Raw genomic sequence first — 288,358 nt, forward strand, 5'->3', positions numbered from 1 at the left:
TATGTAGGGAAACTGGAAATTAACCTAGAACTGGGCTTTGCTAGGTAACTGCAACAAAAGAGCAAAATGGCTAAGGACCAAAGTGTGTATAATAATTAGCTATGGCACCCAAATGGGGCCAAGGGGAAAGTGAAGGTGTGAGGGATGTGGAGACAGTGAAAAGAGGGCGAGATCAATTGACTGAAGGCCCCAGTGATGTCAAAGAATTGAGAGGGTAAGCTGGAGAGACAGGAGATGTTGATCTTACTTTGAATTCAAGATTGTGGGCAAGCAGTTCTTGATACTGACAAAGTCTGAGGGAATGACCTGAGGAATGATTGTTGAAATAGGGAGGAAAACGTTATCTCTGGAGAAGGTCAAAGAAGCTGCAATATTGCAAACATCATTTATTTCACTGTGCAAGCACAAAGACCATGCCCAGAGTAGAATGGATATAAGTGAGTGTAAGCCAGGAATTAAATCTTTAAGAAATGCAGGAGAATGGTCTTAGGAAGCTATAGGCTAATGACTAATTTCAAAATCAGAGTTTTAGGGAATAGAGAGAGAGAATGATCTGGCAGTATCAATGAGAAGCAAAGGGAACACTTCCTTGACCTCTAGCTGCTAATATTGTACATAGGCTGTAGAACAAGATTTCCTGTATCTCCACATCTCCTAGGGTAAGGGGCCTGATGGGTGGTGAGCATTGAGTTTGGAAGATTATATTGGGCGCATTCAGAAACACGTGGTTGGTCACTGGGCAGTTATTTCTTAACCTATAGATGATCCATCATCATTTAAGCTGTCAGCAAAGTTTTGTAATTCTGTTGTTTGGCCCTACTAGTGTGACTCCTAGTCTAAATGATGTGTTTTTTGTTTCTTTATTTTTTATTTTGTTTGTTTTTGTTAGAGGGATTGGGAAGGTGAAGGGCCTGACAGTCAGTTTAGCCCATTTCCTTTGAGACCATCTAATGGTATCTCAAAATTTCCAAATAGGGATGCTTCCTGGAACAAGCTCTGTCTCAAATAAAAGGACTCTTGGAACATCTGGGGCTGTCCGGGCAGGCACCCCCATAGGAATCTGCTGGCTTCCTGGAGCTGCTCTGTTCTGGAGCTCTAGAGTCACTGGATATAGTTGGGACTGGCCCACGGTTGCTTTCTGCCACTGTTTTACTTGCTGTGTGTCTGTCATAAGGACACCATTGAAGTGACACGCTACTCTCTCTGGGGAAAGTGTTGCTTTGCACTTAGCATGCCTAGCTTTTAGAGTTAGTTTCTCAGTTTGGGCAGCTTTGAATTCCAGGAGTGTACATGTCTTAGCCAGCAAGGAGGAAAATAATATTGGAGTAAGTGATGATGCCATCTTTCATGTGGCTAGTAAGCCATCCCTAAAGACATTTCCAAGAGAGGCATTCCAAAATGTCTTGAGCAATCATTTGAATAAGGTGTAGAATCCCAGGGTTACTTCTTTGAAGGACAACTCCAATTTGAATAAATTTTGTTACTTAAAAAAAATATCAGCCTCGTTGCTTTCTAGTCAGCTTTCAATCCTTTAGAAAAATTGTAACGGATCAAAGGAAAGTGCCCTGCCTTAGTGACAGCTGTTACTCACCATTATGAGATGTGTGGATGAGATAGAAAATACTTCTGACTTGCTATATTCAGGAGCAGACTCAACACTGGCCTCCAATTTAGCCAACATTCAAATCAAGTATTTGGGACTTTTGAACATGCTAAGCAGAAACACAGTGAGGAATCAAAGGATGAACTATTCATGGTTTGGAGAGCCAGCATTTTAAATGTTGGCGTATCATGCTTTATGCCTAGGTGCAGGATGATAATGAGATGGTTCCTTAAGAAGCAGAAAGTCTTTCTATGTGGAAAGCCACAAGGAATGATGAACAACTTGATTCTGATTACCTATGCTTGCCATGGGGAAATTTTAAATGAAAAATATAAAAAGTGGTGAAAAACAGAAAGCTCCTTGAAAGTACATTTTATGTCTCTTTTATTTTTTTATTAGACAGTGTTACACAGGCATATAAACCTCTGTGATGACTTGGCTCCAATGGCAAAATCCAGTTGATTGGCAAATATTTTCCAAAAACAAAATCTCCTGTAAGAATATATTAAGGCGCTTTGGTGCTTTCCAAATTCCCTTTGGCCAAATAACTTGAATTTATAGGAAAGGTTATCATGATGTGCTTGAAATAGGCCAAACTAGTGCCCCAGTGGATGGAAAGTTTGTGATGATCTGGTTAGTGCTCACACAAACCTGCTGAGCTTAAACTAACTAGAGAATCTAAAAAAGCTATGGGTGGTAGGAGTGAGGCAGGCTGTAACATGGAAGAGTCATCCTCTGGTCAACACATCCTGTTCTCTATGTTTTCATAGCCTATGGGGGAAGGTATCCGAGGAGAAGATACTGGTTCTGGGAGGAATCTGGGCAGGAGACTATATGGCCTGATTAAAGGAGGAGTCTGAACAGAAATTTCCCTACCCCTTGACTTGTCGTGCCTCTACCAGGATACCTGGCACTGCCCAAAGGGATGCCTTAACACTACATTTCTCTTAACATTTTCTATCTTAAGTTGAAGCTTCCCCTTCCCCATACTTTAAGATGATTGATAAGGTGCCCAGAAATATGAAAGACATTGTATATAACAAAAGCGTTAACACTGAGTTCCTGCTCTCAATACATGACACTTTAGTTAGGAAGATAAAACTTAAACCCATTTAACATGGTCAATCCCTCACCATCAGCAAAAATAGTTTTGCTTTGCATGACACATTCACTCAAGAGATATGTCATGGAGGGGGTTTTAAGTGAATGAAGTTACCTATCCAATCCCTTTTGTACTCCTTTGCTTTATATTTCATTTTGTCCTTTCATTCAACATATATTCATTGATACTTGCAATGAGGAAGGCACTATGCTAGGCACAGGGAAAGCCTAGATAAACATGATAACATCATAAGGCTATTAATACCTATCAATGACACCCCCTGAAAAAAAAATAGCACCCCCGTGCTATTGTTTCAGAAGGAGGAAATGGTGAAGGGGTGGGGGAAAGAAGGGTGGGGAGGGGAGAGTTAGATTTTGAAAATGCAGTTATCAAATGTTAATGGTAGTGAGGCTAGAAAGACAAATTGAACAATTTCACAGCATCTATGGGAAAGATTCATTGTGATGCATTCTAAACAAATGATTTTTAAAATTTGGTTATTATCTTCACTGTTCCTTCCTGAGGTGACTTTTCAATCCTGCTATAAAAGTACTGAAAGTATTTTGATGGAGTGAAGTATATAAAAATCCCAAGTTTGTGGTGTAAAACAATAAATGAAATTGGCATTCTCTTCTGAAGCATGAGGACTCTCTGCCTGTTCCGGGGGTTCCTGTTCTATTGGAAGCCCTCAGCTGGTCTTTAGCAGCAATGATGACATAAAGGAAAATTACATTCTGATGCAGAATTCAGCCCCTTCATCTTTCTCCTGTCTCTACAGCATGAAGCTAGGGCCCCATAGAGGATCTAATATCAAAAGGAAGAGGGTAATACCACTACATGGAGAAAAAAAAATAATTACCAAATTTCCTGAATAGTAAACAGCTTTAAAAAAAAGAAGAAGAAGCTGAACCCTTTGATAGCTTGGCCCTTGGTCTGCCCGTGAATGCCTTAAGGATTATATCATCAGACTGACTCCAGCAGCCCGTGCTATTGTTTCAGAAGGAGGAAATGGTGAAGGAGTGGGGGAAAGAAGGGTGGGGAGGGGAGAGTTAGATTTTGAAAATGCAGTTATCAAATGTTAATGGTAGTGAGGCTAGAAAGACAAATTGAACAATTTCACAGCATCTATGGGAAAGAGGTTTCTCGGGAACGTTTCTCCTTTTCTTGCGGGATTAACGTAAACGTTTGGATTCAATAACTTCTACCACAGATGACATTAGCTCAGTACAGATACAGAGCGACCTGAAGTCGTGCAGAAATGCTGTTGCTGAAAACTATCACCTGGGGGCAGTCTTGTGACTTGAATTTCCTCCACCTCACTCTAGTACGCATTTTACTGCTTTTTCCCTTCGAAGTGCTCAAATTCTTTACCCGAGGTTGAGGGGTGAGAAAAAAGGGCAAGGGAGGAGACAACTTAGGAACTGATTACTACACTTTCTTCGACCGGAGGTGATTCCACGAGAATGTGCAGGAGATGTGTCACAACAGTTCTCCTTTAGTTCTTTGAAATGGAAAAAGTTCAGAAGCTGAGAAGGCGGCGGGGCGGCGGCCGCAGACAGCGCGTCCTGGGGTGCTAACGACCTCAGGGCGAGGGCGAGAGGCCAGGGATTCCTGGGATTCGGGGCTTTTCCCGAGACCTCACGCCCCGGAGCCTGAACACCCGTCCCTGCCCTGCCGCGCTAGCCCCTCTGGTTCCAAGACCCCCGGCTCCCGCCCACAACCTTGCGGGGACTCGATAGCAAAGGGAGGAGAGGGGCGTGGACCCTGCCAGGCGCTCGCCGATTCCAACCGTGGAAATGCCGGCTCCGGCCCCCAGGTCTGCCCTTAAGTCTAGCTGCTGCCACAGAAGTCAGAAGTTCTGGTTCACAAGCGGGTGCACTCATCGGTTCGCTCCGGGGCGTTTCTCGGCTGGAATCCGGGCATCGCCAGCGGGCCACCGGGACGCAAAGCCGGCCCAGGCCGCCCGCCTCCAGCCAGGGCCGGGTCGGGGGCCGCGGGCGGCGGGGCGGGATCCAAGATCATCGGCCGCACCCTTCGCAGTCGAGCAAGAGACGGCAACTTTTGTGCTCTGTGCGACGCCCGGGGGTTAGTGTCTTAGCATCAAGAACCCCTAAGACCTTCCTGTGCTAGAGGATAAAGCGGGTGAACGGAAAGCGGAGCGCTTGGCCTCCCGCGGGCCGTGGGCGGGCGCCTGGGCCTGGGGTGGGGGCTTGTCCTTCCAGGCACAGGGGCTGGGGCGGCCGGCGAGCCGGCTGAGCAACAGCGCAGTCGGCCATGCGAGCCGCCGAGTGTAAAGTAAAAGCCCTGAGCACCGAGGCCGAAACAAAGCCAGACCCCGCTCCACAAAACCACGGCGGGGATTCGAGGTTTATGAGCGAGGACTTCCTCGAGGTTTTACCTCCTTCCCTCTCTGGCCCACCGCGCTGAAAAGGGGGGCACCCTCCGCCAGCAGGAGGAGGGGACGTTCCTGAGGGGGGGGAAATATCAGGCCGGGAACTCGGAGCAAATGGGCTCCACGAGCGCTGGGCCTCAGCTTTCACCACAAGTCCGCTCCGAGTCTGGCTGCCGCGCAGCGCCAACTGGTCGATCGGGGCCTGGCCCGCCGACTCTACAGAATTCACCGCGTGGGCCCATTTCTCCGGAAGTTGTGCCCTGCGGGACAGGCCCTTGTTGGGAAAGGAGGCAGCCGCTTTTCAAAATCTGGTGGGGGTGCGGGGGTGGGGGAAGGCGGGCAAGATATTAAAGCTCCAAAGGGTTTTTCTTTCTTTTTTTTTCCCCTGCTTAAGACGGAGAAGAGGGCAATGCCGGGCTAGGGTAGATATTGAGCTTCAACCCTCCTCTACCTCTAGACCCTAGAAATAAGGTGTGTGTGTCGGGGGAGGGGGGGGGCGGTGCCGTACACGCCTTCGCAGCCCGCTCGTGTTGGCGAGGTAGGTGGGGGGAGGCGCTCGGAAACTTCGCGAGGGGTCACAGGGCTCCAAGGCGCCCGGATCCAAGACTTCTCCAGGTCATGTGCGTGTGAAGGCCCGAGGAACGTCAGTTACAAGTAGGCCTCGGGACCGAAAGGCGCAGTGGGACGCAGAGCGGGCTTCCTAGAGGGTTCTGGTCGGGAGCTCGGCCCCGCCGCCTCCCCTGGCTTTTTCCTTTTTTCCGCAGCCCCACCCGAACTCCGCGCTGCGGCTTCCCGCCTGGAACAAAGGCAGTCTCCCCACCCTGGTCTGCGTCTGAATATCGCAGGCACGCAGGAATTGAGGAAGCCTCCACTCTCTCCCGTGACCGAGAGAAAGGGCAGAGCCACGAAGGCTGCGTTTAGCACTGCCCCGCTTCCTGCGCGGAGCGGCCAGGGCCGGGCTCTTTCAGCCCGGCTCCTGCGCCTGAGGGTGCGGCCGTGCCTCTCCCACCGGCCCGCACCGCTGCCGCTGAACCCAGGCCCGGGAGGGAAGCTCGCCGCCAAAACTCCCTTCTGGGCGGAAGCCGCCCAGCTCGGTCATTTAGGGATCCGACGTCGCAGGGGGTGAGAGCGTGACTCACCTGTACAGGTGTAGTGGAAATGATTGTGCGCGTTTAATTTCGAGGCTGTATTTCCAAAATCTAGATGGCAAAATAAGAGCGATGTTCAGAAAAGGAAAAGCCGTTTATCTCATTTGTTTAGGGTAAAAGTGAAAATGTTTTCAGCTTGATGGGGCTGGATGTTTTTCTCCGTTGTCTCTTTCACTAGACAAAGCTAAGGCGAATGGACATTTAGGGAGGTCTTGTGCAGTTTACGCTGACCTGTGAATCCGTAAAAGGAAAAGCTCCGGTTCCCAGTACCCTCTCCTCCCTACCTTCGCGTTGGGGGATATTGTACCCGTCTCGGCCGTTGGTGCGGTATTTGCTTGAACGCAACAGCATCTGGACGAGTTCCGGTGGCGTTCAGTTCCCACCCTCTCCTCTGCCTCCAGTCTCTCCAGCAGCGTTTTCTTCTATTGCGGCTTTTAGCCAGCTTTCCTATTTTGGGTTCATCTTACCTTCCTCTCTAGTCCTGTGTCACACTCTCCCCCAGGTGGAAATCCCCCCAAAGGTACTTCTAGACAGAATCCTTATACCGTTATCTCTCTGCTTGGCTTGGAACTTAAAATTCAAAGTCACAGCCCAAGAATATGCTTGTACATGCAAATACCTACACCAAAGCTGCGGAATCTCATCACCAGTTCCGTTAGATCTCAGAGGTTCTGAGCACTGCTACCAGGGAGTATAAATCTGATTTTCACCGACTATGCTGAGAAGCCACAGGCCACTGGCTCATTTGTTGCTACCCTTTTAGGGTAGTGTTTTCTGGGCTGGTAATCCACCGATAAAGCAAATAAGGTGATAGGGACATATGAAAAAGACTGCTAAAAAACTCAGTGATATTTTGAGCCTACTGGAAGAGTTTCTGAATTTGCCTAGTAGGGAAAACTGAAGGCACCCTTCTCCCATTCTGCTTTTTCTGTAAATATGATTTCATGCTATGTAAATGAATTTGTATAGTAATGTGTGTATTTGTGTGTGTGTATATATATATGTGTGTGTGTTTATGTATATATATATATATGTTTGGGTGTGTGAGCATTCTATTGAAGTGTGCACCTGTGGGAATTACCCTAAATCAGTCTCTCCTTTCTGGCATATGCTTTGGAAAGATTTTCTTTGGTTGCAGAGTTTGTGATTCCCAAGCTCCTTAGACCGCTCCTGGAAGGAAAACAGGCTTTAGAAACGAAAAGCATTGTGTAAAGAGGATTTAGCATACTCTGTTTCTAAGCATTTCCCACCCCATGGTAGCCAGACTGGAGCTTCCACAAATGCAGTGGAGGAGAAGCGCGAACTCACAGGGTGCCAGCAGACTCTTTATCACCTCTGGCATTGACCCAAAGTGTGTGCATCCTGAAGTCTGAGCCCCCGTCATTCTGATTGTTGAGAGCTGAAACTCTCATGAACCTTCCATGAAGCCGGAGCAGAGTTTCCAGGATGAACTTGTACACAGACACACCTGCATTTCTACAAAGGAGAGCATAGTAAAATGCCCTGCACACCATAGACATTCAGTGATATTTTTGTTGAGTGAATGAATGAACTTGTGAATGTTTATTTTCTTTCAGGTTAAGGTTTTTTAGCTAAATGAATTTGTATATGTGTATGTGCTATATATATGTGACAAGGAATTGTGTCACATATCCCAGAATGTAGGAGAATTTTTTGGTGTCTGCCTCTTTTTTTCCTTTCCAGTTCTTCTGAGGAGCTCCCTCACCCATGTCCCTGCCTGAGGCACTGGTCTCTGCAACCAGTTGGTAAACTTATCCAACCTGCACCAAAGCCTGTCAGTCAACCAGTAAAGGCAAATGCATTACTTTGGTCACCTCCTTCCTTCCCTCACAGACACTCATGTTTTCATAAAGGTTCTTCGACTGATTTCACCCCACACACCCCCAAGTTCCTTTGTACATCTCTAGGTATACTGCTGGGTTTCACAGGCCTACAGAAGGACTGGTCCTCCCTATTAACCTGCCTGGCCTCAGTCAGCATTTTCACAGACTGGCTGAAGTTTTCAGGAATGCTTGGGGTCTTCATCTTGGAAAGGTAGAAAAAAGCCACCGTTTCCAATCTGGTTGAGACAAGTCTAATGTTCTAGGTTTGTTTTATAAAAATGTATATTTAATCACAGTGCAGTGTGACTTCAGACACTACAAACCTGGTACCTCAGAAAAGAGAGTCCAGTGGATCAAACTCTTGCCCTCCAGTAGACTGCGGATGCTCACCCTTCTGTGGGAGTCGGAGGTTCCTCTTCTGTGCTCCAGACAACCGGCTACCACCTAGAGGATGCTGATACCCTCTTTTTCCCACCACCTTCTGCCCCCAGACCCCTTCAGAGGCATAGCAGGCTGGAAGGAGCAGCCTACCAGTGCCCTAGTCACCATAGGGGAGGTAAGGAGCAAATTTCTGCCCCCTCTGAGCAGAAACAGTCTGCCCCAGTCTGAAAGACCCAGGAAAACAAGGACAAAGATTCTTCATCGTTCCGTTTCTCCTTCCTCATCTCCCACCTCTCCCCTCATACTCTTCCTAGCATTTGAAAGTCCAGGAGGTCCTTGAAGGGAGCTGCCTCTAAAGGCTTTGCTTTGCTTTTTCAGGAAGGAGAGGGGGACAGGGGCAGGAAAGGAGTATTTTTAAAGCTCCTCTAAAGCCAAACTGCCAAAGAAATTGTGACAGCTGTTTGGGACAACCTGTAATGTTCCAGACCCCACCCCCAGCCCCTCAGGAGGGACAGTAACTCCTCTTTAAACGAGATGACAGCAGTCAGGACTGAGGAGGTGGGGGGCAGTCTAACTTGTTTCTAACCTGAGCGGCTAGAAAAATGTCAAACTGAGGCTGCATCTGGAGTAGCCTCTGTTGCTGCTCTGTGGTGAATAGGTTAGAGGAACAGGCCTGACCCACAGCAAAGTGAGGCCTTGGATTTAGGAGCAGGACACTTCTGATCTTCCGTTTCCTCACCTGTCTGCCCCACCTACATCAGAGACTAAGGCCCCAGGGAGTCTGCGACTTGCTAGCTAGCGCTTTACAGTTTATAAAGAATGAGAGTGGTGACAACCCAAAGGCTAGTCAGGGACCTCCGCAGCCTGCCGCCTGCCGCCTTCTTGAAGTTCTCCAGGGGCCGCTTTTTGAACCGCCTTTAAAAATCGAAACCAAACCCCAACTCAACAGTGTTGAATCAGCTGCTCACTCTACCTGACCCGCCCCCCCTCCATGTGATCTACAGCCGCGATCGCTAACGATCACCTAGGGACAAATTAAGGAATTGAAAATGCTGAGCTTGAGAAGCCAAATTCCTTACACTATCTGGGGTCGTTAATCACCCAGCAGAAACCAGCCCGGCAAGCAGGAAAAGTAGCTAGAGGGACAGAAAGACAGTGTGGGTCTGTGCGCTGGTGTTCAAAGGGCTCAGGTGGTGGGATTCAAACGTAGACGTGCACACGTGTCGGATGTGCTCCGAATGGGCGCCACAGTTGACGCGCCTCGGGAACCATAAAGCTCTTTTAGGCTGCCCCAATTATTCTAATTTTACAAACGGGAAATGTGGACTTGGTAATCAAGAGACTCGTGCAAGGTTAGCTGACGACTTGTTGGCCCAGTGAGTCGGGTTTGCGCCCACCCCGCGGCTCTTGCCTGAGAGAAGGCTGATTGTTTTTTACCCAGTGTGGTGAGAATAGAAGATTTGCGTTCGGAGAGTGTCTAAACCTCTTAGGAACTCACCTCCAAACGCGGGGTGGGGTTAAGGGCACTGCACGCTGCAGGAAGGCGAGTGCGGGGGGCCAAGTGGGACGCGCGAGATTTGCCGAGATAGGAAAGCGTGTACCTGGAGGGGGCAAGTGTAACTTCTCCGCGAGAAAGGAAGGGAAGTTTCATCGCCCACCACCGTCTAGGGTGGGGGTCATTACAAATTCAGTATCTGGGAAGCCTGGCACTTGGGATCGGCTCTCCGGCACCGTGTCTTGCAAGCAACAAGCGCTCGGGCTCTCCCAGAAGTCCGTAGCTGCGGGACTCTGGCCCCTTGCCCATCCAAAACCCGAGAGGCCAGGCCCGGACGCCCCCCTCCTCCCCGGTGCTCAGCTCCCAGACTGCTGCTTGGGGAAGCACTGAGGTGTTTCGGGGCTTCCCTCCTTTCGGGGCCGGGGCGGTGGAGAGTTCCCCTCACACATCCCAGCAGACAGGCTCCGGGCACTGGGCTCCTCCAGGGCCGGGCCAGGCCCACTTTTCTCCTTAACCCCCTCAGTTATCCTCTCTTCTGTGTGGCCCCGTAATTATGGGGACAATGTGTTTAGTGAAGCTCCTCAGACAATGGAAAGTTCCGAGATTTCCTGGACATTGTGTTTGGGAGGCGGGGCTGGGACCCGCTGACCCCCCTCCCTCCCCCCCACCCCGCTTCTCTGCCCCCTCAGCCACCGGGCAGCAGAAAGAGGCGGCCAGCCGACTCCTGCCCTTCGGCCGAATGACCCACCGCTGCCGCGCCGCCACCTCTGCACCTGCCTGGCTGAGGTGAGATGCCCGGCGCGCGTGGTCAGGGCGGTGCGCACAAGCTGCTGGGGCGATGACCTCGAGTGACGGGCGGGAGAAGGGAGTGTTAGAGGGGTGGAATCATCTCCAAGGGAGCGGGAAGAACAAGAACTTTTAGGTGATCTGGGTAACGGGTCCTAACTTTGCCACTCAGAAACATAGGAAAAGTCAACGAAGTTTTAGGAATCTTGGTTTTCTCGGCTAGAAATGATATTAACATCATGTTGCCCATCCTGGGGGATGATAGTTCTCTTTTCTGAGATGCAGTTCCGCGGGAGGCTGGGGAGACACGGAATCTAGAGCAGGAGAGAGGAGGCGCGCTGTCGGCTGTTTTAACTCTTCCTGCCCTGGCAGGGAAATCTGAAATTTAAAACATCGGAAATGGCCAAGCAGGAACAACTCAAGTGCAATCGAGGTGATATTGCACTCTTGGTCTTTCCAGGAAAGGAAAAGACTTTCGGGGGTTTAGAAGAAGACAAGTCTTCCGGCTTGCCCTTGGGGCCCGCCCCAAAGAGCGAAGGAAGCCCAGTGGGTACGTGGCGGGCGCCCTATGCGTCTTGCAGGGAAAGTAGGCTGCAGACACGCGAGAGAAAAAACAACTACACTCCGCCTCTTGGCTCCACAATAACCGTGCAGCGAAAACGGAGAGAAGGTCAGCCCCTCTCCAGGACTCAGCCCAACCTGGATTCAGCTTCTTCGGCCGCACAAACTCCCAAGCTCTGAGAACACGCGGCGCACCCCGCGCGCCTCGCGGCGAAGGCACTCGGGCCACACTGCTGAGTTCTCCCCGTGGCGAATGCGCTTCGCTTAAGGAAAGCAATTGAGAGCCGGAAGGAGTCCAACCTAATCGACCAGGCCTGCAGAGTCGCCTAGTTGGCCTGTCACATATCCACAGTCAAGATCCTCGCTATTCTCTGCCCAGAGAGCCTGGGATTGACCCGGAAGCCCCGAATAATTCGAATCCTATCCTAGTTCACTCCAGTCCTGGCAGCAGAAGCGACCTGCAGCCTGAGAGCAGGGGAGGCTGACAAGGAGCCTCTGGTAGCTACTTGAGTAGGGACAAGGCGATTTGGTGGTGTCTCCGAGGTTTATGTGGATATCTGATGACCCGACGTCCTGTCGGTGATTAGCCACCCTCACCCACGCGCAGGAGCCTCGGGGCTCTGATTCTAACGCCCGCGTGGAATTGGTCAAGTCGAGGTTTCTCCACGCGCCCAGGACCAGCTAGGCGCTTCCCCGCTGCGCACCCCTCAAAGTTGAAGGGGAAGATAATTTCAAATACACTGGTCAAAATTCACTGTTGAGAACACTTTGAAGTTGGCTGTGACTGCGCCACTCTCTCTTGCTTCCTCCCGCAACTCCCTCTGGACCAGATGCACCAGAGAGCCGCGCTTTGATCTTGCAAAGCAGCAATTTATATTTCTTTAAAATTTTTTTTCTGTAAAAAGATGATTGGATCTGAGAGAATATAATGTAATTCCGCGAACGCAGGGCTGAGGAGAGATTTTCTGGGCCGGCCAGGGCTGGGCCCGAGGCGCCAGGCACATCTGCTCGCTCGGGTTTGCAGCGTATTACTCTCTCCGCTGGTTTCTTCTTTCCGCCCTGGCGACCCAGTTCCTGTGATTCACCCCAGGCAAGAAGCTGGGCTTTATTTGCCTGTGGGACCTAGAGATGCTGAGAGGGAAGGTGTGGAGGAGAGGAGGCAGGTTTAGGAAAAGCTAAGGTGGACACTCCACGTTAGGTGAATTGAACTGTAAGGAAGGAGAGAAGGAGTTCAGAGAGGAAAAATACCTTCTGCCTTATAGAGAGGTCTTCCCCATGTGGCTCAGCTGGCAAAGAATCTGCCCGCAATGCGGGAGACCTAGGTTCGATCCCTGGGTTGGGAAGATCCCCTGGAGAAGGGAAAGGCTATCTACTCCAGTATTCTGGCCTGGAGAATTCCGTGGACTGTATAGTCCCTGAGGTTGCAAAGAGTCGGACAGGACAGGAGAACTCTGTGCCCTTCAGCCTCTTCCCCATCAGAAAAGGAGTAGGGGCAGCTGCAGCCTCAGCGGGCAGAGGGCCAGCACCAGGCAGTACCCATCCAATCTTTCCTGCCTTGGGGATTTAATGAAATAAAATCGACATGCAACCTTTCCCAGCATTTTGCCTAGTAACTTCGAATTGCAAACTACAGAAAGCACCAAATATCCTGGGCTTCCCACCAACTCCTCCCACCCAGCTGGACAACCCTCCCCCCTCTGACTAGGCAGACCTGGCCAAACTCCCACCACTCTAGGGTCTGCTTGGGGTCTCTTATTCCCTGGGGTCCTCAGATTCTCAGCCCTTTTCTCTCCATGATTGTGCTCTGTCTACTGTACCTGATATCTCTTCTCTGCCCTTCCTCTGCTCCCAGGAGACTATCCAGTGCTTGTGGAAGGCGAGGCAAAGCTGGGGGGAGGTGGGAAGGATGGTAAGGGGGGTGGTCGGGGTGGGGCATCATGACCAGTTCCCCACCGCCCTTCATTCTGCAGGCTCCTCCTGCTAGGCAGCCAGGTTCTCTGAAGGAGTCAGTTTAAGAACCTTTCCCTGAGGGCTTCAACACCTAGGTCACTAGGGCTCTGCTGTGCTTGGTGTACTTGCTGAAAAGATTCTTTTTCCAGGCCCCCTCCATAATTCTCTGCCCCGAGTCACCTCGAATCCTACCCTAGGAAGACAGATCAGCATTTCAGACCCTGACTTTACGGCCAGACCACTACTAAGTTTTCAGGAGTTGAAGCAGTTCTGGCCTCTTTCTCTTCACCTTCCTTTCTCTTTGCTTTCTTTTTCCTTTTCTCTCTTTTTCCCTTTTTGCTCCACTCCCCCCCCCCCGCACTTTTTCTTAAGTTTTATCTTTTCCTTTTGTCCTTCCTTTCCTTCTCATGTTTGTCTGGCTTTTGCTTTATCCAGCCTTTCTCAGTCTTAAAAGCCCCACTCCAGGTTTTTCAGGCTCTAAAGAGCCCACCAAAAAAATAAAAAAATAAAGAGCCCACCAAGCAGCCTTCCCTCTCCCACTGCTCAACCCAGATAGAGCTTGCAGTGGCGGCAGTGTGGGAAAGGGGCAGCTCTAGACAGAAGCTCAGGGGCCCCTGGGGCCCACGGCTCCCGAGAGAGACTTGCTGGGGCCTCCCTGCACATGCCTTTGCTCTCACTTACCTGACCCACACTCCCGCTTGCTTATGTTTCTCCCCACAGTCTTCCTCACAAGATACATGTGAGCTCAACTTCCAGTTATAATGTAAAAATTCAAGGGAAATAGAAAGAAAGGTGGCTAGTAGTTTCCCCAGGCAGGTGGGGGAGCAGTCAAGCCAGCTGGTTGGGTAGAAAACTGCTTCTGCGGCATGGAGGGAAACTGCCTGGCAGGTTGGATATGGGTAAAGATTACTGGTGAGGGGCAGGAGGGAGGTTAAAGAACAGGGGAGCTCAAGCCTTGGGCAGCCCCCACACCAAGGAAACCGTGCACAATACTCCGTTGGCTGCACAGAAGTTTTAAAGCGGCGTCTGCTTAGAGCAAGTTCACCAGTAAGACTGCATTTGCCATCAGGGAAGAGAAAAAAAAATAGCCCAAGAAGAGAGGCTGCCAACATTCCATAGAGAAACCAAAATCTGGAAAAGGGGAAAAGGAGGAGGGAAGGTCTTCTTGCGTTTCACCCACTTCCCTCTTTCTGGATCCCATGGGAAATAGTCAGCTGGACCTTCCTAGGGACTGTTCTTCCCCACAGCTCCCTTAGCACCCACAGCCCCAGTTTGCCAGGCCAGCCTTCTGTCTGGACGGGGAGGGGTAGGGGAAAGATGCTGAAGCCTCAGGCACTGAAAAACGAGAGCCAGCTCAATATGAGCCTTCTTGGAGCCCAAAGGTTACATGGGACTCGGTGGCACCTTTGCTGAGGTGAAGACTCCGATGGGGAGTTGGTGTCTCCTGTCCAGCATGGGTAGCTCTTGTTGGGCACGGAGGACCTCTGCTTTACTCCCCTTTCTCACCAAATTAAGCCAGAAGCTCTCTCTCCCAAGCTGAGGTTTTTCTTGAAAATTCTGTGGAGTTCCGTCCCCAAGAACCTAGGAGTTTTTCCTCCCTGTTCCCACTTCCCCAGACAGATGAGATTTCCAAGTCCTCAGTTATTCTGAGGAATAAAAGACTGATAGCAATCAGGTCTCAAGCCACAGGACCTGTTCCTTATCTGCATTTCATCTGGATCTGAACTGTAGAAACATGGGCTACAATATATGAAGGGCCTTGCTGATCTTGAAGTTGAGCCTGGGGAATGTGTGTATGGCAGCTGGTGGGGATGGAGGGAAACTCGATTTGGAGACATTTGAGGGGCCACTATCTAGAGCAGCATTTCTCTAGTGACCATGGAGTTCTGGAGATGGCTCCCATGCTGAATTAACACATCCTGTGCTCAGAAGCTCCCAGTCTGAGGGCGGAGACCATCTGTATGGCACTGATTACCTCCACAATGGTGTGGACAGGTTCCACTGGAGAAGGACAGGTGCTTGGAACTGAGTTGGGGGCTCCAAGGTTTGCTCCTAATAGCTCAGTTACCAGCCCAGAAGTGTGTGAGGATGGCAGCCTGGAGATTATCTGGTTGAGGGAGGGAACACAGGCAGAAAGCCTCTAAGGAATAGGTGGTTGGGGGCAGTTGGGGGTGACAGTGGGTTGTAGCCAAGAAAACAACACTTTAGCAAAGCAACCCAACTGGTTTGGGAGCTGTGGCAAGAGCTGGCCCAGGGCTGCAAGTCCGCTGACAGAAGCCTGCTTGAAGACAGTACCATGGAGCCACCAGAGCCTAACCAGAGCTTGCCTGCTAGGGTCAATAGCCTTCAGGTTCTGCTCAGCACCCAAGCGAGCACTGAGGAAATTCCCAAAGGGAACTCTTGCCCTTTTGTCTCCTAGCTGGAAAGGATGCTGCACTCTAGCTGGGAAGGCCTCCTAATTGTAATTTAAATGAGAGTATGCTTTTTATTTTTGACCAGTAGACTGCAGTTCCATCAAAGTCCCTTTCTTGAACCCACACCCTCCCCCAAGTCACAGGCAGAGGGAACCTAGGTGTGCAAATTGTATTTATGTGTCTTTGTACCAAGAGAGGTTTCAGTTCTGTTCAGTTGCAGGTATAGAATTCTAGCTCTAGAGCTAGATTGTGTGTATCTGTGTGTGTGATCAGTCACTCGCTTTGTCTGACTCTTTTATGACCCCATGGACTGTAGCCCGCAGGCTCCTCTGTCCATGGGATTTCCCAGGCAAGAATACTGGAGTGGGTTGCCATTTCCTTCTCCAGGGGGGATCTTCTCAACCCAGAGATAGAACTCTCAGTCTCCTGCACTAGCAGGCGAATTCTTTATCGCTGAGCCACCTGGGAAGCCCCTAGAGTTAGATTACCTGCACTAAAAGCTGTGAGACCCTTGCCAAGTTACATAACCTCTCCCTACCTCAGTTCTCTCATTTGTTAAATGGGGCTGGTAATACTATTCTTGGTTCATAGAACTTGAAATGGGTAAAACAGGCTAGTGGGCATAAAATGCTTAGCACAGGGCCTGACACAGAATAAAAGGTTCAGTAAATACTAGCTCTTCATAAGAGGTGCAGACCAGAAAGAGTGGAGATACAGAATGAGATGTGGTAGCAAGAGAAGAAGGCTGCAATTCTTCTCATCTTTTCTCTCTGCCTTTCCTGGAAGCAGGGGCCTCTGGATGGCATTGCCTTCTGTTGTTTTATTGAGCTGGGTCAAAAGTTCTCTTTCCCAGTGAAGATAGCCAAGGAGAGCAATACTAAGGGCAGGTGTCCGTGGCGCAGTTCCAGGCCACCCCGGGGCCACTGGCCTTTGCCCCTTAGGAGCCTCAAGCCTCCTGCGTCCCTGGTGCTGCACAGACCATTGAGAATTAGGCGAATGTGGGTTCATGGGTTGTCCTGTCCTGGAAATGCTTTCAGTTACCTGAATTTGTTGACTGTCTTATGAGATCCTTGGAAAGCATGTGACGTTAAGTGAATATTTTTCCTAATTAGGGATAGACAACTTTCCTCGCCCCTGGTTTTCTGGAGTCGGTGGCTGTGGGCCAGAGTTCAAGGTCTTCTGCAGTTTGAATGCGACCAGCAGTGGGACTCCCCTCACCTACCTCTTTCCCAGTGGCTAGCCTTGGAACTCTGGCAATGTCTGGCTCTCCAGACACCCATCATGTTTCTTTGTTCCAAAAGACTTTTTGAGTTATTTAAAAAAGCAAATAGTTTGTTTAGTTATAAAACAATATACATAATTGCTTTTATATTGCATGTATGGAGATTACCAAGGAGGAAAGCCCTATTGTTTGGACAAATGAGCCCTCAAAATTGTTTTTTATATGTGTAAAAAATCCACTTGATATGCATATGTTATATGCCATATTACATGTGGTATATATTATATACATCATACCATAGAATACAAAACCATATGGCTTTATATTCTATGGTATGTAACATGGTTTTATATTCTATGGTATATAATATGGTTTTATATGATATATGTGTAATATGTATATAATATATACCATCTGTATAATACGGCATATAATATATGCATATCAAGTGGATTTTTAACATATATAAAAAACAATTTTAGGGCTCATTTGTCCAAACAATAGGGCTTTCCTCCTTGGTAATCTCCCTACCTCTGCTAGTTTAGGTGTCACCAGGGACTCAATGCATGTAACCGGAGAGTTCCAGATTCTTTTCTACCCCCTTTGGTTTGGTTTTGTCCAAGAAGGGTCAGAGAGGTGGCCTATGAATTATGGACCAAAACTAAGGAAAAGTCTCCTATGATCTTGCTAATGCCTTTTACCAGCCCTTCATCTGCAGCCTGAGAACAGAGTCAAGCACACCTCTGGCTAGCTACCCCAAGAATTCAATTCCTCAGCCCTTCCTCATAGCTTCATGGTCAGAGAGCTGTTTTTCAGTCTTTCTTCCATGATGGACAGTTTGTTCTCCAGTCATGGGAAGGGAGAGAATGATCTGTAAGGAGGCTGAAAATTCTACTTGGTCTCATTTTTGGGTGACAGTTCGGGGCCTGGTTAGCTGGTGTAGTTCTATCGAGGACATTTTGCTCTTGGGTGGCCTATTTTTATTAGTGAAATGTAAACAATTCTGGCAAAAAAAGTCATCACATCAAGACCCTAATACCACAAATCCTTTGACTTTAGCTGCTGGTCCTTGTGGACAGCCCTATTTCAGTGTTTCAGGAGTCCCTCTCCCTTGCCTCACTACCGCCAGCCTCAGCTCCCCCTCAGGGATCTCAGGGAACTCTCTTGATCCCAAGGTCCCTGGCAGGCAGTCCTGGGTTGTGGGGCCTGGCGCTTCTTTCCGCAAGCTTTAGATAATCCTTCCTCTCAGTGGAAACACTAGAGAGAACTGTTAGCCTTGATTTAGCTAAGCACCTGCAAACCTAGCAAGAAGGGGGAGATGGGGAGTCACAGTTACGGGGCAGACCTGGAAGACCTGGGAGGTGGCAGGGCAGAAAGAACTTGAAAAAATGCTCTGCCTGGGAAGTATCTGGCTTCCCAGGTTTGGGAAGGCTGGCTGGCTGAAGGGTGGAAGGGGCTGCAGGCAATTAAAACCAAGCAAGACAAAATCCTACTGCTTCTGCTTGGTCCTGCTGTTTTTTGTGGCCCAGGCTCCCAGTCCCTGCTGGGCTCCTGCACTTTGGAGAGTGTCCTGGTCTCACCCATGCATTGTGTGACCCTCTCAGGCCTGAAGGCTGGGTACTGCTCATTTTCCCCTTCTTTCCTTGCTGGAGAAACCTTGACCATCTCTGTGCAGATGAAAAAGAGCAGACTAGGGACAGCCACCTGAAATTAACCTTCCGGAGGCAAGGGAGAGCCCCAGGGAGCTGTGGAGTGGGGAACTGCAGTGGGGAGACCTGCCCAAGGGCCAAAGGCTTGTAGATTTTTGCAGCCTTTGGGGTCAGCTGAGTGTGTGACCAAGATGTTTCCCCCATGCGTGTGTATTATACTGTGTATATACCCAAGCACGTCTTGTTCCTACATGCATGCTTGATTCTACAAAGGCATGTGGCTACACGCGTGTAGCTGTACACTGTGTGTACCAGCATGTGTGTGCTGCCAGATAGCTGTAACCATGACTTTGTGTTGGTCACGCAAAATAATGCATGAGCCTTGTACTTACGAGCTTCCTATAAAAGAACGTAGTGGTTGCCGGTGTACCCGCATTTATTTCAAGGTGCATGATATTTCGCTGGCGGCCTCAAAATCCGCTTTGATTTGAGTTGCCTAGGGCGGCCAAGCAACCCTGAGCTCCTGAGGATGCGGAATGTTACCTTCCAGCCCAAACCAAGCAAGGCGAAGAATAGGGGATGGAGGGCATTCCAGGAAGCCCTCTCGCCTGGAGCCCCAGGCCCGCCTTCAGTAGGGCCTCGGTACCCAGAGGCTGGCTCCTCCCTCGCGCTCAAGGGGGCTCAGCGCAGGCTCGAGGTTTCGCTTCTTGCGAAGTCTGGCCGGGCCGAGCCGGCGCCTGGGGCGGCGGGCGCACACCGAAGGCCTAGGGCAGGCTGCCGCTGCACGGGACGCCCTGGGGAGAGAGAAGCCGGACCTGAGGGAACAGGATTTCCTCGCCTCCTGGGCGCGGCTGCTCGGCCCGGCCTCACAAGGCCCCCTTTGTGGAGGGGCCCGTCTCCGGCGCAGAACGAAGTAGGCGAACAATAGCGCAATGTTGCCGCCCGCCGGGCCAGGCTCTCCCGGTTACACCACGGCCGCCGAAGGCGAGGAAACCGGGTGGCGCTTTTTTATAGTCGCAAATATAAAACCGGGGCTTTCTCCCCTTACGCTAGCCCCCTACCCCAACGCCGATAGAAAGCAGATAAATTTATGAAGGGCGAGCTAAGAGAATAATTACAGGGTGAAGGCCGTTAAATTTTATTTCCAGTCCCAAAGGCAAAACCTGCGATTTTATTGCAAACATCTGGAAGGACCGAGAGGTGGGCACGCTGCTGGTTTAAAATAAAAACAAAAGATTTTATTTCGCGAAAACAAAAAAACATCATTAAAGACCCTTTTGCCCCCACGGACTTTTATTTTTAAAAAGTGCGAGGGGATGGTTGAGTAGTCGAAGACGCACGACGGCCCCACAGTTCCCAGTATCTGGACGGAGCCGAGCTACTGGAGATGAGGTCCACAGGAGTGAGCCCGGGCTGGTTCTCGGGACCAGCACTAGGCAGGACTTTCCGGAAATCCATTCCCAGCCCACGCCCACGTGAGGGCTCCAGGCCAATTGTGCCACTCAATAACTGGGCGCCAATTTGGGAAAAGAAGTGAAAAGTGGGTCCATTGGCCTCACATTCCCTGAAAATTCTAGCACAACAGTAACAAAACCCCAGATCTGCCCAGTTTCCTACCGATTATCTTGCCTGCTTTGCTTGGTTGTAAGGTAAAATTTAGGAGAAGAAGGGGGCGACAGAGAATGAGATGATTGGATGGCATCACCGAATCAATGGACATGAGTTTGAGCAAACTCCAGGAGATGGTGAAGGACAGGGAAGCCCGGGGTGCTGCATTCCATGGGGTGACAAAGGATCGGACATGACTGAGCGACTGAACACAACAACAAAGGTATTTGGGACCCCTTCACTCTGCCATCAGGGAAACTGAGTCCATGGGGCATTCATCCATGTGTCTAAGGTCCTATAGCTTAGAACTGAATGGGACCTGGTTGCTAGGCTCCACCTGCCTTGAAGTCCTCTAATGGTTTCCTAGAATCCCACAATTGCCTTATAGACCGATTTGAAATTTTTGTTTAAAAATTTTTGTTTTTAGTTCGTTCCTCAAAACTGCAAAGCCACAGCATTTGGTGGATCACCTTAGTATTATGGCTTTCACAGTGGTGGTGTTTAGAGGTATTTAGTGTGGAGAAACAGAAGGAAAGGACAAAGCATGTGGAGGATGTAGGGTTCCATTTCTTGTATTTTTGTTCCTATCTTGCAGAATTCTGATGTTCCTTTGGAAAATCAAGTTACCTGGACGCAGTCGGTTTTAGGTGAGCAGGCACTAAGCTGCCCCTCTCGTGGCTTGACTTTCCTCCTGTCAAGGCTAGGCCTGAACGTCCACTTTCCTTATGCGATGGGGGTCCTTGAGCGGCTCTTCCCTCTCCCCTGCCCCTCTGACATCTCAGGTGCTCAACAACTTTCTCATCCTTTTGGGGACCCTGCAGTGGGTAGAGTAGGGCTTCCAGCTTGGTCCTTGTCAATCATCCTTAGGCCTGAAATAGACCTGAACTGGACTTAGCACCTGTAGATTTCACCCAAGGGTGAAACGGCCCAAGGGTGGAGCCTATGTTGGGGAAACCTGGGGAGTGCCTTAGGAATTAGAGTCGAATATTGGACACCCCACTCTCATTCCTAAAGGTTAAAGAAGAGAGAAATTGAGATAACAAGAGGGATTTTGAAAGCCCCTTGATGTAGCGAGTAGAAGGAAAATGCAGACCATATTCCCAGATAATTACATTTAATACCCCCTAACTCTGTTTTTCTTCTTCTCTCTAGTTGCATAGCCCTCCTGCTGAATCTTTCTCCAGACCTTCTGCCCTGTCAGCACAAGGTCACACACCAAGTGCATGCCCCTGGGAAAAACTTAAAATTGATCCCCGAATTCACAGAAAGAAAATTTCCCTGCCCCTCCCTTTTACCCAGAGGAAAAGTCCTATTTTCATGGCTGTTCTAAACGAGTGTGGCTTTGTTACCATCCAATTTGTTTTAATGGCCTAACCCACAACTCTGGGATACATGTGTATGGGGGATGGGGGTGAGACAAGGTATGTGCAACCTGAAGGAAGGGTATAGGAGCTCCTTTGAAAACTTTGTGTAGATTATATGCTCTGGCGAGGGGTGCAAATGCAGGATGTTGAAAGTACATCTCATTTTTCTGTGTACAACTCTTGGACATGTGTGTATGGACATTTACATTGTTCAGGCCTTCTAGATCTGCATCTAGGTGGTGGGTAACGAAAATGCCCTCTTTTTTGAGAAACTTTCATGACCTTGGAGTGGGTGTGAGGCCTATGGTGCAACACCCAGGCTCTGAGCAGGGTCTGAACCCTAAAGACCTGCTGGGGCCTCGCTGTCTGCTGTTCACATTGGGTTTTGAGATCTGTGAGAAAAAGGCAGGCAAGAGGCTACCAGAGGGAGATGGAACATACAGGGGGCAGGGGAGGAGGAAAATGCTGGGAAGGAATAGAGGCCTGCCCCATTGCTACTCCATCGGGACTGATCCTGGCAGGTGCTGGCCAAGGGTGGTTATATCAGAATTGGGAGCCAACAGAGAGGTCTGAGCTGTAGGGGGAAGGTAACTGCGGGTTCCTGGCCTACCTTCTGTCCAACCCCTGGAAATGGTGGAAGCCCGGGCAGTGGTCTCTTTTGGCAAGGTCACCTAAAAGCAACCCTGAGTGGTGAACTGAGGTAGGAGACCCTGCACCTGGTCACCCTGGTTTTTGCCTGGCAGTGAGGTGGGAGACGCTGAAGGGCTGAGTGCTGGATCCCAGGGTTTGGAGTGCTGCTCAGGGACCCCCAAGCCTTGAGGCGCAGGCTCCTGGAATGCCGAGGAGGCCAAGCCTAGCTGAATCATCCTTATCCGGTGGCTTTTCCATTATTCTTTCTGCATTGGCTGAACGGGATAGCTTCATCTTCTCCATGCTGGAGGCCCATTGGAGGGGGCTCCAAAGCTGGCCTTTTTCTCTCTCCTCTCAGAGAGGCCCAAGGTACATTCAGGACATACATTGTTGCCTCCAGAACCAGAGCACATCCAACTGTAATAGCAAGAACTAGATTTCCTGGCTCTTCCGTGGTCAGTAGGGGAACGTGGCTTTTCAAAGGTCCATCAGGCCCTCCCTTCTCTCCCTAAAGGTGGAAGGACCGATGAGCGCTCGTTCTTGGGGAGGGTTGGGGGCGCTGCTGTGGAACAGCGTGGGCTCCTCTGCCCTAGGCTTTACGGTTCAGACTCTGCTCAGAGCCTGGGTGTCGGCATGACTTTTCTGCTGGGGCCTCTCGGTCTGCCCTTCGCATCCGGGAGCCGGCTCTTTCCTGCCTCTTTCTTGCGCTGGAATAGAAGCTCTGGACCAGAGCGCTGGGACGATCGGATCGTGGCCTGGGCCGTCCTCCGCGAAATCTGAGACTTTTGCCAGCTTGGCAGGATAAACTTTTTGGCCCCTCTAAACTCGCTCTGCGCTGCATTGCGTGCGCTCAGGGTCTCCAGCGGCCCGAGACCAGTAGCGTAACCTGGGAGGGAGTGTGTGAAATCAGGATGGCCCAAAGTATTGGATTTAAGTCCCTTAGAAATCCCGACAACCACGCTGTCCTGAAAGATTTTTTTTTTTTTTTTTTTTTTTTACGATGGGGAGGATCAGTGGGGCGGGGAGAGCCGGGCTCCCGAGGTGATCGGGTTTGAAGGGAATTTTGAAAAAGCTCCGTTTGCGCTGTCAAAGTTCCCGTCTGCCCTCGGCCAGCCCCTCTCGGCGGGTTCTCCAGAGCCAGCGCCCGGAGCAGGCGAAGCTCGGTTTAGCATCCACGCCGAACGGAAGGACAGCATTTGCTGCGTGCGGGGGCACAGTCAGGATCCGCCTGCCGAGCGCTTGGTAAGCCGGGTGCCCCTACGCCGGCCTCTCGCTTTGAGGGCGCCTACGTCACCTTCTCTACCAGGTAGAGCTGGAAGGAGGCAGCGATCTTTATGTTTCCAATTACAAGACCTTGGGTAGTAACGAGGCTTTCTTGTTTGTTTCTTTCGTTTTGCCATAATCAGAGTTGCTTAGAAATCTTTCAACAGGAAAATAGGAACCTATGAAGCGAGGGAACTAGCAGATCTGAAAGCATCTGGGGGGCAAGCGCGATTTTATTGGAATCGTTTTCTGGTGTATTTGGACAGGTTGACGTTTTGTCGGAGCCCCTCAGTTCCAGCTCCGCATTTAAAATGACCCTAAGCTTGCAGCGACTATGAGACCTAGCAGATTTGAAAGGAAAAGGTATGAATTTGGGACTTGCAGGAGTTTGTAACGGCACAGATCTGACCTCGACTTTCACCCCCGCCCCCCACCACGAGGAACCGTGGGGGACCGGGAAGCCAGGAGTTAAAGTCGGCCCAGGAGCATCCCGGGGACAGCCAGCGCGGAGCCTTGGCCGCGAGCCTCAGTCTCTCCCCCCTTTTCATTGGCCCGCGTTCTCAGGGTTTCTCCAGTTCCCTCTTCGCCATTGGTCGGGGGCTGGCTTTTTTTCCCCCTCAGTCTTTCTCTTCCTCCCCCCTCCCTCTCCCTCGCCCCTCGGACAGGAGCGCACCGCCTGCCCCCAGCTCCTCGGGAAGGGAGGAATTTAGAAAAAAAAGTTTCCCAGAAGTTTGGATCAGAGCAAGGACGGGAAGACCAAGAGAGGAAGAGGGAGAGGGAGGAGAGAAAGGGAGAGGGAGGAGGGAGAGAGAATAAAAAAATGATGAAGTCCAGTCTACACCGCCTGTGAGCGCCTGCCCGGGTGGGTGGGAAGCAGGACTCGGGCGCTCATGCAGCGAGCGGGTGGCGCTCCGGGCGCACGTTCCTAGCGGCTGGGGCAGCCAAGGACGTCGGTCCTAGCCGGCCGTGCAGGGCGCAGGGGGAGGGTGCCCAGGACCCGCGGAGCCGCTGCCTCAGTCTTGGCCGCCTCGCCGCCGCCTCTCCCGGGCCCGGCCCGGTGGGCGCTCGGAGCGTGAGGGCTCGGGCTGCTCCCTCTACAGTGGGGGCGAGCGGGAGCCGGGGTGCGGGCGGCTAAGATGAGTGAAAGGAGAAGATCTGCAGTCGCCCTGAGCTCTCGAGCACATGCCTTCTCCGTTGAAGCCTTGATCGGCTCAAATAAAAAGCGGAAGCTGCGAGACTGGGAGGAGAAGGGGCTGGACCTGTCCATGGAGGCGCTGAGCCCCGCGGGCCCACTCGGAGACGCGGAGGACGCGGGTGCGCACGGCCTGGAGCCTCACCCGGGTGAGTGCGTGGAGCCGGAACGCTGGAGGCGGGCGGAGGGGGGACGCGGGGAGGCGAGCCGGCGGGGAGAGTGGCGAGTAGGAAGGCCCTGACCGTGACGCCGTCTTAGTCCAACGCCGGTTTCTTTTTCTTTGCGCAATGCCTTGAGGTTTCCCCTAATTCGCTGGAACCAATTTGGGGGAACTGGCCTGAGCCTTGCAGTTTCGTCGCCAACCTCAAGCCAGAAGGCCTACTTGCTCGCATCCCCTTCTCTTTTTGGGAGCAGAATGCAGTGTTCTCCGTGTCCGCCGCTGAGAGGGCTGCAGGCCCCTGGGGTTAAGAGGGGCGAGGATCGAAGGCAACGGCCCGATCGCAGAGGAGCTGGGATTCGCTTCTGAGAGCTCCGAGGACTGGCACGGAATTCTCCGTCCAACACCCCTGTGGAAATTGCCGTTTGTCCCGTTTAGCCTGCAACCTCGGTCCTTTCCCTTCCCCCACCAACTTTTCTGGGACTCAAGTTGTTGTGTTTCTCCTACTCCCTTCGACGAGGGAGCACAATTATATTTCTACTTCGTCCGCATTTGTGGAAAGAGGAATGGGTGTTAGCCCCCTTACGCTGCGTCCGGGACCACTCTTCAGAGCCCATGTCTTTGCGTATTTGTGGGGAACGGTGCAGTATCGTGTTGAATTTGTACGCATTCTATGCACAGTTATATGCACATAAAATGTAAAACACCGGGCGGATGTCGATGTCAATATTTTAACAGAATCTTAGAAGGGGCGGGGAACAACTTAACGTTTTGTATTAAGTGCCAAGATTTCAACTGTGCAAAACAGTCCGGGGGAACAGCTGTTGTCGGAAGAATTTTGCGCGCGCGCGCGCGCACACACACACACACACACACACACACTCAGGCTACGCTCACTGCTTGGTTTAGCGCTTCAGAAACTTTCCAGCCAGGATTTGTAAAACTTTTCGGGAGGTGCTCCTGCTGACCAGCTAGGGCTGGGGAGTAGATTTGGGTCAGAGCGCCGGCAAGTCGGAAGGGGGCGGCGGATCGTAAAGAGATGAGGGGCGGCCGCAGGCCCATGAGCTTGGGGACCCAACTTGAGGCCCAGGAAGGAGCTTGGGGGCTGGAAAACTGGCCGATCCAAGGAGAGACAGCTGTCGCTTACATTTTCTCTTTCGGCAGTGACAGTTCAATTTCCATGCTCCGGAGGCTAATAATAACGCGATTAGCGGGTGACCTGCAGAGACAGAGTTTTATGAATTCTCCGTGTTCTTGCGGCCGGTTACGGTATTTGGGTTTAGTGCTGGGGAATTATTTTTATTAGTCGATGAAAAGAAAATTAAAAGGAGATTTATTTCATCCGCTCAAGCCTTTCCCTGTATTTGGATGCGGGTGCCTGTCCACGCGGACCCCTGTGTGGGCAATCCAGAAAGGAACGCGTGGCTAATGTGTGTTTCCCATCTCTGGACAGACCCTATTTCCTCACCGCACTTATTTGTTGTCAAAATCTCCTTTGGGCCTTCACACAGTTTAGTGGAAGTTCTTGCAGGTCTTAGGACAGCTCATAATTGGGGAGGTTATTTTATTTTATTTTTGCGATGGTGGAAAAGGGAGAAGTTACTTAACTGAGTATGCAGACGCTCTGTCCTGTCCTCCGGTACTTTTCTCTGGGAGAGGGGATACAGGTCATAGGGAGCTGGTGTAGGGTCGCGTGTCCAAAAGGATCAACACTCGGATCATAATAGGGGACTCAGCTGGCAGTTTTCTTTCTGAAGTTCTTCTCAGAAAATAATGAGGAGAGAAAAATGAAGATTTGGAACAAGGAGAGACCAGTTCAGGGATGTGAACAGGAGGACCTGGTGTCCAGAATGCTGTTTCCTCAATCCTCCAGGATGGGGGTAGGGGTTGAGGACCTAATAGAGAACTTTACCTGACAGAGAGTTGAGGTAATGAGTTCCCATTACCTTTATAACTTTTTTTTTTTTTTTAAAGGGCCTTTGGGTTAGAGAAAACGAAATATGTTTGTGGGGCAAAGGTCCAGGAGGAGGAAATAGCTGGAAGCCAAGAGCACTGGAGGCGCCTTCTTCAGAGCCGGGCTGCATCCTGCTGAGCCTCGTTCGGTGGTAGACCAGGGGAATCTCCAAGGTCCCTGCAGTGGCCAAAACTCTTAGGACCAGGACAAACAGGATGTAGAATGAAAAACAGATCTTTCATTCAAAGTGCGCTCTGATGTGGAGGCTTCGCAGTCAGGGGAGTGGAGGAGGCAGAGCTTTGGGCTTTGAGCCTGGAGGGTAACACTGGAGGGCTTGGGGTTCCTTTTAGACCTTTCTTTTTGTCTCTAATACAGACAGCTAACAATACAAAGGCAGGGCCACATGTAAAGATGTGTGTATGGTGGAGGCGGGAAAGGGGGCGCAGGGACTCCCATCATGCCCAGGGCCGTGTCTCTGCCCGGCTGGGCCTTGCCACTGTCTTTAAACTTTCTTCTCCCAAATAGCACAAGAGGGGCTGGACTCACTGTGGGGCTCAGCTGCCCTAGGCCGATGAGAAATCAGGAACAGGAAAAAATCCCACCACGACAAGAATATTACCAAGGGCCTGGGGGATTAAACAAACATGCACACGTACACTGGCCATCCGCCTTAGATCAGCTGTATTTATCATTCTCTGTTTATCATTCTCACCATACCCCTCTCTGACCCGTACCATCGTTTTCAGCCCTCCCTCAAAATCCCGGGATCTACAGGTAACTTAGGGGTCCGATTTTAATGCTCAGCTTTTATTTATTTATTTATTTTTCTCAAAGACGTGGCTTTTGCTTTTTCACAGCCCGTTTTTCTTTCGGCGTCCGGACAGAGCTGGCTTTAGTTGGCGCCGAGCGCGCCCGCAGCCTGGGGCGCCAACCTGCAGCAGCAGGGGACCGGCCCGGCCTGCTCGCTGTAGGTCTTCACACATCAGAGGACACACAGTATGTATTTCAAAATTTTCCACCAAGCCTGGTGGTTCCCCGCCTCCCCCAGACCCTGAGGCCCTCAGGGCCCTGGAGGAGGGCCTGCGAGGTACCCTCATTTTCACACCCAGGCCAGCACTCTAGTCTTTCGGAGAAGCCGCCAGGAAACAGCCTCTGCGGGCTGCGGAGGGTCTCAAAACCCGTCTCCGAAAAGCCTGGCTCTCGGGTTGGCTTGCCCCCCGCCTCTCACACAGCAGCAACGGAGGAAACTTTCGAGCCACGATCGCCGGGAACAGCTGCTCCGGCGGCTGCGGCCTTGGAAGTATATTTCGGGCACGCGGCGGCGCCATCTGCGTTCGGACCGCAGCCTCTGCTCCACCCGGCTTCCCCAGCTCCGGTTTGGGCCTTTCCCGCCCAAATCCACAGCCCAGTGCGACCGAAGCCCGATCTCCCGCGGAGAAAAATAATTTAAACCTTCTGCGAAGGGATTTCCCTTCCGAAGTCCGTAGGCCTGAGCCTCTGCAGCCAAGGCGTTCGGCGGCGGCCTAAGGAGGTGGCGACGCACGCGGGTGGGCACACAAAGCAGGCACACCCAATAACGCCAGGGAGATCCGCACGCACACGTGCACTCACGTCAGGCGCTCGCGTTGTCCCAGGCGGCCGGCTGCGCAACCTGTAGTAGAATAAGACAAGAAAAAGCCCTCGCGGTTCCCAGGGCCCTTGCTTCCTTCGAATTATCAAAATTAACTTGTCACGGGGATTAATCTGCCAGTTTATGGTTTGTTCGCTCAGAGTAGAACTCCAAGATTTTAATCCTGTCCTCACATCTCTAACCGACTCCCCCTCTCCGCAATATGGAAACACAAGGGTCAAAACAGAGGAAATGATTCTTCACTTATGTTTAAGTAAAGAGGAAAAGCGATGCGTTTGAGACTGTGGGGGAGAATATACTTGTGCAAGGCAAGCACCAGCCAGGGCGCAGGCCGCGGCTTGGACCCTAGTGTTAGGGTAGGAGGCGCGCGGCGCAAGACGCTTAAAGGTCTTTCTCCGGAAGAACTTCGGTTCCTTGGTGGTGCGTGCGTCCCGACGCCCGTGCAGGCCTAGAGGTGCCGGCTCTGCGCCCTGCAAAGAGCCAAGTGTGGGGCCTTCTGAACGTGACCTGGGTGTCAGGTCAAAACAGTCTTCCACTGTGGCTGTCTCTTTGGTAATGACATTGTGTCACGAATCCGAAAGGGAGTGAAGGGGTAGGCAAGGTCTGAATTCGTTGTAGGCCGGATTAGGATGGTGGTTTGCTGGGGCCTGACTGCCAAATGCCTTTTTTTTGCACGGTCTGGGAGAGCGCACCGCAGTGTCCCCAGAGAGGTGGGGAAGGGAATGGAGACGTTCTGCGTAAAACTCCAGTCCTGGCGTGATGGCAAGACGGAAGGCACTCGGAAGGAGATTATTCTAACGCGTTTTATCCCATGAATCGAGCAAAGTGCTCGAGGGCAGTGGGGAGGACAGAGAATGGAGGAAATCCTGATGCCCAGAGTTTGGACTGTGGTGGAAGGAAAGTGGTTTGGGCTGTGGTTTGCACCTCCGCAGGTCGCCCTCTTGTATCCCGCCACCTCCACTTGCAGGTGAGGGAGGTTTCAGAAACGGGTGTAAAGCGTGTGGAAGGCGCGCGCGCGGGAGATGGGGTGGGGCGGGGCGGTGTTTTGGCTTCATGGCTACTCGGTGCAGGGCAGCCCCTTGCCCGGCTGGCTTCTGCCTCTCGGAGACCGGTCCGAAGAGCACAAGCCTAATGGGCGGTGAAGGCTTTCCTGGACAGATCAGCTTACAGCCTAGGTGCGCAGCGATTCTAAATTCGCGTCTTCCACGCCCCACCCAACGCTGTTTCTTATAGAACATTTTATTTGCATTCAGAACTAGCGCCTTTGGGTTTCCTGATTTTATACGCAAAAACTCCCAGAAAGAAAAGTTCACGAGGTGACGTTCATGCAGGGGGAAAGGGGAATTAAATTTCTTACAGTGGAATTTGGATCTAAATTATATTGATATATATCTGCATATCGGCTGCCATTTCCTGTGCGTTTCCGCATTACTTCAAATGGTGTCTTGAACATCTTTTAATTATTAAAGAAAATTAGATTAGCATATTTAATTAATATACCTGGCACGTGAGGAGCAAGCCAAAAATGGTATGAAATGCTTAACCTGGGAGCTAAAACTGAAATGATTGGGTATTGGTGGTTTGTGTACCCCGATTTATTTGTATAATTTCCTTTGTGTGGACAAGTTTAATGGAAGCAAGTCCCTCATCATGAATCCTTCATTTTGGGCCACAAAGAGGGAGGGACAAATACATTTTGGCTCAGAAGACCGAAACATTTTGTTCATCCAAGCCTCTCTAAGGGCATTGCTAGCATTAAAGAGTGAAATATTCCAGGTCTGTCACAATCCTTTTCTGTATTGCCAAAATTATAATATTAGTAAGATGAGAGCACTTTTTTTGAGATCCTGGTTATGGACTCTAACAGAAGTTTATTTCTCATACCCCAGGAGAAAAATGATTACTTCTTAAATCTGAAAGTTTCTTCTCTAGGTGATGGTAGGTTTTTTTTTTTTTTTTTTTGTAAGCCAGGCTGAACTGTGCAAATTCCACAGGGATAAAGAACAGATTGGCATTTCACTTTCCTTTCTGGAAATGCAGAAATCTGTCCAATGATTGTTCAAGGGTGTAACTGGTTATTGCTTTCTTACTCCCAAAAGACAAAGTAGTTAAGCAAGGGGAGAATATTTGAGTGGCTTTTTAAGTTTTAACTTTTGGGGATATTTTTTCACAGAGAAAAGTAGGGAGCTGATGGAACGTGGAATCTTTCTCCCTTCTTCCTCTCATCCAGGTGATTTATTTTTGCTTTGCCTTTTCTGGTTTCTAGTGAGCTTTGAATTTTATATGTGCATGACTGAGATACTCAGGGGTCTACACTGGTTAGAGCAATTAGCAAATTTAGAAATTAAGGTCTGTTTACACTTCTCCGGGCATGGATAATCATTAGTTAATTTAAGTGAGGCCCTTGTTCTAAGTGTCAGGGTGGAAAATGAGACTCAGTAGGGAGGACCGGAGGTGAAATGGAAAGAGGTGGGGAATTGCAACTGGTGACAACAAATCAACATTTATTCCCTGCCATTAATGGCTTCACTTTGAGGCAGGGCAGGACATTTTTACTGACTACAAACTGATGATGAGTTTTTGATGCCAGAAGTGAAAATAGGCCCTGAAATCACTACTTTTTATTCTGTAAAATTTGCATGTGTTTATATACAAATTTATGCATTAACATCAAGTTCTGAATAGGTCATAGATAAAATTTCAGAGAAAAGAAACTGCTTTTTTTTTTTCTGTTTGGAGCCAGTTTAACAAACTGGGAATATCTAAAATCTGGGGGGCCAGAGGTTTTGTCATATCTAGATATCCTTTGACAATTCAAGAGTATCCTGGACCTGAAACTTACAGTTACTGGAATTTTTATTTAACTTTCAAATTAATTGATTTTGACTAAAGGCTAAAAGAAAACACCAGAAAATGAGACTGTGCAGGTGTAATTGAAAAGAACAAGGAGAGTGGAAATTTTTCTAATGTCTAAATTTTTCTTTATTTTGTGAATAATGCCATCTTCCTTTTGGATGGACAGAGGCTGCCTTGTATTCCGAAGAGTAATTTCATCTTCTCCCAAGAGGAGACTTAAGGGAACCACTAAGAGAAGTCTGGATAATAATGATGGTTAATAGAAATCATGAGAGAAACACTGTGATTTGAGGGAAATAATTTAAGAATATAGGAAATGTATTTAAATCTTGTCTTTATATTGTCTGCAGTATATTTGCTGAGCTATTTCCCAGTTGTCACACACTTTAGAGGATTGCAAGAACAAAACATCAACCCCCTAATTGTGGATTGCAGGAGTAATCTCCTAATATAGCCTTCTTTTAAAAACCAAAACGCTACAGATAACAGTAGAGTTCCTCTTACAAGATCTTCATTATACACCTAGCTGGATCATTAGAGTTCAGTGCCTAGTTCTCCACCAGGTGAACCAAAATTCTGACCCCGAACACCCCCTGACTTTCTTTTGCTATCCCACAGCCCAGAGCGTAATGTCAAAATCTCCAGACCGGGATTTGGAAAGCAGTTAGGTCCCCTTAACTTTCCCCTTTCCCGTCATCTCCCCGCACCCCGACATCCTTTTCCCTTACTCCAACCTCCTACACACACCTCGGTCGCTCATTTTTACCCCCTTAAAAAAAAAAAAAATTCAGATGACGTTTCATTGAGGAAGGCATTGGGATTGCATCTCTTAATGTGAAACCATCCCTGGGAAACCAGGGCCCCTCGGGTGACTGTCACGAGTCGGCGAATTGGGCCGCTGTCACGGCTGCCGGCCCTCCGCCCCTCGTTACTTGCCCGGGTGTCGGCCGTCTCGGCGAGGGAGCGGCGGCCGAGCCTCGCGGCGCGCGGTCCGGGGTTCCCTGCTCCGGCTCTCGAGGCTGGGCCTGGCCGATCCGTGGGCCCGCAGTTGCCGCGGGGCCTTTGAAACCAGGGCCGGCATACTGAGGGATGGTGGGTGCATTTCTCAGCTCTACTTACATCCTGGAGAAATGCAGGGACAGTGGGGGTAATCAGGAGGGCTTTGATGGAAGATTCCCGTCCCCCCTCCCAAAGAAAATTCGGAGGCGGTGGTGGCGGGGAACCCCAACCCAACTTTAAATCAAACTGGATCCAAGGATCTTACACCTCGCGCCCTGGGGGAGTTTGAGCTTTTGCTTTCATCAGGCTAAACACATTTTCGGGGAATCAAACGCACTTCAAACATCAGCAATTAGAAACCAAGAAGCCCTCGGCTCGTAGAGTTTTAAAATCCCTAACCATTTCCAAATGGGTGATTTCTAGGGTCAGTCACTATCATAGCCAGCCCGTTAAAAAGGAAAGTCATTTTGTCGGTTCGAAACGCAGATGATTCCCGGATGCGTGGGACTCATAACCCAGAGATACTTCTTTTCAGGAAGCCCGCGTTGCCCACCGAGACAAAGGGACAGCAGGCAATTGTTCTTCATGCTGTTCTTGGAGATTTGAAACAATGAAGTAATGCGTTTCTCAGAAAAGCAAAGAAATCACTCAGCTTTACTAAGTAGATTGAGAAATGACTATATTCTGCAAGAAGCCAGCCAGATGGCCTCCCTTCAAGAGCTGAGCGTTCGCTGCGAGGGAAGTCCCGCCTCGAGGCATCCTGGTTCCCAAGCGTCAATCACACCAGGTCCCAGGGCCCAGAATTGTAGCCTAGTGGATAGGTGACTTGGCTGTTTCAGGCCTCCCATTCTTGCTACTGAAAAATACTCGCTTTTCATAGTGGGGAGGGGCACGCATTTGGGCGGTAAGTGGTTGTGAATGCAGCAGTGCTCTCCCTGGATATGACAAATCTTTCTTAATTCAGTTGCCTAATACTTTGATTTCTTTGCAGCAAAACTGGAGAAGGGCTCCGTGTATATATATATCTATGCACTGTATATGAAAAGAAAGGGCTTAGTTAGAAAATTAATTGTATACGCAAGCTTGCAGAGGAATACTGAATTGTGAAACATTTCAGAAACTTTAATTGCTTACATGGTTAACTTTGAGTCTTCACTACACTACATTGGACACAAGCCCTTGTATTCTAGATTATATCCATGTATTAAGATAGGAAGTGGGCTACACTAACTTAAATTAGACTAGATTCTAGTGCAAGCTTTGTTATTAATGTTGGAACCGAGGATATTGGTTTTAAAGGCAGACATATAAATGGTGAAAAAAAAAGTTTTAAAGTTGGTTCGTAGCCACTGATGAGGCCTTGGTTCCTGGTTCATGAAATACGAGAGAGGCTTAAATAACACCTGAGGCCCCTTTAGCTATAAGATTCTGTAATCCTGTTAACTTAAAAAATAATTTTTATTTTTTCCTCCTAATACAACTTAGCTATCATTTGACTCATCCGGGAGTTGGTGATGGACAGGGAGGCCTGGCGAGCTGCAATTCATGGGGTCGCAGAGTCGGACACGACTGAGCGACTGAACTGAACTGAACTGACATCCTTTACTTTGTTGGAATGAGGGAAGTTTTATTGCAGTTGTAGAAAGTAACAGTAATAGCAACATAAGACCAAAAAAAAAAATTTTTTTTATAGCTAGAATTAAGAGCTTCCATAAAGCTCTTGAAAAGTTTTTAGATTAATATCACATGTTCAGATGTCCCGGATCAGTGATTTCTAGTCTTTGTGTTTGATATAACCTATTGTTGCTTGTGTGAACGCCCAGGGCTCTCCTGCCAAAAGAGTTCTATGGCATTACTGAATTTAAAAGAAATACAAGTTATTTTTGCTTCTAACATTTTTTCTGCCATTCTCAGAAATAGCTGGAAAAATTCTATGGATTTGAAAAAAATGAAGACTGAGGAAAGCAACTTAAGCACTGGTAAACTGAGTTGGTGGACCACCCTCCCACCTGGCTCCACCCCCCAGAATCAGTTGCCCCTCATTTCTATCTGAGCCTGATAGAAAACACTAGGAACTATTTTCCATGTCCAGTCTGCTAAGCCGAGATCTTGATCTGGCAGAGATGTGAGAATGCTAAAAGGATGACTTAGTAACAGGCAAAACGCTTGTCAACAAGATAGATCAGAAGACAGCTTAGCATTCAAGACCTCTATTCATAGCTTCTGAACTTGAGGGCAGGGTCAGACGAAAAGACTGGGCCCAGGACACACTGAGGAGGGTATCTCATGTTTCTATCTTGTGGGACTTTATTTCCTTATAGACTTCTACAGTTGGAACCCCAGTGACAGCTCCCCGCCTCAGTTTCTGCCCTGTTCTCTGCTGCTCTAGCCCCTGTGCAGAATTTCTTTTGTTATGGAATTTTAGATTTACTGGTCATCCTCTCTCACTGTTGCCCTATAAACTGCTGTGGGGCTGTCTTCATTGCTTTGTATGTCTAGAGCCTGGTGCAGGTGGCTGGCACAGAGCAAACACTTAGTAAATAATAAAAATATACTGATAATGCAATAAGAGCAATGATAACCAATTTATTGAACACTATGTGCCAGCCACTGTGCTGTTATATAATTATATACTATCAGTATAATGTAATATGTGTAAATATATATTGTTATATATTATAGTAATAATGTAATGTGATATATAACAATATATATTCCAAATAATTATATATAACAATTATATATGTATGTAGATTTTCCAAAACACTCTAATGAGATAGTTATTTGTATTATCGTTTCAATTTGTTACAATGGGTGGATTGTAGAATGGTTAAAAGCTCAGGTTTCTGGGGTTAAACAGCTTGTGTCTGAGCCCTAGTTCCAACACTTGGGCAAATTACTTAATCTCTATCAACCCCAGTTTCTGCATCAGTAGTAAGAAATGTATTCATCAGAAGGTGGTTGTGAGGACTAAATGAGATAGTGCACATTTAAAGAAAAAAGAATTTAGCATGGTGCCTATTATTCCTATCAATTGAACTGATAGTGATTACTCACCTTAGTGACTAGTTTACATAAGAAACTGTTGCAGATTGTAAATTACTATAGCCCGTATCCCTCTCCCCCAGTCTTTTGGTTTAAATGGGATGTTTGGGACTTGAAGTGGGATCCCCACTTGGTGTACATAGCCTATGGTTGGAGACAGAGGACAGGATTTTAAGTGTGCATGCCTTAACTCAAACTGAACTTTGAAAGCCATTGCTATTCAGGGTTCCACTGAGGCAGGAAGCCAGCACCTGAGTGAGCACCGGAGGGAGGGAGAGAGGGCTTTCAAGGGTGGGGATCAGCCAGCTGACAAACGGTAGGAAGAGGGTCTGGGCAGGGGCTATGGCTGGGGAGCCTCAGCTTTACCAGCTCTTCAGGAACTCCATTCTGGCAGCAGACAGAGGGGCCTTTCTGGATGCAGGGAAGTGGAATAACTCCTGTGTGTTTCTCTTTGGTTAGTTTTTGGAGCCCAGAAATCCCCCAAAGGTCAGGTTTTATTGTATAGGAAATAATGTTCATCTTCATAAGGCTTTGTTTGTAAAGCCTGTCTTCTGATGGACCCCAGGATTCTGGGCAGAATGGCCAGTTTAACCAGTGAGCTGAGGCTGCTGTGAAGGATTTTTAGGTGCTGCTTGGTTGGATTAAAAAGAGAGAGGGAGAGTAAAGGGACTAAATGAAAGGGAATCCTATAACTAAGCTGACTGTTGGGAAAGAAGACACTGGGAAGTCTTTTTCCAGTGAAGCAGAAGAAAATGCAGCCATTCTGTGAGAACTCATATCTGGCTGCACACTTTTGCACAGTTTTCTTCCTAATGGAAAACAGAAGTCTGGATTTGATCATTTACTATTAAAAAAATATAGCTACACCTCAGACTTTGTTTATATTGATTCTCCACCACAGTGGGAGAAGGTGCATTCCTGGGGAAAGAGGAATAGAGAAAGGATCCCTCCCAAGGCCTCCCTCCTTCAAGGAGCTAGGGCCCTTCACCAGCAGCACTCAGGTCCTTCCTGGCCATTCAGAGGAGGGACCTGCTTTGCCCTGACTGGAGGCAGGTCTCGGTCTTCAAAATAGACTCTCTGCTCCACATTTGATCAGATGTTTCCATACTTCCAATCTTACAAGCATCATCTTATCTCAGCATGCCCACAGTGCTAGCTATTAAGAGCTTTCATGGCTAGAGAGTGGACCCTGTACCAGTCACCATGCTGATGGTTTTACTCACCTTCTCACTGTATACACTCTATACACTGTATAGTCCTCCAAGGGAATTAATTGTTTCCCTGTTTACAGAAGAGGATGCGTGCATGCTGCTAAGTCAATTCAGTCATGTCCGACTCTGTGTGACCCTATGGACTGTGGGCCACCAGGCTCCTCTGTCTATGGGATTCTCCATGCAGGAATACTGGAGTGGGTTGCCATGCCCTCCTCCAGGAGATCTTCCTGACCCAGGGATTGAACCCGTGTCTCTTATGTCTCCTGCATTGGCAGGTGGATTCTTTACCTCTAGCTCCACCTGAGAAGCCCGCAGATGAGGAAAATAACTTGCCCACAGGCACATAGCTCTAGGTTACTTTAGCTGGCCGGGCCAGAGTTTAAACACAGCTCCACATGGCTCCAGAATCAGTCTTAACCATTAGACTGTATTGCTCCCCACTGTGGATGACTCTTCAGTGCTTTAGAGAGAACTTTGTACTTTTGTAGATGGAAACTTATGCTTGCTGTCTGTGCTGTTCCCCTAAAGTGATTGTTAAATCATAAATAAGAGAGATCTCATTTATAGTTTCTGGTTCTCTATCTTCCTTTCCTGTTTTAAGTCCCTCTAGCCCGAAGGTGGGCTTCCCTGGTAACTCAGTGGTAAAGAATCCACCTGTGATGCAGGAGACTTGGGTTTGATCCATGGGTCAGGAAGATTCCTGGAGGAAGAAACAGCAACCCTCTCCAGTATTCTTCCCTGGAAAATTCTATGTACAGAGGAGCCTGGTGGGCTACAGTCCACAGAGTCGCAAAGAGTTGGACATGACTTAGTGACTGAACAACCAACAACAAACCCTAAGATGCCTTCTTCATACCTGCTGTAGAGGCCTCTATGACAGCAATTCAGGGTTGAGTTTATAAGCCATAAACTCAACTCATATAAGCCATTTTTGGAATGGGACAAATACAGCCTTTTCAGCATGACTTGCTTTGACATTAATGCACAGAAATCTCAATGTTTGAAATACAGTGGCTATATATTGAATTTTATCTAAAACCTCCTCATCCTAAATCCCCTCCTGCAGTGAAATTCAGGGGAAACTTTAACTGCTCTGTTTTACCCATTCCTTTCTCCATTCACAATGGGATGGATGGAATCTTATTGGTAATTGATTCAAAATGGAACAGCTTAGAAATGTATCAGTTGCAGTGACGAGCAATTCGTGCATTTCTAAGTGCTGTTGATTTTTTTTTCAAACTCAGCAATCACAGCTGAAATCCCTTTGCCATGGATTGAATTTACAAAGGAGGAGATTCTGATTTCCACAGTGGCTTCTTTCTAATGCCCAAAGATTAGGAAACTGCCTTGAGGACCCACAGCAAGTACACTCGCTCTGAGAGTCACGGCTTTAACTTTAACCTCTGAGTGACTGCTCTGATTCATTTATTTTGTAACAGCTCTATTTAGAGCAGTCTAGTTCCGTATGGGATCAGTTATTTGCAGAAGTCTCTCATCCCGATAAACGTTTACAACCCAGAACTCCTTTACTCTTCTGACGCACTATAAGTGGGTATGATCCAAGCAGTGAGTTTCAGGAAACTTAGCAGTGGGTTTCAAGGGTTTTTGGTTGACCTGTTCACTGTCTTTCCATCATTTCTCACCCCCTCCTTCACTCAGAGTAACCGTTCTCTCTTAGGAAGTCTGATGCCTCCAACAGGGATTTGGAGGAAAAAGAATCCCCCACCCCTACCCCCAGTTTCAGTGTGTAGACTTAAGTATTAATGTGTTTCTTGGCCCTTTAATGGTAAGGTCTATCATATTCCTGTCTATTGTGCACAGTGAAAGAAAAATGGCTTTTAGAAGCTAAAAAGAGAAAGATGTCAAGTCAGTCTCTGTTTTCAAGCTTTACTTTCTCCTTTTGCCCACCTTGCTCTGGGCCGGCAGTGATTGATGAGATTTGATATGCTCTCACAGCAACAGAAGCATATGGATCTCTGGGCCCATTTCCTTTCCCAAGGAACCCATGTGGAGCCAAACTCTTGAAATATAGAGTGTGGCAGAGGATGAGATGAATGCTGCAGTCTTGGGTGATTTGCTGGATTTCATCCATGAGATGCGTCCATTTAGAAATGTAGATGCTTCAGGGATCTGGAATCAGCCAGGCCTTGGCCAGTTCAGTGTTCCTTCAGTTCCTTCAGTGTTCGGAACACTGGTTGCATGACCAACATTAATCCTGGGAACGTTAGATCCCATCTGCTGCAACCGTGCATTACCCAGATTAGACTGTGACATTACAGAGATTTAAGGCATCTCTGTGATATTCTGACTGGGTGGTAGGTACGACAGAAGGCACTTCCTATGGACACAGGACAGTTTGACTGCCGTGGGAGCGAGCAAATAGTAAACCATGGCCTAGAGAGTGACTCTGTGTGTGTGTGTGTGTGTGTGTGTGTGTATAGGGAGGGCTGGGGGTGTTATGGAGAGCTGGGTGTAACGGTTCCCCAGCCTGCGTGGGCGAATTGGTTCCGGATGTTAACATTTTTTCCTTGGGGCTTGACTACATTCTTCTTTTTCTTTGCCTGTCTGTTTTCCTGCCCAAATTGTTAGGCCTGTACAGCTGTGTGGCTCATTGCTGGTGAGTGTTGAGAATGACAAATCTGGCTTTAAGGCAGGGGCAATTTGGGGGCATGTGTGTAGGTAGACTTTTGAGATGTTTTCATCCAGCATCTTTCCTAAACTTTGAGGATTTTTTTTTCAATCCATCATCTTGCCAGCTGAGTACCAACCCTATACTGTATTGGATGGCCTCTGTTGGGGAATGAGTATGAAATTCTGTAGAAAGCAGACGGTCCTTCATATCCTAGAAGCAGAAGAAACCAGCCAGTGTGGGAAACTAAGATAACAGATGGAAGCCAAAGAGGCAGCCTTGTACAGTGGAGAAGAGCATGGGGTGCCGGTTAGGGAGGCTGGACCAGTGGACGTGGTTCTGACTGTGTAGCCTGAAGTTAGTGACTTACTTCTGTGCCTCCAGTGCATCCGTGTACAATGAGGGCAGTAACACATGCTGCAGAGCTGTTGTGAGAGTTAAGTGAGATAACAAATGCAAAGTGCTTGGCACAGTGCCAGGCCTATGGAAAGTGCTCAGTATTTCCATGCTCATAGTTATGCTGTTGGTAAGTTGAGAACTCAGAAACTCTCCAGTGTTCTTATGAGAAACCTTTTGGTGAGTGTCGGACAGCATTGTCCCGAACTACCCTTCTTAGCTTATCTCCACTGCTTGCCCTATTCCCTTTACACAGGCTGACTTTTTAAAAAATGACATACACATTGTATAAGTTTAAGTTATACAGTGTGTTGATCTGATACATCTATATACTGAAACATGATGACCACCTTTTGTGGTGAGAGCATTTAAGATCTGGTCTCAGCAGCTTTAAGGTACATAGTGGAGTGTTGTTGAATATAATCACAATGCTGTGTGTTAGGTCTCCAGGACTCATTTACCTTCTCTCTACAAGTTTGCACCCTTTGACTAACATCTAAATTCCCCCACCCCACCCCTGCTACTCACCATTCTACTCTGTTTCTATGAATTCAGCTTTTTAAAAATGCAACGTATGGGTGAGATCATATAGTATTTGTCTTTGTCTGACTTATTTCACCTAGCGTAATGCCCTCAAGGTCCATTCACATTGTGACAAATGGTAGGATTTCCTTCTTTCTCCTGGCTGAATAATATTCATACACACATATGAGTATATATATGTATATGCCCATTTCTTTATCCATCCATTGATGGACACTTTATTTTATTTTTTACTTTTATTATTATTATTTTAGCCTTTTTTGGCCATGGCACACGCCTTGTGGGATCTCAGTTCCCTGACTAGGGATTGAACCCTGGCCACAGCTGTGAAAGCGCCAAATCCTAACCACTAGACCACCAGGGAAGTCTCTTTTATTTTAAAATTTATTAAAGTATAGTTGATTTACAAAGTTGTGTGACTATCTGCTGTACAGCAAAGTTATACATGTATATACATTTTTCGTATTTTTACATTTTGGCTTATCGAAGTATATTGAATATGGTTTCCTGTGCACTTAGTGTTTTTATGTCTTAATTATTGTGAATAATCCTGCAACAAACATGGGCATGGAGATCTCTTTTTCAGTTCAGTTCAGTCGCTCAGTCATGTTCGATTCTTTGCGACCCTATGAATCGCAGCACGCCAGGCCTCCCTGTCCATCACCAACTCCTGGAGTTCACTCAAACTCATGTCCATCAAGTTGGTGATGCCATCCAGCCATCTCATCCTCTGTTGTCCCCTTCTCCTCCTGCCCCCAATCCCTCCCAGCATCAGGGTCTTTTCCAATAAGTCAACTCTTCCCGTGAGGTGGCCAAAGTATTGGAGTTTCAGCTTTAGCATCAGTCCTTCCAATGAACACCCAGGACTGATCTCCTTTAGGATGGACTGGTTGGACCTCCTTGCAGTCCAAGGGACTCTCAAGAGTCTTCTCCAACACCACAGTTCAAAAGCATCAATTCTTCGCCGTTCAGCTTTCTTCACAGTCCAACTCTCACATCCATACATGACCACTGGAAAAACCATAGTCTTGACTAGACGGATCTTTGTTGGCAAAGTAATGTCTCTGCTTTTTAATATGCTGTCTAGGTTGGTTATAACTTTCCTTCCAAGGAGTAAGATCTCTTTTTGGAATACTGCAATTCCTCTGGACAGAGGCCTAACTTTTTATCATTCTCCATGCAGTTGTTTCTGCTCCTCCTTCTGTTTTGAGTACTTTTTGCCTCTCCTTCCCTGAAATTTCCTCTGAAAAAAGTTAATACTGCTTCTGAGACCTATCCTAAGCATCCAATGTAACAGGAATATTCCAAGATGAAAAAGAATAATTTGATATAAATGTTAATTGGCATGATGTACAGAATAAAACATAGGGTGACTTCAGAAGAAAATTACATGTATCCATGCAGAGCTCATGTACAATTTGGGTATTGCCATAGGGAATGAATTTCTCAGATGTCACCAATTTTATCTTCATTTGGAGTCCACTGTAGGGAACTCCTCTTTTAGGGGCCTGTCTGTAATTTCCTCTCAAAATTGTGCCAATGTGCTGCTGTGATTTTATAGTCATAAGGCAGTCTCATTTAGACAGCCTACAACTATCAAGTGTGTAGCCAACATGGTAAAAATACAGAGGTCCCCCACTGGCCTTCATTATCACAAAGCTCCTCTTGAGGGGAGGTCTTCACCAAGTAACCTGATTTAGACTGTTTATGAGGAAGACTCCCATTCTGCCTCTGGTTTCACAGAATTCCTGCAAGCTTCACATTGCCAGCAGGGAAGTAATTAGTTTGTTTGTTTGTTTGTTTTATTGGGGTATAGTTGCTTTACAATGTTGTGCTGGTTTCTGCTATGCAATGAAGTGAATCAGCCATATGTATACATATGTCCTCTCCCTTTGGATCTCCTGTCACCCACCTCCATCTCACCCATCTAGGTCGTCACAGAGCTCCGAGCTGAGCGCCCTGGGCTATGCTGCAGGTTCCCTCTAACTATCTATTTTACACAGAGTAGTAGTGTATATATGTCAATTCCAATCTCCCGGTTCATCCGTCAAGCCCCCCCTCTCCACTATGTCTGCATGTCCATTCTGTATGTCTGTGTCTCTATTCCTGAGCTGGGCAGTAATTTGAATTTAGCTCTTTCTTGCCTTAACATCATTTATACCTATTATCCTCTTGTTATCCTAATAGATTGGCATTAATCTTTACACTCGGGCAGTTGATGCCTTCAGCCAAGAAGACAGTGACTTTGTCTGTCTCTCTTGTGTGGCCCTCTCTGTGCACATGCACACGCTTGTACACTCTCACAGTACTTTTGATTGGTCTTTTCTACATTTTAAAATTGGTTACAGAAGAAGAGGTAAAGTCAAAGCCTGTAAAAATCAATACTTTGTACCTTTCTTATGACACTTAACACATTTTGCCTTGAGTGATAACTTTTTGGACAGCATATTTGTTTTGTAAGCCAACTAGACTGGAAAACCCTGGAGAGCTCTATGTCTCTCTCATCTTTGAATCCCTATTAGGTCTCCATGAACATTTGCTAAACTGAATCAGTAGTTGTCAAACTTTAGTGAGGGGTATGGTAAGCACAACAGCCACTTTAGAGATGATTTGGCTTCTAGATGCTCCTGGAGAACAACCTGAGGTGTTTGCCAGTTGCCTCTAGGTGTAGTCTTGGACATGTGAGTTGATATCTTTATACTCTTAAGTCTCTGTCTCTAATGGAGATAAGATCATCAGATTTTAGTGAGAAGGAAAGAATTTCTAGTTGTCCCATTAACAAGACATTTTTGTAGCTAGGATTTACCCAGTGCTGTCTGCTTGGAGTCTATTTCAGAGCTCTCTCTCTGACCAGGCTTTAGCATTTGGAAGCACAATTAGTTTGTAGGAGTAACTGCCTCATCTTACTGTATATGTCTCAGGTCTTATGTCCATGGCAGCCTCTGCTTTCTGCCCAGCAAGGGAGAAAAAGAAATAGAATAAAAGGCAATCTGAAAACCCCCAGTGTTAACAGGACAAAAATATCTCTAAATGAAAGACAGATTGCACAAGTTTGCCTGAGAAAGTAGCATTGGGTTCAGCTGAAGCAGAGTGTTAGAAATTCTCCTGGTCATTCCTTCCATGAGCAGCAGGAATACGTGAACCAACTGGCAGGAGGTCCCAGCTCAGGGCCCGGTCCCATGCTGGGAATGAAGGTGAACTGTCAGGAGGAAGCCCTCTGAGACACAAGGGAATCTTTGAGGAAGATGGAGAGGCGCATGTGTGGAAGCTCTGAGAATACTTTTCAGAACAAGCACCATCATAATGAAGAGTCAGGGGCTGAGATACACAAAGTGACAGGTACTTTTTGGTACCTGTCAAATCACATATAAGACCGTTAATACTGTCTGGGAACTGACTCAGGGCGTCAAGGAGAAAAACAGCCTCACTTCAGTCTTTCTTTTCATTCCTCATGTCCTGTCTCACTGCCGTGTGTGGCTGGAACTCACTTTAGAGGATATGGCTCTCCAAACTTGTCTTTGTTTGGGCTCTTGGTTTAGTGTGCTCACGGTGGCAGCTGACTGTTGGGACTGACCCAGTATCATCGTGGGTTCTGCAGGGCTCAGGACTTTCAAACCATCATTAAATTTAAAACACAGCAGAGGGAAAACAAACTCACATGAAAGCTGACAGACCTGAGGTGAGTTGATGCCTTGAGCTCCAAGCTGTGGGAAAAAAGACCTTCTCCGCAGTTCATTTATTTATTTTTTATTGGAGCACAGTTGCTTTACCATGTTGTGTCAGTTTCTGCTTAACAGCAAAGTGAATCAGCCATATGTGTACACACACGTCCCCCCTCTGCTTTGGATTTCCTTCCCGTTTAGGTCACCACAGAACTTTGAGTAGAGTTCCTTGTGCTCTACAGTAGGTTCTCACTGCTTATGTCTATTATATGTCAGTCCCGATCTCCCAATCCATCCCATCCTCCCTTCCCCTCTTTGTATCTGTATCTTTGTTCTCTGTGTCTGTGTCTCTGTTTCTCCTTTGCAGATAAGTTTATCTATATCATTTTTCTAGATTCCACATATATGCATTAATATACAATATTTATTTTTCTCTTTTTGACTTACTTCATTCTGTATGACAGTCTCTAGGTCCATCTGCATCTCTGCAAATGGCATCATTTCATTCTTGTTTATGGCTGAGTAATATTCCGCTGTATATATAGACCACATCTTCTTTATCCATTCATCTATTGATGGACATCGAGGTTGTTTCCATGTCCTGGCTATTGTAAATAGTGCTGCAGTAAACATTGACGTGCATGAATCTTTTTGAATTACGGTTTATATGTAAACAGCAGGATGATTTTGAATCTGTCTTCCTCTAGTTGACTATTTTTGCTCCTGAATCATGAAGATGCTTCTTCAAAATGAGTTTGTGGGTCCCTAAATGTTAGTAGCCAACAGATTTTAGGAAATGTTGGTATCTTTTGGGATTCCAACATTCCGACCTAAGGCTTATTCTGAATCCTCTTTAGAAAGGGAATGTGACCCAGGAACTCAGACTTAGGAGGGGTACCCAGGAGAACTCACCAAGATCTAGTTGTCAGTCTTGAGGTATCATATTTGCATATCTCTGAAGGACAGCTGGGCTCTTCAGACACTGAAGTGCATCTTGATGGGTATGTGCTGCCCATACGAGGTTTAAAAGTTCATTACTCATTTATAGACATCCCAATCCTTATCTGAATGTTAAGCTTCCCTCTAGATCTCTCACAGTCCAGAAGGTCAGGATCAATAATTAGAGATAGTAAGCCCAGAAGGTCACTGCTGCATAGTCCCTTAATACTCACACAGATGGAGTTCTTTCCGGTTTCACTGGAAAGACTTTGTCCCCATCAAGTGAAGGAGAAGGTGGGATGATCTTGAGTTTCAGGATTCTGGGAGAGGCCTCTCCTTTGAGCTGCAGTAGGTACAGAGGGTGAGTAGAGTTGTCCAGGATGCTCAGGGACTTGGTGCACATACTCTGGGAAAAGAGGTGTTTTGATTGCTGTGTCATTTGCCTTTCATGACTCACCAGACAGCTTAACCCAGATCTTGTTAACCATCCCTGTTAGGTGATAATAGTGATTATGACATTTGGGCTATTTTGTCTCAGGGCAATCCAAAAACTGACTTTTAATCCCACACACATTTATTCTTTCCAAAAAAAGCTTGAAACACCCAGTAACTCAAGATTGAATTTGAAGCTTGTTTTTGTTATCTGGCAGTGAATCTGGGCAAACAGGGAAGCTCCCTGTACTTGGCTTAGGGACCATGTTCTTTACAGACTGTAATCCAACATCCACATCACATGCTTCTCTACAGATGGGAAGCGTGGCACCAACACCCTTTTTTCAGAAGGTCAAGCCAGAACCAGCAACCCCTCAAATTGTTCAGTAGTTTCTATGCTTTTAGAGCTTCTAGGTCTTTCCTTCTTAATCTGGCAGCAACAACAAAACAGCCTGTTTACTTAGCATAAAGTCTTATCGGCACCAACTCCTCTGATATCTGAGTAGTCTCTGTAAATAAATTTATACTTAATTTTAACCACTGGGACTTACAGCTAGGTGCTGTATATTTTTTGAGGTACATGAATTTTCACCAAATGCGTACATGGACTCTTTGAATGATAGACTTACTTTTCAATGTTCAAAGGATGTTTGTTGTTTATAGGTATTATAGAATGAAATGCTATGAGGGCAAAAAAAAAATCCATAGATAAAATGACAAATTCCTATCATATTGGTAATGCTAGATTTTCATATACCAAATTTGCTAAAAGTCATATCTTCCTATAACCAATTCTGTATTCTTTGTTGAGACTTGAAAATGGACCCGTTTTGTGTACTTGATGACTTAGATTTTACCTCCCTACATTACCATGCTCAGAGATTCAGTGTATTTCTAACTGAAAATAGCAGCATCTATTTTCAGATAATTTCTTAAAGAAAAATTCAAAATATTTCACAAAGGTCAGCCTCTAAACATTGCTTAAATTATGATTAGGGAAAAGCCCTAATTCCATGTGTATAGTTAGGATATTGAATGGAAAGGCTCCTCTAAAGGAAAAACGGCACCTACTATTGGTAACAGGCAACTGGCAATGGAGGGAAGTCATTTATCCTTTCTGCACTCTTATTCCTCCATGGAGAATGGGAGAGAATGCAGCATGCCAATCAGCTGTCTTTCAGAGGTTGTGGAAAATAGACTTTTATGGTAGAGATGGGCTCTGGTTATTATTATTGTTCTGTTTCAGATAATTAAAAACATGTTATTATGAAAATTTCTCAACCTTAAAATTCCATGAACTTTCGTGAACCCATCATCCATCCTCAGTGCCACCAATATTTTTGCTTGTCCCCATCTTTATTTCTACTTTTTGGCTGGAGTATTCTAAAGCAAACCTCAGACTTTATGTCATTTTACAATAAAGTTCTTCGGTGCTTGAGTAGACCTCAAAAGAAGGGTCATTTTCTGACCTAAATAAAATGCCATCATCACATATCACATGATTGATACTACTTTCTTGATATAATCTTAGTTAGTCCATATTCAACTTGCTTTGATTTGTCCAGAAACTATTCAGCCCTCATTATTATCAACTTTTCTTCTCTGATTTTCCTAGTTGGTTCTTTTAATGACACCACACACCCAACAGAATTCTACACTGGGGCTGATGCCCAGTGTACCTGAAGGGTATGTTACCAGGCTAGATTCTGGGGTTCCAATCCAAATATTCCTTTCAGAATATCTGGATGAGGACAAGGGGGTGAAACTTGTATTTTAGAAAAGTCCTCAGATGATTTTGACAGGCAACAGGTATGGAAACTACTGTTCTCTACCACTGTCTTTTCATTAGGAATGCCTAGGGGACAAGGGACTGGTTAGTACAGGTTTAGCTTCTTAAATGAGTGCTCTGGACCCTGTATTTTTAAAGCAATTGTAATAGTTCTGCCAGCACCCAAATAAATGTCATAACTGAGAACATTCGTTATTGTAGCAAGGACAGAAAATTACTTTCTGTTTTAATAAGAATGACTTGTGGCTATTGAAATAACGTGGGGCAGTAAAGTAAGATCTGATTACAGGCTCCCTAGGCAAATGAGGCTCAGGATGTTTTTCTGGTTGTGGCAAATACAACTTGTTATTTTATAGAGGTCATGGAAAATGAAACTCCTTCAGGGTTTTAACATTGGCAACAGAATACCATTCTGGAAGTGAATTAAATTAGAATTAAATTTAATTTTATGCAGGTTAACTCAGGGAGCTCTGCCCAACATTTGCAACTCTTAGAAAGATGTTTAGAGCTGAATGAAGCACCAAGCTGAATGCAACACAGGTTTGAAAATGAAACATTTGGTTAACCTTTTCTTTTGTCTCCATGGCTTTAAACAACTGATTTGTCTATTTTATCTTCCTTTGTCCCTTTTCTGCCTTTAACTGATGGTTAGGATCCACTGAATTGTTGGATGAGTTGCTGTTTTGGTGGAATACAGCTCTGTCTGTTAGGCATATGGGGAACATAAGCCCTGGGCTTGATGGTGGTAAACATATTATTTGAAGTTATCTTGATTGAAATATTGCCTAATAGTGCTACTACTGACAGGTCATTTCTTTAATTTTTACTCGGTGTTTCTACCACTGTGAAATGTGAAATGACTACTAATTGTGGGGTCATTTTGGGTCCTTTAGTTTTGCAATTATTCAATGAGAGACTTGACTAAATCCAAACAATATTAAACAAATATGTTGATTAACTTTTCTGCTACAAAAATCACTGTTAATTGCTTGCAGATTCTTTAACAAATAAATATGTGGTTTAGTGAGCAGTTGTCACTCGTCTGTATCCCTAGGTAGTTGGTGAGTCTGTATTTGGAGGTTGATCCTCTAAGCATCACAGGGTCAATCCTTTTGTTTTTCTCCCATGGCATCTCTCCAGTACCTCTAATAGAATATGGTCATGGTGATATTGGATACAGTTGTTCACATGTCCTCTTGACCAGACCTGGCATTTCCTATAGGTCAGGAATCTGTCTTTAGGCTGTTATCTGCAGTCCTCACACCACCCTCACCTTGCAATCCTATATAGTTATATATAATAATAATAAAATATGTGCATGGCAGTTAATGGAATAATCATAACTTTGGGTTTTGTTTGCCTGATTGACTATTTTGACTAAACCATCAGCATTCAGAAAACTAAGATCATGGCATCTGGTCCTATCACTTCATGGGAAATAGGTGGGGAAATAGGGGAAACAGTGTCAGACTTTATTTTTCTGGGCTCCAAAATCACTGCAGATGGTGACTGCAACCATGAGATTAAAAGATGCTTACTCCTTGGAAGGAAAGTTATGCCCAACCTAGATAGCATATTCAAAAGCAGAGACATTACTTTGCCAACAAAGGTCTGTCTAGTCAAGGCTATGGTTTTTCTAGTGGTCATGTATGGATGTGAGAGTTGGACTGTGAAGAAAGCTGAGCACTGGAGAATTGATGCTTTTGAACTGTGGTGTTGGAGAAGACTCTTGAGAGTCCCTTGGACTGCAAGGAGATCCAACCGGTCCATCCTAAAGAAATCAGTACTGAATATTCATTGGAAGGACTGATGCTAAAGCTGAAACTCCAATACTTTGGCCACCTCATGAGAAGAATTGACTCTTTGGAAAAGACCCTGATGCTGGGAGGGATTGAGGGCAGGAGGAGAAAGGGACGACAGAGGTTGAGATGGCTGGATGGCATCACCGACTTGATGGACAGGAGTTTGGGTGAACTCTGGGAGTTGGTGATGGATAGGGAGGCCTGGCGTGCTGCAATTCATGGGGTCACAAAGAGTCGGACACGACAGAGTGACTGAACTGAACTGAACTGAAATGACTTTATAATTCAGTCAAGTTGCTGGCTTTTCACCAAAAAAGATCACCAGTGTCATATTGCTAATATTTTATATTTGTGTGACAGTTTGTTTTCTCAGAGCATTGTCTGTCCTAGGATGGAAAATCACGATAATCTCATTTGATTCTCTCAAAACCATACAAAATGGAGCCAGTAGTCACCGTATTTTGGAGATGGGGAGACAAATGGCCCATGATCACAGCCAGGTGTGAGCAGAGCCCTGGGAGAAAGCCATTGATTTTCCATGAGCAACCTCCCCCCAGACTCAGTACCCTCTCTTCCCTTACCCTGGGTTGGAAGACAAGCTGGAGGCAGGTAGGATGCGGCTTTACACTCTGAGGGCCTTTGAATGTACACTGAGGCTCCTCTGGTTCTACAGGGCTGAGCTGGCCTGTAAGTACATGGTAGTGATGTGGAGAGTTTCCTTCATTCTTTTTGAGGAGTCACTGTTTCTGGGCCCAGAATATCTGCCTGTCTGTTTCCTTAGCTGCTGCCCAGTAGGCTCAGGAGCACCTGCTCTGTACTATTTGTTAAATTCCTGCTGAATGACAGTGATCAGTAGGTACCTCCTTCTGGGGATGGGCTTCTGTTACCTGTACACCTGTTAAATCACTGACTTCTTGGCAAATGTGTTTGTAGGTTTTCCCAGACAGGCTGAGTCAAAGCCTAAGAATCACAAGGTAGGTTCTGTATTTTTCCTCTTAAAAGTACCAGGCTCACCTCTGCATCTTAGAGGTCATAGTTGTCCTGCAAGATTCCATTCCTTAATAGAATGTAACAGTTGTTACTTATTTTTCTTTTTTTCTTACAAATTAAAAATACTCAAATAACTTGTACACATATTAAAAAATTCAAATAGCATAAGAAGTAGTCACTGAAATGCACTAAGTGAAAATTAATCTCCCATCGCTAGTGTCCTGGTTTATCACTGTAGGGTCAGTCACTGTTACCACTTTGTTTTGTATCATTCCAGGTAGAGGTATAATGTATATGAGTCATTATATGAATGATTATATGATTATAATCATAAAATTATTCATTATATGAATCATTATATACACTTACATACATATGTTTATATACAAACCTTTAAAATCAAAACACAGATTTTGGCATAATACACCCAGTACTTTGGACTTTATGAAGTTAGTTTCAAACTGTTATACTGGAGATTGTTAAATAGACATACTTACAGGTTTTCCCCTTCCTGCTGTTTTAAAAGTCCCATAGTATTCCAGTGTGTGGATTTATCATCATTTTTACCCAAACTACTTTAATGGACCTTTACATTGTTTTCAGTCATTTTCTTCTGTAAATAAAGCTCCTAGACTATGTGAGGGGGGCATTTTGATAGCATTTATGGAATAAATTCTAGAAGTAGAGTTGTGTGGTTGAAGTTACATCATTTAAAATTCTGATGGATGTTCCAAAATTGCCCTCCATAAAAGGTTGTGCAATTTACACTTCCACCCACAGGACATGACAGCCTAGTTTCCCACCCACTTGCCAACAGTATATTAGAAAATGTTTCCATCTTTGCTAACTAATATCCTTGTCTTTGAAAACTGTTTGCAAATTGATCTTGTCATAAATTCTTTTCAGCTCTCCCCACAACTTCCCTATTTTTTCAAGGTACAGAACTTAAGTTTATAGGGCTTTAGGGCAATTCCTTCTTCCCTTAAAATAGGCAGAGGGTTTCATTTAATCTCTCAGGCTTCCCTGTTCCTGCATTTATTACCAATCATTACTTTAACTTATTCTTTTAGGATCCTGGGGTGCAAGTCATCGTTGCCGGAGGCTTTCAAGGTGTTGAGTCAATAAGAAATGGCAGCAAACATTTCTTGTTAGTGAGGGAGAGAATAAAAGGCATGTCACTCAGGCTTTCTGGGTGCCACTTTGGTTCAATTATCTTCAGATGTTTAAAATCAAGGCTGTTTCCAGACCATTTCAAAGAACAGCAGGGCAACCTGCTGAGAACTGTGTGAAATGAACACCCTGTTACAACTAATTAGCGTTACTGTTTTCCTTGCAGTTGGGGGTGAGAGGAAATATATGAAGGGTGTTTATCCCTTCCTGTAGTAGAAAGAGGTGGAGCCACTAGAAAAGCCTGGAGGGGGACTCAGAGTATGATTCCTACATGACTGTTCCCACTTTCCTCCAAAGAATGGCTGTGAGTAGTTATGATCCAGGCTACTCGTTCCATCCCAGAGCTGCTGCCTTCCTTGATCCATGCACAAGCTCTTCGGGTTGTTTGTACAAGAGGCCAAAGACAAATGGTGCATTCAGTTAAATTCAACAACTATTTATTCAACACTTATGGTGTGTAGATGAGTGAGGAATAGTCCCACCCTAAGGACTTTACATTTAGTCTTGAAGTATGAAATGAAGCAGGGCAAAGGCTAACAGAGTTTTGCCAAAAGAATGAACTGGTCATAGAAAACTCCTTCTTCCAACAACACAAGAGAAGGCTGTACACATGGACATTACCAGATGGTCAATATCAAAATCAGATTGATTATATTCTTTGCCAAAGATGGAGAAGCTCTATACAGTCAGCAAAAATAAGACCTGGAGCTGACTGTGGCTCAGATCATGAACTCCTTATTGCCAAATTCAGACTTAAGTTGAAGAAAGTAGGGAAAACCACTAGACCATTCAGGTATCAGTTCCCTTCAGTTCAGTTTAGTCACTCTGTCGTGTCCGACTCTTTGCAACCCCATGAATCGCAGCACGCCAGGCCTCCCTGTCCATCACCAACTCCCGGAGTTCACCCAAACGCATGTCCATTGAGTCGGTGATGCCATCCAGCCATCTCATCCTCTGTCATCCCCTTCTTCTCCTGCCCCCAATCCCTCTCAGCATCAGGGTCTTTTCCAATGAGTCAACTCTTCGCATGAGATGGCCAAAGTATTGGAGTTTCAGCTTCAGCATCAGTCCTTCCAATAAACACCCAGAACTGATCTCCTTTAGGATGGACTGGTTAGATTTCCTTGTAGTCCAAGCGACTCTCAAGAGTCTTCTCCAACACCATAGTTCAAGAGCATCAATTCTTTTGCACATTCAGGTATGACCTAAATCAAATCTCTTATGATTATACAGTGAAAGTGACAGATAGATTCCAGGGATTAGATCTGATAGACAGACTGCCTGATGAACTATGGATAGAGGTTTGTGACAAGGTACAGGAGGCAGTGATCAAGACTATCCCCATGAAAAAGAAATGCAAAAAGGCAAGATGGCTGCCTGAGGAGGCCTTGCAAATAGCTGAGGAAAGAAGAGAAGCTAAAGGCAAAGGAGAAAAGGAAAGATATACCCATTTGAATGAAGAGTTCCAAAGAATAGCAAGGAGAGATAAGAAAGCCTTCTTCAGTGATCAATGCAAAGAAATAGAGGAAAAAAATAGAGTGGGAAAAACTAGAGATATCTTCAAGAAAATTATAGATACCAAGGGAACGTTTCATGCAAAGATGGGCACAGTAAAGGACAGAAATTGTATGGACCTAACAGAAGCAGAAGATATTAAGAAGTGGCAAGAATACACAGAAGAACTATACAAAAAAGATCTTCAAAGATCACAGATAACCATGATGGTATGATCACTCACCTTGAGACATACATCCTGGAATACAAAGTCAAGTGGGCCTTAGGAAGCATCACTATGAACAAAGCTCATGGAGGTGATGGAATTCCAGTTGAGCTATTTTAAATCCTAAAAGATGATGCTGTACTCAATATGCCAGCAAATTTGGAAAACTCAGCAGTGGCCACAGGACTGGAAAAGGTCAGTTTTCATTCCAATCCCAAAGAAAGGCAATGCTGAAGAATGTTCAAACTATTGCACAATTGCATTCATCTCACATGCTAGCAAAGTAATGCTCAGAATTCTCTAAGCCAACCTTCAACATTATGTGAACCATGATTTTTCAGATGTTCAAGCTGGATTTAGAAAGGCAGAGGAACCAGAGGTCAAATTGCCAACATACTTTGGATCATCAAAAAAACAAGAGAGTTCCAGAAAAACATCTATTTCTGCTTTATTGACTATGCCAAAACCTTTGACTGTGTGCTGCTGCTGCTGCTAAGTCGCTTCAGTCATGTCCAACTCTGTACTACCCTATAGACGGCAGCCACCAGGCTCCCCGTCCCTGGGATTCTCCAGGCAAGAACACTGGAGTGGGTTGCCATTTCCTTCACCAATGCGTGAAAGTGAAAAGTGAAAGCGATATCACTTAGTTATGCCCGACTCTTAGCGACCCCATGGATTGCAGCCTACCAGGCTCCTCCATCCATGGGATTTTCCAGGCAAGAGTACTGGAGTGGGTTGCCATTGCCTTCTCTGACTGTGTGGACCACAATAAACTGTGAAAAATCCTTAAAGAGATGGAAATACCAGACCACCTGACCTGCCTCCTGAGAAATCTGTATGCAGGTCAAGAAGCAAGAGTTAGATCTGAACATGGAGCCTCAGACTGCTTCCAAATCGGGAAAGGAGTACGTCAAGGCTGTATATTGTCACCCTGCTTATTTAACTTATATGCAGAATATATCATGTGAAATGCTGGGCTGGATGAAGCACAACAAGCTTGAATCAAGATTGTCAGGAGAAATATCAATAATCAGATTGCATATCATTAATCACATATGCAGATGACACCACCCTTATGGCAGAAAGTGAAGAAAAACTAAACAACCTCTTGATGAAAGTGAAAGAGGAGAGTGAAAAGTTGGCTTAAAACTCAACATTCAGAAGACTGAGACCATGGCATCTGGTCCCATCACTTTATGACAAATTGATGGGGAAACAATGGAAACAGTGAGAGACTATTCTTTTGGGCTCCAAAATCACTGCAGATGATGACTGCAGCCATGAAATTAAAAGATGCTTGCTCCTTGGAAGAAAAGCTATGACCAATCTAGACAGTGTATTAAAAAGCAGAGATGTTACTTTGCTAACAAAGATGCATCTAGTCAAAGCTGTGTTTCTTCCAGTAGGCATGTATGGATGTGAGAGTTGGAATATAGAGAAAACTGAGTGCTGAAGAATTGATGCTTTTGAACTGTAGTGTTGAAGAAGACTCTTGAGAGGCTCTTGGACTGCAAGGAGATCAAACCAGTCAATCCTGAAGGAAATCAGTCCTGAATATTCATTGGAAGGACTGATGCTGATGCTGAAACTCCAATAGTTTGGCCACCTGATGTGAAGAACTGACTGATTGGAAAAGACCCTGATGCTGGAAAAGATTGAAGGCAGGAGGAGAAGGAGTTGACAGAGGATGAGATGGTTGGATGGCATCACCGACTCAATGGACTTGAATTTGAGCAAGCTTCAGGAGCTGGTGATGGACAGGGAAGCCTGGCTTGCTGCAGTCTATGGGATTGCAAAGAGTTGGACACGACTGTGTGACTGAACTGAACTGAAATACTTTAAAATATAGAGAAAAAGGATAAAAGAGTAAATATTTGTAGCCTCTGAAAGATTTTGAGGATAGTGGTTATAAGGTTCAGCTGGGTTTGAGTTGTGATTTTTTTTTTTGTCCCTTACTGGCTCCAAAAACTTACTTAGCTCCTCTTGACTTCAATTTCCTTGTTTACTTAGGTCTGTTATAAAAATTACATAAAGGAATCCATAGTTAGTGATCAATTAATATTAACATATTTTGTCACCAGGACTGTGCCTTAGAAAGAGCTGTATGATAGCAGTATTCAATAAATAAAATGATAAAGTGTGTAATGGGGAAAGATGAGAATGGGGAGATCAGGGTTTAGTTAGGGTAGGTGAGGTCACGTGGCAGCGATGAGTAAACCCTAACTGATGCTCTTTTGCCTGAGCAAAGATGGCTGCCTTATCCCAGCTGGTGCCTTGGATGCAGAGAGACTGCAGTACAACCCAGCAGCACCCGCTCAGGTTTCAGCAGAAGGAATGAGTCAGACTTGAGTCATAGTAGTAGTTCATTCACTCATTCAACAAGCATTAACCTAGGCAGATAGGCCACTAGGTGCTGGGAGGAAGAAAGATGAAAACATACAGTCCCTGCTCTCAAGATGACAGACAGACCAACACAGAAATGTAATACAAGGTGATGAGTGCTCCAACAGAGCATGTGCAGGAACCCCTGACCCAGTCTGGGTTGCGAAGAAGCCAAGAAGTTATTTTTAAGAGAAATTTATTGGAGTGTAGTTGCTTTACAATGTGTTATTTTCTGCTGTACAGTAAAGTGAACCATCCACAGTATACATATATACCTCTCTTTTGGATTTCCCTCCCATTTAGGTCATCACAGAGCATTGAGTAGAGTTCCCTGCATACAGTAGGTTCTTATTATTTATCTGTTTTATACATAGTAGTATATATATGTCAGTCCCAATCTCCCAATTCATCCCTCCATGCTTTCCCCTCTTGGTGTCCGTATGTTTGTTATCTACGTCTGTGTCTGTCTTTCTGCTTTGCAAACAGGTTCATCTGTACCATTTTTCTAGATTCCACATATATGCATTAATATGCTATATTTGTTTTTTCCCTTTCTGACTTATTTCACTCTATACGATAGTCTCTTGGTCCACCATGTCTCTGTAAGTGGCACTGTTTCATTCCTTTATATGGCTGAGTAATATTCCATTGGGGGGGCCTCCCTCATGGCTCAGTGGGAAAGAATCTGCCTGCCAATGCAGGTGATGCAAAGACTTGGGTTTGATCCCCGGTCTGGGGAGATCTCCTGGAGGAGGAAATGGCAATCCACTCCAGGATTCTTGCCTGGAAAATGCCATGCACAGAGGAGCCTGGTGGGCAAGAGTCGAACATGACTTAGCAACTAAACCACCACGACCCGTATTTTATTGTGTAAATGTATCATATCAGGAAGTCAGTTTTAGTTTCCTGATTGCCACCACATTTCCCAGAAGCAGGGTCTAGATGAAGGAAGACCTGGCGTGAATTGCAGTCCCTGTGCGGCTACCCCTCTCCCACTGCCCCCACAGCTCAGTACCATGGCCACTCCCATTCTGTCCCTAACCTCTCTTGCTACTGCTTCCTGTGGGGCTCTGGCTCTGCCTGCCAGTGTCCATGACAGCAGGAGTAGCAAATTATTTCCCCCTCACACCGAGAGGGTGGGTTGGGCCAAGCCCAGGATAATTAAAATTGCACTTCAGCCACTCCTGTGTTGACCAGATCTTGGTTTCTGCCCTCCCTCCTCCCTTCCAAGAAATGAATAGCAAAAATTTGCTATGATTGAGTCAGAGTGGCCACTTGTCCGTATTTGCTCACACCCGCTTAGCTTGGAACATGAAAGCCTGATCATGAGGGGAACTCTTGACGGCTCACACACTAGCCTGCTTGGGAGGCTGTGTCATGTCCTATAAATGACAACCCTGTGCCTCTTGCCCTGGCATGCATTCCTGCAGCCTTTCCTTTCAACCCCCAATTTGGCCTCCTGGTCACCCTACCTTGTTATGTAAACTTTGGTGCTTTGGGGGACCAGCTCCTTTTTCTGTGGTCCTGGGAAGCTGGCATCTGTGGACATCAAAGCCTGGAGAAGCTTGGGCATGGAGTCTGGCCACTGAGTCAGTGACCTTGAAGATGGGGGAGCTGGTGGCAAAGATGAAGGTACAAGTGTAGTGAAGAACTTCAGGTGTTCTCTGGGTCTGATTTGCATCACTGTTTCCATCCAGTTGCAAAAATGCATCAGGCTCTTGAAACTAGAGCTTGCTGGTGTGAATCAGATGAAACCTGAACTGTGTGGAAGGTGGCAGGTTTTCCAGTGCAAGCCTAGTGAGTGTACTTGGGTGGAAAGTCACGTCAGGCCCATAAACACAGAGAGATGGAGACACCGCCAAAAGCAGAGGCAGAAATAGCTCAGGGGTCCCCATCTTGCTTCACTCAAACCCACCAGCTCCTGCCAAACATTCCTCTCTCTTGCTCTGCCTTCCGCTTTCTCCTCTTGGTTTTTCTTTCTCTCTTCAAGTTGTATTTTGCTTTAGGGACTCTTCAGTTATGTAGGACAACGGTTGTCTTGCTGGTCTCGAAGTGGCTAGGTATTTTCCTGGACTGCAAGAGACGTGCAGAGAAGCTGGTCTCCTCCAATGGCTTCTTTCTAGGAAGCCATAGGAAACATGCCTCTCTGCTCAGCCCAAACACAGTATATCCCAGGTGTCTGACCAAAAAGGAGAAATTGGCTCCCAGCTTAGGTTTTCGTAAGAGTGTTTTTGGATGTGTTGAATTTATGGCAGATGCTTGTGCTTATTCTGGTTTGGAAGTCAGATTTCATCTCTTTCTCATTTGGTCTGTGGATAGCGCTATATTTGGTAGTAATGAATTAGGAGACTGATGTAGGACTGCCACCGACAGTGAAGAACAAATCTCTATACTTCGCTAGTGCTCAGAATGTTAAGGTGATTTGGGGAGCTGGGTAAAATACAAGAGTAATGAAACAGGTGCTGTAGCAGCAGTAACTCCAGGGAGGGCTCAGCTCAGCTTGGCAGGAATGGTGTGTTTTTTTTCCAGCTATAGAGACTGGAGCCCCTGCAGTGCTGACAGAGGTCAGGTATTGGGAATGTCCAGGACCTTCATCTCTCAGGCACCAGCCTGAGACACCTTGTACATTTCATATTCAGATGCAAAAGCCTTGCACACCTGGCAGACCACAGCTTTTTGCTTTCCAACACAGAGAGATGATGGTCTCTTTCACAGATGTCTGTAGATACATACTCTCACATACTTGAAAGCTTTCTCATAGGGGCAGCGTGTATCCCCCATAGCCCAGCATTCAAAGTTGGGAGGATTCAGTGAGGCATTGTGGGAAGCATTTAGCACAGACCTTGGTGCAGATCAGACAGTTGATGTTTTTAAAATTTTATTGAAATATACTTGATTTACAATGCTGTATTCATTTTTGCTGTATAGCAAAGTAATGGAGAAGGCAATGGCAACCCACTCCAGTACTCTTGCCTGGAAAATCCCATGGATGGAGGAGCCTGGAAGGCTGAAGTCCATGGGGTCGCTGAGGGTCGGACACGATGGAGGGGCTTCACTTTCACTTTTCACTTTCATGCATCGGAGAAGGAAATGGCAACCCACTCCAGTGTTCTTGCCTGGAGAATCCCAGGGATGGGGGAGCCTGGTGGACGTCCATCTCTGGGGTCGCACAGAGTCGGACACGACTGAAGTGATTTAGTAGTAGTAGTAGTAGCAAAGTAATACAGTTATATTTATATTCTCTTTCATATTCTTTTCCTTTATGGTTTATTGCAAGATATTGAATATAGTTCCCTGTGCCATACAGTAGGACCTTGTTTATCCATCCTATATAGAATAGTTTGCATCTGCTAATCTCAAACTTCCAATACTTTACTCTGCACCCTCCTTGGCAACCACAAGTCTGTTCTCTTTGTCTATGAGCTTGTTTCTGTTTCTTCGATAAGTTTATTTGTGTTATATTTTAGATTCCATATATAAGTGATACTATATGGTATTTGTCTTTCTCTAGGCACTTAATTGTTGACCTTCCTTCCTCTACTCCACCTCCCTTTTCTGCCTTATCCCTACCTTCTCTCTCAAGGAAAGTTACTAGGACTTGCAATTAATTTTCCATTACATATATATATATATAATGGAAGATGTTATGCTCTTTGATGATGGTATGACTTCTTTTCTCTGAGTTTGACTCTCCATTAAATAGTATTTATAATACTGAAACACTAAGCGTGGTCTTGTTCTGATCTTTTAATGAATTTGCCCATCTCACTTAGAACCCTAATCTCTATCTTTGCCTTTCCTAGGGTGAGACATGTGTTTGAAAACAGTCACTGGAAAGCAGAAGAATCAGGGCTGGCTGAGGGGAGTTGGTAGGGAGTTGGTAAGCACCTCACAGTCACCTGACAAGGCAAGATATTGTAAAATGTGGGCTGGAACCATGGGGATTTGGTTACTTTGTGGGGAGACTGGGCTGGTGGTGATATGTGAGAAATATTGTGGGAGCAGAGTGAAGCCCTAGACTGTGCTCCCTATGGTGGGGCTGGGACTAGGGTGAGAAAAGGTATACTACACTAATCAAGATAGACAATATTACTTTAGTGAAGTATTGACAATATCAAAGTTAAGGTGAAAAAACCCATAGTGAACTAAATATCAAAATATTGGAGTGATATTTGAGCCTGAAGCAAAACGAAAAGTTAGGAGTACTGAACTTGTCTGTATTAGTCCACTAAGGCTGCCATAACAGAATACCATGGACTGGGTGGCTGAAACAACAGATATTTATGTCTCACAGTTCTGGAAGCTGAGAAATACCAGATCAAGGTCCAGCAGGATTGGTTTCTAGCAAGAGCTCTTTTCCTGGCTTACAGATGGATGCCTTCTCACTGTGTTTTCACATGGTGGTGGGTAGGGGGAAGAGAGAGAGCTCTAGTGTCTCTTTTTATAAGGGCACTAATCCTATTATGAGAGCCCCATCCTCATGACCTCCTCTAGCCCTAATTACATCCCAAAGACCTCATTTCCAAATATTATCACACTGGGGTTAGAACATTAACATATGAATTTTGGCAGGAATATAAACATGCAGTTTATATTAGATTATAATATATATTATTATATATAATTATTATATATAGTTTATATATTTATATGCTGCTGCTACTGCTGCTAAGTTGCTTCAGTCGTGTCTGACTCTGCACAACCCCATAAACGGCAGTCCACGAGGCTCTCCTGTCCCTGGGATTCTCCAGGCAAGAACACTGGAGTGGGTTGCCATTTCCTTCTCCAATGCATGAAAGTGAAAAGTGAAAGTGAAGTCGCTCAGTCATGTCCGACTCTTCACGACCGCATGGACTGCAGCCTACCAGGCTCTTCCATCCATGGGATTTTCCAGGCAAGAGTACTGGAGTGGGTGCTATCGCTTTCTCTGATATATAATATATTATACATATAATAATATAATATATAGTAATATATAATATAAATTATATTATAAATATAGTTATATAATTATAATATATAAAATATAATACGTATAATTAATTATATTAAAGATAAGGGTATGAATCATTATCTTTAATATTTTGATTTTTTTCATCACTAATTGTTGTATTAATTTAAAAAATATTGCATTGAAATATCATTTATCTGGATTACTGAATTTTTTGGTGCTTCCTTAAAATTGTCATTCCTGGCCCTGCCTTAAGGAAACCACTACTCCTGGATCTGGGGTGGGGCATTGGGTTAAGGCATCACCCTGAGCTAAAGGATCAAGGTCTGACCACTCATTGGATTGTCCAATGCTGACCAAATTCTTCATTTCCTTCTTCTTCCTTGTTTATTATCAAGTGTATAGTTGCATTTTCAACACTTGATTATTTTTATTGTTTCACAAAAAGTGGAAAGTGAAGTTGTTCAGTTGTGTCAAACTCTTTGCGACCTCATGGACTGTAGCCTACCAGGCTTCTCTGTCCATGGGGTTTCCCAGGCAAGAGTACTGGAGTGGGTTGCTGTTTCCTTCTCCAGGACATCTTCCTCATCCAGGGATTGAACCCAGGCCTTCCACATTGCAGGCACACTCCGAGCCACCAGGGAAGCCCCTTATTGTTTGCATTTCATCCAACACTGTGATAATTAAATATAATATTCCATAATCAAGTCTAATTTCCTGAATTTCTCCTATGAATGAAGGTAGTTAGGAACCAGAGAACCCGTTCTGAACCTTCAGTTTTATTATCAGACTGGTGGTGACTTCTGTAATTTCAGTGTGTCAGCAGATTTAGTCTAATTTTAAAGATTACAAATGTCTCTTCAGCTCTCTGATATTATGGTGACTTTTTGAAATTTTAAAAATATTTTCTTAAATATTTTAAAACTTCTGATTTTGATATAATACTAAACTTACAGAAAATTTATAGGAACTTCTGTCTATACATATTACTCAGTTTCACCAATTGATTATATTTTGTTTCATTTGCTTTTTTGTGTGTATACATGCACATACATACACACACATATATAATTGTTTTCTGAACCATTTATGAGTAAATTAGAGACCTCGTTCATTGATGACATGTGCTATATAACCAAGTCTATATTTAATTTTCATTATTTGTCCTAATCTTCATCACAGATATTCTTTTTTGCTGATTCAAGATCTAATCCAAGATCATGCATTGCATTTGATTGTTCAATTCCTTTCATCTCCTTTAATCTGCAGTATAGTTCCTTAGCCTTTCTTTATCTTTTCTGACTTTTTTGAAATGCACAAGCCAGTTATTTTGTAGATCAGTTGTTTTGTGTTATCTGATGTTTCCTCAGGTTTAGATTCAGGTTAGACACTTTTGGGGGAGAAACACCACAGAACTGCTTTGTCCTTAGTACACCGTATCAAAGTGCATGATGTTGATTTCTCCCAATTTTGGTGATATTACCTTTTTTGTTGTTGTTGTTGTTAAGAAGACACCACCTAGCTGCTTTCCTCTCCAGTTTTTGTGTCCAGTATTATAAGATATAATTGATATGTGACATTGTGTGAGTTTAAGATACACAATCTGTTGATTTTGATACGTGTATTTATGTGAAAGAGTAACCACAATAAGGTAATTAACACATCTGTCTTGGTGATGTTTACATTGATCACTTGGTTAGGGTGGTATCAACCAATTCTTTCCACTGTAAAGTTAATTTGTTTTACTTAGAATTCAATAAATTATTTATGGAGAGATATTTTGAGACTATCCAAAATCACTGCAGATGGTAATTGCAGCCATGAAATTAAAAGACGCTTACTCCTTGGAAAGTTATGACCAACCTAGATAGCAGATTAAAAAGCAGAGATATTACTTTGCCAACAAAGGTGCGTCTAGTCAAGGCTATGGTTTTTCCAGTGGTCATGTATGGATGTGAGAGTTGGACTGTGAAGAAAGCTGAGCACTGAAGAATTGATGCTTTTGAACTGTGGTGTTGGAGAAGACTCTTGAGAGTCCCTTGGACTGCAAAGAGGTCCAACCAGTCCATTCTAAAGGAGATCAGTCCTGAGTGTTCATTGGAAGGACGATGCTAAAGCTGAAACTCCAATACTTTGGCCACCTCATGGGAAGAGTTGACTCATTGGAAAAGACTCTGATGCTGGGAGGGATTGGGGGCAGGAGGAGAAGGGGACGACAGAGGATGAGATGTCTGGATGGCATCACTGACTCGATGGACATGAGTTTGAGTGAACTCTGGGAGTTGGTGATGGACAGGGAGGCCTGGCGTGCTGTGATTCATGGGGTTGCAAAGAATCGGACACGACTGAGCGACTGAACTGAACTGAACTGATCTTATTCCTAATCTAACTTTGACCCACTTCTTTTAGCATCCATTGATGGTTTTGTTCCATTTTTATTTCATTCAAAATATTAAAAATTTGTATTGATATTTCTTCCTTTACCTGTGTGTTATTTATTAGTGTGTTGCTTAATTTCCAAGTATTTGGGGATTTTCTAGCTATCATTCTGTTATTAATTTCTAATTTAATTATATTGTGGCATGAAAGCAGACATTGTATTATTTTTTTTCTTTTAAACTCATAAGCTTTGTTTTATGGCCCAGAATATGGTCTGTCTTGGCATATGTTCCATGTAAATGAGAAAAATGAGTATTCTTCTGCTGTTAGATGAAGTAGTCTATAGATGTCAATTATATCCAGTTGATTGATGGATATAATACAGTGTTGGATTCAACTGTGTCCTTACTGATTTTTCAACCTCTGAATCTGTTTCTGATGGAGTGATATTGAAGTCTCCAACCGTAATAGTAGATTCATTGGTTTCTCCTTGTAGTTCTGTCAATTTTTGCCTCAGGTGGTTTGATGCTCCGTTGTTAGGCACATATACATGAAAGATTGTTATGTCTTCTTGGAGTATTGACCTATGCTATGTAATCACCTTCATTATTCCTGATAATTTTCCTTGCCCTGAAATCTGCTATGTTTGAAATTAATATAGCTACCTCTGCTTTATTTTGATCGGTATTAGCATGATATGTTTTTCTCTACCTACTTGCTTTTAATCTATGTGTGTCTTTATCTTTTAAGTGGGTTTCTTATAGACAATATAGAGTTGGTTCTTGTTTTCTGATTCCCTCTAACAATCTGGAAAAGGAGTACGTCAAGGCTGTATATTGTCACCCTGCTTATTTAACTTATATGCAGAGTACATCATGAGAAACGCCGGACTGGAAGAAGCACAAGCTGGAATCAAGATTGCCAGGGGAAATATCAATAACCTCAGATATGCAGATGACACTACCCTTTTGGCAGAAAGTGAAGAGGAACTCAAAAGCCTCTTGATGAAAGTGAAAGTGGAGAGTGAAAAAGTTGGCTTAAAGCTCAACATTCAGAAAATGAAGATCATGGCATCCGGTCCTACCACTTCATGGGAAATAGATGGGGAAACAGTGGAAACAGTGTCAGACTTTATTTTTCTGGGCTCCAAAATCACTGCAGATGGTAATTGCAGCCATGAAATTAAAAGACGCTTACTCCTTGGAAGGAAAGTTATGACCAACCTAGACAGCATATTCAAAAGCAGAGACATTACTTTGCCAACAAAGTTGCGTCTAGTCAAGGCTATGGTTTTTCCAGTGGTCATGTATGGATGTGAGAGTTGGACTGTGAAGAAGGCTGAGCGCTGAAGAATTGATGCTTTTGAACTGTGGTGTTGGAGAAGACTCTTGAGAATCCCTTGGACTGCAAGGAGATCCAACCAGTCCATTCTGAAGGAGATCAGCCCTGGGATTTCTTTGGAAGGAATAATGCTGAAGCTGAAACTCCAATACTTTGGCCACCTCATGCGAAGAGTTGACTCATTGGAAAAGACTGATGCTGGGAGGGATTGGGGGCAGGAGGAGAAGGGGACGACAGAGGATGAGATGTCTGGATGGCATCACTGACTCGGTGGACATGAGTCTGAGTGAACTCTGGGAGTTGGTGAGGGACAGGGAGGCTTGGCGTGCTGTGATTCATGGGGTCGCAAAGAGTCGGACACAACTGAGCGACTGAACTGAACTGAACAGTCTTTATTGTGACAATCTTTAACTGATATATTTAGACCATTGATGTTTAAGTGATTTTTGATATAGTTGGATTAATATATACCAATTTGTTGCTTTTCTATTTGTTACCTTGCACTTTGATCTTGTTTTTGTCTCGTACACTTTTTCTGCCTTTTGTGGTTGTTAAGTATGATTCCATTTCTCTCTTTTCTTAGAATATCAATTATACATCTTTTAAAATTTTTGCTTTTATTAGTGGTTGCCTAAGAGTTTGTAATATAGATTTACAACTAATCCAAGTGTACTTTCAAATAATATTATACTACTTCCTAGGTAGTGTGAGTGATACTTTCTTTTCCTCTTTTTCTTTGGCTGTACTGTGAGGCATGTGGGATCTTAGTTCCCAACCAGGGATTAAACCTGGGTCCCTGCAGTGAAAACACTGAGTCCTAACCCCTGAACTACCAGGGAATTTCCTGATAATTCTTATAACAACCAAATATTCCTAATTATTTCTTTCCATTCTTTTTTAAAATTGAAGTGTAGTTGACTTACAATGTTGTGTTGATTTCAGATGTACAGCACAGTGATTCAGATGTTATTGTTGTTTAGTTGCTAAGTTGTGTCTGACTTTTTGTGACCCCATGGACTGTAGCCCACCAGGATCCTCTGTCAGGCAAGAATACTGGAGTAGATTGCTATTTCCTTCTCCAGGGGATCTTCCCGACCCAGGAATCAAACCCATGTCTCCTACATTGGCAGGCAGATTCTTACCACTGAGCCACCTGGGAAGCCCTGTATATATGTGTGAGTATATGTATATGTATGGGCTTCCCTGGTAGCTCAGACGGTAAAGACTGCAATGTGGGAGACTTGGATTCAATCCCTGGATTAGGAAGACCCCCTGGAGAAGGGAATGGCAACCCTCTCCAGTATTAAAGCCTGGAGAATTCCATGGACAGAGGAGCCTGGTGAGCTACAGTCTATGGGGTTACAAAGAGCTGAACATGACTGAATGACTAACATACACACACACACACGTGTGTGTGTGTATGTATGCATGTGTGTGTTTGTGTGTATTTGAATATGGGCCTTCCCTGGTGGCTCAACAGTGAAGAATCCACCTGCCCATGCAGGAGATGCAGGTTCAACTCCTGGATCAGAAAGATCCCTTGGAAGAGGAAATGGCAACCCACTCCCTGGAAAATCCCATGGACAGAGGAGCCTGGTCCATGGAATTGCAAAGAGTCAGATACAACTTAGCAACTGAGCATGCATGCATACATATATATGCATATATTCTTTTTCAGATTCTTTTCCAGGTTATTCCCTCCCATTGTTGAAACATTTCTGTCATTCATTTCACTTATACATATGCATATCTTTGTATCACTGCATATATATAAATGCTTTTGCATGTATGTATATGCACATAAGCATATGAAAATAAGCATATACATATAAGCATAAAGAAATACATAAACATGCATAATCAAATACATTGTTGTTATTATTACCTGTTGGGAAAGTCAAAGTTGCTCAGTTATGTCCAACTCTTTGTGACCCCATGGACTACACAGTCCGTGGAATTCTCTAGGCCAGAATACTGTAGTGGGTAGCTGTTCCCTTCTCCAGTGGATCTTCCCAACCCAGGGATCTAACCTAGGTCTCCTGCACTACAGGTGGATTCTTTACCTTCTGAGCCACCAGGGAAGCCCAAGAAAACTGGAGTGGGTAGCTTATCCCTTCTCCAGCGGATCTTCCTAACCCAGGAATTGAGCCAGGGTCTCCTGCATTGTGGATGAATTTTTTTTTTTACCAGCTCTACTACCAGGGAAGACCCAATAAAAAAGGTGCATGGGATCTTAGTTTCCTGACCAGGTATTGAACCTACATTCTCTGCATTGGAAGCAGGAGTCTTAACCACTATACCATTAGGGAAATCCCAATTACATGTTAGATCAATTAATAAGAAAGATAGAATATTTTGTTTTACCTTCACTTATTTATTCTTTTCTTTACATAGATCCAAGTTTCTGACCTGTTTCATTTTTCTGCTCTATGAAGAATAGTTTTCAACATTTCTTACAAGGCAGGTCTCTGGCAGCAAGTTCCCTCAATTTTTATCTGAGAAAATTTTAATCTTTCCTTCACTTTTGAAGGATAATTTAGGTTGGTTGGTTGTTTCTCTCAACTCTTTAATTATTTCACTCCACTCTCCTCTTGCTTGTATGGTTTCTGGGAAAGGTCAGCATTAATTCTTATTTTTATTTTTCTATAGGTAATGTGTTTTTCCCCCTCTGGCTTCTTTCAAGATGTTTTTCTCTTTATCTTTGATTTTTTAAGTTGGAATATTTGTGTTCAGGTACAGTTTTTTTGTTTGTTTTTTAATTTATCTTATTTGGTGTTATCTTAGCTTCCTGGATCTATAATTTGGTGTCTGACATTAATTTGGGGGAAATTCTCAGTTACTATTGCCTCAAATATTGCTTCCATTCCTATTACTCTTATTTTTTTGGTATTCTCATTATGTTTATGTTATACCTTTTATAGTTGTCCTACAGTTCTTGGATATTCTGTTCTTTTTTTTTTTCAGTCTTTAACTCTTTAAGTTTTCATTTTGGAATTTGCTCTTATTATATCCTCAAGCTCAGAGATTCTTTCCTCAGCCTTTTCCAGTCTACTGGTGAGCCCATTGGAGAAGGCAATGGCACCCCACTCCAGTACTCTTGCCTGGAAAATCCCATGGATGGAGGAGCCTGGTAGGCTGCAGTCTGTGGGGTTGCTAAGAGTTGGACATGGCTGAGTGACTTCACTTTCACTATTCACTTTCACACATTGGAGAAGGAAATGGCAACCCACTCCAGTGTTCTTGCCTTGAGAATCCCAGGGACGGGGGAGCCTGGTGGGCTTCCGTCTATGGGGTTGCACAGAGTCAGACACGACTGAAGCGACTTAGCAGCAGCAGCAATGAGCCCATTACAACCATTTTCCAAAGCATATTAAAAAGCAGAGATGTTATTTTGCCAACAAAGGTCTGTCTAGTCAAGGCTATGGTTTTTCCAGTAGTCATGTATGGATGTGAGAGTTGGACTGTAGAGAAAGTTGAGTGCCGAAGTATTGATGCTTTTGAACTGTGGTGTTGGAGAAGACTCTTGAGAGTCCCTTGTACTGCGAGGAGATCAAACCAGTCAACCCTAAAAGAAATCAGTCCTGAATATTCATTGGAAGGATTGATGCTGATGCTGAAACTAATAGTTTGGCCACCTGATGTGAAGAACTGACTGATTGGAAAAGACACTGATGCTGGGAAAGATTGAATGCAGGAGGAGAAGGAGTTGACAGAGGATGAGATGGTTGGATGGCATCACCAACTCAATGGACTTGAATTTGAGCAAGCTTCAGGAGCTGGTGATGGACAGGGAAGCCTAGGGTGCTTCAGTCCATGGGATCACAAAGAGTTGGACACGGCTGAGCAACTATACTGAACTGAATAACCATTTTCCATTTTGTTACAGTATTTTTAATCTGTAGCATTTCTTTTGACTCTATCTTAGACTTTTCATCTCTCTGCTTACATTATTCATTTATTATTGCATTGTCTCCTTTTTCCATTAGAGCCCTTAGCACAATAATCACAGTTGTTTTAAATTCCTAGCCTGATAATTCCAACATCCCTGAATCCAACATCTGACTCTCATTGTGCTGCTGTTCAGTCTCTTCAGACTGTAGTTTTTTGCCTTTTAGTTTGCCATAGGGGCTTCCCTGGTGACTCTGGTAAAGAATCCACCTGCAGTGCAGGAGACACAGGAGATTCGAGTTCAATCCCTTCATCAGAAAGATCCTCTAGAGGAGGGTCTGGCAGCCCACTCCAGTCTTCTCTCCTGGAGAATCCCATGGATTGACTGCTACTGCTAAGTCGAGTCAGTCATGTCCGACTCTGTGCGACCCCAGAGACAGCAGCCCACCAGGCTCCCCCGTCCCTGGGATTCTCCAGGCAAGAACACTGGAGTGGGTTGCCATTTCCTTCTCCAATGCATGAAAGTGAAAAGTGAAAGTGAAGTCACTCAGTCGTGTCTGACCCTTCGCGACCCCATGGACTGCAGCCCACCAGGCTCCTCCGTCCATGGGATTTTCCAGGCAAGAGTGCTGGAGGGGGTGCCATTGCCTTCTCCATGGACTGAGGAGCCTGGCAAATACTGTCTAGTCCATCAGGTCACAAAGAGTCAGACACAACTGAAGCAACTGTGTATAGCACCTGCCTTGTAATTTTTGGTTGGAATCTGGACATGTTGTACTGTGTGAAAGGAACTGTAGTAAATAGGCTTTTAGTGGTGTGGTGGTAGGTGTGGAAGGGAGAGAAAGAATTAGTTCTCTAATTGGGGCACAGATGAGCCTGTGTCCTGGACTGTAATCTTCACCAGTGATTCTCAGTTTTCTCCTCCTTTTCCCTTGAGTGGGACAGGATGGATAGAGGGGTGCTGAATTTGGGTAATTTCCTTCATCCAGATAACTATTTGCTCTGGCAAATAGTTACTTCTTAGGGAAGGCCTTGTTGGGAAGAGAATGCTCTGATGTATTTCAGAATGGTTCCCTTTCCATGCTGGAAGTATGAGGGAATTTTTCTATGATAGTCACTAAAAAAGAGCTCCTGGAGGTAAAACTCACAAAAGTGTGGGATACCACCTATAACTGGCTCTCCAGAGTTGTCTCCAGCAGTTGGTCAGTTAACAGGTTAGGTTTTCCTACCCTGGCACCAGTTCCTGCAGAGGTTTGTGCTCATGGGTTTCTGCTGTACTTAAGTTGTGATTCTCAGTATCGCCACCACCCCCTCTTTGATTGGGAGAGTGATTTTCCTTGTGGCCTCATTTCTCTGACATATCTAAGCAAATCTGTTGATTTTTCAGTTTTTTTCAGGTTTTCACTTGTTGTTAAAGTGGAATGATGACTTCAAGGTCTATTGGTAAGGAAATTTTTATCTCCATCATTTCTTTTCTGTTTATTAGTTGACCTTTTACTCTAAGGTCTTTAGTTAATTTTCTTTGAATTTTCTTTGGTTCAACATTTCAAGCCTAGGTGTGACTTACACAGGTGCATGGCTGTATAATTATTATTAATTGATTTATTTTTGGCGGCGCTCAGTCTTCGTTACTGCACTTGGGCTTTCTCTAGTTGCTGCGAGTTGGGACTACTCTCTAGGTGTGGTGCATGGGCTTCTCACTGCACTGATTTCTCTTATTATGGAACACAGTCTGGGCATGTGGGCTTCAGTAGCTGTGGCCATGGGCTTACTTGTCCAACAGAATGTGGGGTCTTCCTAGACCAGGGATTGAACTCATTTCCCCTGCATTGGCAGGTGGATCCTTAACCACTAGACCACCAGGGAAGCCCAATGTATAATTTTGATTTAGGTAATTGATTTATTTGAATGTTTGTTGAGAACTGCAATAAATTCACCGATTAACTTAATATGCTTTTGTCTAGTGATGGTTGATTGTTTGGTTAGTCCTCATAGAGTCTGTAGAGCATAAACATGGTTCCTGATCTTAAGAAGTTTATATACTTATAGGGAAGAGAAGATGAGCATATACTAAGCCATGGCCAATGTCATATTAAAGTATATAAATCATCACTGTGTTATATAGGTACCAAGAGTAAGTCTGTACCAATTCTGAGAAGCAAGTTATGGATGAGAATGAGAAGGCAGGCAAGATCTTATAGCTCATAGCCATCAGGAGAGGAGGTCTTTGCAGACCTGGGATAAACTCTGCACATTTACCTTGCCTGGAAAGATGAACTGCTTTATAGGTGAATTTTTACATGGGGCTTATAAATCTCGATGGGACACACATAGGGAAGAGTGGGCTGCTGTCACTAAGCCTTGGGTCTCACTAAATCTCCATACCCAAGCATTCCTTGGAGCCTAGAACAAGGTCATAGAGTTGAAGCAAGAGACCATGACCCAAGTAATTCTCTCCTTTTTTTTTTTTTTTCCATTCCCTGCTTATCTTAGAGGTGGAAGCGCTTTCTTTTTGTGAAATTGTTCTGTGAGCTGTGTTTCCAGACCCTTGCAGAAAGAATATTACCTATTGATAGCAGAAAAGCATGACAGAATTTTTTTTTTTTTCTGACTGAACAATTTTGTGTTTCCAGACTGCCTACCCTCTGGTTGTGAATGCTTCAGGGGCAGGGCCCTGCATTATATTTTATGGCACTCCCCATTCCCTGTGCCCCCGCATGAATTATCCATCTACTGACTGGTTTTCTGAAAAACACTGACTGCTTTGGGATGTGTGTGATAGGAGACAGAATGATGAAATTTGTTGACTCTTGTAAATTTAAAGCTTTTGCTGTGTTAGCTTAACATTGTGACCCTGGAGTGGCTCTACATTCTCCATCGCAGAATAAAAATCACTATAGTAGTTCCAGACCTCACTTTTCAATATATATTTACACATACATACACATATATCTCTGGAGAAGGCAATGGCCACCCACTCCAGTATTCTTGCCTGGAAAATCCCATGGACAGAGGAGCCTGGTGGGCTGCAGTCCATGGGGTCGCAAAGAGTCAGACATGACTGAGTGACTTCACTTTCACTTTTCTCTTTCATGCATCGGAGAAGGAAATGGCAACCCACTCCAGTGTTCTTGCCTGGAGAATCCCAGGGAGGGGGGAGCCTGGTGGGCTGCCATCTATGGGGTCACACAGAGTCGGACATGACTCAAGTGACTTAGCAGCAGCACACATATATCTCTATTATATATATATATATATATATATATATATATAATACACATATATATTTTTCATGGAGAAGAAAATGGCAATCCACTCCAGTATTCTTGCCTGGGAAATCCCATAGACAGAGGAGCCTGGTGGGTTACAGCCCATATGGTTGCAAAAGAGACAGATACGACTGATTGACTAAACAACAACAAAAACAGTATATATTTTAACATATTCTAATGTATTTATCTACATATATATATTAATGTAGTCTTCCCTATTTAAAATGCTGGTGACCTTTTAAAAGAAAAAGGCCCTTATATATTGAAAAGTTTCTTTGAAATAAAAATAAAACCATGACCTAGATGACCTCCAGTGGTGGGCTGTAGGCTAACTTAGAGTGAGGGAGGCATTCCTGACAACCCTAAAATGACACTATGTAGGTGATTCTATGTTGTCCATGAAGGTGGCTTCTGGAAAGATGGCTCAGATTCTCCATACTCCCTTCAGCCTCTCTTGAGCCTGATGAACCCTGAAGCTTGGTATCTTATAATTCTTCCAACCAAGGTGGTACTTAGAATTCTGCCTTCTTAATGGTATGGTTAGATCTTGTGGAACTTTAAGTCTATGCTGAATAAGAACCTGTTAAGTCACGCAGTGCTCCCAGCTAGGATGCCTGCATATATCAATCGTGGAAACCAACAGTTGGATCAAGGAAATCCCCCAACTTGAAATGAATATTGACTTGAGTTATTAAGCCCAGAAATATTTCCTGTCTTTGAGATTTGCTGGTAGGCCATGCTTGCCTTAAGTTAAAGGGTCAGATTTTCCCGTAAGCACTTGAGCTCTCTTGCTATTTCGGGTAACCACCTCTCCACACACGCATGCTTCATCAGGAGTCGGAGCAGGGTGAGTCTTGTCAGCTATGTCCTGTGCCGCATTGGGATCTCTTCCTTGGCCAAGTTCAAGTGAATGCACTTGATGAGTTTGCCTCCTTCTGTGATCATGTTGTAGGGCTTTTGATTACACGTTATTGTAGGTAATCCATCCCCATGTTAACAGGCATTCCTCCAAGTGAGGACAAGACCTGGCCCGTGGTAGATGACGACTCTCCCTTGGGATCTCCTGGGGACAGGCTGGTGCTTTTAGAACTGCAGTGTGCCTTGATCTTAATTTATCTGTTGTATTCAATATCATCGGAAGCCAGGGAAAGGCCAAATACCTGACCTCCATTCCAGGGTTGTGATATTGCACCCATTCCAAGCTTCCTTTGATCCTTGCTGCAACAAGTCAAGTAGGAGAACGCCTTAGCTTTCCTTGGTACCCCCAAATTCATCTGACTTTGAGAATTTGAGCCATTTAGTTTTCAAAATACAGATTGTTTTGGTTGCTGGTTGGAGAAAAAAGAAAAAGCTTTGACAGTCTCCTAGAAAGTAGCTGATGAGACTGATGCTTTTCCAAGCGTCCATGTGAAGATTAATATTCCTCCCAGCCATCACCTGGATGTCATGAGATAAGATGATTCTTGAGGAGTAGTACATTGGGCTTCGTTTGATCTTCCTGAGAACTTAGAAAGGCAGGCAAGGGCCACTAATTTCAGTTTACAGTATTCATGTTAAGTCCACTCTTGCTTCAAATGAAGACAACTGCTTGGCCTGGTTAATTTTAGAGTGTTTATTTAGAACAAATTCAGGTCTGCTGAAATAATATCTACCTTTGTAGGGGGCAAGAAAATCTTCACCAAAATTCATGAAAATTTTTCATTTAGGGAAGAGAATTGTTGACTTTCTTGAGTGTAAAGGTCGATAAACTGAAGGAGAAAGAAAGAAAGGGAAAGAAAGGAAGAAAGAAAGAAAAGTGAAACAACCTGTGTGTAAAACATTAGTGCTGGGTTAAGAAGACATTGATTTCAGATAATTCCCATATGTGTAACATCATACATATTATAAGCACATGGCCTTTCTCATGTATCATCCATTCCCATCTGAAATCTTCTGGTGTGAACTGTGAAATAATGAAACTGAATTTTAAAATCTGTTTTATAATTAGAATCAGTAGCTTTGTTACAAAATCCAGTTTTAAAGAGTATAATCTCAGCTGTCCACAGGCCAGAAACCAATTCCTTGTAATATGGAAAAAATGCCAGTACTGGGTCTAAATATTTTTTAAAAAATGAAATGTCCCCATTTTCTCCAGGCTTCTTTTGTGGCTACTTTCTCTGTCTCATACTGCTCAGAGGGCTGAGCTGAGGATAGATCTAAATATGGGATGTACTGTTGCTTCAGGTGCTAAGAGCCTTTTCCTGATGGTTTCCTGCTCTTGGTTTTCTGAGACAGCAGAATTTCAAGAAAAAGAAGCACTCGATGTCTGTCTTTTGTGGGCTTCGGTGCAGGTTCTTAGCCAAAGAAAAAGTCCTTGGCAGCTTTCTGGGAGCCCAAGAGTAGCTGTGTTTCTATTTGCTGAGCCTCCGAAAGGTAGTTCACTTGGGAAATTCAGCCATACTCATGTGGGTGCCCAGTCTGGGCATTTGTGGGTGTTGGAGAAGGCAATGGCACCCCACTCCAGTACTCTTGCCTGGAAAATCCCATGGACGGAGGAGCCTGGTAGGCTACAGTCCATGGGGTCGCTAGGAGTCAGACACGACTGAGCGACTTCACTTTTTCACTTTCCTGCATTGGAGAAGGAAATGGCAACCCACTCCAGTGTTCTTGCCTGGAGAATCCCAGGGACGGAGGAGCCTGGTGGGTTGCCATCTTTGGGGTCACACAGAGTCGGACACGTCTGAAGCGACTCAGCAGCAGCAGCAGCAGCAGCAAGCCTATGTTAGGGCAGACTTCCCAGGAGACAGAGTAATTAAACACCTTGAACTGATGGTTGGCTCCAGGGTTGTAAAAAGTCTTATAAAAAGAGTGGACCTAAGGCTGTTGCCTCTAAAGGCCCTGGGTGAGAGGGGAACTTGCACTTAAAATAATTGAGAGTCTTGGTTTCAATCTGTGAAGGCGTGTTTGGTTTTTGGTTTTGTTTGTTTGTTGTTGTTGTTTTTAACTTTTATTTGGAGGCCCACTGAAGTTCTTTTCTTTATTTTTGGCTGCACTGGGTCTTCATTGCTGCACATGAGCTTTCTCTAGTTGCGGCAAGTGGTAGCTACTGTTCATTGCAGTGTGCAGGTTTTTCGTTGCAGTGGCTTCTCTTGTTGCGGAGCACGGGTTCCAGGGCTAGCGAGCTTCAGTAGTTGTAGGACACAGGTTCAGCAGTTGCAGCTCATTGACTCTAGAGTAGGGGCTCAGTAGTTGTGATGCACAGGCTTAGTTGCCCCGTGGCATGTGGGATCCTCCCAGGCCAGGGATCAAACCAATGTCCCTTACATTGTAAGGCAAATTCTTAACCACTGGACTACCAGGGAAGCCCTGTTTTTGTTTTGTTTTGAATCCATGGATAGTTTTAAGCACAGAAAATTCTTTAAAAAATTACATTCCTTGTTTAGACCTGTATTATCTTCCCAGCAACTGATGGCACTGCTGGAGAGTCACATTCAGATTTCTAACACTGGTGGGGACCAGCCCCTTTCACACTTGCAGCAGGAGGGGCGGCACAGGAAAGAGAGAAAACTTTACAGGGGCTGTAGGTCTGGGGAAGCAAGGCCCATGTCAAGACAGGGGGCTCTGACATCAGGCCATGACCTTTGGAGTATGTGATACAGACTGGCAGGGGTGGGAGCAGGAAGCAATCTTGGCTGAGGTCAGTGGTGACCTTCAGGTTTCAGCACACGGATCGGGGACAGTGGGGTGTTGCAACCGAGGCCATGAGGTTGAGCAGAAAATGGCACCTGTGGTTGCAGCAGGTGAACTGTAACGACTGCCAAGGAGAGCTCAAAAGCCATTTGGAGACCCTGCCAGCCAGAAGGCGAGGCCTGAGGCCTGGGATGCCACAGATCTCCTGCTCCAGGCTCAGGGCCAAGGACTGTTATTGTTACCCCAAAACTCCTCCAGTCGCCCTTCTCCAGCCGAGAGAAGTAGTAGGCAGAACAGGCTACTCCTATTCTTTAACTGAGAGACGTGCTGCTTCTTATTCTGGGGAATTTCATGTCAGCAGTTGCCTGCATGTGAAACTCCACAGAACTCAGTGTGGAACTCTGCTAAGAACTTAGGATACCAAGCCAACTGGGGACAGTGTCTCCTACACTGTTGGGAGATGAACTCCTTCCTAATTATTTGATAATCTTCTGACAGCTGCAGTTCGAACATTTCTAGTCTCCAAGAGCTTCCCATGTGGTGCAGTGGTAAAGAACCCGCCTGCCAGTGCAGGAGATGCAAGAGACTGGGGTTTGATTCTTGGGTTGGGAAGATCCTCTGGAGTAGGAAATGGCAACCCACTCCAGTATTCTTGCCTGGAAAATTCCATGGGAAAAGGAGCCTGGCAGGCTACAGTCCATGGGTCACAAAGAGTTGGACACAACTGAGCATGCATGCATGAGTCTCTGGGAAAGGAGAATCTTTGCTGCCAAGTAAATTTACTCCGAACTAGGTGTTTTATGACATTACTGATAAAGTTTATGTCTAGTTGTTGTTTTCCTGAAATATTCTGCTCTTACTGAATATAGCTGGAGGGCATCCGAATGAATGAGTCTGGCTGTTCTTAAAAGTTTACACTTGTTGCGGTATGAAAATTGCTCCTGTGTGCTTTTTGGTGGCATAAATGGCAGTACCTATTCAGAGTGCCACAGTGACATGCCCAGCTCCCCTGTCTTCACTACCTCATTTGGCAAAGAACCAGATTAGAGTGACTGAGGCTGTCTCTTTCTTATTTGTTTTTTGGTAATGGTATTTGAATTCTACCTGGTGTTTTGATTAAATCTTACCTTCTGTAGAATGGTAAGGGGTAGCCCTGTAATTATCAAGGCATAAATATCAGATATTCATTAGAAAAAAAGTAACAGAACAGTAACAGCAAAGCCACATCAGCGGTCATGCAGCTTAGACCAGTGCCCCTTAAAGAGGGTTTTTCTGGAGGGCCTCAGCTCTGCCCTGTATTTAGAATTTGTTCTGAGAGGAAGGTAGTCATGTGTTTTCTACTGCTATTGGCAGATACCTCAGTGGTCCAGTGTGGTACTCATTTAAACTATCTTTGTGGCCAAAAATGAGACCACACTGTGAGGGCTTCTGCCCTAAGGCTCCATGAAGAGAGAGGTTCTCTTTTTCTAACTTTTTATTTTATATTGGCTTATAGCTGATTTACAATGTGATAGTTTCAGGTGGACAGCAAAGGGACTCAGCCATACATATACATGTGTGCTGCTGCTGCTGCTGCTGCTGCTGCTAAGTTGCTTCAGTCGTGTCCGACTCTGTGCGACCCCATAGACGGCAGCCCACCAGGCTCCCCCGTCCCTGGGATTCTCCAGGCAAGAACACTGGAGTGGGTTGCCATTTCCTTCTCCAATATACATGTATGCATTCTCCCCCAAACTCCCCTCCCATCCAGGCTGTCACATAACATTTAACAGAGTTCCCTGTGCTATACAATAGGTCCTTGTTGATTATCTATTTTAAATATAGCAGTCCTCTTTATGCCCCTGGCTCTTGGCTCTGCATTAGCCGGCTTCATTCTGGGTCCTTCGTCCCCTCTGTCCCCTCATGTTCCCTCCCAGTGGAGAAACACAGTCCTGCCCCCTGTGAAGCCTCAGGCCTCACATTAGCAGGGGAATCTCTCCTCCACAGCCACACATGCCCGGTCCCCAGGACTGTGTCACGACCTGTGGAGGGGTATTTTCTGCTTCTGTTCCATAAAAGCAGCCGTTTACAAATCTTTTGGAATCATGACACGTCTTTCTTCTCCCTCCCTATTCATTCCTCCCAGCTGTGCCTTGTAGCCAGAATGCACTAAATCAAAAGTAAAGTATTTGTTGTGTACTTATGCTAAGGGATGGTTCTTCAAGCTAGATATTAGGATATTATCTCCTATCTTTACATTTTAAATGTAGATGTATTTCAAGGGCCACAGAATGGACTACTTGATATTAGGACTGTTTTAGAGAAATCTGGGTTGGATGATGGCTACAACTATGGGACATAGAAAATAAATGAGAATCAAGAATCACGCATTCTTTATTAGGCATTTCCTTGAGAAGGTTAAAGGAAACTGTAGACATTACTGAGTCCTGCCACAGCAAAGAAAGGAGACAGGCTTTCATGCAAGAGCTATTCTGAGGCTCAGAGAGAAAAGAGACAGGAATGCCTTGAGGTTGCTTAGAGATTTTGTGAAACTCATTGAGAGATCTGGAGACAGCTTGAGTCTTGGATCACAATTTCAAAGCATTTGTGTTTTCTTTCCATCTGCTCACAGTTCTCTGGGTTCTGGTGATCTGGACCACCTCAAGACACTGTGCTGACTGAGAGGCAGAAAAACTAGCAGCTGCTTCTGTTACCCTCAGACTGGAAGGCCTGGGCTAAGGGCCTTGCTGTCAGATCCCTGCCAAGGCCTTTGGCTTTCTTGAATGACTTGATCACACACTGATGTTTCAAGGCTGGGTGCTCCCCAGCTGGAGCCCTGAAAATGCTTGCGTGGCATCCCCAGAGAAGGAAACTAACTTGAAAGAAACTCCCACAAAGTAAATCACCAGGACCGGATGGTTTCCATCCAAGAGTTGGGGAAGGAAATGAAGTGTGAAATAGCACAGATACTGATGAAGACATTAGTTCTCCATTAAAACCACAACTGTGTCAGAGCAGAGGAAGTTTGCTAACATGATGACCTTATTGCAGGAGGAGAGAGATTAGTGGCCTATCTGCTGCCTCTGGAAAACCTGGTCCACGTGGAAAGAATGACACAAAATATGCACAAGGACACAATAGCCTTTATTCCCTTAAAGTAGGGAAGAGGAACAGCATTGTAATTCATGCATGGCAGCATTTCAGTGGAGGCCTTGGAAAGAGTATGATAGCGAATATGTAATAACCTGTGGGCTGCTAATCTCCTGTTCCCATGCTGATGGCAGACTTCACTAATTGATCTGGCACTCATCTCTCTAAGCTTGAATCAGGTTTTATACTCCCCAATTTTGTGATCTTCACTGCCACCATCAAATGACAAGAGTTGACATATATGTTGAAATGCATTTATCCTCTTTGTCTAAGAGGATGTATTTTTATCATGGACCACATGAACTCGTCATTAAATTGCAAATAATGACAGAAGAAAGTCTTTCACAGGTAGTTCAGGAGCAGACAAGAGACATGTTACATTATTTCTTCCAAAGACTAAGTTAGCAGAACATCTAACTCCAGGGATAAACAGCTTTATCCTGGATTCAGGAACTGAATCCTAATGTGTTATCCCAATCCAAACCATGGAAGCGTCTTTCTGATGGGGAGCAAAGTCAGCTCCTCTGAACAGTCAGCAGCATGTCCAGAAGGTCCTTTTAAGAAACGAGAATCAAGTCAGCCTCCATCATTAGGCATTTCCTTTGGAGGTTAAAGTTGTAGACGTTGTTGAGTTCTGCCACAACAGTAACTCTGTGGGCAAAAAAAAAGTGAGACAGACTTCCAGGGAGGAGCTACTCTGAGGCTTGGAGAGAACAGAGATAGGAATGTTGGACCCTGGAGAAACAGTAACTTTTTGAAAAACCTCAGGTTTCATTGGGACGCGCCTTCATTTCATAGAATGGGAGCAGCCTGACTCTGCTGCAGGTATGGGAATTCCATGGGCCTAATTGGAGAAGGAAATGGCAACCCACTCCACTGTTCTTGCCTGGAGAATCCCAGGGACGGGGGAGTCTGGTGGGCTGCCGTCTATGGGGTCGCACAGAGTTGGACACGACTGAAGCGACTTAGCAGCAGCAGCAGCAATGCGCAAAATGTTTTGCCTTTGGACAAAACTTCTGTCACGGGTAATGATTAAAGTTGTTTGGTTATAATAGCTTTCCTACAGCCTCATGGCCTCCATATAAAGGGATATGTGATAGAGCAGACCTCCTGGAATGGACTGTAAATGATCATCTAGAGAAGGAATCTGCCTGCCTCACTAGATGGTGGGCTGTTTTTCTTGATCAATGAAAAGGTGCTACACACTTTGTTTAACAGAGAATCTATAGTAAAATGTACTTATCATGGGAGACACCCTAACTGTACTGTGATTTCTTGCTAATAAATCAGGATCTTGTCATATCACAGGGCTATCACTTGGGAGATGAGCAGGTGCTGGGGTTCAAGAGGACAGGGCAGCAAGGATATGATGGGGTCCCTGGTCATCAGATCTGGGTGCCATTAATAAGTTGCCACTCCATCGCTAGATACTCTGTGACTTTGCTCACCTCTAGAGGAATCATGGGTCATGGAATGAGATGCTGGGGAGGTCATTGTGTCTAGATCTTTGCCTTACAGGAGCTAGGGATAATCATCTTACTGTACAGCACAGAGAACTCTAGTCAGTGATCTGTGGTGACCTAAGTGTTAGTCACTCAACTGTGTCCAATTTTTCGACCCCATGGATTGTAGCTGCCCAGGCTCCTCTGTCCATGGGATTCTCCAGGCAAGAATACTGGAGTGGATTGCCATTCCCTTCTCCAGGTGACCTAAATGGAAAGGAAACCCAAAAAGGGGACATATGTGTATATATATATAGCTGATTCTCTTTGCTATACAGTAGAAACTAACACAACACTGTAAAGCAAGTATATGCCAATAAATTTTTTTTAATATTTAAATTAAAAAATAAAAATAAAGATCATAGTTGATTAGAGTACCTTAAGGGTGCAGTGTAGGGGAGGTGCAGATGAATGAGAGGAGGGAATCCAGGTCTTCTCATGTCACCACTCTGCTTCTGAGCCTCAGTTTCCTATCTTTAACAGGCTGTATAAAAGAAATGTGGATTTAGCATGCTGTTTAGAGCACAGGGAGAAATCTCTGTGAATTAAATGATTAAATGCCATGCCGATTACTTACATTTCCAAGTCATTTGTAGTTTACAAAGTGCTTTCATCTGCATTATTTTACCCTGCTGATGACTCCCTGAATTGGGTAAGCAGTGAGATTCCTAATCCACTTTCCATAGCTATTTCAACTGAGACTCAGCAGGGTTAAATGGCTTCCTCAAGGTCACACCAAGGTCAAAACCAGGGGTCAAGCTCCTGATTTCTGATTCTGAATCCAGGGTTCCTTTCCCCGTACAGTGATAGCTCATGGAGAGTTGGTTCTATATATCATTCACTTTAATGACAGCAGAGTGTTCAGCGTCACGGCGTGGTAAAAATAGACTGTGAGGACAAGGAGGTTCTCGGTAGCAAACAAACTGAGCTCACCAAAATGTTCTCGCGGGCAGACTCGGTTGCTGTGGCCTTTAGGAAAGCCTTGGCAGTCCTGCCGAGGGCAGCGTCACCTACTCGCCACGTCCAGCTTTCTCTGAGAAGCTGCCTCTTGGCTCCAAGGCCAGACACAGGCACTGCCCTAGAGGACACAGGCAGGGCTGGGGGGTGGGGAGGGGGCAGGATTTCTTCTGAGGTGTGGAGTTCGTGGGCTGAGAGCACATCTCTGATGTTGGGACTGGACCATGTGTCCACAACAGCGAGCGGGCTGGGTTTTGGCACACAGAAGGAGAAATAGCCTGGGGAGCCTGGGGTTTCTGTGCCCCCGAGGGTTTTCTGAGGGGCAGCGGGGAGGACACAGAGAGTATGAAAGAGTAAAAGTAGCCAGGCCAAAGGAAAAGCCCCATTTTCATTCACGTAAAGATAATTCATAATCACCCTACTTTTCAACGTGATGTGGTATGGATTATAGTAAAAAAAAAAATCACACATGTATGCCATTGTTTCGGAGAAGGCAACGGCACCCCACTCCAGTACTCTTGCTTGGAAAATCCCATGGACGGAGGAGCCTGTTAGGCTGCAGTCCATGGGGTCGCAAGAGTCAGACACGACTGAGCGACTTCACTTTCACTTTTCACTTTCATGCATTGGAGAAGGAAATGGCAACCCACTCCAGTGTTCTTGCCTGGAGAATCCCAGGGATGGGGGAGCCTGGTGGGCTGCCATCTGTGGGGTCGCACAGAGTCGGACACGACTGAAGTGACTTAGCATAGCATGCCATTGTTTAGTTGCTAAGTCGTGTTCAACTCTTTTATGAACCCATGGACTTTCTGTAGCCCTCCAGGCTCCTCTGTCCATGGAGTTTTCCAGGCAAGAATACTGAAGTGTATTGCCATTTCTTCCTTCAGGGGATCTTCCTGACCCAGAGATGGAACCCAGCTCTCCTGCATTGCAAGCAGGTTCTTTACTACTGAGCCATCAGGGAAGCCGTCACTTGCATGTATATGTGGCTAAAATAAAGATAAATGGGAACTAAGGGATCATACAGAGAAAGTTGAGGTGGTCTCATATGACCATTTAACACTCCTAGACAACACAACCACTTTGTAAGGGAGACAAAGAAAAAATATATGTGTGTGTGTGTGTGTGTGTGTGTTTCTATTAGGATGCAGCACTAGTATTCCGTGTAACAGTCTTTTAAATATTTCTTCCTTTGGAAATGTCCAGCTAAAGGGAAATGCTTTACATTACAGCAGAAGAGAGTTGGAAAATAGACAGTTATCCACTTAAAGAAATCCTATTAAATCAGTGGTCCTTGTCCTTTTAAAGTCAGTAGATTCCTTTGATAATTCCATGAATACCATTTATCCTCTTCCCAGAAAAATGCAAGCTCCTTCAAATTTAACTTATAATTTTATGTCATCTATAAAACTCCAAAGCCCATTCATTGATTTTAGGTAAATGACCTCTCAATTTAAAAAATTAGAAATTTATCCCTAATTTCAGAAATGTTGTCATAATGGTTTTTTACACTTTTTACTCTTCCTATTGATGCTATTTTGTTAAATAAGAAACAGTGCTGAAAGATTTTGTGGGAGTTTTTATACAGTTAAAAATATCTGAGGTTTCTATTTTTGTTTTAACATTTTCATAATGTTTTTTTAATAATTGAAGCCATATAAGAAAGTATGGGAGGTGGAAATTGTGTCTTGTTTAAACAATTTTGCTAATTTTTAGGCTAGAGTTTACCCTATATTTAATTAAAACCAATATTTCTCTTAAAAATAAAATAAAAATTTAGAAATTAACATTTTATGGGATAATTTTTTCTTTACAAAAAGATTCAGTACATACAGTTTAGATGATTATAATTAAAATGTAGATATATAGCCAAGTCACATAAAATATTCTGATTTCTCTGAAATTCCCTATCCTATGTCATTGTATTTTACATATGTAGTCATTGCACATTCACCTATAATTTTATTTCTGTCTTTTATTGGTTTCTCTTAAAGACGTGACATAGTGTGTATTCCATTGTATTTTATATCTGATAATGTGCAATATTTGGTATAATAAGGAAAATCTGCCTTCACTGTAAATCAATTTTGATTACATGTAGAATATGGCATATAAAACAATACTTTAATACCTACAACAGCCCACACGCCATCAATAAGATCTCATCCTTCAGACTTGTGAATTCTTAGAAAAAATTACTTCCACATGTTCCTAAAACTCCTTAAGGTTTTTGACTGGTTGGTGGTCTATTGATTCTAAATATCTGACCTGTCAAAACGCCATCTTTAAACTTCAGTGATGCATAGAGGCTTGGAATTAGCCAGGGCTGAATTTATTACAGAACAAAGGGAGGTGATGATTAACACACCCATCTGAGCAGTAGGGGGGAAAAATAATCCTTGAATGGATTAGATGCCATGATCCTAAAACCACATTCTCTGAGTGTTGGGCCCTTGCCCAGAAATGGGAAGAGGCCAAACTTTGATGCCTTTTAAATGACAGGGTATCTCCAAGGGACTCTGCTCAGGGACACTGGGGCAGAGAGTTGAGGGTCAGTTGGGAAAAAAGGCCTTTCTCTCTCCTGTGGTCTAGCAGAGTTGAGCACCTAGACCCACTGTCCGTGCAGTGACTCTCAAAACTGACAGCCCACCTTATTAGTGTTATATAATTATCAGTCTGCCTGCCTGGTGGCGATTACATTAAAGTGTAAATAAATTAAAATTTATTTTGTTAACCACTAACCAGGAATCCCTTATAAATTTTTTTGGACTCCAGTAGGCTACTTTCAAGACTGGCACAGAGCCTGCTGAGAAGATGAGGTGAATTATTATGCAGTGTCCCTAGAAGCTGAGTCATAGGCTGGGTCTCTCCATTCACTGGCAATATCTGGTAGATTCTGAGCATTCCCAGGGTGTAATCCCAGGGAAATGTACCTTTGTAAGCATAGTCCATAAACAGAGCACCAAACCCACTTTCTAACTGGTTTTCTCTTTTTCCTCTGCCACATCTTATAAAGTTTATGAAAGAATTACCGATTTTTAAAATAGCATTGTATAATAATGTTGATGGAGATTGACTCCTTAAGAGAATCCTCCAACAAATGGGTACCCTCCTGAGAAGGAAATGGACCATTAGGAAAGTGCTTTTGACTCTCATTCTCTGGGAGGAGGAGCCCTTGAATCACAGGCCCAGGTGCTCAGGAAATCTCCTGTCACTCTGAGATGGGCTAGAACATGGTACCAAGTCCAAAGCTTCTAAATACAGTTCAGGCTGGGTCATCATGACAGTTGCTGAACTGGCACCACTATGGGGATTGAAGTGGGAACTTTGACAGTGCTTAAATGCCACGGGCCCTGGGCTCGAAGTCTTTCTGGGCTGGAGTAGGGAGAGGCTGTGCAGAGCCTCACAGAGAGGAGGGTAGGAACAACCTTGGCAAGGAAATCCTGCTGCCTCGGCGACATCACCACTCCTTCAGAAGGCAACAGACACCCAACAACACACCAGCTATTTTAGAAGCTGTCAGTTTCTGAATTGCTGACACACTTGGAGGACACTGTTTCTTCAAAGGTCATTCTGACCATTCAAGGTAGGTAGGCCTGGGGAAAAACAGAGGCATGCTGCATAGCCAAGGTGTTGGCCGAGGAATGAACGGAATTAAGTGACCTGGTCAAGATGACGCAAAGAGTCAGAAGTGGGGGTAGGAATATTGACCGTGGATTCCCAAAGCAACCTTTACCTAGAAGACAGTGGTAGGCTTGCTTTCTTTCCTTTTTTAACCCTGCTCCACCCTTTTATTGGCTATCACCAAAAAAATCCACCAGGTTAGCTTCCTTTGACTCACTCTCTCTGGGGAGGGCTTTGAAGGAAAGAAAGAAGACAGGAGAGACTTAGGAGGTGGGGTTTACAGAGGAATTTTGTTGGGGACTTGGGACATGAGGGTGGGATTCTAAGATTGGCAAGCATCTCAAGGAGGGGGTTGGTAAATTGTAAACATAAAGATACTGCTACGAATACAATTAATCCAGAGTGTTTGTCTCACTCTTAATGCTTGCCCTGTGTCCCCAAAGTGGGTTCATTTCTACTATTAAAGAATTCAATTTTAGAATTTTTGGAGTGGATGGATGAAGTGGAGTGAAGTGGATGGGGGATGAATTCCAGCTTTGGGGTAAGAGAGGCCGGAGTCCTTTTCTTGTCTCTGATGCTCCTGTGTAAGTGGCCCTGGGCACCTAGATTAGGTCTCAGTAATCTCACTTGCCAAAGGGGTTATAATGCACAAACTTAGGTCTCACCTGCGTGCTCTCTGGGAGACTCCCTTAGGCACCAGATCTTTGCTGCCTCCTCAGGGTGTGTTTTCCTCAGCCTGAGCCATAGCGTAAGTACTTTTGACAAGGTTGTCAATCTGGGGCCAGGGGACCCTGCCGGCTCCCAGCTCTTCCCTGTCGTTCCCACCTCTTGTGGAGCAGTGCCCTTGGGCTGCTTCTTCAGCCAAGGATGATCGCTCTGCTTTTCTCTTCAGGGCTAGAATTTGCTTCCCTGGCCCTATTTCCTTACTGAAGATCCAACATACATCTCTTCTCAGTGGTCCACCCTGTTTTCTCTTCTTTCAGGTTCTAGTCATTTTCCTTCTCAACTAGTGTGGCAGCCATCACAAACCAGGATTCAGTTCAGTTCAGTCGCTCAGTCATGTCCAACTCTTTGAGACCCAATGGACTGCAGCATGCCAGGCCTCCCTGTCCATTACCAACTCCCAGAGTTCACCCAAACTCATGTCCATTAAGTTGGTGATGCCATCCAGCCATCTCATCCTCTGTCGTCCCCTTCTCCTCCTGCCCTCAATCTTTCCCAGCATCAGGGTCTTTTCCAGTGAATCAGCTCTTTACATCAGGTGGCCAAAGTATTGGAGTTTCAGCTTCAACATCAGTCCTTCCAATGAACACCAAGGACTGATCTCCTTTAGGATGGACTGGTTGGATCTCCTTGCAGTCCAAGGGATTAGACCCACATGAAAACTGGCCTTCTTAGCTGGCATTTCCACTGTTCCTTTGCTTTCCCTCCTTCTACCTTTCCACAATCTCTCCTTCTAACACATTCAATTCTGATAGCTTTTGTTCTAGGCCCTGAACTGTTGTCTTCATTATGTGATATTTTTCAGTTCTACATCCTAAGTTTTCTTTGCTAGAATTTGCTTTTCTCTTTTTAAAAGAACCTTCTTTCTCCCTCTCAAATATGTATTGGGAAGTGATTGGGGAAAGATCTAATCCTGTGGCCACCTCCTTTTCCAAATTATGGACAGAACTAACATTTAATATACTCCCACAGTGTGCTAGAGGCTTTGCTGGGAGCCATGGACATATCTGCTTTACTGAGGAAATTGACTCAGGCAGGTTAAATCACTAGGCCAAAGTCATAAAGCTGGGTCTTCGTGATTCTGAAGAGGGACTGTGCTCCTTCCCTTTCTTGGCAGCGTCTCTGGAAAGCCCACTTCATCACAGATAGCAGGGACACTTGCTGTGAGGGTCTGGAGGGTGCAGCAGCTCTGTGTGCAGGAGCCATCCTTTTCCTGAAGGAGAAGTCATCTCTGCACCCCTGCAATCCTGCCAGAGAGTGTGTGTGTGCATGCATGCACACACACACACACACACACACACACACACACACACACACGCATTACTAGTTCCAGCACTTGTAGAAGGGCTTGCTCCTTTCCTCATTTTACTCTCATTATCACAGGCAACTTTTCTCCTTAAGTTCATGTGGAGGAGAGTTAGTGTCAGGAATTTTTAAGATGACTGACTGATTGCTATTCATAGAGGTGACCAAATTCCCTGATGCCCCAAAAGATTTCAGGTTAGATGTTGCCAATTAGTTTTAATGAAACTCATAGTCCTGGAAGGACTAGCTAATGGGATTCGAAAAACTTAAAGTATGCCTGGAGGTGACGCTGTTGGGTTTTCATTGGGAACATGGCATTTAATTAAGACATCTCATTAGTGGGGATATTTTGGTCTCCTGAAGAAGATCAGAAGAAGAATAGCATTCAAGATTCTTGATATGGCTCCAGCCTTCTCTGGCCTCACCTCTTTTCTTGCTTTGCTAAACATATAGCACTTCCTTCATTCATTCATGAATTCAACAAAAACAACATTTTATTGAGTGCATAATAGATGCCAGACATTGTCCCGGGTGCTGAGGATTCAAGAGAAATCACACAGATGTGGTCTCAATTACTAGCTGTTCTCTAAACCTGTCTGGTAGACTTTACTGCCATGCCTCTGCCGTAAAATTCCCTTTCCCTGGAATATCTTTCTTCTTCTTTCCCTCTCTCTTCCTTTTCATCTTGAAGATATCTCTTCATTAGGCGCAGAAAAGACCCCTGCACTGGAAGAGGTTCTTGTCACCTCACAATTCCTACAACATTTTGTTGATACTCCTTTTAGATAATAATGAAAATCAGCATTTATGTATCCCTTTTACTGGGCTTCCCTGGTGGCTCAGAGGTAAAGAATCTACCTGCCAATGCAGGAGACATGGGTTCAATCCCTGGGTCAGGAAGATCTCCTGGAGTAGGAAATGGCAACCCACTCCAGAATTCTTGCCTAGAGAATCACATGGACAGGAGCCTGGCGGGCTGCAGTCCATGGGGTCTCAAAGAGTTGGACACGACTTAGTGACTGAATAACAACAACACAGCAATCTCTTTCAGTACTGATAAAGTATTTACATAAACCCCCAGACACACACTTTGTTAGTGATTCATAGAAATTTCACAAAGTAGGTACTAATGATATCCTCAATTTGTAAATGATGAAACTAAGGCTTATAGAGGTTAAATGACTTGTTCAAGATTAGACAGTTGGGAAAAAAGAGATGAACTTCAGAACTTGGTTTTTTGAATTGCAGTCACTCAGCATGCTGTATGCTATGCTGGATTGTAACTGTTCAGTTAATATTAGATTCCTAATTAACCTGACCTATCTCCTAAGTGATTTTGTAAATTCCTGAGGACATAGGAACTTGGCTTGTTTCATTTTGTGCCTTCACAGTATCTAACACACTTGTGGGCCCAGGCTAGATAGTCAATAAGTATTTGTTGAATAAATGAGTGATTGATTGAATGGATAAATTTAGAAAATTACTGGAGAGGTTGTTACATTTTCTAGCCACATGGCTCTTCTGTTAATTAAACAAGATGGTCCATTATATTTGTCTTGATAGGTTGGGTGGATTTGAAACTAAGTGTAGCTGGTGGTGTCCTAAGTATAATCTAAGGATATGGCATGTTCCTGGCTATCTTTGAATGTCTGTGTTGCTTACATGTTTGAAATTGCCACTTCCAAGTGCAGTCACTCCAGGAGTCATAGTTAAATTATAATTGTTGACTGCAAGTCAGCTGCTTAATTCTTCCCCTTTAGCATGTTAGCATGGATTTGTTTTTTTACTGGTGCTCAGTGAGAATAGCCTAACAAGGTAGAGCAAGTTCTTCTAGAGCCTTTAGGGGAAGGCCTCCTTTTCACATCATGGAAATTTGGCAGATATTTGATGGTGTTTTGGTGGTGGCTGCCGTGGAGGTGGGGGTGGTGGTGGGAGGTTGGGAGTAGTTGTGGTTGCAAAGAGCAAACAAGCACTGGTTTAGGGATGAGCTAATGTGTCAATTCACCCAGAAAAAATGCCATGAGCCTCGGGGAGGGGCATGTGTTGACAGCTGCTGGCCTAAAATTGACTAGTCAATCTTGAAGACCACCCATTCAACCAGGATCAAATTTTGGAAGACCTCTGGGGCAAGAGGTTTTTAGATTTCAGTATTACCATGTAACTTATGATCAATTTTTGGTTATTCCATTTATGCATTTTATGTACTTTGATCAAGAATATTTTTTGAACCAAGAGTTGGTCTCAAAACTTGTAATTTTATGGGGGTGGGGGGAAGAAATAAAATATTTGAACTTAGGATTGTTCTAGAAAAATCCAGGACCCATAGTTGTCCTTATTTATTCTTAGCCTTCCCAACTAACTTGATCATTGCCTTGTAATCTTATATATTAATTTGATGCTTTACTGTTTATAAAGTGCTCTCACATGTTATTATCAGATGATTTCTCCTTAAGTATGCTGCTGCTGCTAAGTCGCTTCAGTCGTGTCTGACTCTGTGTGACCCCATAGACGGAAGCCCACCAGGCTCCCCCGTCCCTGGGATTCTCCAGGCAAGAACACTGGAGTGGGTTACCATTTCCTTCTCCAATGCATGAAAGTGAAAAGTGAAAGTGAAGTCGCTCAGTCATGTCCAACTCTTAGCGACCCCATGGACTGAAGCCCACCGGGCTCCTCCATCCGTGGGATTTTCCAGGCAAGAGTACTGGAGTGGGGTGCCATTGCCTTCTCCACTCCTTAAGTATAGGTATACATTTAAGACTATCAAAAGCTTTGGTGCCCTGAACTCTGACCTCAGCTTAAATAAACCAAATTATGCACAAATAGGAACTACTTCAGCTGTGTTTTCTTGTCTTTCCATGCTGTCATTTCACATTTCACAAAGTCCAAACATTTTCCAATCCAAGTATCTTCTAATGTTATTTTACTTAATTTCTCAGCTAAGGCATAAGAGTGATCTTTAGTGATCTGTCACATTTGGATCTTTTACCCAGGGAGGGCTGGAAACAGGAGGTGAAATACAACAAAAAGGGCCTTTTACATTTGTATTTATGTGTTAAATAATGTTAAGTTGGTGAAGAGACCTAAAATATTCCTGAACATAACTGCCCTCTGACTGAGAAAGGAAAATTCCCATCTGACCTTGGTTTGAATTTTCTCTTTTCTAAGGATGTTTTAGCTTCCGCAGAGCTATCTTCTCACCCAGCAGCCTGGACATTAGCTCGGTGTTTCCCACTTCAGAGTGGGAAGCTCACAACTTTGCAGGACTAGCTCTAAAAACTGGGCAACGATCGATAGTGGAAAGAGCATTACCTGTAGTGTCAGACTAACATTGCCTGCAGTGTCAAATCCCACTCTGACCCCTGCTAGTCATATAACATGAGAAAAGCTTCTTCATCCTGCCAAACCTCAGTTTCCTCACTTATAACATGGCAGCAGTAATGCTTATTCCGTAGGATTTTCTGTGAAAATTGCATGAGGCTTACATATAAATGTATACCAACTATTTAGTGTAGTGCCTGCTATTTCTCTTCTTTTGTTTGCTTCCACCTTTAAAGCATGCTGGAGCACTAGAGGCTGAACCTTTGGTGACATTGAGCCTTTGTCTGATCAACAAGAAACAGATATAAAAATGACTGCTGCCACTTCTTTGCAAAGCCTCTTTAAAAGGCTTAGATCGCAGGGATGACATTGGGTCCTTGCCTGTGGTCTGCTTGTCAGTGAGAGAGGTGCTGGTTGTCAGGTGCAGAGTGCTTTAGGCAGCTGAAGGATATGTGCTCTCAGTCTCCTTAATTGGATTATTGGCATGGGAATTGCAGGCTTCAGGTTACCGCCCCCCCCCCCTTTTCCCAAATAAAACTTGGACGGCATGGAGGGCTCAGAGACTTCATTCCATTACTAAAGTCATCTAACAGGCTCATTTGAGTGTTTGCTATCATCATAATTTTAGTTTAATCCAACCTGGGTTATAGTTCATTCCCTTGAAGCTCTGGAAGGGGTATCAAATTTGGGCTCAGTCCACACTCAGGTCTGTGCCAAATGTTCTGCCTCTGCCGTATTTAGAATTACTCTATAAAAAGTTTCATCACCAGATTTTGCTAAGCTACCTGATAAAATCTGATGTCCCAGGACCAATTTCCACTGTAGAGGTCCTCTGGAAATAGGAATTACTTGAGCCAGGTACAGGGAGTGCTGCCTGAGTTATAAGCTTCTGATGTCTGCAGTGGTATGAATGGGGACACCTGAGATGACTGTGGGGGTATTGGTTTCAGAGATTTTGGGACTTAAGATGTAGATCAAGGAGTGGTTGCTCTAGCGGTATCTGATAGAGGGTACTGCTCAATATAGTCATGTCCCAGTTATTGGCAGAAACAAACCAAGAATGATTGTTTGATTATCACCTGGGTTGGGTCTTTCTCTTTTGTCTCAAACTACTTTTTCCCTTGGCTTAAAATGACACCTGAAGTCCAGTCTCATGGAAGTGACTGTCCATCTAATCTCAGAAAATTCAGAATCTCCTATCTGCCTCTAGAGTAGTCTTCTACCACCAGTCTTCCACACTGAAACCAGGCTATCATGTATCATTCATTCAGGAGATGTAGCAAAGTGTGAAGCTCAGTTTATGGAATTCATAGTCTAGAAGGGAACACCAAGCTATTTTCACTTTCATTTAAAAGAAAACTTTGGTGTAAACAAAATAAAGTCTAAACTCCATATTATGACACGCACACATTCCTCCTAAAATATAAACTCCATGAGGCCAGGGTTTTTTGTTTTTTCTCAGATGATGTCTCAAGAATTTATTGATAGAAGAGTAATTGGTACATCTATTATGTACCAGTAAGTCATTGTCTAGTTGAGTTGAACCTGATTTTTCCAATTTATCTCACTTTCCCTCTTACCTTATGTATTTTAAGCTCTTGCCGTATCAGTGTGCTTGTAATTTTCTAAAAATGACAAGTTCCTAATGCTGTTCTCACTATGTGAGATTCCGTCCCGATAATGTCTTTGCTTGCTCATATTGAACGCATATAAAGCTCATAGAGATTTCAAGCCCACTCTTAAATTTCACCTCATGAAATTTTCGATCCTCTCATCCATTGGCTTGTTTGCTCTTCAGAGTTTCCATTAGTGCTTTGCTCCTACATTTGTCAGAGCACCTATCAAAGACCACTGTCCTTAACAGGTTCTGTGTCCTTCCTATCATTGTGAGCTCCCTCAGAGCAAGAACTGATTTTATCTGTCTTGGAACATTCATATACAACCTGATCTATATAAAGCAGAAATGTTTGGTTGAATAAAACTGACAGTAAATATAGTTTAATATGCCTGCAATCCTTAGGAGGTAGAACTGATGTAATCTGAATTAGGCTGTCAATATTACTTGAAATGGAGAGAATACTAGTAACTCTTAGAGTTGTTTTGTTAACTGATGGTATGTGTGTAAAGTCTTAGCAGAATGCCAGTAAGTGCTCAATATATGTTGACTACTAACTCTTTGGGCTTCCCTGGTGGCACTAGTGGTAAAGAATCTTCTGCCAATGCAGGAGATGTAAGAGATGTAGGTTCAGTCCTTCAGTTGGGAAGATCCTCTGGAGGAGGGCATGGCACCCCACTCAAGTATTCTTGCCTGGAGAATCCGATGGACAGAGGAGCCTGACGAGCAACAGTCCATAGAGTTGCAAAGAGTCAGACACGACTGAAGTGACTTAGTATGCACGCATTAATTATTTGGTTGGGACAGTTCTTATGAGCTTATCTCACTGTCCATAGTTATTCTTCTGATAACATTAGATTCTGTTTTTATCATAAAGATATAAATGTAGTTTTTGAAAAGGAAGATATCTTCCCCTTGACTCTAATAGTAAAATAAGGAGATAGCAAAGATAAGGAAACTAAGATACTGCAAAATGAGGTGGCTTTCCAAGACCCTACTCTTGGTTTTTCAAGCCCCAAAAGTAAATATGCCTTGTTAACTGTAGTAATAAATGATTACTTAAAATTATTAGTGAAGTGGAGATGAAATTCACCTGGCAGACTCGGATATATGTTTGGTCAGTGTGTGCATGCTAAGTCGCTTCAGTCATGTCTGACTCTTTGCCACTCTATGGACTGTAGCCCACCAGGCTTCTCTGTCCATGGAATTCTCAAGGCAAGAATACTGGAGTGGGTTGCCATGCCCTCCTCCAGAGGATCTTCCCAACCCAGGAATTGAACTCACGCCTTCTGACTTGCAAGTGGGTTCTTTATTGCTGAGCCACCAGGGAAGCCCATGAAATATGTTTTCATAATATCTAATTTTGAAATTAAGTCAAAGAACACATAATACAGGTTTTTCCTATACATGTCAACTGAATCAGTTTATCATGGTTGGGTTGCTGCTGTTAGACTTGGTGTTCTTTAAGCTGTACTACAAATCCTTTATTAAACATTAAACTTAAAGGGGACTTTATAGTATCCCTAATTATATGCTCATGTGCTGTGCTATAAAGATTAAGGAAAATAGGGACCAGAATAGTCATGTGACTTGTTGTTGTTGTTCAGTTGCTAAGTTATGTCTAACTCTTTTGCCTTCCCATGGACTGTAGCCCTCCAGGCTCCTCTATCCATGGGATTTTCCAGGCAAGAATACTGCAGTGGGTTGCCATTTCCTTCTCCAAGGGATCTTCCTGACCCAGGGATCGAACTTGTGTCTCCTGTATCAGCAGGCAGATTCTTTACCACTGAGCCACCAGGGAAGCCCAGTTATGTGATTTGGCCGAGATCAAACATTTAAGCCATTTCAGTTGTAAGGATGGCCAGCCAAAACAGTTGAAGGGTGTTACAGAATTGCTGACTGCTTTGGCCAAGGATGAATGTAGTATGATCTTGGGGAGACCTGATCATTGATTCAGGAAGTAGAAGACCAACTTCATAGGCCATGTTGTTTTTAGTTTTTTTTAGTCTTAATTTCCTCATCCACAAAATTGACATAAACATAATATGCCATATATTATATAGTATATTAATACTATCTATTAGAAACTATTAGAAAGAAACTATTTTATTATTGCTATTGTTTTGCATGAATTGAGAACTGGAATCTCTCTAAGCTAAATTGAGCTTTCTCTGAGAACTTAGTGTTACAGTATCCAGCTTGTCTATATAAAACAGGTCAGAGAGAGAAAATGAGTGACCCTATGAACTGATGGTTAGATTCTCTTTTGGAAAGCAATAGATATGTTGGTTTGACTCGGAGTCACATGCTGTTCTCCAGTGACTTGTAACTGGCTTAATGCAGGTTCCCAAAGTTTTCTCTTTTAACTTCCTTAGTTATGCGTAACTTTTCATTTATGTTCCTGACTTCCTAAAACTTCCCTCATTACAATATTGTTCACAAGAGACATCTGATAGCCAAAACATCTATCCAGGTCATTCAAATGAGTTCCTAATGGTTATTTTTTGAAGGCAGGAAGTCACAAATTGCCAAGAATGAAAGAACCTTGAAAACACAGAAGTATTTTCTGATCTTCAAAAGACATTATATTTCTGAATGGAGGACCTGACTTAATTGAAATAACGTACTCACTATGCACTTAGGTAACTTGAGTGTACATTCTGATTAACAGATGAAATAATTTATCTGGCTAGCCTAAATATTTTATGTAACTATGATTTGGAAATGTACTTTACAAAGGAATAAATTTTATTTTTACCTCGACTGTTGATCTGGACTCTGAGATGACTATTTTAAGGGTACTGTAGAGTAGTTAATGTCACAGGTAGCCCTCACTGCTCTAGAAGTTAAAAACCAACTATATAGAATCAGTGATATATATATATACACATACAATTGAATATTATTCAGACATAAAAAGGAAAGCTCTGTTGATATTTTTAATAACTGAAAATGTAATTTTTAATGACTGTTATTATGTTACAGCACCACAGATGGATCTTGAGGGCATTATGTTAAGTGAGATAAATCAAATAGAGAAAGATAGATATTGCATGATCTCATTTATGTGTGGAGTCTAAAAAACAAAAAGCACAAAACAAACAAACAAAAAACCCTAAACTCCTAGTTGCTGCTGCTCCTAAGTCGCTTCAGTCGTGTCCAACTCTGTGCGACCCCATAGACGGCAGCCCACCAGGCTCCCCCGTCCCTGGGATTCTCCAGGCAAGAACACTGGAGTGGGTTGCCGTTTCCTTCTCCAATGCATGTAAGTGAAAAGTGAAAGTGCAGCCGCTCAGTCATGTCCGACTCTTCGCGACCCCGTGGACTGTAGCCTACCAGGCTCCTCCATCCATGGGATTCTCCAGGCAAGAGTACTGGAGTGGGTGGGTTGCCATTTCCTTCTCCAAAACTCTTAGCTATAAAGAACAGATTGGTTGGTTCCCAGAGTCAGGAGCTGGAGGGGAGGTGAAATGGGTAAAATGGTCAGAAGGTGCAAATTTGTAGTTATTAAAATAGATACGTCCTGAGGATATAGTGTACAGCATGGTGACTGTAATTAATAATACTCTACTGTATATTTGAACCTGCTAGGAAGAGAGATTTTTAAAACGCTGACTGCACACACAAAAATAACTAGGTGTGGTGAAGGATGTTAACTAGATTTATTGTGATGATTATTTCACAGTATATACATACATCGAATCTTTATGTTGTACATGTGAAACTAACATTAGGTTATGTGTCAGTTAATATCTATAAATGTAAATTAATCTTTTAGAAAGATGAAGTTGGTAAATAAAAGTTGCAGAAAATACCCGAGAATGCTACACTCAGAAAAGTGTTTATTTCTACATGATGAGATTAAAAGTGATTTGTTTTTTTGTCTTTTTGATCATCTATAGTTTCTATAATAAAACATACATGTTCCTTTATGAAAAAACAAACTATATAAGCTATAATATTAATTTTGTTTCCAACCTGTGACAGTTAAACAACCAAGGATAGAAAATTACATGCTGCATTCGTGTGATTGAAAATACGAGCTGGTACCTGCATTCTGTATGTAGAAGTCGTTTGGGCTTTATTTTGTGAGGGAGTGAGACTTCAGGAGCACAGAGTATTTCTAGGCAAACAACTGTTTCTGAAAATCCTCTTCATGTGAAAACAGTGCCTCTGTCTCCACATCTTGTCCATTCCTTTCTTAGTAACCATGGAATGTTCCAGCCTTCTTAGATCTCTTTCTTCCCTGAATTCCTATGTGACATACAGAAAAATATGTAATGGTATGGAGAACTGCATGGTAGTATTTGTCTCGGTCTCCGATTATTTATGAACATTTCCAGTTTCTACTTGTTCTGTAAAGAGATCCATTGTGTACTTCAGTATTTTCCAGAATCTAGCACAGTGCCAGGCACATAATAAGCACTCAATAAACACGTAATTAATCAACACTAACTGGGAAATTTCTCAAGGTCTGGATTCTGTTTCAAATTATCTACATGGTACCTTGTATAGGGCCACATGCTGATAGGTGCTTATTGATGGATTTGATTGAAACTATAAACAGAATACTCAATTCTTCAACTCCTATGATAATGTGAATTTGGATCCTCAGTCTTTTCCTCTTTTCATTATCTTGCCCAGACAGTTTATAATTTGATACTTCTGCAATTTTTTTCAAGTCCAGCATCAAATTTTTCTTTCATGAATCATGGTTTTAGTGTTTTATCTAAAAAAACAAACAAACATTGAACAGCTAACAATCTATTGGAAATAGTTGGCCACTGAGTACTTAGAACTAAAGTCCCAATTAAGCAATTTGTATAATGATCTTTAAAAAAGCTTATCTCTTTTGACTTATTTACACATGTTTTGGACTTTTTCCTAAAGTTTTGAAGTAGAATTTAAAAAAAATGATGCTTCTAATTGAGGTAGCTTGGGTTAATCCTGAAAGTTGCATTAAGAAGGATTCTTACATTCTTCAAACCACTAGAGGTAGAAGAGATTATGAAAGTTTTCAGTTCAGTCCTTCTAATTGTACTATGAAGAAATAGGTCCAATGTGGCTAAATAATTTGCCCAAGATTATTCATTAGTCCATTTAATGTTACATTCTGAATACCTATTTTATTCCAGATGATGAAGGGAGTTAAGAGCAGAGACATTTACTTCCTTACTCTGCAGCCACCATTCCCATTCTAATCCCTACCTCAATTTGGCTACCTTTAGAAATTGATCACTTATTGCAGCAGTATCTTTCCTTTGTTTCCTCCTTCCTAAACACATGCTAGAGAAATCATGTGTCAAAAATGTTTGCCGGGCTCTACTTAGGTGGTTTATTTCCATTTGTTTCACAATCATAGCATGCTATGATAGGGAGATTTCATAGTACTTTGCTCCCAAAAGTACGACAAGACTGTTTTTTAAAAATCTTGCTTTGAGAAGATCTTGAAAAAGTCACAGTTTTAGTGATAAGCAAGGAGCTCTTGGCGTATCACAGAAACAAAATGGGATTTGGGAATCCAGACCTCAGGGGGTTGGATTACTATTGTTTGGAGAGTGTGTGATGATGTCATGGCTCTGCTGAAAGGCAGACTGAATCAGGCTGGGATAGAGATTTGTCGCTCAACTACAGCTCTCACCTTAGATGAGTAGCTCCACTTTTCTATACTTGGAAGAGATCAACATTAGCTTCTGTTTAGTCCAAGGTATAAAATTATCATTTTATATTTATTTTTACATTTTTTTTACATTGTAAATTAATATTTACATTTATTCCATGCTTAGACATGGAAAATCTGGCTATACAACTTTTTAATGTTTTTGATGAAGATGATGACTGGATCAGTGATTGTGGATAAACTAAAGATTATGGGCAGAGGCTTCCCTGTTGTTTGGGAGCTTGGTTCAGTTCTGCGGTGTGTTGAATGTCTTCAGCAGTGAGGGTGAGGAATTGGGGAGGATGGAGAAAAATGACACTTGGCTTTCCATGGGCTTGCAAAGCTGTGATAGATTCTTGCTAGAAATGCTGCCTGGCCTTGAGAGAGGAACACTTTAGGACTGGAAGGAAAGAAAATTAAAGGTGTCGTGAGAGGCGTTGTTCACAGGCCTGGAAACCTGCTCCAGTTAGTGAGGATGGCCACGAGATGGTCTGGCATTGTGTCCCAGCCTTCTTCCGTCATGTTAATGTCAAGGACTGGTGCCCAAGAGGTCCTGACCTTTGACAGCATTGAAAAGCCAGTTGTCAGAGTAAGACATTGTTGTTTTTAACCTTTCTTTATGTATGTATTTAATTAGGGGGTAGAAATCAAAATCCTAGATGTTAAGGGTGAGTGGAAGAAATACGTTTTTAGGCTTGGTTTGCAGTATCATTTGACATAAGGAAACTACTAGCTACTCCAAGTTTGGAAAATATTAGGAGATACAATTCTTCTAAAAGTAAATTCTGAAAAATTACAGATCTGCCTCTAGCATTCTCTTTGGTCTGCATCCTCCCTACTCCCCCACCCCCAACCCTGCCCCTTCTTTGAGAATAGAAGACGCAGGAGGAAAGGACCATCTGGCCCAGCATGCCAGCTTTTTATTTGGTTGCTCTCAATCCTACCTTCCTGTTTGCATCAGCCCTCCCCTCTACCCATACTTTAGAAACCAATCAAGGTGTCTCCTAAACTCATTTATTCCCTTTGTTTTAACCGCCTTCTTGGGGTAACCTTTTCCATATGCTTACATCCTTGCCTCACAACAGACTGGTTTGTTTTTTTTTTTTTAAATCCAAAATGGCCTGATTGGGCTTTAGGGAAAGCCATTTACTCAAATATACAACAAGGTGTTTCTGAAGATCCCTAACAGCTTTTCATTACTTGTGATGACCAGGATATATAAATGGAGGAAAAGTTGCTGTGTTTAAAAGTAACTGACTGATGGACAGTGATGCTGTGTGGTATGGAATTAGAGAATACATTGCTGTTAGCATGGAATCTTTTCCCCCAAGTTGAAAAGTCTAATCTGGGTTTGCAGCTGGAGTCTGTGATGATGATTCTTTCTTAAAATTTGGCCTTTGTTTATTTTGTTGCCCCAGTTTGGTTTTATTCCCTTCAACACGGTGACATTCACACTCTTTCTATTGCCTATTGTGGGCCAATTTTCTTCAGCTGTTGCTAGAACTTACTAAAATGCCAGATTTCATGTTGGAAACATGAAACCTGAAAGAAGATCGTAAATCACAAAAACAAACCACACACACACACAAATACCCTGAGTACTGTGCACTGGAGCTTCCCAGCTTTAAGCCTCCTTTTGTTACCCCTCTCCCCACCCCATCGTGCCCCCCACCCTGCCTCCATCGTTTTGAGGCCAGGGGCATGGGGGGAGTCAGCAGTTTCTCACCTAAGGCTCAATTATTTATTTTGCAGATTCCGAGCAGAGCACAGGTTCTGACTCCGAGGTGCTCACTGAGCGGACTTCCTGCTCCTTTGACACTCACGCTGACCTGGGCCCTGGTGCTGCAGGCCCTGTGCCTGCCGCCATGTCTTCCATGGAAGAGATTCAGGTGGAGCTACAATGTGCTGACCTCTGGAAGAGGTTCCATGACATTGGAACCGAGATGATTATCACCAAAGCAGGCAGGTGAGGACAATTCCTTTAATAGCCAGATTCGAAGACCAGGAGAACAAACTTAGGAGCTGTTACGTTTTTCTTTCTATTTATTTGTGGTAGGTGGCCTTGGTGAAGCCAAAGCCACTCCCATTCACTTTTCAGCATCTGGATATCTTGATAAAATGCTTTTTTTGTGTTTATTGGGTTTTGCTGTTTTCCTCCAAGGATCACTCAAACCTAAATCACCTCTACCCTCACAAACATTTTCTGCTTGCAAATGTGTTCCAGCCAGTACTAGAGATCCATGGTACCTAACAGTCAAACAATAGATCGCCAAAGCTAGTGTTACTTCACCAACCAGTGTTTTCAAGAGAAAAAGCTTGCATCTTCTAAGGCATTTAAATCAGCCAGATATTTTTGTAAGAATTTTGTTTTTGGTAAAATTTGGGCTTAGTGCGTGCATTTTTGGAACTCTGCTGATTGATTCATTGTGTTTTACTGTTGGCTTTAAATTATCACTTTAATGGGACCTACTGAAAACTCTTTCAAAACGATTTATGTAGGATGATAAAAGTTTTAAAAACACAGCATTTCTTGAAATAAACACCGTTAATTAAGCTACTTCTTTATTTGTATCTTTACATATGTTCAGAGTTAGGTATCTGTTTTGTGCTAGATATTCAACATGTATTACATTATTTAAACTTCACAGGAGTCCTTTGAGGGAGGATATGATAATCCCATATATAGATGAGGATGCAAAAGCTGGAAGAGGTTAATTAACTTGACTAAGGCCACACAGGTAGTAAAGGAGAGCTCAGAATTCTACACAAATCTGTTTGGCTCCAAAACAATTGTCTTAAGTATTTATGTCTGTTCTGCCCTTTGAATTCAAATGAAAATAAATCTGTACTGAATTTTTTAGTGTATAAGAATAGTTCATTGAAATTAAAGCAGTTATAGTGGTTTCATATTTACAGAGTCAGTCCACATAGTCTCACATCACAGAGACCAAAAAGACTCACCTCACTGATGGTAAACTATGAACATTCAAAGCAAAAGCATGTTTTGACTGGGTCTAGTTCACTTGAATATGCATTTAGAGAAACCTCTCATTAAGATGTTACAAAAAGATGATCTTAAAATGAACCAGAAGTCTTATTCAGTTTCATCCTCCCCTGTAAACCCCCTTCCTTCTTTAAGTTTTAGTAGAGAATAAAGTCATTAAAAAAAAACTTTATTTGGAGGAGCAATTTGAGTAATTGAAGGAGAATTACTTTCAAAATACCTTTCAGAATTATTTTTTAAAAATTGAAGTATAGTTGATTTACAATGTGTTAATTTCTGCTGTTCAGCAAAGTGATTCAGTATATTCACACACACCCTACTTACATATATATATATATATATATATATATATATATATACACACATTCTTTTAAATATTCTTTTCCATTATGGTTTATCACAGGGTATTGAATATAGTTCCCTGTGCTATCCAGTAAGACTTCTCTGTTTATTCAGAATTACTTTCAAAAGCCATCTTTTTTTGTTGCTTGAGTTTCATTCTACATTTTGAGATGTTATGACTTGGACAGAAACAGCAATTCAAGGAAGATATTTTTATTCTTTTTCTTAGTGTTTGTTAAGGGCATTAGTTTGGTGAGAGGGGAAATACTACTTGTATTGTCTATCAGATTTTCCAGTTTTCTTTGGGGGGCAGTTTACTTACTACTATTAACATTATGTCTGTGTATTTTAATCACATTTGTTCCTGATATCATTCCCTGTTCCCTACACATCAATGAATTCAGTTTATTCGAACACTTCCTTGACAACTCTCCTGTGATGTCATTTCATGATTTATTCTGCATTGTTTTCTTTTCTGTATCTCTACCTTCACAAATCACTTTGGTCTGAATATATGGGCTTCGCAGGTGGCTCAGTGCTAAAGAACCTGCCTAAAGAACCCACCTGCCCTTACAGGAGATGTGGGTTTACTCCCTGGGTCGGGAAGATCCCCTGGAGAGGAAAATGGCAGCCCATTCCAGTATTCTTGCCTGGGAAACCCCGTGGATAGAGGAGCCATGTAGCCATGGTGGGCTACAGTCCATGGGGTCACAAAAGAGTCAGACATGACTCAGTGACTAAACGACAACAACCTGAATAGATCCAGGCATTCTGAGCACAGACGTGCAGTTTGTTCTTTATTCATATCCCTCTGTTTAGATTTAGAAACTGTACTTGTTGCTCCCGTGTTGAAGTGCCTCAGCTATTAATGTTACTGTCAGTAACTCTGCTCAAGTAATTCTGGAACCACTGAGAAACATGCAAAGAAGTCTTTCTCTTCTGTAAATTTTCTTCATTCCCTCCCCATCCCAGAAATTGATTCTTTCCTTTTCTCTTCATTTTTCTTCCTATGTAGTGTCCTTTTCAGTTTTAATTTCAGTTTCCATTGTATTAGTTATGTATGCCTCTCTGTTCTTTTTTCCCCTCTCAGACCTTAGTCACCATCTACTTCTTTTCACATTCCAAACTGTAAACTTGTTGATTCAGAACTACTGTCGTCTACAGAACCCTCAATCTTTGAGTGCACCAACAGAACCTGCATGGTCAGCACCATGGACAGAGGTGTTTGTAGGGATTAATGGGTTTGGAAGTCAAAAAAATTGACCTAAATTTAGGCATAAAATGAAAACTCATCTCATTTTGTGAATATGAAAGATTAATTTTTCCTTGGGTGTTATGACATTGCTTGATATTCTGTGCTAAAATACTGACAAAAAGAAAAAGCAACTTTGGTAAGATTTTAATGAGAGAATTCAAATATCAGCGTAGAATTGAAAGCAGGAGTCACTGTGAGTATTGTTTAGTTCTTTTCCTTTGTTTTATAGATGGTGAATTTAAATGACTTCTCCAGAGCCATATAGCTCATTCATTTTAGAACTTAAGTTCTAAAGAACTGGAAAAAGACAGGTAGCATCTCCACTCAAGGTCATATAAATGTTTTGGACAAAACAGGTATTGAGTTTAAAACCATCTGACCCTTTTTCTTGAAGTCATCAGGAAATAAATTCATCTCTTTTAGTGTAGTGTAGCCCTCTGTTGCTGGCTGACAGAAACCACATTTTCTTATCTCAGGTAGTAAGAGAGAGGATTTTTCCACCCCCAGAAAGATGTTCTCCAAACATTTATATAGACAGGGCAATCATAAGTCACTGTTATTAAGAAGGGAATTAATGATCTATACATACATGTATATACCAAGGTTCCCAAATTTTTGGAAAGAGTTAATGTGAATCAAAGTGCCTCACCTACAGTGAATGATAGATTTAGTCATTGTGAGCAGCCCACAATAAAATTTCATTAGCTCGCCATAATACTAAAATAGAAGACTTTCTAATTAAACTTTAAGAATAGAGAAAGAAAATCTAAAACTGAAATACCAATAGAAGCTTCTGAAAGTTATAAAGTGAAAAAGAAGAATTGGTAATACTGACATTATTCTTTGCAAATATTTAAGAAACAGCCACCATCCCTATTGAAGATCTATGGTCACTCTTGTACTTTAACCTCAAACAAGATTATGATGTCACCAACCTATAACCAGAGGACTTTTGTTTTCTGAGTAATTTTTGATGAGTAGTAGAGTGTGTGACTAGCACAGAAAGCCCCTCATGTAAACAACCAATGCACATTTGTGAGATGACTGTCTGGGGTCAGGGTATGGTCTATGGCTGTGAAATGGAGCAAAGCCAATTAGGCCATATGTGGATCAAGCCTGTGACCTTGACCTCATTAGCACCGTGCTCTGCCCAGTTCAACTAACTGGCCCCAGATGGTTAAACTTAATGCAGCATTTTGTGTACAAGTATCCTAGAGCACATTCAGGGCAATCCACATTTTTTAAAAAACTGAACACTTTTTATGTCTGGCTCCTAAATGAATGACATGCAAAATAGCCTGATGTTTTTCTTCTTTCTTATGGTTAAAGAAGAATGGCAAATTTTATTTTAGTCTCCTTGAAACTTAATACCTCTTTGGGGCTGCTCCCTCTCCTCCTCTTCAATTATGAGAGTAGTTGTAAAGTGCCATATCCTGACCTCGCTTGCTTTGGCAAGTTTAACAAGCCATTGTGGTGGAAACAAGGTATTGCCCAGAGGCCACTAGAATTCATTTGGTATTTGCTTCTTATTCCACAGGGTCCTTCCTCTGACACACACGTTGACAGCCTGAGAACTTGCAGAAATTTTTCTACAGTTTTATGTGTTAAAAAAAAAGAACAAAAACCGTTGGTGGTCCTTTGTTTGAGAACTGGTAGCACCTTCCTTCTTTTTTTCTTTTCTTAAGATATTATTTTTAGAGTGGTCATTTTCAAGTAGACAATCAAAAAGTACTTCATGATCACTGCAATTAACTGTGATAAGCTACTTAGGGAATAAGAATATAAGTTATTCAAGTGTATTAAGTATAAAAGTGTAAGTATATTTAAAGATGTTTTAGGGAATTCCATGGCTGTCCAGTGGTTAGGAGATGCTTCCACTGCTGCTGCTGCTGCTAAGTCACTTCAGTCGTGTCCAACTCTGTGCGACCCCATAGATGGCAGCCCACCGGGCTCTCCTGTCCCTGGGATTCTCAAGGCAAGAACACTCAGGCAGCCCAATTCAATCCCTGTTTGAGGAACTAAGATCCTGCAAGCTGCATGGTGCAGCCAAAAAAAAAGAGACGAAGAATGTTACAGTCTAATAGGGAATGTATATATATGCATTTTATCTATCTCTTGTCTCTCCATCTGTCTCACATTAAAGATTAATGTAAAGCATGCTATGGTATAAGATCTTTGAGTGTATGAATAATCAAACAGTTCAATTTAAGTTCAGAAGAGGTGTTATTTCAGCAGTATACATCCTCAGGATATTTGATAGTGATAATTTTCAAATTGAAAAAAAACAGCCAACTTTGAGAATTAAAGGATATGGGATTTCGACGTGCTTCCTATTAAGAAGAGACTCATCAAGTGTTTACTCTTGCTACTTCTTCCCCTCTGATTGCTGAGCTTCCTGCCTTGTTTCCCATTATAGGAGGATGTTTCCTGCCATGAGAGTGAAAATCACTGGCCTGGATCCACACCAGCAGTACTACATAGCAATGGACATTGTACCTGTGGACAATAAAAGATACAGGTAATGATGACTGGCATGTGGAATTGTGGGCATCACCAGCACCCAGGATGTTGTGTAAACTCATTAGATGACACATTTTAACAGTGCACTGCAAAGAGTTGACTCACTGGAAAAGACTCTGATGCTGGGAGGGACTGGGGGCAGGAGGAGAAGGGGACGACAGAGGATGAGATGGCTGGATGGCATCACTGACTCGATGGACGTGAGTCTGAGTGAACTCCGGGAGTTGGTGATGGACAGGGAGGCCTGGCGTGCTGCGATTCATGGGGTCGCAAAGAGTCAGACACGACTGAGCAACTGAACTGAACTGTACAATGTACTGGGTGGGGAACAAGGATAGAGGATATGCCAATGGCCTGTGGCAGAACATCAGACAGGAGAGAGGCAGGGAGTCAGAACCAGTAATGGTTTGGTCTGGATCCTCCTAACATTTCTATAAAGACTGGGATTATATAGGGACTTCCCTGGCAGACCAGTGGTTCAGACTCTAAGCTTCCTCTGCAGGGGGCATATCTGGTCAGGGAACTAAGATTCTGCATGCTGCATGGCACAGCCAAAAAAACAAAGATAAATACTTTTTAAAAAAGTGGGATTGTGTAGTGTATGCCAGGGTAGCAAAAATCAAATGGATCTTAAGTCTAAAACTAATTCAGTTAACACTGAAAGTGATTAATGTGTTGAATGATTTGGTTTATGAAATACTAGGTGAGCTGAGATGATTTATTTTGAAAAGTGGTCAGAGAAGTGCATTAATACAGTATATTCAATTATATACGTGGTGGATTATCCTGTTGTTGATGGAGGGGAAGAATGGGAGAATTGGGTAAGGCCTCAGAAGAATATCTATTTAGGGGAATTATTGGTAATTAATATGGATTATGAACAAGTTTGCTAAATAACCTTCCTTCAGAGCCATTAAAAGGCAACATAGTCTCCACGTGTCTCACTCATAGTTCTTGTCGGAAACAGGTTGTGGCTTAATTGATCTCCTGAGTTCTCAATCAACTCAGTGAGTCATGGCTCATTTTTGAGATATTTCAGAACTTGGCCCTAAGCCCATGAATTTGGAGGTTAGAGGTGAATAGAGAAGTTCATTACTTGTATGTTAGAGGGAGTGCTGGTTAAGAAAAAAGTGGTCTTGATGTTGGACTTAGTAGGGGAGATGCTCCTTTCTTTAAAAACTTCCTTCATTTCAGTGAAAATGGAGACCGCTGTCTTAGTGCAGCCATTCCCAGAAACACCAGGACTTCCCAGTTAGTTTTCTTTGATTAACCTAGTCTCATTCCAGTGACTTTGTGGGAAAATAATGTGGATGTTCAAAACTAAGTTTTCATCAAAATGCTTCAAAACGCAGAGTCTTAGCTAAGAAATGGTTAACAAGTGAGAGGCTTGGAAGGTCTCTGCACATGGCTGTGTTTTATAGGACAATATGGAAGATGTTTTTAATAAGGAACCAAACCCCGAGCAAGTGGCCAATGGATTATATGGTTTGCATTTGAAAGGTGAAAGGTTGCAGTAAAATACCTTTTCCATAGCTAAACACGTGGGTTCAGGATGCCTGTGTGCACACAGGGGTGCAAGGCAAGGAGAGGAAGAAGAAAGAAAAGGAACTGTGAGAATGTTTTCCTTGTGAGAGCTGCGGCTTTGATCATTAACCACAACACTTTTCTGCCCTCCCCCACCCATCTTTTTTCCCATTTCCATCTCTATTTCATTTTCCCTGGTTATCCACCCTTCCCTTTTGCTCCTTTGTATTCTCTGTTTAATCCTCCCGCCTCCATTTTTTTTCTCATTTGTGTCTCCTCCCTCCTGTCCCTAATTGTTTCCTGGGTCTCTGCTCCTCCCCTGCATCTGTCTCTGAATTCTCCTCTCTCCCTCTCTGTCTCAGATATGTGTATCACAGCTCCAAGTGGATGGTGGCTGGCAACGCTGATTCCCCCGTGCCCCCAAGAGTTTATATACACCCTGATTCTCTAGCTTCTGGAGATACTTGGATGAGACAGGTGGTCAGTTTTGACAAACTCAAGCTGACCAACAATGAATTGGATGATCAAGGACATGTGAGTCAAATAACCCCATCTCTTCTACCTTCCTCTTTCCCTTTTTTTCCTCTAGAACTGACTAGTCCCAGGAGGTTTCAAATGGGTAAAAAAGAATCTCTATGCTATTTTGAGTCATTTTAAGTAATTAAGCAAGCATGAAAGTTTTTTTTTTTCCTCTTGTGAAATTACATTTATTACACATCTAACATTTAGCAACTGTCTGTTATGTATCAGATTGTGTTTATCAGACAGAGTTCTTGTGCTCCAGGAACTCACTGTCAAGTCAGGAGAATTCAGACAGAAACACAGGACGCATTTCAAAATGCTGAAATAAATAATATCGTTTAGTAGAATAATTCTTATTATTTGTACCATATAATTCATATTATCCTCTGAGGGCAATAAACTCAGAGAAACTGTTGTAGGGGCATTTCTGGCTGATTGGTCAAGAAATTTATGAATTTATAAGAGAAGTCTAGGTCTTAAGGCTGCTGCTGCTGCTGCTAAATCACTTCAGTCGTGTCCGACTCTGTGCGACCCCATAGATGGCAGCCCACCAGGCTCCCCCGTCCGCTGGCCAGGTGTAATTGGTGCCCCTGATTTAATTTTGGCGGTTAACACACTGAATTTTCACTGAATGCCAGAATCCGCACTGGATGCTATGCATGAAGACTGAAGAAACGAAAATCATGGCTCCTATCTTTAGGGAAATGGTAACTTTCTGAGGAAGAGAGAACACCCATATCCCCTTAGCTCTCTCATAACATGAGAGAATGTCCATAAAATCAATAACAAAGTTCAAATAATGGCTTGTAAAATTTAAAGACAGAGGAGCCCATCCTGAAAATGTGAAGCAGGAAGGAACATCCATCACACAGCAGGGGTTCTGAGACCTTTTAGTGGAGTGGAGTCTACTGGTATCAGAACCAATTCGCTCAATATTTATCCAAATGAAGAAGACACATTGCACTCACCACCTATGATTGAGATCCTCTGCTACGGGTTCTGTGTGATGTGATGCTCCAGTCACTTAGTCCTTCCAGCCATGGGCAAGTACACTGATTTCCAGTTTCCTGTATGTCTCACCTCCAATCTGTGTTTTCCTATAATGCTTTTATCCTGTAATTTGTTTGCATAAGAACTAGCAAAGATGTAGAGATCTTAGAGGCAACCCTGGAGTAATGTGTCCCCTTCTCATTTCAGATCATTCTTCACTCTATGCACAAATACCAGCCTCGAGTACACGTGATTCGCAAGGATTTCAGCAGTGACCTTTCACCCACCAAACCCGTCCCTGTTGGGGATGGAGTGAAGACATTCAACTTTCCTGAGACAGTGTTCACTACCGTCACAGCCTATCAGAACCAGCAGGTACGAGGCTGCCTTTGAGAGTCGCCTGCTGCAGCTGCCTTTAATGGAGTTTATTCATCCTTTTGTAAGAACTGCTTAGTCCTTCTCCATGGCACTGAAATGCTGGAGTGAGAGCCACCAGGCTGGTGGCGCACAGACAGCACTGGTGATGACAAGGCGATAATGCCTGGTAGCAGCTGTCAGAGTCTAGATTTAGATCAGAGACAAGATCTTTGACCAAGAGGACCAAACCTAAGTCATTTTCAGGTCTCTCTGTACTTGTACCCTTGTTTCATGATCTCTACTACATCCTGGCAAATGTTCCTCATCACTTGAAATTCCTGAGGTTTGATTCATTCTTTCCCTTTTATCCTCTCCGGGGAGCCCTCCATCAGGCTACATCAAAGTCATCAAGCCTCTCAGACTCTATGTCAGACTCACCACTTCAATTTATACTTTCAGAGGTAGTTGGCTTGTGCTCACCAGCCACACCCTAAGATCTGTATGATTTGATGTCAGTAATATATTCATTCATTCTGTTAATATTTATTGAGAACTTATAATAGTCTCAGCTTAGCAGATTAAGACTCATTTCTTAATCTCATTTCTCCCTAAGCAAAGAAGAGTTTAAGTTGAGTGAAAGACACATAAATACATAATGATAATACAGTGGAATAACAGAGATGTGGACAGGGTGTTTTTTTTGTATTGGTTTGGTTTGTTTGTTTGTTTTTTTCTTTGGTGTGGGAAATGAGGAAGTTTTCCTGGAAGAACTGAAGCTTTTTCTGTTGTTGAAACACACATAGAAATTAGCTAGTTGGTGGGGGAGAGGAAGAGAGAGGCCAAGTCTAGGATTACTGTGGGCATTTCTAAAAAACATTCTTTTTTTTTTTTTTTTTTAAGAGAATGACTTGATGGATTTACAAGTTGTCTCACTTTATGCAGTTCTCTAAAAGTTACATATGAATCTCATTTTGTAAGTTAGATTGTATTTCACATTTTGGTAAATTGTCTAATTAATAGGATCCTGCAGTGAATTCTTTTCCAAAACAAAGATTTTTTTGCTTATTTATTTTACTTGAAACTCTGCATACTTTTGTTTTGGGCCTGCTTGGAGCAAAATGGACTTATACTATAGAACTCAATACCTTTTATATTGGACACTGTGCTCTAAGAAAGAAAGAAATAGGAAAGCTTCATTCCCTAAATATTTATTGAGGGCTTACTATGTGCCAGGCAGGTGAAGGTATGTTATACAATCTTCAGTTCATATTGAAACTTTTTCTACCTTTCATAGTACATCCTGGTAAGATTCCTTGGATACTTTTTATCTTAGGGGAATTTGATACACAACAATCCCTTAGTCGGACAAAGGTTAAGTGCTATATGGTTGTTGCACTTTCTCAGCAGCTGTAAAGTGTTCCCAACTTCAGACTTTCCTCTTAGATGCTGTATTTGATCTCAATTGGAGAAGGCAATGGCACCCCACTCCAGTACTCTTGCCTGGAAAATCCCATGGACGGAGGAGCCTGGTAGGCTGCAGTCCATGAGTTCGCTAAGAGTCGGACACGACTGAGCGACTTCACTTTCACTTTTCACTTTCATGCATTGGAGAAGGAAATGGCAACCCGCTCCATTGTTCTTGCCTGGAGAATCCCACGGACGGGGGAGCCTGGTGGGCTGCCGTCTATGGGGTCGAACAGAGTCGGACACGACTGAAGTGACTTAGCAGCAGCAGCAGCAGCAGAAGGGCTTTACTTTGTGATGAGCGGTATTTAAAATTGTTTAAACTCTCTCAAACCCCTCAGACAGTAAAATTGCAGAGGCCATGGAGGGTTCTTACAAAAAAACTTTAATAATCAAGATTTCTTAAGCTCTGATATAAGATAGAGCAGCAGTATCAACATGACTTTTGGAGCAGTTGGGACTTTGGGATTAATTGTATTACAGAAGAGGGGAAATATAAGTTCTTTGAATAATTGAACTTTTTCCAAGACTACACCAGCCATCATTTTAATTATTACTTTCTCATGCAGGTGGAGAGATGTGGCAATAAATATGACTCTAGAATGTAGCTTGTAGAGCAAAGTAGAACACTGTTGAATGACCCTTCCACTGCCTCACTGAGATCCATTCTAGATGCTAGGAGAGTCAGTACTGTAACCCAAGCTAAAGCTAAAACTCTACAACTCACCAAAGAAAACCAAGCATGAGCATGAAATCTCTTTCAGTTCCTTTGCATTTCATAGACAATGTTCCAGCATCTGAGTACATTCTACTCATATAAATATTTTGCCTATATCTGGACTTGAAAGAGAAAGTGAACTTTGCTCAGTCGTTTCTGACTCTTTGTGACCCCATGGACTGTAGCCTGCCTCGCTCCTCTGTCCATGGAATTCTCCAGGTCAGAATGCTGGAATGGGTAGCCATTCCCTTCTCCAGGGGATTTCCCCAACCCAGGAATCAAACCTGAGTCTCCTGTATTGCAGGCAGATTCTTTACCAACTGAGGCACCAGGGTAGCCCACATATGGACTTGAATAGGGGCAATGGTAGTTTGGCGGGGGTAGGATGCTATGACTAAGATCATGGGATTTGGTAGTAGACCTATCTGTTTGGTTTCTACCTTTTTATTGGCAAATTGTGTGACCTTGGGCAAGGTCAAACAATTTGTGTTTTCCTCTCATCTTGTGTTTCCTAGCCTGAAAGTGTCCTGACCTTATTAGGACTACATGAGGGGACATGTACTGTCACTAACATAAACCTGGCATCTGATTAATAGTAGTCAGCCTATATTGCTAAATGCCTGGGTCTGCACAGGCATGAAAGATAATGGGGGAATAGAGGCAATTTTAAAGAATAAATTTCTTATTAAGGAGAAAGAGGATTCTTGGGGACTGGAGGAGGTACGTGGGCTCTTGAAGGAATTATATTCAATAGGTAACTACTTTGATCTCTCTGTTCTCATGTCACATTGGTGAATTCATGATGTGCTGACATTCAAAATAGATGAGTCATACTCAATTCCACCCATTTTAAAATCCAGATAACGGCTTTTGCCTGTTTAACAAGCCTCCATTCCCTGGATAAATCAATAAGCATGATTGTTTAACCTTCCCTTTGGCTGTGTAGATATGATTTAATATAACACAGTGCCTTCTAATAAAGCAAACTAACCTTGGCTCTCTCCCCCAGGAATCTAGAGGGCTGCATCCTATAAGGCAGATCTGTTATGTACAATAATTTTCAAACTTGTCGTGAGGATGCCGGGTAGCATAAACTGTTCTCTTTTGTGAGCTGCATTCAGTGATTACTGTGTTTTTATTTCCTCAGCCTTCTAGATTGAGAACAAATAATACCTTAAAGCAAAGTTGTTTACTTCATATTTTTTTTTAAGGAAAGGGTTAGGGAGGGCTATGAGTAAGGAAAGAGCAAAGAGTCAGGGATAGATTCTCATTGTTCTCAGGGACTTGTCCGGAGGAGCACACAGCAGGAAGGACAGTAGAGGGGATGGAATTGAAGTGAACTGTTGTCCAGCCTTCCTAGGGAAAGGCAGTGCATTGTTCTACATACAGCAAAGGGCTAGACATTTGCAGACCTGGATTTTAGTCCTACATTTTCCACTAGCTTCCCTGTGTCACTTTGAGCAAGTTATTTTGTCTTTTGGGGCTTCAATGTGTTATTAAAATGTCATTTATTTTAAGAAATAGTGATGGCAGGAAGAGATAGTGGGGAGCTATTAATTCTCTTTATTTGGTAGAAAAAAAATTGCAATATCAATATTGATCCTTCACATGGTGGAAGGGGAAGATTTGGAATTAGCCTGTGGCATTTTGAAGCCCTGAAACCACTAATTAGGAGGAAGGACCCTTCCATCTCCATGGTGCTGGTGGTTTTGTCACTGTCATGTCCAACTCCTGCAACCCCATGGACTGTAGCCCGCTAGACTCCTCTGTCCATGGATTACCCAGGCAAGAATACTGGAGTGGGTTGCCATTTTCTCCTCCAGGGGATCTTCCCAGTCCAGGGATCGAACCCATGTCTCCTGCATTGCAGGCAGATTCTTTACTGACTGTGCCACCGGGGATGCCCTAAAACTGAAACCACTAATTAGAAGGAAAGACTCTTCCATCTCCATAATTCTAAGCTGTTTATAGTCCATGCAGGGCTGACTACATGCTTGGAACATGACTGAATATATAATTAGCCAACATACCTCTACTACCAGGTTCCTGAAGTATCTGTGATTCTGCTTCTTTGCATAAAAATAGGAGTGGCATGTGAAGAAAGAGTTTCTTTTTTCATGAAATAATTGATGCTTTTCTTGCCCATACTCTCTACTGACTGACACATAGACTCCCAGGGCTGCTAACATACTGAAGTTATTATTGCTGTTATTTGCTCTTGGAGTGCCAACTTGGCAGGCCCATGGCAGAGAGAAAAGTACACGATGCCCAGACTCTCATCGAGAAGGACAAGAGGGTAGAAGTGGGAATAAAGGTGATTCTACCCTTAATGCTTTTTCTTGGAAGAAGCTAATGCCAATATATGTCCCCATGGTATTAGCAGGAAATTTCCATGGCAGAGTCTTTGTCCTCTCTAAGGGAAAAAGACTGCTAAACCTTGATTTTTTTTTTCCCTCCAAATAGGAAACTATATTTCAAAATGACACAGCCCTGTCTTCCTCAGGTCACACAGTCTTATTTCTTGATGAGAATTGGCTACATGAAACTACAGCCAGGCCAGGCTTGTGTAAGCAAATCCAATAGGATTTCTGAGCCACTCATTATACCCCAAACTACTGAGCCAGTTTTGCCTTAACTTTGCAAATTAGTATAGAATTTTTGTTCATATTGGATTAAAATTTTTTTATCCTTATGGAATACTTTTCAAGCAATCTGGTAAAAAAAATAAGAGTATGTTAATGAGGGAAGTCCCTTTGAGCCTTGGGCTGGTGAAATTATACTGAGGATATTCAGATTTTCTTTGTAGGTTGTGTTCTTTATGTCTGCACTGTGCATGGTGAGGTATACCTGATTTATTAACTGCATCTATGTTACTAGGCAAAACAGTGAGGGAAAATGATTAAAATGAATAGTGGCAAGCCATAACCACCCCCTTATGTGCCATTGTCTTCAATAACTCAGACTACACAAATCAGTATAAGGTTATGGAAAGAAAATCAGTGAAGAAAAATGTTTCCATAACCCCTGCATTTTCCACGTTGCCTCATTACCATTGGACCAAGTTTGAACACAACTGCTGTAGAATAGCTTTAGTTACAACGGAAGTTACTAATAGACCTTGTTCTGATGGGAAAGGCATTTAAGATTTTTGTCTGTAATCCCTATAGTGAAAGCAAAAAGGATTGGTGGAGTTGTTTGGTCTATATTCTCTAAGGTTTATTATGGCTTTGGGACTGGTGATTTCTGTTTCACCAGTGAATGAAATTCATTCACTCCCTCACTCTATGCATTCATTGAACACAAATAGCATGTCATCCTGGCTGGCTGTGGCTGTATGCATGCTCAATCATGTCTGACTCTTTGTGACCCTGTGGACTGTAGACCACCAGGCTCCTCTGTCCATGGGATTATCCAGGCAAGAATACTGGAGTGGGTTGCCATTTCCTCCTCCAGGGGATCTTCCTAACCAGGGATTGAACCCACATCTATATTTACATATATCTATCTATAATATATAGATATATATTTTCCTCCCAAATCTTTATGGATGCTGTTGTAAATAATAAAATATATCTTTAATATTGTTGAAAATAAATTTCATTTTATTTAATTGTAACCTGCATATTATAATGTTAGGCTAAGTGCAAATTTTGATTTACTACTACAATCGATGGGAGATAAACTAGCTATGAGAAAAATATAAGATAATATATCAATTCTTCAATATCCCTTTTAAATAATTGATTTATGTGGGAAAAAACCCAAATAAATTATATATAATTTGGAAAAAATAAAGAGAGTGTAGTTAAGAGAGTGGCAGAAGAACCCTATATTGGAGGGGTAATCAAGGAAGACCTTTCTCAGGAGGTTAACATTTGGATTGAGACTTAGGGTGAGGAGGCAGTTATATGAAGAGTAGAGAAGAAAACATTTTAGTCTGGGGGTAGAATGGGTTTCCCTGGTAGCTCAGATGGTAAGGAATCTGCCCGAGATGAGGGAAACCCGGGTACAATTCCTGGGTTGGGAAGATCCCCTGGAGAAGGGCGTGGCAATGGCAGTCCACGCCAGTATTCTTGCCAGAATCCCATGGATAGAGGAGCCTGGTGGGCTATAGTCCATGGGGTTGCGAAGAGTTGGACACAACTGGAACGACTAAGCACAGCACAGAGTGCATGTGAGGGTTCTGAGCAGGGAAAGAGCTTGACATGTTTCAACTCTGAGAGCAGCTCAGTTTGCCTGGAGCCTGTGGACCAGAGTTAGGGGAGGTGGGGAGGGATGGAGAGGCAGGCAGGAGCCAGGGCATGCTGACCCTGCAAGGCCAGGCAGAGCTTGGATTGAATTCTGAGTCCAGTGGTAAGCACTGAAAGAATGACATGGTCTGACTATGTGTTAACAAAGATCACTTTGGTTGCTGAGGGAAGAGAAGAGATTGGACAGGGACATAAGAGACGTAGGTTCAATCCCTGGGTCAGGAAGATCCCCTGGAGGAGGGCATGGCAACCCACTCCAGTATTTTTGCCTAAGGAATTCCCATGCACAGGGGAGCCTAGCGGGCTACAGTCCATAGGGTTGCAAAGAGTCAGACATGACTGAGGTGACTTAGCACACAAGAGTGGAAGAGGAGAGATTAGTTTGAAGGGAATTTAGAGTAGTTTAGTCAAAAGACAGCAGTGACCTGGTCTAACTAAGATGGGAAGCCAGAGGTCGGCAGTCCTATTTGATCATAATAAACAAATAATATTAAGGGTACGGCTGATCATGAAGTATTCAAACGAACCTCCCCTGCTACTCCAGATGTACAGTGCATGGGCAGGGATGGGTGCAGTGGGGTTTATGAGTCCTCTTTGTGGTTGCTTGGGGGCCCGTGTGCTGTCCTCTGGTCCTCACTGGCCTCTGCCGGGGGTGTGGCCTGGGGCCAGGTCTGGGCTGATCCTTGGGTTCCTTGTGTTGATATGCTGTACCAACAGGAGACCGTTCAACTTGTGCTTTTGTGTTCCTGCCTCAGTCAGACCTCCCGGGCTTCCCTGGATAGCTCGGCTCCACCTCAGGTTTCATCTAGGTCCTCTGGCTCTGGTCTGGACTGCAGCACCGCTGTGTCAAGGTCACCCTGCCTTCTCCTCTGAGACCCTGACCCACTGCAGAAGGGCCATGGAAGGCTCGGGAATCCTAACTCAGGCCTCTTCTGTATTTGTGCTGGTGCAGCCACCCCATGTGTGTCTGGAGGTGACCTGCCGGTGTGCCTCTGAGTCTCCCCAGCCCTGCCCCTGGATCTTCATTTGAGTAGAGAGCAAAAGCGCATGTAAACCTAACCACTTGCTTTTCTTTTGTCTGTCACCTCTTTTCTCATGTCCCCCTGGAGTAGAAAGGGAGGATTTTTTTTACTTCTTTTTCTACCTGATGAAAATTCATCTCATGTCACACCTTTCCTTATATAGGACAGCAAGCTGTCATTTGCATCCCTTTCTATACTGTATCTGGAGAAGGAAATGGCAACTTACTCCAGTACTCTTGCCTGGAGAATCCCATGGACAGAGAAGCCTGGTGGGCTATGGTCCATATGGTCTCAGAGAGTCAGACACAACTGAAGCGACTTAGCATCCACTATACTGAATCTACTAGGTGGCTCTTGCTATGGGAACTGTGGGATTATCGATGTTGTGAATACATTGATTTACTCTTCCAAAATACTGTCCATGTTAACCTTGATATTTGTGTGTGCACGCACGCTTAGTCATGTCTGAATGTTTGCGACCCCTTCAAGCTCCTTTGTCCATGAGATTCTCCAGGCAAGAATACTGGAGTGGGTTGCCATTTCCTCCCCCAGGGGATCTTCCTGACCCAGGGATAGAACCCACATATCCTGAGCTGGCAGGCAGATTCTCTACCTCTGAACCACCTGGGAAACTTACCCATAGCCAAAGTTGTTGGCATAAGCATTAATTGGGGTTGTACTTTGGTGTGGACAGCTAATATTGCTCTCTTCTGCCTACAGGGTAACTAAATGTCTGCAGGGTAGTAAAGGCTTTTCATGATGTGGCCTGAGGTCAACCTCTCAGTTTTCTCTCTCACGTTCTCTTCTTGTACCTTGTGCTCTGGTTACATCAGACTCTTCAGTGTTTCTTAAAAAGGGTTCATTCTGGAACTTCTCTGGTGGTCTGCTGGTTGAGAATCTGCCTTCCAGTGCAGGGGATGTAGGTTCGGTTCCCAATCAAGGATCTATGATCCCACATGCCACAGAGCGACTAGGTGTATGCACGACTAGAAAGTCCGCACACCGCAACAAAGATCCCACATGATGCAGCTGAGACCAGTGCAGCCAAAACAAACGCTTCGTTCTTTCCCACTTCAGTTCTATGACTTACGTAAGAGCTTTCTTCTTAAATGCTTCCCTTGTTCCTTTCTCCCCTTTTTGCAGATTTCATTAAAATCCCATGCATCCTTCCCAGCTTGGCTTACATGCTTCCTCTAAGGTGAAACCTAGGAGCCCTTCTGCTAGCTTGAAGCAATTATTACTTCCTCTAAGCTCTTATGGCACTTTGCCTTTATTCAAAACCTTATAACTTTTTGTTTTATGTTGTAATTATTAATACATATATATATCTTCTTTTTTCTCCTTGAAGATAAGCTTTATTGGGGAAGGCACAGATGATACACAGTACTGACTGTCCACCACTCTGCAATTGCAACCGGTCACATGGTTTTGCACACAAATGTAATGCAATGTGTATGCTCACTCGTGTCTGATTCTTTGCAGCCCCATGGACTGTAGCCCATCAGACTCCTTTGTCCATGGGATTTCCCAGGCAGTAACACTGGAGTGGGTTGCCATTTCCTTCTCCAGGGGATCTTCCTGACTCAGGGATCAAACCTGTGTCTCTTGCATCTCCTGCATTGGCAGGCGGATTCTTTACCACTGCACCACCTGGAAAACCCTTGATAATAAATGAGTAAGGAGTAGCACCATCACTCTCTTCATAAAACTCTCTAAATCCCACATTAAAAACTGAAACAAGTAGAAAAGTGTTGTATTTCCTAACATTTGGTGGTATTTGTCTATTAAATCTCCATGCAGACTCCTTGGCCTGAGATACAGGGAACTGTGGGAAACAGGTTTTCAACCGTTTCTCCCAGGCCCATAAAATAGAACGTCATTATATTTGCAGGGGTCTGTGCCCCCAAAACACAGCAGCGCAATCATATATCACAAGCCGCTATCATAAGTGAGTCGGACAGGATAAGCCAACTTGAAAGAGAATATAAAATATTATAACTCCAACTTGAAAAGAAAATATGGTGTGTGGTTTATTGCTATGGATTATGGAGGAAGAAAACTGATTTTAAGTCAAAAACAGAAAAGCAGTTACAGTCTTAAAAGTCAATACAGTACTCACAGGGCAGACACTAGACTTTAGAAAGCCGAAGCTCTGGGTTCCTGCTCTGGTCTATAAAATAGATGTGAAATTGCTTTTGCTTCATTATTAGTGCTACGTTATTAGTGCCACTCTGAAGCAAAGAATGTTTAGGGGGAAAAAAATAAACTTTGGTACTTTCAAGGCAGAGTCTCTTTTTCAGAATCTCACTTTGTATTTTAAAGACCTTCAGACTGTGGCTTTAGGAAATTCTGTTGTGACAAAGGGAGACAGAAGAGGGACCTGGAAAGATTTGCAATGTTAAGAAACACTGATTAGACGTCCTAGTGATAAGTTCTGCTGGGATCAGAAATGGGAAGATGTCCCTAAGTCTGTTCCCTATGTCTGCATCTCCATTCCTTCCCTACAGATGGGCTCATCAGTACTATTTTTCTAGATTCCATATATATATATATGCATTACTATACGGTATTTGTATTTCTCTTTCTGACTTACTTCAGTCTGTATAACAGGCTCTAGGTTCATCCACCTCAGTTCAACTGACTTAAATTCATTCTTTGACCACCTAGAGGGGTGGGATGGGAGGGGAACAGGAGGCTCAAGAGGGAGGGGATATATATATATATAACTATGACTGATTCATGTTGTTGTAAAGCTGAAACCAACACAACATTGTAAAGAAATTATCCTCCAGTTAAAAAATAAATGAATGAATTTTAAAATTCATTTTAAAAATAAATGAATTTTAAAAAGGTAAAAAAAAAAATGGAAAGATGATCTTAAAAATGAAATTTCCTTAATTCTAGAATTACCATTGAGGATGACTTTCCTCCTTTCCTGAGCTTCCTAGGCCCTACCTCTAAGTCTCTGTTGTTTGAATGTAGTGAGTCATTACCATCCAGTTCAGACAAAGATATCAAAATGCCTCCCATGACAAAGGTTAAAGGCAGAAACACAAGAGCGCAGATGGAATTTGTTGGTCAGGCCTGTTCTGGTCTGAAGGCAATAGGGTATTATATACTGAGGCAGAATGGGAGGGGATGAAGATAGAATGCAGTTGAGGGGGAATCTTGTGCTGAGTGGTGGTTGAACCAGATGACTCCTAAAGACCCATCCAACTTGGGTTACAACTGTTTGCACTGGATTTGCTCAGCCTTAGGAAGCTGCTTCTTTGTTTCTTTTGATTAACTTATGGGACTTAAGAGACTGGGTAGATGCCCTGCATCCTGCCTCATCCCGTCCTCCATTTCTAGATTTTTCTTTGGGTGCAGCCTTGACAAAAGTCTAGCTACTTTTTTGTGTTGTCTACAAGATCATTTTAGGTCATATCAGATGAGCCATACGCAAAGGCAAAAAAGGCACAGCTTAAGTGGGACAGGAAATGCAGGCAATTATTTGGTTCTGTCAGGCTGAGGCAGGTTGTCTGGTGGTCTAATTTCACCTGATTGGATTGACTAAATCCATTAATTCATTCTTCACTCACTTGCTCACTCATTCATTTACTCATTCATTCAACAAGCACTTTTCAGGTACTTCCTGTGTGTCTTGTATCTGACCATTGTCCGGTTTTCCATTTGGATACCTTTGTTTGTCTGGGCAAATGATTTATCACCATTTGGGGGCAAGGAAGGTGAGCAGAAGAGAGTTTACAGAGTCACATACTGGGAAGACCTTGGTTTTTAGGAAGAAGTGGGTCAGGTGGGTCAGACATCTGTGTGCCAGGCCCAAGTCCTATGTCAACTTCAATCTAAATCTCAAACTAAAAGGAAGTTAAATAAAAATAACAGCTGTTGTTCACCACGTGATTTTTGTTAACTTTCTAGGAGCAACCAAAAAAGAAATCAGTTAATATAAATACAGTTCATCCTTTTTTTGTTTGTTTCCAGATCACCAGATTAAAAATTGACCGAAACCCTTTTGCTAAAGGATTCAGAGATTCTGGAAGAAACAGGTGAGCAAATTGGATAAGACTCACTGACCTTTCTTTTCTATGTGGCATTATTTTCCCCACGCCCTATTGGTGGCTCTGGCTCCTGCTTTTTGGAGACGTTTGCACGCTAAATAGATGCAGGCCAAGAGAAATGGGTAGTTGTTCAGGAATCAAAAAGCTGCCTCCCAAAGTTTGAATTATTCAGTTCATTGTTTGTAATTTGTGCTTGTGTTCAGTCGTGTCCGACTGTGACCCCACAGACTGTAGCACTCTGTCGCCATGCTCCTCTGTCCCTGAGATTCTCCAGGCAAGAATACTAGAGTCAGTTGCCACGCTCTCCTCCAGGGGATCTTCCCCATCCAGTGATTGAACTCTTGTCTCTTGCGTCTCCTGCTTTGGCAGGTGGCTGGCTTCTTTACCTCTAGTGAAACCTGGGAAGCCCAGTTAGTGGAATAGCCTAAGGAAAATGCCTTCCTGTTAATGAGTCTTTAAAATAAGACAAAGGCCTTTGTTTTCAAAATGTAGCTAATGAAGAATGGTTTCTATTCTGTGCCCAATGGTCAAGTCAAGAACATGCTTGTAAGATGTTTCCTGTTGCCTCCTTTTTGGGCCTCTGCCTTCTGGGCTTATTGAGAACCTTGTTAGTGAAGAGGAGCTCAAAATAGAAGCTGGCCTTTCATTAAGAAGCCTCTATGGTGTTTAAGGTGTTTACTTGGGGTCCATGCATATTTCATGGGTTTTGTGAGTTACCAGATAGTGAAAGAAAAGTTGTGAGTGAATGACCAGGTGTGCATTTTTCTAGGGAGAGGTCCATAGCTTTCTTCAAATTTTCAAAAAATATCTGTGACCAAAAAGTTAAGAATTTCTTCTTTAGACATCACCATCTGTCTCCAGAGACCAATCCTAGTGACTTTAGTTATCCAATTACTTTCTTTCCTTCTGTATCTTCAGCAGCATTTCATGTTTATTTTCTTGGCATTCTAAAGAATGCTTTCTTTTTTTCTCCTTTTTCCCTTTGTTTTGTCTTCCCATTGGATTCCTTGTTTTTCAGAGGCATGACTTAGAAGACAAAATTAGAACAGAGAGGGTGTATTGACCAGGACTGGAGCTTGCACTGGGAATTGGAGGCACACTTTAATCTTGAGATTAAGACCTTGTGTCATGAAGCATATATCTCTGGTTAGAAAATTGCGATAACAGCTCAGTTCAAGTCCTGAGGGTCTCCTGTCTCCTCACTAGGCTAGAAAGGACCTTGACACATCATTTGGCCATGGCCTGTGTCTGCCTTAAGGCTGGTGAATATCTTACTGCTTAGGACAGACAAATGTCTGTCCTGAGTGATGGACTGCTCTTCCTTGTAAGAATGCCAGGAAAATAGAACTAGAGATCCTCATTAGTCCATGTGAGTGTCTTATTTATTAATTTCTGATAGCATGGAAATTCTTTATTATGTCGTATTAAAACCTGCAGGCTGTTTTCAGTAATATCAGTAATTATAGAAGTTATCTGTTATTGAACACTACTGTGTTCCAGACTTTTTACTTATATTCTTTCTAATTCTTGCTGCTGCTGCTGCTAAGTCGCTTCAGTCGTGTCCGACTCTGTGCAACCCCAGAGATGGCAGCCCACCAGGCTCCCCCGTCCCTGGGATTCTCCAGGCAAGAACACTGGAGTGGGTTGTCATTTCCTTCTCCAACGCATGAAAGTGAAAAGTGAAAGCCAAGTCATTCAGTCGTGTCCGACTCTTTGCGACCCCATGGACTGCAGCCCACCAGGCTCCTCCGTCCATGGGATTTTCCAGGCAAGAGTACTAAAGTGGGGTCCCATTGCCTACTCCATTCTAATCTTTAAGGCAACCTATTTGTTACCAATGAAGAAACAGGCTCAGAGAGCTTAAGCAGCTTTTCTAATGTCACACAGTAAATCTGGGAGTAGGGAAGATAACCCAAGTCCACCTCACATCAAAGTCTGTGCACTTCAAGCTTTATCATGCTAGCAGTTTAATCTTGCTTATTTTATATTCAACAGATATGGGGAATAGAGCTCTTTCTCTAAAAATCATTCTTCTACTTCAAGATCCTACTCAAGTAGCCAGAACTTTCCCTTTCCCAAATAAATCAACCAGTATTCTCTCGCTGTCTATGCAGATTATTCACCACGACTTTGTTATTTACCTCCTCTGTGTGTGTGTGCGTGCGTGCATGCGCTCAGTCACTTCAGTTGTGTCCGACTCTTTGTGGCCCTATGGACTGTAGCCCACCAGGCTCCTCAGTCCATGGGATTCTCCAGGCATGAATCCTGGAGTGGGTTGCCACGCCCCGTCTCCAGAGGATCTCCACAACCCAGGGATTGAACCCTTGTCTCCTGCATTGCAGGCAGATTCTTTAGTGACTGAGCCACTAAAGAAAGCCCTATTTACTCCCCATATTCCTGTAAATAAGGGGTCCCTAGTAGAGGACAGGAGGTCAAGCTGAACATCCCTAGCAACTGAAACTGTGATATGATGAAAGTGAAGTCATCTGTGTCATGAAGGGACTGGGATGAATTAGCGAAGGTAGAAGCCATTCTTATCCTCCAGCTCCCTGGGAAGCTAGACTAAAATAAACTTGTTGGGGCAAATACAGGAGTCCCTGTATTTTCTCTTTAAGAAGCTCAAAATTGCCTGTTAACCACACTTTAATTCTTACTGGCTGCCTGCAGCATGACAGCAAGAATTATTAACGCTGTTTGGCAGATGGGAAAATTGATGGGTGAGGATATAGAGGATTATTTATAAATCTCCAGGAACTGGTGGTCTATGCCAACACCAGAATCCAGTTAGTTCATCACCTTCTAATCAGTGGCTCATTGATGGCCTTTCTTGTGCTAACAGAGTTCTTAAGAATCTATGATTTTCCCCATGAATTTTAGACATCAGATGACTCATACAGACGTGCATGGTTTGATGAGTTGCATAGAAATGTACCCGAAACATATGGATTACATTTCCTTTAAAGACACATGGGCTTAAAAATTAGGAGGGAAAGTGCTTGGCCAGTGTCTTTTGGTTTTGTAGAACACAAAACATTTGTGGAATACTGTGGAATTACAGAAATTGCCAGACCTCAAACCAAAACACGTTCAGGTTTGTCGATCTCCATCAATCCCAGTGTGATCCTGAGGTTCCAGAGGGGCGTGTGAGAGGAAAGATGGGAGGACGCAGCTGCCACTGCCCTCTCTTAAAAAGCCTCTCATGAGTCTCCCTAGGCTCATAAACCTCTTACTCCAGTGCTGGGGTGACAGAGCGTGGCTAGGGTGACAGCAGTGTCCTCTGAGGGTTGAGAAGAACTTGAGGCAGCTCTTGTGAAGACACTTATTTCCCATTCTTATTTATTTGTCTTTGGCTGCCCTGGGTCTTCACTGCTTTGCAAGGGCTGTCTCTAGTTGCGGAGAGCGGGGCTACTCTTCCTTGCGGTGCACGGGCTTCTCACTGAGGTGGTTTTTCTTGCTGTGGAGCACAGGCTGTAGTCATGAGAGCTTCAGGAGTTGTGCTCACCGGCCCTAGAGCACGTGGGCTTTAGTAGCTGTGGCACATGGGCTGAGTTCCTCCGTGGCATGTGGAATCGTTCTGGGCTAGGGGTGGAACCCATGACTTCTGCATTGGCAGGCAGATTCTTATCCATTGCCACCACCAGGGAAGTCCTCCCATTCTTATTTGAATGAAAGGAGAGGTCTATGACAAGTATTCGTGGCTTGTAGCCCCATCACTTTCTCCTTCCCCTCAGTGGGAACCAGGGTGATGGATGTGATTGCTGAGTCTGGAACTCTTCAGGACTGCTTGCCTGCAGAGAGTATGCAATCTGGGCTCTTCCCATTGCATGGTAAGCCCAGCAGAGGAGGCCTGCAGGAAGTCAACTCATTTCAGGGGGTTCCAACACACTCTTTCAGCCTTCGTACCTGTGCTGTCATCTTCAAATACTTTTATCAATAGTAAAACTGGCGTTTTGGTCTCCATGACATCAGGCTCCTAGGTCTTTCTCAGAAATTTATTCTGAGTTCAAATGAGGACAAGGGGTGATAACCGTTGGGCGTTCCAGAACCCCAGTGGGAATCCCAGTGAGTTCACTGTGTCAGCCCTGTGACATCATCAGAGCCCATAATGGTTCCTCCTGCTTCTTTAGGAAGCACCATTCACATGCTACAGTGTGAGAAGGTCACTGCCCTTCGACCTTTACTTATGGAGCTCCTACTTTTCATTCCCATGTAATTATGTCCCTGAATAGAAGTGTCTACCAAAGTGTGTGTGTGTGTTCATGTTATGGAGAAGAGTAGTAGACATCTAGTCCTTTTGCAGTGAAAACACTGACAGATTTTGCTTCCAGGCATTGTCTCTGCAATGGGAGGGAGATTGTTTATTTCTGTTGTTCTTCCTTCTAGATTTCTCAGAAATTCTGTAGCCCAAATACAGCTTTGGGTGGAAGCATCAATATGTATTTACCTTTAGCAGGCCCAGCCCAGGGTGCAATATCCAGCATCCCCTCTGGGAGATTCCTCATAAGGAGGAGGCAGTAACACCTTCTTGTTGCTGAGGGAAAACAGATGCCCTTAGCTTGAGTTAAGTTTTGTCTTGTGATCTGTGCTCCTGGGCTCTGTTTGTTCCCTGCTAGAATGAAGCTCCTTGCAGATGGGGCTCCACCTTTTTCAGGTTCTTATTCTTATATTTTCCCCCCTGTAGTGCCAGGTATATAGAGTAAAATAATAATTGTTCCTTTAGTTACAAGACATTAAACAGAGTTGATGGGAGGCAGAGAAGTTAAAAATTGGGATCTCTGGAGTAAGAAAGCCTTAAGCCAACCAGGGGTGAGTCAGGTAGAACAACAGTGGGGAGCTGGTTTTGGGCGCTAAGAACGGAATAAAGAGTGAATCTATAATAGTCTTTGTAGGAAAGACTAAGGGCAATTTTAATTCAAATCTGAGATGGACTGCTGTGGTAAGACACTGATTTAGCTTAATTGTAGATTAGCAATGTTCAGGCCATTTGAACTGGCCCTCTACAGTGAGGGCATGTCTGGGCTGCCTGGCTCCCTGAAGAAGGAGAACATCCAGCAAGTTCCAGAGGTGTGAGCCTCAGGGAAGATGGGCTCCCAGAAGATGAGCCCAAGCAGAGTAAGTTTTGGTTGAGAAAGGTCATTCAGGAGCAAACTGAGAGGTCAAATTACATCTTTGGTGATGACCACCCCAATGGGCATCTCTGTCCAAAGCAAAGACAAAGGTCAGGAGGCTGAAGAGAAACAGGAGTCTTTGCGCTGAGTCTCATAGTCGAGAAGCAGCCTGGGAGGTCTTATGTGTCCACGTGCCTGGAGAGCCCATGTGCGCAGCTAGAGGGAGCATTGCTACGGCAGAGACCTTGCACTTGAAAGGGGACAGACAGAGGAGCAGCAGGAAAGAGGACTCTGCAGGTCTCAGCCAACATCTAAAGTGAAAACCTTGTTCCTGTTAGGATTTTATAAGATTTTACAGAAAGCCTCAGTTAGTTTGGGAACATCTATATAGTTCCCAGGGACTTCCTCCAAAGCAAACACATACACAAAGAGGAGAGGATTAAAATTATGACCTGTCGATGGAATGAAGGTTCTGTGAACTTGTTTTAGAAGTGGTGTGAACTGTGTGACCCTGGGTTCTCCTCTGTTAGCAGCCTTCATCCTGTCTCTGACCTTGGCCTTTGCCTATACTCCCAGCTTCCGTACAGTCTAAGACAACTACAGGGGGCTTGTCCCAGGTGACATGGTTTCCTCCAGATGCCCCTTGCTGGCATGGCGCTCCAGGAGTCACTGTTGTGATTCCATGACAGGTCCCCCTGGGAGTTGCCCTTCTGCAGCCCAGGGAGTTGCTGCAGTTTTTTGAGAGGGTGTCTTTGTCTCGATGGAGTTTGCCCTTGGAGGCTTAAACCAGGACACTCAAATTCCACAAGGCAGGGACTGTCAGAGAGGGCCAGTGGCAGGCCCTATATTATGGGGAGCTTGGTTTCAGGGGAAAGTAGTTTTAATAGGTTGCCTCTCACTAAAAACACAATAGGGCCTGCACTGTTGTTCAGTCACTAAGTTTTATCTAATTCTTTGTGACCCTGTGGACTGCAGCATGCCAGGCCTCCCTGTCCCTCACTTTCTCTCAGAGTTTGTCCAAGTTCACGTCTATTAAATCTGTCATGCTATCTGACCTTCTCATCCTCTGCCACCTTCTTCTCCTTTTGCCTTCAGTCTTTCCCAGCATCAGGGTCTTTTCCAATGAGTCAGCTCTTTGTGTCAGGTGGCTAAAGTATGGCTTCAGCATCAGTCCTTCCAATGAGTACTCAGGGTTGATTTCCTTTAGTATTGACTGGTTTAATCTCCTTGCTGTCCAAGGGACTCTGAAAAGTCTTTCCAGCACCATAGTTGTAAAGCATCATTCTTCAGTGCTCAGCCTTCTTTACTGTCCAACTCTCACATCCACACGTGACTACTGAAAAGACCATAGCTTTGACAGTATGGACCTTAGTCAGCAAAGCGATGTCTCTGCTTTTTAATTTGCTGTCTAGGTTTGTTATGGCTTTCCTTCCAAGAAGCAAGCCATCTTCTAATTTCACGACTACAGTCCATACTGATTTTGGAGCTTAAGAAGAGAAAATCTGTCACTGCTTTCCCTTTTCCCCCTTCTATTTTCCATGAAGTGATGGGACCAGATGCCATGATCTTAGTATTTTTTAATGTTGAGTTTAATAGGTTGCCCCTCACTAAAAACACAATAGGGCCTGTACTGAGTCTGAGCTAATTCTCAGAGTGTTTCCAGCAAGCACTGCTGCTTTCTGGGAATGTGACTGGTGGTAGTGTTTCCTGGTGCCTAGTGTCCCTTACATGTGTCGGGGGACGGTGATCTAAAAATGGAACCATTGACTGCCTTACAGGAATGGATGTGTCTGTTTACTGGAAGAGGATGCTTAACGAGGCTGAGACTTAATGCAAAGGAAGGAATCTCTACTGGTGGTGGGGAAAATATTTGGGAGTAAAGTTTTTTTTGTGGTCCCTCCAGTTAAGCAGCTGCTGTCCCAAGGCCATGTTCACTGAATGGAAAGCCATTTCCTGGCAAGAAAGAGGACTGTGAGATGAGGAATTAGAGTGCTGAAAATTAACAGGAGGAAAAAGGGGAAAAGGTTAGCCCCAAGGCCACATCCTCTGAAAGAAACTTTTCTTTGGGAGTTAAGGTGCATGTGGGTCTCAGTTAAAATCTGTTAGTTGAGTTCTCTAGTATAACCAAGTATCTCGAATACTGTGTACATACTTATCTATCTGTTCAGCTGAACATATGAAATTTTGTTAGTTGTAGGTCAAAATGGTGAGATATTAGCTATTTCATGCAGTTCAACCTTGTATATTTATTTCTAGGCATTCAAATCATAGTATATAAATAGTAGTAGTAATCATTTCATTTAGTATCTGTGGTCCAAATTTTCTACTTTTACCTCGGAGCTGATTGGTATCAGTATAGAGTTTCCCATTTTACTGATGGTAAGACTGAGTACAGTGAGGTAGTTGCTTTTAGAGCTGGCAAATCTGCCAGTAACAGCATCCAGAGAATCGTGTCACACTCCTCTGACAGGCATCACTTGCCGATCAGCAGACACACTTGCCCCTGTCCACCTCTGATTCCTTGTCACTCCTGAAGGTAAGCTTAGAGCCAAAGAGCTGACCGCTTGCCTTCCTTTCAATCAGCACCACTTTCCAAGTGTTTCCCTCACTTTAAATTTCTATAGTTTTTGTTTGTTCTCCCTTGAGCCATTGGCTGTATTTTTCCAGCCAGTCTCATCCTGCTCATTCCTGGCAATCTCACTAGCCCCTGGAGATTTTGTACACTCTTTTGTTATCCCTGGCCTGGGTGCCATTTAACAGATCTATGGAAGCAATCAGTGCTGGACTCCCTGGTAGGCGTTGCTGCATCTGCAGCTGAAGGTAGCTGGCTTCATAGTGGACTCTGGCAGCAACATCCTTCCAGGCTCCTCCTGTTCATCCAGGCCATAGCTGGTTTTCACGTCCCCAGGCTTATGGTCCTTCAGCCAGTGTTTAACATTTTTCTCTGCCTTGTTATTTGTTCTCCCTCCTGTGTCATGAATCTTTCCCCCTATTGTCCTCTTGGCCATGTGGGTTTGCCAGAGAAAGTTGGCAGTTGTTTTATTATCTATGGCTCTTGCCCAGCGATGGTGTCATCTAACAGAGTGACGTCTGTTTAATGGCTAACATATTGGAGTCTGAAATATCTGCAAGATAATGAGGCCTACAGAGGCTTGAGGGACACGTTTTTTTGGTTCTTAGAGGAGAGAATGAGAAACGAAATTAGGAAATGTACGGATCCTTCCCCACTCAATCCAGAACCAGAGGGCTGACAAAGCTTTGTATTCCAATTAAGTAAGAATGTTTTCTCTTGTTCCATATCACAACCTGAGCAGATGGTGGGATTTCTGTTACTTGAGTTAGACCAGTGGTCATCATGCTTTTATTGTATTTTCTCTCTTGTGTTGAAATATTTTGTCCTAATCAGTGTGCATTTATTAAGTACCAATTAAGAGGGAGTAAGAGTGTCTCCAGTTTACAGGTAGGGAGCTTTAGGAGTGTGAGGTTATATAACTTGGCAAGGTTGCACCAGTTAAGTGGCAGGGTTGCAGCTGGAACCCTGGTCAACAGCCTGGCTCCTGACCTCGTGCTCTTAACCAGTAAGCTAATCTGTGCCTTGTGTAATTTAGCATTACTGTACTTATTCAGACTCCAAGTGGTTACAGCACTCCCATGTTGGAAATCCCTGGGTAAGGAACAGTTTTAACTCAACTCTAATCATCTGTCCACTGGATACCTGTTCTTTCAAACCATTGTAAAGTACCAGTTCATCAGGTAGATGTATTTATTGCACAGCTAAAGCCGAGGTTTTTAAAAAAATTTTACTTAGAGGATAATTACTTAACAATATTGTATTGGTTTCTGCCATATATCAACATGAATCAGCCATGCTGCTGTTGCTGCTAAGTCGCTTCAGTCGTGTCCGACTCTGTGCGACCCCACAGATGGCAGCCTACCAGGCTTCTCCATCCATGGGATTCTCCAGGCAAGAATACTGGAGTGGGGTGCCTTTGCCTTCTCCGAATCAGCCATAGGTATACATAATTACCCTCCCTCTTGAACCTCCCTCCCTCCTCCCTCCCCATCCCACCCCTCTAGGTTGTCACAGAGCCCTGGCTTTGGGTTCCCTGTGTCATACATCAAACTCCCACTTTTTATCTGTTTTACATAAGGTAATGTATATGTTTCAGTGCTACTCTCTCAAATCATCCCACCTGCTTCTTTCCCCCTACCCTGCGCCACCCCTGCCCCATGTCCGAAAGTCTGTTCTTTATGTCTGTATCTGCTTTGCTGCCCTGCAAATAGGATTGTCAGTACTGTCTTTCTAGATTCCATATATATGCGTTAATATATGATATTTGTCTTTCTCTTACTTCACTCTGTGCAACAGGCTCTAGGTTCATCCACCTCATTGGAACTGACTCAAATGCATTCCTTTTTATGGCTGAGTAATATTCCATTGTATATATGTACCACAACTTCTTTATCCTTTCATCTGTCAGGTGGACATCTAGGTTGCTTCCATGTCCTGGCTGTTGTAAACAGTGCTGCGATAAACATTCAGGTACATATGTCTTTTTCAATTATGGTTTCCTCAGGGTATATGCCCAGTAGTGGAATTGCTGGGTCATATGGTAGTTTTATTCCTAGTTTTGAATGATGGCTTCTTTGCCAATTTGCAGACTTTCATTGGGAGGTATTTAAGACTATCCCTGGAGAACAAATACCCTGAGGAATCTTAATATAGGAGAAGATTCCAGATCTAGTGAAGAAGAAGGACATGTGGAAGGTTTGACCTGACCACAGTGGACCAAGGACAGTCTAAGACAAAGGATTAGAAAGTTGACATGTGGTAATTAGACTTGAGAAAACAGAATATTCTGGTTTTGTGTCTTTTCAAATGTTGGAACAGGAGGAGAAAGGAGAAGAGTTCTGAAGCACAGTATCGACCGTGGGATATAACCCAAGAACCTAACGTGGAATAAATACTCATGGTGTCTGGCCCCCCACGTCCTCCACCCTCCTCATCTTGCACTTGGAACTCCAGTCACCCTGAACTATTTTCAGTTCCTAGAATACATCTTCTTTTCCATGCCTCCAAGTCTGTGCATATACTATTAACTCTACTGTGAAAGCTCTTTCTTCCTCTTATCTGTGTGAAAAACTACTGAGTGCCCTATAATATTAAGCTTAAATAACTGGCCTTTTATGGAACACCCCCCTGCCCTTGAGTTTTCCAGGTGTATTCAAGACATCGTGCTCAGTGCCTCATGGCATCTTATGCATATCTCCAGTATAGCATGTGTCACACAGTTCAGAAATCAGTAATTTACAGGTCATTATCTTTTTGTTGAGCAGAATTCTCCTTAAGAGTAAATGTTTTTTACCTTTATATCTCTTGAAACTAGCACATAATTGTTTTCCTGATTGAATAACCTCTATTTGACTTCAAGACCCCATCTCAGTAGACTTCCGTTAGTCCTTGACTGTCTTCTATTGAGAGCTAATCAGTTATCTTAACAATCCCTAGCATAAGTTCCCCTTGTTAATGGAATCACCAGCAAAGAGTAAGATGTCAGAATTACAAAGAAAATAAATGAAAGAAACCTAAAAAATAATTTTCTATCTGAAGATAAATAAAAAACAGAAACTATGCATAGATGTGTTATCTAACAGGTTATGGGTCTAGTTGTAATTATTATAATCATCAAATATTTGATAAACCTCAAAGGGATGGCGGAGAAGGCAATGGCACCCTACTCCAGTACTCTTGCTTGGAAAATCCCATGGACGGAGGAGGCTGGTGGGCTGCAGTCCATGAGGTCGCTAAGAGTCAGACATGACCGAGTGACTTCACTTTCACTTTTCACGTTCATGCATTGGAGAAGGAAATGCCAACCCACTCCAGTATTCTTGCCTGGAGAATCCCAGGGACGGCAGGGCCTGGTGGGCTGCCGTCTATGAGGTCACACAGGGTTGGACACGACTGAAGCGACTTAGCAGCAGCAGCAGCAGCAAAGGGATGGTCTCACTTTTTTTTTGGAATGAGAAGATCGGAAGACTATTTCTTTTCACTTTGGTGGTTTTTCCAAATCAGTTGATCTCAAGGCATCATCAGTTTACAGAAGAGCTCATTGATTTCGCTTCTTTGCTTTCCCTTTCTCCCTCCTCTTCAGTGTGTGCTGTTGGCTTGGCCAGTGAGCAGACGGAAATGTCTAAAGAGGAGAGGCCTGGAAATCAGAGAGATGATTACAGCCAAATGACTAAACAGAGGGGGTTTAGATATGGTCTCTGTTGTCACTGGAGCAAGAGGGAAAAGTAAGCAAGACGGGGACACTGGCCAATTTGATCATCTTTGATTGGAAGCTTCAGAGATGACATCAGGTCTCTGGTGTTTAGCAGACCCTTTGAGGCCCACCATGTGGAACATGTTAATGACATGTAGGTTACCTAAGACTACTTTTTTTTATCTGTTAGAGAATGAATTCACTTTTAAAACCCTTGAGATGAAGTTTTAAAAACTGGGATATAATGATGATGAATAAGTAAACAACATGTCATTGCTTAGTATAAACTTTGAATAGATATACAAGTGGCTGAAGATGTTAATGGGTAGTTGGCAAGGATTCTTATAAGAAAAGATGAGGGTAGAAATGACTGGCCTGTGCTAGGGGACTCACACTCTGTTGAAGGTTAGAAATTCCATGACCAGAACAGAAGAAACCAAAGAAAAACTGAAACCTCTCTGGGACCTGAGTCAAGAAAGACACAAACAGCCATATGTAGATGCAATTCCCGTCTCTAGTACTAGAGAATTCTTTCTGTCTTCAGAGTTTTGATGGGATATCAAGTTGTTTTCCTGTTTTAGGCTTGGAAAAATGAATGCTGATTAAAGTTTGGGAAATAGTGACTCAGTAATAAAAATAGTAATAAATATTAAATAAGTAATAAAAATGATTCCTTTATTTATTAAATACATATAAATTGAAATCTTGCCATGTAAAAGGCATTGTGCTAAGTATGGGACATAGAAAAGCATGGTTGTGGGACTTCCCTGGTGATCCAGTGGTTGAGAATCCGCCTGCCAGTGCAGAGGACATGGGTTCGATCCCTGATTGGGGCAGATCCCGCATGCCGAGGGGCAACGAAGTCCATGTGCCACAGCGACTGAGGCCCACAGGCCCTAGAGCCCATGCTCCCTGACCCGAGAAGCCACTACAGTGAGAAGCCTCACACACCACAGTGGAAGCGTAGCCCCTGCTTTCCACAACTAGAGAAAGCACATGTGCTGCAACCAAGACTCAGGGCAGCCAAAAATAAATTTTAAAAATATGGTGGAAAGTAAATTAGCTAATACTTACCTTGCTGCAGCACTTTACCAAATCCTGATAAAGAAAAAAAATAGTGCTTTTGAACAATTTGATCTATATAATAAAGCTTAGTGAAGTCTGAAGACAGATGATGTGGCATATAGTAAACAATAACTATGCTTGTGCTTAGTCAGATCCATCTCTTTGTGACCCCATGGACCGTAGCCCACCAGGCTCCTCTGTCCATGGAGATTCTCCAGGCAAGAATATTGGAGTGGGTTGCCATGCCTTCTTCCGCCAGGGAATCTTCCCGACCCAGGGATTGAACCTAGGTCTCCCACATTTCGGGTGGATTCTTTACCATCTGAGCCACCAGGGAAGCTCATAGTAAACAGGATTGATTTTTTTAAAAAGAGACCCAATCTGAATATATCAATAGATTCAGTAAGGTCTAGGATGAATCTATAAGAGATAGATCCACAGAACATTAGTAAAGTGTGGTCAGGAATGTATGGACTTAGCTGTTAGTTTTTGGTAGTCATGCCCAACCCCAAATTCACCACCAGAAAACCCTCCTGTGACAGACACCTGGACTAGATGGGCCATGGGCATCTCCATATGTGGCATGTCGTACATTATGTTAAGAGCTAAGAAAGCTTTTCCTGATGAGGATGTGGAAGGTGTCTGGCACTCTTTTTATTTACTCATTGGCAGTATTCTTGCCTAAAGTGTCCCATGGACAGAGGAGCCTGGCAGGCTGTGGTCCATAGGGTCACAAAGAATTGGAGACGACTGAAATGACTTAGCATACAGCACAATAGGACCAGGGGCTTCCCAGGTGGCTCAGTGGTAAAGAATCTGCCTGCTAATGCAGGATATGCTGGTTCCATCCCTGGGTCAGGAAGGGATGCAATTCCCGTGTCTAGTACTAGTACTTGGAGAAAGGAATGGCAACCCACTCCTGTATTCTTGCCCAGAGAATCCCATAGACAGAAGAGCCTGGTGGGTTGCAGTTCATGGGGTCGCAGAAGAGTCGGATGGACTTAGTGACTAAACAACAACAATAACAACAACAATGGAACCAGAGGGTAAAAGTTACATCAGTTACACTGGAATTTTCTGCATTACCTTTGATACTTCTATAAACCTAAAAGTATTCCAAAATTTAAAATGTTTATTTTTTTAAACTAAAAATGTTTATTTTTTTAACAAGAAAAGGTTACATCAGAGATTTCAGCTCAAGGTCAGAAAGAACTTTCTAATAGATCTGTCACAAAACTATATATTTTCCTTGGGAAATACTCAAACCAAGGCTAGATAACTCTCCATCTAATAGATGGTAACATAGGGAGGAGATTTTAGATTTGGATAATGGATGAATGTCTGCTATCCTTTTTAAAGTTAACAACTTATATAAAATTATTAATACCTTTGCCCTTTTTGCCTGTTATGTAAATAAGATTAATGTTCATTTTTTATTCCTTTAACAAATATAACATTGGCAGTATAATCAGTGTATTGTGACTTCTTCACAGTGTTCTATCACTTTATTATGAAGTGAGAAGGACCTGTTCTTTGTCCTTGAACTAATATTTTGTCCCCATCATTGGTACATGTTGCTGGGAAGAATGGAATAGGAGGTGGAACAATAGAGACTTTGGCCATTTTCAGTGAGCCTCTCATGCCATTAAAGAGAATCCTAAGATGTTCTGGTGAGCCCCCAACATTCCAAAACAAGGCAGTAAGAGCTAAGCCTGGCCTGTCTATTTTTTATGTTCATCAAGGCTCAGCATGGCTTTATCTGTCTATCCCCTTATTATTCTGAACTCCCTAATTGCCTGGACTGTTTCTCTCCACAAATAGTTTCATGTACTGTATTCAGCATTAATGTACGGTGACTATGTGGAGATGTCTTCTATTCCTACTTTTAACAGATTAACAGCTAATAAACACCATGCAACGCCCTCTCCTCTCAACCTCTTCTAAAAATACAGAGTTTGATTTGCCAACATTGGTGTATTTAAAGCCTCCAAGATTCCAGGGAAGACTTTAGAAAGTTAACTGTGCAAGTATGGCCAGTTCAAAGAAGAAATTTTACAACACAAAGAGTCAATCAGTGTATCAGCAGCTCATCAGAGAAGAACCTCGGGGGATCTTGTAATCATTTCTTAGGGAAGGATATTTGTTCCCACTTAAAATAAAACTTCTCACATTATTCTTGCTGTGCTGGACTGAAGAGAATGCTGGATATGTATTACCTAGGGAGGACAGGCAGCGTAAATTTCATCTCAAGAGGAAAGCGTATCTTTTCCAGGAAGGGACACTGTGTTCCTTTCCAGTGACTTTGCAATGAAAGGATTTATGCTCCCTATTCTTCTTTAACTTTCTTCTCCTACCTTCTGCCAGAATTTCCCCTGCCTCCATGTGGCTGCAAGTGAAACAATTAGTTTTAAAGAGTGAATAATCAGAAGCTGTGTTTCAAAGCTGTAAACAAAGCACCAACCAATATTCTCTTTTGAGGCTATGGAATATCAGCAGTAATATACTTAAGATTATCCAGATAACCTAGATAATTATGTTAAAACAATGTCTATCAATCTCATAAATTGTTGTTGTTTAGTTGCTAGGTCGTGTCTGACTCTTTTTTAACCCCGTCGACTATAGCCCGCCAAACTCCTTCTGTCTCTAAGATTTCCCAGGCAAGAATACTGGAATGGGTTGCCATTTCCTTCTCCAAGGGATCTTCCTGACCCAGAGATTGAGCCCCTGTCTCCTGCATTGGCAGGTAGCTTCTTCACCACTAAGCCACCAGGGAAGCCCTAAAGATATATACATATATATAACAGAATTTATTGAAGGATAAACTAGGCAGTGTGCATACAGTTCAGTTAATGGAATTTCCAGTATCAATGAAGCAGAAGCCTTAAAGTAATATATTATAAAAATATTGGCTGTTCCTGAAGTCCCAAGTATATGACTCTCAAAGACCACGTTGGTTGTTATATTACAGAATGCAGATAAATATTTGCAGAAATGTACTGGTCCTTTTGTTTGAGGTATAATTTTAGGGACCAAAACACTTGTTATGCCTTCAAGTAGGCATTTCCTGTTGCAGCAGAAATTCAAGTGTATTTGATTACTTATCTCTCCTTCTATTTCTATTACCCTGCCTGTCTCGGTTGATTTAAGAAGCCTTTAAAGGCACAGCAATATGACGGTTTCATTGACTCCACGTACCTGGTGGCGGAGTTGACTCTGGGGCGGACTATATCGGTGCACTGTGGTAGTGATGATGACATTGTCTTGTAGGGAAATGGTCACTGCTGCTCTCTGCTCAGATCTGTTCCTGACATCCAGGGGCCTTGACCTTTAACATTTAACGTGTATTTTTCATGCAGGCTAAGCCTTCTCTGAAGAAAGGTCAGAGTGAAATTCTATCATAGCTATGACTCGTTTGCAGATAATCTGAATTGGGTTAATTTCTTCTTTCTCCTGTAGTCTAGCAACATCTGTACCTGTGCTCTTCCAGACCAGTTTACCACAGTGATGATATCTCTCAGTTCTTATGCATATACTGATTGTCACCAAACCACCTCAGGATTTTTTTTTTTTTAAGTCAATGAATTTCTGGGGATTATTTAACAACTTGCTGGCTTTTCTCTCTATAGAACGGGACTGGAAGCTATCATGGAGACTTATGCATTCTGGAGACCCCCTGTGCGCACACTCACCTTTGAAGATTTCACCACCATGCAAAAACAGCAAGGTAAAGCCCCGGGCAAGGCCTCTGCTTAGAGACTGTGCGGGGGAGGGAGTGAGAGCTGAACTGAATATAGCACAGCTGGCCCCAAGCCAAGCCACGAGTTACATGGACTCTCCTGGAACGAAGAGTACCAGATAGCTCCGTAAATAACCAGAGCATCACCGATTGTACAGATAAGCTGGTTTCAGAGGCAGGGTTTTACCTGGCACCTCCAGATCCCTCTCCCTTTTCCCGAAGCAAGGTTATGTTCATGATCACTATGGTGGTGAGATGATTGTTTCTATCACTAAGCATTCATGTAGCCCTTAGGATTTGGAAAGTGAAAATGTTAGTCACTCAGTCATGTCCGACTCTCTGTGACACCATGGACTGTAGCCCACCAGGCTTCTCTGTCCATGGGGTTTTCCAGGCAAGAATACTGGAGTGGGGTGCCATTTCCTTCTCCAGGGGATCAAACCTGGGTCTCCTGCATTGCAGGCAGATTCTTTACCAACTGAACCACCAGGGAGCCACCAGGGGTGGAGACTGGGAGATAATAATAATTTCATTTGTTACTCATGGCAGCCTTATCTGTTTTCTTATTCTAGTTTGTAGATAAGAAACAACTTAGCCTCAGACAGTGGCAATGAATCACTCAAGTCTGACAGTGAGGCGGGGGCTGCTGCAAGCCCCTCTGAATCTTCTCACTTGTGCCTTCTCCTGTGGCTGGTGTGGAGCCACACCCATCTCAAGTGGATGGGCAGAGTAGACTTTTTTCTTCCGCTGCTTTGTGCTTTTTATCCGATTTCTAATCTCCCTTCTCTTCTCAGGTTGGGAAGCCTGTGGCCACGTGAACAGGCTCATGGGCTGATTTCACCTCCTCTTTTCAGTCCAACCACTGGCTCTCCCTGGGGCAGCACCCATTCACCGGGGTACCCAAGTGAAAGTTTCCCAAATGTCAGACGCTTAATGAGTCTTCCTCTCCAGCCTCCTCTTGTCTTGAAGTGACAGTGATCAAAATTAGTTTGAACTCATTCTATCAAATAGTTGCTATTAATAGAGTCCTAGTTTTTAAAATATGGCTCAGTGATATAGGAATCCCTTCTAGGACTTGATAACATATTATATTTCACCCCCTTATCAGGGAGGTTCTAGCAGTCTGCACACTGAATTAAGTTTTATGATGTGAATTACTGAACTCCCTCAGGCTTTAACATGAGATAGTGATTAAAAGCATAGGTTCTGGAGTCAGACAGCTTGAGTTAGGCTCTTATCACTGTTCTTTGCTAGCTTGGTGACACTGATCAAGTCCCTCATCCTTTCTGACATTTAGTTTTCTTATCTGCATAATGGGAGATTGTAATAGAATTCATGTAAGGATCAAATGAGATAATACTCTTAAAAACACAGGAAGCCCTCAGTATGTGCTTTCTGTCATTGTCGTCATCATCATCATTGTTGTCATTGTCTTCACCCCCATGTCCCTCATATCAATACCAGAGAAGAAAGCACACCAGAGACAGGAAATGTTGCTGTTCTGATAATTTATTCATAACATGATTAGACCATTCATCTTCACAGGGATCTGGGGAGGCAGGTGGTCCAGAATATCCATCTCTTTAAAAAACTTTTTGTTGCTTTATTTTATATTGCTTTTTTACTATGAGAGAACAAGTAGGCCTATTTTATTTTTGGCCATGCTATATGGCATGTGGGATCAAGCCCACACACCTGACATTGGAAGTTCAGAGTCTTAACCACTGGACTGCCAAGGTAAACCTTTTATTTCCTTTTTGAATAAAGGGAGGAGAAATGGAAGCCATTTGTTGGAAGCATCTTGCTCCTTCTGATGCTGTCAATATATATTCAGGGTGTTGCTGATGCTTTGATGCCTTCATGGCCCTTCAGTGGCAGACTTGTGTGGGAGTTGGGAAATTTGGGCCTTCATCTTGATGGTCACTAAACTGTCTGTATAACCTTGGTCAAGTTACTTCTGAATCCATTTCCTCATCTCAAAGAAAAGTAATTATCCCGAAGAGTGATGATGTTTTTTGTGTGTGTTTGTGAGGGCATTTACATAAACATGCTTTATAAATGAAGCTGCCATGCAGAGACACTTACTTGATCCTATTTATTTCTGAGGTGTCTCCTTGCTTCTCTGCCTTTGCTTTGCTCATTGACTTTCCAAGCCCTAGCTGAGCAGGAGTTTGTATCATGAAGGCTGGCATGAGAAGGGTGGTAGGGGTGCCAGTTCCTGAAAGCAGGCATGGGTGGTAACATTGTGTTCATTGCTGTGTCCCCAAGATCTACCCCAGGGCCTGGCACCCAGGAAGTGCTTAATGAATAGTGAATGAGATCGCTTGGTGGCACTATGGCTCAGGCAGGCAGGGTCACCATCTGGTTAAATCTTGGAGCACAGTCTCTGGATGTGGGCATGGATACCGATGTGGAGTAATGGTTGGGGGTGGCTACCTACATATCGCCAGCATGTAGAACCGCTGGGCAGGTGCAATAGGCATGGGGAAGCTGAAAGGGAACCTGCATTGCTAAGGTGTGCAGCATAGCAGGGTTCATGATGCTTCTGTTGAAAATTTATCCATTTGAAGACTTACTATTGACATATGGGAAACAAAGGTTTAAGAGAAACTGAACTTGCACAGCAAGATGTCACACTTGTTCATTGAGTCTCTTTTTATACTGACGAGGGGAAATGAGCATAGAATTATTGGATACATATGGTGGTGAGGTGGTGCTAGAGGAAAAGCCAAGACTCTATTCAATAGTTTAATTGGAATATATTTTTGAACTATACATTGAACTTGATCCAGATTCTCATTATTAAAAAATATGTGGCTTGGGTTTCTTGACATTAACAAAGGATGTAAAAGTAACAATACTCATTCCCTCTTCCTTTAAAAACTGAGGTTTCCAGTAACTCTGGACAGTATCAGTCATAAAATGAACAAAAGAGACATAGCTGTCTGTGTTAAACTGTTTTGTGTCTTAGAAGTAAAGAGTGGTGAGTTTCTAGTGGAAGCTTCAATGGCAGACTGGTTTTGTACTAACTCCCTTTTGGTGAAGAGACTATTGGGAATGTTGGCACCCAACTAAAGATCCAAGCAGTGATCGACCCACCCAGGTGTCCACATTACCTCATTGCTTCAAGCAGATGAATATCTGGATGTCAAACACTTAGCCCTGGGACAGTTTTGTGGTGTTGCTGCTGCTGGAGGCTGGATCAGCCATTCTGCTTAGATGAAGCGAAGGGTGCTCTTTCCATCTTGCCCTTGTTGTCAGTTAAATTTCTCTTTCATTAAGACCCATCTGTTGATAACATTTCAAGGAATGTGCTTAGGTGAATTAACCACAGTTTTAAAAAAATCCAAATCCTTCTATTTTAAAAAATATATTGAATGGATGCTCTAAATAGTTGTTTTCTCTTATGGAGAAGAATGCATGGGAGTCATTGTCCTTTGACTTTAACACAAAAATAAACAGAGGCATAGAGCAGCCTAGGAACATATCTGCAGTTAAGTGCTGGCAGAACTGAGTTGAGGACTCAGTGGATCTCCTGCTTCACTGGGTACTTTCCTTTCCACCAGACTTTCTTCCTTCTTACTTACCATACACACACACACACACACAGTTTATTAATCCATTTGGTGGTTAATTGTCAACAACTTGAGCATTAGCTCTATAAATAGTAAATCCATATTTCATTTTTATGAAGTCAAGTGTATGGTTTTATTTTCAGACATCTTCAGAATCAGCAAGGGAGTTTATACTTTCGATAGTCTGGAGATAGAAATTGTATTTCAGGAATGGCTTCTGCCTAAACACTGCTTGTGGCAGGGACAAAGAGAACTAACCAAGTAAGTTGTGCTTATGGAAGTGGAGTGAGGCAACACAGACAAAGAAGTAAAAAGAAATAAGAGCCCAGGTCAGTTATAGCCAAGTTTAATCCTGTTGTTGTGATGAGGTTGTTCTGATAATATACACAATGGAGCTACAAAGAAGTAAAAAGAAATAAGAACCCAGGTCAGTTATAGCCAAGTTCAATCCTGTTGTTGTGATGAGGTTGTTCTGATAATATACACAATGGAGCTACTTGTATGACCAATACTGAGAGGGTTTTTGTGAGTGGAGTCTCCAAGTGATCTGACAACGGTTATGTGAAAAGGAACCATCCGGGACCAGTGGCTCCAAAGCTGGTCATACGTCTCCATCTGCGAATGTAAGGAGACCTGCCATCGACAGAAAAGCTCCCTTCCCCTCAACTGGTGGCAGACATCACTAGACGAATTTCAGCACCTTTGTGTTTTTTAGTGTTTATCAGGCAGTTAAAAGTTAGGCTCATGAAGGGCTCTGTTGGGGTTGTCAACAACTTGAGCGTTAACTCTAGTAGGTCCTTATTTTTACCAGTTAATTTGTGTTGATGAGAGGTTGGTCAGTGAAGGAGATCAAATACTGAGAAAATTCATACTAGTAAAGAGATTGGGAATGGAGGAAAGTTCAGTAGACAGAGGTCTTTGATCATTACAATGTTTCAAAGATAGCCAGTTTATGTTGATCTCATTTATCCCTGAGGTAAGGAATAATGCCCGAGAGGAGTTCTTGACGAGGACTGGAGAGTGTCTCAATTTAATCCATAGAGCAAATAGCTGCTCGTGCTTCTGGGGCTTAGTTGCTCAGTCATGTCTGACTCTTCCTGACACTGTGAACTATAGCCTGCTGGGTTCCTCTGTCCATGGAGTTTACAGGCAAGAATACTAGAGTGGGTTGTCATTTCCTCCTCTAAGGGATCTTCCTGACCCCAGGATGGAACCCCAGTCTCCTGCATCTCCTGCCCTGGCAAGTGGGTTCTGTTCCATTGAGCCATCTGGGAAGCCCCAGGGCAAGTGGTTATTGGGTACATATTCTGTTTTGTCCTATAGTCCCTTATGCTCAATACATCCAAAACGGAGCCCATGATTTGCCTCACAGACTTGGCGCCCTCTCCTGGGGGAAGGACGCTGCTGCCCATTAGCCATCTGAGACAGTTCCCTCCCTCCTTACCCACCACATCCAGTTCAGTTCAGCTCAGTCTCTCAGTCATGTCTGACTCTGCAGCCCCATGGACTGCAGCATGACAGGCCTCCCTGTCCCCACCATATCCAGCCATTACCAAGTTCTTGAATCTGCTCATATCTCTAATCTCCCTTGTTACTACTCCACTCCAAGGCATTATCATCTCTCACCAGACTTCATCCTCAGGCTCCCCATGGTGGTGACCTAGCTGCCAGCATTCCTGGACCTGCATCTTTTTAGGTTTAAATTGGATGGGAAAGGTCATGTATCTCTCTTTAAGATTTCTAGCACAATCTTACTGAGTTTCATTGACTCTAACTGAGTTGCCTCTGAATTAATTACTGTGGCAGGGATGGGTTGCTTAGATCATCCAGGCCTGAGTCACATCCCTTCCTTGGAGGTATGGGTGAAGGGTGAGTGGGAAAGGGAGTGTTTCTCAGAGGGAAAAGTGGATGCTATTGCCAGGAACGAGGCAGGATTCCAAATGACAGTAATAGCAGATGTAAACTGCAGCAGAGAAGGCAGTAAAACAAGTATCAGAGAAAATAAGCAAGTTAATGGAAAGTGAAAAAATGGGAGTGTGCCACTTAGGGAATATGGTTATTGTTGTTCACTCAGTCATGTCTGACTCTTTGCGACCCCAGCACACAGCACGCAAGACTTTTCTGTCCTTCACCGTCTCCCAGAGTTTGCTCGAACTCATGTCTGTTGAGTCGGTGATGCCATCCAACCATCTCATCTTCTGTTGTCCCCTTCTCCTCCTGCCTTCAATTTTTCCCAGCATCAGGGTCTTTTCTAATAAGTTGGCTCTTTGCATCAGGTGGCCAAAGTATTGGAGCTTCAGCTTCAGCATCAGTCCTTCCAATGAATATTCAGGACTGATTTCCTTTAGGATTGACTGGTTGGATCTCCTTGCAGTCCAAGGGACTCTCAAGAGTCTTCTCCAACACCACAGTTCAAAAGTATCTGTTCTTGGGCACTCAGCCTTCTTTATGGTCCAACTCTCACATCCATACACGACTACTGGAAAAACCATAGCTTTGACTAGATGAACCTTTGTTGGCAAATTGATGTCTCTGTCTAGGTTTGTCATAGCTTTTCTTCCAAGGATCAAGCTTCTTTTAATTTCATGGCTACATTTGCCACCTGCAATGATTTTGGAGCCAAAGAAAATAAAGTCTGTCACTGGTTCCATTGTTTCTCCATCTATTTGCCATGAAGTGATGGGTCTGAATGCCATTATCTTAATTTTTTTGAATGCTGAGTTTTAAGCCAGCTTTTTCACTCTCCTCTTTCACCCTCATCAAGAGGCTCTTTAGTTCCTCTTAGCTTTCTGCTGTAAGGGTGGTATCATCTGCATATCTGAGGTTATTGATATTTCTCCTGACAGTCTTAATTCAAGCTTGTGCTTCATCCAGCCGGCATTTTGCACAATGTCCTCTGCATATAATTTAAATAAACAGGGTGACAATATATGGCCTTGATGTACTCCTTTCTCAATTTGGAACCAGTCTGTTGTCCCATGTCCGGTTCTAAGTGTTGCTTCTTGACCTGCATACAGGTTTCTCAGGAAGTAGGTAAGGTGTTCTGGTATTCCCATCTCTTTAAGAATTTTCCACAGTTTATTGTGATCCACACAGTCAAAGGCTTTGGCATAATCAACAAAGCAGAAGTAGATGTTTTTCTGGAATTCTCTTGCCTTTTCTATGACCTTGGAGAATTTTGAGCATTACTTTGCTAGCATGTGAAATTGGAGAAGGCAGTGGCAACCCACTCCAGTACTCTTGCCTGGAAAATCCCATGGATGGAGGAGCCTGGTAGGCTGCATGCAGTCCATGGGGTCGCTAAGAGTCAGACACGACTGAAGCAACTTAGCAGCAGCAGCAGCAGCATCATGCAAAATGAGTGCAATTGTGTGGTAGTTTGAACATTCTGTGGTAGGTATGACTGTGGTGGGGAATGTGGTAGGTATGAAATAGGGGCATTTAAGAAGCAGAGAGACTCAGAACACAGAGAACCAATGTGAAAAATGAGAATTGGGTGAATCTAAAACTGTTTTAAAAGGAAGAGGTTTGAAACAATGTATATCTTTAAACTTTATGGAGCGATGCACTCTTTCTAGGATTGAAAAGACTCATACAGACTCTTTCTAGGATTGAAACCACATAATTCCCATTAACACCATAATGTTTATATTTCTGTTTTGAGAAGAGTGCTCATTTCAACTAAGGGTTATTCCTTAGTTAGGATAAACAGGGGTCTGATCATTAAGCTTTATGGCCTCTGGGTTTATTCTCTGGCATTCATCTATAGGATTCTGACGTTCTACCTCTTACCTGTTTGAAAGCCTTGAAGAAGGCTACTCAAGGGCACCTGGTGAATCAGCACTCCTCAGGGACAGATGCCATTGAGTTATATGAGAGAAGAGCCTGGCTCATGGAACCAAGTAATTATATGGAAATTTATTCATCACTAGCCCAGATGGGGTTTTGTTTCACTGTTTTTCAATTTTGGGGGAAGCACAACAAAATAAACCCACAAGGACACTGTTTGTGAAAGTCTCCATGTTACAATCTGGAAGTGATCAATCTAAAGATGCAAAAGTCAGCAGGTTTGGTATTCAGGATTTTCATGGTCACATTTAACTTGTCTTCATGCTACACAAGTATATTCTAGGTTATTGCCCTTGTATGGAATCACTGCTAAACATGTATTCTTTTTGGTTATTTTGGCTGTTGGCCTTGAATGTTGGAGCAAGTTAACATTGGAGTGAATTTTGAGTACCTCCTCACTTTGGGTTGTGGGTCGAATAGCCTGCAGGGAAGTGGGGTGGTGGAGGATTGGTCCTGAAATGCTGGAGTACGTTTAGCTACTTACAGCATTACATTTTAATCATCTCTCAGAAGTGGGGCCCCTAGTGGTTCAAATGGTAAAGAATCCATTTGTAAGGCAGGATACCTGGATGTTATTCCTGGCTTGGGACGATCCCCTGGAGAAGGGCATGGCTACTTAGAGAATTCCATGGACAGAGGAGCCTGGTAGGCTACATGCAGTCCATGGGGTCGCAAAGTTTGGGACATGACTGAGTGACTTCACACTTCAGAAGGATTAAGATCTCTGAGGACAGTGAGAAGGACACCCACTTACCTAAATTGTTTGTATTCAATTTCACTTCGCTGGATCTGATCTGAGGAGAGATGGAGACATGGGGCATCTTATTTCCATCCCAAGGTGGGAGTGAGAGGGAAGGGGCAGATAGTTCAGAGAGGAAACAGTTGATTTAGCCTTTGGGATATGGACCTGGTGGGTGTCCAGCGCTCCACCATTCACAGCCTTAGAGACTCCAAAAGCCTGTTACATTTGGGCAGTTCACTGTGACATAATGCCTCCTACAGCGTAGAGTGGCCAGGATGCTCAGCTCCATGAACAGGGGCCAACCCACAACAGCCATCCCCACTAGGACCCAATCTTTCCCAGCATCAGGGTCTTTTTCAATGAGTCAGCTCTTCAGCATCAGGTGGCCAAAGTATTGAAACTTCATCTTTAGCATCAGTCCTTCCAATTCAGGGTTGATTTCCTTTAGGATTGACTGTTTGATCTCCTTGCTTTTCAAGAGGATAATATATTATTTCATCCATTTCTCTGTACATGCTTACAATGTTAGTATTCAAAATTCCATCTATATGGAGAAGCCCACTTGCCAAGGTCCCATCATTAGAAAGACCACTGGGATTAGAACTGGGTTTGTTTGACTCTATAGCCCCTGTTCATCCATTAAATAAAGTTTAAATCAACACTCTGAGAGCATTCCAGACCTGGCTGTTCAGAGCAGATGGGGACAAAGACAAGGCTACACAGGAAAGGGAGGCATGATTTCCTTTGAGAGACAATTCTGACTGCTGTGTATCAGAGAGGCCTGGCCTCCCACTTGGCCCTGGCTCTTCTGGGTTGAGAGGCCTCTAGGAAGCTAAGTGTTGAAATGCACAGGGAGGGCAGCTTGCCTCCTTATGCTTATTTAGCACTTGGCTGGCACTCCCAATCTTGTTTAACAGCTGACAAGCTGTTAGATCATAAGAGAGTAAAGATTTCTCAATATCTTGGTTTGCTTCTCGGCACAACAAATGCCATAGTCTTCTCTCTTTTGTGTGGACTTTGAAAAAAATGGCTGTTATCTTTATTGATTATTTTAAGTACATAAGAGCATTTCTTCAAAGTGGAATGAAACAACGTGACCTTCTCTCAGACAGGCTTGCTCTCCCCCTTCAAACACTAGTTTGTATGGGGGCTCTCACCCCTTGAAGCTCAGCAGGCCACCAAGCCTCATTTCCAGTGAGTGTCATTTAAAAGCCAGAGCAAGCTGACTACAAACTTTTTAACATGTGCCTCTCATCTGCTCGGCAGAGATCCCTGTAACTTGTTAATAGTTCCCTTCTTATTTTTTTCTAGTGAAACCAATTGAGGCCTTAAATCAGTACCATTCGTTCCATCATGGGCCCTCCGAGAAAAGCATTTAGAGTTATAAAAAGTCATTTGCTCCATCTTGCACTTCCTGCTGCAGGGCTCAAGCTTGGCCTGGTGGAGCGTATACCTATGACGGGATGGTACGGCATGCCGAACAGGGGGTCTCTTCCAGGACCACATAAACACCAGATCTGGAAGAGCCAGGATGGACTTTCAAAGAGAGGAGACCAGATACACATCCCATAAAACGCAGATCTCTTTACAGCTGGAGTTGAGTTTCTCCATTTGTGCATAGCACTTATTTCACTGACGTGCCTGGTAGTTAGGGTGGAAGAGGGAGAAAAAAATGTAGGATGCCTCAGAGAGGAACCACATGCTTGCAGAAAATGAATCCCTGAGCTTCATGTAAGGGTCTGTAGGCTAGGCCACTCAGTGGCACAAAATTAAGAAGTGTGTTCTCGCTCATCCTTGTTGTTTCCCCTTCAAGAACTTCTTCATTGTGTTTAAATGACTCCTGGGAAAGTACTTGTTATTAGCAATTCACACTTTAACAGAAATGTAATCCGCCAGACATAAATATAATTCTGAGAAGGACAGAAACTGAAGCCTATCAGTTCGAGCCCTTGTTTCCCAGGTGAGGAGATTTAAGATGTAGCTTGCCCTGCCCATGGATGGAAGCTGGATGGAGGCCAGTGAACCTAGAATCAGGTTTGATGCCCTTCTTTCTGTGGTCAGCTCTGACTTACTTCTCTTAGAGGTATTTACAGTGTTGGTCTTATCTCAATTTGTGGAATAAACATCTTTTTATCTCTCTTAAGGGAATTTTCCTGTTGCTGGGAAAGGTTGAGGGCAGGAGGAGAAATGGGAAGCAGAGGATGAGATAGTTGAATGGCATCACCAACTCCATGGATATGAGTTTGAACAAACTCCAGGAGATAGTGAAGGACAGGGAAGCCTGGTGTGCTGCAGTCAATGGGGTCGCAAAAAGTCAGATATGACTTAGTGACTGAACAACATCAAAGAGAATTTAAGATTTAAACAAGAAACAAAAAGGAGAATTTCCTGAAATGATTCTACAATCAGGAGCTATTGATATCTAAATCCAGTTCTACCTGGGGAAATTCTTTTGACCAAGCAAGAGAAGTTGGTTGGGCTTTGTAAAAAATTAACTTTGAAAAAACTATTAACAAGAGCTAAATTTATGCTTCTACAGCCAAAACTACTGTAATACTTGTGAAGGTAGGCTAAGACTTTTTTACCCCCTGTGCTAAACATTAGCTTTGGGTTTCTCTTTGAGGTATCTGCCTCTCAACTTGCATATGTGGATCTTCTTCATTTGTACATTGTGGCTGGCTTCTTTGGATCCCATTATCTCTAGAATCCTGCTAGTTTTCTTCACATTTTTCCCTCACTGACAAAAACCTTATTTCTGCTCCTTTCCATGTTAAAGTTCCTTTACTCTTGTATAGCAGCTCAAGTTACCAGGAATCCCTACATGAGTTGTGGATGGCCTAAAGGGCACAGTGCTCCTTGGGGAATCACAGCTCTCAACAATTCTGGGCAAGTCCCAACCTTGCCCTGAAAAAGAAATTCCATGAGGGGAGAGTCCCAATGAAAGACAAAGTAGCTGCTCCTTCTGGATTTCACCTGAAAGGCTCAGCAGTCCTGACACTCATCACTGCCTTCAGCTTCCAGTAGATGGGACAGGAAGTGGGTGCAGAGCTGCTCTTCACAGTCTGGTAAAGGGGAGGCTCAGAAAGGTCATTTTTGACCTTCTTAAACTACTTGAGGGCTTCCCTGGTGGCTCAGATGGTAAAGAATTCGCCTGTAATGTAGGAGACCCAGGTTTGATCCCTGGGTTGGGTGGGAAGATCCTCTGGAGAAGGAAATGGCAACCCACTCCAGTATTCTTGCTTGGAAAATCCCAGTGGACAGAGGAGCCTGGTGGGCTACAGTCCGTAGGATCGCCAAGAGTTGGACACGACCGAGCAACTAACACTTTCACTTTCAAACTACCTGAGAGCACATTTGAAGTAGATTGGGTTGAACTGGCCCTTTGTCTATCTGTGCATCAGCCACCAATGCAATTCTAACATCTGTGGTATTATAGCAGCTCTCTCAAATAAAATTCAGGGATTTTAGGAGATAAAATGGTCCTAGACATCATCTAACCAAAGAGTGGTCCCTGGACTGGCAGCCTCAGGGTCACTTGACAACTTGCTGCAAATCCTCAGGCTCTGTCCCAGACTTTTTTTTTGTTCGGTCGCTAATTCATGTCTGAGTCTGCAACCCCATGGACTGTAGCCCACCAGTCTCCTCTGTCCGTGGGATTTTCAGGCAAAAATACTGAAGCGGTTGCCATTTCCCATTCCAGGTGATCTTTCTGACCCACAGATTGAACCCTGGGTCATTCCTGAGTCTCCTGCATTGGCAGGTGGATTCTCTACCACTGAGCTACCAGGGAAGCCTGTCTCAGATCTATAGAATGAGAATTCTGGGGGTGGAATCAGTGATCTGTGTTCCAACAAGCCTTTCAGGTGATTCTCATGTCTCAAAAGAATTTATGTTTTATTTTTCAGGGGGCAGCACAGGCACTTCCCCAACCACCTCCAGCACTGGGACACCATCTCCTTCAGCTTCTTCTCATCTTTTATCTCCATCCTGTTCTCCCCCAACGTTTCATCTGGCCCCCAACACTTTCAACGTGGGCTGCCGAGAGAGCCAGCTGTGTAATCTAAACCTCTCCGATTATCCACCGTGTGCCCGAAGCAACATGGCTGCCTTGCAGAGCTACCCAGGGCTGAGTGACAGTGGCTACAACAGGCTCCAGAGTGGCACCACTTCGGCTGCTCAGCCCTCTGAAACCTTCATGCCTCAGAGGACTCCATCCCTGATCTCAGGAATACCAACTCCTCCCTCGTTGCCTAGCAACAGCAAGATGGAAGCCTATGGTGGCCAGCTGGGGTCCTTCCCTACTTCCCAGTTTCAGTATGTCATGCAGGCAGGCAATGCAGCTTCCAGCTCCTCATCACCACACATGTTCGGGGGCAGCCATATGCAGCAGAGCTCCTACAATGCCTTCTCTCTCCACAATCCTTATAATCTGTATGGATACAATTTCCCTACTTCCCCTAGGCTAGCTGCAAGCCCAGAAAAACTGAGCGCCTCTCAAAGCACTTTACTCTGTTCTTCTCCTTCCAATGGGGCCTTTGGAGAGCGGCAGTACCTGCCTACGGGGATGGAGCACGGCATGCACATGATTAGCCCTTCCCCCAATAATCAGCAGGCGACTAACACCTGTGACGGCCGGCAGTATGGGGCGGTCCCAGGCTCCTCGTCCCAGATGTCTGTTCACATGGTTTAGTGGCCAGTCCCAGCACCACGGAGCCAACAGCAGCCGATGCAGATCCGGAGTCTCCAGGGGCAGATCCTCCTCTCTGGGAGCCCAACGCCTTTGAAAAACAGGAACTGTGTATTATTATTATTATTACTTTCTGGAGGAGGAAAGCACATACCCAACAACAACAAGAGACACTTAAAGCCACTGAAGGAATACTTGCAGTGGAATCATCTCTGACTCAGTGGCCATTCTCCTGCCTTCCCAAATCTTAGCATCGTCTGTCTACTCAGAGTGGCCTTTGAAGAAACTGAATAATCGTTTTATAATGTTAAGGGAGATGCTAGCATGTAGCAGCCATGAAAAGTTACCCACACACAGATACATACCTACCTTTACATACACACATACATATGTGCATGCATACATACACACGTACATAAATATATTCATACACAAACTCATCCATACACAAACATACATGCACAGTGACTCGGAACTGGGTGAACTCTGTGGAGGGAAGCCCAGCATGGGTGCTTTCACCAAAAATTTGTCTATGTACAGCAGTAGACGGACTGGGTCAGCAGTAGCTGCCTGCCAACATTTCTTCCCTGCAGCTTACCCTTTTTCTGGAATGAACCATGTATCCTGAAACCCCTTCCCATCAATGGGGGTGGAAAGACGTCAGTACTACAACCGGACTTGGCTTCCTGAAAAAGATGGCCTTTGAACTTCGGCTCTCTTCGATTTGTGTGCTAGCATTGATGTTCCCAGTGGTGCCCGTGAAAAGAGGGAGTAAGAGCAGCTGAAAGAGAGAGAAGGAGAAAGAATAGAGAGCAAGAGAGAGGTGGAGAATAAGACTGAATGAGGAAGTGAGAGCAGTGATGAGAGTTTAAATTCACTGAGGAAATGGGTTTGGTCCTCACCCCTGCCCCCCAGGTTATGGAAAGAACCATGGAGTTGTTGAGTAAACCTCTCTGGGACACTATGTATGGTCAGGGCACGGGTGAGAAGCACCCAGGCAGGGCATGAGTCTCAGTCCCACAGTTCTGACCACTGTGAGCCAGAAGAGAGGGGCACCACACAGGAAGTGCCGATTCCAGAGCACGCAGCCTGGCAGGGGAAGGGAAACAGAAGGAGTGTGAGAAAGGAAGGGTTTTATAACCTCAACAGATGATACCAAGAGCAGAGGCAACACAGGGAGGTCTGGCCTTCTGAATGCCAGATCCAGATGCCTGACCTGGATTGCTTTCCCCATTTCCCCTGTGGCAGGAGGAGTCCTGTCACCTTCCAGAGAACTGAGAATGGGCCTTCTAGAATACATCCTTCCATCTGCTCTTAGATCGCCACTTTTTTTTTTTTTAATCAAATAGTTCGTTGCAATTTTGAAGTTTTGGATTTCTCCTTTCATCTTTACCTTCCCTTTCAAATCCTTTAATGATAAGAAAAAGTGAAGTTTGGTGCCAGCTAAACTTTTTAAGTGGTGTGGAAATGAAGATAGTACCAAGTAAAAGAATTCAGATATTACTAAGATTTTTTTGGTTTTGAGGTGTTGTAGATAAATGTATTTATGTGCCTAGTGGGGAATCCAATATTATGAATATTAAAAAAGGGGGCAATAAAAAGGGTATGTAAAATATGTATGAAGAAAAGGTGTATAAAAATTTGCCCTTATGCACGGAACTCTGTTTCTAAGTGCCAAGCACAGAAAGCCGCTAAATAAAATCTTTGCAATTGTTTTCTGCGTATCCGTTCATATGGAATAAGAAAGCAGCAGCCCATGCCTTTGAATTGTGCTGTGCATAATAAGCACAGCATTCTCATCTCTACTACTTAACATGATCTTGTTCAGAACACACGAAGTCTGTATTACCATCCTCATTTAATGATCAGTAACTAAGCTTCATAGGGACTGATTTATCCAGATCACACAGCCCGATGGAGAGAAAACTAGGACATGAAGCCAGGACTGTAGTGGGATACCTGGTTTCATGTTAGCTGCAAAAACCTGTGAGTCAGCTGCTGTATGACACAGGGAGCTCAACCCTGTGCTCTGTGAGGACCTATAGAGATGGGACTGGAGGGGTGGGAGGGAGACTCAAGAGGGAGGGGATATATGTATAATTATAGCTGGTTCACATTGTACAGCAGAAACCAACACAACATTGTAAAGCAATTATCCTCTAATTAAAAATAAAAATTTTTAAATTAAAAATATAATTAATCTATTTCATGAAAAGTTGTAGAAACAAGAATAAATCTATATGCCATTTTTAAAAAAACAAAACCCGTGAGTCTAATAGCCATCCTCATTGTAGCTAAGTGCCAGATATTACACCATGTGTCTTTACATAGATATCTCATCCAATCCTCCCACAATTCTATAGTGGGTATTTTTTTATGATCATATTATAGATTTGGAAACCAACTTAAAAAAGTTAAAGTCTTTGACCAAGGCCCTCAGGCAAGTGATTAAGCTGGCAGTTTGCCTCATGGTCTGTGTAATTAGCATTATGCTTTTCTGCTGGAGCCACAGCAGACTCAGAATGCACGGGGACCATCAAGAAAGAATTCTGAGGGGTTCGGGCCAGAGTTTCTCTGAGGCAGGATTTACTTAGGATGTTTAATCATAAATATATATCCTCCCTCTTGAATGTGCTCCTCCGGCACAAGAGGAGTGATTTTGAGTTGTTAGGCATCAAATGACTTTTTAGAGACTAATAACATGCCCAGGGCTATTCCATTTGTAAGCATTTACGCATCATCTCATTGGAGCCTCACAATAACCGGGAGAGGTGAACAGGGCAGAAACTATTGTTTTGCAAATGGAAGGCTAGGATTTTGAAGGTTGGGTTCTGTCCTTACAGAAATGTCACTGGGAAGCCATAGTTCAGTTCAGTCCAGTCACTCAGTCGTGTTTGACTCTTTGCAATCCCATGGACTGCAGCACGCCAGGCTTCCGTGTCCATCACCAACTCCCAGAGCTTACTCAAACTCATGTCCATCATGTCGGTGATGCCATCCAACCATCTCATCTTCTGTTGTCCCCTTCTCCTCCTGCCTTCAATCTTTCCCAGCTTCAGGGTCTTTTCCAATGAGGCGGGTCTTCACAGCAGGTGACCAAAGGATTGGAGCTTCAGCTTCGGCATCAGCCCTTCAGGACTTAAAATCTCCTGCTCTTGCACCTACCTCAGACTGTCTCCCAGGGGACAGTTACACTGGATGCTCACGGACCCATTTCGCCAGGGCTTGATTTCGTGGGGGTGAAGTTGCTGGACCACCACACTCTTTCAGTGGAAATGGAGCTTGGGTTGGGAAAACAAAAACTTTAGTCATGGCTTTGGTTTAATGAATAATTTCAAAGAGTGGCCAGTTAACTCCATTAGCCATCAGCTCAGTTGTGTTTGACTCTTTTGTGACCCTGTGGAGTGTAGCCTGCCAGGCTCCTTTGTCCACTGAAATTTTCCAGGCAAGAGTACTGGAGTGGGTTACCATTTTCTGCTCCAGGGGATCTTCCTGACCCAGCAATCAAACCTGCCTCTGTCTCCTGCATTGGCAGGCTGGTTCTTTACCACTGTGAAACCCAATTAGCCTTCAGATCATTGCTAACATAGCCAGAACAGTAGCTGATTGAGTATCTTCATGGATTGTAAGCTCTCTGGGTGACATCTCAAAATATAAAAAGACACTCCTATTTGAAAATCTAGCAGTCAACCCCTGGTTTCACAGTGGTAGACCAAGAACAACAATATATGAAACTTATTGTTATTTCTTACTGATTTAGCAACATACTAAATATTGTTCACTGGTCTACCAGTGTTGGAGGTTTTAAGTAATAGGAAAGCATAATATACTGAGCAACAAATGACATAGAAGCTCCATATTTTCATTCAATAGTAAAAATAATTTCTTACCTTATTTTTTTCTTATTAAAGAGCAATAATTATGCAAGAGTATTAAGTACCGAAAATATCTATAATTTGGATAAATTAGAACAGTCCAACTTGGTTACTTGGATCAAATTGCCAACATCTGCTGGATCATTGAAAAAGCAAGAGAGTTCCAGAAAAACATCTATTTCTGCTTTATTGACTATGCCAAAGCTTTTGACGTGTGGATCACAATAAACTGTGGAAAATTCTGAAAGAGATGGGAATACCAGACCACCTGATCTGCCTCTTGAGAAACCTATATGCAGGTCAGGAAGCAATAGTTAGAACTGGACATGGAACAACAGACTGGTTCCAAATAGGAAAAGGAGTACGTCAAGGCTGTATATTGTCACCCTGCTTATTTAACTTATACACAGAGTACATCATGAGAATCGCTGGGCTGGAAGAAGCACAAGCTGGAATCAAGATTGCCAGGAGAAATCTCAATAACCTCAGATATGCAGATGACACCACCCTTATGGCAGAAAGTGAAGAGGAACTCGAAAGCCTCTTGATGAAAGTGAAAGTGGAGAGTGAAAAAGTTGGCTTAAAGCTCAACATTCAGAAAACGAAGATCATGGCATCTGGTCACATCACTTCATGGGAAATAGATGGGGAAACAGTGGAAACAGTGTCAGACTTTATTTTTTGGGGCTCCAAAATCACTGCAGATGGTGACTGCAGCCATGAAATTAAAAGACGCTTACTCCTTGGAAGGAAAGTTATGACCAACCTAGATAGCATATTGAAAAGCAGAGACATTACTTTGCCAACAAAGGTTCGTCTAGTCAAGGCTATGTTTTTTCCAGTGGTCATGTATGGATGTGAGAGTTGGACTGTGAAGAAAGCTGAGCACTGAAGAATTGATGCTTTTGAACTGTGGTGTTGGAGAAGACTCTTGAGAGTCCCTTAGACTGCAAGGAGATCCAACCAGTCCATTCTGAAGGAGATCAGCCCCGGGATTTCTTTGGAAGGAATGATGCTGAAGCTGAAACTCCAGTACTTTGGCCACCTCATGGGAAGAGTTGAGTCATTGGAAAAGACCCTGATGCTGGGAGGGATTGGGGGCAGGAGGAAAAGGGGACGACAGAGGATGAGATGGCTGGATGGCATCACCAACTCAATGGACATGAGTTTCAGTGAACTCTGGGAGTTGGTGATGGACAGGGAGGCCTGGCATGCTGCGATTCATGGGGTCACAAAGAGTCGGACACGACTGAGCGACTGAACTGAACTGAAGTTGGTTACACTTGAATTGGCATATACACTTGAGTTGGCATATATTTCTCTCTATAACTGAGAAAGTAATAAAAAACTTTCAACACAAACTGGATAAGGATTGTCAAGAATATATTCTACCCAGTTATTTTTAATGAAATGATGAAAGCTTGTTTTAATTGGCACAATGACTGCATACAAAGGGCTATTGAAAGCTTACCCTTTGAGTTAAGATGCTCATGTTTTTGAGAAAAGGCTGTCTTGCTCCCCTTTGATTCTCAAGGCCCAGTATGAATCCTAATACATAGTCATTCTTATTGTTGAATTTATTGGCCAAACCAACTTTTTCAATAGTGCAAAATGGTTACATGGCTGAATTCACTCCAAATTAATAGGACCCAAATTAAAGATTTATTGTTTTTCACACAGCATTCTGTGACAGAGTAATGAAAATTTACTTTACATTCATAGCTTGACAGAATCCATTACACATAATAGAGGACTTAAAAAAATACATGTCATAGTTTTGTCCTTGAAAGTGTTCACTTTTCAGGGAGTCATGCACATGTGAAGCAAATGAAAAAAATGTCTCTCAAAACTCGATGAAGATTTTCAGTGTAAGAAGGTGAAATTGGGATTGTTTTCACTGCAGAGGTAGAACTTGATTATTTGGACATAGAAATGAACAATTAAACTTGATCCTGTCTTCAGGGAGCTCATGATCTGGTGTGAGAGTGACATAGAATATGCTAGAAAATGAATAATGTAATTTCAGATTGCAAACATCATTTTGAGGAAATTTAAAAAGATGATAAGGAATGATTGGGGAATGAGGATGAAGGTTCATTCATCCTTAATAACCCCTGAAGACAGGGTTACTAATAGGGCTGGGGCTTCGCGGGTGACACTGGTGGTAAAGAACCTGCCTCCCAGTGCAGGAAATGAGACCTGGGTTTGATCCCTGGGTCGGGAAGATCCGCTGGAGGAGGGCATGGCAACCCACTCCTGTATTCTTGCCTGGAGAATCCCCATGGACAGTGGCCCTCCAGTCTCCTCTGTCCATGGGGTCGCACAGAGTTAGACACCACTGAAGCAACTTAGCATGAATGAACATTACTAAGAGGGCTACATTTGAGTTAGTACAAATGAAGACTTATTTTAGAGTTTACTTACTCCTACTTCTGCCAAGGCAGGCATGTCCTCACTGGAAGATGTGCTTTGCTAGTTTTGTGTTAGCTGAAGCCAGGCATTGTTGTCCTTTTCCAAAGGCTTTGTGTTAATGGCACTGATACTTATTTACCAATGCCCTGCTGCTGACCTTCTGAAACTGGGGCCATTTACTGACTCCTCAAATTTGAATCTACCTTCTACATGGTCCCAATAAGGTTTTATTTTTCACGACTTCCTTGGCGGAGGAGGAGAGTCATTCCTTCTCTCTGACTTTATTAAAAGGTTAAAATAAATGCTCAAGCAACCAATTAATTAATTAATAACAGACTAATAATGAACAATAATAAATAAGAAAAATACTAAATACAGCTTAGTATTTTAGTTTTCTCAGAACTACTCTGTGTAATAGATATTGAAAACTTATACTTTCAAAAAGATTCCAGCCTGGTTGAGGAGTCAAGATATATGCCTATAAAGCAGTGAACAATGAAACCATTAAATTGGTGGTGGTAGAGACCAGATGCATGGCAGAATTTTAGAATGAAGCACATTTTTAGTGAGTCTTTGTTATATGTTACACGTTATGCAAGGTTATCCTATAATCCTTGCAACGATCCTCTAGGATTTGTATTTAAATCCCAGTTTTACAGATGGGGAAACTGAAACTAATAGAGGTTTAGTAATGTGCACAAACCCACTCCAGTGTTCTTGCCTGGGGAATCCCAGGGATGGGGGAGCCTGGTGGGCTGCCATCTATGGGGTCGCACAGAGTCGGACACGACTGAGGTGACTTAGCAGCAGCAGCAGCAATGTGCACAAAATGAACAGAGCTTGTATGCAACAAAGACAGGGCTCCAACAAAGACCTTTCCGTTAGTATGTTTTTCCCCAAATTAGATTTATAAGGTCAATAATAAAGAGAGGTGTTCCTGGAGAAGGCAGAGCTTGAATAGTCCTTTGAAGAATTCATAGAAACCATATAAACTGAGGAGAAATGAGGATGGTGGGACGCAGTACAGCAAAGACAAGTAATCTCTATGGGACTATGAGTTACGGTGGTGGGACTGGGGGAGAGGATTGTTACTCTCTTAAGTCAGATCTCAAAAATCACAAGTCCTATGTTCTCCCTGCTGCCCCCAGTACTGTGACCGTGGACTCCCTTTTCTGATACGAGTTGTTCTAGCTCTGTGGATGGTCAGGCCACTCAAGATGGCTGTTCTCTTGCTCTCTGGACAACCCCAGCTCAACCAGTGCCTGCTTCACCTACACCCTACTCACAGACTGACTTCCCTACGTACTCACCCCAGGCTCCAGATAAGGATTGCTCAAGCTTTAGATCAGAATTCTCCACTATGCTTATCAAAGGGGCATTGAGGGGTGTGCCCCTCTGCTGGTTTCCCTGGTAAATTAGAAGCCCACCTGACCTCAATTCCTCCTATAACTGGTAACTGCCCCCTCACGCTGCTGGGAGTGAAGCCTGCCGCCATGATCTACTCACCACGGGCTGCACACGGCGGGGTGTCATTCCAGGATCTTGCTTCAGACATGTAAGATCCCCGCTGTCCATTAAACCAGCAGCCCCCAACCGTTTTGGCACCAGGGGCCAGTTTTGTGGAAGACAGTTTTTCCATGGGCCCGGTTTCAGGCCTGGTGTGCTGCAGTCCAAGGGGTCGCAAAGAGTCGGACACGACTGAACAACGGAACTGAACTGAGGTTTCAGAATGACCTCAGTTTCGGGATGATCCAAGTGTATTGCATCTATTTTTAAAATTTTATTAATTAATTAATTAATTTTTGGCTGTGTTGGGTCTTCCTTGCTGCTTGGGCTTTTCTCCAGTTGTGGTGAGCGGGGGCTACTCTCTAGCTGCTGCGTGCAAGGCTGTCCTTGCGGTGGCTTCTCTTGTGGTGGAGCACTGGCTCCAGGGCCTGCGGGCTTCAGTAGTTCTGGCACGTGGGCTAAGTAGTTGTGGTTCACGGGCTCTAGAGCACAGACTCAGTAGTTGTGGCACACAGGCTTAGTTGCTCCACTGCATGCGGGATCCTCTGGGACCAAGAATCAAAACCCTTTCTCCTGAATTGGCAGGCATATTCTTTACCCCTGAGACACCAGGGAAGCCCTCAAACACATTACATTTATTGTGCACTTAATTTCTAATCTAACACCGCCGCTGATCGGACAGGAGGTACCAGTTTGTGGCCTGGAGGTTGGGGACCCCTGCTAAACCATTGAAGGTGGGCAAGCGTAGAGCTTCCAGGACTGCAGGGTGCAGCCTAACATTCTAACTTGGGCAATTCAGGATTCCCTCCAGTGTCTCAGTGGGAACCTTCACCTTGGAAAGGACCAGTGGGGACTAGGGGGTGATTGAAGAGTCATGTTATATCCTCCCAACCTTCCCACCCCATCGGTCTAACCCGCTCCCACCAAGTCCCCAGGGATAGGTGCAGCTGCCACACTCCTTGTGTCTAGCTCTGCACGAGCCTGTTGCTTTCTCCAGCTGTGCATGCTGTGCCATACGGATGGTGAAAGGTGAACCTTGTTTCTTAAGGCTGAGAAAACATTCATCATGTTTTCCTTCTTAGCTCATTGCACTGTGAAGGGGAGCAGAATATGCTACCCCAAAATATGCCACTTTGGTGTGTGGATTATTTTTAGCTGAAGGCAATCAAGACCTTACAGATTGGAGAAAAGCTTTACCTCTCCTTTAATTACCTAAATGAGTTTAGATGGGGGAGTGGGGCAGAGGAAATGGACCAGGAAAAAAAAAATCCTATTATGAGAGACACCTTTTATCTGATTGCTTGTGCTCCATGCAAACTTCTAACCACCAAGCATCATCTGCTCTTAACTTCCTATGAATTGCCCTCCTCCCCTTTGAAGCCCCAGATTCCTAGTACAGCCCTTGGCTCAGGAAGGTTCCTAAGGCCTCAATTGCCCTACTTGCTCTTTAGTTTCATATCTTTGGGGGCTTCTTTACAGAGGTGGCTCAGTGGTAAAACAATCTGCCTGCCAGTGCAGGAGACTCAGGAGACACAGGTTTGATCCCTGGGTGGGGAAAATCCCCTGGAGAAGGAAGTGGCTAATCCACACCAGTATTCTTGCCTGGAAAATTTCAATGGACAGAGGAGCCTGGCGGGCTACAGGCCATGGGGCCTCAAAAGAGTCAGAGACAAACGAGCACACACACAGAGACAGAATTAAATTTATTCTCCTTCTGTTAATCCGTCTTGCATATGTGTGAGCTAAGTTGCTTCAGTCATGTCTGACTCTTTGCAACCTTGTGGACTATAGCCCTCAGGCTCCTCTATCCATGGGTTTCTCCAGGCAAGGATATTGGAGTGGGTTGCCTTGCCATCCTCCCGGGGATCTTCCTGTCCCAGGGGTCGAAACTGTTTCTCTTGTATCTCCTGCATTGGCAGGCAGGTTCTTTACCACTAATGCCACCTGAGAAGCCCTGTTAATCTGTCTTATGTTAATTTAATTATTAAATCAGCTAAAGAACTTAGAAAGCAAGAGGGGAAACTTTCCATCCCTACAGCTGCTCAGAGCACTTATCTTTCATGGGCCAACCTAACAACATTTCCTACTTCAGATGCTGTATACTCATACTGTTTGCTTTTGTTGAACTTTATTGCAAGCCCTGTTGGCTCAGCTGGTAAGGAATCTGTCTGCAAAGCGGGAGACCTGGGTTCGATCCCCGGGTTGGGAAGATCCCCTGGAGAAGGAAATGGCTATCCACTCCAGTATTCTGGCCTGGAGAATTTCCTGGACTGTATAGTCCATGGGGTTGTAAAGAGTCAAACTCAATTGAGTGACTTTCACTTTCATTGTAAGTCCAGTATAGGCACAGAAAACCAAAGAGATTTTGAGTCCTTGTTAGTACTTTCATTCAATGAAGCCAAAATGAAGTGGGTTGCCAAAGAATGGCCAGGTCAACCTTCATACAATTCTAATTCTAGGAGAAGTTCCTGGACTCTGTGAAGAGGAGTCTTGGAGTTGTACATGTCTTGCCACACTGCACATCCTTCTCCCACCCATGGGCATGTAAAGTACCCCCTAAGCTGTCTCTAGATGATGTAACAGATAAACCCCCAAATGTTAAGAAATTAATGTTTATTTCTCATTCACTTCACAGTTTACATGGGCTTCCTGGTTATGTGGCTCTTCTCCAAGCAATGATTCTGAGAACCAGGCTCTGACCAGACTTCACTATCTTCAGCATGTAGCTTGGTAGTTCTCCATTCAGGCAGCAGATGGAGGAGTAACGGAAACTTGAACATAGGAGATATTTACAAGCCAGGCTTGAAACTGGTTACCTGACTCCTTCTCCATTTTTGGTTAGAACTCTAACCACACCTAACTGCAGGAGAAGCTGGGATATATAGTCTAGTTGAGCACCGAGAAAGGAAAGGAAACGTGTGTTAGGTATGAATTAGGAGTCTCTGCAAGTCCATGAGCTGATCTAGGCTTATTTCCTAGGATATGCTTTTCCTATGAAACCAGTAGGTAAGGGTAAGTCTAGCTTCTAGTCCCAGCTTGACTGTTTTGCAAAACAACCTGCAGTGGTTGACTTTACCCCATTAGGGTTCAGTTCATCAGTAAGATATATGTTTCAGGAGTTCTTTCCACTCTCCTAAAATATATTGAGGTTTTACAAAATTGCAGATGAGATTTTCTCAAGTGGTAATAACTAGAAAACAATAAACATTTATCAAGTGATTATTGCATGCCAGCTAAGTGGTTTACATACATCATTTTGTTTAATTATCAACAGCAATCTTCTGAGATAGTTACTATCATTATTATGCCCATATTGCTGGTAAGAGAAAATGTACAGAGGCTAAGAATCTTGCCCAAGGGCACACTCAATCAGTCCCATTCAAAGCCTTCACTATTCATTAATATGTTAGTTACAGCAGGCTTTTTCATTCATTTGTTTTTATATTTATTTACTCAGCAAAATGCTGAGAATGCTATATTAATAGATAAGTCATGTTCCCTGCTCTAGAAAACTTAATATAAGGAATAGCCTCTTTTTTTTCCTTTTTTATATGGAAGTATAATTGTTTTACAATGTTGTATTAATTTCTGATGTACAGCAAAGTGATTCAGTTATATATATATATATATATATATGTGTGCATGTATATATACTTTTTCAGATTTTTCCATTATACTTTATTATAAGATTTTAAATATAGTTCCCTGTGCTATACAATAGGATCTTGTTTATCTCTTTCATATATAGTAGATTATATCTACTAATCCCTAACTCCTCATTGGAAGGACTGATGTTGAAGCTGAAACTCCAATACTTTGGCCACCTGATGCAAAGAATTGACTCATCTGAAAAGACCCTGGTGCTGGGAAAGATTGAGGACAGGAGGAGAAGGGGACGCCAGAGGATGAGATGGTTGGATGGCATCACCGACTCAATGGACATGAGTTTGAGTAAACTCCAGGAGTTGGTGATGGACAGGGAAGCCTGGCCTGCTGCAATCCATGGAGTCACAAAGAGTCGGACATGACTGAGCGACTGAACTGAACTGAACTCCTCGTTTATCCCCCCTCCCTTTTCCTTTTGGTAGCCATAAATCTGTTTTCTACGTCTGTGGGTCTATATCTGAAAATTAGTTCATTTGTGTCATATTTTAGATTCCACATGTAAATGATATCATATTTGTCTTTCCCTTTCTCACGTCATGGAGAAGGCAATGGCACCCCACTCTAGTACTCTTGCCTGGAAAATCCCATGGACAGAGGAGACTGGTAGGCTGCAGTCCATGGGGTCGCCAGGAGTCGGACACGACTGAGTGACTTCACTTTCACTTTCTTACTTCACTTAGTATGATAATTTCTAGGTTTCAAGTCCATCCATATTGCTGCAAATGGCAGAATATCATTCTTTCATGACTTTCCGTGTACGCACACACACATACCACATCTTCTTTATCCATTCATCTGTTGATGGACATTTAGGTTGCTTCCTTGTCTTGGCTATTGTAAATAGTGCTTCTATGAACATTGGGGTGCATGTATCTTTAAATTAGAGTTTTCATTTTTTCTGATTATATGCCCAGAAGTGGTATTGCTGGGTCATATGGTAGCTCTACTTTTTAATTTAAAGGGCTTCCCTACTGTGCTCCATAGTGGCAGCACCAATTTACATTCCCATCAGCAGTGTAGGAAGTGAAAATGAAGGTCACTCAGTTGTTCCAACTCTTTGTGACCCCTTAGACTGTATCCTGCCAGACGTCCATGGAATTCTCCAGGCCAGAATACTGGAGTAGCTGTTCCCTTCTTCAGCAGATCTTCCAAACCCAGGGATCAAACCCAGGTCTCCCACATTGCAGGTGGATTCTTCACCATCCAAGTCACCAGGGAAGCCCATGATGCCTGCTGTGCTGTGCTCAGTCGTGTTTACTCTTTGTGACCCCTTGGACTGTAGCCTGCCAGGTTCCTCTGCCCATGCGATTCTCCAGGGAAGAATACTGAAGTGGGTTCCCATGCTCTCCTCCAGGGGATCTTCTCAACCCAGAGATCAAACCTAGATCTCCTGCATTGCAGGTGGATTCTTTACTGTCTGAGCCACCAGGGAGGGTTCCCTTTTCTCCACACCCTCTCCAGCATTTATTCTTTGTGGACTTTTTAATGGTGGCCATTCTGACTGGTGTGAGATGATATCTCTCTGTAGTTTTGACTTGCATTTTTCTAATAACTAGCAATGTTGAGAATCTTTTCATATGCCTATTGGTCATCTGTATGTCTTCTTTGGAGAAGTGTCTATGTAGGTCTTCTGCCCACTTCTTGAATAGTTTGTTGGCTTTTTATTGTTGAGCTGTATGAGCTTTTTATATATTTTAGAAATTAAGCACTTGTTGGTTGCATCATTTGCAAATATTTTCTCCCATTCTGTAGGTTGTCTTTCCATCTGGTTTATGGTTGCCTTTGCTGTGCAGAAGCTTCTGAGTAGGTCCCATTTGTTTGTTTTTTATTTCTTTTGCCTTGGGAGACTGACCAAAAAAAACATTGCTACAATTTATGCCAGAAAATTCTTTGCTTATGCTTTATGGTGTCATGTCTTATATTTAAGTCTTTAAGCCATTTTTTGTATATTTTTGCAAGAGGGTATGTTCTGTTGATTTACATATGGCTATCCAGCTTTCCCAAACCACTTGCTGAAGAGACTATCTTTCCTCCATTGTATATTCTTGCCTCCTTTGTTGAAGATTAATTGATTATAGGTGTGTGGGTTTATTCCTAGGCTCTTTTTTTTCCTGTTCCATTGATCCACATGTCTGTTTTTGTGCCACTACCATGCTGTTTTGATTTCTGTAGCTTCATTGTATTGTCTGAAGTATGGGAGAGTTATGCCCAGACTTCTTTTTTATTAGGATTTCTTTGTAATTTCTGTGTCATTTATGGTTTCAAGTAAGTTTTAGGATTATTCTAGTTCTGTGAAAAATGTCGTTTGACAGGGATAGCATTAAATCTGTACATTGCTTTGGGTAGTATGGCCATTTTAACAATATTAATTCTTACAAATGAAGAGCATGGAATACCTAGGAACAGCCTCTTACTCGGTTTCATCCAAAAAGATGCCACATTTGACACTGTAGTGTGAGTACCTAAGGATTAACTTCTTTGGTTTTAATGTTCCCAGGTAGCACTAGTGGTAAAGAACCTGCCTGCCACTGCAGGAGATGAAAGTGACATGGGTTTGATCCCTGGGTCAAGAAGATCCCCTGGAGTAAAAAATGGCAACCTACTCTTGTATACTTATCTGAAGAATCCAATGGACGGCGGAGCCTGGTGGGCTACTGTCCATAGGGTCACAAAGAGTCAGACACGACTGAAGTGACTTACCTCAGTATATGCTTTTGATTACTAAGGCATCCACTTCAAAGACATCCATCCTCAACAAATGCATTGCCACCTACACAGCTAAAGCCCACCCCACACATAAATTTCCTCTTTTAGAAAGCCCTCAGTCACCTAGATAACTGAGGGCTTGAGTAACCATGCTTCGACCTTCTAGCACCTTAATTCCTGCTCTTAAGTTTTAAGTTCACCAGTAGCTGGTGAATCCACAAAACGTTAGGCACCCCACCTTCAATTCCAACAGAGGCAGAACCCAAGGTCCACACTCTTTCTATTCGTGACCTGTTTGTGTGGCTCTGGGCATGCCATGTACTTTTCAGGACTTGGGAAGAAACCTTGTTTTGTCAAAGTTCCCCAATGGCTGTTGCTAAGGTGCATCTTGCAATCATAATAAGGACCACAAGGGCTGGTTCAGCCACAACATTGGCTCTGGAGAGGAAAAGCCTGTGGGGGCTTCTCACAGCAGTAGGGCCCAGGTGCGCACCCCCAGTTGATGACATCATTATTCCTAGTTGATGACATCACTATTCATAGGCTGAGACAACATGAAATAGACACAGGTATGGAAGCCATCTTGAGAGTTTCAGGATCACAGTCTTTTTATTTGAACTTTTAATTTTGTATTCAGGTATAGCCAGTTAACAATGCTGTGATAGTTTCAGGTGAAGAGCAAAGGGACTCATCCATACATATACATGTATCCATTCTCCCCCAATCTCTTCAGCCTGCAGTTCTGCAGGCCTGTGGAATGACCTTTCCTATCCCTAAGTAGGAGCACAGAAAGCCTTGTTGTGTAATGTTCTGCGCAGTTGCCAAAGACCCAGTAAAATTTTTTTGCGTGGCTTCCAAACTAAGTTTCTAGAACTAGGTTTTGTCTAACCCTATGATAACACCCACACTTTTGTCTCAGAGTGTGGCTAGTGATGATCTTCAGAGAGGAAGCTCAGGAAGCGGCACCCAGTAGAATAAGCCCACCACCATCCTGGTATGCTCACCAGTTAGCTGTCTGTTCCAAGGAGAGCTGGTTCAACAATCCCTTCATCCAGAAGTGGGTCCCAGAAACATGAAGGTTCCATTTCCCTTTTCTAGAATGCTTTGTTCTAGGGAGTGTTTCATGCTTCATCAATAGCGTCTTTTTCCTAAATTCTGGTTTTGTTTCTTTGCAATATATGCTTACGTACATCTTTTCCTTAGAGCTCTCCAAGCCTTACACTAACATGGGTTAATTCTTCTGAAATATGGCCTGGGAAGGGCTTCCTTAACCATTCAGAATTAGAGAAGACTGAGGCCCTAGTTGAAACAGTCAGGGCAAAAGCCAGAGGATCCACAGTTGGAAAGACTCTTTTTTTTTTTTTTTTTTTATACAAACCTCCAGGATGCAAGATTCCTCGAGGACATTCTCTATTATGCGGCTGAACAGGACTATCCTCAAGCAAACTGAAGGTGTTGCGATTGGGGAAGATTATCTCTGGGGTTCTCAGTCTGTATCTAAGACAGGAACACCAACACGCTTGTGAGGATGAGGCTGGAAAGCTGATGCAGAGGGTGAGGCATCCATATGTCATAACAGATAGTTGGATTTCATAACATATATGAATCCCAGCAGAGCCTTTCAGGAGAATTTAAGGAAGATACTGTCAGAGGATACTGAGTTATAGACCAATCCAAAGTGGCTGCTAATTTCTTGCCTCCTATAAAGTGAGAGTGTGGGGGAAGTCAGTCATCCCCCTCCATGTGGCCTCTGCAAGACCTGCTAAATACAGTTATCCTCTGAGTGTTGAACTAGTTAGTCTTTCTGTGGTAACTGCAGTTGGATGTGTGTCCTTCCATGTATCAACATAAGCCATATGTAACATTTCATGACAAAGTGATACAAAAAAAGTTTCTGAAATAGAATTAATTCACAGGCCTGGAAATAATTTTCATCTAAACTCATTCAACTAAGCCTGCAATGGCTCTTCAACATGTCCTGAAAATCTGTTTTGTGCAGGACATGGTGCTAGATGTTGGTAATATATTGTTGTTCTTGTTTAGTCCCTAAATCTGACTCTTTTGTGACCCCATGGACTATAGCCCACCAGGCTTCTCCTTTCCATGCGATTTCCCAGGCAAGAATGCTTGAATGGGTTGCCATTTCCTTCTCTAGGGGATCCTCCCGACTCAGGGATCAAACCCATGTCTCTTGCATTGGCAGGTGGATTCTTTACCAGTGAATCCCATTGTTAATATATAGTCCTTACAGTTTAGGGGTTCACAGTCTAGTATGGATACAGACCATAAACAGAAGCAATTAGTGTAGTGTTTTGTAGGAATGAGATTGTAGAGACAAAGGTGGCTGCGGCAGGAGCACAGAAGAGAAGTAGTTGGGTCAATTCAGAGTTCAGGGAAGACATCCTTTGGGTACTGATAGGTGGTTAAAAGCTAGACTGCTTCACACAGATGTAGAATAAGCTGAAGACCAGTGATTGTAGTCAAGATGGCTGTACTGATGCTCCAAGGAAGTGCAGAAGCCCACTGATACATGATGCAGTATGCTAGTGGGATTCTGGGAAATTTTGTATCAGCAGATGTGGAATATTTGGAAATCCCAAAACTTGGGTGAAGATTTAAAGCTCAAGGAAGCAGGTGCCATTAGATCTGTGTAAACTCATTTTGATAAATTAGAGTGCTAGCCAGCAGAAGGCGCTACAGGAAGCAGCATCATGGAGACACGTCAGGCAAACATCGTCACGCCATATCCATGTTTATCCCAGAAAGGATTGCAGGAACCCCAGCAGCACTCTAACCTATCTGGAGAGCCACACCATGGACAGCCGCCACGTCATCTTCCCAGCATGAACCTGATGACGCAGATGTGTGCAGGCACTTAAGCCACCACAGAAAAGCTGAGCACTGAGTGAAAAGGTCACTTGTGGGAAGGTGTGATATGTGTGGGGGAAGCCAAATCACAGGAGAGTTACCCACGCCAGGGCCAAGGCGAGCACGATTCAACAGGAGCCGTCCGGCCTGTTCAGTTCAGGCATTTCCTAAGCCCACACTCAAAGAGTGCTAGCAGGACCCAGAGATCCAAAATTATGCGTTATTTAACTTGGCCGTGAGCATGACTAGCTCTTTTGTGACTTGGCTGTTCTTGGGGATGTCACACCTTAATCCCATTGGGCTTCACCGAAGAATATTTTTTTAGGTGCGTTTTATACTTTGAATGACATAGTCCTTTCTGTCTCAAGAAATAAAGAAGAACCAGTAGTAGGGAGTACATTCACTCCAGCTCATTCTCTCAGGGAATATGCTGCTTTGTAAGGAGTTGTACTGCAGCACACACGCTCCAACAGGACATGCTGTTGCACAAAAAGCCATCTTTTTCTTCCACTGCTTTAAGCCTGATCAGAACTAGGAGACATTAAGGAGGAAGTAGGAGTGTGACAGAGCAACCCTTGGTTACTTGCTTACACACATATCCCTGGTGACTCAGATGGTAAAGAATCTGCCTGCAATGCAGGAGACCCAGGTTTGACCCCTTGGTTCTGGAAGATCCGCCGGAGAAGGGAATGGCTACCCACTTGAGTATTCTTGCCTGAAGAATTCCAAGGACAGTGGAGCCTTGGCGGGCAACAGTCCATGGGATCTCAAGGAGTCGGACACAACTGAGTAACTAACACCTTCACTGTAGGCTTAATTGAAGAACATCTATTTTTGGCTTCTGCTTTCCTGAATGCCCACTTCAAGAATCTCACAGGACAAGATTTATTGAATTTTGAAACCTGAGCTCTATCATCTGTTCTAAGAGAAGACAGATTTCACAGACTGTCCAAGTACAGAATGGAATGCTGTTGTGATATCAAGAGAGAAGGAAGCTGGCCTGAAGACAAGATTCAGAAATCTGCAACAATGAGAAGTGAACAGAGACTTTTGTAGGGCCCAGAGGCAACAACTGTCCAGGAGTCCAGTCTTCTAACTCACTTTTATAGGTCAGGAGATGACAGAATGAAATGTACTCTTATTTGATTTCAATTGACTCTCCCCCACAGAAGCAGAATTTTATTAGTGTGTTTTGCTTTTAGAGAAGCTACAGTCTTTGGGCCATATCCAGTGCTTTTTCTGCTATACAAGGGCAGACAGCATACAAGGAACATACCCTAGACATATTTTTAAAGGCCTGGATTTTAGACTTTGGTTCTGTGAAACGGAGATAATCACATATTTCTGAGAAAAGATAATCAAAAGTTCTACTTGTAGGGTCGTGGTGGTGATTTAGTTGCTAAGTCGTGTCTGACACTTGTAACCCCATGGACTGTAGCCTGCTGGTCTCCTCTATCATAGGATTTCCCAGGCAAGAGTACTGGAGTGGGTAGCCATGTCCTTTTCCATGGGGTCTTCCCAACCCAGGGATCAAACCCAGGTCACCTGCATTGCAGGCAGATTTCTTAGCGGTTGAGCCACCAGAGAAGCCAGGCACCTGAGAAATGCTGGTTATGCTGGTATTTGTCCATTTGTCTTCCTGTTAGAAAATAACACTGAGCAAAAACTGTTTTAAAAAAGACATGATTAGGATGGCTTTCCTGCCTGCTCCATTAAAGTTGACCTAGGAAATTCTGAACTAGTGAGAATCTTGCCTAGGTCAGACTGCAATTGGTGGGAGCACCTGCCTGGTAAACTGGGGTACTGAAGAATTCTACTTTGATGTCTTACTAACTGAGTCATTCATGGGAATGAGCATAATGTGGGTAGGCTGAAACAGTAGAAATTTTATGTTCCAATCCTGTCTTCAATCAGCTGTATTACAGTCCTCAGGCCTTTCTAGGCCCTTTTTTCCTGTCTTTAAAATAGAAGTGTCACAAGAGGTGGTTTGGAAGATTTCTGGCATTTCTGATGTTCTATGGAAGGTAGCTGGGTCTCATTCATGATCCATCTTTGGAATAGATTCCACTTAATAAGTGAAAAGATAGATCAATAATAAGCTGAAAAATCTCACTTGCACAGAAAGGAAAATGGGTGTCTCATCTCTGCTCAAGCACTTCTAAATGTTTCTTCATTAGTTTCTATTGCAATGTCCTTTCTTCTTCATAGTCATGACACTCTAAGAAATAATGAAACTCCAAAGCTTAAGGAATTTGGTAGTGAAGATGCCTGGATTTAGACCCTGGAGTGTTTGTCAACATCTATTATTGACCTACTTCTCTAAATGTATATATTCCCCTCGTGGACTATAATACTCAAGGATAGGAATTTTTCTCATATTATTCTTGATATGTAGCAAATATTGGAGTCACAATAGGTGCTAAATTAATTATGAGTTGACTTGATTTGATAAGGATTAAGTATTTTCTTTACATATTCATTTTTTAAAATTTACAAAGTGACTTCTTGTTTCAATGAAATAAAATGCCAACAAATATTCAATGAAAATATAGCACACTATTGTTAATTCTTTAGTATATATCTTACTAGATTTTCCTAAGCCTATTCAGCCCATACAGTCATATATTTACTCACACTTATATAGTTGGTGATGGACAGGGAGGCCTGGTGTGCTGCAATTCATGGGGTCGCAAAGAGTTGGACACGACTGAGCAACTGAACTGATCTGATACATTCTCATGGATTTTTATTTCCTTCCTTTACTTGTTTTTAATGAAAAAGTGATAGTACCATAGATAATATTCTATAGATAGCTCTTTAAAATTAATTTTATTTATCCTATAGTTGGGTTTGTACTACTTTATAATCTGATGCACTATAATTTTTATCCAGTTCTCTACAGATAAACATTAAGATTGCTTTTATTTTATACATTTGTTTTGAAAATCCAGACAAAGTTTAAATAAAAATTTAAAAATATGTACTTTGGCTACTTGTATGCATTAAATCTTAGAAAACTCAGGTTCTAGCCTTTATGGGTTGAATCTGCTGGAAAATCTATTGTATATTCCAAAGATAGACTCTTAGTGATTTATCAAGCCTTCTCCAGATCTCTCATAATCCTCAAATGAGCAAGGCTCACTCAACAGCTGCCACCAGCCCTGGTTTCCCCAAAAGGGTCGTCTTGTGGGCTTCAGTTAACCTGACTGTGAACAAATTAGGTTCTGGCTCCAAAAACCTCCCCCTCTCTTCCACAGATGCACAGAACAGGACAGGTTCTCCCTGCCTCTAACCATACATAGACAATTTTAGCAACAGCCTGCCTGGCATCTGTTTCACCAGGTTCTTAATCTCAGCACCATTAGTAATTGACACCATAAATAAGATCACCGGTGAGTGCCTGGAATCTTGGGATGGGCCAGGAATTTGACCTGGAGATGCTGGGGGATCTGACAAGAGCAGTCTTGTGGTAAATTAATATCTGTGGCAAAAAAAGGGTGACTCTAGCACATAGCTGAGTAGACACGCAGGTTTCCCAGTCTGGAGGTGCTCCATAAATAAGATAAAGTTTCCTGACCTATCTCTGGGATTATTTGTAGCCATGGTTACAGCATGTGATAGCTACAAGTGCTTTCTGTAACTAGGGGAGTGGGGCTTCTAACTTCAGGCTTTTGGCCAGAGGTTGCAAACTTCTGGTATGTTGTCAGTAAACATGTAGAATGCTAAATAGTAAAAATAAATAATTTGCCAACATTTAAAAATTGGGAGGTTTGGCATAAAATTCTGAACTTCTGGTATCTTTGGGGGGAAAAGCAAAGATTTGGCACCACCAAGACCACAGTTTCATGTGGGGGCCAGACAGGGCTGCCATCTTCAGTAGGGTTGTGAGCGCTCCAATTTGACAGTCTTCCTCTGGTCTTCTTCCCTAGCCTGTAACTGCAGGCCTCTGGCTAGGATGTGATGCCATTGACAACCCAGGTGTTCTGTGGCTACTCATGGCTAAGCAGATGAGCTAACCACTCACACAGTGTTAATTAGTGGCAAACTTTGGGCCTCCCAACTCTCAAATATTTATTCTTTCATTTACCTAGAGGGCAAAAATGCTAACATTAAGATTCACTCAATGATAAGAGGCGACATTTACCCTAGCAGAATTATTACCCCTCTTCTCCAGATAGATAAACTGAGGTTCAGAGAAATTAAGTGAATTGTCAAGCTCACAAAGGTAGTAAGTAGTAAAGCCAGGACTTGGCTTCCCGTTAACGAAGATTCTCATTCCAAAAGTTATGCCTGGAACCACTGTCCCTCGCTTTATCAGTTACTTTCAAAACTGAAAATGCCTCCAGGTGAAGGGAGGCTTGGGCTTCCCAGGTGGCTTAGTGGTAAAGAATCTGCCTGCTAATGCAGGAGATACAGGTTCGATTCCTAGATTGGGAAGATCCCCTGGAGGAGGAAATGGCAAACCACTCCAGAATTCTTGTCTAGAGAATCCCATGGACAGAGGAGCCTGGTGGACTATAGTCTATAAGGTAGCAAAGAGTCAGACATCACTGAATGAGTGAGCATACATACACCCAAAGGGAGACTTGGCATGTTCATTGGCTGATACTAAAGAATCGTTCATTGGCACCTGTTTTTAGCTTATAAGTAGTCCATGTGGGTACAGAATGCACTTGAAGGAGGGTGGGGACTGAGATGAACCTTCCACTTGAAGACCAGGACTACATAGAAAGAAGGGCATGGGAGGATGGGGTTCAAAGAACAGGGTTGGTATAAAAATTTTTCACTTCTGATAAGAAGGCATGTCCCAAGGACCCTGAGGAACCAAATATTACCAACACAAAAAGATTTTAATGGGGGATGAACATGCAGAATAGGAAGTTTGTGGGGAAAAAAAAAGAGATAAAGCTCCTTTTGTTAGAACACACTCATTTGGAGAATGCTTAGAATAAATGGCAGATATAGGAAGGAGCAAAGCACTGAAGTTTGTTTCTTTTTATCCTTTTTTTCTTTTTTGGGCTGCACTGGGTCTTCGTTGCTATGTGCGGTTTCTCTCTAGGTGTGACAAGCGGGGGATTCTCTTTATTATAGGGCAAGAGTTTTTATTGTGGTGGCTTCTCTTGCTGCAGAGCAAAGGCTCTAGGCACACAGGCTCAGTAGTTGTGGTCCATGGGCTTAGTTGCTCCACAGAACATGAGATCTTCCTGGACTAGGGATTGAACTTGTGTTCCCTGCATTGGCAGGCAGATTCTTAATCACTGGACCACCAGGGAAGTCCCAGCACCTCAGTTTCTGACAAGTTCTCATTTTCTTCACCAAGGAGAAGTGTCTCAACTGTAAAGTATAGAGCAGATGTAATTAAAAGGAAATTGAAGGCCAAGATAGGTGGGAAGAGCGAATTAGAGTCCTAGTGAGATAATAGGCATGGTTCAGTGGATGGAACATAGGTTGTGGAGTTGGACAGACTTGGGTTTGACTCCTGACTCAGCCTGACTTGTGTTGTGTAACCTTGGTCAGCTTTCTTTTCTAAACCTCAGTTTTCATGGTTGGGATTAAATGAAGCATGTGTGTTAAATGCCTGGCACATTGCACACTCCGAGTGCATAACTGAGTGGGCATGCGGGTTTCTCAGCCTGAAGGTACTCCTAAGTAAGACAGAGTTTCCTGACCTATCTCTGGAATTATTTGTAGTCACGGTTACAGTATTTGGTAGCTACAAGTGCTTTTTGTGACCAGGGGAGTGGGGTTTCAGACGTCAGTAAGTTCAGTTGTTTAGATCAAGATGAGTCATACCCTGGGTACCAGGAGAATTTATACATGAGATGGGGAAACTCTTGTTGGTAATGGTTAAAAATTCACAAATACTGAGAGAGGTCCTAGAAAAATTGGAGAAGGGCAAGGGGCAAGAGTTTTTGAAAGAGCGGTTGAAAGAGAGATTCAATGCTATAGACTTAGTGTCAAATCCAGGCAAAATTCTATAATATATTAATTGGATGGTTAAAAGACAGCAATGATTACTAGAAGTCAGCCCAAAACTGTTAAGAAAAAAGTCATTCCAAGTAAATCCCACTTTAACTTTTGTCTCAAAATGTTAAATTAATCGATTAGGTAAATGCTGTGGATTAGCAAATCACACTATTGATGTGACATTTGACAAAGATTTCAAGATATTTTGTGGACAAGATGGTGAGGCTTCAATTGAATGATAGTACAGCCAGGCTTATAGAACTCAAATATTGTGGGTGAGGGAACAATTCTTGAGGGAACCATTAAGGTTATGCCACAGGGTTCTCTATTTGGTCTTATCCTCACTGACATCTTTAGCAGAAATTTGGATGAAAACAGATTATATGTCATAAAAATTCAGAGCACATATAAAAACTGAAAGAGGAAAATATCAATAACACATTGAATGAAATGATCAAGATTCAAAAATATATTGCCCATCTTCAAAATGGACTGGTAAGGAAGATCAGTAAAACTATCAGAGATGCATATTTATTTTTACTTTAAAATTTGAAAATTTTCAGCTCTTGAAAATACACAAAAAGGGGAGGACTATGTTGGAAAGAAGCACATGTGAAAAAAGATCTGGATCTTTCTTTTCAGAGTTGCCTAAAATTTCATTTTAAGTCAGAGTATGCTGTGATTTACTTCCCAGGTGGCTCAGTGGTAAAGAATCTGTCTGCCAAGCAGGAGATGTGGGTTCGATCCCTAGGTTGGGAAGATCCCCTCGAGAAGGAAATGGCAACCCACTCTAGTATTCTTGCCTGGGAAATCCAATGGACAGAGGAGCCCAATGGGCCATAGTCCATGGGTGTGTCAAAGAGTCGGACATGACTTAGCAACTAAACAACAACAACAACATGCTGTGATTCATAAACTAGTAGATTCACTCAGATTCTGTCTGTAGTAGGGGTAACTGCAATATTAGTAGTGATAAAAGTGCTGTTAGTAGTAACAGTAGCTCATATTTATTGCACACTTCTTCTGTACCTAACATGTGGTTTTACATGAATGAATTAGTCTAGTATACACAGAAGAATTAGACTAATGGCTGAAACAACGCTAAAACCTCAGCGACTTAATATCATAAAATTTTATTCTTGTTTACCTTACACACCTTTGTGGGTCAGGGAGGAGAGCTGGGGATGAAGGGACACAGTCGTGCTGAGACTCAGGCTCTATTTATCCTGTGGTTCCATCCTCCTCTAGGTCCTTGGAATTCTCTCCATTCAACAGGCAGATGGCAAAAGAAAAGGAAAATCACCTGCAAGAAATTTTGGGGGTGAAATAGAACAGATCTGAAAGTGGTACTTATTGTTTCTGCCCATGTTTCATTGCCTGAACTCAGTGACCTGCCTCCTCTAATTTCAAGGGAAACTGGAATGTATACTCCAGCTGTGTGCCCTGGAGGATGGACAGAACACAGATGCAGGTAAGCACTAAGAGTCTGGATCATTTATTTTCCTATTGAACACATATCTATGAGGTAGATACTGTTATTAATCCCATTTTAAAGAAAGGAAAGACATTCAGTGGTGTAACAGTTCAGAGCTCGGTATTACACTTAAAGAAGATTCAAGACAAGTTTAATATTTTAGAGAAAAGGGACCAATCTCTTCATGGATTCGTGTGAGTTTGACAGAACTGTTTATGTGTAACTTGGAAAGGAGAAGACGAATGGATGCTAGGATAAATATCTTCAAATAATTGAAGAGTTTATTTGACTGAAAGTAAAAGAAATCATTTTCTAGAAGTTGGAGTCATTTGAAAAAGTCACAATTTCTGGCATTGCTAAGAGGTCTTTGTCCCCAGAGAGTTCCTATGAAGACAGTAGTACTTTTGAAGGATATTGTTATGGGGCCCTCCAAATTGGGTAGAAACTTTGTTCTATGATTTTCGTGGGGGGATAAAAGACACGATGCTTTTTTTTATTATTAAATGTTAAATTTCCAGCATGGGCCTTCACTTTCTCACTGGCATTATGGATAGAAACAGGCTTCTACAAATTTACCATGCAAGCACAGTAAAATTTCTTTAAATTAACAGAGCAGGGTGTGTATGTATGAAGTTGTAGGAGTGTTGGTAAAAAGGAAGTAGGATATAAGAGAGTTGGTCTGTATTATGGATTAAGAATGAATAAAAGAATATTTTTAAAAAGAATTTGGTTTTATTCTATTATTTTCAACCTGATTAAATCTTACCTCTTTTTAATATCTGTTTTTAGTGAACAAGCCTAACTTAAGATGTGTTTTCCTTTTTTGATAAATAAATCAGTGATTCTAAATGAGTAAATAATTTTTAATTTTCATTAAAGTGAGTTAATAGCAAATTTCCCCATATTCTTGTTATGCCCCCTCACTAATTGGTTAGATCATCTTTCTCAATGTATGCTAGAAATAAAAACTAAATTTCAGGCCCTGTTGTCAGCATGAGAAATTTTGAATTAGGAACAGTTGAGTGAATCAGAAACATAAACTATAAATAATTCTTGTTCCTTAAGGCAAATCTTTGAAGAATTTCTACTAAAACTTCACTTAGGTGAAAACAAGAAAGTCAAAGTGAATTGAATTTGAATACATTCCTGTATTTGGATTCTTGCCTATTTAGGTCTAGACGTCTGACTCTCTCCTCCTCCATCTTCTCCTCTGCCCACCATCTGCTTACTCTGGATTAATGAAGTTTGACTTCTTTCTTATCATCTTCCCTTCTCCCTCCCATGAAAGGTAGCAGTGATTATATATCCTGGGCTCTAGAGCCCTAAGAAAGCTTGGGAGGGAGTGTGTGGGACTGGGGGATGGTGTTGAGCTGCCAGAATAATGGTTTGCTGAAATGACTAATATTTTCTATGATTCACTTGAAGACCTTTATTGGTGTTGCGTAGACCCAGTCTTCCTGGAGGAGGGCAGAAGGCAGGGCTAGAGTTCCAGCTCTGCATTTTATGAGCTATGGAAATTTGGGCAAGTGGTTTAACCTTTCTGAATCTCAATTTCCACATTTCTAAAATGAGAATAATAAGATCACTTGATCTGTCTTTACTCACTTCACAGAGTGATGGGTCAACATAGTGATGTAGGTGAATGTTCCTTGTAAGTAAGAAGTTTCTTTCCTCCTCCCTCACTCCTATTTCCTTCTTTATTTCTTTCTTTCCACTTCTTTCTGTAAAATTATTTCATGGACCATTAGAGCCAAAAGATAATTTTTGAGCAATTTCCCCTGAATGACCCTGAATGGAATTATGTCTCTATGACTGAATAAATCTCTTCTCCTGGGCTCCAAAAACCCATAGTTGTGTTGAGAAGCCCCAGAAGAATTTTGTGGAAATGTTTCACTTCCTCAGAGAGACAGGACAAAGGCATCCTCAGCCAACAGGCTCTCTGTGTCTAAGAGCAGGCAGGATTGCCAACTCTAACAGAAAGCTATAAAACACTGGTGAAAGAAATCAAAGAGGACACTAATAGATGGAGAAATATACCATGTTCATGGATCAGAAGAATCAATATAGTGAAAATGAGTATACTACCCAAAGCAATCTATAGATTCAATGCAATCCCTATCAAGCTACCAATGGTATTTTTCACAGAGCTAGAACAAATAATTTCACAATTTGTATGGAAACACAAAAACCCTCGAATAGCCAAAGCAATCTTGAGAAAGAAGAATGGAACTGGAGGAATCAACCTGCCTGACTTCAGGCTCTACTACAAAGCCACAGTCATCAAGACAGTATGGTACTGGCACAAAGACAGAAATATAGATCAGTGGATCAAAATAGAAAGCCCAGAGATAAACCCATGCACCTATGGACACCTTATCTTTGACAAAGGAGGCAAGAATATACAGCGGAGAAAAGACAATCTCTTTAACAAGTGGTGCTGGGAAAACTGGTCAACCACTTGTAAAAGAATGAAACTGGAACACTTTCTAACACCATACACAAAAATAAACTCAAAATGGGTTAAAGATCTAAACATAAGACCAGAAACTACAAAACTCTTAAAGGAGAACATAGGCAAAACACTCTCTGAAATAAATCACAGCAGGATCCTCTATGACCCACCTCCCAAAATATTGGAAATAAAAGCAAAAACAAACAAATGGGATATAATTAAAATTAAAAGCTTCTGCACAACAAAAGAAACTATAAGCAAGGTGAAAAGACAGCCTTCAGAATGGGAGAAAATAATAGCAAATGAAGCAACAGACAAACAACTAATCTCAAAAATACAAAGCAACTCTTGCAGCTCAACTCCAGAAAAATAAGCGACCCAATCAAAAAATGGGCTAAAGAACTAAATAGACATTTCTCCAAAGAAGACATACAGATGGCTAACAAATACATGAAAAGATGCTCAACATCACTCATTGTCAGAGAAATGCAAATCAAAACCACAGTGAGGTACCATTTCACGCCAGTCAGAATGGCTGCAATCCAAAAGTCTACAAGCAATAAATGCTGGAGAGGATGTGGAGAAAAGGGAACCCTCTTATACTGTTGGTGGGAATGCAAACTAGTACAGCCACTATGGAAAACAGTGTGAAGATTCCTTACAAAACTGGAAATAGAACTGCCATATGACCCAGCAATCCCACTGCTGGGCATACACACCGAGGAAACCAGAAGGGAAAGAGACACATGTACCCCAATGTTCATCGCAGCACTGTTTATAATAGCTAGGACATGGAAGCAACCTAGATGTCCATCAGCAGAGGAATGGATAAGAAAGCTGTGGTACATATACACAATGGAGTATTGCTCAGTCATTAAAAAGAATACATTTAAATCAGTTCTAATGAGGTGGTTGAAACTGGATCCAATTATACAGAGTGAAGTATGCCAGAAAGAAAAACACCAATACAGTATACTAATGCATATATATGGAATTTAGAAAGATGGTAATGATAACCCTATATGCGAGACAGCAAAAGAGACACAGATGTTTAGAACAGTCTTTTGGACTCTGTGGGAGAGGGAGGGGGGTGATGATTTGGGAGAATGGCATTGAAACATGTATAATATCATATAAGAAATGAATAGGCAGTCCAGGTTTGATGCAGAATACAGGATGCTTGGGGCTGGTGCACTGGGATGACCCAGAGGGATGGTATGGGGAGGGCGGTGGGAGGGGGGTTCAGGATTGGAAACACGTGTGCACACATGGCGGATTCATGTTGATGTATGGCAAAACCCATACAATATTGTAAAGTAATTAGCCTCTAATTAAAATAAATAAATTTAAAAAAAAAGAAAAGGAAAAAAAAAAAAGAAAGCTGTCCTGCTCTTTGAGAAAGCAATGGCTCAAGAACAACTTCCTTCACATTTTCTGAAGATGCTGGGCTAGCTGAATTCCTTGCAGGAAAGAGTAAGGTGTATCTTGCTTTGGCATCAACTCAGTGAACTGTGACATTGTGGCCCTGAAAATGCTGCTCTGTGCTAAGTCACCTCCGTTGTGTCCGACTCTTTGAGACCCTGTGGACTATAGCCCATGAGGCTCCTCTGTCCATGTGATTCTCCAGGCAAGAATACTGGAGTGGATTGCCATGCCCTCCTCCAAGGGATCTTCCCAACCCAGGGATCAAACCTGCATCTTTTGTTTCCTGCATTGGCAGGTGGATTCTTTACCAGTAGCACAAACTGGGAAGCCCAAGGTTCAGCTCACAGCTTTCCAAATACAGGCAGAACAATTGACCAAGGACCTAAATTCTGCTCCCTGAAATCCACAGCCTGTTTTATACAAGGCTGTGCCTCCCATGAGCTGTTCCATTCAAAGATGGTGTTGCTAGGATACTAAGGCAAGACCATGCCTGGGAGATGTGGGATTCTGCTAATGGTTGACTCTGGCTAGCTCCAGAACTCCCCAATGGCCTTGATGAATCTTCCTTAAATGATGTAGGAGTCTAGGAAACTTTTGCCCAACTTTCTGTTCTTCCTTTAACTCAGAATCAGACTTGCCTCCTGGCCTGACAGCTCTCTCTTTTATTTTTTTGGCTCCTTCTCCATTTTAACTCACACAGGCATTCTCCTAATTAAATCAGTGTACATTTAATCCCAGCTTGACTTCTGTACTTGGCAGATCATTTAAACCTCTCAGTTTCAATCCTTATATCTCACAAATTGGGAGAGTCAGGGGATGGAAAAAAGGCGTAGAAGAGGGGAAGGCCTTATTCAGTGTCTACCATGGGCCAGGCACTTTCTCATTCGTTGATTTGCATAATGATCACATCAACTGTAACGTGGCAGGTAGTACTGCTCTTTTACAGAAGGGGAAGCTGAAGATCAGAGAAATGAAATCACTAGCCCAGGATTATGGCAGACCCTAGATTTGAACCTAGATCTCTCTTGTCTTCAAGGTTACATCTTCTTTACCACTTTCTCTTCTCTTTTGGCTACTTAATTGTGAGGATCCTATGGGACAAGAGATGTGAACACACTTTAAAAATGTAAAAAATGTTATTCCAAAGCCAAAGATTAATATTTCCATTTTGCAGTCAGGGCCATTACATAATATGCAGGATTCAGTGCAAAATGGAAATGTGGGGCTCCTTGTGGAAAGTGTATTGAGAATTTCAGCATGGCGTAGCAGAGCATTTAACCAAGTGTGATCCTTTCTGAGTGTGGAACCCACAGAGCCAACCTGGCAGGTGAAATATCAATACAGGGGCAATCATATTGAGCTTGTAGGAAATTTTCTAGAAGAATAAGTCAAAAAGTTAGTTGTTCAGAGAGGTGATATGGAAAAGAAAGCTTTAGACCCTGGTATTCTCAATGCCCCAGAAGTGACCTAATGATGATTCGTGTATTGCAAAAATAATCGCAATATTGTAAAGTAATTGTTCTCTAATTAAAAAAAAAAAAAGAAATGACCTCTGGAGATCTTTAGGGGAAGTCACTATATTTCAAACAAAAACAGAGGCTGCTGAGCCAAAGGGACTCAGTAATGTTTATAACAAAGCATGAGCCAGTGGGCATGAGGTCTGTAGCAGTTCCTTACCAGCTCCAGTATTTCTGGCTCTGGATATCTCAGCTTCTTCTGAAGGCACTGGGGGCCTCTGTCCTAAGGCATAGCTCATGGAAAAGCACAGGCCCTGTTCTTTTCCCCACTGAGCTATAAAGTTGTGCCTGCTCAGTTAGTTCTGGACTCTGTTTTGGGGGCAGTCTGCTCTCTTGAGAACAGTGCTGCTTTCTTCAAGTATGGGCCAAATACTAAGTTTGCGATAGCAGAAACTCACACCCACTTTGCTTAACCAGATGGATGGCAATATTGTTCTGTGGAGGCCTTAGATTCAAGCAGCCTCATTATGGGTGCCTGGATGTAGAATGCATGATTATGAAACATTAAGGCAGGCAAATCACCATATGATTTCCTATGTGGTTGGGGGCATCTTTGTTTGGGTCAAATATCCACTTGTCAGGAAAAGCCTAGATTATCCTCTTTGTTAGGCATGTGTGAAAGGAAAGGTCGATCAGTCATGTCTGACTCTGCGATCCCATGGACTATATAGTCCATGGAATTCTCCAGGCCAGAATACTAGTGTGGGTAGCCTTTCCCTTCTCCAGGGGATTTTACCAACCCAGGGATCATACCCAGGTCTCCCACATTTCAGGCAGATTCTTTAACAGCTGAGCCATAAGGGAAGCCCAAGAATACTGGAGTGGGTAGCTTCTCCCTTCTCCAGTGATGCATGCTCAGTCACTATTGCAACCCCATGGACTGCAGCCCATCAGGCTCCCCTGTTCATGGGATTTTCTAGGTAAGAATACTGGAGTGGGGCCATTTCCTCCTCCAGGAGATCTTCCCGACCCAGGGATCAAACCTGAGTCTCCCATGTCTCCTGCATTGGCAGGTGGATTCTTTACCATTGTACCACGTGGGAAGCCCTCTAGTAAAGCAACCTGAAGTATACATGCACATGATCTTGGCCCTTGGTTAGTTTTTAGTGAGCATACGGATCCTCTTAAACTGTGCAGGGAAATCCATCAGCATTGTCCTCATTCTGGCTTCGGTTTGACCTTCCACTTTGAGCTTTTGACATGGTTAACAAGAGCTACTACATCATTTCATGGCACAAAAGCTGGTGACAGCTTGGTGGAAAATAGTCATGAATCTTGCAGTTACTGAATAGCGGAGTACCTTAGTGGTCCACTCCTGTGCCTTTGGGCAATCTAGCACCAGCCTCATCTCTCGCCACTTCTTTATCTGCTCTTTGTGCTAATGAATGCTATCCTGTTTTACACTTATTTGCTTTTGTGGAGAACATTTAATTGGCCTGGAATGCCTTGATCCCCTTTGTCGATGGAAAGAACTACTCTTTTGAGAGTGTGTCAATTGCTTGCTCCATCCTCTGGGCTCTCATTCTCTTCTCAGTACTAATGCACATGTGCTCATCATTCATTTGCATGCTGTCTTCCCAACTGGTGGGTGTGTATCTAAAGAACTGGAGTTCTCTCTGGTCTCCAGAAGCTTGGAGACTGCAGTGTGCACACCATAGTAAATTTTGATTAAGTGATGGATTGACAGGAAGAGAATAAATGAAGCATCCCAAATCCAAAGGCTCTCTCCCAGCATCTTTCCACAGAATCAAACTGTTTCCTACTCCAACTTATTCTTATTTTGGCTTCAGTGGAAATGTTGATATCATTTCTTTCTTTTTTTTAAGATTTATTTGTTTATTTAGCTGTGGCGGGTCTTCATTGCTACACTCAGGCTGTCTCTGGTTGTGGCGAGTGGGGCTGATCTTTGTTGTGGTATGCAGGCTTCTCATTGCGGTGGCTTCTCTTGCTGTGGTGCGTGGGCTCTAGGCTTGCAGACTTCAGTAGTTGCAGCACGTGGGCTCAGTAGTTGTGGCTCTCGGGCTCTAGAGCGCTGGATCAGTCATTGTGACATATGGGTTTAGTTGCTCCAGAAATCCAACTGGTGTCCCTTATATTGCAAGGCAGATTCTTAACCACTGGACAGCTAGGGAAGTCCCTAGACATCATTTTAGTATAACAAACAGCAGACCCTCCTGAGCCTTCACTTTTCACAGAGAAACAATTCTTATCTATTTAATAAAGTCATGCTGGCCTTATTTTTCAACTGTTTGGCTATATCCAATATTCTTCCTGGAAATTTCCAGAGAAAATTGACCAACAAAAGAGTTCATTCTTTGGATTTAGTTCTCAATATCGAGGCGGCCAGGATGCAGTCAGCATGGCTTGATAGAGCCAGGAGTATCCAGCTCTATAAAATTCTTCTGGGTGGTATATGATTTAGTGTCCAGGTTGTGTGAGAAGAAAAACTCCCCCAAAGATCAAAAGGGACCTATGTCTTGTGAACCAGGATAAGGTGAGCCAATGTCACCAAATAATTCTATAGATTATAATATATTACAGTTTGCCAGAGGCCCACTTCTGGATTAGTTTTTTATATCATTTACAAATTATATCCAATACTCAATCTATTTTATTTCACTCTCTCTGTGAGGGTCAGGGAGAAGTCATTTTACAAGAGGTGGCCTATCACCTAAGTATTGTTTATGATTTCAGAGGAATATTAAAAGCAATATATAGGACTATGATCAAGTTATAACAAATGGGAAAATTTTTTTCAAAGCCATGAACATTTTGTTAGCATAGATCTTCTAAGTGGAGAAATAAAAAAATTATGACAAAAATCCTATATTTTTGGCTAAGAAAACAGATGATTACTTTATTAGTCTGTGTCTTCAGTTTGTAGTGTTTGCAGATGCCTTCCATGTTCTGGGCACTGCACAAGGGGATAAGGTTATAGGCTTATCCTTAAGCCTTATAGGGTAAGGCTTGTTTTTAGACACCCAGGTTTGTCAGAAGTATAGTGAGAGTGGGTTTGTTTCCATGGCAACTATTACAGAGTAGGTAAGCTATCTTTCATTGGCTAGCTCTGGTCCTTTATATCTTTATCCCATGAATCAGAGAGGATGCTGTTATAACCTCATGGGGAGAGGCCTCTGCAAGAATCCGTAAGCTCCCACAGCCTATGCACTTGGCTTCTGAGTGGCTCATATCTGTGAAGCATAGGAGGCAATGCTCTGGGAGGAGCAGGGGAACCTCATGATTACCCTGGGAGAATTTCAGAAGTAATCTGGGATTAGGTTAGTGGCACCAGCCCCCAGGCTTCTGGTGAGGGGCTGAGGCCAACTGTAAGGGAGAATGGAGGGAAGGTTGTATTTAGAAGACTCATATTTGTTTAGGTCTGTCCTGATTTCACATCTCTTGTCTCATTTTTAGACTATGTGTCAGATCACATTGCCTGATTTTTAGTTCTAAAACTATGATTATGAACATGTGAATAATTTGCAAAGGACACCTTCTCCCCTTCAGATGATGTATGATTCTCTCTGAGGGATCTCTTTGAAATTTGGTACCTGAGAGGATCAGTGCATTGGGTCTCTAATACTTCAGGAAAGTATTTTCCGAACTGCTTTCCAAGAAACTGTTAATAGGTGTTTATTAAAAATCAGGGCTGTGGTTTAATAAATAAATTGGGAACATTAGGTTAAACAAAATGAAACAAAAATCTTTAGTCAGTGATCAGAGCCTTTAATTTGCTAATGTAAACTGTGGCTAAAACAAGGTGTGTGTGTTTTCCAAACTTACTGCATAAGGAAACTTATTGCTCTAGATATCTCCTGGTGTAATCATTCAAAAGAACACTCTTTAGAAAACATATATGGGAAACAGAATGTCCCTATAAGTTTTCATCCAAGCCAGAACAATTTTGAAAGGTTTTTTGACAATATTTAAAGGTATATAATTTCGTTTACATGAAATATTTTAAAATATTAAATACGTACTTGAAAATTAAGTGTATTTTTTAAAAAATTTATTGGAATATAGTTGATTTACAATGTTGTATTCGTTTCAGGTGTACATCAAAGTGATTCAGTTTTACATATATACATATTGATTCTTTTCTCATATAGGTTATCACAAAATATTGAGTAGAGTTCCCTGTGCTATACAGTAGGTCCTTGCCTTATATATAGTAGTGTGTGTATGTTAATCCCATGCTGCTGATTTATCCCTCCCCCAGCACATCTCCTCTTTGGTGGCCATAAGTTTGTTTCGATATCTGTAAGTCTGTTTCCATCTTGTAAATATGTTTACTTGTATCATTTTTTAAAAATTAGATTCTACACATGAGTGATATCATATGATATTTATCTTTCTCAGACTTACTTCACTTAATATGATCATCTCTATGTTCATCCATGTTGCTGCAAATGACATTATTTCATTCTTTTTATGGCTGAGCAATATTCCGTTGTATATGTATATAGCACATCTGTATCTGTTACTCTGTTGATGGACATTTCAGTTGCTTCCCTGTCTTGGCTGTTGTAAATAGTGCTGGAATAAAATTGGGGTGCCTGTATCTTTTTGAATTATGTTTTTTTTCTGGGTATAACCTAGGACTTCCCTGGTGGCTCAGACAGTAAAGCATCTGCCTACAATGCGAGAGACCTGGGTTCAATCCCTGGGTCGGGAAGATCCCCTGAAGAAGGAAATGGCAACCCACTCCAGTATTCTTGCCTGGAGAATCCCATGGATGGAGGAACTTGGTAGGCTACAGTCCATGGGGTCGCAAAGAGTCGGACACGACTGAGCGACTTCACTTCACTTTACTTCTTCATAACTCAGGAGTGGGATGCTGGATCATATGGCAGTTCTATTTTTAGTTTAAGGAACCTTATTATTGAAAGTTTGGAGAGAGAAAAGCCAGGGTATTAGTATATCTGCATAGCAAGTATAAATTAGAACTGTCCCAGGTAAGCTGGAGACATCTCGTCACCCTACTTGGATGGCATAGGCTTGGCTTCTCATGGAACAGGCTGGTTGGGATGGCTCTGCAGGACTGGGATTTTTAAGAAGAAGGTAGTATTGATAGAGACTGTTGCCAGAGACACAGGAGGCATCAACAGCAAATTCTCAGTTGACTTGGAGATTTTCAGTGCTCAGTGAGGGAGGAGGGCTTTGGAAGGCTCCTTGGCGGAGCTGCAAACAGTAGCCACCAATAATGTAGGTGGGAAATGCGTTGCCATTCTGGGACCAGGCCTTCCTGCCATTCAGCCAACCCTACCCAAGCCCTGTATTTCTGCAAAGTAATATGCTCACCAGTGGCATCGGGTCTCCATGTGAGTGCCCGTGACCCCTACTTGTAAAACGGCCAATTGCAAAAACAAATAAGCAGCTTCAAGGACCCTGGGAAAAGAGGATGCCATTTCACCCAGGATCTGCCAAATAAAACAGTCTGGGAAAAACAAAATAAATAACTTTCTTAGGCCTAATGAGAAACAGCAAGTGTTTCTAAATCAGGCTTCCTCTGGGCCTCTTCTCTCTGATGGGCCATTGGAACCTGGTCTTGCAAAAGGGGCTGCTCTTTGTCCAGATGATTGGGCCTGGTTCACAGTTGGCTTGGCCGTCCTGGGTCTCTTCTGAATGGCTGCATGTATTCCAGGTAGCATGGTGCTCATTTCCTCCTTTCCACATCAGACAGTTTTTCAAATCTTTCATCAACTGAGATCTTCTGTTTATTTTGCCTGATTCCAATCCTAGTGCCTCAATCAGAGGGAGGCTAGCAGGAGACCATCCCAAACTCCTCTCTCTGCATCAGAATTAGGCAAGCTCATTATTTAAATATGTGTATATATGAGCTCAGTCGTGTCCGGCTCTGTGTGACTCCATGGACTGTATCCCACCAAGCTCCTCTGTCCATGGGATTTCCCAGGCAAGAATACTGGAGTGGGTTGCCATTCCCTGCTCTAGGGGGAAAAAAAAAAATATATATATATATATATATATATATATATATATATATATAAAAAGGCTTTAAGCAGGAAGTAAGTAACATGATTAAAATTTTTAAAAAACTGTGAATAACTCTCTAGCTGCAGTAGGAAGAATGGATCAAAAGGGATGATTCTGTAGGGAAGATTTTTCAGGAGGCCATCTCCAACTGTGCTTGAGGGTGAGACATCGTAGATCCCTCAGCATTCAGAGTGATTCTCCCATTTCTCTCAAAGTTATAGAAAAAAGACCAGAGTGGGTAGCCTGTAACAAAGGCTTACATTTACATATAAGTGAAAGTGAAAGTCACTCAGTCGTGTCTGACTCTTTGTGACCCCATGGACTATACAGTCCATGGAATTCTCCAGGCCAGAATACTGGAGTGGGTAGCCTTTCCCTTCTCCAGGAGATCTTCCCAACCCAGGAATCGAACCCAGGTCTCCTGCATCACAGGCAGATTCTTTACCACCTGAGCCACAAGGGAAGCCCAAGAATACTGAAGTGGGTAGCCTATCCCTTCTCCAGGGATCTTCCCGACCTAGGAATCAAACCGGGGTCTCCTGCATTGCAGGAGGATTCTTTACCAACTGAGCTATGTACATATAGGTTACTAGTAATTTTTTAAATTGGAGTATAATTGCTTTACAACATTATGTTAGTTTCAGCTACACAGCGAAGTGAATCAGCTATATGTATATATACATCCCCTCCCTCTTGAGTCTTCCTCCCACTCCCCCATCCTACCCCTCTAGTTCATCACAGAGCACTAAACAGATCTCTTTGTCCTGTATGGCAGTTTCCCACTAGCTACCTATTTGCACATGACAGTGTATATGTCAGTCCTCTCTAAGTTTCTCCCACCCTCCCCTTCACCTACTGTGTCTCCATTTCTGTTCTCTATATATGTCTCTATTCCTGTCCTGCAAACAGCCTCATCTGTACCATCTTTCCAGATTTTATACATATGCATTAATATATACTTGTTTTTATCTTTCCGACTTACTTCACCCTGTATGACAGACTCTAGGTCCATCCACATCACCACAATGGCCCAATTTCATTCCTTTTTAATGGCTGAGTAATATTTCATTGTATATGTGTACCACATCTAGTACTTTTAGAAGAACTTTCACAATTATCCAACATGATTATCACAGCTATTTTGTGAATTTGGAAGTGTAGGGGCCTGTGTTTCCATTTCTGAAATAGGGAAATTCTGAGGCTCAGAGGAGTTTAGCATCTCTGCTGATGACCACTGTGATGGTTAGTGATAAGGTTAGGGCTAGAATCCAGCTCTCCTAATTTCCTGTCTTAAGTGTATTTTACCTTAGCAAGCTTTTCATGAGACAGCAGTTCTTTTGGGGTTCACAGCATGAGTTTGGAATGGGACATGGTAGGTATACCTCAGCACGCCATGAAGAGAAATTGAGTGTTCTCCATGGAGGGAGGGCATGGGCTCCTGTTTCCTTAAAAGAACAAATTTAGCCTTTATACTGGGATTCCCAAGTGGCTAAGTGGTAAAGAATCCATCTGCCAATGCAGGAGATGCAGGAGACATATTTTTGATCCCTGGGTTGGGAAGACCCCCTTGTGGAAGGAATGGCAACCCACTCTAGTATTCTTCCTGGGAAATCCCATGGACAGAGGAGCCTGGCAGATTACAGTCCATGGGGTTATAAGAATTGGACATGACTGAGTGACTGAACAGCAACAAAAGCCTTTATATTGGATTGTGTCTCCAAAACTCATGTTCTTCATGGATTCTTAGAATGTGACTTTGGAAATAGAAACTTTGCAAATGTAATTAGTAAGTTAAAATGAAGCCATCCTGGGGTGGGTAGGTCCTAAATATGACTAGCATCCTTATAAGAGAAAAAGACACAGACTGAGAGACACACCAGGAAGACCATGTGACAATGAGACAGAGGTTGGAATCATGCATGCACAAGTGAAGAAGTGCGAGGGGTGGTCAACAACCACCAAGAGCTAAGAGAGCCATGAGACAGGACTCTCCCTCAGAGCCCCGAAGAAGGGAGCGAGCTTGATGGCACCTTGATTTCAGATTTCTGGCCTTCAGAAGTGTCAGAAGCAGTTCTGTTGTTTTAAGCCACATTGTTTGTGATACTTTGTCATGGTAGCTCTAGGAGACTAACAGAGCTTTGCCATGAAAAACCATTGTCCAACAGAAAGATAGTGGGATGTACATATATAATTTTAAATGTTTTAGTAGTTTCATTAAAAAAAGTCAGAAGTAATATATTTTGTTTAACCCGTGTCAGTTATACAGGATGAATAAGTTTCAGAGATCTATTGTATGACATTGTGCCTATAGTTAACAATGTGTACTGTGCTCCCAAGGCTTCCCAGTTGGCACCAGTGGTAAAAAACCTGCCTGCCAATACAGGAGACGTAAGAAACACGGATTCAATCCCTGGGCTGGGAAGAAGCCCTGGAGGAGGGCATGGCAACCCACTCCAGTATTCTTGCCTGGAGAATCCAGTGGACAGAGGAGCCTGGCGGGCTATGGTTCATAGGGCTGCAAAGAGCTGGATACAGCTGAAGCGACTTAGCATGCATGCATGCACCGTGCTCTTAGCACTTTTCATTAGAATGATAGATCTCATGTTAAGTGTTCTTACCACAAAGAAAGCAAACAACAATGCCATGAAGGGGTGTGAGGAAGCTTTTGGTGGTGATAAGTACATTTCTTACCTTGATTGTGGTGATGGTACATGGTAGTATGCATGTGTCCAAACTCATCAAATTGTGCCCATTAAATATGTGTAATTTTTTGTATATTATTTATACCTCAATACAGCTGCTTAAAAAAATCAGGCTGAAAAATGAAAACAAAATTATCATTTAAATATGTAATCAATATAAAATTATTACAATCTTTGAATTTAATGTGTCTTTTACATGTACAGCGGAGAAGGCACCGGCACCCCACTCCAGTAGTCTTGCCTGGAAAATCCCATGGACGGAGGGGCCTGGTAGGCCGCAGTCCATGGGGTCACTAGGAGTTGGACATGACTGAGTGACTTCGCTTTCACATTTCACTTTCATGCATTGGAGAAGGACATGGCAACCCACTCTAGTACTCTTGCCTGGAGAATCCCAGGGACAGGGGAGCCTGGTGGGCCCCCATCTATGGGGTCGCACAGAGTCAGACACAACTGAAGCGACTTAGCAGCAGCAGTTACATGTACAGCACATCTCAACTTGAGACCAGCTGCATCAAGTCTTCCACTCAGGAGAGACTAGAGGCTTCCGTTTTGGATGGACCATGGCTGAACTTTCCCTGTGTCAAGCCTGTGTGTGTTGCACTACTTTAATGAAGTCAGGAGACGGAGCAAGAAAGGAAGACCTTTGCCCTTTGTACTATGCCTTCTGATGCTCTCTCAGTTCCTGTTGATTCATCCCAGCCCCTCAAATACACACTGAGCTACCAGGAGCATCATGTCCAGCCCTGACCCTGGTACCTGCAGTGCATGGGACAGAGCAGAATTCCTTTCCAGACATGCTGATTCCTCACCATCATTTCAGCACACATCTTAGGACCTTCTCCTTGGCCTGGCTGAATCTTGCTTCAGCTTTCTGTCTTTTCCCAGGAACAAGATATTCTTAGTCTTCCGGCTCCTTCTTGGAGCCCCCGGTATCCATTGTCTTAACGCATCTAATTAAGCCCACATTCTTCCTTCCCTCCCTTACATTGCTGCTTCAAGTGAGGCAGCAGGCACAGGGCTGAATCTGACACTGACAGATTCTCATGCTGATTTCTAAAGAGATGCCCAAACCAAATGTTACAAAGACAAACCATATGGGAGCTCCAGCTCTCTGCACCATTAATAGGAATTTTTAAACGACTGTGATTGATGGTGCGGCTCTTACAAGTCCAAGATCAATGAAAATGCATCTTGATCTTTTAAACTCCCTCATTTTTTCTTGAATCCTTTTCCTGTACAATAGGGCCTTTTTTTGTGATGCCTGAAGGCATCTGGGGCCCCTTGGATGAATTTGCCATCCATGTCCTTGCCAGCCTGCCTGTTGGTGGAAGAGCAGAGGGTGAGGAGAGGGCCTTGGAAATCAGAATACACATTATGAGGTTAAACACTAAACTGGGCCTTTCGGAGTAGAAATTCCACATTTTACCTAGGAAAGGACTCTGGACCAAATTAGGAACATCACTCACCTCGTTACAGATGAGGGGGTAATAATATTAAGATAAACATTTATGTTCTTGAGTTTTGTTTTGTTTTTACTGTACACTCATTCACCTGAGCATGAAAGGAACTCCTCGCCCCAGCCTCTTGCACTGTACCAAGATGTTGAAGAGGGACTTTGGAAAGAATTATCTTACTTTGGGGTCTTGGCCTTCTCTTCAAGCTTGAAGATCCTCCTAAGAATATATATACAAATACAATTTTGCATGCAATTTCAGGGCCTTCACAAACCTCCTGTAACCCATCCATGAGCCTCACATTAGGGACACTTGGTGCAGAGTAACTGTTATGGGACTAAAATGAGGCAGTCAGATAGAGATGGGATATTGTAAAAAGGCAGGAAACCATAGCTTTTTTTCTTGTTTTATGTGGTTCTCAGAAAGCCACAACCACATTTTACAAAAATGGATTCCTTGGTGAAATAAGTTTGGGAAACGCTACAGAATTCTCTCTGCACTTCTACTTTGGAAGTTTATGATGGAAAATAGTATATTACATACCCTAAGAAATCTTGGAGAAATTCCAAATTAATTTGACAAAAGAATCTTTTACAAAATTGTATTTATCTTGGCTGCATTGAGTCTTCGTTACTGTGCTCAGGCTTTCTCTAGTTGTGGCGGGTGAGGACTGCTCTCTAGCTGCGGCGTGCAGGCTTCGCGTGGCAGTGGCTTCTCTTGTTGCAGAGCATGGTGTAGGGCACTCAGGCTTCAGGAGTCGTGGTATGTGGGCTCCAGAGTCGTGGCTTACAGGCTCTAGAGTGTGCACTCAGTAGTTGTGGTACAGGGGCTTAGTTGCCCTGTGGCATGTAGAATCTTCCTGGAGCAGGGATCAGACCTACACTGGAGGCAAATTCTCAACCACTGGACCACCAGGCAAGTCCAAGAATCTTACTTTTGTATAACACTTCAATAGAAGTGAATAGGATAGAGCTCACAGAATAGACCCTAGGAAATGCTGCTTGCTTGTGCTTAGTTGCTCAGTCATTTCGGACTCTTTGTGACCCTGTGGATGGTAGCCTCGGAGAAGGTGATGGCACCCCACTCCAGTACTCTTGCCTGGAAAATCCCATGGATGGAGGAGCCTGGTAAGCTGCAGTCCACAGGGTCACGAAGAGTCGGACACGACTGATTGACTTCCCTTTCACTTTTTGCTTTCATGCATTGGAGAAGGAAATGGCAACCCACTCCAGTGTTCTTGCCTGGAGAATCCCAGGGACAGGGGAGCCTGGTGGGCTGCCGTCTATGGGGTCACACAGAGTCAGACACGACTGAAGCGACTTAGCAGATGGTAGCCTGCCAGGTTTCTCTGTCCATGGGATTCTTTTAGGCAAGAATACTGGAGTGGGTTGCCATTTCCTCTTTCCAGGGGGTCTTCCTGACAAGGAATTGAACCTGTGTCTCCAGTGTCTCCTGCTTTGCAGGTGGATTCTTTATCTGCTGAGCCATCAGGGAAGCCCTAGGAAATACTGGCCCATGTTCAATCTGGACCAATGCATGGGCCATTCCAATCTTGGTTTTTCCCTTTGGAACTACTGGGTCCTACTTTTCCCTCTACTTCCAACCACAGTGTGTACTCCAGTTCCAGCTGTGTCCTGAGTAGCATGACCATCAATGTACATGGCTAAGTGCAAGGAAGTAAGGCCCTGAATGAGTACAGTAAAGCTGCCTTTCTGCACACACTCAGGAGGGATCATGCAATTGTATTTTGCTAGCTATAAAGAGGGCTTCTCTGGTGGCTCAGATGGTAAAGAATCTGCCTACAGTGCAGGAGACCTGGGTTCAATCCTGGCTCGGGAGGATCCCCAGGAGAAGGGAATGGCTACTCACTCCAGTATTTTTGCTTGGAGAATTCCATGGATAGAGGAGCCTGGCAGGCTACAGTCCATAGGGTTGCAAAGAGTTGGACATGCTGAGTGACCAACACACACTAACAATAGAGAGCGCCATTTTCATAGAATCAGGTGTTACTGATGTGCCTTGAATTCGTACACTGGCGTACTACTGAAGTGCAGACTTAGTTCTCAGAAGTGGTCATTGGCCTTTGCTCTTTCTCTGGTTTGTGGGCAACTGGGATTTCTCTTTTGGAGAAGACAATGGCACCCCACTCCAGTACTCTTGCCTGGAAAATCCCATGGATGGAGGAGCCTGGTAGGCTGCAGTCCATGGGGTTGCTAAGAGTCGGACATGACTGAGCGACTTCACTTTCACTTTTCAGTTTCATGCATTGGAGACAGAAATGGCAACCCACTCCAGTATTCTTGCCTGGAGAATCCCAGGGATGGGGGAGCCTGGTGGGCTGCTGTCTATGGGGTCACACAGTGTCGGACATGACTGAAGCGACTTAGCAGCAGCAGCAGGGATTTCTCTTTAGTGCCAGATGTCTGGAGCCACCCAATTGGAATCGTAGTTGTCAGGCTGTGTGGGAGACCTGGATGAAAGAAGGTCAAAGAAAATGTCTTGAAGAAGTTGGCTCTGGAGGTGTGCCTTGAAGGCCGTGAGCAGGGAAGGCCCTCCTTGGCTAGAGGATGATGTGAGCAAGGGCATGGAGGCTTGAGTCTCATGGAGCCTGGGGTCCATGGAGCACATCCAGTAAGTCCCCTACATACAAATGAGTCTTGTTCTGAGAGCACATCTGTAAGTCCGATTTGTTCTTAAGCCCAACAGAGTTAGCCTAGGTACACAGCTAACACAGTCATTTATATATAGTACTGTAATGTAATAGGTTTATAATACTTGTCACACAATACATAAAAGCAAACACAAAAAATAAAGAAACATTTTTAATCTTATGGTATAGTATCTTGAAAAGTACAGTACAACAGCTGGCATATAGGGGCTAGCATCGAGTGGACAGGCAAGAAGAGTGGAGGACTGGAGGAAGAAGAGGGGGAAGGAGATGGCAGAGCAGAAGGATCATCAACCATAGGAGATGGAGGGCAAGTTGCAATTTCACTCACATCTGACACTGATGGCTCAGAGCTTGCCCTTCCTTGCTAGAACCAGATGCGTGTTCGCATCTTTGAAAGTTTGCACCTTGAAGATTTGTATAGAGGGGACTTACCACACTAGGTTGTTGTTTAGTTGCTTAATTGTGTCTGACTCTTTGTGACCCCATGGACTTCAGCACACCAGGCTTCCCTGTCCTTCACTGTCTCCTGGAGTTTGCTCAGATTCATGTCTATTGAGTCGATGATGCCATCCATCTCATCCTTTGTCATCCTCTTCTCCTCCTGCCCTCAATATTTCCCAGCATCAGGGTCTTTCCCAATGAGTCACCTCTTTGCATCAGGTGGCCAAACAACTAAGAGTCATCCGACTGTATCATGGTTTATATTTTGGAGGAGGCAGCAGCATACACCAGCACACAAACTTAATTTCGTGGAAGTCTCCATAGTGGTGGTGTGTAGAAAAGAAAGGACTTGACAACACTAGGTGTTTGCCAGAACACCCCAAATCCTCCTTCAATGGCCAAACACGTTTTCCCTTCTTCCTTTTTTTTGTTGATTAATTGGTAAACCCTGGGCATTCTGTGTAAAACTTAATCCATCTGTTTCTGATTCTTTCACACTTAACTTATCAAGATGTTATTTTGCAAAAAATGTTTTGGATAGCCAAGTGCCTTTCAGAACCATTTCCATAAGCCTTTAAATCCTATTTACTTTGAAGCAGGAAGTTGCTATTTTGCCAAGAAAACATGGGTTTTGAGACTGAGAGCCCCACAGTGGGACATTCTGCCAACCTCATGGGATTCCCCACCTGGCCAAAGCATCTTTCCATTCTGGGCACGAGACTGCAGGATTCCCCCTCCCCCAATTTCATGACTCTGAATGCAGAATGGATCCAATATTTTCTGTGCTAGCTGTGGAGGTCATTGTACCTATGAGATCGATCAGTTTTCTTTGCACCTTCAACTTGCTTAAAGCATTGGGGATAGTGAGCTCAGCATGCAATTTTCAAATGTTTTTTCCAAATCAGATTTCTGCAAACAAGGTAACTCATAGGCACATGTGGATACCCACTCAGAGGGTGGCTGCCTCTCCAATTTCCCTCTGACCATGATGTCAGGAACTTTTATCTTTCAATCTCCAGGATTTACTGTAGGGCTCAGCATAAGATAAGTGTTCAGGAAATGTGTGCTGATGAACTGATTGCTAGCTAAGGGGTCACTTGGTAAGAACAGAAATCACAGAAGTTCTTGTCAACCGAACTAAAACTTAAAAAAAAAAAATCCCCAAGGGACCCTTGTCTATTGAATATTAAAGCATATATCAATTCTGTGGTCAAATTTTACCTCTACTATACAAAGAAAATAATTAGTGCTTCAATGAAAAGAATATCATGTTTACCGGAATCCCAAGTAGTTTAATTTCCATGAGGGAAGATGGATGGACTCAGAAAATATAACTTTTTTTTTCTCCTTTGGAAAGTGAAAAACTTGTTAGACTGTATTGGTCATGGTCACTGGTCTTAAGGTTTTTGTCATAATGGTTTTGATCAGCCTACTCCGAATTTCCAGAGGAATTTGAGAGTTTGAAATACAAATGCTTCTGATCTGAGGGAATGAAGACACTGAAAAGTGCAATCAGATTGGAGTTATGGACAGAGATAGCAGAGAGGGGTGTTGACAACAGAAGACTGAGTTTGATGGTAATGATAAAGCCTGATTAAGTTCTTTCCATCTGCCAAACACCATTCTAAATGTCTGATTTGAAATATGTGATTTAATGCTCACAACAATGTATGAGGAAGGAACCATCATCTTCTCTATTTTCCAATGAGGAAACCAAGGCACAGAGATGTTATCACTTGCCTAAGGCCACACAGCAGGGACAGGATTTGATCCCAAGCAGTAAAACTCCAGAATCTGTGTTTATATCCCCTGCCCATGTTGCCTGCACTGCTCCTCAGCTCTGTGTTATTGAGAAGGCATTCTGAACCTTTCTGAGCCTTAGTACTCAGGATAGGAATAATAATGATCTAATACTGCTTGCAAATGTAGGAGATGTAAGGGATGCGGGTTTGTTTCCTGGGTCGGGAAGATCCCTTGGAGTAGGAAATGGCAACCCACTCCAGTATTCTTGAATGGAGAATCCCATGGACAGAGGAGCCTGGCAGGCTTCAGTCTATGGGGCCTCAAGGAGTTGGACATGACTGAGCACACACACACACAATAATAATAATGGCCCAATAAATATTTTTGAGTCACAGAATGAGAAAGAACAAATTTATAATAAAGTAAAAGTTACTTTTATCCCCAAATCTACTGTGCTACTTACTCACACAGGTTCTTTTAACAGATTTTAACACACAATAACTTTTTTTTCAAAGCTATTCCCCTTGTGTCTCTGGAACTCAGTGTATAAATGGAAAATCTACTTCTTCCTAATGTCCCTCTCGTTTTACCCTCTTGTTTAACTGTTCCCTAAGGATATTACTCCCTTCGTGGTCCTCTCTCAGGGTGGCTGATTTCTCTCCCACATTCCTGGTACCGCATGGCTTGGAGCAGGATAAATGTTCTCCTTCTTATTGCTGGTCCCAAACCACTGTCCCACATTCCTCCATAAAAGCATCCAGATTTGAAACTCAAGCTCGGACGATATCATCAGCCACTTTCCTCTGGGCAACCATCTACTGACCCAGCATCACTTCTCCTCATTCCTGGCTCCCAGTCTCTTTCTCCATTACTATGCTCATTATATCCTTGACAACTTCAACATCGTATCTTGCTGAATCTTCCAGTACACTGGCCTTTCAGCTCCTTGACCTCCTCTCCTCCAAACATCTCATACTCCATCTTACCTCAGCAATTGACTCTGATGATCATACCCACATGTTCCTGTCTTTACTAAGAATCTTATTCCCCTCAGAATCTTAATTTCAAGCATCTCAATATCTGACTACTACTTCTTTTCTTGTTTATTTGGTACTATTGCATTTGTATCTACCTATATCGTCCTTCTCTATTCCATTTCCTTATCTTGTCTCCAGAAGTAACCACTGTCCCCAGTTTTGTGCTTGTAATTCCCTTGATTATTTTTTTTGCAATATGGTTTATGTATAATATTATATTAGTTTCAGGTGCACAGCACAGTGATCAGCATTTAACTCTATTACCAGGTGACCACCACGATAAGTCTAGTAACCATCTCTCTGCATACAAAGTCATTACAGTATTATGGACCATATTTCTTAGACTGCATATCACATCCTCATGATTATTTTATTACTGGAAGTTTGTACCTCTTACCCTCTTCATCTATTTTACCCAACCCTCAACCCTTCTCGCCTCCTGGAACCACCCATTAGTTCTCTGTATCTATGAATCTATTTTCATTTTTCTTTGTTTTTTGTTTATTAGATTCCACATGTAAGGGAGATCATGTGCTATTTGCCTTCTTTGTTGCTTATTTCACTTAGGATAATACCCTCTAGATCCATCCAGTTGTTATGAATGGCAAAACTTCATTCATTAAAAGACACTTACTCCTTGGAAGAAAAGTTATGACCAACCTAGATAGCATATTCAAAAGCAGAGACATTACTTTGCCAACAAAGGTTCGTCTAGTCAAGGCTATGGTTTTTCCTGTGATCATGTATGGATGTGAGACTTGGACTATGAAGAAGGCTGAGCGCTGAAGAATTGATGCTTTTTTTAAAAAAATTTTATTTTATTTTTAACTTTACAATATTGTATTGGTTTTACCATATATCAAAATGAATCCGCCACAGGTATACATGTCTTCCCCATCCTGAGCCCTCCTCCCTCCTCCCTCCCCATACCATCCCTCTGGGTCGTCCCAGTGCACCAGCCCCAAGCATCCAGTATGATGCATCGAACCTGGACTGGCAACTTGTTTCATATATGATATTATACATGTTTCAATGCCATTCTCCCAAATCATTCCACCTTCTCCCTCTCCCACAGAGTCCAAAAGACTGTTCTATACATCAGTGTCTCTTTTGCTGTCTCGTATACAGGGTTATTGTTACAATCTTTCTAAATTCCATATATATGTGTTAGTATACTGTATTGGTGTTTTTCTTTCTGGCTTACTTCGCTCTGTATAATAGGCCCCAGTCTCATCCACATCATTAGAACTGATTCAAATGTATTCTTTTTAATGGCTGAGTAATACTCCATTGTGTATATGTACCATAGCTTTCTTATCCATTCATCTGCTGATGGACATCTGGGTTGTCCAACTTTCACATCCATACATGACTGCTGGCAAAACCATAGCCTTGACTAGATGGACCTTTGTTAACAAAGTAATGTCTCTGCTTTTTAATATGCTGTCTAGGTTGTTCATAGCTTTTCTTCCAAGAAGTAAGCATCTTTTAATTTCATGGCTACAGTCACCATCTGCAGTGATTTTGGAGCCCCCCAAAATAAAGTCTGTTGCTGTTTCCACTGTTTCCCTATCTATGTGCCATGAAGTGATGGGACCAGATGTCATGATCTTAGTTTTCTGAATGTTGAGCTTTTTCTCTCTCCTCCTTCACTTCTCATCAAGAGGCTCTTTAGTTCTTCACTTTCTGCCATAAGGGTGATGTCATCTGCATATCTGAGGTTATTGATATTTCTCCCAGCAATCTTGATTCCAGCTTGTGCTTCATCCAGCCCAGAATTTCTCATCATGTAATCTGCATATAAATTAAATAAGCAGGGTGACAATATACAGCCTTGACTTACTCCTTTGATGCTTTTGAACTGTGGTGTTGGACTCTCAAGAGTCCCTTGGACTGCAAGCAGATCCAACCAGTCCATTCTGAAGGAGATCAGCCCTGGGATTTCTTTGGAAGGAATGATGCTAAAGCTGAAAGTCCAGTACTTTGGCCACCTCATGTGAAGAGTTGACTCATTGGAAAAGACTCTGATTCTGGGAGGGATTGGGGGCAGGAGGAGAAGGGGACGACAGAGGATGAGATGGCTGGATGGCATCACTGACTCGATGGACGTGAGTCTGGGTGAACTCCGGGAGTTGGTGATGGACAGAGAGACCTAGTGTGCTGCAATTCATGGGGTCTCAAAGAGTCGGACATGACTGAGCGACTGATCTGATCTTATCTGGACATTCCATCCCATATAAATACTGCTGCTGCTGCTGCTGCTAAGTTGCTTCAGTAGTGTCCAACTCTCTGCAACCCCACAGATGGCAGCCCACCAGGCTCCCCCATCCCTGGATTCTCCAGGCAAGAATACTGGAGTGGGTTGCCGTTTCCTTCTCCAATGCATGAAAGTGAAAAGTGAAAGTGAAGTCGCTCAGTCGTGTCAAACTCCTAGCAACCCCATGGACTGCAGCCCCTACATGTGCTTTATTCATTCATGTATCAATGGACACTTGGGTTGCTTCCGTATCTTGACTATTGTAAATAATGCTGCAATGAAGACAGAGGTACATACATACTTTTTGAATTCATCTTTTTGTTTTCTTTGGATGTGTACCCAGAAGTGGAAGTTTTGGTTTATATGGTAGTTCTATTTTAATTTTTGGAGAAACTTCAATACTGTTTTCCATAGTGGTTGCAATAATTTATAACTACCAAGAGTGCATGAGAATTACTTTTTCTCCACATTCTCGTCAAAGCTTACTTGCTGCCTTTTTAATGATAGCCATTCCAGGTGTGAGGTTGATATCTCATTTTGGTTTTGATTTCCATTTCCCTGATAATTAGTAATTTTGTACACCTTTCATGTGTCTATTGGCCATCTGTCTTCTTTGGAAAAATGTCTACTCAGGTCCTCTGTCCTTTTGAAAAAATCTAGTTGTTTGGTTTGTATGTGTGTGTGTGTGTGTGTGTGTGTGTGTGTGTTGAGCTGTATGATTTTTTTATATATTTTGGTTACTAACCCCTCATTGGATATATAGTTTGCAAATATCTCTTCCTATTCAGTAGGTTGTCTTTCCATTGTGTGTTGATGGTTTTCTTCAATGCACAAAAGCTTTTAAATTTGGTGTAGTCCCATTTGTTGATTTTTGCTTTTGTTTCTCTAGACTGAGGAGGCAGATTCAAAAACATACTGTTGAGAGTGTTATCAGAGAGTATGCTGACTCTGTTTTCTTCTAGGCGTTTTATGGTTTCAGGTCTTACGTTTTAGTCTGTAACAGTTTTATTCTTTTGCATGGAGCGGTCCAGTTTTTCCAGTATCATTTATTGCAGAGATTGTTTTTCCCCTGTTGTATATTCTTGCCTCTTTTGTCATAGAATAATTGACTAAAAGTCTGTTTTTATTTATAGGCTATATATTCTGTCCCATGGATCTATGCATATTGTTTTGATTATTATAGGCTTACAGTAGTGTTTAAAATTAAGAGCATTATACCATCACTTACCAAGATTGCTTTGGCTCTTTGAGTTCCTTTGTGGTTCCATACGAATTTTAGGATTACTTGTTAATTCTGTGAAGAATTCCTTTGGTACTTGAATTGGGAATGCATTGACTTTATAGACTGCCTTGGGAAGTAGGAACATTTTAATAATATTAATTCTTTCAGTCCACGAACATGGTATATCTTTTTATTTATTTATGTGGTTTTTAATTTCTTTCATCAATGTCTTATAGAGTGCAGGTTTTTCATCTCCTTGGTTAAATTTATTGCTATGCATTTATTCTTTTTGGTACATGTATAAATGAGATTGTTTCATGGTTTCTCTTTTTGATCAGATCAGATCAGGTGCTCAGTCATGTCCAACTCTTTGCGACCCCATGAACTGCAGCACACCAGGCCTCCCTGTCCATCACCAACTCCCGGAGTTCACCCAGACTCACGTCCATCGAGTCAGTGATGCCATCCAGCCATCTCATCCTCTGTCATCCCCTTCTCCTCCTGCCCCCAATCCCTCCCAGCATCAGAGTCTTTTCCAATGAGTCAACTCTTCACATGAGGTGGCCAAAGTACTGGAGTTTCAGCTTTAGCATCATTCCTTCCAAAGAAATCCCAGGGCTGATCTCCTTCAGAATGGACTGGTTGGATCTCCCTGCAGTCCAAGGGACTCTCAAGAGTCTTCTCCAACACCACAGTTCAAAAGCATCAATTCTTCGGTGCTCAGCCTTTTTCACAGTCCAACTCTCACATCCATACATGACCACAGGAAAAACCATAGCCTTGACTAGATGGACCTTTGTTGGCAAAGTAATGTCTCTGCTTTTGAATATGCTGTCTAGGGTGGTCATAACTTTCCTTCCAAGGAGTAAGCGTCTTTTAATTTCATGGCTGCAGTCACCATCTGTAGTGATTTTGGAGCCCAGAAAAATAAAGTCTGATACTGTTTCCACTGTTTCCCCATCTACTTCCCATGAAGTGGTGGGACCAAATGCCATGATCTTTGTTTTCTGAATGTTGAGCTTTAAGCCAACTTTTTCGCTCTCCACTTTAACTTTCATCAAGAGGCTTTTGAGTTCCTCTTCAATTTCTGCTATAAGGGTGGCGTCATCTGCATATCTGAGGTTGTTGAGATTTCTCCCAGCAATCTTGATTCCAGTTGTTTCTTCCAGTCCAGTGTTTCTCATGATGTACTCTGCATAGAAGTTAAATAAACAGGGTGACAACATACAGCCTTGACGAACTCCTTTTCCTATTTGGAACCAGTCTGTTGTTCCATGTCCAGTTTTAACTGTTGCTTCCTGACCTGCATACAAATTTCTCAAGAGGCAGATCAGGTGTTCTGGTATTCCCATCTCTTTCAGAATTTTCCACAGTTTATTGTGATCCACACAGTCAAAGGCTTTGGCATAGTCAATAAAGCAGAAATAGATGTTTTTCTGGAACTCTCTTGCTTTTCCATAATCCAGCGGATGTTGGCAATTTGATCTCTGGTTCCTCTGCCTTTTCTAAAACCAGCTTGAACATCAGGAAGTTCACGGTTCACATATTGCTGAAGCCTGGCTTGGAGAATTTTGAGGATTACTTTACTAGCGTGTGAGATGAATGCAATTGTGCGGTAGTTTGAGCATTCTTTGGCATTGTCTTCCTTTGGGATTGGAATGAAAACTGACCTTTTCTAGTCCTGTGGCCACTGCTGAGTTTTCCAAATATGCTGGCATATTGAGTGCAGGACTTTCACAGCATCATCTTTCAGGATTTGAAATAGCTCAACTGGAATTCCATTACCTCCACTAGCTTTGTTCATAGTGATGCTTTCTAAGGCCCAGTTGACTTCACATTCCAGGATGTCTGGCTCTAGGTCAGTGATCACACCATCGTGATTATCTGGGTCATGAAGATCATTTTTGTACAGTTCTTCTGTGTATTCTTGTCACCTCTTCTTAATATCTTCTGCTTCTGTTAGGTCCATACCATTTCTGTCCTTTATCAAGCCCATCTTTGCATGAAATGTTCCTTTCGTATCTCTGATTTTCTTGAAGAGATCCCTAGTCTTTCCCATTCTGTTGTTTTCCTCTATTTCTTTGCATTGATCGCTGAAGAAGGCTTTCTTGTCTCTTCTTGCTATTCTTTGGAACTCTGCATTCAGATGCTTATATCTTTCCTTTTCTCCTTTGCTTTTTGCTTCTCTTCTTTTCTCAGCTATTTGTAAGGCCTCCCCAGACAGCCATTTTGCTTTTTTGCCTTTCTTTTCTATGGGAATGGTCTTGATCCCTGTCTCCTGTACAATGTCACGAACCTCATTCCATAGTTCATCAGGCACTCTATCTATCAGATCTAGGCCCTTAAATCTATTTCTCACTTCCACTGTATAATCATAAGGGATTTGATTTAGGTCATACCTGAATGGTCTAGTGGTTTTCCCTACTTTCTTCAATTTAAGTCTGAATTTGGCAATAAGGAGTTCATGGTCTGAGCCACAGTCAGCTCCCAGTCTTGTTTTTGCTGACTGTATAGAGCTTCTCCATCTTTGGCTGCAAAGAATATAATCAATCTGATTTCAGTGTTGACCATCTGGTGATATCCATGTATAGAGTCTTCTCTTGTGTTGTTGGAAGAGGGTGTTTGTTATGACCAGTGCATTTTCTTGGCAAAACTCTATTAGTCTTTGCCCTGCTTCATTCCATATTCCAAGGCCAAATTTGCCTGTTACTCCAGGTGTTTCTTGACTTCCTACTTTTGCATTCCAGTCCCCTATAATGAAAAGGACATCTGTTTTGGGTGTTAGTTCTAAAAGGTCTTGTAGGTCTTCATAGAACCATTCAACTTCAGCTTCTTCAGCGTTACTGGTTGGGGCATAGACTTGGATTAGTGCGATATTGAATGGTTTGCCTTGGAAACAAACGATCATTCTGTCGTTTTTGAGATTGCATCCAAGTACTGCATTTTGGACTCTTTTGTTGACCATGATGGCCACTCCATTTCTTCTGAGGGATTCCTGCCCGCAGTAGTAGATATAATGGTCATCTGAGTTAAATTCACCCATTCCAGTTCATTTCAGTTCGCTGATTCCTAGAATGTCGACATTCACTCTTGCCGTCTCTTGTTTGACCACATCCAATTTGCCTTGATTCATGGACCTGACATTCCAGGTTCCTATGCAATATTGCTCTTTACAGCATCGGACCTTGCTTCTATCACCAGTCACTTCCACAGCTGGGTATTGTTTTTGCTTTGACTCCATCCCTTCATTCTTTCTGGAGTTATTTCTCCACTGATCTCTAGTAGCATATTGGACACCTACTGACCTGGGGAGTTTCTCTTTCAGTATCCTATCATTTTGCCTGTTCATACTGTTCATGGGGTTCTCAAGGCAAGAATACTGAAGTGGTTTGCCCTTCCCTTCTCCAGTGGACCACATTCTGTCAGATGTCTCCACCATGACCCACCCGTCTTGGGTTGCCCCACAGGCATGGCTTAGTTTCATTGAGTTAGACAAGGCTGTGGTCCTAGTGTGATTAGATTGACTAGTTTTCTGTGAGTATGGTTTCAGTGTGTTTACCCTCTGATGCCCTCTTGCAACACCTACTGTCTTACTTGGGTTTCTCTTACCTTGGGCGTGGGGTATCTCTTCACAGCTGCTCCAGCAAAGCGCAGCCATTGCTCCTTACCTTGGACGAGGGGTATCTCCTCACCGCCGCCCTTCCTGACCTTCAGTGTGGGATAGCTCCTCTAGGCCCTCCTGCGCCCGCGCAGCCATGGGTCCTTGGACGTGGGGTTGGAGCTCCTGGCCACCGCCCCTGGCGTCGGTGGAGTAGTTGCTCTTCCCCGCCGCCGCCCCTGGCCTCGGGCCTGGGGGCGTGGGGTAGCTCCTCCCGGCTGCCGCCCCTGACCTTGGACGTGGGGTAACTCCTCTCGTCGTGACCCCTGACATCGGTTATGAGTGTATAGTAAGTAATAAAACAGATTTCTGTATACTAATTTTGCATCCTGCAACTTTACTGAGTTCATTTATTAGTTCTAATAGTTTTTATGGTGTCGTCTTTAGGATTTTCTATATCATGTAATCTGCTAACAGTGATAGTTTTACTTCTTCCTTTCCAATTTGGATTCCTTTTATTTCTTTTTTCTTATTTGATGACTGTGGCTAGGAATTCCAATACTATAATGAATAAAAGTGAAGAGAGTGGGAATTCTTTTTTTTTTTTTCCTGATTTTAGAGGAAATGTTTCAGCTTTTCACTGTTGAGTATGTTAGCTGTGCATTTGTCATACATGGTTTTCATTATATTCAGGTATATTCTCTCTATACTCACTTTTTTGAGAGTTTTTATTATAAATGGATGTTGAATTTTGTCAAAAGCTCTTTCTGCAGATGTTGAGATGACCACATGGTTTTTATTCTTCAGTTTGTTGATACTGTGTCACATTGATTATTTTGTGGATATTAAGCTATACTTGTATCCCTAAGATAAATCCACTTCATCATGATGTAGGATCCTTTTGATGTATTGATTATGGATTTTTGGTTTGTGATTTCCATGAGGTTCATTTATAAGAAACCGTAGCCCTACTGAGTGGCTAACACTTTCCCTTTTCCTTTCCTTTCCTATAATCCTACATTTTTACTCTCCCTCCATATTTTATATTTTTGACATAATATTTTACATCTTTTTATTTTGTGTATGCCTTAACTGGTAGGCTGCAGTCCATGGGATCACGAAGAGTTGGACATGACTGAGTGACTTCACTTTCACTTGCTTAACTGCTTATTGTAGACAGATGATTTTTTTTTTTACTTCTTTTGTGTTTTAACCCTCCTACTGGCTTTATAAGTGGTTGATCCACTACCTTTACTATATGTTTGTCTTTATCAATGAGTGTTTTCATTTTATAATTTTTATATTTCTAGTTGTGACTTTTTCTTTTCTGCTTAGAGAAGTCTCTTTAACATTTCTTATAAGGCCAAAACTTCTTAAGCTTTTGCTTATTTGTAAACTCATTATCTCCCTTTAAATTCTGAATGATAACTTTGCTTGGTAGTGTATTTTGTTTGTATATTTTAAATTTCATCACTTTAAATATATCATACCACTCCCTTCTGGCTTGCAAAGTGTCTGCTGAAAAGTCAGGTAATACTCTTGTGGCAATTCCCTTGTACGCAACTAGTTGCTTTTCTCTTTTTACTTTTAAGGTTTTCTCTTTATCTTTAATTTTTTCCATTAAAATTACAATGTGACTTTGTGTGGTTCTCTGAGTTCACCTTGTTTGGGATGTTTTGTGATTCCTGAACCTGAGTTTCTGTTTCCTTTCTTAGGTTAGGGAATTTTTCAACTATTATTTCTCTGAAAAAATTCTCTGCCCTTTTCTCTCTTTACTCTTTCTGGGATCCTATAATGCAAATGTTACTATGCTTGATGTTGTCCAGAGGTCCCTTAAACTATCTTTATTAGTTTTTATTTTCTTTTTTCTGTTCAGCTTAGGTGATTTCTACTACTCTTTCTTCCAGATTGCTAAACTGTTCCTCTCTATCACCTAAACTGCTGTTGGTTACTCCTAGTGTATTTTTCACTGGAGTTACTGTATTCTTCAGCTCTGATTGGTTCTTTTTTATACTTCATAACTCTTTGTTCAAGTTCTCACTGTGTTCATCCATTCTTCTCCTGAGTTCAGTAAACATATTTATTATCATTACCTTGGACTGTTAATTAGGTAGATTGCTTATCTCCATTCCATTTAGTTCTTTTTCTGAGGTTTTGGTCTTGTTCCTTCATTTGGAATATACTCCTCTGCCTCCTCTTTTTGCCTAATTCTCTATGTATTAGGTAGGTCTGTTATTTATCTCAATCTTAGAGCAGATGTCCTAGCAGATGTCCTCAGGCCACCAGAGCTATATGCTTCAAGGATGTCTCCAATGTGGGCTGCACACACTCTTCTGTTGGGGCAGGATGGACTACTGTGGGTGTGCTGGCAGGAGGAACTGGCCCCCATACCTTGCCTCATGCTGTTGCTGCAGGAGTGTTGCTGAGCAGAGCAGGCCCCTGGTGTTGCTGTGGGTATGCTGGTGGGCAGGGCGGGGCCTTGTGCAAATAGATTAGTGGGTTCAAGATTCCAAAATGGTGCCTGCTGGTGCAAGTACCAGCACAGTAGAATGAGATTATGAGTGGCTGCCGCCAGTCTCTCAGTTCGCATGAGGAGTCTCAATTGCCTCCTGCCTCTTCCTCGAGAGGCTCTCTAACTTCAGTAATTAGGTGTGGCTCAGGCACCTCTTAAACTACTACCTTTACATTGGGATTCAGAGCATTTTGCCCATGCCCTTTGAGATTAGAGTCTTGATTTTCAGAGCCAGATATTTTGGGAACTTATTTTCTGATGCAGGACTCCTTGGTTGGGGAGCCCAATGTGGGGTTCACACCCCTCACTCCTCAGGGAGTAACTCTGTGATTTTGATATCCCTCCCACTTGTGAGTCACTAACCTGGGGGTGTGGGTCCTGACTACCCCCTGTCTTTGTCACTCTTACCCATTTCATTATGGCTCCTTTATGCCATTATTTGTGGTGAATATTTCCTGCTTGTTTTTGTGTCGTTCTTGGAGATAGTTGCTCTGTAAGTAGTTGTAATTTTGCTGTGCCTATGGGAGGAGGTGAACTCATGGTCTTCCTGCTCCATCATCTTGATCCTCTCTCCACATCCAATAACTCTTGAAGTCATGTCTTACACTTGACATAAAAGTAGCGTAGACCTAAACACCTCCCAGGGATCATCTGCATTTCAGGGTCCTTCTTTTTTTGAAATCATCTCATTTAATAGTGAGCATCCAGTAAGGTGGCCATTTATGGACTTCTAACTGGAGAGAGGTAAGATTTAAACTGTGCTCCCTAAATAGTAGCTTTATCTTTATCTTTCAAAAGCCACCTCATGCAAAGAGTTGACTCATTGGAAAAGACTGATGCTGGGACGGATTGGGGGCAAAAGGAGAAAGGGACGACAGAGGATGAGATGGCTGGATGGCATCACTGACTCGATGGACGTGAGTCTGAGTGACCTCCGGGAGTTGGTGAGGAACAGGAAGGCCTGGCGTGCTGCGATTCATGGGGTCGCAAAGAGTCGGACACGACTGAGCGACTGATCTGATCTGATATGAAACACAAATTTAAATATATATATATGATATATCGATAACTTATTTCACCCCATTGTTGAAAATTATTATAATTCAGAATTAAGGAGGTCAGTATCTCAGTGAATAGCTCTGTGAGCTCCATTACAGCAGGAAATGTATCTGTCTTATTTAATGCTTGATCATTAGAGCCTAATATAGAGCCTGGCTTATAATATTGAGTTCCATCTCTGGGACAGGAAGATGTCCTGGAGAAGGGAATGGCAACCTACTCCAGTGTACTTGCCTGGAGAATTCCCTGGACAGAGGAGCCTGACAGGCTACAGTCCATGGGGTCACAAAGAGCTGGATACAACTGAGTGACTAACACTTTCGCTTTTCACTTTCATGATATTAATAAATGCTCAGAGAGCTATTCAATGGACTAATTTTATAGAGCTGATTCCTCTGTCTTTCCTCTTCCAAGTAGAAATGAGAGCCCCGGAAGAGGTTGCAACTGGGGCCAAATCAGCAGTTAGTGGTGCACTGCCTGAGCAGTGTGTAAGGTGAGTGCCGTCCCAGGAGGCAGTCATCCTCGAGGCATTCATCCCAGGCTGCTGCCTCTAGTGGCCTTCCAACGCAGCCACAGGGCACTGGTTTTCTTTTTATAAAGCTCCAGACTTTCCTGTGCAGCTAGAGGTCTTGTTCAACAACCAACAGCTAAGCGCTTAGTGACAGGGTAAAATGAGCTTAAATAAAGTCAGTTCAGTTCAGTTCAGTTCAGTCACTCAGTCGTGTCCGACTCTTTGCGACCCCATGGATCGCAGCACACCAGGCCTCCCTGTCCATCACCAACTCCCGGAGTTCACTCAGACTCACATCCATTGAGTCAGTGATGCCATCCAGCCATCTCATCCTCTGTCATCCCCTTCTCCTCCTGCCCCCAGTCCCTCCCAGCATCAGAGTCTTTTCCAATGAGTCAACTCTTCGCATGAAGTGGCCAAAGTATTGGAGTTTCAGCTTTAGCATCATTCTTTCCAAAGAAATCCCAGGGCAGATCTCCTTCAGAATGGACTGGTTGGATCTCCTTGCAGTTCAAGGGACTCTCAAGAGTCTTCTCCAACACCACAGTTCAAAAGCATCAATTCTTTGGCACTCAGCCTTCTTCACAGTCCAACTCTCACATCCATACATGACCACAGGAAAAACCATAGCCTTGACTAGACGGACTTTTGTTGGCAAAGTAATGTCTCTGCTTTTCAATATGCTATCTAGATTGGACATAACTTTCCTTCCAAGGAGTAAGTGTCTTTTAATTTCATGGCTGCAGTCATCATCTGCAGTGATTTTGGAGCCCCCAAAATAAAGTCTGACAGTTTCCACTGTTTCCCCATCTATTTCTCATGAAGTGGTGGCACCGGATGCCATGATCTTCGTTTTCTGAATGTTGACCTTTAAGCCAACTTTTTCACTCTCCACTTTCACTTTCATCAAGAGGCTTTTGAGTTCCTCTTCACTTTCTGCCATAAGGGTGGTGTCATCTGCATATCTGAGGTTATTGATACTTCTCCCAGCAATCTTGATTCCAGCTTGTGCTTCTTCCAGCCCAGCATTTCTCATGATGTACTCTGCATATAAGTTAAATAAGCAGGGTGACAATATACAGCCTTGACGTACTCCTTTTCCTATTTGGAACCAGTCTGTTGTTCCATGTCCAGTTCTAACTATGTATATATGTGTCCATGCATATATTTGACACTCACACATCCATATACACAACACACACAGATACATGAGCTCCAACTGAACTAAACTGGGAAGCTCTGGCTGAATTATTGAACTCAGAAACCATTTATGAATCTCGTTTTGAACCTTGAACTGAATTGAAGCCTCTCCAACAATAATAATGATAATAAAACCCCGAACACATACATATGCACACTGAAGAAATAAAAACACTCTTAATGAATCAGTTTGAACTAGAACTGAACTTCATATTTGTAAAAAGTGTTGAGCCCCTAGATCAAAATATTATCTAAACAGAATGTTAAACAAATTCAATTTTTGTTTATTTAAACTCATTTAAATACAGCTTCACTATATTTTATAGAAAAGGAAAGTTCAGTGAAAGGTGACTCTATCTGGTTTTTGTGAATCAAGCATATTTTTAACAGTAGCAAAGAATGGGATAAATAAAATAATTCTATTCTGAATAGTTTTATAGAGAAAGATTCCATTTGTGACAAGGATAATTGGATCCTGATTTATCTTTTAAATCAATTCAGACTTCCATAACTTGGCTTTTCTTAAACTAGCCATCATATACATGTAGATATATTTCAACACCCTGGATCAGCTTGAGTCTGAGTTTCCACCACTCCTTGCAGCCTCCCTTGCCATTGAACTCTGTCTTGAAGTACTTTACTAAGCCAGGTCTGAAAAGTTTCCACTGTTATGGGTTCTTGTCCAGGTTTCTGGTCAAGGTGCTGGGGACTATACAGCTACCCGTGTCTTGAAAAATAATGCCATTGTTCCCAAGATGTAAGACAAAGAATGTCCAAACACCATAGTGGTGGAACTGCCTCCAGCTCTGATCTAGAGGGATCTGCTGTGACTCAGGACTTCATGAAGGAGTTGGGTAATGGTGGTGTTTAGACTCATCCTGGGATACCCTTGAGATTGCGTGCACATCACACATGCCTGTGGCCCCAGGTCAGCCTTCAGTGATTCATATACAAGTCAGTAGATGATTTGATTTCCCCATTATAAAATGTCAAGTTTCTTCTGTTTGTTTGAAATTATTTTATTGAAGTATAGTTGATTTACAATGTTATGTTAATTTCTACTGTACATCAGAGTGATTCATATATATATATATATATCCAAACACGTATACCTGTATATATATCCATACACACACACATTCTTTTTCACATTATTTTCCATTCTGGTTTATAATAGGATATTGAATATAGCTCCCTGTGGTATACAGTAGGACCTCGTTGTTTATCCATTCTATATATAATAGTTTGTGTCTACTAATCCCAAACTCCCAATCCATCCCTCCGCTAACTCCTCTCCCCCTTGGAAACTAGAGTCCGTTTTCTATGTATATGAGTCTGTTTCGTGGATAAGTTCATTTGTTTCATATTTTAGATTCCACATATAAGTAATTTCACACGGTATTTGTCTTTTTGCCTTCACTTAGCATGACAGTCTCTAGGTCCATCTATGTTGCTGCAAATGGCATTATGTCATTCTTCTTTATAGCTGAGTAATATCCCATTATATATATATACACCACATCTTCTTTATCCATTCATCTGTTGATGGACATTTACATTGTTCCCATGTCTTGGCTATTGTAAATACTGCTGCTATAAACATTGGAGTACATGTATCTTTTTGAATTATGGTTTCCTCTGGATATATCCCCAGGAGTGTGTTTGCAGGATCATATGGCAACTCTATTTTTAGTTTTTTGAGAAACCTCTGTACTGTTGGCTATGAAAAGTCTGTTCATAGATACCTGGACTGGTGAAACTGTGAAATGTAAACTGTTAACTAATCACACTGCTCTGTCACTGAAATTCATCATCCTGATTCATTCCTTTTGTAAAACATCCTCAAATACTCTACAATTATTTTCTAAACTTTGTGATTTAGTTATATAAGCCTGGATATCTGTCAGCTGTGATTTGTGAAGGTTAACATATTTCACTCAGCACTATCTTGACACTTTTTCAAACTGAATTTTGTTTTTAGTTTGTTTTGTGATCGTTACTTTTTTATTTTTATTTTTTACAATTTACAGTGGAGTGTCTCTCCCCTTTTCATCTGTAAAAATTCATTCCAGGGATTCCACTGAAGCTACCTCTTTATTGTATTCCTCTGTCCAAGTTCACAGTTTTCAGTAAGATTTTCCTAGGAATTTTACCTGGGTCTATATTAAAGAATCACAATAAGTAAGCTGTATATCATTTTCAGCTTTGACAATGTTAAAGTTCAGTGCTTATTTCTGTTACTCAGAAAGCATTGCTTCTGGAATTTTCTCTCCATAGCTTTTCTTAAAACATTAAAAGTAAGTATACATTTAAAACATGAACATTTCTTGCTGTAAAAATTCAAGCTACGTCTCTAGTAAAGAGTTATAATTTTTCTTCTTCCTTCAATTCCTTCTCAAGAAAAATGGTTGGAGTCTAGTGGCCCTTGTGCCTAAACAGTGACCTTTTTGGACTTTGTTATGTGAATGTTTCTAATTCAGGAACTATTGGTTACTCATTGGTTTTCTATAATAATTATGGCTCTTTTAGCTGAAGTTAATAATCAGTAACACTCACTCTTGTGTGTGTCTATGTGTGTGTGGTCAGCTGCTCAGTTGTGTCCAACTCTCTGTGACCCCACGGACTATAGCTCACCAGGCTTCTCTGTCCATGGGATTTTCCAGGCAAGAATACTGGAGTGAGTTGCCATTTTCTCCTCCAGGGGATCTTCCTGACCCAGGGATTGAACCCACATCTCTGGCATCTCCTGCATTGCGTTTAATGAGTGTCTATCATATGTTCAACGGGCTTCCCTGGTAGCTCAGAGGATAAAGTGTCTGCCTGCAATGCAGGAGACCTAAGTTCAATTCCTGGGTCAGGAAGATCCCCTGGAGAAGGAAATGGCAACCCACTCCAGTATTCTTACCTGGAGAATCCCATGGACGGAGGAGCCTGGTGGGCTACAGTCCACGGGGTCGCAAAGAGTCGGACACGACTGAGAGACTTCCCTTCACTTTATAATATGTTCAACATTTTTATTTAGATTTGTATTTTAAACTAAGTGTTTTATTTTCATTACCTTTGTTTAAAAGATGAGGAATCTGAGGCTCAGAGAGATTAACTAACTTGTCCAAGGTCACATAGGCAGGAAGGAGCAGAACAGGCATTGGAGTTTACTTTTTGATTCCTAAAATCCATGTGTGTGTCAGTGATATGATGAAGCCAGCTCATTCCAATTCACAGCTATGGATTCTGCCCACCTCTTTCCAACCCTGTCTTTAGTGACATCCTATTGGTAGTTTGAAATTCTATATTTACCTCCTGGAAATTTGCAGATTCTACAGACTAATGCTTTTGTCCCCTTTGGAGACTTTATTTTACCCTGCTCCTCTGAAGAAGATGACTATAGCATTAAGCCATGGGAGTGGTGAAGTGAAACTGTTTCCAGAAATTTTAGCCCCAAGTGTATCATACTAGTTTTTGTGACTGAATGAGCTGTAAGACATTCCACAGTTAGAGAGCTCCCATTGACAAGCACTTAGTGTCTATCTTGTATCCCTCACAAAGCACATTTTATGGAAACTGTGTCAATGTTTGCACACTCAAAACAAGGCAGTGTCTCAACTCCCGGTACTTGCTCATCTTCTCTGAATTTCTCACAGGCTCTTGGGTGGAAAGAGGATTCTGCAAATCTAGTTGTCAAATCTTCAGGGACTGATTATACGGGTCATGGATAATCCAGGCTCTCTTTCCTCATCTTCCTCATCACCTTCTGGCCTTTTTACTGCTCATTAGCACCTCCACCAGAGACCCGGGATTGGGAAGGAATGAGTGGGTGTGGAACGCTCATCAGACCTTCTGGCTCCTTGCCAGCTGCTCATGTAGGTTTTGTTGGGAGGAGTAACTTAGAGACAAAGTAATGGATCCCTAGCATGGGTGATTTTATTCAACTGAACTACCCACTTTGGCCTCACCCACTCCCAACACAGATCATTAAGTGTTGGTTGCATTAGCTTATTCTGCTCCATGATGTTTTATTCACTTCAGTACATTCCACTGGTGGCTGGTTTAGTTAACTGTGGATCTGGCCAAGCATTGTGCAGGATCAGAGTGGAGAGAAGATTCGAATTAAATAATGTTCACAAATTAGACCTTGAAAAAAGTGAAAGTGTTAGTCGCTTGTCGTGTCTGACTCTTTGCAACCCTATGGACTTTTGTCCACTAGGCTTCTCTTCCATGGGATTTTCTGGGCAAGAATACTGGAGTGGGTACACATTCCCTTCTCTAGGGGATCTTCCAACCCAGCGATTGAACCTGGGTCTTCTGCATTGCAGGCAGATTCTTTATGGTCTGAGCCACCAGGGAAGTCCAAGGAGAGAAGATTCAAATTAAATAGTGTTCACAAATGTGATCTTAGGATGAGTAAAAGGCAACTGTGCTGAAATTTCAGGGACATCTCAGCTGCTTCCCCTTAATGCTTCTTGCAATTGTACTCTAAGGATGTATAGTAAACCATCCACATAATTATATTATTAAAAGTAAAAACATTAGTCAAATCTTTGGTTATGGATGTTTACTTGGCTATGAATTTACCTCTTTCATTAAGGGATTTGTTTATCTTGCTTTGGAATTTCAAGCAAGAGAAATATGGTGGGCTATAGTCCATGGGATTGCAAAGAGTTGAACATGACTGAGCACATGTGTGCGTGCGTGTTAGCACTTGTAGAGCTAATAAGTAGAGTGCATCTATGTACAGTAATGGAGGGCCACATTTTAGACATAGTGAAGACAGTCTTCTCTATGAAGAGATGATTAAACAGAGACCCAAGAAATGAGGAGAGACCAGCCATGGGGAAAGCTGGGGGAAGAGCATGAAGAATGAGGGACAAGCAAGCTCAGGAACTCTGGAGTGAGTTGTACGTGCTGAGGAGCTGAAAGAAGGCTAGTGTGTATGATGGAGGAGGAGTAGCAGGAACCTCTGTTGGAGAAGTACTTGGGGATGAGGGTAAAAGACAGACATGTTATACAGGGCTTCACAGACCATGGCAGGGAATTTAGACTTAGTGTTCTAAGTGCAATAGGAAAGGATTGCAGAGTTTTAAGTTGGGGAATGTGATGAAATATACATTTTAAAGTCCACTCTGGCTGCTGCATGGAGAATGCCTGGTAGGGACAGGAGTGGAAATAAGGAGGCAAATTAGGTGGCTATGTTGAGAGCTTCTAGATGAGAGAGGATGGTGAGCTGCACCATGATGGTAGCAGTGATGTTAAAGACAGGTGGATAGATTCAAGATACTATTGAGAAGTAGGATTTATGGGAGTTATTTGATCAACTTCATGCATGTCTGTGTGGGATAAGAGAGCAAGGTGATGCCTAGGTTTCTGCATAGATGGTGGTTATCGTTTCTGCAATGGGGAAGACTGGGGTAGAGTTAGGTTAGATGGTAAAGAGGGATTAAGAGTTTGTTCTGAATATGTTTACCTCTAGACACTTCTCATCTGAGCTCCAACTCACCATGCCCATGAAGACATTAGAGAAGACTTCCTGAAATAACCCACCTCCCAGAATATTGGAAATAAAAGCAAAAATAAACAAATGGGACCTAATTAACCTTAAAAGCTTCTGCACATCAAAGGAAACTATTAGCAAGGTGAAAAGACAGCCTTCAGAATGGGAGAAAATAATAGCAAATGAAGCAACTGACAAACAACTAATCTCAAAAATATACAAGCAACTCCTACAGCTCAACTCCAGAAAAATAAACGACCCAATCAAAAAATGGGCCAAAGAACTAAATAGACATTTCTCCAAAAAGACATACAGATGGCTAACAAACACATGAAAAGATGCTCAACATCACTCATTATCAGAGAAATGCAAATCAAAACCACTATGAGGTACCATTTCACACCAGTCAGAATGGCTGCATCCAAAAGTCTACAAATAATAAATGCTGGAGAGGGTGTGGAGAAAAGGGAACCCTCTTACACTGTTGGTGGGAATGCAAACTAGTACAGCCACTATGGAGAACAGTGTGGAGATTCCTTAAAAAACTGGAAATAGAACTGCCTTATGATCCAGGAACCCCACTGCTGGGCATACACACTGAGGAAACCAGAAGGGAAAGAGACACGTGTACCCCAATGTTCATCGCAGCACTGTTTATAATAGCCAAGACATGGAAGCAACCTAGATGTCCATCAGCAGATGAATGGCTAAGAAAGCTGTGGTACATATACACAATGGAGTATTACTCAGCCATTAAAAAGAATACATTTGAATCAGTTCTAATGAGGTGGATGAAACTGGAGCCTATTATACAGAGTGAAGTAAGCCAGAAGGAAAAACATAAATACAGTATACTAATGCACATATATGGAATTTAGAAAGATGGTAACAATAACCCGTGTTATGCGAGATAGCAAAAGAGACACTGATGTATAGAACAGTCTTATGGACTCTGTGGGAGAGGGAGAGGGTGGGAAGATTTGGGAGAATGGCAATGAAACATGTAAAATATCATGTAGGAAATGAGTTGCCAGTCCAGGTTCGATGCATGATGCTGGATGCTTGGGGCTGGTGCACTGGGACGGCCCAGAGGGATGGTATGGGGAGGGAGGAGGGAGGAGGGTTCGGGATGGGGAACACATGTATACCTGTGGCGGATTCATTTTGATATTTGGCAAAACTAATACAATTATGTAAAGTTTAAAAATAAAATAAAATTGGAAGAATAAAAAAATAAAATTAAAAAAAAAAAAAAAGAACAGTTGCTAATGACAACTGAAATGTCTGAAGTCCATGCATTATGTATTGTGAATGAACCTACACTAGCTTCTAGTGATACTTTTTTCCTGTAGGTCCTCATAATCTAATGCACACATCTGCTCTAGAATTTTAGAAGCCATTTGAGTTTCTCAAAAGCATTGTTTTGCTCTTTCTGAAGATTAGTCGGTATAGTTATCTTCAGTTTTCCCCCACTTTTCTTCTATCATGAATGCACATAGAATCACTGATGCTGATTCTGAACTCTCATCTGCTGGCTTTTTCAGCATTAATAAGAACTATGCCTAGGTCCTTCCCTGGTGGTACAGTGGATAAGAATCTGCCTGCTAATGCAGGGAACGTGGGTTTGATCTCTAGACTGGGAAGATTCCACATACCGTGGAGCAGCTGAACCAGTGTACCACAATGACAGAGTCCGTGCTGCAGCGCCCATGAAGCCTGCACGCCCTACAGCCAGTGCGTCACAACAGGAGAAGCCGCCACAGTGAGAGGCCTGTGCACGGCAGTGAGGAGGAGCCCCCACTTGCCCCCCTAGAAAAGCGCACGCAAAGCAATGAAGACCCAGTACAGCCAAAACAACTGTTAAGCATCTAAGAACTACACCCATACATTGAGCACTTACTATGTGACATGAGATTTTTGAAGAGTATGACATGCATTTACTTATTTAAACCTCACAACAACTCTGGGAAGTGACTAATAATACCTCTGTTTTTTATATGGGAAATTGAGGAACAGAAGAGCTTATTTACTTTTCTAAGTTGGTGGAGCTAACAGGTTCAGAGTCAGGATTATATCCTAGATTATTAGGATCTGTTATATCCTGAGAGATATATATCCCAGAGATAGTATGTATATATATATATATCATATATATGATATATATATCCCAGAGATATTATATCCCAGTCTCATAATCATTGAGTTCCATTGCCTCTTGATGATATACCTTAGAGAATAATCCATGTGAATTTGCCAATTTATGCCACTTTAAACCACTAAACTATTTTAATTGTCTAAGTCAATGTTCTAAAACTAGCTGCTCATCAGATTCACCTAGAGAGCTTATTAAAATGAGATTCCCTGGTCCATCCAGACCTAAACCAGTGTCTGTTAGACTTGGTGTCGTAATCTGTGCCACACATTTTCCAAGTGATTTTGATGTAGCCAATCCATGGGAAATATTGAGGAATGAAAAACATGAATTACCTTTCATTACCTTGTCTCTGTCTCAGAATAAATTTCCTTCCTAATGGCATTCTTCCCAGTTTTCAAATCATTCTTGATTATAAGATAGAAGCTCAGTAACTGGTAACTTTGCTTTCTGTAACCAGTTCAGATTATTCTTCAATATCTCTCCATTTAATAAAATTCAATGAACAGTTGATGAATTGTGTTTTCACTTTCTGCTATTCATGAAACAGAAATTCAAACTATCTCAAAGACATTTTCAATATTTCACTATTTCACTACAAGGGCTAGTACAGTTTAAGTATAGAATGAGACCTTTGTTTTATGTTTTCTTGTCAGGAACATCCTGATTTATCCAGAGTAAAGGAAAAGTTTTGAATATTGTTCCTGTTTTATAATGTTCATACCTTTTAGTCCCAAATAAAAACTGGACTAAAGGTTTTCCTCAGTGAAGACCTAGGCCCTTAAAGATGGTGATGGAGCAAAGTCAGTCTAGTACATTGTTTCCTTTACCATTTCCATGCCACTCTCCAGTCCTGACGCACCCCTCAGTGGTGTCAGTACTGGACTTGGTGTGGTCTGACAGGACGACCAGCTCTGGCTTCCCTGGGACAGAGGACTTTCCTCAAGTGTGGAATCTCCAGTGCTAAAACTGGGGCAATCCCAGGGCTGGGACCGTTAGTCACCCTACCTGTGTGGTAGCAAGAGGACCAGCAGAGGGAAGGATTGCTGTTATCTTCTGTGTTCCTGGGATGCTATCAGCAGGTGTCCCAGAGTAAGAATAGGCTGATGTTCTAAGTCTGAAACACACCAGTTGTTAAAATTATAGACAAACCACATTGTTGGTGGTTCACTGTTTCCATTGTTGCCCTATCCATTTGCAATGAAGTGATGGGACTGGATGTGACGATCTTAGTTTTTTGAATGTTGAGTTTTAAGTCTACTTTTTCACTCTCCTCTTTTACGTTTATCAAGAGGCTGTTTATTTCTTCACTTTCTGCCATAAGGGTGGTGTCATCTGAGTATCTGAGGTTATTGATATTTCTCCTAGCAGTCTTGATTCCAGTTTGTGCTTCATTCAGCCTGGCATTTTGCAAGATGTACTCTGCATATAAGTTAAATAAGCAGGGTGACAATATACCCCCTTGATGTACTCCTTTCCCAATATGTAACCAGTTTGTTGTTCCATGTCCGATTCTAACTGTTGCTTATTGACCTATGCACAGATTTCTCAGGAGGCAGGTCAGGTGGTCTGGTATTCCCATATCTTTAAGAGTTTTCCATAGTTTGTTGTGATCCACACAGTCAAAGTCAATAAAGCAGAAGTAGATATTTTTCTGGAACTCTCTTGCTTTTTCTATAATCCAGCAGGTGTTGGCAATTTGACCTCTGGTTCCTCTGCCTTTTCTAAAACCAGCTTGAAGATCTGGAAGTTCATGGTTCACATATTGTTGAAACCTTGCTTAGAGAATTTTGAGCATTACTTTGCTAGCGTGTGAGATGAGTGCAGTTGTGTGGTAGTCTGAACATTCTTTGGCATTGCCTTTCTTTGGGATTGGAATGAAAATGACATTTTCCAGTCCTGTGGCCACTACTGAGCTTTCCAAATTTGCTGGCATATTGAGTGCAACTCTTTAACAGCATCATCTTTTAGTATTTGAAACAGCTCAACTGGGATTCCATCACCTCCACTAGCTTTGTTTGTAGTGATGCTTCCTAAGGCCCACTTGACTTCCTATTCCAGGATGTATGTCTCAAGGTGAGTGATCACACCACTGTAGTTATCTGTGTCATGATCTTTTTTGTATAGTTCTTCTGTGTATTCTTGCCACCTCTTCTCAATATCTTCTGCTTCTGTTAGGTCTACACCATTTCTGCCCTTTATTGTGCCCATCTTTGCGTGAAATGTTCCCCTGGTATTTCTAATTTTCTTGAAGAGATCTCTAGTCTTTCCCATTCTATTGTTTTCCTCTATTTATTTGCATTGATCACCGAGGAAGGCTTTCTTATCTCTACTTGCTATTATTTGGAACTCTGCATTCAAAAGGGTATATCTTTCCTTTTCTCCTTTGCCTATAGCTTCTCTTCTTTTCTCAGCTATTTGTAAGCCTTCCTCAGGCAACCATTTTGCCTTTTTGCATTTCTTTTTCTTGGGGGTGGTTTTGATCACTGCCTCCTGTACAATGTCACGAACCTTTGTCCATTGGTTTTCAGGTACTCTGTCTATCTGATCTAATTCCTTGAATCTATTTGTCACTTCCACTGTATAACTGGAAAAGGTCAGTTTTTATTCCAATCCCAAAGAAAGGCAATGCCAAAGAATGCTCAAGCTACCACACAATTGCACTCATCTCACACACTAGTAAAGTAATGCTCAAAATTCTCCAAGCCAGGCTTCAGCCATATGTGAACTGTGAACTTCCAGATGTTCAAGCTGCTTTTAGAAAAGGCAGAGGAACAAGAGATCAAATTGCCAACATCTGATGGATCATTTAAAAAGCAAGAAAGTCCCAGAAAAACATCTATTTCTGCTTTATTGACTATGCCAAAGCCTTTGACTGTGTGGATCACAATAAACTGTGGAAAATTCTGAAAGAGATGGGAATACCAGACCACCTGACCTGCCTCTTGAGAAACCTATATGCAGGTCAGGAAGCAACAGTTAGAACTGGACATGGAACAACAGACTGGTTCCAAATAGGAAAAGGAGTACGTCAAGGCTGTATATTGTCACCCTGTTTATTTAACTTCTATGCAGAGTACATCATGAGAAACGCTGGGCTGGAGGAAGCACAAGCTGGAATCAAGATTGCTGGGAGAAGTATCAATAACCTCAAATATGCAGATGACACCACCCTTATAGCAAAAAGTGAAGAAGAACTAAAAAGCCTCTTGATGAAAGTGAAAGAGAAGAGTGAAAAAGTTGGCTTAAAGCTCAACATTCGGAAAACGAAGATCATGGCATCTGGTCCCATCACTTCATGGCAAATAGATGGTGAAACAGTGGAAACAGAGGCTGACTTTATTTTTCTGGGCTCCAAAATCACTGCAGATGGTGACTGCAGCCATGAAATTAAAAGATGCTTACTCCTTGGAAGGAAAGTTATGACCAACCTAGAAAGCTTATTAAAAAGCAGAGACATTACTTTGCCGACAAAGGTCTGTCTAGTCAAGGCTATGGTTTTTCCAGTGGTCATGTATGGATGTGAGAGTTGGACTATAAAGAAAGCTGAGTACCAAAGAGCAGATGCTTTTGAACTATAGTGTTGGAGAAGACTGTTGAGAGTCCCCTGGACTGCAAGGAGATCCAACCAGTCCATCCTAAAGGAGATCAGTCCTTGGTGTTCGTTGGAAGGAATGATGCTGAAGCTGAGACTCCAATACTTTGGCCACCTCATGCGAGGAGTTGACTCATTGGAAAAGACTCTGATGCTGGGAGGGATTGGGGGCAGGAGGAAAAGGGGATGACAGAGGATGAGATGGCTGGATGGCATCACTGACTCGATGGACGTGAGTGTGAGTGAACTCCGGGAGTTGGTGATGGACAGGGAGGCCTGGCATGCTGCGGTTCATGGGGTTGCAAAGAGTCAGACACAACTGAGGTAGTGAACTGAACTGAACTAAAGAAAGGTAAATGACAAGAAGGTTATATGTCTATCAAGTAGAAGGGGTGGGGAGGTTAAAGAAAATGACATCTAGAATCTCTACCAGCTCAAGAAGTGTGTTAATTTATTTGACAACTAACTCTTGCCTGAAAGGAATTAACTCCCTGCCCAACCCACTGGCCACTAACACACTCACACAATGAACTCCCATTTCTGAGGGGCTTAGTGTATGGCCCCACAAACAGGAAGAAACTAAGCAACTATTAAACTAAAGAAGAGTAACCAACATTGTAAAGCATGTGGGACAGGATCAGCGGCTATATGAGGACTGAACATTAAACAGATAAAGGCACAAGTAAACATACTTATAATCCATGCTATACACTCTACAGAAACAGATCATGGTTCATTGAGAGAGGGCAACTGATGGGTGACACAAGAAAGGCTGGTAAAGATTTCCAACCCTCTTCTTGGAAGAGCTCTAAATTTACCCCAAATGCCACATTTAGCGTCACAAACGATTTCCCAACATCATCTTTCAACTTATTTTCGCTCCCTTTCCATTTAACCACCACCTTCGCATGTATTACCTCTCAGAAGCATATGTAAAAGACTATATGGGATATATAGGAGACTGTATGGGATATATGGAAGAATACTTTAGAATGCTATTGTAAACCCTGAAACCAAGTTTTAAAGCATAGATGGTCATGCAAGTCATCCACCCTTTAAGTCCCTGGAGTGAAATCTATTTATGGGTCAAAACATTTTCTTCCAAAGCACCGAAGGAAATGAACTTTCCCAAGAACTCTCCCAAGATGCACCATGCTTTTCATTCCAGGAAGAAGTCTGCTTATGAGAGTCCATGTCTGACCCATTAGTAAAAGATGAATTTGTTGAGGGATTATGTATGACACTCTGTCCATTCTTTCGGCATTGAGTAAGAAGGGTATAAAATCTGCTTGTGATTCTTCAAGAGGGGACTCAGTGACTACCCATAAAATTCTTGCAATGTAAATACTGACAGCAAAGAATAGAAACCTAGACTCAGAATATCAGGATTAAGCAGTAGAATTCAGGCCTAGTAAGAAATGTTTACTCATCTGCTGTGGAAGGATCATCAGTTAAATGTACAAGAGACTATGGGACTATCTTAAAGTTAAAACAGAAAGATTGGACCACACCTTTCATATATATATATACATTAAGAAACTGTATTTTATTTCTTGGTAAAGCAAAGAGTTGAACATGACTGAGCAACTGAACTGACTGAACTGAATTGACTGAAAAGAAGAAAAGGGGTCCCTTCAGGATAATTTAGTTCATTTTCAACTTCCCTTTCACCAAGGTTTATCAATAGTGTCAGTTCAGTTCAGTAGCTCAGTCATGTCCAACTCTTTGTGACCCCATGAACCACAGCACGCCAGGCCTCCCTGTCCATCACCAGCTCCCAGAGATTGCTCAAACTCATGTCCATCAAGTTGGTGATGCCATCCACCAATTTCATCCTCTGTCGTCCCCTTCTCTTCCTGCCTTCAATCTTTGCCAGCATCAGGGCCTTTTCCAGTGGGTCAGTTCTTCTCATCAGGTGATCAAAGTATTGGAGTTTCAGCTTCAGCATCAGTCCTTCCAATGAGTATTAAGGACTGATTTCCTTTAGGATTGACTGGTTTGATCTCCTTGCAGTCCAAAGGACTCTCAAGAGTCTTCTCAAACACCACAGTTCAAAAGCATCAATTCTTCAGCACTCAGCTTTTTTATGGTCCAAATCTCACATCCATACATGACTACTGGAAAAACCATAGCTTTGACTAGATAGACCTTTGTTGGAAAAGTAAATGTCTCTGCTTTTTTAATGCAAAAGTAGGAAGTCAAGAGATACTAGGAGTAACAGGCAAATTTGGCCTTGGAGTACAAAATGAAGCAGGGCAAAGGCTAACAGAGTATTGCCAAGAGAACACATTGGTCATAGAAAACCCTCTTTCAACAACACAAGAGAAAGCTCTACACATGGACAACACTAGATGGTCAATACCGAAATCAGATTGATTATATTCTTTTCAGCTGAAGACGGAGAAGCTCTACACAGCAAAAACAAGACAGGGAGCTGACTGTGGCTCAGATTATGAATGCCTTATTGCAAAATTCAGACTTAAACTGAAGTAGGGAAACCACTAGACCATTCAGGTATGACCTAAATCAAATCCCTTATGATTATACAGTTCAGTTCAGTTCAGTTGCTCAGTCATGTCTGACTCTTTGCAACCCCATGAACCACAGCACACCAGGCCTCCCTGTCCATCACCAACTCCCAGGGTCCACCCAAACCCAAGTGCATTGAGTTGGTGATGCCATCCAACCATCTCATCCTCTCTCGTCCCTTTCGCCTCCTGCCCTCAATCTTTCCCAGCATCAGGGTCTTCTCAAATGAGTCAGCTCTTCACATCAGGTGGCCAAAGTATTGGAGTTTCAGCTTCAACATCAGTCCTTCAAATGAACACCAAGGACTGATCTCCTTTAGGATGGACTGGTTGGATCTCCTTGCAGTCCAAAGGACTCTGAAGAGTCTTCTCCAACACCACAGTTCAAAAGCATTGACTCTTCAGCGCTCAGCTTTCTTTTTAGTCCAACTTTCACATTCATACATGACCACTGGAAAAACCATAGCCTTGACTAGACAGACCTTTGTTGGCAAAGTAATATCTCTGCTTTTTAATAAGCTTTCTAGGTTGGTCATAACTTTCCTTCCAAGGAGTAAGCATCTTTTAATTTCATGGCTGCAATCACCATCTGTAGTGATTTTGGAGCCCAGAAAAATAAAGTCAGCCTCTGTTTCCACTATTTCCCCACCTATTTGCCATGAAGTGATGGGACCAGATGCCATGATTTTCGTTTTCTGAATGTTGAGCTTTAAGCCAACTTTTTCACTCTCCTCTTTCACTTTCATCAAGAGGCTCTTTAGTTCTTCTTCACTTTCTGCCATAAGGGTGGTGTCATCTGCATATTTGAGGTTATTGATACTTCTCCCAGCAATCTTGATTCCAGCTTGTGCTTCCTCCAGCCCAGTGTTTCTCATGGTGAGTCTCAGTGAACTCCGGGAGTTGGTGATGGACAGGGAGGCCTGGCGTGCTGCAAATCATGGGGTCGCAAAGAGTCGACACGACTGAGCAACTGATCTGATCTGATCTGATCTGACTCTGCATATAAGTTAAATAAGCAGGGTGACAATATACAGCCTTGGCGTATTCCTTTTCCTATTTGGAACCAGTCTGTTGTTCCATGTCCAGTTCTAACTGTTGCTTCCTGACCTGCATATAGGTTTCTCAAGAGGCCAGTCAGGTAGTCTGGTATTCCCATCTCTTTCAGAATTTTCCACAGTTTATTGTGATCCACACAGTCAAAGGCTTTGGCATAGTCAATAAAGCAGAAATAGATGTTTTTCTGGGACTTTCTTGCTTTTTTGATGATCCATTGGATGTTGGCAATTTGATCTCTTGTTCCTCTGCCTTTTCTAAAAGCAGCTTCAACATCTGGAAGTTCACAGTTTATGTATTGCTGAAGCCTAGCTTGGAGAATTTTAAGCATTACTTTACTAGTGTGTGAAATGAGTGCATTTGTGTGGTAGCTTTACCATTCTTTGGCATTGCCTTTCTTTGGAATTGGAATGAAAACTCACCTTTTCCAGTCCTGTGGCCACTGCTGAGTTTTCCAAGTTTGCTGGCATGTTGAGTGCAGCACTTTCACAGTGTCATCTTTCAGGATTTACCTTTCTTATCTTTGTCTTAACTTTTCCTTCATTTCCTCACCCTTGTCCCCACCATTGGGGTGGGTGAGGAGGAATGGGCCTAGCAGTAGAAAAGCAGTTGGGCCCCCTTACACTGAGTATCAATCTCACTTCAGTCTTTCCTCTCTCCTTTCAATGGCCTTGTCTCTAATTTCTAACTGCACAGATTCCACCCCTTCTTCAGTGTGGAATGCTACCTTTTTCTGAAGCCTTCAAATGAAAAGGCACAGCACTCTCCCTTTTAATTGTCCAGAGCATTTTATTGCTGATCATATTCTAAGTTGCCTGTGGCCATGTATGGGCACATCTCACTTTTATTTTATAATCTCTTCAGCCTGAGACCTTGTCTATACTTCTTTGCTTCTCCATCTACACTTAGCCCAAGTCCTGGCTTTAGTAAATGCTTGTTGATCGTTGCCACTACACCTTACAGGTTCCCATTTCCTTTAACATACTCTAAGATAGGCCAGTCTTTTATGGGTTTTTCTCACTCATTTTTGCAGCCATTTATAGTTTCATCTTGCATCCCTTCTTGGCAGTAATAAGTTCCATAATCATAGAACCTATGGTGGAAATTGACATTTATTTATTTCCTCTAGGTTTGCCTCTTTCCAGCTTGAGGCAGTTGTCTCCTGTAAAAGAGTGTGTTCACCAGATGAACAGACATGATTCAGTAGATCCTAGTATGTTCTCATTCAGTCTTGTTCAAAAGTCTTAGCAGCTCATCTAATCACTCACTCCATAGGTCCTTCAATCATGTCAATTACTCTTCTCCTGCTCTTCAGCTCCATGTTGTATTTCATATTGTAGGTGGAGCCTTACACCAGGAATGACATAGACATGTGATGGGAAGAAGTAAAGATACAGAGAAAGGGAAGCTGAGCTGCATGTTCTCAAAGACCTTGCATTATTGAGGGATGCTGTATTTTTGAGGTGTAAATATCTCTTCTCTTTGCTGGATAAGGGGCAGTGGAAGCTAAGTAAAATTGGAACTCTGAGCTTTTGGAGAAAATAAGTCATATATAGGTATCCACAGGTGTGTGAAGGTGAGTCTATATGTATTATTTACCATCGGACCACATGTGGGGTTGTACTATTTTATATGATAATAGCCAACATTCAGAAAACAAAGATCATGGCATCTGGTCCCATCACTTCATGGGAAATAGATGGGGAAACAGTGGAAACAGTGTCAGACTTTATTTTTTGGGGCTCCAAAATCACTGCAGATGGTGACTGCAGCCATGAAATTAACAGACGCTTATTCCTTAGAAGAAAAGTTATGACCAACCTAGATAGCATATTGAAAAGCAGAGACATTACTTTGCCAACAAAGGTCTGTCTAGTCAAGGCTATGGTTTCTCCAGTGGTCATGTATGGATGTGAGAGTTGGACTGTGAAGAAGGCTGAGTGCCAAAGAATTGATGTTTTTGAACTGTGGTGTTGGAGAAGACTCTTGAGAGTCCCTTGGACTGCAAGGAGATCCAACCAGTCCATTCTGAAGGAGATCGGCCCTGGGATTTCTTTGGAAGGAATGATGCTAAAGCTGAAACTCCAGTACTTTGGCCACCTCATTCGAAGAGTTGACTCATTGGAAAAGACTCTGATGCTGGGAGGGATTGGGAGCAGGAGGAGAAGGGGACGACAGAGGATGAGATGGCTGGATGGCATCACCGACTCAATGGACATGAGTTTGAGTGAACTCCGGGAGTTGGTGATGGATGGGGAGGCCTGGCGTGCTGCAATTCCTGGGGTCGCAAAGAGTCGGACATGACTGAGCGACTGAACTGAACTGAATGAGAACAACCACAAAATAGCTACCATTGAATACAAACATCCATTTCATATCAGGAAGGTACTATGCACTTTTATAACTTGTTTCATTTAATTTCCAAGACAACACTGCTAGCTTGGTATTATGCTTTCTATTTTACAATTACAGTTACCAAGCCTCAGAAAAGTTAATTAACCCAGGCTGGGTATCTAAGACAAACAACCAGGATTTGAGCCCTGATCTATTTAAATCCAAAGTCGATTATCTTTCTAATATACAGTAAGAGCACCTTTCCCTTAGGAACTCAAATGGTAAAGCTGCAATTTTAGGACTTTTCCAGATAAAAGACTTTCTAAGACTTGTTTTTCTTTGAAAATCTTTCCTAAGTGGGCAGGAATTCTGATGAATTGTCAAGATTGACAAGGAAATTCACCCAGCAATAGTAACTGCCTGGCCTTGCTTGAGGAATGCCTAACCTTCATATTCTTCATAAAAATAAGTTAGACTCTGAAATTAATTAACTCTTTCAGGCCACTGGTGTACCATTTAGATAATATGAGGAAACTATGCTATTTAGATAATAGCGTAAAATGCTATTATGAAGTCAATATGTTGACCAAAATATATTGAGCAATAATGTAGCCTGGAGGATGCAAGGAAGTTTAGTAGGGGTGCTGGCCAGAGTAGGATGGTTGAGATCTACTCTGACTGAAGAGTACCTCTGCTATAGTCATGTTAAATATTTTGAATATGATGCTTAAGTATTAGATATAATTCCCATCTTCAAGGAAATTACAACCCAATTGTAGAAATGGGATGTACACTTACAAACTTTAAATAATGACAACAGAATTAGGTAAAACAGAAACAACACTCTGCCCACTTAAACTTGTTCCATATCTCTTCCTAGCATGTATCTGTGTGTGCTCAGTCATGTCCAGCAGTCATGTCCAGGTCACTTTGTGACCCTATGGACTGTAGCTCATGAGGCTCCTCTGTCCATGAGACCATTCCAGCAAGCATACTGGAGTGGGTTGTCATTTCTTTCTCCAGGGCATCTCCAGGATCAAACCTGGGTCTCTTGTATTGGCAGGCGGGGTCTATGCTTCTGAGCTACCAGGGAAGCCCAGCATATATCCCCCACTGAACAAATTTTATGTTGGTTTAGTTTCTTATTGTTCACTGATATACCTTCAGCACCTACAACAGTTCTTGATCCAGTTGAGTAAATGAATGAATGTGCTAGGTATTTAAAGCAGAAAGCATGGCTGGAGTGGTCAAGAAGAATGTCATGGGGGAGTGGAGATGGGGCAGAATCTGGAAGGAAAAAGTGATTTTGGGGAGAAATGGTTCAGGCAGGCAGGGAGAATGATGTGGGCAACAACATGTGTTAAGATAGCACACTTCATGTATAGGGTTAGAGAGCAAACTACTTTCGTTGGAACATAGGAGGCCCTAGAAGTGGCCAGATTTTTCCAAAGGTACAATGCATAGCCCATGGTAACTCCTTGAAGCATTAATTTGGGGACTGACTATAAAGTACCTTGTAAGTGAAACTTGTAATGGCTGAAACCTGTCATACTAGTGCTGAAACTCCCTCCCTCTTATCCCCTTGCATAAAGTAGCATGGATTAAAACATCATTATGGAAATCAACAAATGGAGTTATGGGTCTTTCTGAGCTGATGCTTAGAAAAGAATGTCATCATGAGAAATGTGCAAATGGGGAGGGCTGACTGAGATTTTCAGGATATTGCATGAGGTTCTAATTTTTCCGTTGAGGTTCTGCTTTCTTTTGGTGTCTCCTTGTCATATCATGACTTTTCCATTCAAAATCAAACACTTTAATATCAATTTAAAGACAGACACATGCACACATAATCACACACTTGTATACAAGCACGCACTTGTGCACACACTCTCACGCACATGCTCATGCTCCCAGGCACACAGCTTGCTTCAGCCTCCCTTCCATTTCCTCTCATCTGGCAGCTTTCAGAATAATCTCACCCACCTGTTAAATCAGAGAATGTCAAGTTTAATTTATAACAGTGAGTAGAAACAGGATGCTACAGAAAGCATTTTAATTAAAATCCTTTAATTGGATACATGCTTCTTGTGAAAAGGGAGCTGTGGAGAGGGCCTCTTTGTCGGCACCTTTCACTCCAGTTGCCAGAGATTGCTGCGGGAATGGCCCTGCAATTGGAACCAGCCCTCTGGGACGAGGGCGGGGGCAGGGTGGAGGCAAGAGAGGGAAATTGGGAGCAATAGAGGAAGGACAGAGGGGGCAAATGGCCATGGGTTCTGTGCAGAAACACAGCTTTGGTGTTTTCCGGAGGCAGTTCTGCCGAAACCTATTGGTATCCTTTCAAGTTGGTTTCTCCTTAATCCTTTCATCATCCTTAGGATGGGACAGTCTCCAGAGGGAATCCACAAATACTCCCACTTCACACTCTGGCTTAGGAATTCTTGACAGTATAGGTCAATTGGTGAGTGTGGGAGGTGCACAGATGACAGGGTGGGGTGGGGGAGGTCCAGCCTTTGCACCTGGGGTTCCTTAAGTGACAGCATTTAGCACTATCCAGCCCACACTGCAGGAAAGAAAATGTTGGACTCAATTAGAGCCCAGTTTAAGGAAGGGACTATGTGCTAAAGTGGGGGGCCCAGCCTGGAAACCATCCCAAAAGCTCATGTGGGGTGACAGCCATAGAGTATGCCAAGAGAGCGGAAAGGCATGGAAGTATTTACTGGAAACACTCAAAGCAGCTAAGAAAAGTGGGAACTGGAAGTAGTTTTAGTGTCAGGTATGTTGCCAAGGAAACAGAAGACCCTAAACTGAGCTCATTAAAGATAGGGTGGGGTAAGTGGGTTTTTACCTTCTTGGTTTTGCTTCAGCTTGTTGAGCCAGAAGGTGATTTTAGAGGGCTTACAGGACACTGATTTCTTTCCAGTGAGCCAAGAAAACCAGTACTATGACCTCCTGCTATGGAGAAGAGACACACCTTGAAGGATTTTTATGTATTATTCATTCATTGCTACTGTTGGCCTCCTAGAGGCCCTGGTTGCCGAGGAAATAATGGTAGACAGTTTTGTTTACAACTATTGGTTCCTTCTAGTGGTGTGCTGGTAAGTGTTTAACAAGTGGCTCTTAGGGCAGACAGAAGTCTGATTTGTAGCATTTTCCAACTTTCATGGTGTAAATATTTCCATCATGGTTGATTTCAAAATACTGATGATTTAACAACCAGTCAGCCAAATTCCTGAAATTAAAATATTGGCTCTTGCAAGTCAGTATAAGCTGGCTTCAACACACCACTGCCTCTTTTCTGTCCTTGTTAAGCTTTCTTGTAGGTGCTTATTTCCCACTCTCATTGACTTTGGGTCTGGCCATATGACTTGCTTTGGCCAATGGAATATAAGCAGATGACACAAGACACTCCAAGCCAAGGTTTGGCTCTGCTCTTCCCACCCCTTTTGAGTTTTTGCCCTCCATTCTGAGAATAGCTCCAGTTAATGACTGATTCTTCAGTCTGGTCTCAGAATGTGAAGACACACAGAGCTGCCTAAATTGAGCTATTTTCAGCACAGTCTGGCAGAACCACAGCCAAACTGCAAATCTTGTGTAATGTGAGCAGAGAAAGAAATGTTTGTTTTTATAAGGCACTGAGATTGGGGATCTGAGTAATATAGAGATCTTCACCTAATTAATAAATATTGAACCATTCCGTAAGAGCAAATACTACGGAATTGTATCTAAGTCATGGAAAGGAATTAGAGGTTCTCAGTTCTGGAAGAAACCTAGGAGACCAATCATTTCAGCCATCATATGATACTTAAATCCCTTCTGCAACGTTCTTGCCAAATGTTTGTCTGCTTTGGTTGTCCTCTTTATACTTGAAAGCCTCTCCAATGATGGGGATCTTAGTATCTTTGGAGAGTGTCCACACCATCTTTGGCAGTCTGAATGCTGGAAGATTCCTCCCTATGTAAACCAGAAGTCCTTTCCTTTTAGCAGATGTCTCATACCATAGTTCTGTATTGCAAGGTGACATGGAGAGTTTAATAATTATTCTGTAGGAGAAATCTTCAGCTATTTAAAAAGAATATATGTTATCCACATTTAGTATTTTCTCCATGCCAAACTCCTCAAGAATTTGAGGAGGAAAAAATGTACACCTAGAAGTTTTTTTTTTTTTTTTTTTTTTTTTTTTACCTAGTAAAAGATTTAAGAGTGAGGATAAAATAAAGCTATCTTTCAGACAAATAAATACTCTACTTGACATGATTTTGACACTTGTCACCATCTGAGTTTCTCTGCTTTGTATATATTGACATGAATGTCTTTACTGGAAGTACAGAGGGATATTAAACTCAGGTATAGGTCCAAGAAACTAGAAGCAGTTGTAGACCTATGAAAGGGAAGGGCTGAAATGCAAACCCCTGTAACAGAAGAGATGAGGTGATTGCCTAGAATGTGGCATAGATACACAAAAGCATAGAAAATATGAACAAGAGTAAGAAACATGGAGGTTAGAAATAAAAGGATAATATATATCTAACAGAAGCTACGGAGGAGGAAAACTGAGAGACTAAAGGACAGGTAATATTAAAAAATAAGTAATTACTAAGGTTTTTTTTCAGAAGAAAAATTCTTAATATCTGTTAAAAATGTACTTGAGCAAGACTAAGAAAAATATATTTAAACTTTATAGTCAAACAAACTGTATTACAAAGAATAAAAAAAAGACAGTTAAATGTAACAAGAGACTAAAGAAGCTGTCTAAAGGAAAAATTAGATAAAGTCAACAGAGTAAAACCCATAAAGAGCTAAGTCAGAAGTCCCATCAGCCTAGATTTGTAAACTCTTATTCAAGAGTATTGTCAATTCATATATTTCACTGAAAGGCCATTTTGCAGAAGGAAGGGACTCAAAAGGAGGAGAAAGCTGTAAGAAGGAACAGAATGCCAAGGAATCAGTGAACAGGTAGATTTTTAAAAATCACAGAATATGGGAGGTAGGTATCAGAGTTAATGAACTCAGGGTCCTGCATTTTTCTGAAGGACAGAATATTGATTCTTAAATAGCTTTAAATTTTATGTTAAATACCCATGTTGAAATTTGAAGGTACCTGAAGAAAGCTGAGTGCTGAAGAATTGATGCTTTTGAACTGTGGTGTTGGAGAAGACTCTTGCGAGTCCCTTGGACTGCAAGGAGATCCAACCAGTCCATCCTAAAGGAGATCAGTCCGAGGTGTTCTTTGGAAGGACTGATGCTAAAACTGAAACTCCAGTACTTTGGCCACCTCATGCGAAGAGTTGACTCATTGGAAAAGACTCTGATGATGGGAGGGATTGGGGGCAGGAGGAGAAGGGGATGACAGAGGGTGAGATGGCTGGATGGCATCACTGACTCGATGGACATGAGTCTGAGTGAACTCCGGAAGTTGGTGATGGACAGGGAGGCCTGGCGTGCTGCGATTCATGGGGTCACAAAGAGTCGGACACGACTGAGTGACTGAACTGAACTGGATAAAAAGTAGTAATAGAAGGTCTAATGTCCATACCAGTAGAGCAACTAAAAATGCAAATTTGGATTAATATATTTTAGGTAAAAGTATGAAAATACTGAGAAAATGTACACTAGCTCCAGGATATTGGTTATTTTTTTTAGAAGAAAAGGAAAGAATAGGATGTAGTAGGGGAGGAAATTCATCAACCATATTTGAAAATTTTATTTATTTAAAAAACTGTAGCAAATAGGCAAAATATCAAAGTGTTAAATCTGGAGAGTGGGTACATTGCTTACATTACAATGTAACATTAATTGTTTTAACTTTTTTATGCTTCCACTTTACACAGTTAAAAATTCTAGTAACTATGAGTAAATTCAAATGGCTACAAGCCAGTAAAATGATGCTAAAATTCACTAGTAGAGAAACACAAATTCAAATAATAATGAGATATTAAATTTAGGCCATTAAATAGGCAGAACTTTAAAGGAGCTCTAGTAAGAATGGGTGAAAGAGATGTATGAAAAAAAGATAGTTTTTTTTTCTTCTGGTTGAAACATTATAACTTTATTGGAAACTGAAACCAAGGTATATACATTCAACATACGTGAGGGATCTATCTCATCAAAATTATAGTAATATTGGTATGTGCAAATGCATTTTGTTAATTCAAATATTATTTTCTACAAGTGGGAAGGTTGTATACATATCTGTCTGGCCTAGTGTTGTCCAGTATATTCTGTGTCAATAATTAGAAAATCTTTTTCTTTTTTTCCTATTGTATAAACCCTTCAGATGTCATCCTGGCTGTGGCATCAGAAACAAAAGTTTATCCAGTTAGTGTTTTGCTGGGAGCTTGCTCTTAATGCTTTTCCGCCTAAATGGGGTTTACATCCGTCCAGTGGAAGTTTATGTAATTTTTGTAGGAATTTGAGCAATGCTTTCCAAGTGGCTCTGGTGGTAAAGAACCTGCCTGCCAACGCAGGAGACATAAGAAATGTGGGTTCTGTCCCTGAATGGGGAAGATCCCTGGAGGAGGAAATTGCAACCCACTCTAGTATTCTTGCCTGGAGAATCTCCATGGACAGAGGAGGCTACTGGGCTATAGCCCGTAGGGCTGCTAAGAGTCGGACATGACTGAACGACTTAGCACTCAGAGCAGTGGTCACCATCAGCACCTCAGTGCGGACCAGAAATCCTCCTGAAATCATAATGAACCCTAGTTGCTCTTACTGTTGGCTTCCCTCTTTTTACTGTGGAGACATGGCTTTTAAGAAAATATATCTGAGATAAATTCTATGTATAAAGTTCTAAAGCTCAAATAATATTTTCAGAAGTGGATGCTTGTCCTTTGTAAATTTTAGGTTCCTGAGAGGCCTTCTTCTTTCCTGAGTTTCCTTTATGGGGAAAGAAAAGTTATTTCTGTTGACACTATTTATAATCTAATAAATACTTGAAATTGGAACCATTAAGAAGAGCTTTTTAAAAGACAAAAATCGCAGGGTTTAATTTTATGATAAAACTTTTTTTAAAATAAGAGGTTGATATTTGCTCCAACCCTGAACAATCATAAAAGAGCTACTTTTACACCCTGTCAGATACTGAGTTGTGTTATTTCCTTCAAATGTGGCAATGGATCTACATAATCAAAACGTACAACTTGAGGCCAGAGGGCCATTTATTTTTTCTGAATCACCCATTACAGGTAGAATACAGATGCTTAGTATATAAATATGTAGACCTTGATGTTCATGTAGAGAAAATCTGATTGAGGTGAGATGACCCAGGTGAGGTTCAACATAGATATTTTTCCAGGTTTTTCATTCTGCCTGCCTTCCCTTAGATCCATGATTCTTGTATAATAGTATTATTTGAAAGGCCTAGGTAGACTGAGGGTTGCTCTTAGATAATATTCACATTTTTTTATAATGCTTGATGCTATTATTATGAATTCAAGATTTACTTCTGATGTTAAATAAAACCTAAGCATTTTATTTCAGTTTCACCAAAGGCAGCTTTATGTATCAATATTTTATTGGGACTGTCTTCACAGTGTGGTGCAGTCAGCAGGTCTACAATCCTGCTATAGTCCACAGGCTAACGATCAGAATTTTTGAGCCTGTCCGAGATGTACCTATTATGGCATTTAAATTTAGAAGTCAGTTCTAGTTTCATAGGCTTATTGATTAATGTTCCATTGTTGTTCAGTCACTAAGTAATGTTCGACTCTGTGACCACATGGACTACAGCATGCCAGGCTTCCCTGCTCTTCACTATCTCCTGGAGTTTGTTCTAACTCATGTCCAGTGAGTTGGTGATGCCATCCAACTCCTCCTCCTCCTGCTCTCAATCTGTCCCAGCATCAGGGCCTTTACCAATGGGTCAGCCCTTCGCATCAGGTGGCCAAAGTATTGGAGCTTCAGCATCAGTCCTTCCAATGAATACTCAGGGTTGATTTCCTTTAGGATTGACTAGTTGATCTCTTTGCTGTCCAAGGGACTCTCAAGAGTCTTCTCCAGCACCACAGTTTGAAGGCATCAATTCTTCAGTGCTCACTCTTTTTTATGGTCCAACTCTCACATTGGTACATGACTACTAGAAAAACTATAGCTTTGACTACATGGAATTTGTCAGCAAAGTGATGTCTCTGCTTTTTAATATGCTCTCTAGGTTTGTCATGGCTTTCTTTCCAAGGAGCAAGCACCTTTTAATTTCATGGTTGCAGCCACCATGCACAGTGATTTTGGAGCCTAAGAAAATAAAATCTCTCACTGCTTCCCTGTTTGCCACAAAGTAATGGGACCATATGCCATGATCTTAGTTTTTTGATTGTTGAGTTTTAAGCCAGCTTTTTCACTCTCCTCGTTCACCTTCATCAAGAGGCTCTTTAGTTCCTCTTAGCTTTCTGCCACTAGGTGGTATCCTCTGTTTATCTGAGGTTGTTGATATTTCTCCTGGCAATCTTGATTCCAGCTTGTAAGTCATCCAGCCCAGAATTTTGCACAACGTATTCTGCATATAAGTTAAATAAGCAGGATAGCAATATGTAGCCTCGATCTACTCCTTTCCCAATTTTGAACCAGTGCATTTCTCCATGTCCGGTTCTAACTGTTGCTTCTTGTCCCATGTACAGGTTTCTCAGGAGATAGATACGGTGGTCTGGTATCCCCATCTCTTTAAGAATTTTCCAGTTTGTCATGATCCACACAGTCAAAGGCTTTAGCACAGTCAATGAAGCAGAAGTCGATGTTTTTTGGAATTCCCTTGCTTTTTTAAAAATAATGTCCCCTAGTGACTTCTTCTAAGATCTGTTAATGTTCTGAAATATTGGGAAAATTCATATTGGCTGTTTCAGACAAAAGATGGAAAGCATTTGGGGAGACAACAGAGATTGTCTCATCTATTCTTATTCATTCCACGGCGCCCAACATGAATAAAAAAAAAAAAGGAAGATGATTTTACTCTCAGGTATTCTCCCAATAAATATTATTTACTGGTTGGTCCCCAGTAGCCACACAGTTGCGACCTCCACATCCTCTCATCAAGTCCTAAGGAATCTTTAGCCAACCTCAGAAAACATTAGTTTCCATTTTCTTCCAGAATAGATACATCTCAGTTCAGTTCAGTTCAGTTCAGTCGCTCAGTTGTGTCCGACTCTTTGCCACCCCATGAATCACAGCACGCCAGGCCTCCCTGTCCATCACCAACTCCCGGAGTTCACTCAAACTCACGTCCATTGAGTCGGTGATGCCATCCAGCCATCTCATCCTCTGTTGTCCCCCTCTCCTCCTGCCCTCAATCCCTCCCAGCATCAGAATCTTTTCCAGTGAGTCAGCACTTCGCAGGAGGTGGCCAAAGTACTGGAGTTTCAGCTTTAGCATCATTCCTTCCAAAGAACACCCAGAGCTGATCTCCATCTACTCAGTATCAAAATAGGTTGATTAAAAAAAAAAGTCTTGAGTCAACCAAACAGGTCTTTTTTTGCAATCCAACGCCTTGCTGAAAATGTTTGTCACTTTCCTTCTGTCCGTCTGCCTCATTTAGCTAGTAGGTATGGCCATTAAGAAGAATGTTCAAATCCAGCAAAGCCTATCTGTTTTAATTAGAGGCTATTAATAGCTGCATATTTCCATCCTGGAAGATCTTAAAGAGTTTTAAAATTTCCACCATGCTCAAGTATAAACTCTCATTGTTAGACTCATTCTACCTTTCACTACATGTGTCTACATTTGAGGTGGAATGCAGCAGCTGCTTAATGCTGTTTCCTAGCACTTGCAGACATGGAATGAATTCTGTATCCTATTTCCTCTATGGTTTCAAGAGACAGAGTTTAAATATATTGTTGCCAGACTAGAATCTGCCAAGTCTTTCAATCAGTGGGAGTCAAATAAGTGCAAATGATCAAGGTCTTATGTTCAGGACCTTATGGCATACACAGGTAGGAGATGGAGAAGAGAGGATTTTAGCTACCTACATTTACTGTCATTGAGAAAGTATGTGAGTCCAGAAGCAATTTAGAGGGAGATTCCATGCAGTCAGTACTTAGAAGAGGTGACTAATGAAAGATGAGGGGTAGAGTTCAGGGCTGTGATATGAAGACTTGGGAATCCTTCATCATGGGTGAAGACAGAGCACTGTAGACAAATTCTAGGGAACTGAAACTCATTTAGATGGAGAAAACCCAATTAAATGAGAGCTCTGGGGCCTACAACTATTGTGGTCTTTTCAGTCTATTTTCTTTTTTGTCTTTTGTCAACCTGTCCTACTTATTTGAAAAGTGATCCAGTTATTTTTCTAGTTATTCTAGAAAAAAATTATTCTAGTCAAAAAAACTTGAAGACTTTATTTTTATTTTAAAAAATAAATAACTCTTTATACCACTATTCATAGTTAATTGTCACTAATATTTGGGTACATTTCCTTGTACAGTTTTATATTCATATGAAGAGTAGAAGTAAGGAAATCCTTAGCATTTATGATCTGCCTAGGCACAAATAAGTAGAATGTGATTGGGGTTGTGTGGGTCATCATTGTCATCCAAATACAGTATTACCTTTAGCAGAAGAGGAGTTTAGGAGCCAGAATCTATTGCTGATGATAGTATTATACAATGAATTGTCTGGATAATCTTCTCAATTCTTGAATCCCATACAATAGGCATGCCTTATGAGTTTGTTAGTACTTGTACATCAGAGCTTGGTTGGGTTACAAACAAGATAAGAATACTTTGAAATTCTGAAATATTGGGAAATTATGATTTTATTTAGTATAGATAGACATCTGTATAATGGTGCAGTCTTCCAACACATCACATTTATTGATTTATGCTTTTGAAAGAGAGGGTTGTGGGAAATGGAAGATTTTGTGAAATAATGCCAATTTAGAGGAGCAGTTGAAAGATAAGCCATCTCTGACTCTGAAATTTAGTGCTTAGACTTTCTATGTCTGTTTCAGGCCTGTTCACCTATTCAAAAGGAATATTTTCACTTTCACCATTTTACCCACATTCGCTTTGGCTGTGTAACAAGCATAATTAATTAGTAAGATAACAGAGATAATGCACTGATGACAGCTCAAGTTAATTATAAAACCTCAGAGATGCCCCTAAGGGTCCTGTTTTATCAGATACTTATTATCCTAAAATGAATCAAGATGTTCACTCATCATTTCAGGTTCTGGTAAATGTGTTAAATAGTGTGGAATTTTATGGCTATAAAAGGTCAAATTTCAAGAGTTTTATTTTTAAAGGAAATTTCGTGGAATCTAAAGTGTGAAGTTCAATCATACTGAATTCACTGGCAACCAGACGTGCTTAAAAGTGAAACCTTATTTCCCCTGGGGGGTTTCAAGGCAGAGAGGAGAAAGTCCCCTCCGGTTGCTCCCCCTTCTGCCAGGTTTCAGTTATAACAGAGAATCTTTTCACAAAATGTAGTCAATCTATATTTCAGGAATTTAAAGCATATTTCATTGGCTCATCTGGACACTGGAAAATCTTATACTCTTTCCCCAGGTGATTTGGTGCATTACATTGGCACACACTAGGACTTACACACCTGGAAAACCACCTTGACTTTCCTGACGCTCAAAAGGAGGTCTTCAGACCTAGAGGCATGTTGGATGGTGAACTCTGTTGAATGTTCCCAAACACAAGAGTCATGAAAACAACCATTCACATTTAGAGATGGGGAGAGGGACCTGAGGATAAGGCAGAGGAGGAAGAAGAGGAAGGCAGAGGCGCAAATGAGAAAAGAAAAAGAAATGTGAGGGAAGGGAGGAACAGGCAAAAATAACAAATAAACAAACAAAAAAAAAGAGATACGGATATGCTCCTTTGGTCAAAGTTTAATAAAGTCAAAGACTTATCCCAAAATGTTCATTCTCAGATACTCAGTTATCCACTGTGACTAACTTGCAGTCAGATTTCTTGTAAAGCCTGGGTGTAATGCAGGAAGATTGTTGAGAGTCCCTGGGACAGCCAGGAGATCAAACCAATCAATCCTAAAGGAAATCAACCGTCATTGGAAGAACTGATGCTGAAGCTGAAGCTCCAATGCTTTGGTCACCCGATGCGAAGAGCTGACTCATTGGAAAATACCTTGATTCTGGGAATGATTGAGGGCAGGAGGAGAAGGGGGAGACAGAGGATGAGATGGTTGGATGGCATTACCTACTCAATGGACATGAGTTTGAGCAAACTCTGGGAGATAGAGAAGGACAAGGAAGCCTGGCATGCTGCAGTCCACAGGGTTGCAAAGAGTTGGGCATGACTTCACAACTGAACAACAACAAATCTTATAACATTAAATAATACCCCAAACCAGTATTTATCCTGGTGGGATCAGACTTCTGTAAATACAAGCAAGATCTGTGACATCTGTGACTGGATAGCTACAGTTGCTTGTATTAGCTATGACTCACTTATTGGCTTCACAGCAGCCAGGGGACTCTGGAAGTGTGGGGAGCTGGAGGACTCTCCTGGACATGCAGACTCAGTGTAATAAAACAGTATCCAAGGACATCGTTCATGTTCCATAGTAATGATATTTTATGACATGTGAAAAGTGTCCAGTACAGTGCCTGGCACACAGGAGAGGCTCAGTAATGTTGGTTTCCCTATAATCATCATCAGTGAAATGGGATTCAGCACTAGGAGTAACCTGGCACATCAGTGCTAGGAATAAATTCTCTTTTGCCAGATTTTGATTACTGAATTGTAACTCCTGGAAGTATCTTTGGATCATTATTGCTAATAGTGCTGAAAAGTAACTCAGTGTTTAAATTTTGTTTATTTGTATGTTTATTTAGGCATTTCTATTTTTGAAGTTTAGGTATAATTGACATATAATATTTGTGAGAAGAATGAATGAACTAGTCCATGAACACATGAATGATTGAAATTAGGGTTTGAAGGGGAGCATAGCAAGGCAAATAGGTATTTTTTCCTGGGTGCTGTTTTCTCTTGAATGTGTTTTAGTTTTGCTCTGAACTTGGAGTTAGAACAGTGTTTGTCTTATCTGTGGGGATCAGTAGGAAATAGAAGGAGGTTGGGAAGGGATAAAGGAGATGTCCTGCTGTCTGGAAACCAGGGCCAGCTAGTGAGGATGGAGGAAAGAGTTCTGGAAAGCCAGACAATCTTGGGCATAGAGCTGGATTCTAGGGTTTGGAAAAATATATTTTTCCATAGAATTTGTGGGATAGCAGGTCACAGTTAAAAGGAAGAATCATAAAACATTTTACTGACCCATTGACGCGTTCATTATTTATCCACATTTATTCATTTCAGAAACATGTATTGAGTATTTACCATATCTTAGGCACTTCGTTACTTACCAAGACACAGTAGTGAACAAGACAGATACAGCCCTTTAAAGTCTAGGTGAAAGAAGAAGGCAAAGGGACATCATTTTAAATTCTACACATTGAGTTCTGCATTCTGGGATCTCTTGCCAGAGACAAATATTTCACAAATAGTGTCTCTTTTAAGTAGGGCTCCACTGAGGAAAGCTCTCTTATCTAGGCTGGTATTCCAATTAGCAACTTTTCTTTCTTTTTTGGTGTGTGTAGAATTTCTAATTGTCCCAGTGGATTTTCCTCTAAAGCCAAAAAAAAAAAAAAAAAAAAAAAAATTTAGTTGCATGGTGAAATATGTGGGCAATATGGTCCATGAGAGTACTCACTGGTAACGACAAAAATGATATCTGTGGCCATGGCTAACAGGGAAAAGAGAGATGGAAGTCTTTTTTTTCTAGCAGAAAGAGAGAATGTGGTGGCATAGTTGGTTCTGGCAGGAAAAACGAAGCCATGGCAAGGGAGTTAGGTATCACAATATCCAAATTTTTCAAAATTATAGTCTGTAAGCTGTATATCTTAAGTCATAATTAATTCAAATAGGGCCTGTTTCCTTGGAATGGTTTTCAGGTATTTGGGAGTGATTTTTGAGCCATATTTGGTACAACCAAATTGCAGAACCCTGGAAGCATTCGAGCAGTCCTCCACACTACTTGAAGCTCATTGTCATGGGATTTGACCTAAAAACACTCTTTCCACAGCCAGCCAGCTCTTAGTCATTTGTGGGAATGTAGGCCAACATTGATATACTTTTTTTCTGCCCATTTGAGACAATTCCAGGTGGTGTGAAGGACCGGCAAAAGTGTGGCAATGATCATTTATTTCTGGTCCAAGTGCGGTTTTATGACTGCATCTCCACAGAACTCTATGCCGTCTCTTCTATCTCAATCTTGCTCCTAACAATAACACCTTATATAAGAGCCTTTAAAGGTCTAACGCAGCAGAGCTACATGCATGGAAAGACCATTTGTCAAAAGGCAAAAATAAGTTATAGTTCCTAAAAAATTACACTTCCCTCAATGACTAGTCCCTGACTGCACTCTATTTTAGTGCCCATTACTATTCTTTGGCTGCTCTATCTTACTTTCTGTAATTCTCTCTTTGAATTGCTGTGGGATAAGTGTAAGTCCTGGAAAAACGGTGATGTCAGTGATTTGACTTTCGCTGCCCTGGAAGCCTCTCCCATATTTTTTGGTAGAGTCTTTCCATTTTCTATTTGTTGTCCAACCACTATGAAAGTTTCTTCTCAGGAAGAGATCTGTCACTAATCATTCACACCTTGACACAAATTTAGACCAGCATGTTCCCTCTCCCTGGGGTGCATGCCCTTTTAGATTTTCCTCTAAATGTGTAACAGCATTTTGCCTGTTTCTAGAGGCATTTAGCTCTATTCCCAAGCAGAGTCCTTAGTATATTTTACTAGAAAAGAACCCTCCCTTACGTTCTTGATATTCCACCAGGCAGCTCTTAAGCGTAAGACTCACTCTTCCCATAAAGTCTACTTCAGTTTCCATGTGGATGTAAAGGCCTGAACTCACCCTGACTTAGGGTCCACTGAAGCTAAGAAAGGGCCAGTATTTATCTCTGTAAGGAGACAGAGAGAAGTATCTGTAGAAAACTGGCTGGGTGTGGCCCATCTTCTTTATTTATGTGCTCGCAGACCTACAGTTCAGTCGCTCAGTCGTGTCCGACTCTTTGCAACCCCATGGACTGCAGCATGCCAGGCCTCCCTGTCCATCACCAACTCCCAGAGCTTACCCAAACTCATGTCCATTGAGTCGGTGAGGCCATCCAGCCATCTCATCCTCTGTCATCCCCTTCTCCTGCCTTCAGTCTTTCCCAGCATTAGGGTCTTTTCCAATGAGTCAGTTCTTCGAATCAGGTGGCCAAAGTATTGGAGTCTAAGCTTCAGCATCAGTCCTTCCAATGAATATTCAAGACCGATTTTCTTTAGGATGGACTGGTTGGATCTCCTTGCAGTCCAAGGGACTCTCAACTCTCACATCCATACATGACTACTGGCAAAACCACAGCTTTGACTAGATGGAGCTTTGTTGGCAAAGTAATATCTCTGCTTTTTAATATGATGTCTAGGTTGGTCATAACTTTTCTTCCAAGGAGTAAGTGTCTTTTAATTTCATGGCTTCAGTCAGTCACCATCTGCAGTGATTTTGGAGCCCCCCAAAATAAAGTCTGCCACCGTTTCCACTGTTTCTCCATCTCTTTGCCATGAAGTGATGGGACCAGATGCCATGATCTTAGTTTTCTGAATGTTGAGCTGTAAGCCTACTTTTTCACTCCTCTTTCACTCTCAGCAAGAGGCTCTTTAGTTCTTCTTCACTTTCTGTCATAAGGGTGGTATTATCTGCATATCTGAGGTTATTTATATTTCTCCCGGCAATCTTGATTCCAGCTTGTGCTTCATCCAGCCCAGTGTTTCTCATGATGTTCTCTGCATATAAGTTAAATAAGCAGAGTGACAATATACATCCTGGATGTACTCCTTTCCCTATTTGGAACCAGTCTATTAATGACCCACATCTAGAATTCACACTCTTGTGTACTGCCCTCCCACTCTGAATCAGAGCTGGCTCTGGCTGACCAATAAATTATGGTAAAAGTAAAAGCACATGACTTCCAGAGGTCAGGTCACAGAAGGCACTGCAGCCTCCACCTTGATGTCTTATATCTCTCACCTTGGGGAAACTGAACTGTTATACCATGATGCATGCATGCATCATGAGCATGTCGTGAGTAGAGAGAAACTGAGGTCCTCACCAACCAACAGGACCTACTTGGCAACCATGTGTTTAAGACACTTAGAAAGTATCTCCAGCCCCAGCTCCAGCTCTCAGATGACTGAAGCCCCAGCTGACATCTGACTGCAAATGCATGAGAGACCCTAAGTAAGAGTTGCTAGCTGAGTCCTTTTTAGATTAATAATCCATAGAAACTCTGAGCAATGGTAAGTTATTTTTGTTGTTTTAAATCCTCAGAGATCAGATCAGATCAGTCGCTCAGTCGTGTCCGACTCTTTGCGACCCCATGAATCGAAGCACGCCAGGCCTCCCTGTCCATCACCAACTCCTGGAGTTCACTCAGACTCATGTCCATCAAGTCAGTGATGCCATCCAGCCATCTCATCCTCTTTCGTCCCCTTCTCCTTTTGCCCCCAATCCGTCCCAGCATCAGTCTTTTCCAATGAGTCAGCTCTTCGCATCAGGTGGCCAAAGTACTGGAGTTTCAGCTTTAGCATCATTCCTTCCAAAGAAATCCCAGGGCTGATCTCCTTCAGAATGGACTGGTTGGATCTCCTTGCAGTCCAAGGGACTCTTAAGAGTCTTCTCCAACACCAGAGTTCAAAAGCATCAATTCTTCGGCGCTCAGCCTTCTTCACAGTCCAACTCTCACATCCATACATGACCACTGGAAAAACCATAGCCTTGACTAGACAGACTTTTGTTGGCAAAGTAATGTCTCTGCTTTTGAATATGCTATCTAGGTTGGTCATAACTTTCCTTCCAAGGAGTAAGCGTCTTTTAATTTCATGGCTGCAGTCACCATCTGTAGTGATTTTGGAGCCCAGAAAAATAAAGTCTGACACGGTTTCCACTGTTTCCCCATCTATTTCCCATGAAGTGATGGGACCGGATGCCATGATCTTCATTTTCTGAATGTTGAGCTTTAAGCCAACTTTGTCACTCTCCACTTTCACCTTCATCAAGAGGCTTTTGAGTTCTTCTTCACTTTCTGCCATAAGGGTGGTGTCATCTGCTTATCTGAGGTTATTGATATTTCTCCTGGCAATCTTGATTCCAGCTTGTGTTTCTTCCAGCCCAGCGTTTCTCATGATGTACTCTGCATATAAGTTAAATAAACAGGGTGACAATATACAGCCTTGACATACTCCTTTTCCTATTTGGAACCAGTCTGTTGTTCCATGTCCAGTTCTAACTGTTGCTTCCTGACCTGCATACAAATTTCTCAAGAGGCAGATCCTAGGTTTGGGCATAATTTGTTACTTAGCATCATTTCCCAGCCTCACAGTGGTAGTTATCTATCCTGGAAATCTTGATATAAAATGCCGGCAACAAGCTTGCTTTAGAATGAGTTACACTGTTTTTCTCTAATGAGATAGGGTGATTTAGCTGATTGCAATTTTGCCAAATGCAATTTCTTATGAAGTAAGCTGACCAATATGATATTCTGTTGGAATACTAATAGCCCATCTTTAGTTCCAAGATATGGTTTATTTTGGTATATCATGAAAAGTTTTTCTTGTAATTCCTTATGAATTCTTTGGAATTTTCATCTGCCTTTCAGTATTTGGGAAGTTTCTATTTTTATTTGCTTTCAGATTTTTACTTCTCCAGTAACTAGGATGTAGTTTTGACCAAATTGTTGAAACACTCTAATTCAACAATATTGCTTTCAGTCCAGATGGTTTTGGCTAGATAATCATGAAGAAGTATTTCTTTATACCTCCTCTAACTTATCTATAAAACTTTAAGAAACACATTCTGTGAAAAGTGAAAGTGTTAGTCGTTCAGTCGTGTCCAACTCTTTGCGACCCCATGGGCTGTAACCTGCCAGGCTCCTCTGTCCATGGAATTCTTCAGGCAAGAATACTGGAGTGGGTAGCTGTTAGGGAAATTAAATGAACCATCTAGTTTAGGCTTCAGAGACGAAGCAGAGCAGGCCTCTGACCTTGCTTCTAACCTGCCTGGACACTGTCCTGACTGTGAGTACCTGCGAGTGACTGCCTGCATTGTGTGCAAGATGTGCAGCACCATAGATGAGATGGGGGAGAAATCTTGAGATTGTTGAGCCCCTGGAGGGGGCCTGACCAACCAAGCCCCAGGGTTAACTACATTCCAAGTTTTATGCAACAAAACAGTGTTAACATGAAACCAGAGCTGCAATTTGGTCACAGACTGATGATAATATCAATTCGCGACCATCCTAGTATTATAAGTGGGAACCCCAAAACGCAATCTTTAAAGTCTCACCCATGGAGCAGAGGCACTGCCTGGGACCCTTTCCCAATTGGGACTCCACATGTGTTGTGACATAGGACTTCCCAGTGCTGCACAGGTCTGGGTATTGGTCAAAACCCAATTTGGTGATGTAGTTTCTGATCTTTCTGTTTCTCTTTTAATGCTAGTATGTTGAAAGTAAGCTAGATAATTATCTAATAAAAATCTGACTGTTTCTTTGTATATAATGAGTGGCTTATTTTGTTAACAAATCCTTTGAACTTGAGACAAAAGTGAAAACTTTTGGCAAAACAGTAGCCATTCCCTTCTCCAGGGGATCTTCTCGACCCAGGGATAGAATCTGGGTCTCCTGCATTGCAGGCGGATTTTTTATTACCTGAACCACCAGGGAAGCCCAACACATTCTGTAAATCCATGTGAAAACCAAAACCTTTAAATTAACATGAATTTAGTAGAAGATGTAAGGCAGCCTCCAAGATGGTCTTAATTATCCTTAATGTTCAGGCTCCTATAATTCTCTCTTCCTGAATGTGACCTGGGCTAACTGATATATTTCTATTGAATGGAACATGGCAAAAGTTCTGGGATATAACTTGTAAGTTGCACCCTTCTCTTAGAGCCTTTTATAGCCTTCTAATATTAAGTTGCAAAAAGACTGTGGCTTCTATTTTAGGAATACTCTTTTGCCATCTTTCAGATTACTCACCCTGGGAAAAGCCAGTTGGCATGTTATGGGACATTTCTGTGGAGAGACCTCAATTTAAAGATCATATAAAAAGCAGATTGGGATTGGAGAGAAGACCGAGTCATTGGACTAGTCAGTGTTTTTTTGTTTCAGTTACATCAAACTCCCCACACCATAGGCCAGGTGTTCTTGAGGGTATTTGGACAGGTTCAGTATTATTTTCTGGTATCCTATTCTGCACAGCCACTGGAACTAGGAGAATCTCTGGAGTGAGAGATCATGTCCTGCCAGCAACCATGTGATCCTTCACAGCCAGACCTTCAGATGAGACCACAACCCTGGCCTATGACTGCAACCTCATGAAAGAATTTGAGCCAGATGTACCTTTCTGAGCCATGCCCACATTTCTGATCCAAAGAAACTATGAAATAACAAATGTTGTTTTTGAGCCTGTAAGTTTTTAGAGTAATATTTACATGGTAATGTAGTACTAATAGGAGAAGCCAATGGCAACCCACTCCAGTACTCTTGCCTGGAAAATCCCATGGACAGAGGAGCCTGGTAGGCTGCAGTCCATGGGATTGCTAAGAGTCGGACACGACTGAGCGACTTCACTTTCACTTTTCACTTTCATGCATTGGAGAAGGAAATGGCAACCCACTCCAGTGTTCTTGCCTGGAGAATCCCAGGGACGGGGGAGCCTGATGGGCTGCCGTCTATGGGGTCGCACAGAGTCAGACATGACTGAAGCAACTTAGCAGCAGTAGCAGCAGCACAGTACTAATATAGGGGATGAGACTGTAGTATCATTTCCTAAGGGTGGGTTTACATCTTTGCTTTATACTTTCTATAAAATCAAGACTTACTCCTGACCTTGTCTACTAATTCAGCAAATTGGTTTACTGGGGTTCATTACTAACTGTTCCCTCTTCCTTTCTCTTCTGTTTTTGAGGCAGTCATACCCTAACACATTTGCTTTACTCACCAATCACACCCTCGCTCCTTCCACCCGCCTCCCACCTCCTTCCTTATTTTCATTCAGAGTAAAGAAGGGATAAAGTGATTTGAGTTAAAGTGAGACAGTAGTGATTTTGAGCAGATGCACTTGGGAGTCATGTGACAGAATGTGCAGGAGGATGCGCTGGGGACCAAAACGTGGTTGATGATCACCCTAGAAGGCATGCAGAAGTGGGAGTGAGGGACCCAAGTGACAGCTTTTGTTTTTATGACCTGACTTTGGTGGTGGTTTGGGAGGGATCTCCTCTGCTCTTTTTTGGGGGTGTGAGGGAAAAAGGGAAAGGGGAATCAGGATTTAGGTTTGTCCTTAGAATCTAGAGTCTTTCTGCTACTGCTGCTGCTAAGTCGCTTCAGTCGTGTCCTACTCTGTGCGACCCCATAGATGGCAGCCCACCAGGCTCCCCCATCCCTGGGATTCTCCAGGCAAGAACAATGGAGTGGGTTGCCATTTCCTTCTCCAATGCATGAAAGTGAAAAGTGAAAGTGAAGTCGCTCAGTCGTGTCCAACTCTTTGCTACCCCATGGACTGCAGCCTTCCAGGCTCCTCTGTCCATGGGATTTTCCAGGCAAGAGTACTGGAGTGGGGTGCCATTGCCTTCTCCAAGAGTCTTTCTGAGTAGCAGTAAAAGTTGAGTTTGGAGCATGCTATCTTTATTTCTCCAAAATCACCTCTATTCCTTATTTATTTCTTGGGTCAAGGGAAGAGGTGATTGCTAAGTGAACAGCATTTGTGTTTCTGCTGAACACAAGGAATGAAAAATGCCTACTTAGGTAACACACCCTGACTTCCTTTGCAAACTCCAAAACATATGTCTTAAGAAAAATATTTCCATTTGAAGTTATTGCAAAAGTCATAAGGCCACTCAAGAGTAGTTGATAAGGTCATTCAAAAGACACCTTCAGGGATTTACTTGGTGGTCCAGTGGTTAATACTCTGCACTTCAAATGCGGGGCGCATGAGTTGATTCCTGATCAGGGAACTAAGATCCTGTATATTCTGGCATGGCCAAAAGTTAAATAAATCAAAGAAAAAGATACCTGCAGTGGAGGAACTCAGAAGGGCAGGGTTTACTAAGGATATTAATAGTCTTTGGTGGCAACTAAACCTCTAATCAATGACCTTGACAAAGAGAAGCTCCTATTAAAGGATTATAGCAAGCATCGATGAGATAAAAATTAATAAAAGTAAAAAGTCCAGTCATTAATCAAGTATCTCTGACTGAGCTTAAGTTCCAAGGACAGTGTGTACAGAAGGAATCTTAAGAAGATGGCCTTCTCACTTTCTTCTGAATACATAGCTGGATGAAACACTTGGATATGTCGTAGGATGGTGACGTTGCAGAGCGAGCTCTATGAGATCAGTTTCTTTCCCCTACAGAACACCACACAACACCTGACCTTTCACCTTTGGTAGGCCAATCAGATTCTGTCTGAAAGACTATATCCTATAGGCTAAAGCAGGCAAGTGGCCTATCTTTGCACACTAGATAGCTTCTGTTTGTTGGCTGTATCAATGGATACTTTTTCTTTCTATTGTCCAAACTATAATGACAAACATACCAAACAAAATAAATGAGAGAATGAAGCCAGAACAAAAAAGAACAAGAGGCCAAGAAAAGGGAGACAAGACAAGAGGTTGTAATCTCTTCTGCTTTTCTCCTCTGCTTCCTTTTAGGGTTATTTTTCTCTTTAGATTTTCCTCTGAGTTCACAGTGGAATAGAAAGCACCAATTCCAATCCCTATGAGTTCTTTCCTATTTTAATTCCTATTTAGAAATAACTCAAAAAAGAGCAAAACTCAAGATACAAAAATCAGTTGGTGACTGGATAGAAGATTGAATAGTTGGACTAGCAACTGTTTCTTTGTGTCAATAACAACAAATTCCCCAACAGATGCGGAGTGGTGGGCAACTTTGGCCTTTTCTGGGTCCTTTTTTCCACAGGGTTCTCACTGAATTAGAAAACACTTGTTCAGTCGCTCAGTCATGACAGACTCTTTGTGATGCCATGGACTGCAGCATGCCAGGCTTTCCTGTCCTGTACCATCAGACGGTTAAGCATCTGTCTACAATGTGGGAGACCCGGGTTCGATCCCTGGGTTGGGAAGATCCCCTGGAGAAGGAAAAGGCAATCCACTCCAGTACTATTGCCTGGAAAATCCCATAGACAGAGGAGCATGGTGGGCTACAGTCCATGGGGTCGCAAAGAGTCAGACACGACTGAGTGACTTCGCTTTCACTTTCACTTTCACCATCTCCCGGAGCGTGTGATTGCTAGCAAACACTAGGCCTAGCTGAGTCTGTGGTACAAGGGGCAAATTAAAACCTGGAAATTATTCTCTAAGGCCACCTGTTTCTTAGCTAGACAACAGTAGAATGACAGGAGTAAAGATAAATAATTGTCTCTTGTAGAAGACCATGTTCATACTTGGAATAAAGCAGAATGTTGAGACTCTTTTCTTATGTTACTTTTGATTTAAAGTTGAAAAACGTGATGGAGTACTGACCAAACTGTTACTGGTGCTCAAGAAAATAATCAGGTAAACACAGCAAAGGAAATTAGTATAGTGGTATGGAAAAGAACTTCCATGAAGGCAAAAGGCCTGCATTCTAGTTCAGTACTGTGCAATAGAAATGTATTTTGAGGCACAAATGTATTTTAAAATTTTCTATGAGTTCCATTAAAAATAAATGAACAGGAGTTCCATTAAAATAAATGGACAGGTTATATTACTTTTAATAATATACTTTATTTAACTCAGTGTAATAAAGTGTATTATTTTAACATGTAATCAGAACAAAATGTTATTGAGATATTTTATGTTCCTCTTATACTGAGTCTTTGAAACTCAGTGTGTATTTTACTAGTTTTGACTAGTTGCACTTCACATGTTCAATACAAATGTAATTAGTGGCTACCACATTGGGCAGTGCAGTTCCAGACCATCCTGAGTACTCACTCTCTATACAACCTTGGCTAAGCTACCTTCTCTTTTATGGCTCATTCTTTTCACATATATAAAAAGAGAACTGGTCTACATCACCACTTTTTAGCACAGAATCTAATAAAAAATCAATATCATCAGGAAATAATACTAATGAATAAGATTCTAATCATAATTATTGAATAGGAACTTGTTATCTGTACTACTTGTTATGAATTCCACAATCTTTAGATTCCCTTTTAGACCTAACATTCTCTTTAATGACTGACCTTACTTTCAGTTTTGCCCATTTGTCCAACATTAACCACGTGAGAAACGCTGGGCTGGAAGAAGCACAAGCTGGAATCAAGATTGCCGGGAGAAATATCAATAACCTCAGATATGCAGATGACACCACCCTTATGGCAGAAAGTGAAGAGGAACTCAAAAGCCTCTTGATGAAAGTGAAAGAGGAGAGTGAAAAAGTTGGCTTAAAGCTCAACATTCAGAAAAAGAAGATCATGGCATCCGGTCCCATCACTTCATTGGAAATAGATGGGGAAACAGTGGAAACAGTGTCAGTCATTATTTTTTGGGCTCCAAAATCACTACAGATGGTGATTGCAGCCATGAAATTAAAAGACGCTTACTCCTTGGAAGGAAAGTTATGACCACCCTAGATAGTATATTCAAAAGTAGAGACATTACTTTGCCAACAAAGGTCCATCTAGTCAAGGTTATGGTTTTCCCAGTGGTCATGTATGGATGTGAGAGTTGGACTGTGAAGAAAGCTGAGTGCTGAAGAATTGATGCTTTTGAACTGTGGTGTTGGATAAGACTCTTGAGAGTCCCTTAGACTGCAAGGAGATCCAACCAGTCCATTCTAAAGGAGATCAGCCCTGGGTGTTCATTGGAAGGACTGATATTGAAGCTGAAACTCCAATACTTTGGCCACCTGATGTGAAGAGTTGACTCATTGAAAAAGACCCTGATGCTGGGAGGGATTGGGGGCAGGAGGAGAAGGGGACGACAGAGGATGAGATGGCTGGATGGCACTACCGACTCGATGGACATGAGTTTGGGTAAACTCTGGGAGTTGGTGATGGACAGGGAGGCCTGTTGTGCTGCAATTCATGGGGTCGCAAAGAGTCGGACACGACTGAGCGACTGAACTGAACCACGTTTCAAATTTTGACCACATCTTCTCCAGTCCTTATGCAGCTTGGTACTAGGAAAGGGAAAGCAAAACAAGGAGGAGGATATGAGAGAGAAAATTGGAGCTGAAGAGGAAAGCAGACAGTGAGAGAGGAGACCAGTGGAAAATTTAGGAGTGGAGTGAAGAAAATAGTTTGTACCTGCTTAGAGATTGTGGAGCCAAATTAAGATAGAAAAGAAGAAAAAAAAAGATCACTGCTTCACCTCATTCTATTCTTCAGCCTCATTGATTCTTTCATAATCCTGGCCTGCCACACAACTTAAGGCCATGTTTGGTGAGAGGGACACCTTTCATGGATAGTCACTCTCTCTTGTCATTCTTTTGTTGTGTTTATCAACGAATACACATTGTTCATTTGTTATAAGCCAGATACTTTGCAGGCACTGTTGAGGATTTGTAAGGATTCAGTCTACCCAGCCTACATCATCACTTCCCATTGCATCCATCCCATCCCATCTTAATGAAGAATGACATTACTGAGTGCTTCCATCTTGGTGGATTGTGCTGCAGTTAGGTCTACAGGATCAGAAAAGGGTTGCTGAACTAGGACTAGGGCTCTTAATGATGGACTCCCATGGAGACTATTCATACTCATTGCTATCTTTGTGCACCTCTGCATTGTCCAGTCTCGTTAGTTGGCCATGAGTCTAGTGTAGCCTATGGGTTGTGAGAAGTGATGCTTGTCACTTATAGGGCTGACATGATGAGTATTTGACATGCCTTTTCCATATTCTCCCTTCCCCCATCTAACCATTGAACCATCTGACTTGCACTTGATTGTAATATAAGTCAGAAATAATCTTTAGCTGTATTAAGCTCCTAGAAGTTGGAGGCTTTCTACAGTTGCTGGTGTTATTGGCTCGATGGACAAAGTGACCCATGGTTGGTGAGTTTGTTCCTTTCCAAGGGACACATTGTACCTGGGTGGTGACCTGAGAAGGACCATGGAAACCAGGGATGTTTATTTCCATTCCATTGAGTATTTTGAATAAACACTGACCAATACCTATGGCTGAAGTTTTCCATATTAATGAACACACTTCCTAGTCATCCTAAATGAACAGGGAAACTGTGTTCGGAGGCAGTCAATTCCTAAGCCAGAATCCGTATTCAGGGAAGACTCTTACATCAAAGGAGGAAACATGTTTTTTCCATTGGATCATGTCAGAGAAAGTTCCGTATTTTTTAAGGGAAAACACAAAAGGCGCCTTACATTTTTATTGTTCTTAATGCTTTTCAAAGTGTATTCCTATCTACCATCTGAATTGACTCTCACTAGTATACGTGAGATAAATGAGACAGGTATTATCAATTTTAAGAGGTAGAGGAACTGAAACTTGAAGAAGCCCAGTGACTTTTTCTGAGAATGCTGAGAATGGATCAGCTGAAACCTTGTCCAAACTATTACTGTGCCCCTTTTCTTTAAGTGGTTTGCTTATTAGGCTAATTAGGGTTTTCCAGCAGCATATGTAAAATAATGTGCCAACCATATCATTTAAACTTCAAATACAAATTATTTGTACTGTTAAGCTATATTGTTTATATATTAATGAAAACTTACATTTCTTTTATCCCCTAAATTAGTTTTCCACAGAGCTTTCATGTTTATTTCCTTATTTAATCCCTAGAAAAACTCTGCCAGGAAGACATACCCACTTTATAGCTGAGGAAACTGAGGCCAAAGAAGTTAAGGATAAGACAGGCAGAGCCAGTATTGGAATATATAATATGTCTTTAATTCTAAAATTAAAGCTCTCCCCCCCGACATGCTGCTTTAAGATGTATGAGAACATCTGTTCTACAAGTAATAAAATGCACTTTAAAATACCTAATGAAATGAGGTTAATTCCCTCAGCAAACTTTATTGAATATCTACTAAATGCCTGGTATGTTCCAGACCTTGAGTTCCGAGTGCCTGGCAGTGCTGAGCCTGGCCTGTCTTGTACCATCTGCCAGTTTCTGGCAAATTGATTCTGCCTTAGACGATGGACTTCCCTGATGGTCCAGACTGTAAAGAATCTGCCAGCAACACAGGAGACCTGGGTTCAATCCCTGGGTTGGGAACATCCCCTGGAGAAGGGAATGGCAACCCACTTCAGTATTCTTGCCTGGAGAATCCCATGGACAGAGGAGCCTGGCAGGCTACAGTCTATGGGATTGCAAAGAGTCAAACACAAATGAGCAACTTTCACTTACTCACTTTAGATGCTGCCAGCTTTCCTTGAGGAGATAATCCAAAGTCCATTTGGTTCAGGCCCCCTAGACCTTCCTCATTCAAAGGAATGAAAACTGCATCTCCTCATGAGAATGCAGAAGGACCTGTGGGTTTAGGTAAGGAAGAACAAGAGACATGCTCAGGAAACACCCCAATTAACAGCTTTTCAAGGTGTGGGTAGAGGGCAGGGGCTTCCTTTGTAGTTATAAAGCTTCCAGTTGCTCCAGAAATCTCAGCTTCCTACAGCTCCTACCTGTGTCCCCACAGACACAGATGCAGCAGTGCTTTAAGACTGCTCCTTCACCTTCAAATTTGTCTGTCTTACTTCACTTTCCAAAATGACTGAATAAACAAGGTTCAGTCACTCAGGAAATACTTATTGAATACAAGCTAGGCTGTGTTAATTTACACAAGTGTGCAAATAAGCTTGTATTTGTGCTTTTAGTGGGAACTTTCTAGAAACACTTTTAGTAATGCTTTCACCACAGGAAATACTCCAGTATCAGAAATGTGGCACCTGAATTATGCATTCATTTATTCAACTTTCTTTTCCTTTTTTTTTAATGAGTGCTGATCTTGTGGAAGGTACTAGCTGACCACTGGGCACAGAGGTGGGAGCAAATGTTGACATGATTTCTGATACTGCAGTTCATGTTTTTGGAGAAGCAAGCCTGTTTGTATATTATGAATCATCTAATACAGGGAGTCATTCTATACTGTCTTGTTAGCAGGGCAATCCTGCATATAAAGGTGGGAGTTAGTGGCTTGAAAACACTGTTTTGCCTTCGCAATGTTTCCAAGTACCCGATAAGTGCTTGTTGTTGATCCATTGTCTTAAACACCACAATAAGTTATACAGTGATGGTGGTTTAGTCACTAAGTCATGTCCAACTCTTGTGACCTCATGGCCTGCCAGGCTGCTCTGTCTGTAGGATTTCCCAGATAAGAATACTGGAGTGGGTTGCCATTTCCTTCTATAGCGGATCTTCAGACCCAGAGGTTGAACTCGTGTCTCCTGAATTGCAGGTAAATTCTTTACCGCTAAGCCCCCAGAGAAGCAAATAAATTATCTGGACCCACGTTAATCAAGAGTCTTATTTTTTGTTTCCCGTCCAGACAGTTCTAGTTAAGTAAAGATGAGGTGAGTGAATTAAGGATATTTAAGACAATAAGGCATGATTGTAAAGGACATCTCAAGCAGAGTCTCACCCAACTTTGTCTTTAGTTCCTAAATTAACTGATTTCCTTAAGCCTCTCAGAGACCCAGATTTCTGAGGTGAGGAGACTGAAGGTAGGTCTCTTCATAACGCTTGTTGGTTATGTTCTGCGAGGAAAGGGGCAGTCACTTGCCAACAGCAATTTTTCATCATTTCCTCCCGGCGTGCAGTTCTGCGGCCTGCGGAAAGCTGTGCGTGACCCAGGCCTTTCTGTGAGGCAGCTAATGATCGTCCAATCCGCTGGAGAAAATTGATTGTGTCAAAGCTCATGAAGGGCTGCAGGCTGATCAATGTCTCACTGAAGTCAAGTTTCACACGAAACTGCCCAAAGCTGGAATTAAATGTCAGGTACAATTTAGCGCCAATGCCCTCTCAGTGCCTTTGGAGAGGGGGCATGGAGGCTCATTCTGCAGTCAGAGGAACTCCCCTATGGCAGGCTCCCCGGGCTAAGTGATCAGGGCCTGGCAAGCTGCCACACCACACGTCTCACAGGAAGGTCTGCAAAAGTGGGAGCTTGGTGCTCAGTCTGCACTGTGGCCGTGCATCCTGTCAAGGCTGGAAGGGAAATGTCTTGGGGAAGAAAGGAGAGAGGTGTTGGGTGTCAGGTCTGATTTAAATAAAGCCATGGCATTGAGTGGGGAGCCATAAATGGGAACTTTCTGGAAAGAGCCCTGTTGGAAAAAGAGGAAGACTAAAAGGGGAGCTGGGGGAGGTCTGCTTCAGGCCCTGTTGTGAGTAGCCTTCACATTCTGTGTGATTTAGTTCTCTTAACTTTTTGCCCTGATGCTTTGTAGATATTCTTTTTCATTTTTAAATTGGAGGATAATTGCTTTACCCTGTTGTATTGGTTTCTGCTGTACAACTATGTGAAACAGCCATTAGTATACCAATATCCACTCCCTCTTGAGTCTCCCTCCCACCCTGCCCTCATTTTATCCCTTTAGGCAGTCATAGAGCATGGAGCTGAGCTCCCTGTGCTATACAGCCGCTTCCTATGAGCTGCGTTTTACACACGGTAAGTATATATGTCAGTGCTACTCTCTCAACTTGTCCCACCCTCTCCTTCCTCTGCTGTGTCTTGCAAGTCTGTCCTCTATGTCTGCATCTCTATTCCTGCCCTGCAATTAGGTTCATCTGTGTCTTCTAATCCAGTCGAAGAGCTAGTTTGCTGTACTAAAACCATCTTCCGGGGACTTCCCTGGTGGTCCAGTGGTTAAGACTTTGCTTTCCAATGCAGGCAGTGAAGATTTGATCCCTGGTAGGGGAGCTAACGGAGAAGGTGATCGCACCCCACACCAGTACTCTTGCCTGGAAAATCCAATGGATGGAGGAGCCTGGTGGGCTGCAGTCCACGGCGTCGCTAAGAGTCAGACACGACTGAGTGACTTCACTTTCACTTTTCACTTTCATGCATTGGAGACGGAAATGGCAACCCACTCCAGTGTTCTTGCCTGGAGAATCCCAGGGACGGGGGAGCCTGGTGGGCTGCCGTCTATGGGGTCGCACAGAGTCGGACACGACTGAAGCGACTTAGCAGCAGCAGCAGCAGCAGGGGAGCTAAGATTCCCACATGCCTCCTGGCTAAAAAATAATAAATAGAAGCAAAATTGTAACAAATTCAATAAAGGCTTTAAAAATGGCCCACATTAAAAAAAAGTCTTTAAAATTTTTGAAAAAACATCTCTGTACCTTTGCTTTCTTTTTTATCTTTCCTTTCTTCTCCATGTATCAAATCCTGTCATCCAAATATTCTTTCTCTCATAAATCTCACTTTGATTTCTCTAACTTTAAGGAATTTTTCCTCTTTTGAAATCCCACAGAATCTAACTCTATCATTATTTGAGTTACTTTTAAGCTTCTATTTTGCATTATAGTTATTTATTTACATATTTTATCCTTTCTTATTTGGTCATAGATTGTTTGAGGATAGGATCTATATCTGATTTTCCCTTGTGCCCAAATTTCTACACACTGTTTTAATTACTTCTGAAATGTATATCCTACTTTTTTATAATGGAATTATTATGTTGATTATCTAAATATTTCTTTCATATTTCTCCAGTAGGGCCCTGTTTTGATCAGTTTGAGCTGTTATAACAAAAACATCATAGACAGAGGGGCTTATAAACAACAGAAACTTATTTGTCACTGTTCTGGAGGCTGCAAATCCAAGAACATGGTGCCTATATGGTCAAGTTCTGATGAGTTTACAGATATTCAACTTCTTGCTGTCTTCTTACATGGTGGAAAGAGTGAACTCTCCGGCTTCTTTTTATAAGGGCACTAATCCCACTCATGAGGGCTCCACCCAAATACCCCCAAAGGCCCCACCCCCAAATACCATCACAGTGCAGTTAAGGTTTTAGCAATTGAATTTTGCAGGGACACATTCAGTACATTGCAGAGCCAGAGTCTTGAGGTGCCCAGTTGAGAGCATCTTACCTATCATTCTGATTAAGCCTGTTCTCCATATTTATGGCCAGTATCTGATGTGTAAATTAGAGACTTTGTTCTTTTTGACTGCTTGTGGCCGAAGTGAGAGTGCCTATTACCACATTACTCTTACATTTCTAATAAATTCAGATAACACGTTTCAACTTCTTCTGGAGTCATTCAGTTTCTCTGCCAGCATATTTAATGTTGATCGATTGGTGGATTGCAACCAAAGGTCTCATATGCAGAGAGAAACATTTTCAAGGAAATCCTCAAGGACAGCCATCAAGGATAAGTCCTTCATAAACATCTACTCACATGTCCCTGGTCCCATCAAACTCAATCAACAAAATGAATTAGTGTCTTTACATATGAGAGAGGCTTTTTGTTTGTTTTTTGAAAACATGGTCATTGACCTTATTTACTTTTTTTTGGTTGCTGTGCATGGGCTTTCTCTATTTGCAGATAGTCGGGGCTACTCTTCATTGTGGTACGTAGGCTTCTAACTGTGGCGGCTTCTCTTGTTGAGTACAGGCTCTAGGGCAGACAGGCTTCAGTGGTCGTGGCTTGTGGGCTCTAGAGGTGGGCTCAGTCATGGCACAGGGCTTAGTTGCCTCATGGCACATGGAACCTTCCAGATCAGGGATCAAATCTGTATCCTGAAGACTGGCAGGCAAATTCTTAACCACTGGACCACCAGTAAAGTCCAGAGAGACTCTTATTAAATAACTTTGACTGGTACCTGCATATATTTTCCAACATCTTTGTTATGACTGCTATAATCAAATATGTGATAAGAATATGTGCACTCATGATTTGAAGTGTTTTAAGATACTGTCACTGGTAAAAGATGAGAGTAATAGTGTTGTTACCTGTCTTTGGGCTGACTGAAGAGAACAGAGAGACTAGCGAGTCAGCCATGTTCACTGCTAATGAGACAAGACTGGAGGAATGATGGGATTCTTATCCGTGGCCTCTTTTCATCATATAAGTCCTTCCATGGCTGCATTATGATTTCAGAGGCTGTTTTCCTCAGGGTAAACTCAAAGCATTTCTATTCATTACTGAAACAAACTCTTAAAAAATAAAGATACCCCTCTGCTACTCTCATATTTATATTGAAATTTTGTATACCTCAGATCTTGGCCAAATGCTTCTTCTTAAAACTCTGTTCATCACAGTGTGAGAAGTCAGATTCTACTCTACTGTCTTGCCAAACACAGGGCCTGCTTTATTTTAATTTTTTTTTCAACTTTTACTCATCAATTTTAATTATGTTTATTTTTTATTGAATTATAGTTGAATTTACAATCTTGTGTTAGTTTCGGGTGTATAGCAAAGTCAGTTATATATAATATATTTTTTCTCAGATTCTTTTCCCTTATAGGTTATTCTGTAATACTGAGTAGAGTTCCTGTGCTATATAGTAGGTCCTTGTTGGTTATCTATTTTATATATAGTAATGTATATATATAGTATATATATATATATATAATATTTATATATATTTTATATTTATTTATATTTATAAATATTTTTATAAATATTTATATTAATAATATATAAATATATATAAAAATATATTATATATAAATATATAATATATATAAATATAAATATATATATATAATATATAAATAATATATAAATATATATAAATATAAATATAAATATATAAATATTTATATATAGTAATGTATATATGTTAATCCCAAATTCCTAATTTATCCCTTTTCCACCTTCTCCTTTGTTTTCTGTCTGTGGGGCTATTACTGTTTTATAAATAAGGTCACTTGTATCATTTTTTTAGATTCTACATGTAAGCAATATCATATGATATTTGTCTTTCTCTGTTTGGCTTACTTCACTAAGTATGTTTTTATCTTTAGTACTTGGTACAACCCCTTGCTCAAGAGTGGTGTTCAATCAATATTTGATTGATACTTCAAAGGTGAATGATTGTAAATTCTAAAAGTTCGGTTCCCAATACATGAAGTCAGAGTCATGGGTGACTTAGCTATTTGTAGATAGGCCCAGAGCTGATAAAGTTGCAGTACAGTAAAGGCAACTCTTTGCCCCTACATAGAAATATCAGTGAGTATCACAACAGGAAAAAAGTCCCCTAAGAGTGGGCAGTCAGAGCAGCACAGCATATATTTGTACCTACTCAATCTACTTCAATAATATCTTCTAATAATAATAAAGTGAAAGTGTTAGTAACTCAGCTGTGTTTGACTCTCTGCCCCCATGGCTGTAGCCCACCAGGGTCCTCTGTCCATGAGATTTCCCAGGCAAGAGTACTGGAGGGGATTGCCATTCCCTTCTCCAGGGCATCTTCCCAATCCAGGGATTGAACCTGGGTCTCTTGCATTACTGGCAGATTCTTTACCATCTGAGTCACCAGGAAAGCCCCAATAACAATAAAGTTTTATACAATTTTGTTTTTTGGTGATGTTATTTTTGCCAGTTTTATTGAGATATAATTGACACATACATTGCGTGAGTTTAAGGTATGCAACATGATTTGATACACCTATGTACTGTGAAAATGTTTACCACAATGAGTTATTTATTTATTTTAATTGGAGGCTAATTATTTTACAATATTGTGGTGGTTTTTGCCATACATTGACATGAATCAGCCATGGGTGTACATGTGTTCCTCATCCTGAACCCCCCTCCCACCCCTTCCCCATCCCATCCCTCAGGGTCATCCCAGTGCACCAGCCCTGAGCACCCTATCTCATGCATCGAACCTGGACTAGCAATCTGTTTCACATATGATAATATACATGTTTCTATGCTATTCTCTCAAATCATCCCACCCTCGCCTTCTCCCACAGAGTCCAAAATACTGTTCTATGTTCTATACATCTATGTCTCTTTTGTTGTCTCGCATACAGGGTCATTGTTACCATCTTTCTAAATTCCATATATATGTGTTGCTGCTGCTGCTGCTAAGTCGCTTCAGTTGTGTCCGACTCTGCGACCCCAGGCTCCCCCGTCCCTGGGATTCTCCAGGCAAGAACACTGGAGTCCGTTGCCATTGCCTTCTCCAATGCATGAAAGTGAAAAGTGAAAGTGAAGTCGCTTAGTCGTGTCTGACTCCTAGCAACCCCATGGACTGCAGCCCACCAGGCTCCTCTGTCCATGGGATTTGCCAGGCAAGAGTACTGGAGTGGGTTGCCATTGCCTTCTCCAATGCATGAAAGTGAAAAGTGAAAGTGAAGTCGCTCAGTCGTGTCTGACTCGTAGCGACCCCATGGACTGCAGCCCATCAGGCTCCTCCATCCATGGGATTTGCCAGGCAAGAGTACTGGAGTGGGTTGCCATTGCCTTCTCCATATATGCGTTATACATGCTTTAGTATACCGTATTGGTGTTTTTCTTTCTGACTGACTTCACTCTGTATAATAGGCTCCAGTTTCATCCACCTCATTAGAACTGATTCAAATGTATTCTTTTTAATGGCTGAGTAATACTCCATTGTGTATATGTACCACAGCTTTCTTATCCATTTATCTGCTGATGGACATCTAGGTTGCTTCCATGTCCTGGCTATTGTAAACAGTGCTGCAATGAACACTGGGGTACACGTGTCTATTTCAATTCTGGTTTCCTCAGTGTGTATGCCCAGCAGTGGGATTGCTGGGTCATATGGCAGTTCTATTTCCAGTTTTGTAAGGAATCTCCACACTTCTCCATAGTGGCTGTACTAGTTTGCATTCCCACCAACAGTGTAAGAGGGTTCCCCTTTCTCCATACTTTCTGCAGCATTTATTGTTTGTAGAGTTTTTGATAGCAGCCATTCTGACCAGCATGAGATGGTACCTCACTGTGGTTTTGATTTGCATTTCTCTGTGTGCTGCGATGAACATTGGGGTACAGGTGTCTCTTTCAATTCCGGTTTCCTCAGTGTGTATGCCTGGCAAGTTTTATACAAGGCTGTCCTCCTTTTACAGTTATCACAGAATATTGGCTGTATTCCCTGTGCTGTACGATACATCCTTATGGCTTATCTTACATTCGATAGTTTGTACCTCCCACTACTCCACCCTCAATCTTTATTTTGTTCAATGTTTCACATGTCGTTAACAGCACAAAAGATTCAAGATAAGCTGATTTTGCTAGCATTAATCAGTATAAACTAAATGATTTGCATTTGAGGTAGATAACTGTTATAGTAAAATTTTGAACAATGAAAGAAAAGGAAGAAAGGATGGAAAAGACTAGAAGATGAAAGAAAAGACTATCATGGGACTAGCAGTCAGACAAGACACTTAAGTTGAAATTTTGACTTCATCTCTGACTTGCTGTGTGATTGCAGGCAAATTCCATAATCTCCCTGAGGCTAGCTTTCTTCTCTAAAACTTGGCAATAGTAACTCCCTGGTAGGCTTGTTGTGAAGACTAAATGAACTAATGTCTGTAAAATGTCTAGTACAGTGCCTGGCATCTGATGCAAAGGCTCAGAAATGTAGCTGTTTGTTGAAGTGATTTTGGATGTGGCTATATACATGTGTATGTGTGTTCGTGGCTATTGGTTTTACAATTTTAAAAAGAATACAATTTTTAGTGATTTCATGAATGAACTCATGATCCTAGGAAAAGAGAATGCCTAATTTGTGTGGGTGAAACCACAAAAAAGAGGACTTTAATTACACATAATAGCAATAAACATTTATTTTGCACTTATTATTTTCAGGAATAGATTTAATTATTACCTGTGTGTGTGTGTCTCTGTGTGTGTATGTGTGTGTGTGTATGCTGTGCTCAGTTGTGTCCGACTCTGTGACCCATGGACTGTAGCCTGCCAGGCTCCTCTGTGCATGGGATTCTCCGGGCAGAATACTGGACTGGGTAGGCATTCTCTTCTCCAGGGGGTCTTCCCAACCCGGGGATCAAACCCACATCTCGAGTCTCCTGCCTTGGCAGACAGATTCTTTACCACTGTGCCACCTCAATTATCTTATTTAGTTCTTTATTGTAGCACCAAGAGATATGTACTATTACTAATTCAATCTTACAGCTAAGGAAACCAAAGTTTAAAGAGATTATGTTATTTATCTGGGGTCAGCTAGTAGGTTTGGAAAGTGGATATAAAGATCTTTAACCGCAAAGCCTTATCTGTTATTAAAAACTTTTTCATGCTTTTTTCATGCTTTCTAGGCTTATAATTACAACTCTTACATTTACACAGTATTTAACAGTTTACAAAGTAATTTCATATAATTCTTACTTGGTTCTCCCAGCAGCCATTTCAGAGAGTTAGCCAACTCTTTAAGATCAGTTGTTTTGGAAGCTAAGGCCTAGAGAAATGAGACCTGTTCAAGGTAGCAGCACAGTTGAGAAGAGGCAGACCTGCATTCAGCCCCAGATCTTCTGAATCCAACGCTGCTGCTGCTGCTAAGTCACTCAGTCGTGTCCGACTCTTCGAGAGCCCACCAGGCTCCTCCATCCATAGGATTTTCTAGGCAAGAGTACTGGAGTGGCGTGCTATCGCATTCTCCGGAATCCAACACCAGACCTCTTTTTTTTTTTTTTTTTTAAACTTACTATCCTTCAGTTGTTTGTGGACTTTTAGAAAATGCACCCAAGATGGAATTGATTTTGGAGCTTAAAGCACAATATTTACCTAACATTAATAGAACAAATTATAGGGGATTGGAATGCAAAAGTAGGAAGTCAGGAAACACCTGAAGTAACAGGCAAATTGGCCTTGGAGTATGGAATGAGCAGGGCAAAGGCTAATAGAGTTTTGCCAAGAGAACACACTGGTCATAGCAAACACCCTCTTCCAACAACACAAGAGAAGACTCTATACATGGACATCACTAGATGGTCAACACTGAAATCAGATTGATTATATTATTTGCAGCCAAAGATGGAGAAGCTCTATACAGTCAGCAAAAACAAGACCGGGAGCTGACTGTGGCTCAGATCATGAGCTCCTTATTACCAAATTCAGACTTAAATTGAAGAAAGTAGGGAAAACCACTAGACCATTCAGGTATGACCTAAATCAAATCCCTTATGATTATACAGTGGAAGTGAAAAATAGATTTAAGGGCCTAGATCTGATAGATAGAGTGCCTAATGAACTATGGATGGAGGTTCGTGACATTGTACAGGAGACAGGGATCAAGACCATTCCCATAGAAAAGAAATGCAAAAAAGCAAAATGGCTGCCTGAGGAGGCCTTACAAATAGCTGTGAAAAGAAGAGAAGCAAAAAGCAAAGGAGAAAAGGAAAGATATAAGCATCTGAATGCAGAGTTCCAAAGAATAGCAAGAAGAGATAAGAAAGCCTTCCTCAGAGATCAATGCAAAGAAATAGAGGAAAACAACAGAATGGGAAAGACTAGAGATTTCTTCAAGAAAATTAGAGATACCAAGGGAACATTTCATGCAAAGATGGGCTCAATAAAGGACAGAAATGGTATGGACATAACAGAAGCAGAAGATATTAAGAAGAGGTGGCAAAATACACAGAAGAACTGTACAAAAAAGATCTTCACAACCCAGATAATCACGATGGTGTGATCACTGACCTAGAGCCAGACATCCTGGAATGTAAAGTCAAGTGGACCTTAGAAAGCATCACTATGAACAAAGCTAGTGGAGGTGATGGAATTCCGGTTGAGCTATTTCAAATCCTGAAAGATGATGCTGTGAAAGTGCTGCACTCAATATGCCAGCACATTTGGAAAACTCAGCAGTGGCCACAGGATTGGAAAATGTCAGTTTTCATTCCAGTCCCAAAGAAAGGCAATGCAAAAGAATGCTCAAACTACCACACAATTGCACTCATCTCACACGCTATTGAAGTAATGCTCAAAATTCTCCAAGCCAGGCTTCAGCAATATGTGAACTGTGAACTTCCAGATTGTCAAGCTGGTTTTAGAAGAGGCAGAGGAACCAGAGATCAAATTGCCAACAACTGCTGGATCATGGAAAAAGCAAGAGAGTTCCAGAAAAGCATCTATTTCTGCTTTATTGTCTATGCCAAAGCCTTTGACTGTGTGGATCACAATAAACTGTGGAAAATTCTGAAAGAGTTGGGAATACCAGACCACCTGACCTGCCTCTTGAGAAACCTATAAGCATGTCGGGAAGCAACAGTTAGTACTGGACATGGAACAACAAACTGGTTCTAAATAGGACAAGGAGTACATCAAGGGTGTATAATGTCACCCTGCTTATTTAACTTATATGCAGAGTACATCATGAGAAACGCTGGGCTGGAAGAAGCACGAGCTGGAATCAAGATTCCTGGGAGAAATATCAATAACCTCAGATATGCAGATGACACCATCCTTATGGCTGAAAGTGAAGAGGAACTCAAAAGCCTCTTGATGAAAGTGAAAGAGGAGAGTGAAAAGTTGGCTTAAAGCTACACATTCAGGAAACTAAGATCAAGGCATCCGGTCCCATCACTTCATGGCAAATAGATGGGGAAACATTTGAAACAGTGGCTGACTTTATTTTGGGGGGCTCCAAAATCACTGCAGATGGTGATTACAGCCATGAAATTAAAAGATGCTTGCTCCTTGGAAGGAAAGTTATGACCAACCTAGATAGCATAATGAAAAACAGAGACATCACTTTGTCAACAAAGGTCCGTCTAGTCAAGGCTATGGTTTTTCCAGTGGTCATGTATGGATGTGAGAGTTGGACTGTGAAGAAAGCTGAGTGCCGAAAAATCGATGCTTTTGAACTGTGGTGTTGGAGAAGACTCTTGAGAGTCCCTTGGACTGCAAGGAGATCAAACCAGTCCATTCTAAAGGAGATCAGCCCTGGGTGTTCATTGGAAGGACTGATGCTGAAGCTGAGGCTCCAATACTTTGGCCACCTCATGTGAAGAGTTGACTCATTGGAAAAGACCCTGATGCCGGGAGGGATTGGGGGCAGGAGGAGAAGGGGATGTCAGAGGATGCGATGCCTAGATGGCATCACCAACTCAATGGACATGAGTTTGGCTAAACTCCGGGAGTTGTTGATGGACAGGGAGGCCTGACGTGCTGCTATTCATGGGGTCACAAATAGTCAGACACGACTGAGCAACTGAACTGAATAGAACAAAACATTCTTTTCTGGAAAGCACCGTTATTCTGTGTAATGCCAGTGAACCCAATGCTGATCTAATGAACAATCCTGTTTCAGTAAAAGGAAAGATATAACTTTTAAATTAAGGACTTAGTTTTGTACATTTGCATGTGTATATGACTTGTAAAAAGAACTTTATAAAATACCTTGCAAGTGACAACCTAGAGGGGTGAGACGGGATAGGAGGCAGGAGGGAGGTTCAAGAGGGAGGGGACATATGTGTATCTATGACTGATTCATGTTGATGTATGGTAGAAACAAATGCAATATTGTAAAGCAGTTATCTTCCAATTAAAAATAAAGTAAAAATAACTGCATTTGGGGACTGATTAAGGCTGCTGGCTGGGGAGTGAGTTATGTGCCAATGTGGACCATTCTTTTTTATGAGTGACCTTCTGTATTTCTCAAGTAACCTATCCCATTGATGGACAGCCACAGTATATCTTTACTTGAAAGCTACCTGGGGTGTTAAAAGAGATGACAGACTAGGCCCTTGAGTGGTTTAAAAGCAAGTTGAAAGAGAAGATGGATGTAAAGTGCACAGGTTTTGATCATTCCACTTGGATTCTCCAGGCCACTGCCTTGGCTTATTTTCTCCCATGATCACATTATAGATTCTGATCACTGGTCACTGAAGTATTTAACTTTGGCTCCTTGCATGCTGTCTCAGATTTGAGATTCCAGCAGACAGGTGTGGAGAAATTTTAGCTCTGGGAAGCAGCCCTCTCTTCACAGGATCCTAATCACCATGGACAATTGCCATGAATGCTCTCTTCCTTCCCTGCTGGCACCTGCAGGAGAGCCTGCTTCCTGGAGCCCACTTATGCTGGATCACATGTTGGTAAAGAGCCGACAGGAATTCATGTGAAAATGTGCAGTTGTCATATCTTTGGCTTAAGCGTATAATTGCTTAAAACTTTCATTGTGAATAAGTTATAGTATAAATGTCTATGCTATATATGTTCCTTTTAAAGAATAATGATAAAGCAAACATCTTGTGTTCACCACTTAGTTTAAAACCTAGAACATTATCAGTGATTTAAAATCTCCTACAGCCATCCCCAATCACACTTCAGAAAGTCACTATATTGAAATTTGTGTTAATATTTTCATGTGTTTATAATTATATCACCTATATATGGATCTCTAAGAGGCAGATTCTATAGTTTTGCCTGTTTTAAAACTGTATATAACCTGTGTCATTCTGTGTATATTCTTTGTGACTTATTCTCTTACTCTAAAATTTTGTTTTTGAGATTCATCCATGTTAATGTTGTGGGTAATTTATTTCCAGTATTATAGAGTGCTCCATTTTTATCAAAGTGCCACAGTTTATTTATCCACTTTATTATTTCCATATTTTTTCTTTTTGCTATTTTGCACATTGTTGCTTTAGACATATATCTTAGTTCACACATATACAAGAATTTCTCTCTTGGATATGTTCAAAGTATAGGAGTCAAATTTCTAGTCACAAAATGTAAGACAGCTTAGATTCACTAGGTAATGTCAAACTTTGTCCAAGTGTGCACCAAATTATACTCCCTGTGCTAGTGAGAATTGTTTTGCATCCTAGCCATCTCTTTGTGATTCAAATTATTCAAATTTTTGTTAATCTAGTGGATGTAAAGTTAGATACCACTGAGATATTTTAATTTGCATATATTTATGATTGATGAGGTTGAGGATCTTTATATATTTAAGGGCCATTTGTGTTTTGTGTTCTGTAAAAGTCTGACTCATGCTCTTCTACCCATTTTTTAATAAGTCACTAATCTTTTTCTTTTAGTTCTTTGAATATTCTGTTGTTCAGTTGCTCTGTCATGCTGGACTCTTTGTGACCCCATGGACTGCAGGATGCCAGGCTTCCCTGTCCTTCAACATCTCCCGGAGCTTGCTCAAACTCATGTCTATTGAGTCGGTGATGCCATCCAACTATCTGGCCCTCTGTTGTCCCATTCTTCTTCTGCCTTCTATCTTTCCCAGCATCAGGGTCTTTTCCAATGAGTCTGCTCTTCATATCAGGTGGCCAAAGTATTGGAGCTTCAGTATCAGTCCTTCTAATGAATATTCAGGCTTGATTTCCTTTAGGATTGACTGATTTGATCTCCTTGCTGTCCTGTTCAGTTGCTCAGTCATGTCTCACTTTTTGCGACACCATGGATTGCAGTACGCCAGGCTTCCCTGTCCATCACCAACCACCGGAGCTTACTCAAACTCATTTCCATCGAGCGAGTGATCCCATCCAACCAATCCATCCTCTGTCATCCCCTTCTCCTCCTGCCTTCAATTTTTCCCAGCATCAGGGTTTTTCAAATGAGTCAGTTCTTCGCATCAGGTGACCAAAGTATTTGGAGTTTCAGCTTCAGCATCAGTCCTTCCAATGAATATTCAGGACTGATTTCCTTTAGGATGGACTGGTTGGATCTCCTTGCAGTCCAAGGGACTCGAGAGAGAGTCTTCTCCAGCACCACAGTTCAAAAGCATCAATTCTTTGGCTCTCAGTTTTCTTTTATAGTCCAATCCTCACATCCATACATGACTACTGGAAAAATCACAGCTTTGACTAGACAGACCTTTGTCGACAAAGTAATGTCTCTGCTTTTTAATATGCTGTCTAGGTTGGTTATAGCTTTTCTTCCAAGGAGCAAGCATCTTGTAATATTGATATTTCTTCTGGCAATCTTGATTCCATCTTGTGCTTCATCCAGCCCAGCATTTCACATGATGTACAGTCAGCAAAAACAAGACCAGGAGCTGACTGTGGCTCAGACCATGAACTCCTTATTGCCAAATTCAGACTTAAATTGAAGAAAGTAGGGAAAACCACTAGACCATTCATGTATGACCTAAATCAAATCCCTTATGATTATACAGTGGAAGTGAGAAATAGATTTAAGGGCCTAGATCTGATAGATAGAGTGCCTGATGAACTATGGATGGAGGTTGGTGACATTGTACAGAAGACAGGGATCAAGACCATTCCCATAGAAAAGAAATGCAAAAAAGCAAAATGGCTGTCTGGGGAGGCCTTACAAATAGCTGTGAAAAGAAGAGAAGCGAAAAGCAAAGGAGAAAAGGAAAGATATAAGCATCTGAATGCAGAGTTCCAAAGAATAGCAAGAAGAGATAAGAAAGCCTTCTTCAGCGATCAATGCAAAGAAATAGAGGAAAACAACAGAATGGGAAAGACTAGGGATCTCTTCAAGAAAATCAGAGATACCAAAGGAACATTTCATGCAAAGATGAGCTTGATAAAGGACAGAAATGGTATGGACCTAACAGAAGCAGAAGATATTAAGAAGAGATGGCAACAATACACAGAAGAACTGTACAAAAAAGATCTTCACGACCCAGATAATCACGATGGTGTGATCACTGACCTAGAGCCAGACATCCTGGAATGTGAAGTCAAGTGAGCCTTAGAAAGCATCACTACGAACAAAGCTAGTGGAGGTGATGGAATCCCAGTTGAGCTATTCCAAATCCTGAAAGATGATGCTGTGAAAGTGCTGCACTCAATATGCCAGCAAAGTTGGAAAACTCAGCATTGCCCCAGGACTGGAAAAAGTCAGTTTTCATTCCAATCCCAAAGAAAGGCAATGCCAAAGAATGCTCAAACTACTGCACAATTGCACTGATCTCACACGCTAGTAAAGTAATGCTCAAAATTCTCCAAGCCAGGCTTCAGCAATATGTGAACCGTGAACTTCCAGATGTTCAAGCTGGTTTTAGAAAAGGCAGAGGAACCAGAGATCAAATTGCCAACACCTGCTGGATCATGGAAAAAGCAAGAGAGTTCCAGAAAAGCATCTATTTCTGCTTTATTGACTATGCCAAAGCCTTTGACTGTGTGGATCACAATAAACTGTGAAAATTCTGAAAGAGATGGGAATACCAGAACACCTGATCTGCCTCTTGAGAAATTTGTATGCAGGTCAGGAAGCAACAGTTAGAACTGGACATGGAACAACAGACTGGTTCCAAATAGGAAAAGGAGTACGTCAAGGCTGTATATTGTCACCCTGTTTATTTAACTTATATGCAGAGTACATCATGAGAAACGCTGGACTGGAAAAAACACAAGCTGAAATCAAGATTGACAGGAGAAATATCAATAACCTCAGATATGCAGATGACACCACCCTTATGGCAGAAAGTGAAGAGGAACTCAAAAGCCTCTTGATGAAAGTGAAAGTGGAGAGTGAAAAAGTTGGCTTAAAGCTCAACATTCAGAAAACGAAGATCATGGCATCTGGTCCTACCACTTCATTGGAAATAGATGGAGAAACAGTGTCAGACTTTATTTTTCTGGGCTCCAAAATCACTACAGAGGGTGACTGCAGCCATGAAATTAAAATATGCTTACTCCTTGGAAGGAAAGTTATGACCACCCTAGATAGCATATTCAAAAGCAGAGACGTTACTTTGCCAACAAAGGTGCGTCTAGTCAAGGCTATGGTTTTTCCTGTGGTCATGTATGGATGTGAGAGTTGGACTGTGAAGAAGGCTGAGCACCGAAGAATTGATGCTTTTGAACTGTGGTGTTGGAGAAGACTCTTGAGAGTCCCTTGGACTGCAAGGAGATCCAACCAGTCCATTCTGAAGGAGATCAGCCCTGGGATTTCTTTGGAAGGAATGATGCTAAAGCTGAAACTCCAGTACTTTGGCCACCTCATGGCAAGAGTTGACTCATTGGAAAAGACTCTGATGCTGGGAGGGATTGGGGACAGGAGGAGAAGGGGACGACAGAGGATGAGATGGCCGGATGGCATCACTGACTCGATGGACATGAGTCTGAGTGAACTCCGGGAGTTGGTGATGGACAGGGTGGCCTGGCGTGCTTCGATTCATGGGCTTGCAAAGAGTCGGACACGACTGAGCGACTGATCTGATCTGATCTGACTCTGCTATAAGTTAAATAAGCAGGATGACAATATACAGCCTTGACATACCCTTTCCCTCCATGTTCGGTTCTAACTGTTGCTTCTTATCTTGCATACAGGTTTCTCAGGAGGCAGGTAAGGTGGTCTGATATTCCCATCTCTTTAAGAATTTTCCAGTTTGTTGTGATCCACACAGTCAAAGGCCTTGGTGTAGTCAATGACACAGAAGTAGATGTTTTTCTGGGTACCAATATTTCATCTTCTTAATGTGATGCAAATATTATTTCCTGGCAAAATACACCACTTTTCAGTATTTATCTCATATCTCAACCAGTAATAACCTGCTTATGCCTAAATGTTCTGTGATCAAAACTCTTGTGTTTTCTGATCTGCACCTGATTTACATTGCCATGCTGTTCAATAGGGGCCTTTGAACTCTCTTTTTTGTTGCTCTGCTTTTGATGCTTCAGAAATGGGATAGGCTACCCAAAGAATATAAGGCTTCCCTGATGGCTCAGATGGTAAAGAATCTGCTTGCAGTGCAGGAGACCTGGTTTCCATCCCTGCGTCAGGAAGATCCTCTGGAGAAGGGAATAGCTACTGACTCCAGTATTTTTTCCTGGAGAATTCCATGGACAGAGGAGCCTGGTGGGCTCTAGTCCATGGGCTCACAAAACGTCGAAAATGGCTGAGCGACTAATTCTTTCACTTCTTACCCAAAGAACATAGGCCCTGGTGCCAGGTTTAATAGTTTTGCATTCAGATTCTACCATTAGTTATTGGATCTTGGGCAAGTTCTTTTTTAATACCTTATGTGCTGGAGAAGACTCTTGAGAGTCCCTTGGACTTCAAGGAGCTCGAACTAGTCAATCCTAAATGAAATCAGTCCTGACTATTCATTGGAAGGACAGATTCTGACACTTCAATATTTTGGTCACCTGATGTAAAGAGCCAACTGCCTGATGCCAGGAAAGACTGAAGGCAAAAGGAGAGGAGGGTGGCAGAGGATGAGATGGTTAGATAGCATTTCTGCCTCAATGGACTTGAGTCTGAGCAAACTCCAGGAGATAGTGGAGGACAGGGAATCCTGGCATGCTGCAGTCCATGGGTCACAAAGAGGCAGATGTGACTAGTGACTGAACAACAAAAATCTATCTCAGAGGAATGTGGTGCCTTATGGTATATTTGCACTTGGTGAAATTGTTTGACACATAGTAGGTTCTCAAACAATATTTGGCACTTAACTTTGCCTCAAATTCATTGACATAGGCAATTGTGGTACCTACAATTAAATAAAAGAATCTTTAACTACTCAGTGCATTTGAAAAAGTAAATTAGGAAACTTAAAAAAAAATTTTTTTTTATTTTTGTATTGCAGTATAGCTAATTAACAATGTTGTGATAGTTTCAGGTGGAAAGAAAGAGGACTTAGCCATACATGTACATGTATTCATTCCTCCAAACTCCCCTCCCATCCAGGCTGCCACATAACATTGAGTAGAGTTCCCTGTGCTAGCTATATAGTAAGTCCTTGTTGGTTTTTTTATGATGTTTTTGTAATTCAGAATTTTTAGGCCCATTTTGTTTGGAGTGAGAATTATTCATGAGGTAACATAAGGACTCCAAAATGAATAGGGCACAGTCTCCTCCATTAAGGTATGCATATTTTAAACAGGATATTTGGAGAGGTAGAAGTTAAATGTTTTAGAGATTTAAACATTTTCCCTCTTCTGTATAATTGGATGCAGAAAACTACCTTGAAATGGATGCTCTGGATTGAAGAAGTCACTGAAATTCTTCTTCTCAATTACAAAAACATATCACTACTGTCAATGGAAATAACAAACAATCTATAGTAGGAATGGAAAAGAGTTTTACTTGAGACAGACTGAGGACTTAGCCTGGGAGACACAGATTCAAAAAGCACTTGGATTGTGTTCTACCAGATTGCAAAATATGGGAGGCTTATACAGGCAAAACTGTCAAAATTACTTAAGTTATTTTTCAAGAATTAGGATTGAATTTGGCAAGAATTAAGGGTGCTTGTTAAACAAGGACCGGTTGTGGTCCAGGATGACCGCACAGTTAGAAGAGGAGATCTTAAGGTCATGAGGTTGCAGCTGGCAGCTGGCAGTAGATGCTCCTTTGAGAACTGGGTGTTATCCCTGAATCTGATAGAGTTCAGAAAAGTCAAGTTCTCAGTAATACAGGAATGTGTCTGAAACCACATCCATAGTGGTCACCCAACTCCTGATACCTGAACCATGGTTACTCCACCTTGATTTTTAAATGCATTGTTTTCTTTAATGGTTAAAGCAGATATACAAAGCATGTTTAATAGGTCACAAAACAGGCTGTTCTAGTTAGCAAAAAGTTGCAGTTAATCATGTATAAGGGCTTCCCTCATAGCTCAGTTGGTAAAAGAATCCGCCTGCAATACAGGAGACCCTGGTTCGATTGCTGGGTCGGGAAGATCCCCTTGAGAAGGGATAGGCTACCCACTCCAGTATTCTTGGGCTTCCCATGTGGCTCAGCTGGTAAAGAATCTGCCTGTAACACAGGAGACCTGGGTTCTATCCCCGGGTTGGGAAGATCCTCTGGAGAAGGGAAAGGCTACCTACTCCAGTATTCTGGCCTGGAGAATTCCATGGACTGTATAGTTTGTGGGGTGACAAAGAGTCAGACACGACTGAGCGACTTACACTTTCACTTTTTCACTTTCAATCATGTATAAACCAGAATGATTTTCCCATCCCTCAATATGTGAAAGCTTCTTCCTCAAAAATAGACACCCGTTACTCATTTTTTTCCCTACTTTTTTTTTCTTGTGTAGCAGATGCTCCCTTTCCACTTAGAGGACAGAGCTCTGGAAGAGGGTGACTTTCAGAGCCATCCTCCACTTCTGTTTCCTGAGTCTTTTGTATACCGACTCTGACCAAATCTTCTCCATTCTCCTTCCTTCACCATTTCTCAATTTGTTCCTTGCGCTGTGTGCCCATTGCCACTGCCTTAGTCCAGGCTTTCTCATCTCTCACTGGAACATGGGGATGGAATTCCACCAGGTCTCCCTTCTTCCATCATCATTCCCTCTCTAATCTATCCTTCATCCTGATGCCATAGAGTGACATATGTTTTAAAATTGAAATCTTATCATATAACCTCCTTGTTTAAGCTTTTTAATGGTTCCCATGGACCCCAGAAAAAACATCTTGTGTCCTTAGCGTGGCACATTAAGACCAGCCCTGTCTTCTCTTCCGCTTGTCTCTCACTTTCCATGCTGAACCCACCCACTCAGAGTCTTTGAGGCTGCCATACAGGTACTTGCCCTGTTCATAGACTCAAGCTCTTCTCACCATCTTGCCCACCATGCTCTCCTTGTTATCACCTTGCTTGTCTTGTAAACACTTGCTTATTCAACACTTAACCCAAATGCTGAATCTTCTTTGAAACTAGAGCTGAACCCACCAGGTCACACTGACAGTTTCTCTGTGGTTCATTTCACTGTGTAAATATTTTCTATTTAGATCACTCTTACTTGACTATATTTGGTCTCCCCTCACTAGACTGTGAGCTTCTTAAGGCAGTAGTATTACCTTATTCACTTGTGTGTCCCTTGCACTTAGTATAGTACATGGAACACCACAAATGCTCAACATAGGTTTGTTGGTAGAATAGATGGATGAGATGAATGTCGCTTATAAGGGGAAAGTGGTCTTTTGAGCTAATTTTTAAGGATACATAGTATTTCATGAGGTAGGAATGGCTGGAGGAATTTCAGGTAAAGTGTGGGATCCTTGGAGGCAGTGCAATTCAGCGATGTGTGAGTTATGTAGTAAAACTATAAAGAGATAAGAATCGTGGATTCAGGTCAGGTGTTAGAAGACTGTAAATGACAAGTTTGTGAGTTTGATTTTCAGTTGGGAAAGAATAGACATTTATAAAATATGTTTGAGCTGAAAACGACATGATTCAAATTGTACACTTTAAAAAGAGTTATCTGGAGCTCTATATAAATTGGAATAGACAGGTAAGACACAGGAGGCAGGAGATAAGTAATGATGCTTTGCAAGAGCCCAGGCAAGAGGTAATAAAGACTAAACTTTATATCTTTATATCTGTCACAGGACTTGCTGAGTTCCTTGCTTATGGTAAGTGGCTATAAAATTTTTTGATCAATCAAAAGGATGAAAAATGAATGAAAGGAATGTAACAGAGTTCGTGTTTAGATGTGGGGCAGGGCAATAATGGCCTGTTGTTCTCATTCATTTTGCTGAAGAGGGAGATTAGCTTTGTGGGAAGAACCAGGGTTTGCTGGGGGACAGCTAGAAAATAAACCCCTAACTCCATGAAAATACAATGGCAGCATCTTCTGTTTCCAACCAGTTAGCAACACTACAAAGATGCCCTAGGCCAAGCTGGGAGAGTGCACCAACTTTATTTTATGACTAGTCAACCAAGAACCAATTAGAGCAACATGTATTGAGCTCTTTATGTGGTAGGCACAGTCTTAGGCATTTAATGGATTGTCTCATTTAATCCTCACTATAATGCTATGAGGAATTTACAGTTACTTTCCTCATTTAACAAATGAAGAAACCAAGGCACATATAGTTCAGTATTTTACCAAAGGTGGCAGAGTTGAGATGTGAATTAGGTGGTCTAACTTCAGTCTCATTGTTAACCTTAAAAGAGTCATGGTTAAAACCTGAATGAAGCCGTCACAGCTTGTTACCAAGCATTTGAATCATTAACCAGGTCCCTTTCGCTCTTATTCTGCTGCTCAGCTGGTCACCATATGATTTCTTGTGCGTCTTGCTCTTTTACACCATTTTATTTTGATACATTATGTATACCCTGCTGTTTCCTTCTGGTTATTTCGGGTCTAAGTTCTCCAAAAAGACTCTCCGGACAAGCTGCTTGCTCATCATTCTGATCCTTTACTTGTTCTTTCCTTGGGGCTTACAGGAAGTGGGGTGGGAAAGGCAATTAAGGAACTTGGCTTTACTGCCAGAGAGGGCTGGGTCTAGATCATATTTGCCATTTACTAACTGTGTGACAATAAGCGAAATATTTAACCTCTAAACATCAATCTCATAATTGGCAAAGTGGAAATAATATTTGCCTTGCAGTTTTCTTTGAATTTAAATGAGGTGATGTATGTTTAGTGACTAGCACATAGTGGGAGCTCCCCTTATAACTCATACACTCACTTCTTTGGTTAAAAAAATCTGTGGACCTACTATGGGAGAAAAACACTAGGCATAAAGTAGGGATACTACGGGACACAGGAGTGCTTTCACAGGGTGGGGTGTCTTCTCCCTAGATACTACTTGTATAAACTTGAAAATAATTTTCTTTCTTGAATCTATTTTCTCTCTGATTCCATGAGGGGGAAAAATCTAGGTAGTTTTCTTATTTATAGTATAAATCTCACTTTAGTTTTTATTTTACCTTTTATTGAAGTATAGTTAAGTTAAAACGTTTTGTTAGTTTCAAATGTACAGCACAGTGATTCAGTTATATATGTATATCTGTGTATGTATGTATATATATGTAACTTTTGAACAAAGTTTTATTTTTTAAAGACCAAATTGTTGTTGTTCAGTTGCTAAGTTGTGTCTGACTCTTTGTGACCCCATGGACTGCAGCATGCCAGGCTTCCCTGTCCTTCATTATCTCCCAGAGTTGGCTCAAGCTCATGTCCATTGAATCGGTGATGCCATCCAACCATCTCATCCTTTGTTGTCTCCTTCTCCTCCTGATGTCAATCTTCCCCATCATCAGGGTCTTTTCCAATGAGTCAGCTCTTTGCATCAGGTAGCCAAAGTATTGTAGCTTCAGCATCAGTCCAGTGAATATTCAGGGTTGATTGCCTTTAGGATTGACTGGTTTGATCTCCTTGCAGTCCAAGGGACTCTCAAGAGTCTTCTCTAGCATCAGTTCTAAAGCATTAGTTCTTTGGTGCTCAGCCTTCTTTATGGTCTAAATTCTACTGGTATTTACCTCCATATTTGAAAATAATATGTGTACAGCACTATCTTGTAGTTTATCAATATTGTATTACATGTGGACTCCCTATGGTAAATTGAATTGAAATTTCTTTCACACACCTCCTCTGCTTTTTTTGCTTCCATTCTTCTATAATAGTGATCTCACAATTTTCAGTTAAATCAGTGTTTGGATTTTTTTTTTTTTTTATCATGAACAATACAAGTATAATTTACTGCACAGCCAGCTAGTATGGATAATATTTTCTTTTTGTATAACTGTTTGCTTTCCTACAGTTAATGAGTACTTTTTTAAAAAGTCAGCTTTTAATTTTAGAATAATTTTAGATTTCCAGAAAAGTCACAAAGATAGTAAAGAGTATTTCTATATACCTTCCATAATGTAATGTCATCTTACATTATCATGGTACATTATCAGAACAGAGAAACCAATGTTGGTATATTGCTATGAAGTAAACTTCAAACTTTATTAGGATTTCATTCATTTTTTAACTGGGGAGAAGGCAATGGCACCCCACTCCAGTACTCTTGCCTGGAAAATCCCATGGCGGAGGAGCCTGGTAGGCTGCAGTCCATGGGGTCGCTAAGAGTCAGACAGGACTGAGCGACTTCACTTTCACTTTTCACTTTCATGCATTGGAGGAGGAAATGGCAACCCACTCCAGTGTTCTTGCCTGGAGAATCCCAGAGACGGTGGTCATTTTTTCGGTTTCAGAATTCCATTCAGGGTGCCATATTGTATTCAGTGCCACATCTCCTTAGTCTCATCTGGTCTGTTACAGTTTCTTAGTTTTTCCTTGCTTTTCACAATCTTGAGAATTTTGAGTTGTACTAGTTGAGTGTTTTGTAAAATGCCTCTCAACATGGGTTTGTTTGATTTTTTTTTTAATGATTAGATTGGGGTTATAGTGTTTTGGGAAGAACAGATACAGTGATGAATGCCCTTTTCATCATCATATCAATGGATTCATGCTATCAACATGAGTCATCACTGGTGGTGCTAATATTAACCACCTGGCCAAGGTAGTGTTCACCAGTATTTTCCAGGGTAAAGTTATTGTCCCACTCCACAACATTCTATTTTTTGGAAGCAAATCACAAAGCCTGGTTTACACCCATGGAAGGATATAACTATGCTTCACCTCCTGGAAGGGAGAACTATATTTATATAAATTATTTGGATTTCTTCTCTTCTCTTTCATGTGTTTACTCAATCACTTGTTTATGTCAGTATGAGTTCATGGACTTCTATTTTATACTTTGGATTATCATTTTATATTAGGTTGTTTATTTTCTTGCTCAAATTGTTCCAGCTTTGGCTATTGGGATATCGTCCAGGTTGAGTCCTGCATCCCTTTGACGTGCTTCCATGCTTATGTTTTTTGAGCACTTCCCCACTTTTTGGCACTATAAGATGATCCAGTCTCGTCTTGCATTTATCCACTTTGCCCTAGAATCAGCCATTTCTCCAAGGGTTTTGGTTCTTCTTATTGGGGAATGGTATTTAGAAATTATAGGGCTTCCCTAGTGACTCAGCAGTAAAGAATCTGCCTGCAATTCAGGAGATGCAGGAGACACAGGTTTGATCCCTGGATTGGGAAGATTCCCTTGGAAGAGGGCATGGCAACCTACACCAGTATTCTTGATGGAAAATTCCATTGACAGAGGAGCCTGGCAGGCTACAGTCCATGGGGTCACAAAGAGTTGGACACGACTGAGCAACTAACACTTTCACTTCTCATCCAAAGAACATAGGCTTTGTCGCCAGGTTTGAATAGGTTTGCATTCAGATTGACTGCAGCAGCAGCAGCATTTAGAAATCATGATCTAAAGTTAGGTTGTTTTAGTTTTCATTTGCTTGGTTTTCTATGTGTCTATCTCTAATTTTTCCCAAATGTTTCAATAGATCTGCCAGCTGCCTTTTAATTTTATTTACAAAAGCTCAAACAATCATAATGTCAATTTCACTTTCCTTTTCAGTTCCCCAAGTCTCCTGAAATCATCTACTCTTTTGATCCCATTTACCTTTAATACTGGGCCTGCTTCACTGCTCTATTCTTGGAATTTCTTCTGTCAAAATAGGACTTTTCTTTGTCGTTAAATTATAATGGAATTCCTATCTCCTGAATTACAAATCTCATTCCATTTTTTTTTTAAACTGGAGCATGCATTCTTTTGCTGGAATGAATCCTTGGTAGGTATATCTAAAAAGGTGTGAAAGAAATAAAAAATTTCACCCATAGCTCTGAACATGTGCCTCTTCTTATACTAGATGGACAGGCCAGTTATGTACCAGAACATCCATCATTCCATTATTCTATTTTCCTGTCTCCAGTAGTTATATTAGGTTATCTGACATCATTTTTATTTGCAATTGTATGTCATTTGGTTTTTTTTTTTTTTGCAATGCTTCTGAATTTTCCTGATTTTATACTTTATTCGTTCATAGAATTTTTTTTTCACCCATAGTAAAGCACAGGATAGAATGTTCTCATCTGGAAACTCATGTCTTTCAGTTTCGAGAAGCTGTAATTTTTTCTTGATAATTTTATTTCCCTCCTTTTCTATCTTCTGTTTCTTTGGAGCTACTATTAGTTGAATGTTTTTTTCTGACTTGGCTACTTTTCTTTTATCTTCTATGGTCATTTAACTTATTATTTCCCCTATTTTTGAGATATTTTCTTGACTGTATATTTTAGGCCTTATTTTTGAATTATTATATTAACTTTCTTAAAAGTTTTTCAAGAATTCTTTCTCTCTTTATCTTTTTTCACATTCATCCCTTTTCATGGCATCCTGTTTTTGTTTTACAAATGCATTATCTTGTGTTTTCTCTCTGAAGATATTGATAGTAATGTATCATTTTCCTATCACCCTGGATAATTAGATTGTTTCTACACAGAATTCCAAGTTGAAAATCACTTTTTCTTTCCAAATTTTTAAGACATTCTTCCATCCTTTTATAGCTCCACTGGTCATGGTTGAGAAAGTCTGACATCATTCTGGTTTCCAGTTCCTTGTTCATTGTCTGGATTTCCCCTCTCCACTAGACGCCTTTCTTTATCTCTTGTGTTCTGAAATTTCATGATTTATGCCCTTTTCATTCATAGTACAAGGTACACATTGGTGTTTAATGTGAATTTTTTCTATGGATAGCAATAATTCCTAACAGTTATTGAGTGCCTATTATGAACTAGACCTTATGCTAAGCGCATCCTTTCATTGATACCCCAAACAATCCTATGAGATCGTGTTGTTACCATCTTAAAAAGGCATAAACTGAGGTACAAAAAGCAAAATGTCAAAAGTAAAGTAGGAAGGTAAGAACATTTTATTTATTTATTTATTGTTTATTTTTTGGCTGCACTGTGCAGCTTGAAGAATCTCAGTTTCCCCACCAGGGATTGAACCCATGCTATGGGAATGAAAGTGCTCTAGCCTAACAACTAGACACCAGAGAACTCCCAAGACAAGAGCTCTGTGATTGTAATGCTGTAGTGCATATAGCCATTGCCAGGTTTACAGTAGAGTCTCCTGGTCTTGGAAACCATCATCTCATCAAGGTGATTTTTCAGATCTTTATTGTGATATGTGGATTTTATGATTTAATTCCCAGATACTACTCTTAATGTCAATATCTTGGCAAGGGGTGGATGTAGGGGAGGAACCATCTAATAGGAAAATTTTAAATTGGATGCAGATATTAATTTTTAAAATATACCTTTTGGGCAAAAAATTAAAATAATATATAAATTTGATGGCTTAAAAACGTTGTGCTCAAGCACCTAAATCTCCATGGTCTTGAAAAGCCTGCTGGTATCAAAGCAAGTAGCTGTGCTGATGGGCAGTGTATGGACAGAGTTTCATATACTTTATCTTGCTTTTTAAGTAAGCTTTCTATTGTAACTACCATAATGTGGCTGCTTAGAAAATGCTGTGCCAACAACACAGCAGCCAGTGGGAGAGTGATTCAGGTATTTATTCAGACATTTTTTTAGGAGTGCTGATATAGGTAAGTAAATGAATCTTTGGAGACACAGTCTTCTCAGATGCTAAGGATCCTTCAGAGAAGAGAGCCAGGAAGACTGGAAAGCAAACCAGTTGAGTCAAGTGTGATGTCTTTTTACTGAATTGTCATCCAACTGGAGGGACTGGCCTTCCCAAGTTAAGCTTTTTGAACACAAGTCAAAATTGCTAGGCAGTTAATGGTACTTCTTTAAAATAACCTTCTGAATTATCCAAAATAAGCATTTACAAGCAGGCACTTAATTCTGAGTAATTAATGTCTGTCTGTATAACCCAGCAGCTTAATGAGCTGGGGTGTAGCAGGGATACATTGAGTCACTGGAGAACCCAGAGGGCTGGCTGTGAAAAGAGCCCCTCAGCTTGCCAGAGTTTTTGGTAAGAGCTGGAACATTTTTTATAGGCGCATCATTATTGAGTTCCAGCCTAAAGACGTATTGGCTCTAGGCAAGATTTCATGTACCCTATTATATTGCAGTTACAAATGCATCTCTGGATTAATTGTGACAGTCAACTCCTACATCCTCTATGGGCAAACATTTTGAAAGCATAATTTTCTGCAGTAAACGAGCCTCGAGCTGAAAGATAGATTTGGCCTAAACACTGAAATCATCAAGTGGATAATCTTTGATGCCTCCCTTTATGAACCTTTTCTCTCCCTTTTAAATCATCCTCTGGCATACTCCCCAGCCCCCAGGGTTTTCATCTTGATCCTGGTCCCTGTCAAGAGGAATGCTTTAATAGTTTACCAATAATAATAACTGAATTAGTATTATGCCATGATATTCTACCCAAGAGGATTTGCATTTAAGAAGAAGCTTTGTAGAAAAAGAGTCCAAAGGAATGATGTATGGTAGGATCTCAGGCACTATGTTCATTCATGGAACATTAATTGCTCCTCTGCTATGTGACACAGGCTGGGGAAACAAAGATTAATAAGACACGGTTCTAACCTCTGAGACTTTCACCGTTCATCAGGGGAGACAGAAACGTAAAACAACTAATTGCATAATAGAATATGATTTTCTGTTTTAATTTAGAATTAAGATGCAAGGTTGATTTATTATATCTGAAGCAGAAGCTAAAATGAGCCAAGGAAATTATGAGAGGCTTCATGGAGAAAGGGACATTTGAGTTAAATGATGTGTGGTGATAAATACTAATGCGGGGACTTTAAGCACCCAATACATCTAAAGGGTGAAGCTGATTGGCTTCTAGGAGGGAAGGAATTTTGGGCCTCAGGACTCCCTTGGACCCTGTTGAATCGTATTGGGTAGATGAACCGTTACTCTGCCTGTCATGAAGCAGCACCAAGAGCAGCAAAAGCTGAAACTGCCAGCAGAGCCAGAAATTACAAAGAGCAGGAGGTGTTTTACTTAGCTCTCCCTAAGGGAAACAGCAATGTCCATAACATTAAAAAAAAGGTTGGGAAGGCTACTCTACGCCCTCATAAGTCCAGATTTATTAAGTGCACAAAAGTGGTGCTGCCAAAAGGAAATAACTGGAGAATTTTCTGGAGCCAAGGCGGGCAGAAAATGCAGTGATGAGAAGTTGGAAAGCAGCATTATCATTTTCCAGACTGGATTTCACTTTGTTCCACTTCAACCAGTGACCCACCATGGTCCAACACAAAATTTAAAACAAGATCTTAGCAAGCCTCTCTTCCAAATGAGAAGATGGAAAATAACAAACACAATAGAGGTAAGGAAATCCTTCTGCAAGCCTCCTTGGCAAGAAAAGGTGAGAGGGCAGGGCAGGGAAAAGGTGAAGGAGGAGAGAAAGGAAAAGAAAGGAACCAGTGGCTATTAATATTTTACACCAAGGTTGTGTGATGGTCGTACACTTTGTTGAAACCCAGAGTGGTCAATAACTCCTTACATCAAAGTGACTGTTTACTTGGAAAATGATTTTTGTGATCTGAAGCCCTCCTCTTATGTTTGAGGAGCCCTCCAGTAGTAATGAAATGGTAGTAATGGGTGCTGAAAGGAGGGTGCACCAGTGTGAATTTAAGCTTCTTTGTTTATAACATTTAGGCTGTGCCTATAGGAAAGCACACACGGAATTTAAAACAGCTTATTTATTGTTTTTGGCTATCACAACTGCTAAGTAGGATGCACAGATGACCTAATTTTTTTTTTTTTTTGGACTGAAGATGGTTGAAGAAGTTAAAGAAGTTTCTGAGGAAAAAAATTATTGCTCACAAACACGGCTTATGTATCTATCTGTTTGCCAAGGCTGAACATAAATTATTTTCTATTAGTTGCTGTTCTGTTCAACACATTCCTTATGTTTAGTTCTCCAGAATGGCTTTATTCACCAAACAAATGTCTTTTTCAGTATTCAGCATGCTCGGAGCACTATTTGTATCACTTAAGATGAAACAAATATGAAGTAGAGTTGAATTTTATTTTCAAGGAGGTTAGTGTCTCACACGGGAAATATATATAGGTCAAGATAGAAAGTGACAGAAGTCTTGAAAAGAGCATAGTTACTGTGCTGCCAGAATTTGGGTAAGGAAATATTGCACCATTTGTGATTCTCAGAAAAGATTTTGTGCATAAAAAAGGCCTGGATTTGGCCTTGAGAAACATTAAATGTGTATAGATGGAGCTGAATAGGAAGGTTATTGCAGTGGAGCATAGAATGGCGTGAGTAAACATAATGACACAGCAAAGCTGAAGGTGAGACAGAGATAATGAGTAGACAGTGACATTAGGAAAGCAGTCATCCAGAGGAATAGTGGGAGTCAAGTAAGATGAAGAAAGGTATCAGTGGATTACAGAGAATCTTGAACACTAGGTCAAAACATTTGAACTTAAGTCAAAGAATCTGCCTGCCAATACAAAAGACTTAGGAGATGCAGATTCAATCCTTGGCTCAGAAGATCCCCTAGAGGAGAAATGACAACCCATTTCAGTATTCTTGCCTGGAAAATGCCATAGACAGAGAAGCCTGGCGTGCTACAGTCCATAGGGTCGCAAACAGTCGACACGACTGAGTGACTAAGCATGCAAGTAGGAGGTAGGTGCTCACTTGGGCAGTACATTTACTGAAATTAGAACAATACGGAGAAGATTAGCATGGCTCCTGCACAAGGATGACGTGGAAATTCATGAAGCATTCCATCTTTTTAAGAGCCCAATTAAAACAAAAACAAAAACAAAAAAGGAATGGGAAAAACTGAAAGTAAAAAGGCACATTTAAAAACTGAAGGTAAAAAGGTATATTTAAGTATCTGTATAACATGGACTATCCTGGTGGCTTACATGGTAAAGAATCTGCCTGCAATGTGGGAGACCTGGATTTGATCCCTGGGTTGGGAAGATCCCCTGGAGGAGGGCATGGCAACCCACGCCAGTATTCTTGCCTGGAGAATCCCCATGGACAGAGAAGCCCAGTGGGCTACAGTCCATGGGGTCACAAAGAGTCAGACACGACTGAGCAATTAAGCACATAATGTGAACTTAGTGTTAGAAGAGGTTTAGAACAGTCTTTTGGACTCTGTGGGAGAGGGAGAGGGTGGGATGATTTGGGAGAATGGCATTGAAACATGTATAATATCATATATGAAATGAGTTGCCAGTCCAGGTTCGATGCACGATACTGGATGCTTGGGGCTGGTGCACCGGGACGATCCAGAGGGATGGTATGGGGAGGGAGGAAGAAGGAGGGTTCAGGATGGGGAACACATACCTGTGGCGGATCATTTTGATATATGGCAAAACCAATACAATATTGTAAAGTTAAAAAAATAAAGTAGGAGGTAGGAAGAAGTCAATGGATTTTTAAAAAAAACATTAATTTTTATTTTGTTGTGATGAGAATATATAACATGCGATCTACTCTCAATAAGGGCTTCCCCAGGTGGCTCAGCAGTAAAGAATCCACTTGCAGTGCAGGAGATGTGAGTTCAATCCCTGGGTTGAGAAGATCCCCTAGAGAAGGAAATAGCAATCCACTCTAGTATTTTTGTATGGAAAATCCCTTGGACAGAGGAGCCTGAGGGGTTACAGTCTATGGGGTAGCAAAAGAATTGGACACAACTAAACAACAACAACTCCCAATAAATGTTTAAGTGTACAATGCAATACTGTTAATTATAGGCTTGACATTATACAGTAGGTATCTATAACTTATTCATCTTGCATATCTAAAGCTTTATACTCATTAATTAACAGCTTCTGTTTCTCCCTCTCCTCAGCCCTTATCATTCTACTCTCAGCTTCTGTTTGATTACTTGTATTTATTTATATTTTAAAAAGTCTTTCCTTTTCTTTTTTGGCTATGCTGTGTGGCATCTGGGATCTTAGTTCCCTGACTAGGGATCAAACCTGCACCCTCTGCATTGGAAGCACAGAGTCTTAACCACTGGACTATCCAGGAAGTTTCCTGTTTGATGACTTTTAGATAATCTGTATGGAATCATGCAGTATTTGTCCTTTTGTGATTGACCATTATCCATTTTGGAGAAGGAAATGGCAACCCACTCCAGTATTCTTGCCTGGAAAATCCCATGGACAGAGGAGCCTGGTGGGCTACCGTCCACGGGGTCGCAAAGATTCGGACACGACTGAGCGACTTCACTCACTCATTATCCATTTTGATGATGTATTGCAGTATGCCTTTCTTTTTAAAGGCTGAATAGTATTCATTGTATGTATATGTCATTTTCTTTATCTTTTCATCCATCAATAGACATTTGGGTTGTCTCCACATCTTGAGCATTGTGAATAGTGTTGTAATGAACTGGAAGTACTGATACCATTTTGAAATCTCGATTTAAATTCTTTGGATATAAACCAGGAGTGGGATTACTAGATCTTATTGTAATTCTATTTTTTTTTAATTTTTGAGAAATATCTAGACCGAAGCGACTTAGCAGCAGCAGCAGCAGCATACTGTTTTCATTAGTAGCCACAAAAATCTTATATTTCCAATAAGAGTGTACAAGGGTTTCAGTTTCTCACATCCTCATTGACACTTGTTGATTTCTAGTTCCATTCCATGTTGTCATAAAAGATAATTGGTATAATTTCAATCTTCCTATATTAAAGTTTACTTTGTAACATATCATTGATACTGGAGAATCTTATGTACACTTGAGGAAAAGGTGAATTCTGATACTATTGTGTGAAATGTTCTACATGTCTATTAGGTTCATTAAGTCTATAGTTTGCCATAAGTCTGCTGTTTCTTTGTTAATTTTCTATCTAGCTATTCTGTCCATTTTTGAAAGTAGAGTATTGAGGTCTCCAATCATTATTGTTGTCTATTTTTCTCTTCAGTCTGTCAATGTTTGCTTTATATATTTCAGTGCTCTGATGTTGGGTACCTATATATTTATAATTTTTATATCTTAAAGAATTGGATCTTTTATTATTGCATAATATCCTTTTTGGTCTCTTGTGACAATTTTTGACTTTGTCTGTTTTTTTTCTGCTATAAATATAATCATTCTTACTCCCTTTTGGCTAACATTTGCGTGGAATATCTTTTCCCATTCCTTCACTTTCAGCCTATGTATGTCATTATCTGTGTCTCAGATATAGTTAAAATAAATATGTTATACACAGCATATAGCTAAATCTTGTTTTTAAAAATTCATTCAGCCTTTCTATTTCTTTTCATTGAGAGGTTTAGTCCATTTCCATTTAAAGTAATTATTGATAGGGAAGGATATACAATTGTCAATTTATTAATTGGTTTCTATCTGTCTTGTAGTTCTTTTGTTCTTTTCCTGTCTTTCTTTGTGTCTTGTTGATTTTTTATTTTTTTTTGGATTTATATGCTGTGATTCCTTTCTCTCTTTCTTTTGTGTTTATAGCTATTTTCTTTGTGGTTTCCATAGAGCTTACATAAAATATCTTATAGTTATAACAGTCTTTTTGAAGCTACTATCAACTTATCATCAATCACATACTTTATTATATACTTCACTAATGTCCCCTAAACTTTGGTATCAACTTTATAATTTACATCTAATTTGTATTTCATATGTATATAGTGTTCTGTGTACCATTAACATATTTTTATTATAGTTATTTTTGTACTTTTTTCTTTTGATTTTTACACTAGAATTAAACTGATTTGTCAACCACAATTATAGTAATACAGTATTCTGTATTTGTCTATATATTTACCATTACCAACAAGTTTTATATAGTTGACCCTTGAACAACACCAGTCTGAAGTGTATGGGTCCAGTTATACATGAATTTTGTACTATACTTCACAGTATTGAATCTGCAGATGCTGAACCACAGATATGGAGGACTGACTGTAAAGTTGTGTGTGGATTTTTGACTGCACGGGGGTTAGTGCTTCTAACCTCCACATTGCTCAAAATTCAACTGTACTTTCTAAAGCTATGGTGTTCCCCTTTGGTGTCCTTTCATATCAAATTAAAGAATACCCTTTGGTATTTCTTGTGAGGCATTTCTAGTGGTGATGAACTCCTTTAGTTTTTGTTTAAGAAAGTCTTCACCTCTCCTTCATTGTTTAAGGGCAGTTTTGCCAGGCATAATATTCTAGATTGTCAGTTTTCTTTTTCTATCAGTAATTTGACTATATTATCCCATTCCTTTCTGACTTGTAGCGTTTCTGCTGAAATATCCACTGATAGTGTTATGAGACTTCCTGTGTCATGACAAACTGTTTTTCTCTTGCATTTTAAAATTCACTTTTGTCTTTATCTTTGGAAAATTTGATTATATGTATCACTGATTTCTTTGAGCTCATTTTACTTGGGATATTTTGGGTTTCTTGGATTTAGATGTACATTTCCTTCCCCAGATTTGATGAGGTTTTATTTCTTTGAATAGATTTCTTATCTTTTTTCTCCCCCTTCTTCTCCTGAGACTTCTACAATGTGTATATTGGTCTGCTTGGAATAATAAACCCCTTACTTTTTTTTTTTTTCATCTTTTTGGTGTCTGTGTGGGTAATTTCAAATGTCCTATCTTCAGGTTAATTGAGTCTTTTTACTCTGTACTCTAGTCTGCTGTTGAACTTCTCTACTGAATTTTTCAGATCAGTTATTTTATTCTTCAACTCCATGATTTCTGTTTAGTACTTTTCACTAAATTTTCTTGAAATTTTCACTTTGTGCATTGTTCTTCTGAGCTCACTGAGCATTTTTGTGAAGTCTTTTTGAAAAAATATTAACGTAATTCATATACTTCTGTTTTAGTAGAGTGAGTTTCTGGATCTGGTTCCTCTGTTGAGATTGTGTTTCCCAATTATTTCATTTTCTTTGATTCTGTGTAGGTATTTATGCTTTAGAAAAAAGTGCCTCCTCTCCCAATCTTTACATGTTGACCACGTATAGAAGACCTTTACAAATCAACCTGGCTACAACTTCTGTGGGTCTTTCAAATCTTCATGCCAGTCTAAACTGCCATCTTTATTCTTAATGGCCCCATATTATTTCTGATAGGTTCAATAAATGCCTTACATTGGGTTGGGGAGCAAGGGGCTTTACGGTGCTCTTTTGTTCTTGTTCAAACCAATTTCTTTTTTCTCAGTGACTCTCAAGTATCTAGAATATGTTGGATCTCATTAGCACTCTAAGACAGAAACTATTCCATGGGCAATCTTCAGAAAATATTTGAATTTTTGATATGAGGTTCAGCACTTTCCTTCCCCAAGGAAAATCTGGGAGCTGGGTTTTTTTCCTCCCTTATCTGCTTTCTCTGTACTGAAACAGGACTCCTTCTGTGGCCAGTGTCCACTCACTAGTTCAAACTGTCATGTTTGTTCTCTGTAGCCCCCAAGGGTCTAATATATGGAGGATCCCATCAGTTCTCAGAAATGGGCAAGTTAGAAACCAGTTCCTTGGGCACCATCTGAAAAGGTTGAAATGTTTTATGCACAGCCTATGTATTGTTGTTGAACTGGTGTGTATTCTGGTTGCAGAATCCATGTATTGTTGAATTGGTGTGCTCATGGGGAAAAAAGTGTGTCTAGGGCTTCCTATCTTACCCTCTTACTGATTTTAGTCTCAGTAGGGTTTTTAATCAAAGTATTGGTGCAACCAAAGGGATAGTTTCTGAACATTTATGTGGCATGAGTTTTATGGGCTTACTAACAAGCATAGTGGTGTAGATGAATCACAGCTAGGTGTGTGCCCCAGAAAGTTCAGTTCTTTTCATTAAGATAAGGTCATAGAAACTACCTGTTTCATTGGTCTTGATGTATATTAATCATTAGGAATGATTTTTGTAATGTATGTTTATTTATCTGTTTCTTCCTTCATCCATTTACATCAACATTATCTCAAAGAGATTAATACTTTTCTATGTGTCCAAAGCTGTGCATTCTGATTACTTAGATTCTAAATCATGTAAGATGGGTATATGATTTCCAAGAATTTATAAACATAGGAAAGTAGCATAGAGTTAAGCTTTAAGGCAAAATTATATGTTCCAGTTAAAAGTTTTCTTGACTTGAGCAACTCAAATGAATCAAATAATGAGCAGATCAACTCTTTGATTTTGGCTGTGGAGGCTCTGGATTTATACCAAGCACAATGAAGTAGAGAATTAAGGCAATTCAAACCCCAAATTCTCTTGTAAAATAAAAAGTAAAATTAAAACAAAAATATTTGGAGGATTGTGGGTTGACTAAACAGATTAATAACATCTAGTAACTATTTATAGAGTAATTGTTTGATTCTTTATTCAACTTGCCCCATGTATATACTATAAACAATAAAGTGCTTATTTAGAGGATATAAGAGTTTTTAACATAGTTGATTTTCTATCTGTAAACATAGTCCTGGCCCACAATGGTCTCTTGGTTCTATATTAGTCAGTGGTCCCAGAATGCTCCTCATAATGATCCTCTGGCAAACTCCATCAATATGGCCAAGATTTGAATCTGAAGTGTCCTAGGGTCAGGTCTTAGACACTTTCTCTTTTCTACTAACACTCACCACCTAATGATCTAATCTATACTCACACTTTTAAACAAAATCTTTATGCTGATGACTCTGAAATTTACATATCCAGTCTAAACCTCTCAAATCCAGAGAGGTTTAGTAAGTCCATGTGTCTACTTGACATCCCCACTTAAGTGTCTGAAAGGCTTTTCAACTAAAATGATTTCAGCTGGTTTTCTTATTGAGCTTTGCACTTCCATGTAATAAATAGCACCTCTATTCATCCGATTGCTCAGGACAGAAATACTGTTATTGTTTCTCTCTTCTATCACACTTTCAATTCAGTAGGAGATTCTCTCTGATCTACCTGTAGACTCTATCTGGAATTCTTACCATTTACTATGACTTCCACTGCTACCACTTTAGTTTAAGCCATTTCCAGAGCTTGCCTGCTTTATTGCAGTACTGTCCCTAACTGATCTGTTTCTGCCCTGAACCTCTTATAGTCTTTTTTTTAGTATAAAGTTATTTATTTTATTTGGAGGCTTATTACTTTACAATATTGTATTGGTTTTGCCATACATTGACATGGATCCACCATGGGTGTACATGTGTTCCCCATCCTGAACCCCCCTCCCTCCTCCCTCCCCATCCCATCCCTCTGGGTCATCCCAGTGCACCAGCCCCGAGCACCCTGTATCATGCATCAAACCTGGACTGGTGATCCATTTCACATATGATAATATACATGTTTCAATGCCATTCTCTTTCAACTCTGTAGCAGGACTGATTTGCATAAGTAAAATATCTTTAGGCTTCTCCTCTCTTTAGCTTAAGTTTCTTGCTCGGCAGAGACTACCTACCAAGCTCAGTTCTGTTTGACACATTAGGCCTGGATTGGTGTGGCTCTGTGCCCAGAGCAATCTGGTTTTATTCACTAACAGCAGCTTACAGTTTCATTTGTACTGTTAGAGAAAAAAAAAATGTATGGAACTTCCCAAAGAGCATAATGCAGAAGCATATGAAAGGCAGTATTCCTTTCAGAGCCTTCCATATGTAACTACCTAGGATTTAGTGACTCTTGGTACATTTCACTGTGACTAGGATATGGATTGGGTGGATCATTTCAAGAGTCCAAGCTTTGTTGTTCATTGACTGTGTTCACTTAGAATGCATCTGCGTACTGTAATTCTCTAATAGCTAGGACCTTACATCTGTGACGTAGGATTATTAAACCTGTTTTTCTAACCACAGCAACCTATGCTGGGAAGCTCTCTTGCTATTTATTCCCAGGAGAAGTAAGACTGCATTTGCTTTTCATCCATCTTAATAAACTATATAAATAGCAGTTGTGGTGTGCTGGCCCACTGTATGGACCCAGTTGTGTGGTTGCATACCATTAAGTGTGGGAATGCATCTGTCTCCTGCACATTTAACGTGAGCATTTTCCTACTTCGCCTTTAGAGCCTCTTGAGATGTGGTGTTAGTTGCAGGACACATAAGCTGACAGGAGAGTATCAATCAATCAAATATTTATTGAGTGCTTACTACGTGAAAGGAACTGTGCTAAGCTGGGTTTAAGCAGAGTATTAAGAGGAGTTGGAGGAAAAGTGTTCTTTTTTTAGAAACTCTCAGAGGCTCAGTGTCAGACAGAAGGGGAAAGCTGTGCAGAAGAATACTTTTCCAGACTATGGAAAATTGTGAATTAGGTGTTTGCACCTTGCTGTTTTCACTCATTTCTCTTTCTTGATACCTCCTCCTTCACACCTCTCCCTATTTACCGAAGCCCTATATACTCTCCCCTCTCGCAACCACACCACCCAGTACTGGCATTACTTCCTTCAGCTGTGCCTCAGCCTTCCCCACTCCCCACTTATCCAAATGTATCATTTCCATAGTAACATCCCTTTTCATTACAACCTGGCCCCCCCCCATTATAAATATGATAATGATCAAAACCATTTAATTCATTTATTTACCAGGGGTATTTACATTTTAATCTGTATACTATACATGCCCCTCTAATGATGACATTAAAAACACTAATAGACTAGAAGAGGGAGATTTGTTTTTTAGATGTATGTGTATTTCTGGAATCCTTCAAATCACACTTCTGTCGGCAGCCACCGATTTTGTTCAGAGGTATAATTAACTGTATTCACTACTCATTTACTTTTTTCTTACCATGGATTCAGTTTAAAAGAAACTTGCAACAGCTTAAACCACCTAATTTCCCTTTCACATTTTCATTTAGCGGGTTGTTGAAAAGAAGAAAAAGCTTGCATTTTAAAGTCCAAGAAGCCTAGAGGATTTTTTTTTTTTTTCACTTTTTACTTGTTTGCAATGTATTCATTTGTGAGCAGATGATAGTGTCTTTAGATTTTCAATAAATTGCATTCACATCTCTCAAATTGTGTTCTCATACGATAAAATGTTGATGGGACTCAAAGATAAGTTTTAGAACTATTGTGCTCCATTCAAAAATTGATTACAGTTTTGAGAAAAAGAAAAAAAAAAAGACAAAGTAGGCTAGCTACGTGATGAATGAGGGTGAAGAGCCGCTTAGAAAGATAGCAGCCAGAGAATTCCTGGACTGCAGCAGATCTTCAGTGAAGAAGACTTGCTGAGGTGTGTGTATGTGTGCTAAGTTTTCAGTCAGGTCCGACTCTTTGCAACTTTATGGACTTGTAGCCCACCAAGTTCTTCTGCCTATGGGATTCTCCAGGCAAGAGTTCTGGATTGGGTTGCCATGCCCTCTTCCAGGCAATCTTCCCGACCCTGGAATCAAACCCACGTCTCTTGTCTGCTGCATTAGCAGGCCAAATCTTTACCACCAGAGCATGGTGGTAAAGCATGCAAGTCCATGGTCATCTAGATCTCTTGTGTGATCAGTTGGAGTTGTATGAGCAGTATGGATGGAGCGGGGAACTGTGCTCTTCTGATTGTGAGGGGAAGTCCTCAACTACAGAAGGAGGCAAGAACAGCCTGGCACACAGGACTGGATAAGGTCCTATCTAAAGAAGTGAAGTCAGCAGGGCATTATAAGGTTGGATGAAGGCTTAAATAGGTGAACTTTCATAGAGTGCTCTGAAGGCCAGAAACCCCAAAGAAATACAGAAGTTGAAGATAAGCAATGTTAGAAATAGAAGAAAAGGCTTTCCTGAGACCAGGCAAGGATAAGAGTTACAAATTAATGAAAAGAAATTGAGAGTAGCAATATTTGTAATAACCTATAAGGGAAAAGACAATGAAAAGGAATATATATATATATATTCCTTATATATATATATATAAAAACTGAGTTACTCATCTATACACCTGAAATTAACACATTGTAAATCAACTACAATTAAAAAAAATAAATTGAGAGTAGAAAATATGAACACGATTAGACTGTATTCCTTTTTAGTCAACTTCCCTTATGGCCTTTAGGTACAACATAATCTTTTAAAATCAGTTGAATAATAATCAGTGATTTTATAGAAGAAACACTGAATTTTGTACATTTTCTCCTTCTCTGGACCACCAATTGCCGCAGTGTTGGACTGAGACTCCCACTAACATCAAAATATATTCCTATATGGCAGCTATAGAATTAGAAGCCTAGTAACATAAAACCTGAACAACACATGTTTAGGGTCGTTTTGTAGATAACTAGTAAAGGATAGAAACCTAAAACCCCTAGAATGCTGTTAGAGCCAGTATCTG

At 42.3% G+C, this 288,358-nt stretch overlaps 1 protein-coding gene, 1 long non-coding RNA gene and 1 other non-coding gene across 5 annotated transcripts; 2 read left to right on the top strand and 1 right to left on the bottom strand.

Moving 5' to 3' along the window:
- Positions 1-23,258: 23,258 nt before the first annotated feature.
- TBX15 (T-box transcription factor 15) lies at positions 23,259-149,014 on the top strand. Of its 3 annotated transcripts, none has more exons than XM_070367409.1 (8): positions 23,259-23,391; positions 97,995-98,208; positions 103,260-103,361; positions 105,250-105,421; positions 106,607-106,774; positions 118,195-118,259; positions 134,337-134,434; positions 146,518-149,014. In XM_070367409.1, exons 2-8 carry the CDS (start codon positions 98,108-98,110, stop codon positions 147,300-147,302), a joined length of 1,491 nt encoding a protein of 496 aa, XP_070223510.1. In that variant the 5' UTR covers positions 23,259-23,391; positions 97,995-98,107; the 3' UTR covers positions 147,303-149,014. The 3 variants fall into 3 exon arrangements, with proteins under 3 accessions (XP_070223510.1, XP_005895342.1, XP_070223511.1); XM_005895280.2 differs by lacking the exon at positions 23,259-23,391 and adding an exon at positions 23,454-24,753; XM_070367410.1 differs by lacking the exon at positions 23,259-23,391 and adding an exon at positions 83,419-83,584.
- On the bottom strand, positions 78,054-79,805 carry LOC138987203 (uncharacterized). The gene is made up of 3 exons (XR_011463619.1): positions 79,619-79,805; positions 79,420-79,525; positions 78,054-78,190 (listed from the first exon to the last, which is right to left on the bottom strand). It is a non-coding gene; the product is annotated as an uncharacterized lncRNA (long non-coding RNA).
- Positions 149,015-278,797: 129,783 nt separating the features above from the next.
- LOC138987392 (U6 spliceosomal RNA) lies at positions 278,798-278,904 on the top strand. The gene has a single exon (XR_011463867.1). It is a non-coding gene; the product is annotated as a U6 spliceosomal RNA (small nuclear RNA).
- The last annotated feature ends 9,454 nt before the right edge of the window (positions 278,905-288,358 follow it).

The sequence above is a fragment of the Bos mutus genome, chromosome 3, assembly GCF_027580195.1.
Source record: "Bos mutus isolate GX-2022 chromosome 3, NWIPB_WYAK_1.1, whole genome shotgun sequence".
Classification (NCBI taxonomy): Eukaryota; Metazoa; Chordata; class Mammalia; order Artiodactyla; family Bovidae; genus Bos; species Bos mutus.

Bases quoted from the DNA above. Each gene is read 5' to 3' on its own strand.
- TBX15 (XM_005895280.2), top strand. From the start codon at position 24,549: ATGAGTGAAAGGAGAAGATCTGCAGTCGCCCTGAGCTCTCGAGCACAT. The intron at 98,209-103,259 runs GTGAGGACAATT...TTCCCATTATAG, and splicing joins ATTATCACCAAAGCAGGCAG to GAGGATGTTTCCTGCCATGA. The intron at 105,422-106,606 runs GTGAGTCAAATA...TTCTCATTTCAG, and splicing joins AATTGGATGATCAAGGACAT to ATCATTCTTCACTCTATGCA.